Source organism: Anoplophora glabripennis, unplaced genomic scaffold, assembly GCF_000390285.2.
Source record: "Anoplophora glabripennis isolate ALB-LARVAE unplaced genomic scaffold, Agla_2.0 scaffold2, whole genome shotgun sequence".
Lineage (NCBI taxonomy): Eukaryota > Metazoa > Arthropoda > Insecta > Coleoptera > Cerambycidae > Anoplophora > Anoplophora glabripennis.
Window position 1 is genome coordinate 3,485,429 of NW_019416325.1, and position 214,757 is coordinate 3,700,185.

Consider the following 214,757-nt stretch of genomic DNA (forward strand, 5'->3'; position numbering starts at 1 on the left):
ACACATTTGCGCCAAATTTGGTATACGGGGGTTTTCGAGGTCACTGATCCGAGATCAAATGTACAAAATTCGTTTTTAAAAATTTAATCACTTACCTATGTAATTTATTACCTGAGATTAGGCAGAAAACCCGTGAATAGATCTTTTACAGAAAAAAATAACAAGATATAGCCGAAAAAAGAATGTTAAAACATAATTGGATACTCAGGTCATAAAGTAAACAAAAATACTACAAAATGAATTTCGCAATTCTGACCTCGAATACGTAATCAGCGACCCCGAAAACCCCCTAAACCAAATTTGGCGCGAATCCGTTATTTTTTGAAAATTTGGTCGGCCATGTTGTGTCCGCCTTCTTGAATTTTGCAAAATTAATTTCGGATCCGTGATCAGCGACCCCGAAAACCCCTGTATACCAAATTTGGCGAGAATCTGTTATTTTTTTAAAATTTGTGATATGTGACCTTAATTGACCCGTTTTTTTGAGGTTAGAAAAAGAACCATCAATTCTGACTGCGGATTCACGTTTGGCGGGGTCTTAACCATATAAATGAACATTTGAATATAGAAATAATTTGTTTTTGTATTTTTCTATACTACAGATAACATATGTCGCATGAAAGGTAGACAACTTTTTTTTTGTGTGGCTGTGTAATTGATGATGTACCTACAGGTCAAAACTAAAACATCCTGATATTGTTGCACAACCGTACATTTGGCAATAAATATGACCAGCCCATTTTTCTAACGGTCAAAATTCGAAATCTGTTGGTGCGATTTAATTTCAGCGACCCAATTCAGCCGAGAAATATACAAATTTATTGTGAAAGTGACACAACCGTTTAGCTGGTGAGCAAATTTTTAACGGTTGGCCCATTTCTTTCTACGTCGGTTAAAAATCGCCAATCGCGAATACCAGAATTTGCAAACAGAAAGTTTAGAAAATTTGACAATTATGCGTCTTGGTATTACAACATTATAAAATAGTTATAATCTATAAAAGTAATTCGTAAAGTCGTTTCTTCTCTTTTTTTGCGTAAAATATATTTATATTTACTTAATAATCACCAAAAGTTTTCATTTTATCCTAAGGCTATTTTCGTTGTTCTTTTTTTTTGTATCATTATTTCTCGAACAGCAGCATACCTTTTATCACGAAGTTAGCTTTCCTGTTCAGTTTCACTGGAGTATTGTGTCGTTTTCGTATGACCCCATAAATAAAAGTCCAAAGGATTCATGTCCAGTGAACGGACAGGTCAACGATGTGGTCTTCAATATAACATTACAGTCACACAAAAATTTTTTTGTTCTATGGATTTCAACACTACCGCATGTATTTGGACCCCCTGAAATCGGATCTGCCATGGGAAAGGTTCCATCACCCTCCAGTTTTTTTTTAAATGCCAAAAATTACTTCCTCATTAGGTTTCTCTCGACTCGATCATGTCTCTAGTATCTGTGTTTCTCCCTGCATAGGAATTTGCTTCTGTGATTCATGTCCAAGGCGAGGTATAACGCTACCAGTATCTGAAACACTCTGCTACATCCAACAAATGATTTAACGTTTGGTAAACAGCATGACGCATTGATGATGCTTCAAAACTGTTGCAATTTGCTTCCCCATAATTTAGTAAAGTGATATTTTTGTTTATTTTCATCCCTTCACGCACCGCACTTATACCGGGACATCCTGTAGAATTTGACTTATGGAAACGACCCAATTGTCTAAATATAAACATTGATCAATACGTCCCTTATCAGGAACTCCACGGAGATTATCTAATCCGGCTATTTCGACTTTGACTAGGGCGCCATTTGATGCCTTATCCCGCTGTCTCTGTCTCTCGGCTCCACCTCGATAGTTCACGGATAAGTTACATCAATTTACAAATAAAAAAAAAATGTCTACGTGCCGGGAAATTAAATTCACTCAGACTTCTAACGGTCGCCCTTGAAGAACCAGCTGGTTGACGGGCAGCGAAATTGAAGGAGCCTGATAAGAGCGTATCGTAAATTTTTGTTTGTTTGCCGAAGATGTATAAGTTGAATTATTATAAGTATATACTAAAAGGTACAGGGTGTTCTCGATAAGTAAAGATAAACAAAGAAATCTAAATAAAAAATTTAGATAAATTTGGAACGAATACGCTGAAGATGAATTTTTCGAGACAAAACGTCTGAATCTGGTTCGGGCTGAGGCAGTACAGTATTGGGGGTCACGAAAGCTTGCAAAAAATGTAATAAAATTTCCAGGCTCGTATTTAAAAAAATGAAGTTGATGATGGTGCTGGAGAGACGAAACGTTACATATAAAAATTGATTATGCCATTCGATAGAGGGCAAAAAGTGACCACGAGAAAGTGTTCTTCGCTTTTCAATATCACCACAAACAAGGCTGAAATGAAACAAAAACGGATTTCCAAAATTTTGGTTTTCTTGAAATATTTCGAAAACTAATCTTGTTAGCCTTGATTTAGTTAGCCTAGTTCGTATCTCTTACCGTTTCCGAGATCCCTGTAGTGAGAAGCGAATTTGTAACAGCCTGCATAGGTATTATGTCTTTTTCAGAAAAATGTATTTTGAAATTTTATTTTCTTGCTGAATTTGAACAGCTTTAAATTAAAAATTGAAAAAGTACGCCATAGAATTTCACATTTTCTTAATCTCTTATAAAAAAGGCATTTTACAAAAATATTTTGGTAATTGTTTTTGTATCTTTCACAACTATAGATTTGATTGATGTATAATTTGGCGGGAAAATAGGGAAAAAATCGGCTATAAAAAAATTTTCTGACTAAATATTGTAAAATATTTTTAAATTTGTTCAATATTTTTACAATGTAAATATTAAAATGAAAACAAATAGTATAAGAATTTACCAATGTTTGCAATATCCTTTTTAATTAAATTTATCTTCTATGGCTGTCTTTTAAATAATATACATACAGTATATCCCACGACTGTGTCGTGGAGAGGGAAAACTTTTTGTTTCTAAATTATCCATTTATTATTCTCCTAAAAATTTTCCTCCGATTTGTTAGAAAAACTAATTTCTTGCTGTTCTATACCAATATTCTTTATTTTCCCGCCAAAACTGTTGAGCTACAAACGTAACTGCCGAAAATTTTTAATGATACAATTTTTCTGTTGTTTTACCATATATTGGAGACTTTGACGGACATTTTTCTGCTGTACACACTGAAAAATTTCAATTCAGTTGAAAAAATTTTTTTAGTTTCTGTCATACTTTCGGTAGACAACATACATTATAGAAAACAGTGCAAAATAGCCTTTCATAAGCCATTTATCCGTTTTCTTTCAAAACACGGTGAAACTAATTTGAACAAATTATGGCCGACATAAAATATTGCGCAACCTGAAAAATGAAGACTGATAAATGATAAATGAACCCCAGATCAACGCCCAAGACGTAGACAAACACACGAAGTAGTGACGGCGGCGGTTAAATTCCTACAGAAGATATTCATAAACTCTAATGTACAACAAAAAAGGCCCTGGGTGTAGGGCCGGAATGGATCTAGTCGGGTTGACGAGTTAAGAATCCGGAGGCGCTAGTAAAAGGTCTTGGCTTCAACGGTCCGATCGTCCCGTATAGAAAACCTGAACTCTCGGACTGTTCGCCTCACCTTTAACGTATTGTAATAAAATTAAATCGACGAAAATGAATATCAAGGTGACAAGCCGGCGAACAAAACACTATCAGTCTGGTACGGGCCCAAAGCTCGAACCCGAAATTTCGCGGCATTTTAGAGACCCTCTTCTGAAACCTGTTCTATATTTACTAATTTTCGACCAAGTTATATTGGCGTAAGCAATCCGAGGTACAAGAATTGAAAAAAAAACGGAAAATTCGGAAAAGTTGAACTTTTGTTACAATCCACAATATGAAGAAAGGTTTGCCAACTTAAAAATATATTTTTAGAAATTATTTTAATAAGAAACGTCGTCAGACATTTCTGCTTATAGAAGAAGCTGATAAAACTTTTGAATATGTTCAGGATGATCAAGAGCATATTGTGTTGAAGTCAAAAGCATCATATATGTACTCGGAAGAGTCAGACATGGATTCTGAAACAGAATTCCAAAACATCCGGAGTTTTTGGGCGCCAGGAAAAACGTTTTTTTTTCGCAAAAAGAAATATGTAATAAAAAACAGTAAATATGAAACTTTGGTTAGAATCTAGGATATAAAGGATTATAGCCGCTATATTTACAACATAAATAAGTGTATTATTATATATTTTAAAAATTATAGAACTTATTTTAATAAGATAATCGTCAGACCATTTCCAATTTTAGAAGAAGCTGATAAAGCTTCTTCTTTTGAGTATGCAGGATGATCAAGAACATGTTGTTTAATCAGTAGCATCAGACATGAAATCTAAAAATCTTCCTTTAAGTGAATTTGTAAAGCTTCTTTTCTGAGCTGTGTAGATAAGTTTTTGTTAAAAATTCTTATTTTGTTCGTATACACTCTGTATATTATTTAACGATTATTTCTTCGAAAATGTAACATACAAATGTTTATAAAACCTAAGGACTTTTTATTTAGGTTTTTAGTTACTATTTTGTTCAATTTAATTGTGTCGTGAATGTAGTGCTGAAAATTTTTTTATGAATCGAAAACTGTTCTTAATAGAATTTTTGTATGTGTGAATATTTATTCGTTACCGACAAGTCGTTTTGGAAATAATGGCACCTTCCTGCACATACCTGTTTAAAAATAAGCATTTTGCGATTTATGTTTGACAGGATAAATCCTTAAACGCCACTGGATTTCCAAGACATCGCTGGCTTTGTTGCACTTGTCAGACAGCAGTCTACCTGCCTCTGGGAAAAATTTAAAGGGACAAACAAAGGGCGGCAGAATCAGCTGATTTCAGGAAATAGTAAATAAATATGTACGTGACCCCATACTTGCCTTACAGACTATGCCGGCAACTTGACAGAACAGACTCTTTTAAACATTTTTCTGAAAAAATAAATTACGTATACTTATCTATAACCATGTGTCCGACATATAAACTAATTCCCATTATGTAATAGTAGGCTTGAAATGCAAGATTTGGCGGGAAACATTCGATTTGCTAAAATTTTATTTAAAACAGAAACATGTACCCGCAATCATTGTTCTGGAAACGCAGGAACTATTAAACGAATTCCTATTGTATAATATTAATCTTGCAAGAACTTTGATTTGGCGGGAAAGCGTTCGTTCCAGCAAAAACGTATAAAACTAAAGAAATCCAAGAACTATTTACTTACAGTTTCATTTGAGAAAAGCCAATAAATGTTAACAGATATTACAGACTTAGTTTGATAAGTTATTGTTTGCTTACGATTTGGTGAATAGCGCGAAAGCTATCTTCTATAAATACTTTGTTGGTTGTGGTCAGATATCTGAAAGAATGGGTTATCTTTGTTAAAGAAATATGCACTGCGTGAATGCAGTATTTTTTTCACTCTTTTGTTCTACTTTTCAGTCACTTTACTTTGATTTTAATTATTACATGGGTTAATATAACAAACGTCTGAAGTGGTTAGTTTTTTGACAGTTTTTTTTAAGCTCTACAATTTCCTATTTATACTAAATTTGGTTCAGATGCTCTCATATTTCTGTGTTCATCATTTGTCCTACATTTGGTTGCCATGATATAAAAGTCGTTCCACATTCTGAGAGTGCCAAAACTGTGTTTCTAACCGCCTTTTTCTCGTGAAGGTTGTTGTCATTCAGGAAGGCCCATGTGTTGCAGTGTACAGCCTCAGTTCTGGCTTTTACAACATAAAGAACTATTTGAACGTTACTACAGTTAAGTATAAAGCAGGGACTGTACTAGTTAACCTCATTTCCAACTGTTATTATGACATTTAATGCTCGGTGTATTTAATTTGGTTGTTAAATAAAAAATTACATCATTCGTGTATCTAGTGTGTACTCTTCTTCGGAAATTTAAACATTAAACATCCATGCAAATAATACGAAGTGTGTTTGTTTAAAAATTGGGTCCGCATAATTCTTCCTGGGCAGTTGCTGTTTCTAAACTAGCCAAAATTACTAAAAACGCGCGTTTAGGAGTTTCGAAAGTTCCGTGAAAATATTTGCATATAAAATCACTTAGTCTTAATATTGATTTATAAATTGGGCTTGTCAGAAACATTTATAGAAAACTGTAAGTCATTGGCCAAATATCCCAAGTGGCTGAAGTTGTTGTCAGTATTCGTTGAGGTTTTGATTTCTAGATTGAATCAGTCTTATCTAATAGCAGGATGTTGGAAATTCATTCATTGCTTTTTATAAAAAAAATTAACACCAGAAAAAACGGGATTTTATAAATCTCTTAGCAATAACCATTTCCTGTCTGCCGAGAAAAAACAATTTACATAAACAGCAAATATAAAGTAAAAATTTGAACGGATTAGCATAATTATCGGTTGCGATTCACTATTTTTATAACTGATTCTATACGGGGTTACCAGAAAGCACTAAATTACTTTTCTAGTACGCCTACTGCAACCAATAAAACCCACGAACTTGTCTTAATTATAAATAAACAGGCATGTACATTGTATATATACTCTACGATTCGAGAGGTGGCACACCCAGAAGACAGGCTAAAGTTGATCACCATATTTTTTAATTGCAGTCGGAGTTAAAATTTATTTACGCCGTTCCTCTCCTTTGCCTTCCAAACCTCAGAAAAAAAAATATTTTAGAATTACTGTTAATTAAATATATTGGTATCGGATGATTAATGTAGCCATATTTTTATAAAAGTTATGGATATTGTTTCTTTCTTAAATAAACCCTTGCGTCAAAAGGATCAGTTAAGTGTTGTTTTGTTGTCGACTCGTAAAAAGATGTACAAGAATGGGTCGGAAAATTATAAATGCTTGGAACATTTGAGTGGAAGAGAGGCCTTTTGTCGACTCCGTATATTTCATCTTTGTGACAGAATATAAACACACAAGAAGACTTTAATGAGGTACTTCCTCTAACGTACGCCCATGTGCGGCGTTTACTATTTTGTCGTTTTTCTAGTCTCAGTTCTTTTTCCTACATAACGAACTCTGCATTCTCTTCTGAAAAGAGAACCGACCGGCAGGTCCAGGCTCCAGAGAGAGATGCTGTAAACGGTTCATTTAATTCATTTCTAATAGCCGCAGAGGCAGCTATAGTATCCCCTCTTCGTTGCGTTATAAACCTCCCGATTAAAATTGTTTTAATGCGTACACGTATTTTTTTTTGTCGTTATGGGAAAACTAGTCTTAAATGGCTTCCGATGTATTGGAAGACGCATACGTTCCTCGGGCATAACCTTGAAAATCGGAACAAAAACGACTATAGTCATTTCCGTGCTTTAATAGGATGACATAACCTATTCTGTACTCGAAGAGTGAAACTGCTTCGGGTTTATCAATTTTTAACCCAACGAGTTCAGGAAATTGACCAAGCTTTTGATTTTATTCCAAAACTAGTCTTAAATTTGATCAACAAATTGACCTGTTTATTTGAAACGTAAACAGGTTTTTTCATAATTACATAATTTTCAATATTAGGTACTTTTACTTTACCTCAAAAATTTATTAAATCAATTAATCCGTTTCAAATTAAACAAACTTTCTAATAAATTATCTCTTGTTTCTAAAATAAACTTTCTTAATGAACCACAATAGATGAGTTTAACTATTTCTGCATCTTATAGATTGCTTTTTCAAGTGACCTATTAATAGATTATTATACACAGTGTCCCAAACACACCAGAACCGCCCTCTCCTTCCAGGATATAAAAGCCTATTAAAAAAGTTTCGTATAAAAGTTGTGAGATGTCGAACTGGTGACCTTGGACTTGACCTTGACATTAAATCTCAAGGTCAAATCCAAGGTTATATCCAAGGTCAACTCGCAATTTGTCATTCAGAGTCCTACAAATTTTGCTTCAAACACTTTTGTTGAGTTATTCAGAGAAAAATGAGTTTAACCTCCAAGTGTCTACAAGGACATACAGGAAAAATTTCCTGACCCCATATTCGGATAAGGATGTGATAGCATTACGATCTAGGAAACAGTAAGAGATACGGGGTGGCTCAGATTAGTAAAAAGTTGTGTTTTTTTATACCTAACAATATGCCGTTTAGAAAGTTTTAAAATTCCGGGTAGTTCCGGAGATATCCGGAAAAACACGAAATTTTGCAAAATCGTTTTATTTTTGTTCTGGCTTTATTTGAAAACGAATTTTAAAATAAATTGCATATTTACAGTGCCACTTTTTTCGCTCTATCCAATGGCGTCGATATTTTTGCAATCTCACGTTTCGTTTTCGAGGGGAACATTTTTTTAAATATGTCGCTGCTATTTTTATGACAAAATCTAGTCATTTTTAATTCTTACCGTTTCCTAGATCCTAATGCTACCCCATCCTTATGTTGGATACACTGTATAATGTTATTTAATAACATTGTAGACACTTTTCATTTCTCTAAATAAGTTATTATAAATTCAAGTCATACGGCTTTCTACAAATTCCCCATAACCGCCAGAATTGAAATATTTGAAGAGGCAACTGAAGAATGCCTCTTTGTATAAGGTAATTGATTGCTCACATCCTGGAAGTTTTTTTTTTATGCAAAGCAAAGTTACTCTAATTTTATTATTATATTGCCAATACACCAACCAGCTGGCTGGGCACTATAATCTCAAGGTAATAGTTAAATCCTTTTTTTTATTTAACTCGGAGATTCTAGATATATTGATGGAAATATCGTGAGGAACATCAACAGGTTAGTTTGCCTTCGACCACAGACGTGCCGGTCGGGTTTGCCCACAGTTACGAGTTAAAAATTTTCTTTCATAAGCCAAACGCAGGCACCGCAAAACTGCTGTATATTTCTACGTACAATCTAAAAATAAGAAACTTTTACATATTCTAATTGCTCACTGATGCTAAGAAGGCCTTGCATTTTTTTTATAATTTAATTCATGTAACTATTAATTAACCCTAATAAGAAATCAATATTTTGTATTAACTGCAACTTCAGCTGCAAGTTGATTAACACTATCTAAAATTTTGTTTGGAAAGTTGCTTAAATTACAAAAAAATGCCGTTCTTGAATGATTCTTACCATCTTGCATCTCCTGGGTCTACTTCTACTACAATTTTTGTTATAACTAGGGATCGGAAATGTTCGGGCGGCTGCAATGTGGTGCAGGGTTGACTGTAGTCCGGATTCTCTTTTATGACATTTTATTCAAACAAAACGTGACACAACCGTTGCCTTTTTATAACTGCACTCTTTACATTATAAGAATATACAGGGTAGGAAAGTACCGATGGTCTATCTGAAGTTACGTGAGAACGATAAAGTAAGCCATAGAAATCCATGCGATAAAGAAGGATGGCTATAATGAAGGCGTCTCATAGTCACCGCCCGTTTCGCCCTTCCACAAATAAGATCCACTTCTTATTTGTGGAAGGGCGAAATGGGCGGTGACTATTAGACGCCTTCACTATACCCATCCTTGTCTATCACATGGATTTCTATGACTTACTTTATCACTCTCACGCAACTTCAGATAGACCATCGGTACTTTCCTACCCTGTATAAGTATTTGCATAATACTATGAAGCAAAGTGGAGCAGTGTCTATTTTTCTACACTAAACGCTTCGCATAGATCAATTTATTCGATATGTATCTAATGCCTGTCCTGCGCAGTAGCGTGTGTATGGCACGTGTTTTAATGGCAGTCAGTAGCATCGTGTATTGTAAGCATAAAGCTGCACACGGCTTGGACACAGATTTAGCCTATTTCTGCTATTACGACACGATTTGCAGCTTACTAGCATAATATAGATTAGGTACTACGGTTTATTTATTTGATTGTAGCCACAAAGTTTCCGATGTCTAGTTGTAACATTGATCATGGCCAACTGTGCAATTTTTTATTTGTTAAATGTGATATTTCCGCAAAGAGAATAAAAAGGGCTAATCGAAATATAGCGTTGACAAAAAAAATTGACTATCGTTAATTCGAATCTATTAGCTTTAGAAAAATTCTGATGGCACCGATCCATACGGTATATTAATTTATGTAATATTTGAAAATTAATGTTTCTATTGATTATAACTACAAAGTTATCCGAAAAAGAAGATGATTGATATTTTTTCTAATGATATGTGAAAATTAATAGTACTCAATAGCGTTTATAGTTTATCCTTAAATGAATCACCCTGTATTTTTATTTATTCGACATTTTTTTGTGCAAGTCATTGGATATTATTTTTACAAAAATTTCCCATATGACGGGCGCTTTATTGGAGGCACTGTATACATTTTCCTGCTGTAAGTTATCAATTTAAAAAGAATCAGTTATTACAACATTTAAAATATATATTTCGAGGCTATAATTTTGTAAATAAAGTAACAGTACCAGAACACGTTTTGCCTTCCGAGGTCTACGCCCATGGAGTTAAATATATACTTTATCAATCTCAAACAGGTCTTTCTTCTTAAGTGCTCAGTGCCGTGGATTTAAGAAAACGGCCTCAAATTGCAATAATATTAAAATCGTATTTAAATCGTATTAATTTAATAAAAGTATTATTTCAGGATTAATTCATGCCTTGAGCCGAGTAGGTACATTATAATTTAAATTTACCACATTTTCATTTTATATTAAAAACGTTGCTAAGGCGGCGGTTTGTATGCATAAATCCAAAAATTCGTACCGGAAAATTGCTAAAAATATAAATATTCAACAAACTCCTGCAGCCGTTCTAGGAAATAAATGAAGATAAGTGTTTATCAGTTACTGTTCCCACGTTTTATGTTATGCATTGTATCATTTTTTTGCTTGCTTAACAAAACTGGTAGCTTATAAATTCCGGAGAATTTAATTGTACACGATTTACTACTGTTTCATTAATACAGGGCACCAGTGAAATGCGGATCATTGATAAAAAGATAAACGGAAACTACCTTCAGATATAATATTTTTAGATTTTTCTGTTGTCTTTAGATAAAATATATCACGTAGTAAAAATTTTAGAAAGTGTAGTAAATTCTTATACATTTAATAATTTACAAAACTGTCTATGTTAAGAAATATCCACAAACAAGTAACTATGAGCACAACGTAAGCAGCGTCTTCCAAACGCATTACGAACAATGCTTCTCAAACTAATATCTTAATAACGCTTTTAATGATACTGGACGTATAATCTGCAAATTGAAACATTCAACGAGCAAGTATTTCCGTATTTAGTAATTACTCTGCCGCCCCGTGGGTACGCCCGAGGAAAGCGTTATAAGAGATTCCAAGAGTGGGTCAAAAAACTTGCAGAGATTCCCGCCTTTAACGTCCTTTGTGGTGCAGTCAGCTGACCGAAGATTCCCAGGCATTTAAAATTCATCGATGCGGGTGGCTTCGAAAACAAGTGAATCCCGCCAGAAAGGTACCTAAATACACTCAAATGACGTCATTCTATTATCGACAAATGCATTTATTGACTGACTGCACGGTAATGGGAGTGAATAAAATAAAAATAACTAGGATTTCATCTCTTCTTTAGCCAATACGTATTAAAATACGAAGTAGGTGATTTAGTTTGCTATTTGCACTCATATATTTTCTGGTAAAGTAACGCAAGGTGCGGCGCCGTTGCGGTGACGGATTTGCGGTTTGTCCGCGTTTTTGTTTTTGTTAATATAATCAGGTATTTCTTTTTTTAAAACAGTACATTCTTTTATTGGTTTGACACTCACATACAGTTTTCTGGCGGATTGCTTTTAGTTTTATCAAAAAGACAGAGGAACGTCGATATACAACATGGCCCACTGAGAACCAATACGTACATTTGTACTTTTTAACGATATTATAGACTGCTCAAAAAATTATCACAATTCGCTATACCTGCAGAACCTGAATAAAATTGGTTTATTTTTAAGACATAACACAATAATTTTTAATAAACCAAAAAGGATTGAAAAAAACCTGACGTACATTTATCTAATTGTAAGCCAAAAGTTGAAACAAGTCTTTTTATGAAAATATTGTTTCCAACCAAGTTTTTTTAAAAATACATTTAAAAACACTACGATTTTTTCACGGAAATCTTATCGTACAGGGTGAGCTAATTTTAATACATGTGGGCTTTCTCGTATATCCCGACCAGATAGATAAAATGTAATTGAAATGTCTCAGGCTTCATATCCTATAAAAATTGAACAGCGAAAAGCACATCTCGATATCTTGATTACTTTAATAATTTTGAATATTTTTTTGTAATGTAATTTTTTATTTTTTAAATTTTTTAGGCATAGAGTCCAGTGGCATATACTATATTTTTCTATGACCTTCAGTTTCTGAATTATAACCCAAACTTATATTTTTTAAGTGAGGCACTATATATTTTTAGATTTTTGAAGTCTACACAATTTTATTTGAAACGTTGTGTCGTACATGATATTTACGCAAACTAACTTTTTAAAAGCACACAAATTGTTTGTTCGTTTATCAACTAGTGATATGATACAGTTCAATATTAGTCACACTTGACTATTACAACAGTTACAAAATTATAAAAATTTAGTTTTTTGGTGTGTACACATATCAATATCATGGTGGCGCATCATATGAAAGAAAATTTTAAACTTGCGTTATATAATTGAAAATGCTGTTATAAAGTTATAAAAAACATCGCGTAGACACTGGATTCTACGTAAAAGATACGAGTAAATATTTTGTTTTCAAAAATTAATATTTTTCAGAAATAAAAAAAAATTTGGACGTCACAAAAAATGACCGAAAATTAACAACATACTGTATCTCTTAAGCGAATAGAGGTACGGTTTTCGCCGTCCTATTTTTTTTTTAAATTTGTGCTCGTACTTTGTAGGTTACATCTCGCCCACACTTCAATTTTTATGACTCCAATGTCGACAATATATTTTTTTCTTATTTTGTTGTATTAATTGTTTCACGACGTACTTTATCAGTTTCGCGCTCACCCTGTATGGACGATTCCGTAGGCTATTCGAGACGTCGCAAGAATCCTTGTTTTAACAAATCATTATTGTTATACCTACATTAGAAAGATGATACTGGAGATTAACGGTTGGCGGTTAGGTACTTAATATTCTATTCTATATTTTCGGAACGCGAGTGTACTCCCGAGCGGCCCGATTAGATTATTTACATGCTCGAAAGGATAAAATAATTCCTGATGCCGGTACGATTTTAAATAACAACATACGTATGGGCGGGATGTGCTCAATCTAATACTGGATTCTTTGCGTTGGTAAGGAACGCACCGTGGATCGAGGTGGGTTTGTAAATAGAAGCCTATACTCCTCAAAAAAAAATTTGGAACGCTGAACGCACACGGCGTCAAAAAAACTCATCGCAACTGTCATGCTGTAACAGTAATTTTTCTCTCTGTTCCTCTCTGTTTATTAGGGTGTTATGCTTTTCAAACATTTTTAAATATGTCTAAACCACACTACAGGGTGTTGGAAGTTTGACTGCCTTAATTTTAACAGACGATAGAATACATTAAAATAAACAAAAAAACTTTATATGACATGTGTCTTAAACTCAACCATTTCCAAGAAAAAAATGATCAAAATCTTCAACTTGATGTACAAATGTTCGATTAATTAACGAATATTGACATAACTGCGTGCATAGAATACCATAAAATACAATGTTTATCGCGTTTTTGAACTTCTTTATGCTCAATTCTAAAAAATAATTAGCGTTGTAATAAATTTAAAATTCGATAAGCTGTCCAGCAATACGCAATTCAATTGGTATCTGGAATTGGACCGTGTCTGAGTGTTTTTTGGGTATCACCATTTCCTTTTCTTGAGGTGTTTTCCAGCGAGTGCGCGAAAATTGGATTCGAAGGTGCCGTGCGTGCGTCGAAAATGGTGGTGGACATTCTGAGCATATGTTGTAGTTTGTTTTGTACTTGTGCGTTTAAAAATTACTGAATTTTGCTTTTTAGTAAGTACCTAAATTATTTTTACTACGTATGATTATTTGGACGACGTGAATCTTTGGGTACATTAATTACATATTTTTCAAATTCATAATGTGATTAAAAGTTAAGTTCCTGTTTTAAGAGATTCATAATTACTAAAATTCGAGCTAAAATTTAAGCACAACACTATCTTCGTACTGCGAAATCGATACACTTTATTTTATTTATTTAAAAGCTGGAAAACGATTGTCTTGAAATTTACTAAATGTTCCACAATATTAGTTGTTTGCATTTTTTCCATAGGACAAGTCTGCCTCGTGCACACGTGGTATACATCAGATGTGTAATGTTAGGTTAAGCGCTGTTGTCACGTTGTGATGAAACTCCCCAATATTAATACTCTCTATATTTTGAAAACTGTTAATCTTACAACTTTTTTGTTCATTTATAATCACTCTATCTCATGCTGAAGTAATGGCAGTCAGACTTCTTACACCCTGTATAATAAGAAATACTGTTAAATTGTAAGATGTTTGACAAATAAAACAAAACCTGCTGTAAGTGTAGTGGGCACATGATTTAAATAGGATAATGAAAAGAAATATTAAATATTATAGCCCAAAAACAATTCGTTGAACGTAAAATTGAACAAAAATACCAAAAGAAGATCTTCTCAAAAAGAAAACGACCTATCTTGATTCAAAACTTAGTCACTTTTGTTCTATACCCAATATTTCTCAATTTTGTCACACAGTGTATATGTTACTACGTCAGATATTTTATTTCTTATTGTTGTCGTCATTTTTATTAATATTTTTTAAATTACACGTATAACTACGAATGTTTTGCAGTGTGAACGATTTTTTTACTTTGATAATTTATCTCGGCGTAATCAATTAACGCGTCTGGTGTCCTAAATTATTCGGGGTAGTGTAACCTTTAAGCTTTCGCTGGCTACAACAGTAAACACTAACAAGTGATTCAAACGTCTATTCTTCAGCGGCTCGGCAAGGAAGTTCATCGGACGTTCTGGCGGTTAAATTGTAAGCAAGAAGAGATACACGCCTTCTTTCTTCGTCTCATCATTATCATTAGGTATTTCTTGTGCTGTGCGGTGCGTTCTCGTCACGAAGCCAAAGATTGACGGTTGGCGGTTGGCCTCTTTAAAGCCATTTTAATTCTACACTGGACCAAAAGGTCAAAGAGGTCCCCGGTTCGGTAAAGCGGAGAGAATATCTCTGTTTTCGGACTGTGGGCCCGCCAAACCCAATAAGCATCAAAGTAGTCATTGCGCAATATATTTTTTAATACCTCTGCAATAAAAAAGTGATTGCAGTCGCGTAAATGAATTATACAGATTGTCAGTTTAGGGGCTGGCAGAACATGAAAAAATAAGACATATTTTTCCTATGATAAGCTTATGAGCTTATTGCTATGAGCTTTTTTTGGAAGACAGGGATCAAAGATGATTTTTTTGTCAAATTTTTGCCATATCTTCTTTAACAAAAAAGTATTGAAGTTATTGAAATTTGCTATAAATAAGTTTTATATCTTAGATTTTCTTCATTGTTATTGCTTATTGTTGTGTAAAATCTAAATTGAAAGAAAAAGTACCGCTTTCCAAGAAATTAGCAGTTTAACTTACAGTTTTTCTCAAAATAAATTGTTATGTGGACATTACAAATTACAACACTCAAAAGGTAGAACATTTACAAAATATTAACTTTTACGTGACTTTTTAATTTAAAATAGTCTACAACTACCAAAAGTGTCATCAAATATGTTGGCATTATTTTTTATAAATTTGTCCATTGCCCTTTCTATCGTTTGTCAACATTTATGAGAAGAAATTGTCGACACCGAAGACAATATTGAAAAAAGAAACCGAGTTCGGCCCTGGAATTTTTTCATAGTATATTAGGCTTCCGATTGGGTCAAAAGATACTACATTTGTACAAAATTTGCGCAAAAGTTTTAATTCTAACTCTAATCCACTGGTTCCCGCATTCCGTACGACATGGCCAGCTTAGTTTCCGCTCAGCGTCCGACTCTGTTATGTTTGCAAGTGAGCCGAGATCTACATTAAAGAAATATTTGCACAGGGCCGGCTTAAACTATTTTGTAGTCCCTGTGAGGATAAGATGGTACTTACATATATATTTTTTTACTGTCTTTAGATCGCGTAGTTTTGTAAATCATGAAATACGAGTTTAACTATCGGTGTTTATTTTATGTAGTTTATGGAATATTTATATTTTTATACGTAAATTTAAAAATTTTGTAGATATGGTTAAATCTTAACACTGAATGAAATGACATCTAAAATTACAAAGTAAAGAACTGAAATTTATTGGAGTGGAGCATTATATTTAAAACTTCAATATAGGAATCAAGTAGGGCTAAATCTGAGGATCAAGAGGACCCGACCATTGGCTTCACTATAATTTCTTTTGTAATCTACACTTATTGTGCACAATTACTATAAAAAAAAAACTATTGAAAGTTTGCTCGGATGTGATTAATTTTTAAAAACTAGAGTTTGTTTCGGATAAATTATAAAACAACCACTTTCACACAATTCTTGTATTTGCATTCCCACGAGTAACCTACCTAAACATCTTCGTCCAAAAATGTGTTTTATAACTCTTTTTTAACCTAATGAAGGTAATGTAAACATAATAAATCAACTGATGTCTCCCTTGTAGGTACTTTCGATATTCAAACTGTTTACGAGTATTGCGGTCGTTTTGCCCATACTTGAAGCGGATACGAGTTTGAAAAGACAAAATTAGCTTGAAATTCACAGAACGTTGTAAAGCTTTGTCGGGATCTTCTGAGAACATTGTCAGGTTTCGGAAGGTTTTTCCATAAGGCCGGGCTAAGTGCTCAATTTCATAAATCGCTCATTTTTTCAAAAGGTCAGAAAATATGGCACCCGTCACTCGGTTTTTACAAGTATACTAACAGGAAATTAAAATCTTATTCTAAAGTCGCTAGGTACAGGACGTCAGGGCCGTAGCCAGCGGGGTTCATCCTCAGGGGGGCTTGGCCTACCCTGATAATTTTTCAGTAGATTCTAAGAACCTGAAGTGTAAAAGTATGTTTACGTTACGAGTAGTTTTTCTAAACCTCCAAAGTCTTTTCCTATCAATATCTAGGCTAAATACGGCCCTGCACGGTGTCCTTAAATAAGAAATAGTAGTGGATAAGTAGTTTTTTAATTTTGGGTCATTTTTTAACAACTCCCCTATTTCGAACAATAACGTTCAGTTGGGTTTTTTCCTTAGGCTTTTGATGAAACTATTATTTTGAGGTTATATCCTCCAGTGATGTGGACATTTATTTTATACAGTATACACAAATCTAACATATTTAATCAATATCAGGTGTGCTACAGGGAACAATACTTGACCCACTGTTTTTTATTCTTCTCATTAATTTGATGATTATCTAAGGAATAGTATATCCTGCCTGGGGAGCCGAATTAGCTAGAGCCGGCCCTGTCCGAAGGTCAGGCGGCGAATGGAGTTACCTTAATTACCTCAAAAAATAGTGATATTAAGTGGGTATAATTTACTGAGATCCTATAGAAAATGGAACAATAAAGATGTTCGGTAAAACGAAGCACTGATTGAGCATGACGACGTTTTTGTTTAGATCTATTATTTTAAATTATCTTTTTGCTCGCCGTGCTCCGAAAACATTGAGAGATGGTCAGCCAAGTAAATCATACTATGAAATATGATGAGTAAACAGTGACAAAAACTGGTATTAATTGATTTTGTTGGGAATTAAGTTTATTAAATTATCACGGTCTTTTCTGGAAGGACCTATTAATTGATTTTTTCCTTTGTTAAACTAACTAAGAATAAATTACGTCTTTAACAAAAAAATTGTTAATTAGTTAACTAATTTTTCGGTGAGCTTAGTTATTGCCTGGTAATAATCAACGCTCTGTGAATTTCCAATTACTTAATTTTTGTATTCCGTTACCTTGAAATTATTTAACAATCCGGAATTTGCCGGTGCCGGATTAAAACACCGAAAAACACGTTCATCGGGCATTAAAAAACCCTAAACAAAAACGAAATCAGACGGAAAATAAAAAAAGGCATGATCACATTCGGTGGTCCAATTTAAATATAAACTCGTCGACAAAATTATCGGATTGCAAAAATTTTCTTCCTCCATAACTGTAACTAACCCGTAATCAGAATATTTTTTTCCAAAAAACAAACTACCTACGATTTGTAAGTAATTCTTACAACAAAAAACTTCTTAGGTATCTCATAATATTGATGTATTAGCCTCAAAAGATTAGTTGCCTCAAATGTCAATGCAATACATTGTCTTTTAAATATTTAGCTAAAATTTCACTCAAAAAAATTTTCATTGGCGCACGAAAAAAAGACCATGGGAGTCATGGTTCATCCAAGGGAAAAATCGTCTTATTTTTTGACTTTTCGAATTTATGACATCTAAATGTAATAGAAGTTCAAAATTATGAACATGTCAATAAAAATATGACCTTTACCCTGTTTTGTACATATAAAAAATGGTTTTTAAATATAAATTGGCAGTATTTTTTTTACCGTTACTAACGGTCCGTTAGCAGGGTATATTAATAAAAATCAATATTCTGCTTGCTTCGAATCGATTTTTTCTGTATCGGGCCACGGGTGATTGAAATTTTGGAGTTGTGTATATGAAAGCAGAGCATGAACTGAACCACTGTTGCTTCCCGCGCTTACCATTCTTGCTGCTGTAGCTGTCTCCAGATGTGATTACTTCAACGGTCTCGCATATTTTCGCAAAACATCTGCATCGGTATAAGATGAAACTTAATTAGAGATATCCCGACATTCCTCCACGGTGGTTACCTCAATAAGTGCCTACACCTACCGAACTAATTATTATTGTAATTTATTACTACCGCAGCATCCAAAAAAAAAGAAAAATTACTTTTGCCAAAAAGCGCTTCGTTTTATGAAACAATGTAAATTTGTGGATGTACAATAAAACGGATTCGTAATTGTGTCCTTTTTGAAAACAAAACACAAAGACAAAAGTTATGTGTCTATTTATGAAAACACTGGGCATTGGGCCAAACTACTCTATAAATTTAAGAATATTTTCAATGTCTACCACTTGTATCATTTAGGACTCAAAGTAGTTCGAATTAGATTGTGCCCTTTAAATTTGTTCTGTATTTAGGTGAATTTGTGTAGAAAGTTTCACCCAAGCTAAAAAAATATTTAACTTAAGCTAAAGTGTATCCAACCCCAAATATAACTAATCCCAGTTATGTATAACATTTCACATGATCATAAAATACTTATAAACAAACCTTATTATTATGTTTAAGAAAAAAACGTTTTATTATAAAAAGTGCCTTTATCATGTTCTAGACAAAGACACCATTACTGATAGTACTGACATGTTTCAATATTTTCAGAACTTTTTTTAATCAATTTCTCCCTCAAAATAATTAATGAAAATGGAGCGCGGGAAACGCACGGAAGCCATATTGTGACGTCATACCACCCGTTAACGACTTGCCCGCATATACCATACAGATCCTTCATAAATTATTACAAGACACGTGACCAGTAATTTCGCTTGGAACAGTAATTTTATTTGCTTCACGTTGGCAATTAAATTTCAGTAAAATTAAAACAATAAGATCAAGATTACATTCTGTTTCACCCGCTCTCGTTGGTGTAACTAGCGATCGCATTATCTCGAGCATAGTAACGGTTTGTCATTGTTCATTGTAAACGATTCATTAATATCGGTGACGCCAAGATTTAGGGTTGCAATGTTGGTTGCCTAAGCTCAGCGGTCACGTGGTTTGTAAACATTTATGAAGGTTCTGTATTATATAACTGGTTATGGAAGCAGACAAAAACAAATTTAAACGTCTTTATAAATTTTGATAACGAAAAAAGATGGATTTTTCGAAACTATAATAATTATAGACTTTGCTACAAGAAGGGAATAAGCGCCAGTACTGTTCGCATTATCCATTTCGGAAGGTCGGTAAATAATCCAAAACATTGTTTAAACTGTTAAAGCAAATGTATGACATGAATATACCACTGTAATTAGAAAAAGGAGATGATACCAAAAAGTTACAAATTTACAGGGTGTTCCATTAAAAAAAAAACAAAAGTTTGGTTTATATCTTTTGTGCAACTTTGATCTTTACCATTTTTTCTAAGTGGAAGGGGAAAAAAGATGATTTAGTTCAAGAAAATTAACAAAATTCTGTATAATAACAAACGGACTTAGTTAAAATTGAAAAATTCAGGGTCTTTGTAGAATGATCTGTAGGTATTTAGGCAGGTACTGCTTGAAATACGTTTTGTGAGACGATTACAATTCGGATAGGGCAGCCTACTTGACTTTTGACCTCCCACGTACCTTTCCATCGTAGAGTTACGTACACCACGGCACGTTTGAACAATTTTACAAGAATTCCGGTGAAAAATTTCGGAGGTTTCGAAAAAAATCTTTGAAAATAGATTGTGCGGAAAGTTGGCAGGACATGGGAGTGTAGGTACTTTGTTTATTTATATAATTTAGCCCCTAAGTTAGTTCCTCTAACCGACAAACGCTGGATTCACTACATAGGTATATAAGGTCATTAGCCTTCATATAAACCTGCTCCTCCAGTCCAAGTATAAAAATTCAAGGGCGGAGCATAAGATTGTTGCTATATTCAGACAAAATTAAATAAACTTATCTGAATATTAAACAAATAAATATTTTTTTATAAAAGAACACAGTGATCCCTCGAACAGCAAATTTAAGTCTGTGTCAACTCACGATAAGGACAATCTTGTCCAAATCGTTTCCTTATCGAAATCATTGTCTCCGGTATGAGCTCGGTAGGGGAATAGGTATGGAATTAATTTTAAAAAATCTGTAAGGTCAATCATCTACACTCACGCAACATTATAACTAGTGGCATTACAGAAGCACTGGCACCTTTCCAAACATTCCCAGCGCAAAGAAGAAGAAAAAACATATACATACTGTTTTTTATGTTAATATTTACTCCATTTTTAGTTAGATCCGAAATTCCTAATGGTTACACTGAATGTCTGGGTTCAAGTCCTCAAGCTGGTTTTTTTACATATTTCTATGTATAGACATGCTGTCATTTATTATTGGTTTAACTGTAAACATGTCTCTCACTGTTATTTCATTGAAGTGTTACTAGAGGTTAAATTTTTGTGAAATGCTCGCTCGATACTCATTTGCCGAAAAGAAAAATCTTCTAGTATCGAAAGCGATCTTCAACTGTTCTGTTCCTCGGGTCACTGACTTTGACAATTGTTAGTGTGTTTGAACTTAAAAAATACATTAGTTTTATTTTACTTGTAGGTCTTCAACCTGAGGACTTATTTACACTCTTAAGCAGTGACCTAAGCAGACAGGCATTCTCATTCATTTAGGCAATTGGGCTTTTTTTCCGTATTTTAATGTTTTAGAGACGATAGTTCCTTGAACTATCCAATTTATTACCTCCAAACGGCGAGTGCGCAGTACCATCCCGTAGTTTTTAATACGTATCTTACACGTCTTACTCCGTACAAGTTAAAAATTATGTTCACGCGTCTTTGTATGTCTTTACAATTTTCTTTGTCATTTAATATGTCTCATACTGATGCTTGTCGTGTTTTTCTACATTTATTGAAATATTAATTTAATTTCAACATTAATCAATAAAAAAGGTAGGGCATCTAATAATAAACATAAGAAATTTTGTAATTAAGAACTATCCAATTTTTTCCAAGAAATATCTAATTTTTAATTTTGAAAACACTGAATATATTTCAATTTCAGTTAAAAGGTCATTGACACACCTGTATAATTAAAAAAATTAAGGATTTAATTGGTGGCGAAATTCCTGACACCCCGTATAAATCGAAAGGAGCACGACTAGGATTTTTATTATATAAATATTCTCATGTTTAAGACATAGATTGCGTCACATGATGCCATTGACTACCTTTTCCCGCCAAAACATTCGACATTTCTGCAGGTCATTCGCCAACCAGTGGTGTATCAGTTCAACGGAGAAGGCTCGGCCCGCAATGCAATTGTTTCGCGTGGTAAAACAACTGAATAAATAAGTCAGGGCCAACCGACTATAAATATTGAATGCAATTTCTTACCAGTGTCCTTGTCACTAATTAAAATACCTACAGATATAATCAGTTACGCATTTACAGAGTGGTAATAAGTAATCAAGTACGTTCTAGTTATCTTAATTCATATTAAATAAATAAACTTCAAAAATTGTACCCATCTTTCGGCACTTCTAATTAGCACATTCATTTAAATTGTTCAGCTTGTTTAAATAAAATTTTGATTACATTATCTTATTACTGTGTTTACGACTCAACAGACCTTGTAACATTGCATGTTATAAATAAACAACTAATAAGCATCCAATCTTATATTACTGTTTGTGGAAAAAAATACAGTTGGAATATCAAGATTATAGTACCTGTGTAATTAAATTATTATCGCGGTGAAATTCCCTTTCTAATCCCATTGTACTATTTAATTCTAGTTGGAGTAGCAAGCAGCACATTTTAATAGGATTCAAATTCAAGCACAGGACGATTTTCACAAGCAACTAATACGCAAATATTTAGTCAGTTTTTTTCAATACCTACAACGTATTGTAAGTGGGACCTCTCGAGTTCTGCCACTGTCTTTCTAGCAGGTAACGTTATAAGAAGTAAGCCGAATCCAACTTGGTCAACGATTCGAAACACGAATTCTCAAATGAAAGTAAAATTTAAACATCCGCAGACCATTTAATCATGAATGCGGTGCTAAAGACGTTCTTGGTCGTGTGTTTCGACCGTTAAATTTTCTTCTAGAAATCGAGGAAACTGCCACGAGGAAAAGTGAAGGTTGATTTTCCCTTTACTTTAAATACTACCTTTACAGGGTGTCCTACCGATATTGAATCCTATATACAAGCGTTAATTTACAGATGTACGATTATCGGTACCGGCCAATATGCCGATAAATCGACTGGTACTGGAATAGTATACCGGGTGGACCAAACAGACGTGAGTGAAATAGTTCGGTTTAACCGATTCAGATTTATATTGTAAACACTTTTAAATTATATTTTGTAAAATGTATAATATTGTTTTTATGTTGTCTAGAAAGTACACAACAAAAAATTTGTTACCTAGTAAATTAACCTGACTTAAAAAATGTTTTTATTGCTTTTTTTTATGCACGGGATTAAGGAATAAGTCTGGCTTATTTCTGAAATTTTTCAGAAATAGAATTTTGCTCCATTTTTTGCAGTTTATTTTTAATTTTAAACAAGTGACGAGAACAAATGTCTTTACAAATTAAATGACGTAGGAACCGAAATAAACAAGGAATATAGGGTGTCCATTTAAATTTCGAGAATAATGGTCATACAACACAATGTAGAATATGATCACAAACCAGTTTTTTTTATTTTGACTGGTACTATCAGCACTCAAAGTTAGTAAGACTATTTTTGTACATTTTTTATAAACAGTCTTTTAGCTTTCAATAAACATAATTAAATAAATGAACGATTTTTTTAAATGGTGAAATTTTTCTATGCGTTTTATATTGTTAAGATTTATTTGCTGTTGATAAAATAATTTGAAAATACATCGAATAATGCCAGAGGAAATGAAGACTTATCGTTCTATAGCTTCATGTGAGATATTAATATAAAAGTTGATATCTCACTTCCTTTACTAATTAAAGTAACAGGAAAGGGATGTTTCCTTGGTAGTACTCTCCTCCCTTTTCCCTCAGACATGTTTAAAACTGCCGGATCTCATAAAATCTATTTTTAAATCGAGATTTCATTGTTTTTCACCCACCAAATGGGCATTTACAGGGCGTGACAGAAGCGGGAATTGTCTTGAAAAATGCAGCAAATCAAAATAGTAGTTTCTATGGTCATCTGTTGTACTATCTAAGCTACAGAGTGTTAATATAAATTCTGTCAGTATAAAAAAAGTTACTTTTAAGTTTTAAATTAATTTAAGTTGATTCTGAAAATATTCCGAAATTCTTATCAAATGAAGTTTTGCATTCAAAGATAATCGCAGCAAAGGGGAAATAACGATTTGCTGACCATGTCCGCAAGGAATTAATACCGGAATGGTTTCCTCAAATAATAAGACTTAGCGCGTGCCTTGTGCGTGTAACAATGGTTTTGATTAACGCACATATGCCACCGTGCACCCCTGACTTCTTGTCTTGCTTGCTTGAGAAAGCTACCGGTACTACGTCTGGGGGGAGCAAGAAAACGTCAAATCAAAATTACAGCTGCTGAGGGGGTTCCCTGGCTGGCATCTGCTCTCGCCAAGATATCACCAATATTGTGCTTATGCCGTTAATAAACTGCTCATTAGGGTCGTTGCTACAATCACATACAGTATGTTTAAGGATTAGTAACCGTGTATCTAAAAACAAACAAACAACAAATTTAAATGTCTAATTCACTAAATTTTTGTTAAATTGAACATCCTGTAGGGTGTTCTTTAAACAACTTACTTCCTATAACTTCTATACAGATTGTCTGATTGATGTCAAACATGATATCCAGGGGTGGTCGATTTGATTTTTTCTCGGTTGCCACTTTTTCAGATACAACAGGAATAAATTTGTTTGATAGAACACAAACACACCACACAGAAAAACTGAAACTGTCACGAAATTACCTATCTTATTTTTTTATTAATATTTTATAATAAACTTGTTTTAAGTTAAATTCAACAGATATTGAGTGTGAAATACTCCTCTAATAATGTGTAATTCATTACTAATTAAAAGAAACTGAGACTACTAATGAATAATGTTTTAATAGATTCTGTATTTCCTATAATAACGAAGTTATCAATAGCGCCGACTTAATCCATACACGCTGTATGTGTATGTCTAATTATTTTGAAACACCCTGTATTTTGTAAAATCTGTACAGTTGTTTCGATCTCTGGCTAGACTCATTGTCGAGATTTTGCCCTCAAAAAGGGGAATTCCAGTTGAATAAAAGACGCCCAGCAAAAGTGTAGCACACACTGGAAGACGGGATGACCCACCTTGTAACTTGGGGAAGTAGTAATCGTATAAGAGTAAGAGTATTGCCACTAGGGCACGTGCCCTCTGCTAATATTCTCGCAGATGTTCTTGGCGCAAGACAGCCCGACTACTATAAGAGGTAAAATCAAGTTTATACAAGTGTAACGATTTTTTTGACGACAAATTTTTTATTTTCAATTTAAAAAAATTCAAATATCATACCTTTGGAATTACAAAATCAAATATTATTCTGAAGTTGTTACAAATCTATTAAATTGATTTGCAAACACTGTTTTTAAGATCGACACAATAAAATATGATATGCGCAGAAATAAAGACAAATTGTTTCGTATCGATACTACATATAAACTTTACTTTTTCAAATTCCTTGACATTTTTTCAGTCGTTGGTCCAACTTACTGTAGTATGGCTGTAATTCCAAATCAAGTAAACATTGCTATATTTATCGACACATATTCGATAAGGGAAAGGGGCTCCTTAGGATATTATAAGGAACAGTATGTCAGAAGGTAAAAGTTACCGCCAAGTATTTCCGTTACTCTTTTCTATAAAATACGTAACGAATTTATAGTAAAGTTTATACGGAAAAATAATAAATTAAGAAATACATTGCTCGACTCTTTAATGAAATATTTTACAAATTTTAATGTCATAATGAAAAAGACACCTACCTACCATGTGGATTTATTTATGATTTACAATGATTAGGAGACAATCGATAGTTTTATTAAATATAATTTGAATTTTATGTACATATTTTAAGTACTAACTATTTATATTTCTCATTAATTACATATTTACGTTGAAAATATAAGTACATATGTTATTATTAAATATTAAATGTGGATAAAGTTATCTTTAAAATCTTTATTGTGAATGTAAAATACATAATATAATTAGGTAAATGGAATACGAAGCCATCTAACAATCAAAACTTGAGGTACATCGGACCACGTTCATTTGCGATGCGATATCTGTACTTGAATAAATATAAACTATCCCCTTTCCGTTAGATGGCGCTGACCTATTATTACAACATTGTTAACTAGTTGCAGAACCCTAGAATTTTAGTGCCATTGTGTATTTTAGAAATCGGATAAAAGTACAGGGTGATGCACTTTATTTTGACCACCCCCCCCCCGTCCCTTTAACTTTTTTGTTTTAAGAGTTATAAAAAAATGTGAAATACAAAAGTTGCACGATTTTTTATGAATTTTTCGAAAATGATAGTTGAAAAACATTTGAAGTCCAAACAAAATGGCCGCTGATGTTAACTTTGTAAATTTAAATGGAACACCCTATATATTTTTACATATTTGGATTATTTGGATAAAACGTTCCCTGTCGAGCATAGTCATATAAGGTATGTCGGATCCATGTCTAACAATAAGCGAGATACTATTAAAAAACGAAAAGGAGTTTTTATTAAGAAAATAATAGATTACACAGAAGTACAAAATATTATTTGGAATTAAAATATAGAGTATTGAGAAGAACTTTATTTCAATTTTCTACTAGTGTATAACCTATTTTAATTAAATAATGATACAACTGTCAAACAATAACAATGTTGTTATTATGACATCACCTGTCACTGTCATGGCCTACCATATAACATTGTACATGAATTAGGCCTCTCACGGCCTAATTAATGAGATTAAGTTAAAATACCTATACGCCATTTTGGACCATATCAATGTCCGATATGGCAAAAATTATTACAACTAAATCTGTAAATCCTTATGTAATTGGAAAAAAGGCAGAAATGCCTGAAAGATGTCTAACAATTACAAGATATCTTATTTTCATAATAAAAAACCATCTTTTCGTTTTTTAATAGTATCTTGCCTACTGTTAGAGATGGTCCCAACAAATCCTATATGACTATGCTCGACAGAGAACATTCTATCCAAATATGTAAAAATATACAAGGTGTTCCATTTAAATTAACAAAGTTAAAATCAGCGGCCATTTTGTTTGGGCTTCATTTGTTTTTCAACTATCATTTTCCAAAAATTCATAAAAAATCGTGCAACTTTTAAATTTCACATTCTTTATAACTCTTAAAACAAAAAAGTTAAAGGGGGGGTCAAAATATAATGAATCATCCTGTACATTTAACTCAATCTGACCTTTATAATAGTTAACAATCACTCACGTACTCAAGCGTTACAATAAGCACTCCTGGATCGCACTGCGAGTGATTGCATTCCACCTCAAAAAAAACTCGTATTACCGATTTTTTCCTCACCCAGCACTTTCCCTATATTTTCACATAAACCATTGTTTACACCACTTATTACACCAAAAATTGACTCAAAATTCCAGAGTGACTACCCCTTAATGACATTGAATGCATTTTTAAGAAACAGGACAAGTTTAAATGGTTTGAAATTATTTTGCATTTTTAATTAAAAATATTATTTTAGAAACTAAAATATCCCTCTTTCTCTGAGATAAATCCTATAATCCTATAATTTTTTTTAGTTCACAAATCTTTTTTGCTATATAAAATGTTCCAAGAATCAACCTCGTGAGGATATGACAGACTCCTAAAAACGCTTTGTATACTGATAGAAATGTCCTTGGAAAAAGTTGTACATTGTTTTAACTAGTGTAGTTGATTGTTAGTGTGGTATTTTATGTTATAAATATTTTTTAAATCAAATGTTTGCTTTAGAACAATGATTTTATTAATTTAAAAAACACAGTACAAAAAAATATCTTTATTAAATTAAAAATATACAACTTATTAACGAAATTAAATCACATTAAATTTAAGGAAGAGAATGGACATATTTTAAAGTACAAAAACATAAAACAAATACTTGGTGTGATGGTGTGAAGCTTCTTTTTTTATGAACAGCTTCTTACGAAATAGTTTGAATATATTAACTGGGTTTGTTATTTATCTATTAGTAAAAAACAGTCAATAATTAGTTCTACAGGTAGGAAGTCTACAGCTCATCTTTTTCATCTAAGTCTACGTCTGAGAGATCAATGTCTTCTTCTTCTGGAAGAACACCATCTTTACCGTCCCAAGGCTGGATCGTGTTGATTTTAGGAAGCTCTTGACCTTTCACAGGAGCCGTGTTACCCTTACCATAGGACAAGTCTCTGTAAACGTTAATGAAACGGGTAGAAATTATGATTTAACTGACGGCATATAGTTAATTGTAATATTTCACAATTTAAGTATACGTAATTCTCGTAGCTTTATGCGTCAGAAATTATATACAGAGTATCACTGGAAATGGGGTTTTCCTTTTAACTGGCACTTGTAGCTATAAAAATAAATAATTTTTGAAGAAAGGAGCATTGATAGTGTCTACTGGCATGGAACGTATTAAGAGGAAAATCCCACTTTGTGATTTTTTTTCTACCATTTTACCGTAAGCATGGAGAAAATTGTTCTTGTTGAATATTTTGTGGAATAATACAAATAAATACAAAATATCGAATGGGAATTTCTAGACGAATAAAATCAATTATTAAAATTACCTCAGAAATTCGTAAATTCCATCTTTGGAAAACGATCCGCGAAGGATGGAATACTTCATCTTTTTCGCATTGATAACTGCCATTGCAGGGTAACCAAAACCACCGATATCCAAAGCACTTTCCAAATCTGGTTGCGATCCAGCCTCGGACCAGACCCATCCCCACATCTTCTTCTTAAATTTCTCGCCCAACTCGGCAAGTGTTTTGATGTAATTGTTTCGACACTCCGATTGACAATCCAAGATATGGGGTAAGACTGCAACAACGCAAAGTGGTTTGTCCTCGCAAGCTTCCTTGAACGATCCATCGTCTACGATTTGATTCAGTTCTGGCGCCGGAATGTTCTCTGCTAATTTATCTAGCGCCCAGCTGACAATGTCGCTTGCTGTACGCCCGCCATCAAAGTCCACTGGATAATCTTTAGCTCCAGGTGCGAAAAATTTAATCGTTGGGTAACCCTGAACTCCGTATTTTGCAGCCTTTGACTGGTGAACTGTCGCATCTAAAGCACCTAACTTCACTTTGCCTTTCAATTCTGTTGCAGCTTTAGCCCAGTGGGGAGCAAGATTTTTGCAGTGACCACACCAGGGTGCAAAGAATTCCACCAACCACATGTCATCGGACTGCACCACGAGTTTGTCAAAGTTACTGTCTGTCAATTCGATCACATCTTTATCATCGCCTGACTGAAAAATAACAGTGAAGTTATACAGAGTGTTTAATTGAGAACAGGAAGCAGTATAACAGGATTTTTGAGGTTAAAATAGGTGAGACAAACATGCCTCAATGAAATGTTACTCCATTTCAATATACAATATACAGGGTGTGTAAATCTGTAATTACATATCTCGATATCAGAACTGATTATAAACTTGTGGGACATTTTTGTTAAAATAAATAAAAGAATAAATAACATTAAATATCTGAAGTACTTAATTATAGAGCTGACTCAACGATTTTCGCATCACTAGAACGGAGTTGAGTGCACATTTATCAACTCCGACACCACCACGACGTATTTGGAATCGTGAACGAATTCAAAGATTCAATTCCGACAAGGGAGTTAGTTTCAATGATTTGAATCCCTGAAAGGAACGATTTAGCACAGCTCTAGTTAGTTACACTTTACCGTTGGAGTAAATATGATCGTAACTTATGTCAGAAGATGAGACTTTAAAAACAGTTATTTCATTATTGAAATACTTCTGGTAGATACTTATCTGAGCAATTTGGCAGCTTAAATCAATTTTTTTACCCTCCTTGGCATCCTATTTTAAATGTTTTGATGATCCAACTTATATTTAGAATTAACTGAATACATTTCATTCAATATGCAGTATAAGTTTCACTTTTAAATCAGTTTGCGTTTAGGTATTTATAACTGGTAAAAACAGAGATTATAATTTTTTTTTTAAATGTTTATTGTTTTGGCTTTCAGATTGCTGAAATTTTCAACTAAACAGTTTTCGAAATATGTACTGCCAAAATTAGCAACATTTTTTAAAAACTTTGACACCCTATAGATAAAAAAGGAGAGATATTTAATTAATGCATGTTTGGCTCGAAACATCCTGTATATTGCGATGATGTTAAATATATCAATTAAACTTTTTTTGTCTCGTAAATGGAAACTTACGTCACTTGATCTGGAAGAAGATCCTCCATCCAAAACGGTCTTAACCTTGCTTCTGGCAGCCTTAAGTGCAGCTTCAGCTATATCTTTAGCAGTCCTGCCTCCATTGTAATCTTCAGGTTTGTTTTTGTCAGCTCCAAATATTTTAATCGTTGGGAAACCTCTCACCCCATACCTGCCCCCTAATTCTTTATGTTCATCCACATTAGCTGCTCCTACTTTCACAATACCCTGTTAAAGAAAAAGAAAGATAATACGTTAGTAGGTCCATATAAAGATTAACTGAATACCGAAGTGAAAGACTTGTAAAATCGTCATAATTAAAACAGCATAACAAAGCTTGTAATTTTACCTTCAAAGCGTTGGCTGCTTTAGTGTATTCCGGAACAAGTTGCTGGCAATGTCCACACCAAGGGGCGAAGAACTCCACAATCCAGATCTCGTCACTCCTTGTCACCAGATTATCGAAGTTGTTGGGTGTCAATTCAACAACGTTGCCACTGGAAGGGTACAATGCCAGGCAATAGGGCATTAAAATTGCTAAAACTACAAAAAAACACACATTAGAATATATAACCTACAAATTACGCATTATGTATAAAATAAGTGATACACATTTCACTTACGGATCGTCCTAATCATTTTGTATTCTTCTGTAACTTTATTTTCTTTCACTTCAGTCAACTACGCGAACATTAAAATTTTACACCGGCTCAGTCTTTTAATCTGCCTACTCCACCAACACAACAACAAAATTTTAATCGTGATTTGTGATAATCGTGGTGGCTTTTCATTGGTCCACATGTCAAAGATATTTATGGACAATAGATTGTGTTCCTTGTTCTCTGTGACGAAAAAATAACGCTTTCCTTCCCACATTAAACTGGCCGAGGAGATCAGTTCATATTTAAATCCAAGTCATAACTCCAAGAGGTTCTGCCTCTTCCTCAGATCATTTTTAAGGACAAGGGTCAAGGATCTAAAGCCTAAAGCCATTGGTTTGCAGAAATATAGTGTATTTGAATTTAAATACCTCTGAAGGAGTTTTTGTTGTTTTGCAAATTTTTAATTTATTTAATTAATGACAAAATTCACTGAATAGATTTCCAAATTAATACGTCAACCAGTGGGCAATATACTGGGTGTATTAAAAATCACAGAGTATAATGAATGAATTAAATTCCTGTTATTTTGTTGGTAAGAAAAAAAACGTGTCTTCTAGTTATGTCGTATTAAGTTATTAAATTATTTTTATTAAAATAACTGTCAGTTAATAATTAATCAAAAACGTATAATCGTTAGAAATAAAATTTTAATGTATAACCATCTTGTTTTAAAATCATAGCTAAAGAATATTTTAATTATGGGGAATAATCAAGAGCTCTCAAAAAAATTTAAAATTTCTATGCCAATTTTTTTTAAGACAATAGATATTTATGATATAGGCTATTCATATTTGTGAAACAAACAATTTTAAATATATTTTAAATTTATTAGTTGGTGTATAAACAATAAATAACTTCAGAAATGGCAAATTTCTTTGAAAATTTAAATATTTTTTTCAACGACGGAAATTTAATTCAGTGCTAATTTTTAGGTTTCGACACTTCGGTGCTTAAGGCGTTGAGGTAGAAAGGACTATGGTCAACTTCATAGATTTGTTCATCAGTTCATCTCAACCGTTAATACATCTCAAGTGTGTATATATACTTGCTTTCGAACATCTTCCAAATTTTGTTTTACATTTAGTAAAATGTTAGAATGTAACGGTTTTCTTCTTGTTGCAAGAATATTTATGAAGACTTGAGTGGTCAGGATAGTGTTTAAATGAAACAATGGTTGTTGTTACTGCATTTTATTAAATAGGTACTACATTTGCGTCAATTGCGTTAATCTATACACAAATTTTTGGGATTTTGTTACGTACCTACAAAATTCATGATAAAACTTATAAAAAGAGTATTGTGTTAAACACGGTATAATTTCCTACAAAGTTCAGTCATTTAGTAACCATCTAATCCCATAACATATTTTGGTACAGCTGATCGAATACTATACACCTACTAAACTACAGCAGTTTATAACGTTTTATATAAAGGGATTGTATATAAATTAATATAAATAAATTAGGTCTTGATAGGGTATATATGTATATCTAAAACCATTAAAAATATATTAAAAGGAATAAAGCAAACATTGGCCCATGATCAATGTGAAAAAAAAAACAAAAATTAAAAATTAATTCTTGTAACTATTACTATAAAAGTACTGGTCAAATAAGCTTTAAAATTTAATCATAGTCGCATAATTGAATAAAATGAAATACAGTTTAAAATTCTATCACAATTAATAAAATATACCACAGCATTTTAAGAAAAGTTACTAAAATCAGTTTTTAGTTTAATAGTTGGTGTATGGTTGGAGAATGGTTGGTTCACATTAATATCGTTTTTAATTTTATTATGATTTACCTGACTCGATCTTATTGCATTTTCTAATTTCGTTCTCAAACCGTCAGCTTGGGTCATCAGCTGCTTAAATTCCTAAAAGGCAACTCAGAATTATTACACGAAATAATCACACAAAGAAACACAAATACCTGCGGATATTTTGGCCCTATTTTCATCAACCACTGTAAACTAATTTCATGCAACGACTGCGCATACTTGTTGGCAGATCTGATTGGTTCCACTAGCAAATAATTCACCAAAATAGGTACTAGTAATGTTAACATTTGGATACCTAATTGAAAAAAAAAAATCTTTTACTAAAGGCGTATGTGTAATTTTGATTTAAAATCATGAAAACTGGGGAAAATTACCAAAATTTTTCACTAGCCACTACTGGTGTTTCGAAAATAAGTACCAAAAATGAAAATTGAAAACCTTGGCAAATTTTATGAGAAGGGGCGGGGGGTTCATATAAAGTTTTTTATTATAGCACTTCCCACAACTACAGGGCATTTGTTACCCTTAATTTAATCAAAGTTGAAACTTTTTTACCTTTGAAAATTCTGAATTAAGTTTCAGTAATAGTACAGAACTAGTACAGTTTGCTAAATTGTTCTGAGAAATAGAATAAAATTTTTCAGAGAACTGCACAATTAAATATAGATTTAGAACAAATTTTACCTAACTTTCCGTCAACCTTTTTTTTATTTTTTGAGAAAACACTACATTTTAATAATTGCATGATTCTAGAGAAAACACATTAAATGTTAAATTTAAAAAAATATCATCATTTTACCCTTAAAATACACCAACGAGTATATTATTTTATCTTTCGCACTTACTCATGGAACACCCTGTATTAAATAAATACCAATGTTTGTATTATTAACCATTTTTATTTAAGTAATAAAAGTACGATGATGTTACTTGCCTTGGATTATATCTCCTGAGTGCCAAAAAAATGTAGTCGATATTATTTTGGTAACAAAATATGATTGATTTTTTTTTTAATTTCTGAAAAAAATTGTGATTAAAATTACTTACGGTTATGCGGTTCTGCTAGTTCTATAAGGGATTCCACAGTTACTATCGTTTCGACAGTAACTGACAGTTCTCCATCTGAACACAATTTTTTGGCCGACTCGGAATACAAAAATTCGACCAACTGCGGAGCCAATGTGTGAATGTACGGTGTTGCTACCGAACGGTCTTGGTGCAAGAATAACGACTTTAATGTCCTAACGCACTTTAATCGTACCTAAAAATTCAAGTTGAAAACAAATTTTTCCACGGATTCTTTACCTACCGTTGAATTCGGGTTTTCTAAACATTGCCTAAAATGGTTTATACAGGGATACTGCAAGTTGGGTGCTGTGATGACTTTCGAAGGTGCGTGTAGAACGAACACCGCTATAGCCAGCATCATAGTAACTTCGTCCAGTTTATTTTCGTCGCTACCGGTCTTAGCGAGGTCTATGATCTTGGCGAGAGCGCTTTGTAGAAGCTTCTGCCAGTTTTCACCGCTATCGGGATGTTTGCAGTAAGGATCCGTGGCGAGAATCTTTAAACAGTGCAGTGCGGCCTGAACGGAAGGATTATTTGCCAAGATATTCGCATCGTTAACGTTTTTCGTGGCCACTTCTTTCACTACGCCTGTGGTCAAATATAATATCGTTGGCAAGATAGCAACGGCCCCTTTGGGAGAACAAAGTTTATGCAGACTCTCCATGCAAGTTACAGCTGCGGCAAGCAATTGCCCTGACTGTTCGTTACTTTGCATTATCCGTAAGGAGTTGACGATTGTCGAATTTGGCGATGGGCTCAAGGAAGGTAACTGACGGATCAAGAGACATAAACAAACCTCCAACACACCGAATACTAAGGATTTGCCCGGAATTATTTTACCGGTTTCGCCTCCCTCGCCCAACATCGTAACATCGGTCGTAACGTCTTCCTCGTCTTTCTTGCTCCGTTTCTTCTCCTCTAAATTCTCCTGTGCAGCTTTTATAACTTGTTTCAGAACCTCCAAGCAAAGCAACTGACACGAGTGACTGTCCCTTGTCAGTATCAGGCGGTGGAGGACGTTACACAGCTCGATTCCTAAAGATCCGTCGCTCATAAGCAACTGCCTCGTATACTCCGCATCAAGAAGAGTATATAACGCCTGCAAGCAGGTAATTATGCTTTCTAGAGGCTCCGTTGATCGTGGACTGCACAGCGCTTCCATGCAAATGCCGAAAAGCAAGTGGAATTTATCGGATGCATTATCGTTCGGTTTGTTATTGTTTAAAGAGTTGTCATTGTTTAAGTCCTTATCGAGGTCTTTTTTAAAACATCCGGAATTTAACCAAAGTGCAGCGGCGTGTAAAATCGGGGGCCACGAAGAAGCGTAATACGGCCTCGCGGATTCCATCGTTTCGTTTGTGTAAAACGCTCCACCGTCGTGAGGAAGTTGACTGGAGAATTCGCTCGGCAGCGATAATAAAGCGTGGTCTTTCAAGGCTGACAACCAATATTGCGATAGACTTATCAGTTCGGGTTGTACTAGAGTTAAGAGACTCTCCCCGCGGTATTCGAAGTCGGTAAACTCATTATTATTCATACTGTTATTCGTCGTTAGTAAATACATGGAAGGGGCCGATTCGTTCCCTTTCATCGCTACGATATATACTTCGGCCCACGCCTTAAGTATGGCGAGTTTTTCCAGGGTCGACAAGCTTTCATTGTACAACTGGTTCATGTTGTTTTTATTTTGTAACTTCGTTAAAGACGAAACGAGTAGTTGGTGTACCCTGCGTAAATCGTTTAGATCCCTCGCAACGTTCGAACCGATCCAGGTCGAACACACCTCGCAAGCTGCCGCCGTTACGAGAGACGACGTATCGGGTGAGAAGGCCGGTCGCAACGCGGCGCCGACCTGAGCTTGGAATTGCTCCAGCAGTAAATGACCCGGAAATTCGGGTTCCGGTACTTTCGCGAATTTCTCGATGATGTCTTGCAAAGTTTTCAGACCCTCAAGCCGTAACGGGTCGGAATCACTCGTTGCGGCAATGAATGCCATTCGTATTAAATCGGATAAGTGTAGGGCTAAATAGTCGCTCTTTCCTTTCGTTAGATACATCTCCTTCGCTTGGATCAGATCGAAGTGCGCAGTTTTGTTGTTAGCTTCGCAAGCTGCTATTATTTTCCGAACGCATTCGGCAGCAAACACCCTAGTGGGCCATCTCGGTTGAATCGCTGGATGGGAAGCGTCTTCCTCGGCGTGGAATTCTGCCTGATCGTCGTCGCCTTCAACATCGTTTTCTTCGCCCTCGTTTGTGTTCAAGCTGAGACGATCCTCACTGCTTGTTTCTACAAAAACAAAAAAATCGTACCATAAACAAAATAATTTATTAATTTTTTTTATATCTACCTGTGGCCACAGTGAGAACATCCTTACATAACCCTAACCACTGGGAGAGATTATCAGCGGCTAGAACTTGCAACATACTTATGATCGTGTCATGGATATCTTTTATGAGATTTGTGTCGGTTTCTGTATCCAGCATACTAAAGAACACCCCGGGGAGTCCAGTTTCTGTTATAAGTAAACCTTCGACAGTGTTGTGGTCGCGACTTTCACTAGCCAACGTCATGGCATGTTCGCATACTTCTTTAGCTTCTCTTTGCGCTAATTGCCTCAGACATGATATTGCGGCTTTTCGTAATAACAAATGATTGCTAGAGAGCGTTCGCTGGAACAGAAATGGTTAGAATTTAATATAAAGAGTAAAACTTCCCAGAGGAATGTCAAAATGTAAAGGACCCCGCACAAAATATATGGAAAATGGTCTTTTGGTAAATCTTGCTGAAATTTTGCAGAGATTTTTGTAGGTTTCAGCGTGCTGAACAAAAGTCTCAATGACACCAAGATCAAAAAACCTCACCCAAGGCCACTGTGCTGCTTGAAATATACGAAAAAAGGAATCTTGCTAAACACAGGTCAGCATATGATCTACAATGAAACACCCAAAGTGGTCTGGTCCTTATAGGGTTTTTGGGGTTTCTGATTACGATGAGTAGGTCAGTTAACCCTTTGAGTCATACATGATTCTACAGCATATTTTTGTCTGAATTTTTTTACTCGGGGGTTCTCAAGGTCGCTGATCGCGAATATGAAGTTAGATTTTCATAGTTTCCAAATCCAAGATGGCGCATCCAATATGGCCGACGGTTAGTCATGCATTCTTCTACTCAATGTTTTTGTCTGAATTTTTTATTCGGGAGTTTTCAGGGTCGCTGATCGTGAATATGAAGTTAGATTTCCATAGTTTCCAAATACAAGATGGCGGATCCAATATGGCCGACGGTCATCTCCAGGGACCTCGGAAACATGTGTATGAATTTTTTCAGATTTTTTCGACGGCTATTTCTCTACTTGACCTTCAAATGACCTTGAAATGACCTTGAAACTGATGCGATGGAGCTTAACTGACCTACTTATCGTAATCAGCGATCCTAAAAAACCCTGTAAAAACCAGACCACTTTGGGTGTTTCATTGTGGATCAAATGTTGACCTGTGTTTAGCAAGATTCAATGAAATACCTTTTTTCGTATATTTCAAGCCGCACAGTGGCATTGGGTGAGGTTTTGTGAGGTTTTTTGATCTTCGTATCATTGAGACTTTTGTTCAGCAAGCTGAAACCTACCTCTTTGCAAAATTTCAACAAGATTTACCGAAAGACCATTTTCCATATATTTTGTGCGGGGTCCTTTTTCTTTCACGAAACACCATGAATTTTCTTGTTTCAATTGATATACCATCTCCCTCTATACAATCCTAAATTATTGTGCTTAAATACCACTTTGCCAAGTTATGATAGTTTAAGTACTTTTTAAAATTTTATTAAAAATTTACTCATGATACTTTATACAGGGTGTGACTTTAAGGGAAGGGCCAGTTTTTGGGGGTAACAGTATGTGTTCTCTAGGATACTAATCTGAAATTATATACCACTTTGCCAAGTTATGATAATTTAAGTATTTTTTTTTTAATTTTATGAAAAATTTACTCATGATGCTTTATACAGGGACTTTAAAACAAGGGCCAGTTTTTGGGGGTAACAGTATGTCTTCTCTAAGATACTAATCTGAAATTATATACCACTTTGTCAAGTTATGATAGTTTAAATATTTTTTAAAATTTTATGAAAAATTTACTCATGATGATTTATACAGGGGGACTTTAAGGGAAGGGCCAGTTTTTGGCGGTGACAGTATGTGTTCTCTAGGATACTAATCTGAAATTATATACCACTTTGCCAAGTTATGATAATTTAAGTATGTTTTTTTAATTTTATGAAAAATTTAGTCATGATGCTTTATACAGGGTGTGACTAATTATTATACTTATATCGTTGAGTGAATAAGGAATATCGATATTCATAGTTCAGAAAAAAAAATCATGGTGGAATTTGAGAACACTCGTTTCTAAAGGCCAGAGGGAGGTAGCCTCCATATAAAAATGACCCCAATTCAAAGTTACACTCTGTATATTGTAATTTGAATGAACCGTTTTAAATGACCAAAAAATATTTTACAAAATTACGTAGTAACGGTATTTAAGGTAAAAATAAATATGTTAATTTTTCAAATATTAAACAAACAAGTAGTGTTAACTTAAATAATTAAAACGTAAACTTAAACTATCTAAATGCGTTTTTCCTCATGTAGTCCTGAAGATTCAAAAATTAAATGGAAACATGGACTTACCCACAAATAAATTAATTATTACAACTTTGAAGGATACAATTATAACACTTAGACAATTTATGAAATAGACATTTGTTTTCTCTCCGACCAAGAGTGATATTATATTAATATTTAATATTTTTCTATATACACAAGGTTCACGGTAAAAATACTTACGCATAAGGTTGGCACCAACGAAGATAAATTGACATGCCTCGGTACAAACAGATGAAGCTGTTGCAAACATCCGGTTGCTTCGGCCTGCACCAAAGGGTCCTGGTGGTCCTGCATGATGGCGCAGGCGCACAAAAACGAATATCTGGCAGTGCATATACTGGAAGTATTTCCTTGAAGTTCCGGTCCGATCGTTGTGATCAGCGCCGATAAAACTTTACCGATACACTGGTGAACATCAATGTACGACTGTGGAACGTTCAGTAGTAATTTAAGAGCTAATGAAAGGCTTGGTTCGACATATCCTCTAAACATTGGACCACCCGAGTCAACTATAAGTGCCAAAGCATGTAGCGACCACACCTGTACGATCGGCGAAGTTTGATCTTGCGCTAGCGCCAGTAGGATCGAAACGCTCGTGTTTAAGTGTTGACTGGATCCCATTCCACCAACGTATTTATGTAAGCAGCCTAAGGCGAGTGAATGTCCGGTTCTACTAGCGACATCTCTAGCGGATTTCAACCTATCAAAACTTGTCTGCGCTAATTCGGCCGTGAATTTAGGATCGGATATCACCTGCGCTATTCGGCCTACAGCTTCTCCGGCGGCACAGCGTAATATTGGGTTTGGTGATGTAAGAGCCCCAATTATAAGATTGACAGCTGATTTTTTTATGTCTTCCTGACTCAAAGTAACTTTCGTTTCAGTTAATCCTTTGAGACCACTCAACAAAGCTGTGAACACGTTCATTTGGACGGCTTCTTGCCTGGTGCTCCGTACGTGCTTTATACATTCGGCAAAATGGTCTAACATTTGCACTCTGTGCTTGTTGGTTACTCTAGGGAAGATTTGACCAAAAAGAAGCACAGATATATCGATAACGGCAACTCCAAGAGGCAAAGGTCCCGGTATCAACTCACCCTGTAAATATGATTCAAATAAAAATGTAGTTCATATAATTTATATGAAACTTTTTAAATTTTACCGTTTGGACTTGTCGGTACAGACAGCAAGGATCGTGTTCTAGCGCACCAGAACCAGCAGCGCTGTTGGGTTGTAGCTAAAAAAAAGGGCCATTACTATTTTTTGCCACAAAGCGTATTAAAGAAAAGTGAAATTAGCAATGAAAAGAAAATGAAGCAGTCAGGTATTAAGCGCGCGTTAAAAATAAATACAATCAACACATTCGGACTACTCACATGTTCACCATCTGCCCTGCGATTAGGCTCCATCTAAGAAAAATTTTAATTGAAGTTATTGCTTTACCACAACCACAAAAAAATCTATTTGCATAAAGCAAAACTCCCATTCTCTTTTATTTTAGGTTGTTTACAAGGTTTCGCAGACATAACTCAACTTTATTCTTAGGTTAGGTTTTGTACGTAACCTCAAAATAATTAGTTATTCGATGTGAATACACAATATTAATAAACGAATAACAAAAAATCTGATGACACAAAAAATATTTTAGTAAAAGCAACCCTAACCTGGTACAAGAGTTAGAAGGACAATGTTAAGAGAGACAAGAATAGAAGCAATATTATATACAGAAAACGACCATCACGTACCTGATCTTCAATTGTTCTGTGGTCCGTCTCCTGCAACCAAGTGCCCAAAATGACAGAATCGTCAGCATGGCACACTGTACGCAACTGGGATGTGGTCGTATTTGCGGGATTTTCAGTTAAAGTAAATTCAGCTACCAGCATTCTTAGTAAATGGGTATAAGAATCTAAAAAACATTGTAATGTATTTTAAATGACGTAAAATTGATATTTTACAGAGATGTTAAATAAGTTCTCGCTGTTTTCAACAGATGGTGTTGCCGGAACTGCCAAAATGAAAACGTAACGGTTTTTTTCATCGTATCGTAACTGGCGATGACAAATGGATAGTGGATACACAATACATTTAATGACGTTTTTACTAATTTTTTATAATAATAAAGTATTAATTTTCGTGAAAAATCAGTAAGAAATTATTCAACATCCCATTAGAATAAGTTAAAATAATTAATTTTGTGTCCAATGTAGCAATGACATAGACATGATTCTGTGATGAGCCCGAAAAGAAAAAAAAAAAAGATGCAATCAGGAAATGTTCACGATTTTTCCGCAACAAAGAAAACCCGGAGAAATGACATGTTAACCCGGGGGCCCGAAAATCTGGCAACCCTATACACAAGTGAAAATAATAAGACCCCATTCGAATTCAGTCCCTTTCAACTAATTATAGATATCGCAAATCACTTTGTAATTTAGTGAATACAGTAATTGTCCCTCTGATATCTTCTGCAAATCTCTTAATTCATTTAAAAGAGCATTGTACTTTCCAAAAGAGGCTAGAATAATCTAACTGTAACTTAATTATGTGATGGATTGCCATTATTAAAGTACTACTATAATAATTATTGTTAATCTTACTTTCATAACACTGTGGTGCAAGAAGTAAAAGTGTTTCGCAGAGCCGCAGCCGCACCATTGCAGCAGGAGCCTTTAACTGCTGCCCATACGTCTTCAATATGCTAGAAATACTAAAAAAAAAACAAATTTCGTGTTAAGAAACAAAATATTTTGTATGTTAAACGTACTTTGTAAGCATAGCAAGCGCAGATTCTATCGGAGTCATAAGCCTCCTATTTGTATCCTCGTTAACCAATTCCGGACAGTTCTGGAGGAAGCTGTGCATGGCGGACAACGCGCCAGCGCGGCCCTCCAGTGTAACTTGCCACGTAAACACATCGCCCCTTGCCTTTTCAGATTCTAACTCCTTCGCAGATCTTGGAAAAGAATTCCTCCATAGCAGCAACATTCTCGGCAACAATCCCCTGACGACTGGTATTCCCAACGTCATTATAGCCCCGATCAACAACCAACCAGCATGTGTTCTGTTCAACGACAGTCGACTGTTCTGACTGGCGCTTCTTAACAGTTCTTCTGCTGTGTTAAATATTATTTTCCCTTTCATATGTGGTACACCGAGCGGTGAAAGTTTTACGCCTCCTAAAACAGCGGCTAGAGCCGAGCTGTACCCTGATATGGCTTCCGGTGAAGTTCGAAACTGTTCGATGCCGTTGACGCAACGGTCTATAAGAGGAGATATCTGACTCGGCACAGCAACACAAATGCAACGTAAACACCAAGCTGCTGCGAGCCTTGCTGCTTGACAAGGATGAATAAGTACGCTCACAGTAACATCGATCAGATCTAAAACAAGAATTATATAAAAATGAATTAAAATGTGATTTTTAACCTACTTAATGTTTGGTCAGTGATTATGTCATGAGCTGATGTACCAAGACTTAATATCAAACTTCCAATTTCTTGTAGAGCACAAACTAGTAGGTGCTGACTAAATAGTGTTTCCTGGTTAAATTCCTTTGCGTTTTCAGGATTGAAGTCGATAGAATTCATTTCTTTCACTATTATTTGCGCAATCTCTTTACAAGCTGAGGTTTGTGCCTTCTCGCCCAACATTTTACCAAAAACACTTCTCAAAATGAAGTTTATGCATTTTCTGGAGTACACAGCATCCACATGTGAAGATGCTGCTTTCGGATTTGCTACCAAGTACAGAATATGGCTAAGAAATGTCTTCATATTTTTTTCTAGCCAGACGCTGCCCAATATATGGACAAATGTTACATACCCCTAAAAAAAGCCAAGCAATAGTTACTTACTGCATTTGAAACGTTTGAAAATAAAAAATTTTAAAAAGAAGTATGGTTTATCGAATTTTTAAGTGTTTCATTTACTTTATTTGCAGTGTAATATATAATTGCATATTAAATAATCCAAAATATCTAGCTTCAAACTTTTTGGTGAGTACCAGAGCATTGCCTTTTTGCATACGAGGAGAAAATCATATTTACTTTGTGCATTCATAAATTAGAATCAAATTACCAAAGATTGAAAAAGAAATTAAATTGATGTTTTTTTTTTTAAGTATTACTACTATGATCTTTTTTTTTATGAACGATTCGTTGCTTTGCAAAATGAAAAAAAAAACAAATGAACCGCATCATTATAAGTACTTATTATTTTCTTAAGTTTACAAGATTACAAATTAGGATAACATTTTTTAATCGTAGGTAGAGTTTATTCATAATAAGCATTTTCAATAATTAAACTTGTTGAAACTGTAAAATAGTGTTTAAAATGAATAAAATTGTTAAATTTATTGAGAACCTCTGGAATCTTCCTCAAATTTTGTATTTAAATCATGATTAATTTCAGATTTAAACATTTAATTAAAAATCAACTTCTTTCTAATAAAGAATGAATCGATTAAAATCAATAATCTAATAATTATGAATTGTTACAACAGTTTATTTTTTTAAATATTTAGATAATATTGTTATAAAATAATATAAATTAGTGTGTGTATACATTTTTATTTTTAATCATAGTAAGATTTTAAACTTTTAACGTGGTTCACAGCAGAAAATATCAATTTTAAAATTTTCGAAGTACACTTCAAAAAAATTATGTACTTACATGTGTTACTCCCACTCGAACTTCTCTGTTTACTCCAGAACTACCCTTAATAATTTCGCCGGTACCTTTCAAGAACCCGACGCCTCCTCTTAGAAAACCTGACATGAGAATACCCAGTGCTTCATCAAGAGACACCAATTTCAACCCCTTAGGTTGCTGCTGTTGAGCTAAAAGTAAATAATTTTTGCATAAACTCGCGAACATTCTCTAAATGCTTACCATTTTTTCCTGTATTTTGATTCTGTTGCGTCATGGCGATAAGGGCTCCAAGAAGCTTAGCAACCGCACATCGTACTTCATAGTTAGATCCATCAAAAGCTCTGAAGCACAACGTTGCTAAGCTCTCCAATTCGGTAGTGTATAAAAATGGTGCATGGTTCAACATTTCCAACAAACATCTAGTCGCTGCACATCTAACAGCCATCACTCTATCAATAAGGCAGTGTCTTGCAGCTTTATATATGTCTTTGTGAACATTTGAAATGGCGCTTCCCATTCCAGCACATACTTTTTCTAATGTTAACATGATTTCAATCCTTGTTTGCGATTCTGCATTTCTGAGGGAACGTATTAAGATATGAACTGTTTCTTCATATGATCTACCCATCATCCTACCCAGTTTTTCGTACATGGTACCAACACAACAGATAGCAGCTCTAAAACAATATTTTATTAAATATTTGAAATATTTGTACTCGGGACAACACATACAATCTAGTTGGCAAGAAGCTGGGCGAGTCATCCTTATTTTTTAAAATATCATTGCATTTATTCACCGTATCGAAGAGCAAGAACGTGTCTCCAACTGAAAACAATGTGGCAAGACATCTGGCAATTAATTTTCTTGTTGGGGGACCTGGAGATTCTTGTATGCGGTTCATAAGTTGCTGAACTAACTGTTTCTGACATCCTTTGATATCGTTCTGCAAAAATGTTGCTATCTAAGCGTTGTTCCTGGTATAATCACTACTTACCTTCTGTGCCGCTACAAGAACTTTGTCCACATATCGCAGCCATTCGAATATAAAAACTGGCCTTTTAGCCTCTCCTATTTGTGATAAGGCTTCTTCGTTTAGGGTTAAGCTGTGTGATAATTCCATTTTAGTAGAACTGCAATAAAGACAGCAATTATTTTTAAAAATAAAAAACAGATGGGAAAAATATAACCTTAATCAAATTAAATGTTTATAACATGGGTAAACATTTATAGAATATTACTATACATCTTAATACTTCACCAAAGTAGGTAGTATGACAACTTTATCCAAGAAAAAAAAATTAACAAATACTTAGAAATGGTGGATGATAACCCAAATAAGTATTCACACTTAATATTTATTTTTCCAAAACTTTATATTAAAAGTGTATTTATTTTCACCATATTATGAAATTTATTCTGTATAATAAATGTCTATATGCAGATTTAGTATTATATATTTATTTTTATTTGTAATGTTTACATTCTTTATTTAACACGACATTTTGGAATCAGCACTTTTTCTTTTTACGTCATGAGTCATGAGCACCAACCCAAATAAAAATAAATACCTTGTGAATGTCTTCAACAAAAGCATAAATTGAATGCTTTACACAGGTATTAAAAGATTATAGTAAAATAAGGTTAGTAACCAGAATCATTATTTAATTTGTATTTCTAACATATTTGTAACTTTTGGTATTTAAAGAATGGTAACGTTGTGTGATAGGCGTGTTCCAAGTTCCAACACTGAGCGAATGTTCAAAGCTGTTCTTTTTAACATCATACATTATTGTTCAGTGCATAATATATAATTTAAGTTAGCAAATATTAAAAATAGAATCGATAATATGTTTTTCAATAGTTTTTGTAGTTTATTATCAAATTAAAGAATTAGACAAATACTGATATCATCAGCTATTTCCCTTAAGCCCCCCATACACCTACGAATAAATTGTACAAAAGTACGTCGTTGTACATACAGGCTGTTGGGCAAACAAGGTTCCCCGTATACTATACGCATTTTTTTTGCAAACTCCAGTTGCTTTTGTCTCGTTTTAATGGTAACATGGCGTCTCGCGACGCAGCCTGTTTAGCTATAACAATTTCTATTGCGTCGAATGTTGGTGTTAAAAAAAGAAAAAGAAAGCAAAGAGGATGAAAGAATGGACTCTATAACTTTTCGTGAATTACTATAAATGGTAACACCATTTATACAAAAAGAACCTGTTATCACTCTTGAAAACAACTGAAGTGATTGCACAATATGTCGTGAGTACGCCCATACACGATGCGACAGTTGCGCAACGCCACTCGTCCTGCAATTAATTTCAAAGTTTTGAATTTCTGCACCTAGTTGCACAGCAGCGGAATCCTGGTGTTCCCCACAACCTCTCTGGGGGTTCCGCGAGTCAGTCAAAAATTCAAAATTTTTAAATTAACAATATCAATACAACAAAATTCAAAAAATTTATACTCTTACTTAAAACTAGTATTTATAAATATATTATATAATCAGTAAAAAATGTGCTCGAAATTTTTTTTGTGGGGGTTCCTCAAAAAAATCGAAATGTTGGCCGGGTTCCGCAAGTTGTAAAAGTTTGATGACCGCTTCACTATACAATTGTTTGCACAACAGCCTCAGTTACGCAATTTGTTTGCAGGTGTATGGGGGGCTTTAGAATTTAGAGATTTACCAGCGTGTTCGGCAGTTCCAAAGTTTATATATTGTTGCGAATGGAATGATTAACAACTTTGAACCGTCCTAGAACCGTTTTCTGTTGGAACCTTAGAGCATATGCTCTAAGGTTGGAACCAAAACAAACCTAAAGTTTACAAACACAACTGGCTTCTGGACGCTACAGCGGGCAGTAGAATAATAAAGTGCCGTCCCCTCTCAATATAAAGCTAACTTCTGCAAATTCCTATAATAGGTACTTAAAATATTATTATATTGTATACTTGTATTTTCAACATTTTTTTTTATATTATAGCATATACCTAATTATATATATTATACATTATAAATAATTATTTTTTTAAATAACGTTATTAGAACGAATTGTGTGCATGTTAAAATTGGATAAGTATTTTAGAAACTTAAAATTCCCCGCACTTGTCTTGTTTACCAAAATAGATGGTTATTTAGATTCTTGTTTGATGTGACGAGTCGGTTCAGTTCGAGCGTCGCGTCTGCATTTGTCTTTTTATTTTCAAAATAATGTAAAACAAAAAACTGTTCCTCTTCATGCAATTAGTAGATTAAATTTTTTTAAAGAATAATTTTATTATTGTAAAAAATCTGTATTTAAACCTAGAAATCTAAAAATAAAAGTTCATCTGGAATGATCCCACTAAACATTTTTCAGTTTCTGACATGTTTCAGAAACGTTTCCATTTTTCTTGAAACGTTTCATAAAAAATCCATGCAACCTTCTGGTAACGTTCTAGAAGCCCAAGATGTCCTCCCCAAAATACGTTTCCAATGAAACGTTTCAAAAAATTGGTTTCAGTAACATTCTTTTTATGTTCCATTTATGCCCTCAATATTTTTGTTTTACGTTTCAGTATATTTTCAGAAATGTTTGAGTAACATAATAATTTTATTACCATATTGTTCTCATAATGCTCTCAACTTTAGATCATTTTCATTTCAAAAGCGTTTTTGAAATAGTATAAATAGTGTATTTTTTTAAATATCTCTAATACTCCTTTGTGATATATTTATTTGTATTGTGAATGGCTTAATTCGAACTAAAAAAGTTACATTGTATATTACAAAAAAATAAATATGCTCTTCTAGTTTGGGGATGCGGCAACTTTTACTAAGAATTTCTTTCTTTTTGAGAAGCCACTGAAAAAAGTTTCTAATATGGATTACGAATTTTGCCATTCATCGTACAAATAAAAATATCACAAAACAATATCAGAAGCATTAAAAAAAAGCTACACATTTTATATTGTTCAAATAATACGCTTCTGAAATGAAAATTTTCTAATGTTGAGACCATCATAAATATGGTAACAATGACGAACTGATAATTAGAAAAAGTTAGTTATGATTATGAATCTTGAAATGGTAGGTACATGAAAAACAAATAACATTACTGAAAAATAATATAAAGTTATAATTTCTTCTACGCATGGTCAATATTACATATATCCTTTTAATAATAATAAATTATACAGCAGAAATAAGGATACAAAATGATATCTTGACAAAGTAAATATCTGTAGGTATACCTAAACTCTTTTATTTAAGCATGCCTATACACATAAACAAATCTAAACATTTGTACAAAATATAAAATAAATGACGTCTATTTCACTTGATTCATCCATATTTCAAATAGTGCTCACTGACTAAGTAGTTGCTCTTCAAATTATATCGAAACGTATAGTTGTTGTTCCATTTTCTTAGTTCTTGTCCCTTGTCCTCGTCTATAATAGGTAGTGGGTATAACTATATTTAGGTAGATGTGACGCAAAATTGGAAATCTCTACACATATCGTTTTAAACATTTTGCATCAATATTCATTATTTTATATGCACCTTACAATAACCACAACTGCACACACTACAAATTATCACATAAAATAGCGTCAAAGTAAAGATGAATAACAACGAAACCAAGCAAACTGACAAACCGCAAACCTAACCTAACATAATACGAATTGAAACGACACACGGGAAACAAATAAACTCGGGCTGTTACACGCAGTCTACGCAAGTCACGAACATACATTTTTTCTAGACTTGTGTTATAAATATGCTACCACATTTTTTTTTTAGTTATGTCTATATAAACAAAGGCAAATGAACTAACGCTTGAGGTTTGGGGATTGAGAGCAAAATTTAACTAATGCCGATTGTTCCATAGGATAAGCAAAAATAGCAAAGGGTTGTTCGTCTGTTATGTTTCCGAGATCGAAAGGTAATGTTTCGAGTAATGTTTCAAACTCTCTTCAATTGTAACGTTTCGGCTATGTTTCACTAAATAAGTTTTCAAGTGCTACATTTCTGTAATGAAACAGAAACGTTTCTAGTTAATGTTTCAAATGTTTAGTAAAACATCTCATTTGCAACGTTTCATTTACGTTTCGTGTTTAGTGGGATGTTTGTACTTTTAAGTGGTAAGTAGGTATTTAGGATTTCTAAATTTGAAATGGTAGTTGGTGTTAAAATACATAATGGTGAACTAAATTTTATATCAAAAGTCAAACAATTATAAAAAAATTAAATCATGAGGCGGATTGATAAATGTCAGACACACTGTACATCACATCAACACATGTCTGGAAAGGAAGTTGTAATTTATTTAGGGCCCCGTAACAAAAAATAATAGCGTTATCCTCTTAAATCATCAAGGTGTTATGTTCATATTTTTTTTATTCAATAAGCTAATAAGCAGTCACGTATCCTGAGAGGGATGCTATTTGTTTTAATGTTATTTCAAAGGCATAATTCTAAACGTTTTTCTAACATTCTCATTAAATGAAGTTATATTATGCCGTTTGATATTAAATATCTAGGCAAGGAAAAGAAATAATTCACAGTCAAGCTGCAGGAATTTATTAATTAATTATGTTCCGTACTTTAGTGCGCAAATAAATCGTAGAGAAGGGTTTTGGCGCTCTATGGGATGAGCACAGGGCTTTTCCGAAGCGTACTAAAATGTACTAAATTAAACGGTTAATCGGGTAACTGCAAATTGGTTTTTGAATTGTATTATATCTATTATTAACAGAATCTGAATTTGAAAATTTCGATAAGCAAAAAAATAGGGGCAAATTTTAGTCGACGACATTCATAATTTTCCTTCAACCCGTTTCGGAAATATTAAAAAAAAAATAATTTTTTTAGATCCCATTCAGGGGGACGTACATCCCTTTGGAAGCATTTCTCGACCCATGTTTATATGAAAAAATATTCTTATTTTTGGCAATAGAATCAAGTGGTAAATTATTGGACACTAATTATGAGACACCCTGTATAATGATAAAAAGATAAATATACTAGGGTTATTATTTGTTACATATAATTCTTAAAATTTATGAAATGCAATTTTTTAAGCCTATGTGTTTCCTAATAATAGAAATAAAGCAATTATTATTTAAAAGTCCATTTGTGTAAAAGATAGCACGCCCATAGTGTTAAATGTGTTGAATAATTTCGAAATTACACAGAACGTCAATTTTTGGGTGTCACTTCGATTGAATAGTAATAGATTTCATTAATAACTGCGATAGCAGTTGTGGTCGTAGTTTGGGACACGCTATATACTATATGTAACTCAACTTGACACTACCGACGACGGCCGTAGGTATCTGCCCGCACTTTGCTTTGCTCGGGTTGGCCGTTTTGGTTTGCTAGAGGGAGGGTGACCACATGTCCGTGCTTTTGAAATTTGATTTCACTGTGCTGCGATCCTCCATACCACATGTATGCTCTTGCGGAGTGCTTCTTAATACGTCGCCACAATTAAAACCAGGAATACGCGACATATACATAAGTGAAAATTAAGTGTTAAACATGACAGAAGAAAATTTTTTACAGAGTGACCAAAGTGTCGAATATTACCTAGTGACGATATTCGAGAAAATAGAAAATATAAGATGCGAGTCTAGTAACGTGGTAGATAACAGTAAATCGCAAATGCGGGTGGAAATACGCACCTTGGAATTTTGGAGATCCGTAATTTCGGAATGTTTCGCATCTTTTATATATGTCTTTGTTGTTTGCGGTGCCGCAGCTGGAGCTGGAGTGGGTGCTCCAATTCATTTTGTACTTCTCGCCACTTCCTTGGCCTCCGGCTTTGTTATTACTTCGTTAACGCAATGCTTTGGACACATTTCTGGTAAATATGTGATGTTTGTATTTAATAATTTTTATTGCTATCTTGATCCTTAATATACCATATTCCGAAAACGCTTAGTTTCCGATCTACAGGGTGTTTTAATAAAAAATGCAAATTTATAAATATTGCGGAAACCGCTCATAATATTTTAATGAAATTTTACAGGCTTTGCCAGTTAACAACAATATATGTTTTACGATAAAAATATTGTTTTTAGTTTCACTAGTGGTGTGCGCACAGGCACATCTCGGATATTTTTAAAGAAAAAAATGACGCCCACTGATTTTTCTTAAAATAAATAATATTTTTGAATACTTTGTTCAATTTGAAAGAGAAAAGGTATCGACTGTTTTTCTTATGACGCACCGTTTTCGAGTAAAAAAATTAAAATCGATTTATTGCATGGCGTAATCGGATTTCAATAAATTTGAAAAATAGCAGAAAGTAGTAGGTACATTTATATAGGTATAATTTTTACCTGTGCTCAAAATCTTAAATGTTACTATTTTCTTGATTTTATATATGTATAATGTGTGCAAATAAAAAAAAAATAAGGAACCTAGCAAAAGTACAAATTTAACTTTTAAATATTAATGTGTCACTAAAGGCTGCTCTACATGACAATACTTTTTATACAGAATTTGTCTATACATTTGTTGCAAGAAAGATTTTTCTGATATTTTAACATGTTAGTTTATGATTCTTTGATTGTCCGAAACTGCAATTTATTAAATTCATTGATTTCAGATCAGAACTTCTAGGAGGTTATAAAATTTGAGTGCATTTTCCTGCTACGCTGTCGGTTATGGATGTATTGTAAGGTTATTTTGAATTTAGAAGGCCTGAAGGGTATGGTACAGTCAATATAGCATTTAAAAAAATTATTTAGTTTTTGAAATTTTGGTTATAGATCAATGATCAAGTTAGGTATAGATATTTAACAATTGTGGAAAAACAGGAGGCAAGAAAATTTAAAACTTCAAATAAATATATTTGAAAAAATATCTAGTAAAATACTTTCCCAGATAAATACTGAATAACACACAATGAATATAAAAATAAAATATAAAACAAAATTTTACAGGGTATGCGGTAACAAATAAGCTATACCTGAAGAATAACTTCCTTAGGTGGAAATAAATCGATTGGATCAAGTTGCATTAATACAATTTTGCCTATTTAAAAAGTTATTGACATAAAAAAATGAATTATTTTTTTTAAGATAACTGCCACCTTTCAATGTGAATGAGATTCTGAGTTAGCCGAATATGAATATGATTTATTCTTTACCTAAACCACATATTACTAATATGTGCTTAAACCTAAATCATAAAGATCTCTAAATACACTTGAACGGTCTTGTTTTTTTGCCACATTTTTTTTATTGGCAAAGATTTTGAGAAAACGGAGATATGTTAAGAATCATTTTATTGATTATAAAAAATGTAAACTTGAAATATTGATTTAAATTTTTTTCCTCCTAGAAATAATCAGTTTTTACCTCGGTTTTTACAGATATTTACAGAGTAACAACTCGTTTCAAGTACTTATAATATAGAGAAAATGAGGCAAATAATAAAATATATCTGCTGCAAAATTAAATGAAAAATATTTTCACTCCCATTATTTTTTGTCGTTGAACGAACAGTTTGTCAGGAAAATGAGAAAAACCAAGAACTTTTTGGGACTTCATTATTGTCCCCACCCACAACCAAAATTTCAAAACATAAATTATTTTTTCTATTACCAATTTTTTCCTCTAATTCGAGTGGATTAATCGTAGTTTTGTTATTTCTTTCAATTTGCAATACATCCATAATCTCAGTACCTACCTATGTATAGGTATATTTTATTTGTAACATTTTTTTGCACTTAGTATGTTTTAAAAAAGAACTATTGAATGAAATGCAATGCTTTTCAGGTGCACACGTAAATCCGTCAGTTTCTATAGCGATGGGTGTAATCAAAAGAATTTCGCTGTTGAGAAGTATCCTCTTTATTGTAGCCCAATGTGGGGGAGGCATCGCAGGGGCAGCATTACTCTACAGGTAAGTTTTACACAATAGATACACTGTAGGTACTTTTTAGCTTAAATCCTTTTGTTTGCTGGGTGGATTTTTGCTAAAATAACTGCGAATACCAAACGACATGGATGATTTACAATGTGAATAATATTATTAATAGAAATATTAGCAAGGTGTGTTTGTCTTTTGCGTTTAAAATTGACGGTGATGTTTTTATACGTTTATATCTTGCGGCGTCGAATATTAGGTTGAGTTTTATATACTTCGAAGCGATTTTACCATCTGTGAAGACCTCGACTAACACCTGCTCCTTTCAGCTGTTGGCGATAAGCATTCTTTGCCTGCTTAAATTTATACAACGTTGCTCTAGAAAATGTATTTTATACTCGATAATGAAACTTGCCCCTACGATCCTTTTATAACCTATACGCTTATTTCCAGAATATATTAATCTGTTAATACCTAACATCATTTCGATAATCATCGGAATATAGAAAATAATTAAGATTTTTTGTACAGAATTTAACTACAGATACAGTCTTGGCCTTTGTTTAAAGTTTAATGTTCTATTCTCTATCATAATCATGAATCACAATTGAAAAAAAATTGGGGGTTAAAATTACTAAAGCCGCATACAGGGTGTTCCACTTAAAACTGAACTTTGTCCTCCCATTTTTGTTCACTGTCGGCATCTTTAGTGGTGACTCTGCAAGGCCAAGGCATAACAACCCAAAAAACCATCGTACTTTAAATATTAGCACAGCACGTGAAAGCCTTAGAACCACTATTAGAATCTAAACAGGTTTGTATTAGTAGATTATCGTTTATGTGACAAAATTCCCAATCGTAAAAAGTGTTCTTTTACTCACTTGTTGCATATACAGTGTCTTTGGAGGCATATGATTGATTAGGCATATAAACTTTTTCTTTTGTTTGTGACTATTAAAATTTTATCATTTTAGTTACACCTTGTAGTCATAACATAAACTTATGTATGCATCATGCATCTGAATAGACGATTTACCAAAACCGTTAAAATGAATTGCAAGAAAAAAGAAATAAAATAAACACAAATTTGCCAGTAAGCAGTATGTTTAAATGAAACTATTGTTCTTTGCTTTGTTGTCTCGCAAATAGAATGAGGATTTGTACTATAATATGGTTAACCTTGTATGCAAATATTTGAGTAATTTAAATTTCTACTGTGTTTTAGACAGGGTATTTTTTTTAATTCATATAACTTCAAGAGGTTCTTTGAATGGAAATCTGGTAAATCAAGAGCTTAATAATATCGGTTTTCAAGGATTGACGTTCTTAGTGACAAATATGTCACCTCTGCCAGTGATTGGCCTATTTGCATATGAATTCAGTATATTTGTATCCCGAGTCAGAGACAAATAATATTTTTCAATTAAGATCAATTATTTTTCAATTTAAAATGGTTGAGTTAAAAAATTCATGTTGTGATATGGACCTATAAAATACTCTGTACACGTAATAATAATAAATACTACTTACGAATAATTAATTGTTTAAATCTACATTTAAAATCAAAAAATATATATGTACATGAATCAACCACTAGATACAGTTGCTATTACTTTAGCTCTTTAGTACCATTATTAGTTAATTTGTTCACTCTCGACGATATGACACACTGTCTCCAGATGTACTGGTGTAATAAAAATAACACAATGAGCAGATGAACCAAGCAGTGAATAAAGAGTGTTTAAAACAGTAGATACACTATAAAATTTCGCTTTTATATGGGCTGTCTGACAGATACTAACATTTTTTTATAATTGTAATATTAATCAAACTGACGTTGATTTAAAACTAGTTTTTTACAAAAATCACTAAAGGAAAATATAATTTTTCGGCATAAATATGCAAAATATATTTGGTAATATGTATATGTAATCAAACATTAATACATAAAATTTATCTTTGAGTAATTTTAAATCGACAGTTTCCGAGATACAGGGTGTTGAAATAAAAAACAAAAATTATAAAATATCTGTGAAGACGTTTGATAATATAGATTGACGAAGCTTAATAATTATTAAACGTAAAAATCCACTGAATTTGGATAAAAATACGTGAACCAGTGGTGGAGATACCAAGAGTTACTTTGCACAGAGCACCACTTTCAGTAAAAATCCCAGAACACCACTGAATATTTTGAAAATGTTACTACCTTTACCTTTTTAGGGTGTTTCCAAGAATCCTTTTCAACTTTCATTAACGTTACCAATCACATCATTAAACCTAACATAACATTAGCACTCGTTTCTAAAAAAGTCTGGATTTTTTACCATGTTAAATTCAATTCGGAAAGGAAGCATGAGAAATTCGAGAAATTTTTTATAAATAACGTTATTATTAACTAGGTCGTTTTTTAAGACATTGAGATTTAATTTTAATAATAGAAGGCAAAAGGAGTTGTAGTAAGGATACGGTTTCTTATGTACGCCCATAATCCAAATGTACGACACATTTAAGGTTTGTTTCTTATGTCTTTATATCTATATAAGATGTTCTTATTTTTTTTGATAAGAATTTTCTATTCTTTACGACTAAGGACATTTTCGGTTTTTTTAACAATGATTGAAATTCTCGTTTTTGTTAAAAATCAATTAAAAAATAAATTTACCATCTTTTCAAATTTTTTTTTGTTTTTTTTGCAAATATATTTTTTTTTCATCAAAGTACCAAAAAAAATAAATTACAATTTTTTGAAAAAACAATCTGCATTAATCACTAAAAAAATCCTTTTTTACCGGAGTTTCCACCTTTTCAAATGTCAATTTAAATTGCAAAATGTGGTATACCCCTCAATCAGTATGTATTTTTCTTCCGCCAATCTTGAAACTTGAACGAAGTTCTCTAGAGTACAAATTGCTTCCATGAGTTATAATTAGAAAAAAACAATTTTTTTCGAAACTAACCCAAAAATCTATTCTGTATTAATATAATATTTTTTTACGATTTTGTGTAGCGTTGTGAATATGAATGTATTTTTTTTTCGAAAAAAAAACCTTTTCAATTTAAAAACATTAATGAAACATTAATAGAAGATGCAAAATTTATCGTTTAATTGATTTTTAACAAAAGTGACAATATCAATCATTCAGATCACAATGGAAGAAAAATCGCATAAGTTTGAACCTTTGAGGATACTTTAAGGTTAAAAAAAATGAAAATATTCTATTTGTAGTTATTTCAAGTTTAGCGAAAATCCTTAAATAGGCACGCAATTTTCCCCCTTTTTTTTTTCAATCCAGTTTCTTGCATCGAATTTTTTATTTTTGACAAAAAGCAATTTGAACGTCTTAATTTTTAATACTGTCAATATTATTTATTAAATTTACTTTTCTTACTAGTGCACAAAAGTAAAAGTTTACGTGTTGTACAACGTACGTAAAGTTAATATTCTACTCATGGTGTTAGAAAAATAATTTGCCTATGATAACCGCCCCACACAAAATCAGATCGAGCCAGATTTTATAAAACGGGAGCTGCGGATAATTTACAACACATGTTATGAACCAGTTGGATATGTAAACTATGTTTTATTCAAGTGCCCACAATACAATGAAATAAATTATATATATCCGAACAAGTGCAAAAAGGGGATGCTTTCCCTACTGTAGCACAGGGTACGAGACCTTAAACGTTTATTTATACGTAATAGTTGCTTTAAAAATTATAGCGTGTTCTTTATTTGGATGCATATTTGATTAGTTTTAATTTACACTTCGTTCTGCTACCATATTAATTAAAATACAGAGTGAACATTAAATGTGTCTCGTATATATTTAAATATTTATACAGAATGTCCCAATTTATAGATATGTTACTGTCCAAACCCGAAACTGGCCATTATTGGTAATGGTCAATTTAATAATTTTACTGCCAACTGAATTTCGGATTTGGGAGGGCCATTATGTATAATTATACTCATATACTACTTTCGTAATTGTCACTCTTTATTTTTTTCATTATTTCGTTTTATTAGCTATATCTCAAATACCCCGCAAACATTTGTTTGGGACAAATTTCGAAAAACTGTATTTGTTGTTTTATCCAAAAACTATTTACGTTATTCTATACACAAAATCTCATCCCTCCTATATTTTATTAAAATTTATTTATTTCCAAATTTATATATACATATATAAAATATAACTGTTAAATTTTTAAAATCGCAAAACCTTTCCGTTGAATATAAAAAATAATCAGAGCATTTTCCAAAAATTTGTCCCTAAAAAAATTTAACTAGTTTCCAAGTAAGTGCACTAGTTATAACTAAAATTGTAAAAAATTGGTTTTGGTGTGTACATTTTGTGATGCATCCATCCCTCAGCGTTAGCTCAATATCTGTACACAGAAATGTTTATTAGCGAGAGCAGGTGGAGACCATAAATATTTTTATGAAGACATTTAAAAGCTTTGACATTATCTAAAAGACGCTTATTTATTTTATATTTTCCTATTTCATATAAATAGTTAGTTTTGAATTATGTGTAACACCGGCAACACTGCTACAATTAAATCAGTGGTTTTCAACAAGTGCATGCATGTTTATTTTAAATTTGACTTATACCTAATTTTTTCGCAAAAAAAATTAATTATATATAACTATACCGCTACTTAAAATATTTACACATTTAAGATCATTATTTCTGCTTTACACAATGGCCACAGAATGAAGATTGCGCACCTCTAGTTTTTTTATAGTTACATCTGATGTTGGAAGTAGAGATATGCCTGAAAATAATTTTAATGTTTTCAACTTTAACACCCAAAAGTAGCATTTTCGGCAACACTTTATTTGAGTTACCCCTATCGTAGATTCGCCAATTAGTAACTAATCACCCTGTATGTAAGTGTCAAGTAAATCCATATCATAGGATTTATTTTATGACAGTTTTTGAAAAATTTTCACCCTTCGCATACTTTCTGTTACACCCTCTATACGCGTTCCTTATAAATTATTAGTAGTACGTAACTATTAAAGTTTTGGGATATGTGCCATTAATACTTAGTGTTCTCACACTAGCAACCGCATGACTACCATAAGTATAGATTTCTAAGTTCACAATAGAATGTTTTGAATATCACCCCTGTTGGGTGAAGGGCGAGAGGCACGTGTCTGTGGCCACGCTCTCTTTTAGCTTTTGTTTAATAAATCTTTCTGAGCTAGTTGTATTTTTCAAGTTGTAGCTACTTAGTTATCTGCGGGGAGTTGTATCATCCATGCCCTGGGAATTTTACAATGGATAAATACAGTAAAAAAAACATGACCGAGGGATATTAGTCGAGAAAAGAATATAATAGAGTTCTTTAACGTGCTTCAGCGAGCCAGAACAATGCCCATAAAATAGTTAAAGCTAAATTAACATGGACAAAAGTAATTATTATTACATTAATTAGCTATATTAACTATTAGTTAATTTTAAAGCTTTTTTTGAATGTAACGAGTGATGGATAAAAGATACCTAGATGACTAAAATGCGAAATATAATTTGGATATTTTCAAATCGTGGTAATGGAAGTAGGAGAATTATTTAGCTCACTTTGTACTTTATAATTTGGAACGTTGTCATGATTGTCTTCCATTGATTTTGTTTGTACAGGAAGAAGCTAATTAGACAGCTTGTGTTAGACTAGACAACTGGCGATAACAAGAATTTTAATTGCAGTTTTTTTTCTCATGGAGTATTATATGTATTCATATTTACACATACATACATCTTCCAGACTTCAAACATTTAGATGTTTGCAGCAGTGTTTCAAGTTTCAAAATACAAAAAAACATTTCGCTGGCAATCTTTTTTAAGTCGCAAATGAGAGGGCGGCTACGCTTTAATCAATATTTTTCCATGTCGGCAAGTTGTGTACATGTGTGGAGCAGCTTCGTTTTATATGGGAACAGTTTTTGATGACAGTACCCTCTTCGTTCGCGTGGGAAGTAAAGCCTGAACGTTGGTCGAATATCATCCAGGGAATAAACTTTGTAACTCAATTGGGGTTGGTTACAAAGGCTGATAAGTGTAAAGGGTGATTATTTATGTATTTCGGCCGATTTTCACGCATCGTTTTTTGGGCTGGGAAAATGTTTCAATTGGGCGTTATTATATAGTCGTTTTGTCTGTGAAATTTAAAGTGTCCCCAATTGCCTATTGCATATTAAAAAACGAAGTTGTAGAAAAATATTACGTCACCACACAAAAAATTATAGAATTATAAAAATAAAAAATTTTCACCAACACAAAAGTCATAGAAAACGGCTAAAATTGAAAAACGCCCTGTATATAGTAAACTAAACTATACTTTTTTATCTTTTCGGGAAATAGGAGAATCTCAAAAGTGAAGAAACTGGACTACGTTGTATATTAAAAGTTTTTTTGTAATCAAAAGTAGAATTTTACAGTAGGCGTACCAAATTTTACACAGTTCAAATTTTAAAGAGAGCGTACCTAGTTATATTTTTGTGAGCGATGATTAAATTATCGGCACCATAGAGATTTCCTAAATATACAAAAGGCTGCCCCTAAATCTCCAGTGTGCCTTGAAAAACATCTGTAGAAAACTACCTGGCATTGGAACATCACGTGTGCGGCATTTCCTTTCTATACCTTTATGCCACTACCTCCACGGCAAACTACCATATAATAAATACTTTTCTTAACATCTGTCCTCTATCCAATCATCTTATTGGTGAAGATGCAGCACGCTTTGACCACCTTTATGTTGGGATTTTATAAGGGCATGGGGCTGACATAAAAATGTATACACAATGTTGCTTGACGTAGATTACAAATTAAGATTACTGAATAAATAGTTTTATGAATGAAGAAATAAAATGATATTTTGTTGTAATGTTATTCATTTTCATAGTTATTTCGCGGAAAAACTTTCAACTGTCTTCAATCTGGCTATAGAATTTTATTGTAATATTTTTACTTATGTTGAAAATTTATTTCTTTTTCTGCGAATAACATTTTTTTCTACACTACACAGTGTGTCCCACGAAAAAGGCCAACTCTCAAAATATTATTTTTTTCTTGAATTTGTACATATACACCGTGTTAAATTTTTTACAGCCCACAGCAAAGTATCCCAATCTTTTGAAAATTCCAAAGGTTTGAAATTTCAATTATTTTGTAAAAGCAACAATTACCTTATTTCACATAATTTAATTATATCAGAAACTACTTAACAAATGATAATTTTAATTATAAATTAATAAAAATTAAATGAACTCATATCAGAACTTTTTAGGTGTTTATAAAAGTATTACAAAATTTTTCTGTTTTGTTATTGGATTACGGATGTATTGTATTTAGATTTATTTTGAATTTTGGAATCCTGCTTGGTATTATACCATTAGAAATGGTATTGTTTTGTTAATATTTCTTACGCGTTGAGATTTTGGGGAATATCCCGAATTCTAAGCTAGGTACCTATACCAAGTAGGATTTCAGAATCCATAATAACACATAGTAACAAGAAATCGCAGTCAAATTTTATGACCCCCGAGAAGTGAATATATAACAAGTTTAACTTAAAAATTTTCTTGGATCTGAAAACATCATTGGCAGCAACAATTAACATAATTTTGTGTTAATTGTTTTGGTGGCAATATGGAATACAATAGTAAACGGTTCATTTACTATTTATTAAAGATATCTGTGATGCAAATAAAAATTCTAACTTTAATGAAAACTTTTAATCCTCCCGTTACAACCTCCCAAACCTATGTACCTACCTGATCTTGATATAATAACTGAATAAATAAAAATAATTTTGTTTTATTTCAGGGTGTCCGCTTCTGGTTACCAAGGAAATTTATCAGCAATTATCAGTTATGCTGGTAATACTGGCCCTTGGGAAAGACTTGGAATTGAATTTGTAATGACCTTTATCGTTGTGTTTTCATATTTGGTTTCTATGGACACGTATCGTAAGTGGATTGGAACCTCTTCGATAGCAATCGGTTCAACCTATTCAGCATGTTCATTTGTTTCAGTAAGTAGTTAGTTAACATAATAATTATTTACTGTAGTTCCTTCCTAGTAGAAATTAAACATTATTCATTATTTTAATAGAGTCTGTCATAAATTTGATAAGCTAATTCAAATTAATTGAAAAAAAAATTAGCTGTACTGCGCTATCTAAAATAAACATTCAAGTCGTACTATTGAAAGAAACACCTGATATATAGAATTTTTTGAAACAAAAATCAACATATAATTCCATGTTAAATGCCATGATAAATTAATTAACATATTTCTGCATCTAACGATTGTTTTTTCAAGTGATCTCCTTAATTTAATTAATTTAATTAATTAATAATAAAATTTTAAGGGAAAATTAAATCTTGAAATCATAATGCAGAAGTGTTAACATCACAATATAAAATAATATTATTATGGGAGTTTATTGTCTATAATTATTTATTTGTGGCGTTTTCTGTTATGTACTGTTTTTATTGAATTGGGTATTCCTGCTACAATAATAAGATTTTTGTATAAATAATCTTTCCATCAAAAGAATCTGTCAGGGTGTTGATTTCATAAATTTATCTTGCTTAACCAGAAATATTTCACACCGAGAAAGTAAATAATTTATAGCGACTACACAATAATCACTTCAATAAAACACAGTTAACGTTTCGAAAAAATCTGTTTGTCAAATATTTCCATACGGATATTAAATACCATGTTATAATTATTATGTTATTACTTACTTTGTGTTGATCGTAGTTGATAAACAACTATCAAAATTTTCTTTTCTTATTACCATATTGACTTTTTCCCAAAATTTTTGTGTTATTCCATTATATAACGTAATAGTCTTGCCACGTACAATCACAAATTTTCAATTTTTCAATTTCTCCCTCTCTGTGTTCTCTTTATGTTCTCTGATTAAAGGTCTTGAAATTTCGTCACACTGTGTATTATATTGACAAGATATGATGTAAATGCAGACTTTAGAATTCTGTATTTCATTTTCAGATCGATTTTTGACAAAATTGTCCATATTACTTGTTTAAAAAATTTCTTTTAATTTTTCATATAGAAAAACATTGTACTATAAAATAACTATTTTACTTTTGCAGATGCCATTTCTAAATCCGGCAAGATCCTTGGGTCCTTCCTTCATTTTGAATAAGTGGGACAACCATTGGGTGTACTGGTTAGGACCTCTACTAGGCGGTATAGCATCTGGTTTAACCTACGAATATATTTTCAATCCCAAACATCAAAGGACGAATAAAGACCTGCAAAATGATGAATCGTCTAGTATCCATTCAGACGAAATAGACAACTATGACGATATAGACAAACCGACCCCTCCAAAATTTCACGGATCTACTTACAATAATTACAGGCCTAATGTCACAGGTGCCACTCAAAATTGCTGTGGTAGCCTGTACTCCGTTCCCCCAGCAAAATTGGAAAGAGGTGAATCGATATACGGAGGTACTAAATCTTTGTATTGTAATTCACCTCCATTGACAAGAGCTAATTTGAACAGATCTCAGTCAGTTTATGCTAAATCTAACACAGGTATCAGCAAGGATATTATACCAAAACCTGGACCGTTGGTGCCAACACAATCCATGTATCCACTAAGGCTCCACCAACATAGTATTGTCCAAAACCAAAACCTGCAAAACCAGCTTCAACAGAGATCTGAGAGTGTATACGGTGTAAGAGGTGTGACACCCGGAACTTCCACTAATAGGTCCGAGAACCACAGTACCATAGATCGCCAAAGAGACACTTATTCAATAACAGAAAGCCAAAGATCTACTTATTCTACAACAGATAGGAAAAGGAGAGATAATTATGCCACAAGCGAAAGCACTTACGGCACAGCAAGTAATGCTAACTCTGAAATTGCTTCAAAATTTGAGGAAAACTCTAAGCCCACGCGAAGTAACAGACCTGAGTCTATGTATGGAATGGTTGGTTCACAAACTCGTAGAGTAACCCCTCAATCTGATGATTCTAGTTACAGTTCTTATACAGCCAACAGCAACTCGAGAAACACTACTAGCTCAACTGGGACTAGTGTATACCATAATACTCAAAATACAGGGAATTACCCACCAAAATCAAGTTCCAATTACACAGGACCGCCTGGTTTAAGAAGTATTAACAGTTCTGAAACGAGATCTAATCAGCCCTCTTCCCAATTATTATCTAATGCAGCGAATTCTAATACTTACCACCATCAACATTCACCAATTCCTCAATATTAAATACTTGTTAACTATTTTTTAAGATTTTTGTACATTGTTAGATAGAATTGTATAAATTAGTCTAAGTGAACATTTAAAAGGAAGAAACTGCTATGTTTGATACTATCCCAAATTATTTAAGACTTGTTTAACTTTGACTGAAATACATTTTTTTCTTATGGTGCGTTTTTTATTTATTTATGTTTATCTGGAAAAGGAGTGGTCAAAATAAAATAAATAATCTGTTTTTTTTTCTGATAGAATATTTATGCAACAGTCTCTGTGAATGAAAGGGGGTAGTTTACATACAAGGCATATATAATGTTTTCTCAATTATCTAAAAACACTTGTTAAAAATTAAATTATCAAGTATTATGTTACGCACTAGTGCATAAAATGAAACAAAATTGTGTTATTTAAGAAGCTGTTTAGTGTTTAGCAAATAGGCAACCAACAATACATTTTTACAGATTTTTATTAATCGGTTTGTCTAATGTAGATTTTCTATGGAGTTAGTTTGAAACTCAAATTACTTTTTGCTGTAAAGAAATTTGTAATTTACGGTGCCGCTTGTTCAAAAGAGTAATGCATTCAGTAATTAGAATCGTGGCACCATTCGGTACCGTATAACCACAGAAAAATGCCTATGTAACTATTGTCTGTGGTATGTAATAACAATAATCTGGTAATGGAAGGGAATGGAACTCATATTATCTGGCAACATTGACACGAATGTTACGATAAAAAATAACGGGTGTATAAACGATTGTATATTTTATTTATCGCCAAATGTTTATTTCGTGAATTAAAGCAGTGTGCAAAAAACGCTCAAAGTGTGGAGAGTTGAAAACGCCTGCGTTTCGAACAAACACAAACCTAAAAAGTGATGTGTAATGTGATTGAGCATTTATAGAGAATTAGAAATAATCACAAATATTGAATGGAAACTACAAAAGTTTGCAGCTGCTTGAAATTATTTAATATATAAAAAATATATAATTTTGATTAATGCATTATTTTTCGAAAGTTTTAAAATTTAGGTAGGTAAAATTGTTTGAAAATATATTTTTGCCATCTATTTTAATAAATGCATTAGGAATATCAGTGCTTTCTTCTCAATAAGAAACATGTCCTTTAAATATCCAGAAGCAAGAAGAGATGAATCTGTTAAAGACGATTATTTTGGAGTCCAGGTATTAAATATAAAAATATGCATGAAGAAAATGTTATCTTAACCAAACTTTCTTTTAGATTGCGGATCCCTACCGTTGGTTGGAAGATCCAGATTCGAAAGAAACACAAGAATTTGTTCAAACTCAAAATGAAATTACTAAACCATATTTAAATGGCTGTGCATATAAGGATAAAATAAAAGATAAAGTTACTCAACTGTGGAACTATCCAAAGTATTCCATACCTTTCCGACATGGGAATAAATATTATCAGTATAGAAACTCGGGTAATTATACAAGTTTTAAGTATTTTATGTCATGTATCATGTATATAATACTGTTTTGTGATGTAGAGAACAATTTTCTCTGGTTAGTTATTAAAAAAAATTTTAGGTTTACAAAATCAAAGTGTCATTTTCGTTCAGGAGAGTTTAAAGGATGAAGCAAAAGTATTTTTAGATCCGAATACATTTTCGGAAGACGGTACTGTCGCATTGTCTGGAACGGCATTTTCCGAAGATGGTAAAACTTTTGCTTACGGTCTTAGTGCCAGTGGTTCTGATTGGATTGAAATAAAATTTAAAAATGTGCAAACTGGTAAGTAAAATTTATATTTTTGGATCACTGGAAACCGGTCTATCTATGTGATCCAATAGGGTCGTTTCCCATTTTTTATATAATTTTTGAAAAGGTTGTGCAAAATATTTAACACATTTTAGTTTTAGATTTTGTATACAAAATACATTGTATTATATAAGTCCAGATTTTACTTTTTGAACACAACAGAAATCGACAAAATAAGCAAAATTTTCAAATTACATTCTTTGTGATTTTTTAAAAAAATGGAACAGTCATTTGAATTGATCTCAATACATCTGTGAGAAAAATCTTATAATATTTATTGACTATTTTTTGTTTATATAAAATTTCACTTATGGAAACGGCCCTATTATATTTTTATTTTTCCTGTTATATTAACTAAACCAATTATTTTGTGGAATAGGTAAAGACTATGATGAGGTTTTAAAAAAAGTAAAATATTCGCCAATGACTTGGATGCATGATAATAAAGGATTTTTCTATGGGGTAATATACATTTTGTTTTTTAAATTCAAAATTTATGTGTTCTTTTAGGCTTACTTGGATCAAACAGGTAAAGCCGATGGTTCTGAAACCAAATCCAATAAAAATCAAAAATTATATTATCATCAACTAGGCACGGATCAGTCAAAAGATATCATGGCTGTGGAATTTGATGATGAACAACTTAGAATGTAAGCTAATAGAATATATCTCTCTACTTCAGCGGGACTGTTTGAGCTTTAGATCACCAAGTTTTGTATTGCCTGGCCATGGATTGACTATACTATAACTTTCTTTTTTTACATTCAAGTTCTTTTGGGCAAAATAATTATCACATATTTATTTTTTTTATTTACTTACATTCAAATTGTATCTAAGTGGTTAACAAACCTAAAATTCAAATGTCATCAGCTTTACAACTTTGATAACAGTTTGCTTTGTTTTAGGGATTCGTTGAGATTATATAAATAATATTTGCATTGTAATAATTTCTAACTATTCTGAGATATTTGCTGGCTGTTATTTGGTTAAATACTAAAAATGTTATTTTGTGTTCCTACCAGTTGAAATGTAAATATTTGACTCGATATTTGATGATGAATGAGCATACAAATTTTATGAATTTTTTAAATTAGAAGTTTCATAAGGGTAATACAATTTATTTTTTTTTACTTGTGTTAAGCTATCCATGTTTAGCTTCCATTAACAGTGAAGAACTTAATCTCTTACAGGTGTTCCCTTTAAGAATTTTCCCCATTTATTCCCATCCCATATGTGCATTACGTTGTGCATCTTTTTATATCTAATATCTAATATCTTTTAAAGGATTCTTCTAATGTGTTAGATACAAAGTATTTTTCCTTATATAATCTTTGTGTAATTAATTTGTTCACTTCCATACTTTAGATAGTATTTTTATTTGGAACTATGTTTTATTTTCTATGAATATCGAATATAATTTAATAATGTCCGACTTCTCCATTTGTGGATTTTTCGTGAAAAATCTCCATTATCTTAATTTGAATTTCAAAATTTAACTTGTTTTTATATGCATAATTTAAGTTGTTTAACAATGTTTTATGTTGAAAAACTATAATCCTTAATAACCTCTTTTTGGAAACACAAATGAGCTTATTGGTATTTTCAATCCACAAAAATTTGTCTCTTATGTCATTTGTCATTTCACCTTCATTTTTATCTATTTAAAATTTTTAAATAAATTTAAAGGTTATATGTTTTCTTCATGTGTTTAAAACTTTTGGAAGTAACAAATATAGTGCAAAATCAAATTTTGAATAAGAAAAATAAACAATTTGTAAACATACTTTATTGTTATAAATTTCAGGTCAAATCTTTATTAAAATATAGAATGGCACTACTCAAGTACCTTTCCTGCTTGTTATTTCCTATCTTTTTTCTCATTTGCCTTCATATCCTGTTTCCTGGGAATATTATCTTCATCGAGCAAACGGTCCATAATTCCCTGACTAGAGAGATAACCAGATCATACAAAATTTTTAAACAATAGTGTGTCAAATTTAGTATTATAAATCAATAATACTAGGAAATGTTTATATTAATTAAGGTCAACTCATTCCTAGGCAATATTTTTGCAATAACATTTTTGTGTTTAGTAGCTAACTTAATTTGTGTTAATTATTTTTTATATTATTATTTATTATTTACTTAGGAGTTGCAGAGAATAAATAATAAATTATTTTTAAGGGGAGCTCATGTAAGTCACTGTGGGAATTACTTAATAGTGACACCAATTAAAGGGTGTAAAAATAATTTGTTATATTTTACAAAGTTTCAACCTGATAAAACAGTTACCAAAAAACTTGAACTGACTCCAATCGTTACGGAGTTTAATGCAGATTATGAGGTAATTACAATTAATCATATTCTTAAATTTGATGATCTGTTTGCTTATTTTTGTATTAGGTGGATAAGAAATTTATTGTAACAAACAAATTTAAATTGTGTTATTTCAGGATTGTTAGTTTATTTGGTTTCTATGTAACTAACAACTAACAATCCCGAAAAAAATTATTAAGGTCACTAAACCTTTTGTATAGGTAATTAAATTATTTTATTTTTTCTTTTTTAGATCAAACAAATTTAAATTAGTTTATTTTCTTTTCTGTTTTTTTTTTGTCATTTATATCCACATTTATTTTTTAATTCATTAAAGGATCTGATGGATGAAAAAGTATATAAAGATAAAATTTTATGTTCCTATCAAGTAAATATTTTACTCACTATTGTGAAAAATAAATTGTTTATATTTGATTTTGTCACGATGATAGTACTGACCACTGTTACAGCCTTTCATGTTGTCAGATCTATAATTAAATTTTATTCAAATAATACTTAATATAATAGTGATTTGTAACTTACAAAATTATTTTTAAAGAGTTATCATTATTTTTTTTCTCAATGTGTAAAATTTGTTTTTCGTCTGCTACAATATAATGTGTTAGTTGCAAACTTTCCCTTTCACTCACCCCTTGAACCAACACAATAAAGTAGCAGCAATTGGCACCCATGAAGCGTTCTGCATACAAGCGAAAAGCTGTAAAGCATTTTTCCTTGTTTTGCTATAAATTAAAACAATTCCATTAATTCTGCGTTACTATACTCGTAGGCCATTTTAAACTGTTGTAAGACTGATATAAACAATAAACCACAGTAATAAGTGCACTGTGAAAACCATAATAATACTGATATAATACATTTTAATAAATGCACTACACTCGTCCAGCTAAGCATGTTTGTAAATTTAACGACTTCAAATATCTTCTTTCTCAAAATCCTGTAAATATTGTATATAATTTTTTTGATGTTATCGATTCACATTTCTCCAAAGTTTATTGGATAAGTTATGAATCACTCTGTATATAAATAATTAATAATTACCTCACTATCTTGTTTCATATTCAACACTAGTGAGTAAATGAAATACTTCGTGGCTAAAGAAAGAAATTGTTTATAATTTTATAATTTAATTTACACAATAAATTTTTTGGTGGTAGAAGAAATATTGTTGCAATTCGCATGGAGACTACCTTTTTAAAGTCAATAAAATGTATTTATAAAAAATTTTCTGTTTGAAATTCAAACTAACTAGCCTGTTATAACATACAGAAAGTACATACTTCTTTCATATATCAGACCTTTATTGTTTTTGATTATAATTGCTATTTATTCTGATGTTAACTTTGATGCCTATTTGGATTTTAGTATGTTACAAATACTGGAACCAAATTTGTATTCTTAACAAACAAAAATGCTCCAAACAGCAGGCTCATTGTCATTGATATTGAAAATTATGCAGAATTGAATTGGGTCGATTTGGTAAAAGAACACCCAAAGGATGTGCTTCATTGGGCACATATTATAAATAACAACATGCTTGTTCTCTGTTATCTGAAGGATGTTAAGGTAATCTTTATATAATTTATTTTAATCACCTCATTAATTATTTTACTTTTAGAATGTCATGGCAATTCATGATTTAAAGTCAGGTAAAAAAATATATGATTTCAAATTGGATGTGGGTTCAATTTCAGCTGTATCTGGCAAATATTTCCATAAAGAAATGTTTTTCAGTTTCTGTTCATTTTTAACACCAAATATTATCCACAAAGTCGACTTTGACGGTGACAAAATCTCGGAATCGGTAAAAAATATATTTGAACCACTGAACCACTTATTCAACTTTTAATGGTTTTTTAGGTAATTCACGAAACTAAAGTAGGAGATTTTAATCCCTCTTTATATCAAACTGAACAGGTTTTCTTTAAAAGCAAGGATGGCACGAATATTCCTATGTTTATTGTTAGCAAAAAGGTAAAGTAAATCAAATCAATTTATTTATTCTAACTAATTATCCAAGGAAACTAGTCCCAATTAAAAGAGTAAATATGTCAATATAGAATCCAAAACAAAATGTAGTATAAGCAGAATAATGTAATACTACACCTTTAGTGGTAGATCACAATACATTTCAAACAGGGGAGAATAATGCAAGTCTTAGTGTAAGAGTATCCATTTAAAAGTTATTTAAAAAGTTTTTCATTTTGGCAACAGTGTGTTTATAGTTATTGTTGATTACGCAATATTGAAAAAAGAAACCCTTGTATAAGTCAAAGCTTGGAATTTTTTTGATATATAATATTTTTTAGGGACTTGTTAAAGATGGTTCTAAATGCTGTCTACTTTATGGCTATGGTGGTTTTAATATAAATTTAACTCCCTTTTTTGGAGTATCAAGTATAATATTCATCAACAACTTCGACGGTGTTTTTGCTTTAGCAAATATTCGTGGTGGGGGGTAAGGTTACGTTATGAGATAAACTGTCCAACCTGTGGAATACTTATATTTTTAGTGAATATGGTGAGAAATGGCACAATGGAGGTCGTTTTGACAAGAAGCAGAATTGCTTTGATGATTTTCAGTATGCAGCTAAATATTTAGTAAATGAAAAATATACAAGTGTGAATAAACTAACAATTCAAGGTGGTTCAAATGGTGGACTTTTAGTGGCTGCTTGTGTCAATCAGGCTCCAGATTTGTTTGGAGCTGCTATATGCCAAGTTGGTGTTCTAGATATGTTACGATACCATAAGTTTACCATAGGTTATGCTTGGACATCAGACTATGGATCTTCAGAAGAAGAAGAACAGTTTAGATATTTAATTAAATATTCACCATTGCATAGCATACAGATACCAAAAGGTTAGTTTTATACTGTTTTAAAGGAATTTGCAAAATTTTATTCATATAAGAGAACCAAATAAAAAAAAAATTAATAATTGACAGTTTCCAAATCCTTTTATCTAATAAACTGTATGTGTATTAAAGTTTTTTCGGAGTGCGTTAAAAGTTAAAATCATATTTTAATTTGTCAAAAATGTAGAAACAGTTACTGCATCGTTAGAAACTCTAAAAATGTTAAACAGTGCTGTTCACCTTGTAGGAAATGAATTTCCGGTTGCTTATTAAATAAAAATATCTTTAATTTTTTAAAGAGCAGGTTTTACTATTGAGAGTTACATCAAAATAAATACTGCAAGTAATACTGCTTAAAAAACATAAAAACCTCAAATTTATTTTGCATTCAACTTTGTGTAAAAGATGAATTTCATATTACAGTGCTAAACTTACTTTGTATTAAAAACTAATAATAACAATGTTTCTTAAAAATTATACAAAATTTGAATGTTTTAATGTTTTTCGTTTTTATGAATACTGAACAAATAGTTGAAACTAAAACTTGAAAATGTTTTGTTAAGGTTTAACTTTATCTTGTTCAATATCTTTAGGTAATTTTACCAAAATAAACTTTTAGCAAACTGACTTGTTTGATCTAGACTTCCATCTAGATCTAAGATCTATTACAAATAAATCTCCAGATCGGTTTTTATTGTTTTTAGAAAAGTGAACCTCAGCAAAATTTGCACTTTAGAGAATTGGAAAATAAAAAAAAATTTAAAAATAATACAAGATTTTTGTCTCTTATTTGATATACGTAAACTATTTCAGAAGGGAGCCAGTATCCAGCTACTTTACTTCTCACAGCAGATCACGATGATCGTGTGGTTCCACTACACTCGCTGAAATTTATAGCGGAGCTGCAAAACAAAGTTGGTAAATTGCCGCAGCAAAAGAATCCATTGATGGTACGTATAGAAACAAAAGCAGGTCATGGTGCAGGAAAACCCACATCAAAACTAGTAAGTATTTTTGTAAAATTTTTTTAGTTTAACAGTTCTCTGTCTACAATAAGACTTATAACTTCGACGTTTTATAAAATGCCTAAAGTATTCAGTGAAATTGTAAAAAAATTGTTTTTATACATCATTTTACAATTTGCCTAGTGATTTATAAAACGCCTAGGCATTTTATAACAAGATTGGATTCGCAATTAGCCTGTGACATATAAAATATATCATTGTTGTGATTTATCATTACTGGTGTTTTTAGTTATTTATGTAATATTGTTTTTTTTTAGATTGAGGAAGTCACTGATTACTATTGTTTTATTTCAAGAGCATTAAATCTAAAATTCCTAGACTGATAGGATTTATGGGTATAATTAATGCAATTACCAAATATTTTTATAAGTTTCATGTAACATTTTTCTATACAGATTGTCTTAGAAGCACTTAAAGAAAGTTTTAAATCTTCAGCATTTGTAAAAATTAAACTATTTAGGTACATAAAATTGATATAATCCCTAATTTATAATTAATAGCAACGTACTTAAAAAAAATACAAATATAAAAACATACTTATTTTTTTATAACTTATTAACACATTGTTAATCATTGTAAGGAATTGTTAAAAAAAGGTACCTAGTTTGTGTAGCGCTTTAGTTCATGTAATTTTAGAATAATTTTTATAAAGAATTGTTAATGTGATAATGCTAGATTTTTACATAGCAGATATTAAAAAAAAGTTGCAAATGTGAGTGAATTTTCGATAAAAAAATTTTGAGCATTTAAATGTTAACAAGTCTCAATTGTGTGATTTTGAAATATGCGCTAATTACCGTTTTAACTAAATGTAAAAAATTGTAATTGTAATAAACTTATATAAAAAAATTTGAAACTTCATTAGAACCTGTGCAACAAAAAGATAAACACTTTTTCACTGTTGATTTATTCCCTTTGAAAATATGTATATCGTAATAAATGTCCCTCGGTATTGTTGCGTTCACTCGGCGTTTTGCCTTTTCCTAAGGTATTTATTAGCTGTAGTACGGGTTCGTTTGTGTCTGCGGGTCTTTTTTCCTCTGAAAGAGCCTGAGAAATTCCAGGTAAAAATTCTATTTAACCTCCGTCGAGCAGTGCTCTATTTTTAGGGTCTCGTTCTGTATATCTTTTTTATTTTCTTAGGGTGCCAATAAATTTTTTGTAAAGAATTTATAAACTTATTTTACTTTAACTATTTACGTCTAATGAGTTCAGGGACATATATCTCATAAGTTTTTAAATGAATAATTTGAGTAAAAAAGATATTTTCCAATAAATAATTGTAATTATTAAATACGTATATGAGATTAATAAATATGAGTAAATATAGAACTAGGCTACGATGGTAATTTTGGAAGTAAATAATTTGAAAAAAAAAATGATAAGTACTAAGGGGCTGTGTACAAATTGCATAAGGGCAGAAGGAGAGGGTGTACGAGAACCCAACGAAACCTTATGTGGGGAGAGGAGGGACCAAAATAATGATTACGAAAGACGATATTATCAACATTTGAAGAAAACAGTTGCAGTACATTTTAAAAAACTACCATTTAAATAAATAACATCCACAAAAAAAAAGTTTTGAGTCTGAAGGTCAGACTATGTCTACTATGTTTTTATTGTTTTTGGGGTTGCTGAATCTAAATCTATGATCCATATAACCCCATCACGTCAGGTTTCACCAAGCTGTCAAGTCCTATTACACACAACAGTCCAGTAAAGGGAGCTGTGCACCCACAATAACCCCATAATTCTATACATTCAATGTCAAACCTAGTATTTCGTACGATTAACATTAATTGAAATAGTACTTATTTATTTTGAAATATTATTATTTGCTGATACAAGCTGTAAAATAATCAGTAACAATTGGTGCATAAAATGAAATATTTTACACATTAGTGGTAATGTAGATTTTTAAATTAAAATAGCAAAAAGTAGTAGAAAAAGTATATGTGAAGTAGTGATTTTATAGGTGTTTTCTTATTGCTAAAAAAATTAAACAATATTTTTTAGAAAAGTGTAATTTTTCAAATAGTTCCGCAAAAAATATACACAACACAAGACTAGCATAATTCATATCATAAACATTAGAGGCATTCATTTCTTTAGTTTTTTCAATATTACAATTATTGTTTCAAAATAGCATATTAACACGTCACTTAGATTTTTTAATTACAGACTGAAATATTCTATTAATTTACGAAATCAATTTACAGGCCCACAAAGCAATAATTAGAGGCATAATAAATAATGTTATAAAAAAACGTACAAAATATAAAAGCAATAATTTCGGTTTACTATTTTTCCTTTAAATCTAAGTATTTTTTATTGTAAAAAATAAAGTCAAATGCAATGTTAATTTTTAAATGTAAAACTTTAAAGTTTTTACTACATTTTGGTAAGCCTTTTGCCATGTAGTAAACTTATATTTAAAAAAAATGGAATATATCATAAGTCTTTTACATATCACAGTTTATTTGCATTAAAAAGTGAATCCCAGTCCGGATTTAAAAGGAATCTATTTTGTATTTGCCCCAGTACAGCTGCCAAGGACTCTTGATTTTCTTTAATATCTAAGGAGACAATTTCCTGGAAAAAAAAGTGTAGTTTTCAAAATTTTTAAAGATCTAAGAATATTACTTCTCTACATGATCCAAGATCACCAGGTTCTAAACTGTATTTCATTTTTCCTACACGTATTTCTAAAAGTCCTGATTTCCGTAAGATTAACTTTCCTATTTGTCCTTCTGGCATCTCGTGCAAGGTATAATCAAATAATTTTTTACAATCTTGATCGTCACTCACAGTTTTACCAGCAAACGAATCTGGTAGCTAAAAATACAGTCGACACAATATACAATTTATAATAATAAAATAAACTTACTCTCCATAAAGTTATGATAGGATTTTCGTCGCTACAAGCATTTTCGTCTTGATATTCTAGAGGGAAATCCGAATTTTCTAATTTAACTAAAAAAAACAAGATTTTTAATTAATGAAATAGTGCTAAGGAAAAAATTACTTTTATTTATTGTTAACTTGGATATTAGTTCTTCTTCTGGTTCCGATTTAATATCCTTAACTTCAGATTTAATATGAATAGGGTTTGCGACAACCTTAAAATCTTGTTCAGTCCAAGATAATATTTGAAATGGTAATTTCTCATCTTCGATATCTTCCTCTGTTGCCATTATTTGATCAAAGATGTTTTCTTCATTTTTCCTATCAACCTATGCATATAAATATGTATTTCCTATACAATAGACAGGGTCCTACCATTTACAATTCTCCACTCTATAATTTTTAAAAGTTGCAATAATCTAGGTATCTATTTTTGTAGATCTTTTCAAGACCTCCTGAACAGTTTAGTTTAGCAATAATGTTTAAAGCGCCCCACACACTTTCGGGCTTCGTGACAGTTATAACCGAACGTGATTACCCGGCCGGTTTCCCGAATCCTGCTAAGACACACACACTCGTTTTCTCTCCGAACTGTTTTAACTGTTCCGTTTTAGTAGTAAAATGGCGTCCAAGCGTATTTTGCGTTTACTTGGAATCACGGTACCACATTTAAAAACGAAAAAGTTGAAAAGACAGCGTTCTAGATGGGTCAAGGAGGAAAACAGTACAGCTTTAAAATCTATCCGATCTAATATCCAACACGCGGTCCAATCACGTACAGTATTCGGAGCGCACACACTCTCAGGAAAGCAAACAGGCCGGTGAATCACGGCATCCGGTCCCGACGAAATTCAACTGGCACCTGATGTTATTCGGGATTACCCGTTCAGGATAATTTTATTCGGGATTGCACATACACTTCCATATTTACCAGTACGGTGTAGTCACGTTCGGTTATAACTGTCACGAAGCCCGAAAGTGTGTGGGGCGCTTAACACATTTTCCTTATATTTAAATAGTACTTATAAAACTGGCCAATTATATATGTATTTTTTTAATACTTTATAAGTGCCTAAATATTTCAGCACTTTTGCTTCAATTTAACCATATCTTCTCTGTGATAGTAGTTTACAAGTAGTTATCAAATTTTAAATACTAATACTAATCATGTACCAATAAAAGCTATCAACATGTATATCAAATTAAAGCTATCGTTATGGTTTAAAGAATAAATTTGTATGTTTCAACAGGTACAATAACTTGTTTTTAAAATTAAACTGTTAGTTGAGACGTTGAAAATAGCTACAAATAAATACTGCGATTGTTGTAACGTATTAAAAATTATAAGAGCTAAGGGCATGGAGGGTTTAAACGGCATACTCTGTATATTAAAAATTATGTCAAACTGTAGCTTTGGACTTACTTCCCAAGAATTTTTTTTAATTGTAGGTACAGTCATGCTAGGAGTAACATCATTTTCCTTTGTATTGCTATGTCTAGTTCTATAGCCCCTTTTAGCATCAAGACCGATACCATCAGAGAATACTCCAGAGGACTGTATAAACCTTTGATCGGAGTTGTTCCGTTTGCTATATTTATCATTTCTAACATTTCGCTTGTGTTCAATTTTTTTTGTAACTCTGAAATATAATAATATTAAGATATACTGTCAGTATTCATACGTAAAAAATCCACTTACTCCTTAATTTTATCTTTATTTCTAACAACATTAAGGTTAGGTGCAAATTGTTTTTTTGGGACTTTTGGACCTCCTAGGTTCAGATCGCGCGGATTTCGCAATGATTGCAGACGCCCAGGAGTATTTTCTTCTTTGATCAATTTTTTTAAATCCGGAAATTTTCCCCTATTCATTTTGATGCAATATTACCTGATGTTACTAAAAATTAAACACAAAATTCGCTGCACATGCACACCAGACAGCAGTGGTTGAACCTAACCTCAATTTCTATTCTAAGTAGGTTCCAACTTTCAAATTCCAATTTTTTTTAACTGATCTTTATTTTCGCTATTGTCTAACAGAGGTCAGTTTCCTCATTCGTAGAAGTGGGGTGCTGCCATACTTCACACTGCCCAAGGATATTTATAATACATAGGGTCAAGGATATTTAATGTATTATAAATATCATTGACTCTTGACCCTTGACCCTGACTACTTGCCTAGAAAAAGACGTGGGTAATTCAATTTCCACATGCGAATAACACAAATGATTTCATTGTTGATTAAAAAACAATGTTGAAAACATGATAAAAAAGTCTAAATTAATCTTTGATGTATTAAATTTTGTAAAATTAAAGATCGCTTGCACCTATACTTAAATTTTAAGCTGTGCGTTATACATTTCACAGAAGTATTTAATACCTACTGCTTTGGAGTCTAAAAACATTTTTTTAGCTTTGTACTACATTTGTAGTCTCCACACTTCAGGGTAGTGTTTAGAATTTTATGAAAATTAATTTGCAACTTATACATAAAATAATATGTTTAATAAAAGGTCTTTTTAATTAATATTTTTAAAGGGAAAATTGGAAATAATCCACTAAAGCAGTAATCTACGTTGTAACTGTCAGTATGAAATAAAAATCGGAAGATGGCGCTTCAGCTTAAATTTGACATATAATGTTTCTCTTACGGAAAATAGAGGTCTCTGTAAGAGATTTCATTCTTCATTGGAAAATGGATAGGAAAATACAACTATAGATAAAATTTGCGCAGTCTGGATATGAGTGTGGCGCAATGTCCAATATTACGTTTCGAATATGGCGAAAGTTGTGAATTTACGTGTTGTGATAAGTGATACCTTGTGACTTACTATGTTTGAAAATGGATAGTAAAGCAATTATTTATACAAAGAAAGTGTGATAATAGTGTAAATAAATACATATTTTGTTGTAAATTAAGTGAAACCAAACAAAAATGTCTACAGATAAAATAAAAGTAGCTGTAAGGCTTCGTCCTTTCAACAGAAGAGGTTCGTATTTTTTAATAATACCATAGGCAAATAGATTGAAAGTGTTTATAGTTACACAGTTTTTGGACATTTCTATAACATTCTCTATTTTATGAAACAGGCGACGAACTTCTTGCCTTACCTACCTGGGTCACATCGTGTTTTTAGTATTGTCTTGTCACAATCTTTTTAAGTGAAAATGAAACTAAAACTAGGATGCATTACTTATGTATTGCTGTTTAGTTTTTAGGCACACAGAAATATCGAAATATTTATGTGTTAAAAAGCTATTATCCCAGAATCAGACATGACAACAAAAACATGTCTTTTGTGTACCTTCACTGAAGAACATATCCTTGGATGTTAATACTTTCGTAAATAAATTGTATTCTCTAACCTATTGATAAATAATGACTAACAGTGACTAACAGACTAAAAAAGGTATCGTGATGTTTACTTTTCTATTAATTCAATGATACCAGATACCGACACCGACCACTTTTTATGTTTTATTGTGACAACCTATTTTATTATTAAATTTGGCATTAATACATAAATATGAACTTTTTATCATGTATTTGACTTTGTTTTACGTTAAATTTTATAAATATTGAATTTTGTAACTACCGTAAATAGAGACGACAGGTATTTCTCAGAAATGCCAAATTATGATATTAACAGTAATGAGATCATCTCGGTACCTACACTATTCAGAAACAGGTGCCCCAAAAAATGTCTATGTATGTAGGATTTCACCGTTTGACAACTTAATTTAAATAATAATTGCTCCTATCAGTATCGTGACGACAATTACTTGGTACTGTTTACATAGTGAATTCAGGGGGACAGTATCTTATAAAAATAACATTTTTTCGTTTAATTTGTGATGTAATAAAGTTTGTCCAATAACATTTTAGGGGTAGGTTTTGTAAACAGCCTATCCCCAAGACATTCGCATGTTTACTTCCATTATAATTTTTTTTTTATAACATACATTTTCAGTATATTGATCTTGATCTAATTTAATAAATTTCCAAAGAAATTGTTTTTACATGAAGAATCAACCTTTAGAATAGGTACATCTAGAATAAAAGGTGTTTATAGTAATTTTTTTGCAGAACTTGAAATGGGAGCACAATGTGTCGTGGAAATGGAAAAACAACAAACAATTATTCACCAACCAACTGCATTGGACAAAATTGACAGGTAAGTGTTTATATGTCACGCTTTGTGTTGAAAAGGTATGGTAAATCAATATTATTGTACGGCTTCAGTAATATTTTGTATCATTTGTATTTTTCTTATCAAATTATACAAATGAGCTCTAGGTATAAGTTAAATAATGATAATTAGAAACATAGTAATTAGGGAAAACTTATGATGATATGATAAAGTTAATCAACAAACATCCGGAGTAATCTAATTATTTTATTCGAAAATAAAAGCATTTTAGCGTTACTATTTTTTTTAACTTACGTTGCCACACAAAAGAAATTTAAAGAATATATTTGCTAGAAATAGAATTTTAAGCGCAATGTTTTATTATCAAAAAAATCATTGCTGTAAATTTTTCCAAAGACCACTAGAAAAAAATGGAAAATGTATAAATACTACATATATAAAAAAATAACCATTAAAAATTGTTTTTAATATAAAATCATCAGACTATTTCCGTTTTCAGAAGAAACTGATAAAGATAAAATCATGTTTAATTAAAATATGTTTTGAGCTCGTTTTTTTAGTTTGTTTTTGCTACTTTAAATGTTATTTTATTTTAGAAATTGTAAAATTTTGTTTCTATTTGTTGTGTACTGATGGCATCTCGATCCCGAATTATATATATTTTGTTAAAATACAGTAAGTAGTATATTCATCGAGGTTTATTTCGGTAAAATCTATCTGAAAAATTTTTAATAGTATTTTTCAAATATTTTTTTAGTTTCTTAATTTTTTTCTAATTGTTTGTTTCAGAAATAAATGAAGAAATGTAATTTGTTTTCGGTCATTTCCGAATTGTTAAATCTCTAGTTATTGCTGAAGTCTATGATTAAAATATGGATTTAGATATCTTTTCACATAATGTAAAAAATATGATATTTACTTGTTTTTATTATTCATTTTCGAATTTTATTGATTCTTCCTGAAAATAACAATAACATGTCTTAATATTGTATTAAAATGTGATATTATATGTTATGTCATACTATTCATGAACTTACTATAGCTCCTGGGATCCATCTTATATTGGGTATTTTTTATTGTACAAGTTTGTAGTGATTTGCCGTTCTCGTTTGTGAGAAATATTGCATTTCGATATTAGTTTATTAAAGGTTTGGTTGAACATGCTTTACAAGGTTATGGTATTATTAAGGACATGTCGTTATTTGGCACAGCTCTGGACAATAAAAAGTTTCGAACATGCTTAAGGTCCTCTATAAAACACGATTCTATTAATTCCCTTTTTAATTTTTTTTAAATTTTATAAATCGGAAACGTTTTGTTCTACAGGTATCTTATCCCTTAATCCGGATTTCTGATAATATGTATGTGTCTATTGTATATCCTCTTAAATTGTGCTATCATTTGAAAAACCCAAAGTTTTCTAGTTAAGATGACATTGTTGGTAACCCTAGTCAAAAATGCAACTGTTCGTTTTCGAGGCTGATTCGCATTGTCTGGCCATCACATCACATCGCGACTTCTTTGGAGTCGTGTTTTGTCCTTATTCTTTCCAGAGAACCTGCAAGGTTGACCGATGCGAATTTAAAGTTGGTTTAATACTACTGCATACGGAACGGAATAACAATAGCTTGAAATAACAGATCACGATGTAACATTCCAATTGAAAACCTAGTAAAACCAGATCGGTTTCAGTATAAGCCTTGGCGGGTCTGCCGCTAGCTCATTCTTCAAATTTTAGCTCGAAGGATGAGTTGAATGACTTTTCCATGTTTACTTTTGTGTAATTAACAATAAGATCACATTTAACACAAAATCATTTATTTCGTACAAATTAATAACACTTACTCTACAACCGAATTTCTGTAGTTAAGAAAAACTGCGCAAACAACGTACACATATTTTAATGTCCTATCTGCCCTGCTTCTATGAATAAGTTCGAGAGAGATAAACTGATATAAAAATATATGTCGTCAGATAATCGAAATGCTTCGAAATATTCGCTCGGAAGTGGAGCAAAGATTTTATTATTGTATGGAAGAGTAGGTAAACCAATTTGAACATTTAATAAAATAACATTCTTTTATTCACTGATATTTTGTCTTATTCTTTAAGTGATGATTTTATTGTCATATCCAAACAAAAATTTAAGAAGTCGTATGTCGTCGTGAGCAGGTGTCACTCAGTCATAGGGCGCCATTTAAAGTTTAAGGGTATTCTACACCCCTGCCTAAGGGGTTGCTTCCAAGAAACCAAAACGCCATCACGTGTCCTCCTTGAAAAGAAAATCGACGTGTTTCAGGTTTCTTTTGTTTTTTTTTTAAATTCCGATATATTCCATGTGGGAAGTTTTAATTGGAACATCCTGTATATTACATGTGATGCAATAAATCAATAAAATTAAATAAAAACCAAACTAAACATGAAAAAATAATTGATTGCATTTATACGTAAAATACAAAAAAAATCTGATACAATTCCTAATTAAAATGGGAAATATCGGAACTAGATACGACATTGTCCTGCCCATACACTTTTTTTGGGTCATTCAACTCTCAATTTTTAGATGGACTATAAGTACATAAAAGTAAATATTTACAGAATTTGCAATGTTTTTATGATTACTTTGAATCCTAAATCTTTGGTACCTAATTAAGTCAGTATTTTTTGGTACTAACAATAACAACGCTTTTGTGGCCGTTTGGCTTAGCAGAAATAAAAAATGAAAACTGATTGTATGATGTTATGGCTGTTAGGACAAATTGATGTCTTGTAAACCCAAAAAACTTGGTATGACGTAAAAATACCGGAATATTTTCATAATATTGTAAAGCAAAATCAAAAGTGATGGATGTTTGCTTGAGTTGTTTTCAAATTATACAACAATATACAGTGTGTTCCTCAATTGTGCCCTGAAGAAAAACTTTTTTATTTGTAGATTTATGAGAAACTGTCGTTCTTTATCAAAATGATCCCGAGTAGCCAAATCATTTGATATATCGAAAAGTGTCACTAAGAGATACTGTTAATAATTCCAAGGAGGATGTACATATGAATTTTTAATTGCTCTGTGAAATATACTTCATTTCATATCACTTCTCCGATATAATTATCAGAAACTGCTTAACAAATGATAATTAACAAAAATAAATTGAATTCAGATTAGAACTTCTAGGAAATCATACAATTTTACTGAATTTTTCTGTTCCACTATTGAATTATATATGTATTGTATTTTAAATTATGAAGTCTTCATTGCAAATGTTTTCTTGTTTCTTATAAGGATTTTAGAAAACATCCAAAATTCTAAACAGTTTCAGAATAACTCAACATTATTATATCTATAATTCAATAACAGAACAAGAGAACGCAATAAAATTTTATAATCTATAAGTCCCGACTAGAATTCTATGGATTTTAATTAATTATCGTTTATTAATTAGTTTCTTAATTACGAGAACCATAACATAAGTACCTGTATATCCAAGCCGTGTAACTTATGTGAAATGAGATCATTAATTTTTTGCAAAACAATTGAAATTTCGCATGCTTAGATAACAATAACTCCATATTTAAAAAAAATTGGGTACTTTCAAAACATTTAACGCCCTGTATATAAAATCAAGAGAGTAGTAACATTATTAATAGTTTGAGGAAAAGCAGGAATACATTTTTTCATAAATTTATAAATAAAAGTTTTTCTTTCAAATTTCATCTTCTAACCAAAGCAGCATGAAATTTGTAGCAGTCTACTTAAACACAATTTTTTATTGGACAAACCAGCTGTGTAAGTTATGTGTAGCCTAAGTGCACCCCTGTCATTAATGTTGTTACCTAAAGAAATCAGAATTCTAATCATAAGAAAGAATATGGAAACATAAACAACAATTGGCGAAGCCTAAGGCCGTATGAAATGAAAAGAAAGCGATGTGACGTAGTTATTCACAGCAAAATATAGTCATATTTATAAATTTATTTCTGCTAAAATCGTATTCAAATGAGCTCGAAATAGGCTTCAACGAGAATGAAGAAAGTTGCTTTCAAGATGAAATTGACACGTGGGATGATCATTTACTGTTAAATCTTTTCTCTCAGGGCCTCTGGACCAGTTTTAGTTATTTTGACAGATAATTTTTAATTCCTTGTTTATTTTTATGGTAAAAGAATTGCATTTTTAGTTTTTTTTTTGTCAAATCAGTTTGTAATGGATTTAAAACTTTTGTTTGAAAAATAAATGATATTAAGTAAACTGTTTCGTGAAGAAAACATATATTTGTGAAAAAATGTACTTAGTTTAAGATTGTACAGGGTTACACACTACTTACATTTTTCAACTTAGTAATATTAGTAAAATTCAGTAAAAGTGCCACACAGGTGTCGATGTAATATTCATCTGAATAGCTGATGTAAATACGTCAATAGGTGAATGTTCTGGTTCTATTAATGTACATAGTATTGATCAGAGTTCACTTATCTATTCAATGACATCAATCTTACAGATAATACACACGGGAACCGTTTTATTAGTTTTTTACCATAGAAATTAAATATGATAAAAAACTTATTATTTATTCAAAGTTACCGTTATTTCTATTGGTAGTGGACAATTTTTATAAATTTCGATGTTTTTCAACAATTTCGTGAATGAAAAGTCCATCAGATTAATTATTTTGTTCTAATAATAATTCAAAAAACGTAACCTGATAGGCTGGTCTTATGATTGCGATGCTTGTACAGAATGAATGTGATTTGGATACAATTATTAGTTTTCGTGTAGTTGCTTCTCTCACGAGAAATTTGTCTGTGCGTCATTGGTTGTTTTTTCAGTGTTAAGAATTTCTTCCTCATTTTGTAACATACGATTTGATCGATTTCCTCCGGCATGTCTTGCACGGTCTTCTTATAGTTTTCTATTACATGAGTTCAGTGAATATGAACGAGATAAACAAATCTTCGGGGTCTGGGATATATCCTATTGGGATAGCGCTCCGAATAATTTGTCCATAATTTTGGATACATTCTCCATAAATTGAAATCACGCCAGAAATCTTATTAACTTCAAATATCAGTACATCCGTTACCAAACATCACTAAAACCTCACGTTAGAAAACACATTTTTATGTTTATCAAATTTTCGCTTGTAATAGGATTATGAACTTTACGTGACTACTCTATCTTTCGTGATTGTATCATCTAAACTTCAGTTTTGAGCAAACGAATTATATCATGTCATTATTATGTCGTTTGTTTTTAATTTCAGTTTAATTTATATAAGTGGTAAGCAGCTCTAGAAAGTTATTTATTTCTGTCATAGTTTTTTTTATTTATGGGTATTTTAGGATCAATTCTTACCTGCACTTTTTTAAATTATTTTTATATAGTCATCATCTAAATGAATTTTTATAGTGAAATAATTGTTTAAATATTACTTTTATGAAAAGCTAGTATCTATACAGGGCGTTTCATTAGTAATGCATCACAGAGCATGAGCGGATCCTAGACGTTAACATATTACTATACAGGGGGACTCAAGAACTTATCCTAAACAAATTTTTGGATGTACAGGAGACATACAAATACAATTTTGAAAAAAAAATCAAAAAATGCAGTTTGAAAATGATTTAAAAATACACTTCGGCATATAATTTACACATTCATATATACTTACCCCAGTATTTACTTATCATTATTTATTTTATTTAGGTAGTTAAAACACTGTTATATTATTACTTCACAAATTGATGTAAACATGCCTACTGAACAACTAGCACAGTTCTGATTGGTCGAGTCAAATCACGTCATGTAAATTCGAACTTATTCGTACATTCACATCAAATATAGTAAAAATACATACAGGATTAGGAATAATACATTTTAAAATGTAAAAGTGCATCATAAAGGTAATATATTCCAAAAAGAAAATATACACTCAAACGTAGGTATAATTCTACACAATGTATCATGTATGTTAAATTCATTTAGATTTTTCGTGTATAAAAAGCATTACAAATTTGTAAAAAGTCTATATGAATTTCCACAATTTTTATCGTTGAACTGTTTAATTCTTAATAAATCACCTTGCTTAATAACATGTTGAAAATATGTTCGAGACGCCTTATTTGGGTAGAAGCTAGAACAAACTTTCTTAAAAAAGTTGGAAACATCATAACAAGACATTCAAACAACAGTAACAAATTGCGTACAAATTTGTTTTCATGGCAAACATTCATAAGTCTGTATTTGACAAACTATCTGTGTTGCATGCTTTAATATTTTCCCTTTTATACCGCCGTTGGAGTAAAAAATAATTTCTGAAATCCTAGGCTATGTTTCTAACAAATAAATACTCTCTCAACGATATAAATTCCTCTTTTTCAGGCGCTAGGTCTTTGATAATTCCAGATTGAAGGTTACGAGAAAACGAAATCGGGTCTTTTTTATACGTTGCTACATAATCGGATAGCTTTTGCTAAATCCACCGTAAATGTCATTTTACGGTCTGTAATTTCCGTGATGAGTTTAATTTACATACATTTAGACCTGGCCATATCTGGCAAAGGGAATTTTTATGAGTAGATTTGTCAGAAATAAATTAACCCGAACTTGAATTTCAGAGGAAGATTTTGTCAGAGAGAGAATAGAACATTTTAGAGTAGCTCTATTATTGGCAAAAAATGTCCGTATTTCTGGTAATAAAAGTAAATATTGAAGTTTTGTATATTCATTCTTATCTATATAAAAGTGTTTGAAAAATGGGAATAATAACATTTTAATATAATTTATATATTCGGGATCGGGGTGATCCCAAATGTCAAATTAGTAGAACTCAAGTGCAAAGTAACAAAAAATATATTTGCTTTACAACAAAAAGAAACAAAATATTTATTTCTCAGGACTATCAACGAAAAGAAACAAAATACCAGTTCTCTATAACTACAAAAAATTAATTTCCAAACGAAAAACGGTCCTATGTCGTGGCCACACGTTGGGCGCCAGGACGTGGATTTTGCTCGGTGTCGCTAGCTCTCGGTGGAGTTGACCTATTTGCCTCTCCTCTGAGCATCATGAGCATGAGCGGGTCGTAGACCCTCATAGCGGGTTCGGTGGTCGTCAGACGCCTGCTCTCTGATGAAGGAGTTCCCCGGTATCTTATGCGATTCCCTGTTGATGTGAGACCTTGAGGTCGCTAACAAGGGAAAATTAAGTTTACGATCCTCGGCCATTGCATTGGGAGTTCGATATGCTCAGGCGGACAGTCCACAATCTTTTGTATGTAGTCAATTGCTTTGACTACATACATTCCATATCTTTAAAACATGATGATCTGCAAAGTCTGGGATTAAGTGGATCTATTTTTATTACCATCAAAATATTTATTTCGGATGATTGTTGGGTTCAATTATAGTTTAACTTTCTTGATATTGAGAATAATTAACTTGTCCGCTATTGCAGTACATAGTTTTCTAACGATTTGTTAATTCAGTTCTTCGTGAAATAAGAATTTGTTTCGAATAAATTTAAGGATAAATTATATCTTACCAAATTAGGACCACGACTCGCGTTCGAATCATAACCTTCAATTTCCAGCTATTTACAAATAACTTGAGTATAAATTATTTATGACACTTATTAGGTAAATGTGTTTTATGACGTGCGCGTTGTAAATAGCTAAATATCGTATGTAAATTAAAAACTCAGTAATCTTTATTTTCAAAAATTATTTTATGCATTGGGGAACGTATAAAACCCACTTCTTGTAAAACTTTTACGCCTTTTAGGTATAACTGTAACTAATTTACGTATAAAAAGCTCCACGATTTAAAATTTAGATTATATCAATTTAATTTCAAACCTAAATCTGATATGCATTTCCTTTTGTGGAAAAAGAAACAAAAGTAAATCAATAAGAAAGTAGGGGAACAGTGTGAACGTGGAATTTTATACAAATTATTTTGTAAGATGTAAGAAAACAGGGAAGTTAAAGGAATATTTAATATCAGAAAAGGAATATTTAATATCAGAAAAAAAAAACGTATATACCAATAGAAGAAATTGTAAGTACATGAAAAATAAATAATAAAAATAAAATTATGGAAAATTTTAGTGGAAAGTGGAATGAGCATAAATGCTATAAAAAGTTCAATGGCTAGTACACACTCTGGGCAGGCATCTGTCTCCTGCTTAAAGTAATGCAAATCCCCAGGGTAGACGTTCGGTCACAAAGTGGACTTTCGGTCTGGCGTCATTGGTAAGCGGGTGTTCCGTCTAAGGGGGCTTCCAAAACCATGTTGGGTTATGACCTCTCTGAAACATGAGGGTGACGAGTTGACGTATTTGTGACGATTCGTTATTTTCACGAACGGTGTTTTTCCTTTAAGTAGCTTTAAGTGTATTTGATCAATAATTTTAATGAATTACGGTGTAAATAAAATGTCGTTTCAAAAGAGTGGTGAATTAACTTATTTTCAGCATACATGACTGGCATCCACCACTCTCTGGATGTCAGAATTCCAAAAAAGGTAAAAGATCAAAAGCAGTTAAGCTGGAGGGGAGGCAACAAATATAAAAAAGATGTTTATTAATATTTAAACAATCTAGAAAGTGATTGAGTCACCACTCAACTCTTCAAACCGGAAAGGGAATTTTGTTATTACTTTCATAAAATAAAACGAATTGTTTTGATTTATTCTATTTACTACATGTTTGCGAATTAAATATGTATGACGTCTGGTATATGTTTAGCGCAAATAGTTTCTAAAAAATATATACCTACCATTCACTAAATATAAATTTTATAGTTCATGTTATATACATATAGTTATTAATTTTTATGTATTCTGACTCTTGCGATTAATTCAAATAACAGTCTATGACCACCTATTTGTGAAATTCGTTCTATGAATGACCGAAATACCCGAAAAAAACTACAACGGAAGCAGAAGTACACTTGACTAGGAAACTGTGAAACTGATAAGGTGACAAAATTAAATGACAGCGAATCGAAAGTATAGAGTAAAGTGTGAGATAAGAAAATTGATTATAGAATTATTTAAGGTCAGTTGGAGCGACGAACAACATGCCGACGAGACGTTTGACCCATTTAAATCGCACATATTATTTTAGTTAGGTAGCTATGTATTTATATATATATACATACATGTTTTGTGTACCTACTGCTATGAAAAATCGGCATCTTTAAAGAATATGTCAAATGACTAATTGAGCAAAAGGATGAGAAAATCACAGTGTTTTTTCCTAACCCAGTAAATTCTGTTAAAATATTTTATATTGATTAACTTGTATCAGAAAATCCTTTAACATAATTTTTTCATAATTCCGATAAATTTGAGGTATATATTAGCAATATTTTTTTTAAATGTAACTAAGTAATAATTTTAAAAGTGGACAAACGGCACTGAAACTTTTGTGTACATTTTTATTGGCATTACTTTTTTTGTCATTGAACAAGTCAAATTTTTTAAGTAGGATACATTGGATTTCAAGAATTTTCTTAAAAAATGTTCTAAAAGAGCTGATATTTATATTTTCATCATCATTTACTTAATCAATAATCAATATTTGTTAAAACTGGCAAAGAAAATGTTACTTTCATTTCTTAAAAATGATACAACTTTCTAAAAGTATTTGAGCTTTGTAATACGTATGTTCCATTTTTCTGCGGAAATCTTCGGATAGTACTTTAAAATTTAGTCATATAATAAAGAAAGTGTTTTTATGGCAGTGGATATTTATTTGTCATCGTATAACTTTTTTATTAAGTGTTTCGGATCCGTGTTAGTAGGAATCTTTTTGATTAGAATGACATTTTCTATCTATTCCTCGATGTGTTGGTTCAAAGCATTATCTCATTATCCAGATAAATAGAAACAGAACTGGTGTCAGTTAGACGCTGGTAGTTAATTCCCCTAAATAAATGTCTCTTCCTTATACGCGCTGCCTTGAAAATCGAAAGAATGGTAAATTATGAAAGAAGTTTCGACTATCGCTAGTACCGAAGTTAAAACACAGCTGTTGTTTAAATCCACAAATTAAAAAACCTTTGATAATTTATTACTCTAACAACCTCGTAACTCCCAGGTGTTTTTGTGGTGACTAATTTTCTGGTCGAGTTGACTGAAACTAATATAACCAAGTTTGTGAAAAATAGTATTAGTCGGCCGGTTTTGTCCGAGCAAAACTTTTTATAAGGTCAAGATTTATTTTTATTGCCTATTTCTTTGGAGACATCAAAGTTTTATTACTTGCTACCCAATAATTTTCAACCATTAAGACCAAATTTGTTGACAAAGTCAGATTTATTATATTTTACAGTTCTCAAACGACGCACAATGACGTCCATTAATATTTACAACCCTACTTTACTGTTGAAATGAACTAGGGCATTTTCTCATCCAAAATATTTTATATCACATTGTATACAGTGACATTCCCCGTATAACTTTTATGCGGATTGTCTGATTGTCAGTCAAATTTGACATCTAACTCTAAGGAGACATTGTATCGTTGTCGAACGAGTGCTAGTGCAAATCAATGTGAAAAACTATAGCCTTGTATTTTATATTACCACATATATGTATAAATGAGGTTGATACAGAACTTTTTTTTTTGTGGGCTGTCACTGGACGTCACTAATATTATTTGTATAAGTCTTTCCGATCTCAATTGATGAACCAAGAGGTTGGCAGTATGTACCAGGTTTAGTCGCAGACGGAGCAACTCGGCATTGAAATATTTGAAAAACTTGTTCTCATATTTATTTAGTCATACCCATATACAGGTTTGATTGAACTAAACCTGTAGGTGGTAGAAATGTATACGCCCAGTTGAGGAATGCGCGCGGGGGCAAACGGCGTATAACACAGCTGCACTGGGCGACTGGGCAATAAATCTCAGTTGTTGACAGTGGTTGACAGATTGCCTAGCAGTCCAGTGCAGCAATAAGGAATTTAATGTGATTCAGGTCATTTTAATTTATTATAGGCACCTTCTATTAATCATTGATATTACAATTGCGAAAGGGAGAAATAATATTATTACAACATGACATTTTGAAGATCTTTTGAAACGGAACAAAACGAAATTTACCATCAATATAATAAAAAAATTGTTTGAGGACATAAATAATTAAAATATGTTGTTGGCCAAATGAACATATAATAGAAATTTTCTACACAATATACAATACAAATTATTATAATTTTTTACCTTTAGCAGAAAACTGTTTTAGGGACGCCTATGAAACCCATTAAATTTTATTGCTAGGCGTTTTTATACATGTTTAACTGACTTCGGAAAGACTATACCACTTTTATGGTTTGTTTGCTGGTTGATCGTCGCTAAGAATTAGTTTATGTTGTTAATATTCGCATTTCAGTTTTTTTTTGGACATGCATATTGTTAGGACAAGTTTAAACAAACAGAGTTGTACAGAATTTAATATGTTAAAATTGTCATATCACAGAAAACAATTTTTTCGTTCATTGGGATTTTATTAAGAAAAAATTCAAAACTTCTCAGTGTAGTTGAAAAAATTCTTTTCTTTAAATGAAAATTATTTCTTATGGTATCCATATGGAAAAATTAAGTTATATTCTCGAAGATGTTGATTAAAAAAAAAGAAATTAACGCCAGTGAAAATAACACACAAATCTACATCAGAATGGTTCTACTTTTTTTTTTATAAAATTCAAACGAAAAGGCTGTATTTTCTTTGGTGGAATGTTGTTAAGCATTACTTAATTCATATAAACTATTCAGTATCTCTAATAGTTCCTGAGATCCCTGTAGTAATAATCAAATTTAGATCACCCTGTATATAAGTAAAACCACTGCAAATTAAAACCAAGTGGGTTTTTTTTATATGATTTTATAAACAAGAAATACTACAAATTTCTGGCCTTATTATAATCTGCCATAATTAATAATACTTTGATTCTTCATAAAATATGGGGATTTATTTGCCAAATAGTAATAGCTGCGTTTGATATAATCGCAACTTTGTTTCAATTTCATTCCCAAAGAACTAGTTAACTTGATAAGTTGGAAAATCAATATAAAAGAGATTATCAATTCATTAAGTGTGACTTCTGTCGAAAGCCTTATAGAATTCGTATGGATTGATTCAATCTGTTGACCCTCGTCCAAAGTCAATGACAGTATCGTGCTGGCGAATCAAAGTTTGTAACCGTCGATATTTCACAAATGTCATGCTGTTTACTTGTCATTATGGCCTTACAATGGTGGCTCTTGCAAATAAAATAATAATTGAGTAATATTTTCATATTTGGCAGTAATTATTTATGCAAACAATCGGGTAAAGTAACATTTTTATCACGAGTGGGAATATTTTGTTTCATGAGGGATAACTCTACTTTACACACGAGTGCTTTAACTTATTTTTTTAACCTAATTTTTAAGTTTTAAGGGGACAACCGTGGAAGGTAGGGGGGTGAAATTAGACTTATTGGTCCCAATGTTGGCAAATCATGTTTTTAAAAAAGCTGCGATCTGATTGTCGTTATATATGTTTTGCGTTCTCATCCTACTTTTCCTCGACCGCTGCTTGTTTTTGGCTTTTGTACTTCTCCATGTGTTTTGTTCTTTCAAGATTTTATAGATCCTTGCAATTTGCAATATATTTTTCTTACCAACTGATCTAGACCATTTTTTTTTTCTTTTTAAGGGAAGAAGGTTCGGGAATATTTTCCATCATTCGGTAATAAAACACAACCACAGTAATGTTATAAACATGATATAACACTTTAGGAATAAATAACATTTGTGTGAGCAAGATTAATTTAGGGCGGTACGCCAATGGCCGAACTGATTTTTTTTTTTTTTTCAAATACAGCAATAAGGCTCTACTGACAATAATATTTTAATATTTAACTGTTTAAGATTAACTAATTTAATCTACAATTGAAAATTATTCTCTGTTGTACAGGGTGATTCTTGAAAATTCTTCTCTGTTGTACAGGGTGATTCACATTTAACGTCTGATCCGAGATTTAAAAATAATCCTAAATCTGACGCACCTTTTAAAGTATTTGTTTGTTTTAGGAAACAGCCCAAAACTTTCGCGTTCGACCATTGTTTTTGTTCTGTGGACCCAAATAATGAAAACTTTGTATCTCAAGAAGTTGTTTTTGATTGTTTGGGACGAGATATTCTCGATAATGCCTTCCAGGGATACAACGCCTGTATTTTCGCTTACGGTCAAACAGGTAAGTAGTTTTAATCGCTATAGCATTTACCTTGGGGTGTCAACGGTGTAAAAATGAGAAGTTATATTTGTCAAATACGTTAAAAATTTGGTGTATGCTGAAGATTTGTTATATTTTGGACGATTTTGATAAGTGTTTGCTACCACTGTAAAAGATAGATAAAAAGAATCTACTGTACATAGTGAATCTTAAATGGATACATATAGTGCAGAACATAACTAAGTAATAGTTTTTTGCGAACAAAACAGGAACGAAAAGTCAAATTTAATATAAACGTGCATGATATTTTTAAGGAAAAACTTGTTAAGGACCGCTGACTTCGCTGTGGTATTTACATGTAATATAATTTGTCTGTCACTTCATTCTGTTGTTGTCGGTGTTACACATAGCTCTTCAACTCGAACCTTTTAGATGAAATAGGAAAAAACAGTTACATAACCAAGCGTCATCTCCCTCTCTGTTTGATTGTTGACGATCTCTGTCGTTGATTGATATTTTAGGAAAACAGCATTTTTCGATTTTCTAGTTCATAACAAATTTTCATGTCCTTTTTGAAGGAAACGTCAGCTTTTCGATATTCCGTTTTCGATTTACCGTCATTGACTTACTTTTTAAATTAAATATGGCTGTCTATTAAAATATATAATTTGAAGTGTTTTTCACTCTCGCGAAAGTACATTTTCGTGTTTTGGAAACATTTTTAAGTACAACTTGAAAAAAGAATATTTCTAATGCCAAAGAAAGCTTAAAAGTTAAATTTAACATTAAAACCCCATTAAAATAAAACTAATTATAACAAGCTAAGTACCTACAATAAATTTAACAAAAAGATATATCTTAACCTTAGAAAATTTAATTCTACTTATTTTTGTTTATAAAGAACCGTACAGAATGTAAAAAAGGCGTTGTAGAATCCTTTACGATCTAATTAATAACACGCTGTATATTGTAAACATGGCACAGTTCAGGCGATCCCAGAAATGGGTAAACATACTCATCAATCATTCTCGAAAGCACGTGAAAAATATCTAATATCCACTGAGTGTGAAAAACACTGCATATAATGTAAAAAAAGAAATAATTTTATTAAGAGCTAAAACGAAGTTAAAATGAATATGATTTTGTCGATGGGCAATAAAACTAGCTAGTTTTTGTTCTGTAATAGATTAAAATAGCTTTTTACACTTTTTTGTGTAATAATTTAGGTACCTTGACCTGTTATTTATTAATCAAACGGTCCATTGATTAACTGTACCACAATTTTCAAATTGTCACCGTTAAAGTGTACGCTAGAAGGGAAATGTTTTTTTATTGATCGTTTATAAGAAAATTCCAAGTTTTACATACTTTAAGTATTAAGTAAGTTTATTTCGGACAAAAGCTCACTATAAAAAATAATGTTGAGCACTTTTATTTTAATAGTACAAACTACCCAGTTATATATATTTTTTCAATACTCTGTACCTAAACTTTTGCGCCTTCCCTGGTATGGAAGTCAAGAGCCGCTACTGATATACAGTTACTAATTTTTACACCAATATCAATATCAGAAACGACAGTAGCGATATCCATTAACTTGAGGGATATTCTGTATACACATTGGTTGTGTTAAATTTAGCATTGTTTTTAACACTTCAATATAATTAAGTTAAAAGCCTAACCCCTCCGCCCCCACAATCCTAATGACTACTTTTGCAAAAATAACGTGTTCTTTATTCTTGTGTCATAAGTTAAGATTAATTGGTAAACTCCTTCTGTTTATAGCTTAAGATATTTGTCCGTATCACTTAATGTGTAGTTAATGCTTTAATCGATGACCTTTTTATTATACGGTATTATCACAAAAGTGGAATAATTCCAATGTTATTTTCAAACATAAAATAATCCATTTCTTGGACGTATACTTCCACGAACCCTTTATTACAGTAATTTCTACCCTGTTTTAAAATTACCTACCTTTTATAGTATCTAATTTCTAGCTGTTATACTTCATTTTAATTCCCAATATTGCGGTGATGTCATTCCTTAATATAAAGTCGTGCTTTTAAGGTTAATTTAATGGTAAACAGGGGTTTATAGAAAGCTAGACAGTGGCGTATCGATTCGTAGTTGAACAAAACAAAGCAGTACGAGGAATTTGTAATCAAAGGTATCGGAAAACCGATTCATTTTCTCAGAGATGCAGTGGAAACTTGAACAGATTGAGTTCGTACTGTTGCGTCTATCTAATTTAATTAAATTTCTCCTTCCTTCCAAAGTTGTATAGTTTTGTCTTTAGGAAATCTGGATGACTGGAAAGTTACTTTTTTGTTTCGGTACGATAAATGTAGTCTCTAGTTTAGTTTTACATGTATTACTAAAATTGCGAACAATTTATACAGGGCGCTTCTTCAACAATAGGGCACAGCTTAAGGTCGCCATATTTATGGCAAAAAATGTCCGTCAAAAAAATCATTGGTTTTTTAGGATAACCTTCGTAGATTGCCAGTGGCATCCACAAAACATTAATAAAGTTTTTATGGATTCATTTAAATATTCCCTTTGCGACTATTTAAGCGTTTCACAACTGAAATTAGTGTAGTAGTAAAGAATTGTTTGGAAATGTAAAGTACAATTCAGAAACTCGCGGTTACCATCTGACAACGTTGGGAAACGTCGTTAATATAAATCAATAACGGTAGTTAAATTGTGTAAATGACGTCAATTCATTCACACTATAGAAATGTTATATAAATGCAATCAGCAAGATTGGTGTCCACATGTATCCATAGCAACAACATAAGTACACATACACCCATGTACAGGGTGACACAGAACTGACGGAAAACGGAAAGAGCGAATAGGAAACCACAAGTGCGCATCGTTATGGCATGATATTATGGGCACTTAACTTAAAAGTTGTGACGTCATCGGAACTATTTATCTCAATTTCATAGATATTTATCATAAGTACCCGGAACGTCCATAGGCGCACAGTTAAATTTTCTACGGCTCAAAAAATACTTAAAAATGTGTAATAACAGTCGTGCAATTGCCTTAGAAATCACCAACAGGATGAAGACATGAGTAGATAAGCATTGCTGATTCTAGACCAATTGCATATTCAAGTTTTCAGTTGGGTGTGGTTGTCAAAATTTGGGCCTCAAGTATTTTTTTTGGGTTCACCCTGGGTCCATTAGTCGCAAAGTGAAGGTTCCAACGCGGTTCCATTAGGACCAAAATAGATTTTAATGGTATTGAGAGTCCGGCCCCAGGCAATGCAAATTGGTCTAGAATCGGCATAGTCTATCTACTAATATTAATGACAGCCAAAAAAAAAAGTTAACCCTCAAAAGAAAACCAATCATACAGTATCATGTCACCAAGTACTTTTTACCATTAAATCATCGTACGTAAATGAGTTTATATTTTATTCAGTGAAATAATTAGTTTAACTCCTATATTTATAATAATTATAACTATGTTTGGTAATGCAGAATAGAGCGCAGTGTTGGCTTAAAAGGTTATGTCATTGAGAACAGGATACCGTTTTCTCCGTGTGAGCTGTTCTCTACCACCCCTTCGCGAGCAGCACATTAAAAATATAACAGACCACCTCGAGGAGCTATTTAAATCCGTTTTAAATGCCTGTTCTTCCGTCGATTAGATATGATGTAATTAAATATAGAAACCGACATATTTTACCAAAGAAGCCACTGTGCGTTATTTATTCGTGCATTCCATAAATTTAATTAGATATTATCGATTAATTTCTACCAACGGCGTTGCGTGTATAATTGTTTAGATAGGTGTGGCAACCTCCCCGGCAATTTTATAAATGAATTCATTATTTTAAAGGCGTTTATGACCACGCAGGTTTTACACAATTATGATTTTATAATGTTGATATAATTAGTTGCTTTTATACTAGTGTTTTGCAAGCAAAAAACACTCGATTACGCATAAAGGCTTCTAAAAAGTGTTAATTTCTCTTTTGTAACAAATAAATAAAACCGTATTATTAGTAGGTGTTAGGAAATTTGATATAATTAGAAAATAATTACAGTATACCGCGTGTCTCAAATTCGATACGTCATTATTGGTATCGGGTGTTGTAAAAATACTGCAAGCTATAACTCCGCCATTTTTGATCCGACTAAAACGACATGGCATTCTGTATGAATGTAAAAAAATTGAAAATAAAAGTGGCGGGGAATCTGCATCTTTAGCAACTTAAAAATGCCATCGTGGTTTGGCGGTAAAATTGAGAAATGTGATGAAAAAATCATAATTTTTTTTAATTGAATTGAATTGAATTGAAACAATTGAATTTTGCATTTTGGAGATACAGGCCAAACTTATAAATCTTTTTGGCAAAACACACTGTATGTTTGTATATATATGCTTCCTTAACATTATGATGATATAAGATAGGCAGGTCTATCTCTAATAAGAGAGATATGGCCAAAATTATACTCGTAACATACTCACTCGTTTGGCCATTTTCCTTATTATTAGAGAGATCTATCCCATCTTATATCATTCCAATCCTAAGAGAGCCTTCTATCTAAATATTATATAAAATGAATTAGTCGTTTTATTTAAGGAAAACAGGTTTAATAAATACATCGAAAATTCAGCATTCAATTGTTTTTGTTTTTGAATTTTGGCTCATACAATTGTTTTTTAACCCCGTACATTTTTTTCAATTAAATCATTTCCTTCAGTTAAATTTTCAGATAATAATACGTTCTACTTACCCATTCTAAGAAGTCAAATCAATATAACCGAAAACTAGGTCATTTTCTAATAATTTTGTTTTACGTGTTTAAGGAATGTACAATTTTAGGAAATATGCCTGAATCATTTTAAGAAAATTCGTCTTTAGCGTAAATTTTCAACTTATGAGCTAACCGTTATGGTATTAGAGGTAATTAGAATGTCTATTTTGTCATAACAAAATTATTATTATCCACCGATTTATATCCATTGTTAAGTATCAAACTAATCTTAAGTGGTTGCTTGTGAAAAATAGTTTAATCGTTCAATCGTAGATTAATTATTACCGGTGCGACATCTATTTCAAATCAACTGAACAAATTCCCAAAGACGAATAAAAATATCTTCATAATTTTATTTTCATATAATTTATTAAATGAGGAAATGAATAAAACTGATCAGTATTTATTAGAAGTCAAAAAAGTAAAAATTAACTAGTAATTCCGTGAGAAAATATTCGTTTTTTTAAACATATAAAAGATTTTGTTTCGTTGATCCTTTGAACAATGTTGTGTAAAATTTGTAATGTTTTTCTACTGTTTTAAGAAGATATATTGGAAATGGATATGTTTTCTATTGTTTTTTAATAGGAAATACTCTATTTCCCGTCTTAAACTTTTATATGAAATTTAATGTTACGAAATCAACAAAAAGATCTAGTTTGTCCAAATACATCAAACCCCCTATGAGTTTGCTGTGTTGTGTTTTAATGTAATCTTGATCTTATTGTTTTAATAATTTTTAATTGTATTAAATGTAAAGTTACTGATCGCGTAATTTGTAATCATTTATAAGGTCCCTTTGTCAACATTAAAGGTGCCGATAGTTTCTCTATCGATTATATTTAGCTTAAGCTAGTGGCCACTATTATTGGCCGTTGTTGACACTGCTCTAAGTAAGATAAGATATAATTGTCAATGTAAATGTACTGATGTGTACAAATGAAATACAAATTAATTTGTACGATACGCAAAAGTTTTTTTATCATTGAATTCATTTCATTTAATTTAATAACAAATTCCAATATCTGGTTCGAACGTTTAATCAAATGAAAATGTTATTTACCTAAAACCGGTGAAAACTCATCCTGATCGCATTAATGGTACTGTTGATTAATACGAATTCTATTTATAACTTCGCTCTGTAATTAATTGACATCAAAGGCACTTTTTTAATTTTAATTAAACGTTACAAGTCAAAGGACCTTTTATACTTTAACAGTTTTCCACTTAATTATAAAACGTACATAATCTTAAGCTTTTTAAGGAGCTCTATTTTATTTAATACAAATAAATCAAGTGTAAGTATATGGCATTTAACTGTTCTTTCTATGTCCTAAGTGTACAGGCTGTCAAAATTTTGTAAGAAACGGCTAAATGGCTAATATAGGTATATTTTTGGTGGTAGAAAAAATGTTGTATGCAACTCTTGTGTAAAAGGATCTTTCTTCTTCAGGGTGTTTCTTAAAATACGTAAAAGGAAATCCAAACTGTGGCTAAAATTATGGTAATTTGACTAAATCATCATAGGGTCCTAAGGCCGTCGTTTTCGAGCAACGGGGTTTAAATTGAAAGTAAATCAATTTAATGCTTTTAATTCCTAAACCTCTGCAGATATTTTCAACAAATTTGATATATAGTCGTTTATAATGCAAAAACTCAACCCACAATTTTTCTAAAAATCATCTTCAAAATCTGAATAATTCGTAAGCTAATTTTTATATCTATAAATAAAAATGGATGGTTATTGAACTTCAAGGTGGACGTTCGGTCACAGGGTATGCCTGCTCCGCTAGTGGTCGTGATGGGAAGTCCGCGTTAGTGCGGCACCATTGTCGATTGTGGATTTCACCGCCTTTTCGATTGTTGGCCACTGGAATGAACCATCGCTCTGCGTGTGGTTTCACGTTTATTAGTGGTGTTTTGCTTCCGTCCAGTTCGGACTTCGTCGAATTCGAAGATCATTTGGTCCCCGAAATCCGAACCTTGAACGGCTTTTCTTTATGGCAAGGGCTGCACCAATAGCATCGTCCTTTGGTCGTTTCGCCTTCCTCGGCTAGGTTTTGGGGCTACTTGGAACGGTTTTTGGCGTAAACTTTGGAAAGTGAGGTGAATTCTGGTAGTTCTCGCCACTTCGCCGTCTTTGGTGTCTCCGTTGATAGCATCAACCTCGGCAGTGTCGACTGCTGCGACTAGAATGGTTTGGAGTGTTCTTCAGAGCGACGCCGACGGCGGAAACTTTGGAAACTGAGATGAATTCCGGTAATTCTCGCAGCGCGTCGTCCTCGGTGTACGTTGATAGCATCGGCCTCTGGATCGAGCGGTTTGTGGCTGCTCGGAGCTGTCTTGGGCGCGACGCCAGAAATTTTAGAAAGCATGGAGTTAATTTCAGTTCCCGCGTCGCCCTCTCTGCTTCTCGGGGAAGACGGTTTAGTTCCCTCGAGACGTCGCTTTCGACTCTGGCCCTACATAGAGTGGTTTTTAGTGGTTTCATAGTCCCGATTGGAAAGATGAGTGAATTTTGCAAATCCGCTCGGGACATGAAGTACCACATAAATCAGAATTTCATAGATTTTTGAAATTTTCACCAATGTTTCGAATCCAACCGCCGGAATTGTTCGCACAGCCATAACAATAGCACTTTCTTATAGTACTATCAGCTCTCGAAATTTATTATACTTTAACACCCTGTATGCGTGAAATATATAACATTCCAGTGTAATGATTTATATTCGTTATTATATTTTCTGTTTTTAATCGAATTCCTTTGTTATCCGGTAATTCGCTCCATATAAATAAAATTTTCTTCGCTCTTTCGTTTCTTCATTTCTACGGAATACGGGCTCCACAAAGCAAGTAAATAATAAGTGGGGCTGAGTGTGTTTGTCGATTAAAGAACTTTTTATGAACGGAGTTCTGTGGAGGAGAAAAGATTTGTTGTAGGCTTGATTGTAGGCGCAGGGAATTCATAAGGCCCCTTGCTTCTGATGTGGGCAAATTCTTATGTATTAAGGAAAATGTAGCTCTTTGACTGCAACGTCGTTGCCAACAAGGAATTGTAATAAGATAAATTATGGATAATATTAATATACAACATGTAAAAACTGTAATGTTGAGTGTGGAACAGGCACGAATAAGTTTACGATTTTTATTTTATGACAATCATTATTAAAAGAATACGTTATTGTTTAAAAAGATTTGGAACATAAAATTTTATAGAATTGTAAAACTTATTCGTTTTTGTTTCACATTTAATATACCTATTTTTTATACGATTTTAGAAAAATGATGATGATTGACCACATCTAGAGTGCACTGTGTATAAATGAAAAATAAATTAAAAAAAATATATCGCGTGCGCCACTGGATTTTCCGCAAAAGCGAAAGACGTCACTGCCTATCAAGCCAGGGGTCGAACTTCATTTGTAAAGTAATATCGGGGAATTATTTTTCTCCAATTATTGATTCTTGTGGAAGTGATCTGAAACATATAAAAGAGTAACGCTGTCTATGAAACAGACGAATAAAAGTTCAGAATGAATGTTTTAGGACCTATTCTGAATTTCCCAAGGTAGCTCCCTCAAGGTTTCCGTCGTAAATGGAATTTCGCATTGGGGATTTAGCAGGATGCCGAATATAGACGAATTCAGTCTGTATGAAATTGCATTTTGAGGATGTGATTGAATACGACCTTGGGAAGTGCGAAATGTAATTACAACAAAACGGTTTAATGGAATTTCGATTTTCTAAAGAAATTAGAAGAAACAAATTGGGTTTATTTATTTAATTTAAAAACTTTTAACATTTCTTTTTAAGCGACGGCATTGATAATTTAATTTCACAGACAAAAAAATTATACATTAGAAAAATGTGTATTACTTGGAGGTTTACGAGTTGTATAGGACTTGCTTCATTACGTAGAAATGGTCAAGGATTTCGATTTTCTAAACAAGAATTACGAATTTGACAAAATTATTACTTTTTCTATCATCTGTGTTCGTTTGGCACACCGGAAATGAAACACCCTGTATACATCCTATACTGGGCGGCTCAAACTAGAGAGTCACTCCTATAGTTCGTTTCGTATTGGTGTTAGCGGTATTATATTGAACACGGGTGAAAAATGCAATAAAATGATTAATTTCTATGACTTCTGGTTTAAAGTGGACGCAAATTTCGAAGTTTATATCTGTACTGGAAATGCAAATTAGTACGTGCAAAAACATATTTTTCATTATCTGGAACATGTCCAAGAAGTAATAATTTAAAAATGAATCAATGTTCTGCATACATATCTAATCAGAACCTTTTTCTGATAACTCTAACTTTCGAATATTCCAAGGTCGTAATTTGTTGACAATTTTTATAATCGACTCGAAAGAAATTAACGTAACTTTTTAAAGTTAGTAATACAGAGTGCGCCATTTAAAATTGCCGTAACTCCTATAACTTCTATGATATCGGTATCACTTTGTATTTGTGTCAAGGCCATTATTTTCCTTGGCGAGTTTGTGATTTAACGCATTGTATAAACATGTATAATGTCAGTGAATAGGTCATGAAAATAGCTTTAATTTGATATACGGGTCCGGTATCTGTTGTTGCTGTACAGGGCGTTCAAAATTGGACAAGAAAGTTATAATAATTAATCGGGTACAGTCAGCTTAGAAGGCCTTACGTATTCGTATTTATCCTGTGAAGCATATTCTGCTTCGATTGTTTTGCAATTTCCAAGATGAATCATATCGTGCTTAAAACTGGTGAAAGCAGTCGCTATTTACCGAGGCATATTACATATTCAAAATAAAAATGAAATCGAATACTTTTCACTACAGTAAAAGTTGCCGGTTATAGCCCGTGTTATTATGTTCCTTATAGAAACGGTAAAATACTTACATTGAAAAAAAAAAGGATCTGCGCACAGTTATGAATTCATTGCATCACGTTGCGGTTTGCAAATGTCAAATAATAATTTATTTCAGTTATGTTTAAATTTATTACGTTCACAGATTTACATTGCTGTTATCCTACGTACTACCTTTATCTTTTTTTGATACAAGCGATAAGAGCTTTGGATCAATATTCATTCCTACGCAGTTTGCTGTACGTGAGCGCGAAATTTCATTAATTATTTAATTCGTTTCACTCAGAGCTATCGATTTTGCTAAAATTTTCTTTCGTTACTCTTTGGACTAAGGTTGTGGAACCGTAAATACTGCATTTTGGTTTAATCTTAATCTAAACCGATAGTTGGATTGATTGTTAAGTAGTATTTTACATCGGACTTATGAGAAAAGGTTTTATGTTTATTTAAGACAATCACTGTTTTATACAGAATGTAACAGAAACTAGGGAATTGTTTTTTTCTGGTAAACTATTGAAGCAAAAACAATTTATGGTTTTTAATACCACAGTAAATGTTGTGATTAAATTTTTTCGAAATAATGCAGATGTTGCTACTATTACAACTAAATTAAAAAATATATGTATTTGAGGTTATGTAACTCCGTTAATATTGAGACTTTTGAAGTATTTCAAAGAATCATCCTTTAAATTATTTGCTCAATTATATATGATAAAGAAAACTACCTAATGGAAAGGTTAGTAAATATTACTAAAAATAAAAGTGTTCCATCCATAATTATTAATACTAATAAAAACATATTGTCATATTGAAGTCCTTAAAGAGTATTTCAAAATATCAAAAATTTTCACTTTGGACAGACAACAAGAAATTCATTTTGCATTTTCAGAAGTGTTTTTTCAAATGTCCTTTATTCAAAATTTGATTTAATAGATTTTTTATCCTTAGCCGATTTAGAGATGGACTTTGTTTAATCTTCGGGTGAAGTTATGTCAGTTGAATTTCTAACACACTGTATAATGTTTTCTGGAGGTAATAAATGCTCTTGCATATGGAAAATATTTATAATGTACGATGACGTTGATTTTTGCGTCAAAATCAGCGCTCTATACTGCATGCGATGGCGTACTTCCACAACATTATTATGAAATACACAACCCTTTCCTTAATTGCTAAAATAATTCTAACTCGGCGCTGTGCGGACACTTAGGTACACATTCTGTATGCCTGGCTTATTTTCCACACAATTAAGTTAAGAGGAACGCTTTTATGCGTGCACATACAAGGAAGCCAGTGAAGCGTAATGGAGAGATGCCAGGCAATTCAAGCTGTACCATAAGCTGTGGAAATTAACAGCGCGGAAGTACAGATGCTTCCGTTTTTCGAAACAGATACACCGCATTGTCGGTATTATTCCGCGCAATATCCTTTGAAATGTTCTTTTGTCTATTTGCGAATCCCTTCATTTGCACGTTTTTCCGTACATTCCTCTTCGCAGCGTTTTGGTTTGTTCTGTTTTTGCTTTGTGTTCTTTCAGCTATAGGGTTGCTGGTATCCTAGTTGACGCACAATTCTCTTTTCATACTGCCGTATTGTATAATACTGTGTAGGTTGTATAATGCATACCTTTTCTATGCGTGTTTTCGATGTCAGGGTATCTCTATTATTATTAAAGATAGAAAGTTGTTCCCATATTTATTTAGCCATACCCATATACAGGTCTGGTCGAATTAAATGCCGGCAAACGGCGCACAAACACAGCCGCACTGGGCGACCGGCCATAAATTTCAGTCGTTGACAAATTGTCCAGCAGTGCAGTACAGTAATATATTTTATTGAAAATGTAAAAGTTTTTTGATTATGTCATAACCAAAAATTTCCATCAATATAATAAAATTGTTTGAGGACATAAATAATTAAAATATGTATGAAATTTTCTACACGTTATATATAAATTATTATTTTTTACCTTTAGCAGAAAACTTTTTAGGAGCGCCTATGAAACTCATTCAATTTTATTGCTAGGCGTTTTTATACATGTTTTGCTAAATATATTCATTTTCTATTTTTCTGTAGGATATACATAATGTTAAATAAATACTAATAAAATATCACTTCATAACTTTGAAAGGGGGAGTCATTTTTATACGGAGACTATTTTTGACCTTTAAAAACACATGCTAAGTTTGTTCTCCCAAATTGGGTCATTTGCCATATTTTTTTACTTATTCTTTATTTCAAAAGATTTAATTAAAATATACAACACATATTTCGTCGTTTGTTTTTGATATATACAATATATGATGACGGAGAAACTAGATATTTATGTATTAGCACTATGTGTATACAGGGTGTATCCTAAGTCTATGTCATTTTAGGGCCAAAAGCCTTTATAAATCAGGGCCCTAAAGTTACTTGTTTCCAAGACAGAGGGCGTTGTAACCGCTACAAGAGTCATTCGAAATATTAAAATTTTGTACTAGGTCTCGAATCGATTTTCAATAGCAAATTCATGGGTTTTACCTTTGTTTTACGCATTAAATTTTATTGAGATAAAGAACAATGCCGCAGTTGCATTTAACAATAAACAATATATATAGTAGGTACAAACAGAATTTTTCATTATTTCAGTGACCTTATTGCATAATTTGATGACTAATGTAAATATTACACTTACGACTAAAATGTCGAAATATGTAACAACCGTCCAAATGCAATCGTTTTACTCGTATTTAGGTTTCAACTATAAATGTAGACGATTAATTCATAGTAATAGTGCAATGTAACAAACCGACATCAAATGTTGTCTGGAATACTCTTCAAGGTCTTTGTGTAGCAGGACCGTCAAATCACCGTATTCGCTTTACTATTCTATTGATTTTCTCCCCCGTTTTGGCCTTTTCTTTGTCAGTCCAATTTAAATTATTTGATGCTTTAATTTTGATAAGCACGGAACGTCAGGGATGACCGTGAGGCCTTGTTATATGTATTGTGTGTAACCGAGTTCGATTTTAGTAATAATCTGCACATAAACTTTGATAAAAATTAAATTTACACGGCGGTTCGCAGATAATTAGCGTGAATTAATTAATTCTTACAAAGCCTTTCGAACGATATGATGTAAAAAATTATGTTAATGGATTTTTATAAAATACAGGATTAGGTTGCGGTGTTGCCAAGTTATTAGAAAATTCTTTGTTAATACATTTTTATTGACGCCAACTCTAAATTCGAGAAACAGTTTTTTTTGTGACATTGAAAATCCATAAAACAGGAAAACAGGCATTGTAGCTAACTCAACCATTCATAAATTAACTTTTACGTTTTATAATAAATGTGTGTGGTTGTGTAGTGTGTACACACAAATCATGTTCTATTTAAAAGAGGACACTGACTCCTACATTGGCCTCCACTTTTTGTCTAGAATCAAATTAGTTTATAGGCGAACTTGCGTCTCAAGGATTTAACATTCTCTCTTGACTAGTTCTGTAGAAGCTTCGCCTGCTCCTACAGAAAATGTGTTTCACACGTGCGACAGTTAGGGATTCGTGTTGGGAAATGTAAAAACTATTTCCTGTGTAAATGGTACCTAATAATAAGATGTGTACAATTGTACATGTTATTGATTACATACAAATGTAGATTGTAGACATGTCGTCGATATATTGATTTATTCTACGTCCATTTTTTTTAATTGATGTATTAACGCCGTAAGTTATATTTAGAATTGCTTCGATCTATCCTTTAAAAATGCGACGAATATTTAAATTAAATAAACAGGGGAATATCATTTTTATTAAATTACATAAGAAATCCATACAATAAAACTACTTATTTTATTACACTGTGATACATGTCATTATTGTCTTTAAATTTTTATAATTCAAAAATGGTAGCTGTTATTGTAATAAACAAAGCGGTTAATATTTTAATTCAGAATATAGCATTCAATTCAACTCCTACATTTTGCTTAAGAATGTTTTTTGACATACTATATTGAGTCCTAAATATATCTCGAGACAATATAGGACCACCCTGTATTAAGTAACGATGTTCGGCAAATACACAAAAAACATCGTGGCAAACAAAAAACATTTAAGTACAATTTATGTTTGGACCATGTATTTACAAAGTATAAATAACTGCCTGCTTAAACTCAGGGTCAAGGAGATGGAACCTCAAAAAAAGTATATCTCATTAATATTCTGCACCAGTTACACCACACGCCACACAGTTTCCTTTTATCACCGCAGGATCAGGATATGCAACAAACTAACCTAAACCTAAAAATAGAAAGACAGCAACTGGGTTAAACATATGATTGATAACGATAGCATGAAATACAGATGGCAAAGTTAACACTCTCATAGATAGGAATAAAAAAAATATAAATTAACATAATGTTACAGGAAATGGATACATATCTTGGATCCCGGAAATATGAAGCTAAGGAAAGTGAACATAAAAATTTCAAATTAAATTTGTGAACGAATTTACAAAAGGGACCTTTTATATTTAATATTTTATTGAAAGGCTTCTACAGGGTGTATAAATTATTGGAAATAATGGAGTCCTTGTTCAGTTTTGTGACGGGGCGTTTCATATGAAATTTTTCAATCGGAAGTTCCGTTAGTCCCCCAGAAAGTTACAACTCCTTTGTGGGGTAAAAACCGTAATTTTTTTACTTTTCTCAAGAACAGCTGCGGTTAAAAAAATACATTTCACACAGACTTAATATTAAGGAGACGCCATATATCAATATATTTTCCCGCTTTTTTCTCTGTACAAGGTGTCTTAGTGAAAGCTGCTGCCATCATTAGAATTTTGAGATTTCCGCAGTGGTGGAGTTTTAACAGTTTTTATTATTAATTTTAAACACCGCTTTGCAAATTCAACGGTTTTGATTATTCAAAATGCTTATTATTACCAATAAAAATCCTCTTCAAGTTTGTGTAATCACCGTACATATTTTACAATTTTTAACTGTGTAAAATTTCTTCACTATAGTAAATAAATCTTTATAGAAGTAATATTGTTTAATTCAAGAGATATTTTGATACAAATATACAGGGTGTATCTAAATAACACCGATAAAAATCAAGGGGCGATTCTCCGATGAAAATTAATAGGGGTCTTTGGTATAAAATTTTTTGAAAAAACCCTCCCCTGAAAAGTTACGCCCCTCCTAAAATTACAAAAAAAAATTGTTTTTCTTTTTTATCTTCCATGTACATCAAGCTAAAGAAACCAAACTTGGTGAACATTATCTGTCAATAAAACTACACTTTTTGAAATTTTTTCAACCCTGAACTATTTTTGTAAGGGGTTGAAATAATCAACCCCTATGACATTTTCGGCAAAATACACTCGCGTTAAACAGCTCATCTTTTTAAAAATACATTACAATACATTTATTTTTTATTTTGTCATAAATCCTTAACTTTTCGAAGAAACTTGAAGAGATCAAAAAGTTAGTAAATGAATGGGGTTTTTTAGACATATTTTTTAAAAGGAAAAAATTTTATCGAAAAAAAAATTATAAGAAAAAATGTCATAGGGGTTGATTATTTCAACCCCTTACAAAAGTAGTTCAGGGTAGAAAAAATTTCAAAAAGTGTAGCCAACCAAGTTTGGTTTCTTTAGCTTGATATACATGGAAGATAAAAAAGAAAAACAATTTTTTTTTGTAATTTTAGGAGGGGCGTAACTTTTCAGGGGAGGGTTTTTTCAAAAAATTTTATACCAAAGACCCCTATTAATTTTCATCGGGGAATCGCCCCTTGAATTTTTTCGGTGTTATTGAGATACACCCTGTATGTAGTTGTGTGTATTCTTGGTTCAAGAAAATTATTTTGCTTGTTTGTGCATACTTTATTACGATAAATCTTATGTTGAGGATAATTTTTGTCTTTTGTTTTAGGTTCTGGAAAATCTTATACCATGATGGGATCTCAAGATAACAAGGGCATTATTCCAAGACTTTGTGATGCCCTTTTTGGGCAAATAGCTAAACAGCAAAGTTCAGAATTATCATACAAGGTTGAAGTTAGCTACATGGAAATTTATAATGAAAAGGTATGTGTATATTGTTTTCATTGTTTTTACCCCTACAAGTTCATTTTATTTATACAGGGTGTTTTGAAAATAATGTAAGAAATTTCTGTGGAAGATATACCAGGTGCTCGTTTCTCGAGCTGTGTCATGCTGATCTCAGTTATCACACACACACACACACACACACACATACACCATAGAAGGTCAAATTAGGGCAATGTTGCATAATTTAATGATGAATAACATCCCAAACAGACTTGTAACATAACATTAACACCTTATATCTTGGAAACAAAAATGATTTTTTTTTCTTATTTTTTTCAAGTACATTCTACAAATATATTCTACAAATAAAAACACGTAGGAATTTGTCTCCTTGCCACCTATAAATCCTTATATAATGTAAATAAGGCCAAAGACTTATTAAATTCAAAGTTTAATGACTTGTTGACTCTGCAAACAGAAAGGGCCATATTTTTAATCAAAACAGCTAATTTATAAAGACTAAAAGCTACTGATTCTGCTGGGACACCTATATAAAGGAATGGCAGATATTTACTTTAGAAAATTTCATTTTACGGAATTTGAAGTATGGGTTTAGGTAAATATTTTTATAGAGGGTTTTACTGCCCCTTTAGATATATTGGACAAGGGAAAGTAAAAAATTTCAGGGTAATGAACTTCGGTCGATATTTTTTTCTCTTCATTGCTATTGTTTTTGTAATAGATTGAAAACAAAATTAATACTTGTTTATCAATATTTCTTGCTAATATTTCTAAACTATATGATTTTGTACTTTATAGAATCTTCAAGTTAATAGCCATTTTCTTTTGGCCTGTAATTTCAAAATTGTATTGAGAAATCAAGTTAAATAGACACAGCAGTTTACAAAATCACAGTATATAGAAGAACAATAAGTTCTATCTAACCGACTTATAAAAAATCAATTTTTACTTATTTCCAATAATTACTGATATACCGGGTGTTGCATAGACAAATTCCATGTACATAAGTTAAATTCACTTTCATGTATATGTTCTTTGTATTTCGTAGTTTTTGTATTGAGTGGTTGCAGGAATTATTTTACTTCTAGGTACATGATTTGCTGGATCCACAGACACACAAACAATCATTAAAAGTAAGAGAGCACAACGTGTTGGGTCCTTACGTTGATGGTTTGTCACAACTGGCTGTTACTTCGTTTCAAGTAAGTACTAATTGTAATACACTTTATAAAACTTATAAGTACAAGTAGCACAAGGTTGCAGTTAAGGTGTAGTATTTATTCCACTCACAAGGAACCTAACCTAACTTAACCTAATATATAAAAACATTTTGAAATAGGACATCGACAATCTGATGGCAGAGGGCAATAAATCCAGAACAGTGGCAGCCACAAATATGAACAGTGAATCATCAAGATCTCATGCCGTATTCACAGTCATATTAACCCAAACTTTAACGGACTCCAAGAGCGGAGTCTCCGGGGAAAAAGTCAGCAGGATGTCACTTGTGGATTTGGCAGGTTCCGAAAGGGCTGTGAAAACAGGAGCTGTTGGCGAGAGACTGAAAGAAGGTTCTAACATTAATAAGTGAGTGAAGACAATTTGAATTATGTTTTTGGGTATTTTGCCACAAACATTTCAAATGAATAAGTCCTTGCACCGACAGGGTCAGTCTAGGGGTTGATGCAATGTTGCCAAAGCTAAATCAAACTCGGAATTTCACACATATATTTTAGGATATAACGACCCAAACCAAAACCAAAACCATCATACTTAAATATCAGCACTAGCTGTGAAAACCTTAAAACCACATTTTAATTGCAGTTGAAAGAAAATACATTATTGTAGCAATCTGCTGTAATTTTTATTAATTCTTAGTGTTTTTATTACCATGTAGTAAAATTATAATAACCAGGAATTAGTGGATGTTCTGCTGATATGTATGGTGAATGTAGACAAAATGTTGCAGCTGCAGAACAAATGGACACAAATTGTTTTATACTTCTTTATGCATCAAATGTTACAAAATTTGTAATACTTATTCAAGCAGTATGTGGTCCTGGTTGTAAATAAGTGTACCAAATCAACCCTTTGCCTGATTCGTTTAAAATGTTTAAGTTTGTTTTCTTTTCAGTGTGGCAAAACATCAAATTTAATAAAAATAATAACTTTAATTATATCACGTTCTAATTGCTTCTTTGTAGGTCTTTAACAACATTGGGTCTAGTCATATCAAAGTTGGCTGATCAGTCATCTGGCAGCAAAAACAAAGATAAATTCGTACCGTATAGAGATTCAGTATTAACATGGTTACTAAAAGACAATCTTGGTGGTAATAGTAAAACGGTGATGGTGGCTACCATTTCACCAGCCGCCGATAATTTTGAGGAAACTTTATCGACTCTCCGATACGCCGATAGAGCTAAACGAATAGTCAATCACGCTGTCGTTAACGAAGATCCTAATGCCCGAATTATTAGGGAATTGACGCAAGAAGTGGAGGCGTTGCGAGAAATGTTAAGAAATGCAACGGTAAGTCGTATATAAGCACACACCGCGATACAAATAAAGCATAAATTTATTGGCTTCTCCCAAAATTTTATCGACAAACAATAAAAAATTTTTAATTTTTATTTATTATTCTATTGCATATAAAAATTTTAGGTATGTAGTTGATGTACTTTTTAATTTTTAGGGATCGCCAGTGGGTGACGTTCAGAGAGTTGACATCCATCAAAAACTTAGCGAAAGCGAACGGCTATACAAGGAAGTATCCCAGACTTGGGAAGAAAAGCTCATGAAAACAGAAAGAATACAGAACGAAAGGCAACAGGCGCTCGAAAAAATGGGTATCAGCATTCAAGACTCCGGCATCAAAGTTGAGAAAAATAAGTATTACTTAGTCAACCTCAATGCCGATCCATACTTAAACGAATTACTAGTTTACTACTTAAAAGAACGCACTGTTGTTGGCGCGAGCAACACTGATTCGGGACAGGAGCCCGATATTCAGCTGTCGGGACTCGGTATTCAACCCGAGCACTGCATTATCACCATAGTGGACAACAGTCTGTTTCTCGAGCCTCTTGCCAATGCCAGATCTTGTGTGAACGGCTCTCAGGTCAATCAGAAGACACAGTTGAGACATGGAGATCGAATCGTTTGGGGAAACCATCATTACTTCCGAGTGAACTGTCCGAGATCAATATGTAAGTCCGTTTTAGTAACGTAACCGTTGAGATAATAAAAATTATTTTACAGCAGCCTCTGAACCTCAGACCCCAGCTCAAAACATAGATTATAATTTCGCACGGGATGAACTCATGACCAATGAACTCAGCAATGATCCCATACAGGCAGCTATCGCTAGGTTAGAGAAGCAACACGAAGAAGACAAACAAGGTGAGGTGTTTTTCAAACCCCAGAACGAGCATGGTGATAAATGATTACATTAAATTTTTACCCTAGACTCCAGGTCTAAAATAGTAAGCAATTAGTCATAAATTAAACCACACATTTTAATCTGATAAAATAGTCGTGTGTATTCTCTGCATGAAAATTGTAATGTGCTATTCATTTCGCATAGTGTTCCAATATGTTCAGTCTCAGTGCGTGCACTTGGAATGTTCTATTTTTACTAGCGTGTATTTCTAGTATTGATCATAGTGTATGAAAGGTGGGAGTTTCCAGTTGAGACATGTCGGTGCATATCATAGGCATACAAGTGTGTATTGTGTTAACTTTGATCTCAGTTTCAGAGTTAACATTTTAGAAAAATACTTTTTTGTCATAAATTGTAAAAATACCTTCAAATTAAAAAAAATGGTGGCAGATACTTTTTTTTACTTTTAAAATAATTTAACCATACAAAAAATACCTTCCTCCAATTTTTATCACAATCTGTTTTGGGATTTAAGTTATAGAAACGATTAAAAAAATTTAATATGACAAACTATTTTCATCAGTTGCATGAATAAAATCACCATTATTTTTAGTGGCTTTGGAGAAGCAACGTATAGAGTACGAAAGACAGTTCCAGCAGCTAAGAAACATGGTTTCGCCATCTACACCTTACGCTCCCTATTCCTACGACCCTCTTAGAATAGGTTTCGGCAAAACCACACCTTGCACTCCCACGACTCAAATGAAAGTGGAAAAGTGGGCTCACGAACGAGACGAGATGTTTAGAAGGAGTATAGGTCAGTTGAAGGAGGACATTTTAAGAGCTAATTCGCTGGTGAAGGAAGCTAGTTTTCTGGCCGAGGAAATGGGGCGACAGACCAAGTTCAGCGTCACGTTACAGATTCCCCCGGCCAATTTGAGTCCAAACAGAAAGGTAATGATCGAATATCTATTACGTGTCTAATTTATCGGTAATGTGATTTTTAGAAAGGAGCGTTCGTGAGTGAACCGGCGATATTGGTTAAACGAAGTAATACTAGTCAAGTGTGGTCGATGGAGAAGTTAGAAAATAAAATTATCGACATGAGGGAACTGTATGAAGACCAGATGAGTAAAGGAGAGAATCAGGACGAGATAAAAGGACCCGATCCCTTCTTCGAATCTCAAGAAAACCATAACTTGATAGGGGTAGCAAATATTTTTCTTGAGTGTTTGTTCCACGATGTTACTTTGGATTATCACGCTCCCATCATAAGTCAGCAAGGGGAGGTGGCTGGCCGCTTACAGGTAATGCTCTTGAACTAAATTCTATTTTGAAATGCTTGAAAGTTGAATGACCCGTCAAAATGCATCTGTGGGTAGGTAATGCCTGATCGCTGATCACGAATCCGAGGTCAATTTAGTAAAATTCAAGATGGCGGATCCAAGATGGCTGACCAAATATTAAAAAAATATCACATTCGCGCCAAATTTGGTATACGGGGGTTTTCGGTGTCACTGATAACGAATCCGAGATTAGATTTACAAAATTTGTTCTTAAAAATTTAATGAATTACCTATGTACTTTATTACCTGAGATTAGGCAGAAAACCAGTGAATAGATCAATTACAGACAAATTAACAAGATATAGCGGAAAAAAAAGGATAAAACATGATTGGGTACTCAGGTTAAAAAGTAAACAAAAATATTACTTAATGAATTTCGCAGTTCTGACCTCGAATACGTAATTAGCGACACACCGAAAACCCCGTATACAAAATTTCGCACGAATCTGTTATTTTTTGAAAATTTGGTCTGCCATCTTGGATGCGCCAACTTGAATTTTGCAAAATTGACCTCAGATCCGTGATCAGCGACCCCGAAAACCCCCGGATACCAAATTTGGCGTGAATGTTATTTATTTTTTGAAAATTCGTAATATCTGACCTTAATAACAAACCGATTTTTGTTTTGTTAAAGGTGGAACTAAGCAGAGTGGCCGGTTCATTTCCACAGGATAGAATCTGTGAGGCTGCGTCAGACAGTTCGTCTGAGAGCAGTCAAGAAGAAGAGGAACAAGGTAGTTCACAGGTCACAATACGTGTTCACATAAAACAAGCCACTGGATTGCCCATATCTCTTGCCCATTTTGTGTTCTGTCAATATTCTTTTTGGAACCATCCGGATCCTATTGTAGTACCTGACGCAACCGATGCACACGGTCAAAAACAACCAACAACTGTCAGATTCGAACATATACACGATTTCACTGTTAATCTTTCCGAGGAATATATAGACCACTGTGCAGGTTAGCGTTTTCTAGTTTTTATGTAATTTTTTATTTTTCTTTTTGTGCTTTTATTTAAAAACTTTTGTGTTCATCGACTTTAATGCACGATATTTTTTTAGAAGGAGCGCTTTCCATCGAAGTTTGGGGAAACAGAAGCGCCGGTTTTTCCAAATATAAACCTGGCTGGGAAGTCGAGCAACAGTTGGCAACCGCTAGATCCCTACTAGACCGTTGGTCCGAGTTGACGAGAAAAATAGAACTGTGGGTGGAAATCCAAGAACTCAACGATCAGGGCGAGTACGGAGCTGTCGAGGTTGCTATGAGAAACGACATGTTAACGGGTGGGGTGTATCAGCTCCGCCAAGGGCAACAAAGACGGATACAAGTTCGAGTGAAACCGGTTCAGAATTCGGGAACGTTGCCTATAATTTGCCAGCAAATAATAAAAATAGAAGTGGGAGGTGTTATGGTACGAAACAGGCTTCAAAAAGCTCTGGATTCTTACCAGGAAGAGGATTTAACTGTCCTCCGAGAGAAATGGAACGACGCTTTACAGAAACGCAGGCAGTACTTAAATCAGCAGTTGCAGAACTTGTCTGAAAAATCCGACAAAACCGATCAGGACGTGGAAAGGGAGAAGAGTCTGATTGAGCAGTTAGTTAATTTGACTGAGGAGACTAATGCTGTTTATGTGCCCCAGCCAGGGACGGGAATTCCAGGGGCTCCCGCCATGTGGAGTCCTCCTCCTGGTATGGAACCACACGTTCCCGTACTATTTCTGGATTTAAATGGTAAGTTATATTATACTGGGCGAATATTAAATGTATACCTATATTTTAAAATCTTGCTAAAAAAATTGAGATGGAAAAAGAGAAATTATAAAATAAAATAAATAAATAAATGTATAAATATATAAATAAATAAATAAATAAATAAAAAAAATAAATTAATTAAATAAATATTCAAAGAAGAAGAAATCTTAATTGCTTAAAAATATAAATTTTTTAATAGTCTTGGAAAACTAATTAGTTCATTCAAACGGGTAATTTTTTCTTAAAACATGTTTCAACTCACGTCAACTCCTAAACAAGAAAAACTAACTGCACTCAATAAAAACTATTATTTAAAAGAAATACAGTTGAACTCGCTTATAACGAGCAGGGGATATAACGAGCACTTGGTTATAACGAGCAAATTGAAAAGTCCCTTCCGAATTCCCTATGTAACGTGTATTTTTGTTCGGCTATAACGAACTCGTATATAACGAGGGCTTGGCTATTACGAGCTTTGATTTTGGTCCCGCGCAACAGTGATCTCGGCTATAACGAGTTATCGTAGAACCACTTTTTATGCACATGACATCAGATGAACGCAAAAACTTGTTATGACAAGTAGAAATAACAACATATCCGATTTTAACGTCTTTGACTTAGTTCAGTACGACATGGTAGACGGAAATCTCGAAGTGGCTGAATTCCCCAATGAAATTCAAATCACACAATTAGCGATTAACCCATCAATAGATGAAGAAAGTGATGAAGAAGAGACGGGAAGCGATGAGGTTACAGTTCCTTCGACACATGAAGCCATCTCTGCGTTAAAAACCATAGTATCATACGTCGAATTCAAATATCCGGAAAACGAGCAGTTCTTAAATGCCGCTGATCGGTTGCAAAGAAATATCAGTCAGGAGATATTAAGCAAAAGAGTGGTGCAATAATAAATGCTATGTAATGTAACTTACCTACAGTTATACTTATCTATGTTATGTAGATAAATAATATTATATGTTTGAAAATAAAAATACAAGTGCAATGCAGCTATAATTATGTGTCCAATAATTTTCAGCATAGTTGGCGACGGCGACGTCTATAACGAGCACTCGCGTATAACGAGCAAATTTTGCGTTCCCGTGAATGCTCGCTATAACCGAGTTTTACTGTATATGGAATTATTATGTCGGACTGTATGCAAAACCGCATGCAAATATCGTATTGTCCATGAAACGCCCCTATAAAAATTGGGCCGTTGCCGTTGGATCACTCGAAACCAAACAGTTACAAATTTGTGATTCAGAATTTATCCAAAAAAAAAAAAAAATTCGGATGACTTACAAATACAAATTTGTAATGAAAAAATCAAAAAGGGCAGTTCGAAAATGATTTAAAAATACACTTCTGCACGGCACTGGAAACTGGTCCACTGTAAAACTTGACCACACATAATGGGACCGGCACGGCGGCAAAGTGCGATAAAAACGGACAAAAACTTGAAAGAATTTCGCAAGGAAAGGAATAAATAGAATTTTATAGCACCTATTTTATATCAGCCAATTCAACTGTTTTTGCAGCTATTGTTATTACTAATTAATAAAATTAATTTGTGGTTTTAATTAATAAAATAATTTCACATACCTGATGTTACAACTGTTCAAAATTTTGTCCACCGACGTGTAAACACATTTGGGTCCCTCTTACTCACTTTCTACGAACTAACACAAATGTTGTCCTGCTTCACCATAACACAAATGTTTCACCATAATACAAACATCTTGCTTCACCATAAATTAAAATGATATCCGAATTGCTATACACACAAGCCACTGTTAACACTATCTCCTAAAAAACTATTGTAAATACTATCATAACGACGATTGTAAAATCGGATTTCAGTATTTGGAGTCGCTGAGATCACCTGGCTCTCCACGCGTATTGCGAATGACGCTAGGGACTTCAGTTGTCCAGCGATGTAATGCTTGAAAGTACTACAACTTCAATAATTTATTTCTCGAAAACTATAAGGATTATACAAATTTTTTTTTACGATATTGACTCCATTTCTCATGCCACATCTATTCCCAAATTTTTGTCTGTCACGTTGAGTTGATATAAAATATAATTAAACTAAGAAAATATTATTGTAAATTTAAGACTGAAATTGTGAAAAATTGTGTACATTATTATTTTTCAAAGTATTGTCCATTGTTAGCCACTACTTTTCCCCATGTTTCGGGCAGCATACGGATTCCTTGTCGAAAGAACAACTCATCATTTGATGCTATCTATCCATCAGTCGATCTAATTTTTCGAGCAGCACTCAACGACTTTCAGCAACACTTTTCTTTGAGTTAAACGGGAGAAGTAAAATTTCCTAGAAATAGTGTTTTGTTGACTCGTAAACATTTTCGGAGCTAAGAAAAAATACGTTCAGCAAAATGACATATAATAAAAAAAAGTAAAGCCTAATGACATAGCTTTGACGTAAATATATTTACAGAAGTGTCCGATGCGACCTAGTATAAGTTACACCATCTATTGTAAATCCCTCGAAATTTGTTCAGTCCTAGTAATTGCTTGATGAGATTTAGTACAAAAACATTTTGATTGAGTCCGGATTATAGTCCTAACGTAAAATTTTCAATAAAAAAAAAACTAATGGTTTAAATTTTGGGGGTATAAAAATGTTCATCACCTCATTTGCTTTCTTACTCAAATGGCCCTGAAATATTCAAATATGTAGTACTTCATGTCCTTTTCAGTAAAAAAATTCTTTTGAAATAGCCCAAAATATTCTACGTCTTTATATCCGCCGTAACGCACAAATTTAAAAATATTTTGTTACAGCTGATGATTTATCTACCCATCCTTCTGGAGAAGAAGTGACAGTCGCAGGCATGAACTCTATTCTCCCAAAAGAGGACGGAAGACAATTCTATAGTTTGCATATACTTAACCATTTGGAAAAGGACGTTTGTGCTGTCGCAAGCTGGGACTCGTCCATCCACGATAGTCCACATCTCAACAAGATCACAGAATGTATGTCTTAACTATCCACACCATTCTATAGTATACTATAAAATAATTTTTCAGCTAACGAAAGGGTTTATATGATTCTCCGCGTAACTGTACGACTGTCTCACCCGGCTCCAATGGATTTAGTACTTAGGAAACGATTAGCGTTAAACATATACAAAAGACAAAGTATTACAGATAGAATAAAAAATCAAATTAAATCAAAAATAGTTAAGAGCGATCTTCTGACATCTTGCGGTGTTACTTACCTGGTTGTTCTGAATGTACCGAAAGCCAGTGAGGAATTGGAGGATAGGGAAAGTCTCGCTCAGTTGGCGGCGTCCGGAGAAAACTCGTCATTGTCTGATGGAGAAACATATATTGGTAAGTTAACGAACAATATAATAAGCGGTCACATTCGCAACATGTAGAGTGGGTAATGCGATTCCATGGGTGTATCATTTTAAAGGGTTCCAAAAATTGTTGGATATAGAAAAACAAATACAGGGTGGGTGAAAAGTTCTTGCAATTTCTATGCAGTCAGTACGAAAAATTATTTTCTTAGAAGTTAGAGATAAACAAAATATGTCGTGCTAGTCCATTTATTGCCTGAGTGTTATTTCTGACGCTGAATGAGTATTATTGCAACAAGAATATATGATATAAATATATTGCATTCTTTTTAGAAAAATACACCCGTGGAGTGAGCGCCGTGGAGAGTATATTAACGCTGGACAGATTGAGGCAGAGCGTTGCGGTAAAGGAGCTGTTGCAAGCTAAAGGACAACCGTTAATGAGGAAGACCGTTAGCGTACCTAACTTCTCACAGGTACTTTAATTGTTACTCGAAAATCTTAATATTACTTTTTCCTACGATTTTGTTAAAAGTATCGAAATATTAGTATTGATTAATTTAAACGATCTTTTTTTGTTTCCTGCCTAGACTTTGGAAACAAAGAATGGGGTAGGTGTTTCAAAAACGTTAATTATCGCTATTGTAATTGTATAATATATAATATCGTTTACATTTCAGTTGATGAGGTTAGATTTGAGTATGGAGTCTCTTCATATGTCGAGGTCTGAGAGTGTGGCCGAATTGACCAGCGACCTACATCACGGATTGACGCCACTGAGAAGCAGAACTAGTTTTGGAAAGGATAACGAGGTGACTCCACCGAAATCCTTTGGCGGCCTAGGTAGGTTATTTTGTTTTTGTGGGTTTTAGGAAATCCAGTATTTACTAATGAAGGTTGTTTTATGACAGTATTAATGGAAATTGTGTTGAGAGAGGTATAAACAGCGTACTGAAACGAAACGCATTAAGGATCATTCTGGTCATGAAAATACACACTTTCGATGTTTTTAGTTATGCCAGAATTTTGCCAGAGATTTTGTTTCAAAAGTTTGGCACCTCAAAATCTGTCTACAGTAATTTCGGTTTTGTTCCCAGTTGAAGCCTTTATTGTCTTATTTCTCTCGTTCTTGCTTTTCTTAGGGAGAACTTTCTCCTTGTGAAGTAAATAAAAGTGGGGGCAAATTCTCCAAGCATGGTTTTTTGTTAAAAAAAATGTGGAAATGTTAATTAGATTTTTAAAAAGTGTACTTTTCATGCGATATATGTTATCCTCCTGTTTGCCTCCTGGTCACGAATCCGGTGTCAGAATTGAGCTATCACATCATAGGAATTTCTTAACCTCAAAAAACCGGTCAAAAATAGCAAAAATTCACGAAAAAGTGCCAGGAAAAATACAAAATTTTTTTTTTTTATTCAAATGTTCATTTATATGGTTAAGACCCTGCTGAACGTGAATCCGCGGTCTGAATTGATGGTTATTTTTCAAACCGCAAAAAAAGCAGGTCAATTAAGGTCATATCACGAATTTTCAAAAAATAACAGATTCGCGCCAAATTTGGTATACGCGGGTTTTCAGGGTCGCTAATCACGGATCCGAGGTCAATTTTGCAAAACTTAAGATGACTGATCCAAGATGGCCGACCAAATTTTCAAAAATAACAGATTCGTGCCAAATTTGGTATACGGGTGTTTCAGGCTCGCTGATTACATATTCAAGGTCAGAATTGCGATATTCATTTTGTAATATTTTTGTTTATAACCCGAGTACTCAATCATGTTTTAACCTTCTTTTCTTTGGAAAAGATCTATTCACGGGTTTTCTGCTTAATCTCAGGTACATAGGTAATTGATTAAATTTTTAAAAACGAACTGTAAATCTCGGATTTGTGACCAGTGACCCCGAACACCCCCCGTATACCAAATTTGGTGCAAATTTGTTACTTTTTGAAAATTTGGTCTGCCATCTTGGATCCGCCATCTGTTATTTTTTAAAAATTTGTGATATCTGATCTTGTAATTGACGGGTTTTTTTGAGGTTAGAAAAAGAACCATCAATTTTGACCACGGATTCACGTTCGGCAGGGTCTTAACCATATAAATGAACTAAATAATAAAAATTGTTCATTGTCAGCCACACACATCAGAGTATTATATACACTGAATATAACAATTACATCAGAATAAAAGTACCCAGTATGGCAGCTGTAAAGGTTGACTTATTTTGTGATTTTACTTTCCTCTGTGGGTAGGTAACAGACAACCGGTTTGATTACGCTGTTTCAATTTAATACAATGATTTTTAAATTAGTTACAAGCGCAAGAAGGCAAAATATTCTGGCATAAACTTGCATATCATCCAAATTCATATTCTACCTGTCATCAGTTCATTTCAATATTGTTAATTCTCGATGAGAGTCCCTACTCGTATAACCAACGTACTGTATCTGTTTGATAATTGTTGTATATCGAGGCTATAGTTTTTATAGCTTTGACTTTATATTCGATAGTATATTTTCACTAATGTTCTGATGAATTTTGTTCGTGCAACCACAAGGCTCCATTCTTTCAGGTAAAATGGAGGCTTGCATATTGATATTGCTACATATTATTTATAGGTGGATATTACGATGTGACCAAAATGAAAGTCATGTGCTTGCGACAGAATTGAACTAGTTTTGAGATTGAGTTTGACTGCATCTCAAATCTATGTTGGAACCGTAGTTGTTAGAAAACATGTAGATATGAATACATAGCATGTTTTGATTATAATTTGCCGTTTTAGTTTTAGCTTTACCTTAACAGAAAGGAGTAAGGTTAATTAATAGCTAAATACTGTGCTTCGTAAAGACAGTAATGGTCGACGATCGTCTTATGATTATCATCTGTCACAAGTCCATTCTGTTCAATGTAATGAAGTCACAGAGACTTAGACTATTCTAACCACCTCACCCTTACAAAATAGCGCGTGCATCGTGAGCATGAGTAGTGATAAATATAGACATTACAGATTAGATCAAGCATTCTCAAACTTCCTCCAAACGAATTAAATTAACACGTCGCGGTATCTAATTGGTTTAAAAAAATAATTGCAATTTCCAAGTACACATTTACAGGGTATTAATTTTTTTTTATTTATTCAGAATAAGCAATGAAAAATATAGACTGCACTCATTGGAGAAAATAATATATTCTTAAGAGGGCTGTATAGCAGATAGGCAACCAGCAATACATTTTTATAGATTTTATTGCATAGTTTGTCTAACTTGCCATTTTTAAACAAGCGGCGTTGTAAATTACAAATTTCTTTACACCAAGAAGTAATTTGAGTTTCAAACTAAGTCCATTTTATAGGAAATTTGTTATTTGTGCATTAATTCATATATAGACAAACTGTGTAATAAAATCTATAAAAATGTATTGCTGGTTGCCTATTTGCTATAGAGCCCTCTCAATAAGAAGGTACCTTAATCATTGTCAGACATAGATAGTTTCTCAGGAAATGCCGGCATCTAGCGGAAAAAACATAAATGCAGAAAAATGAAATGTAGTCTAAATTTCAATATTTTCAATAGTCAAAAATTCAATTATTGAATTTGTGGAATAGTTTAGTTTGTTTTTTTTTCTCTTATTTGTGGTATAGTGTAAGTTTTTTCTTCGTTAATTGATGTTTTTCTGTCTGTGAAATTAAAAAATTAAAGAAATCTGTTCCAAAAGGATTAGATAAAGAGGATTGGGTGCTTCATTGGGCTGGTGGAACGAGACACAGGGCCATACACTTACCGTGTAATAAAATCTGTGCTGTCATTGCAAAGAAATAGTTAAAATTATATACATATTTCCATTTCTCAACTATTATTTTTTAATCAATATGCGTAAATAAATGCAAAGTTGCAACAGAAACTTGGCAACAGTGCACGAGTATGATGAGTTTATTATTTGTCAGTTGGCAGAAAAAGCAAAAGTAGAAAAAAAAGCTGTTTAAAGGAAGATTGTGGAGCCAGAACCTCATTACACTGTTTGAGGGCATCAACTAATTGACATGGAGTACAATCAATACAGTACATGGCACAAAGCATGCACTGCTCTTTTTGCAAATAAGTTTTAAGTATTTTAGATTATCTATAAACTGTGATCATGAAGTGATTCACGTGGACAAGTTTAAATATGATTTAGTTACATGCATAGCAGTTCTGTGAAAGCAATTGTTTCTCATAAGACTTGAGCGTTTAAAGCGATATCCTACAATTTTGCTGTTTAATTTAAACATACTTTTTACAAAAATAAAACACAAAAAAAAAACATTACACCTAATAAAAGTTTATCTAATCTCAACAATTTATTCCAAAACTTACTACTTTATTTGGATTATGGATTAACAGCAACATTTCCTAATTTGTGGTTGGCAACACCGTCTATGCTTGAAAAATTTATATTTATAGACATTTTATAATTTCAGTAAGTCAGTGGTGTACCTAATTTTTTTCCATGATTTTTGACTTACAGATTAAAGTTACATATTTAAAATGGAAATTATGGTTGACTAGCTGGTTCTGAATAGTCAGTGATGTAAATACAAACTTATTCAAAAACTTTGATTTTATATAATACTGGCTATCCTACATACTTCGAGGATAGTTTCTTGAGTGAAAATAAACTGGTTTATATTGTTACTTTAGTACAATTTTGCTTCCTTATGGATCTTCATAGGAAATTTTTAATTTGTTTTTTGTTTATTTATTTCAATGAAATTTGATATGGAGGTTTTTGGGATGGCCTTAATATGAGATTATTTTTTTCGTAAAACATAGAGGTTACTTAGAACTCCTCACACAGTATTTTGTCTTTTGCCTTTTTTTTTTGTGGGTAGAAAATGCAGATGTTTCAAGAAACTTAAGAAACTTTTGATTATATCGTAATAAATACTACACATCTAATCAAGATAAAAAGCGCTAGGTTTAGCCATTTTTATGGCATTAACTAAAAATACCCTGTAAATTTGTGGAAAAACTCCTTTGAAATCTAAAGAGGAAGATGGATATGTACTTGAATAGACTTCGTACTCGTCAGAATTGTACAAATTGGCTAACCTGCATGATCTGTTATCTGTTAGATTGGAACTATGTCTCTTTGGCTTTAAAATGATATCATATGAGACTTATAAAGAATCGTCATATTGGTGGGATGGTATACTTGTGTCAAAAAGCGCACGTAAACGTTTGTATTAAAATTAACCTGCTTAATATGTTTTTGCTATTTCAGCTCGACCTACGTTCTTAAACCTCAACTTAAATTTGAATTCTCTGAGGTTACAACAGCCAACAAGTACTAAACGTAGGTTTTTTGTATTAAATTTGTAGTGTCAGAGTATACTTTTTAATGTTTATCTTTTATTGAACAAATATTTATCCTGTACTTTCTGAGCACTTTTAAACCTTAAATAATATTTGTTCAAAGTGTCTTTTTTATACGCAGCATGATTCAATTTTTTTTAAACATTTATTTTTTTGATGTCAACTTATTTTCCATAGTGTTTCATGAGAATGTTATCCAATTATATAAAAAAATCCTATACACAATGAATCTTAAATGTGTATATATATTTGAACTATTTCAAAATCCATCGTTAACATGTACAGTTAAGAACGACTGTCCTCATGGCAGGTAATCATTTGTGAATGCACACCAATTAATGAAATTGACAAGTCACGGGTCTAGAAAATTATTTGGAATTTATAAATTCATAAATTTTTCTCAAAAGAAAAAGAATTGTTAATTACACAGCACATTTAAGATTCACAATGTATACAGCTCGTTTACTGTTTTTACATATAAAAATTATTATACAAGGTATATGGAAACTATGAGTAAACGTTTAGGGGGGGGGGGGTGATTCTACAAAAAAAAAATAAGTAAAGTTCCATTACACTTTTAATGTTAATGAAGTTACATAACTTCGGAGTTTTCTTTTTAGTTAATATTTTGTCAACTGAATTTAAGTGTTTTTTTCAAATTTTGTGCACTTGCTATGATAATGTGAAAAAATGGTTAAATGACTCGTTTGATTAGAAAATCTATCATAACTTTTTTATTATTTTTTTAATATTAAAGAGTTTAATATTAGTATTGGACATACAAAAAATTCTCTTCTTGATAACATTAACTGTTTCCGAGAAAAAACGGATTTAAGCGTACCTTAAAATGGTAAAAATTGATCAATTTTGCAATATAAAGAAAGCAAGGTTTGAAGATAAAATTATATAATTATATAAATAAAGCAAAAGCAGAAAATTAATTTGAAAACAATGATTTTAAGATTAGTTAGTTGTGAGTTTCCAAAAAGTGTCGCAGGAATTTATACCACCATTTTTATGAGTACTCGCTCCATAAATATTTTGCTTGTAGTTTCCAGATACTGTGTATATATTTAATTTCAGCATTTACAGCTCGTACAACGATTTTTGAAAGAAATATTTCTATGACTAGTGAAGTTTAAGAAATAAATCATTATGTTGCTTACAAAATTGGTACAGTTCTCATGATAAAAGTAATACATTTAGATTCTTTTGAAATGGATGTATTTAAGTCAGCGTGATGGTTAAATCATTATAAATTTTATTGGATTTTTATGACACGTTACATTAATTATTGTGGATTCTTAATCTTTGATTGCCTTTAACTGCAGATTCTTTAATTGTGTTTTTCTTTTTCTTTTTAATAAAATATATTTATACTATACAGATTCACGAATTTTCATAAAACAAGATGACACCTACACATTTTCCACTCACTTCTAATAAATACCACCAGAAATGTGGAACTATTAAAAACACATGAAAATAATTAAATAATAATAAAGAGATAAAACAAAAACTATAAAAATCCACTAATCAGTTTACAAATTATAATGATTTAATATCGTATTTAAATTGGTCTGTTTTCAATGAATCTCAGTGTAATTCGTTTAAAATTTATGCTATTAAACCACACTAAAGCTTTTACAATTTTGACACTGGAATATGTTATTATTTTATTTCTTTATTTTTTTAGTTTGTCTTGATTTAAAAACACTTTTGTAACAGCTGAATACAGTGCTGGGCATTAAATTAATCTGTTCATTTTTTTGCAAATCAAAACAATAATTAAAGTGTAAAATTGTGGTTACTAATTGATGTCGATTGAAAATTAGTAAATACTAGTTAATACAGTGTAACTTAAATTTTGTTATAATTTTTTTAATTGGATCTTTAATCTGTCTAATTTATCATTTTTACCAGTTTTATTTTTCTTGTTGTGGCAATTGATATTTATTGTGGATCAGTGTTGTCTATTTTTTGCTTTTTTGTAAGTTTCCTATTTTTTTTTTCAGTTTTTGTTACTTTTAAGATTAATGCGTATGCTCCATATATTCTACAAATTGTTTTAGTTTTCAACTATGAAATTTTTTCTTTCGGTATTATTTTGATTGAATTCCATTAAATTATAGGAACTCATTTTACTTTCTTTCTTATTTTTTTAATTTCTCCTTTAGATTAAAACAAATTTTAAAAACTATTTTTGATTTTCATTACGATATATTTTGTTTCTTTCGTATTTAGATCTTTTCAAATGACAAATTTATAATCTCACTACCTCTTGCTTATTTTGATATTCATATTTTAATTATGCTTTGTTTATCTTTTGTTTTCTGAAAATATGCCTCTTTATGAGGCGGGAGCATATATGTTACTCTTAAATCTGGCACTAAATGTGGTGGTTAACGTGATGGGGTAAAAGTACTGCCCAACACTAGTTAAATGTGCAACGACATGAGTACCTTTATTTAGATGTCAGTATTGTCGTAGTAACGTAATTCAAATCAATCTGGATGTTACGACATGTAACAATCTGAAGCATATAATCTTAAAACTTTTCAGTGTTCTCCGGGATGGCATCGCCGGCGAATACCAAGTTGGGGTTGCGTATGACGACGCTTCACGAGGAACCGACCAAATCTTTGCCACGTAAACATTCCTTTGACTTACTCACTGATGATACTATCCAGGAGCAAACCGAAGAAGGGCAGAATGGGAAGACAGAGGTCCATGTAAGTTTTAGTCATATTTATATGGGGGCTACTTTTAGCCTTTAGAAACATGTAAGTGTGTTTTCTCAAATATTTCAAGTATTTTGTGATTTTTCATACCTCACCACACTCATACTAACCATTTGGAAGTTACGACATGCACAGTAGTATTTTTATTTTCTTAATAGGTACATATTATAAAACGGCAAAAATAATAAAGCAAAAACTGCAAAGTAGTTTTACTTCCAATTTTGATTTAAAAAAATAATTTTGATTTGCACTTCGTATGGGCTCCAATGCTCCCATATTCCATGTAAAATGAGATGTGCCAGTTGCAGTTTGTCAGCACTTCTCGTAATTAAAAACACCCCACTTTCATTACTCGAGTACTTTTCTTCAAACCATCCTATTACTACACGGGTGGCTTGGTGGCAAAGTCTCGTACAATTTTTTATGTATGATAGCATGGTCTTGAGTTACAGAGATTTATTGCTCTATTCTCATTACCATTTTATCGGGGACCACACGCAGACGGAAGGTGTTGAGCGACCCAGGTCTCTGGTAGGCTACCACAGCCACATCCCGAGCCTGCCTTAGGTCACCCATCCAAGTTCCAGCCTGCGTCCCTGATGCTTACCTTGGCCGATCGAAATCCATCGGCCAAGACACCCGGCTAGGCGGTCCCCCAGCCTGTATATTTAATGTGTAGTAACTGTTTAATCGCATTGAATTTGCATTGCAGTATATACAGAAGAAGAAGAATACTGCACGAAAAACGCTCCCAACTTCGCGTACTTTGGATTCTCTTACCGAGTATGCTCCAAAACCAAATACACCATCGGCTAGTTCAAGTGGTTACGGCTCGCAGGCTGTATCGATAACAAATCTTTCCAGTGACGATTCGATGTCTCTCAAAAGTATCAGTGTTGACGAAACACCTGACCTAGATTTAAAATTGTATGACTTGCAGCCCGTCTCCGAGGCAACGGATTGGAAGGAAATCGAGGTACGTAGAAGTAAACAGATTAGAGTAAGTCAACGTAAACGTGGGTTGATAAATCGTGCATTATAGGTTATTTCTCAGCACGAGGATCAAACCGGAGGTTCTACGAATAACGAAGAGAGTTCTGATGACATAATGAATGGGTTAGACAGCGACACGAATCAAAACCATCCAGGAAGTGACCTTACCGAATCAAATATCATAAAAACTAATTTGTCTCCGGGAAGAGTGGTGCGCAGAAAAAAGCAAACGAGGAACCAGCACTCGCAGAGAGCCTCGTTTCCTCAGGCTCGTTTACATGTGTCGGAAAGCAAGGCTGCGCAAAATTTGGGGAAGAAATTGAAGGATATCAATTTTTCCAACGAAGACGATAACTTGGAAAGTTCCACAGACAAATTAGAAGGTAAATTGTTGTTATATGTGTAATAATAATTGTTATTTGCATGTGTCGTAGATGACCGCGAAAGTAATTTCGGCTCACGTCCTGATCTGTCAAAGATAAGTGATGTTCCCGTCCCTGATTGGGTTGTGCTAGGTGAAAGTGTTCTTATTAGACCTTATAATTCGTCCGGAGTGGTTGCATATATTGGAGAAACTGATTTCGCAGGTGGTACATGGATCGGAGTAGCATTGGATGCACCAAAAGGTAATGACACACAAATTAACGAAAAAATTATGAAACTAATAATATTTCTAATTAGTTAAACACAAGAGACTTTTAAATGCGCAAGGATGACAGTTAAGAAACAACTAATTTTAAGTGAGCGTTATTGATGCGGGTTACAATTTAAACAAAAAAAAAAACATTTTTTCCAATGAGCTTACCCTAAAATATGGTTTAATGAGCTTTTTGCTATAATTTGATAGAATGAATTACGGTTATGATGTAAAAGTAGACGTGAAGTAATTGAGGTCGTGAAGCTTCTGAGGCAGTAAAATAAAATGACTTGCAGAAAGTGTATTTTTATAGCTTTGCCAATTTGTTGCAAAAGCAGACTTGTCCGCTTATTATTTACTTCACCCTATTATATTAATTTTGTTATTATTTTTTAGGAAAAAATGATGGGAGCGTAAAAGGTACCCGCTACTTCACATGCAAACCAAAGCATGGCATGTTCGTCCGTGCGGACAAGCTTATTCTCGATAGAAGAGGCAGAGCTATGCGACTGGACAAGGCTGAGGCTCTTGCCCAAACCAGCAATAAGTGTACTCTAAATAGAGGTAAATATGTATTCTTACCTAATATTTAACAGTTTTTGAAATGCAACCACATTTAAGCTTGCCTTAGTGTAAAAAACGATTAAATTCGACACACTTTCTATTAGGCATTCTTCCGAGGAAATAGAATAATGTAGAGATGGAATGGCAAAAACTGTTCTCGATATCTTGATTCTTTTAAAAGGGGAATTTTTCATTTTAGGTTGTATTTAAAATTGATAATTAAAAAAAATTATTAAAAATTAAAAAAATATATTTCTCTGAAAAGAAAGTTTATATTTTTTAAAGTAGATTGAAAGAAAAGCTTTCGCAATTCATTTATTTTTCTGCTTGTTATCATTTTTTTTAATTTCTATCATACCTTAAGGGGAATAGTCATTGTGACGGCCGAAAAAGTGAGCGATTTTCGTGAATTTTTTTGACCGGGAAAGTTAAGGAATATGTTTTTTTTATTTTATTAAGTGTATATTCAACTTGCTTCGTGTAAATTTTTATTAAAAAATATTAAGTTACCAAGTTATGAGCCTTACCGTAAAGCCTAAAAAAAAATTTTTTTCAAAAAAGGGTTATCTGAAAAAAGAAATCAAATTGCATTAGAATCTATCTAACTTGTATCAAAAATAGAGGCAAGTTGACCAAAATTGCAGCTTAAAGGACCATGTTTTTGTGTATCTCCTCAGGAAATGCCAAAAATCATTGAAAGCATGAAATCGTTATCGTCATTGGAAATTTTTTTTTTTCAGAGTCGTTGCCTAGATCTCGCTCCCGTGGGAATGGTTTAAACAACGTGGGTAACCGAGCTAGTTCAAAGGCTAAGTAAATTGATTCAGACATCGACCGCCCATCCATAATTCCACCCTATATTTATTGCCATTTGTCATGTTTTACGACACATTAGTTGTGTGTGCCGTCCATTTACATGGCGTAGTGTTAATCATCCTTGCCATTTCATACATACTAGTTTCACATGTATCGCTATTTGGTGCACTCTATATAGCCGGCGCGTCACTAGGTGCTCTGGTATTATCGATCTGATTCTTCCTCACATGACAGATAGATACATATTTATGTAATTTAGTAATATGTATATATATCTACACGGTTAATTTCAATAGCTTGGTAATACCACGGCACCTTCGAGCCGCGCTGTATAGACCTTTTACGTTCAGCGAGATATCTACCTCCTGCTTAAGAAACTGCACAAATACCGGTGACGCGTCAAATGCTGTCACATTTCCCACTTCGGTTGTGTTTCATTTCGACTATTTACTAGCGGTGGCATGATCTCAATGGATTTGGGAGGGATATCAGTATTTTACAGTTCTACGCATTATTTTCTAAGGAAATAATGGACGTCAGACATGCGGGCAGGATATTAAGATTCATGCACTCGGTTTCTTTGATTTTTATGTAAGCATTTCTTTCTGTGATATTCTTAGTTGACACAGAGGCACTCCCGTCTACACCCATCACGCTGTGTGAATTTTTAAACTATAATTTGCGTGCTATGTAACTTGTAAGAATCCAGATTCACCTCGTTATCCTAAAATTAACGAATTTATAGTTAAGTTTATAGTGATACGATTTGTTTCCTTTTAGGTTACGTTATACATTTTTTAAATTATTTATTTATTTTAAATATTACTTTTAATTTACTCACGTATTTTTATTGCATATGGTTCTATGCAAACATTTATTGTTTTAAGTAGTATAAAGTTAATCTTGCATGTAAATATATATAAATTTTAAATGGTGACTAAGTTAACGTTTTACCAATCCTTATTTGATAATTTAGTAAGTAAACGGTTTGTTTGAGCAAACGACAAAAAAAATTTGCCGGGAGGTGAATCTGCTTCTTGCATTTATTTGAACAGATTTAATGGCATATGTAATCATAATAGAATATGTAGCCTACAAGAAGTAATTTAAATAATTCTGTGTGTCCTTAGGAAGTAGATTAAGATAGGTCTAAATAGTGGTAACTTTAATTTGCATTTTTTATTGAAAGACTCGCTAAGTCAGCCAGAAGCTTCAACTATATGATACCATAGTTAATAAGGTTACGTATATCTTTTTTTGTCACGGTGGAATGACTTCTGTACAGGGTGTCCCAAACTCGACGCCTCAATGATATTACAGGGTAACGAATAATGTTACTGAAAATTTGAAGGATACAGTTCAAATGGGATGGATTGAAGCGTATTTTGCACCAAATATTGAAAGTTTTAGATATTTCGAAAATTGCGTTGATGATCTCATGAAATATTTTTTTTCTAGGAACATAAATTTCAAAAATTTTTCTCTATCTATTTTCTTTAAAAAGTTATGATCAGAAGTAAAACCAATAATTAGAACATCAAAGTTACATTACTCATAACTTGATCGGACATTCTCTGGAAAACAATTAATCTAGGAGCCAGATAGGGTTCTGTGGCCAATAAGAGTGCCAGGGCTGCAAACAACTTCTTCTTATGTATTTTGACCTCCTGAATCCAAAAAACTTGGTCGCAAAACCTGAAAGTGGTCAGTTTAATTGTTATTAACAAATAAAATGTTTAAATGGCTGTAAAAAGTTTATTTTTATATCTAGTACAATTTTTTATGTGTTAATAGTTACGTTTCCTCATAACAAACATATATTTTTTTGAAAATTAAAAAAAGATTAACTTTAACCAATGTTATTGCAAATTTAGTTCAAATATCTTACATTTTCCGTTTCCGCGCGCACCAATTTTACTATATCTAGTTCTATTGAACGGATTGAGACGCACGACATCTCATTTTAAAGCTTGAACTTTATTTTACAAGATCCATTTATTAATTTATTTATTTAACAATTAATGGCAGCTTAGAAAGTTGCGAAATTTCAACGAAAATGCACAGGGAGTGGACATATAGAAAATATGTTATAATAATTTTGATTATATATGTGATATACTTCTTGATTTTTGTTCTACTTTTATTGTTTTTGTTTTCTTTGTGATTAATTAAAGACATGTTTAATATTTGAATATGTATTTGATATTACTATTTCAAGGACTTTCTGGCAACTTCATTAACAGTGTCACAGCAAGCCTTGTATGAAAGCTTTCAATGGCCTCCTACTATTAACGAAGCTGTAAATTCTAAAATAATTATTATAAATCGTTTGTAATTATTATTTTTAATTCAGATCATAACTTTTTAATGAAAATAGATAGAGAAAAATTATTTTTTAAATAAAAGTATCAAAAAAATATGTTCTTTTTAAATATGGAAAAATACAGGTACGTCCTGGAAAAAAATTTCATGATTCGAAATATCTAAAACTTTAATTTTTGGTGCAAAATGGACTTCAATCCATGCCACTTGAATTTTATACTTCAAATTTTCAGTAACATTTTTCGTTACCCTGTAATATCATTGGGGCGTCGAGTTTGGGGCACCCTGTACATTCAATGAGAATTTTTTTTTTGTGCATTTGGACCATTGTCAATGATGAAACAAAGGTTGGGCAGACGGAAACTTTATAAAAGATATTTTATAGTTTTTTACAGTTGAGCAAATTTTTCAATTTTGGTAATAAACTGCATTCATGAAAATAATGAAGTAAAATAAAGATTCTTAGTCCTAAAAGCCTTAAACAACTTTGTTGATTATGTTATTCAGAACTTTATTTGTTTTTTCTTTTTTTAATTAAAGAAACATTATCAGTAGGCTTAGTGCAGCGTGGAGTTTAACAGGACCGTAGTCAGATTACGAATGAAAATATTGATGAGTTTACAGAAAATATGTCGCAACATAGTACTATTACCAAAGAGCAAGGTTGAGTAGAGGATAAACCTTAGTGTTGAGACAAGGCTTCCATGGCATATTGGAAGACATATTACTACTTGCCTTTCTTTGAAGTGAAACGGTGACGTTTATCACTTAATATTAACTTGTCTAGGGAAAATGACTGTTCAACGTTTACTGTTGACAACGGACTGTATGAGAAATTGTTGCACAGCAGACGTAAAAAAGGAAGATATCGACGCGACACCAACTACTACAAGGTTCCCTAAATAACTGATCAGTTTAAAACACGAGTCAGCTGTGAAGGCCACCGAACCCCGCGCCGGCTCTGTTAGACTGCACGTGCGCTAAGCCTAATTATCATTTCCAAAAAAACAGATTTACCGCTTGAAAAGAATTTCTCAAAAACTAATGGTCAAAGTTCTTCAGTTAGTTTCCTGTTATTGATTATAATGCTGGAAAATTTTATTTTTGTTACCACCATTAGCAAAATATTTGTACGTAAGATAAAAATGCTGGTTTATTAAAAACTAAAAAAAATACTATGAAAATCATTTATGACCGATGTCAGTGTTTCAAAAAGAATTGGCATTTCAGGATGACTTAAATAAATAGTTTCTTATTTATGCAGAAAATTAAGTGTTGAGCTATAGTGGTGTATTTTCCAACATTTACCACAATTTTTTTACTTGAAAACAAATGCTGTTATCGATAGGGAACAAAAGATTCTTTTTATAACTCCTTAATGATTTTTTAATATCATGCTATTTATTTTTTTGAAAAACTAAGTAATAATAATAATAATAATAATAATAATAATAATAATGCATTTATTGCCCAACAAAAAATATTTCATTTACAGGATAAAATAAATAGAGAATCATATAATAAAAAGATTATAACTAATTTTCTAGTCAATAAGGTCTGTAAGGCTTCAGAATCTTGTTTTCTTTTTGTCCCAGTTTATTATCAATAATAATATTTGAAACTGCAGAATTTGTTAGCAAAGTGGTCATGTCGAACTTCAGCTAGCAGTTTAGTTTACCTTCTGCAGATTTTGTTTATTGCATTTATGAAAATATAGTCAACATTCCAGAAATGCATTTAGTGTGGGTGTTTGTTAAGAACTGGCTGATTTAGTTGGGCTTCCATGGTGTACCACAGAAAACATTCCATAAAAAGTGTAAAAAAATGCAATATAATCTAGTCCTCGTGGTTTATTTGCTCAGTGATTTTGAGGTTTAGTCGTCCATTGACTAAATTAATTAAACTGTAATCGAGTCAAAATAATAAAATACTAGACCTTTTCCTGTCCAACTTAAATCATTCTGTCCAGTTTGTTATATATATATAGTGTATATTACCTAATTGTAAAATTAATTTCTAAATTAAATTATTGATTTGTATAAAATTGTTCAAGATCACGTGCATGTTTCAGAATACAAATGATTAATCCATGTTTTAAAACCCATTACATATTTTTACCTGGGCTGTAATACATTAATGTGAGAGTCAGTTATTTATTACATTTTTGACTGTAACATAGTTCCCTTTTGTAACATGACCATTCATAAAATAAATAACTAGTTTATATTGTTCACCATTTTTCAGTGAGTAGCGATAATATTTAAACAGATAAATTTACCCTTTCGTAATGGCTTAAAACATCCCAACTACTTTATAAGCAAATTGGTCCCTTCGGCCGAAGTTATAACTATAGCCACTTGTACATTTAACAATGTAAATAAAATCATTTTAATATCTGTCGTTAATAATAAAATGCTTTTTGTTGTTTTACTCAAATTGGGTTTGTTGTTTTTATGTAAGTTAGAAGCAAGTTGTAATTTTGTAGTTATACATATTTTATATTACTGTGTACATTTTTGTTGTTTAGATTTATTAAATTATTTTAATTTGATATTTTCATAGTTTTAAAAGTTTATTTGTAGCTGTGGTCCTACAAGCAATTATAATATATGAATCATAAACACTTATATTTAACGTTTTATTACTATACATTAAAAATTATTATCTCCATAAACACCACATAACGTATATTTTCTTCAACAGATGCATCGGCAACCAGTTTTCTTCTTCGAGCTTTCAAAAAACATGTATTCCTGTAATAAAAAAAGTAACAGTAAATTTTAGAACAGAAAAATTCCTATAATTCTAATAAAAAATTGTTTTCCATGTAATGTGCTTAGAACACTGGAAAATAGAAAAAATACAAATATCAGATATTACAAATTATTTTATTATCATTTATAGGAAAGATGAAAGTATTGAAGGTGATTTATTTGATTAAAAGTAAAATTAATGGAGAAATCTTGTGCTTAGAATGAGAAGGGAAATGTATAAATTTCATTAAAAGCTCACTATATAAGGAAACAAAATTTTGATTAATAGCTGACAAAACAGAAGTTGTATTACTCTGTTTATTCCACAGGATTCCGCTTAGAAAAATTAGTGAAAAAACCATTAACAAAATTAAAAATGTTCACAAATGAATAATTCGTAAAAATAGACATGAACGTCTACAAAATAGAGAAAAAACGAAAAACACCCTGAACTCTTGAATGGAAGAAAGGAACATGTTTGAACCATCTAATTATAGAAAACATTTACCTTGATACATCTTTATCACTTTTTTGCCTAACTCTTAGGAAAAATATAAATAGTACTGCATTGTCAAAACGTGCCGTAGAAAATAATCATAAGTTCAATTTTAATAATATTAAAATTCTTAATAATGAAAGTAATTATCAAATAAGATGTATTCTAGAAATGATACAAATAAAAGGAAATGAAAATTCAATTTCTACTAAATGGTATATTTTAAAAGAAATTTTTAACGTGATTTCTTATGAACATTCCTTAGCTCGACTTGGTTCGTTTTAAAATTGAATATTTTTACACGTCATTTTGCCTGCGACTGTTAAAATATAGATAATTAAGCTTATTAATATTGTGCAGCGCATATTATTTTTATAAAATTTAAATAATGCTTGACGAATGTAAGTTGTACACTGTTTTAAACTGTTTTTTTTCATTTGGACAAATTTTTTTATAATAAAAGCACCTATGTTTTCCCGAAAATCGAACCCGTTCTTGGGATATGTGGGAAACCCTTCCAAAGTGTTAAAACAGTTAGCTGGATCACGTTGGATTGAAATTTAGCAGATGACGGTTAAAAGCATATCAATTTTACTTACCAATAGAAAAGCAGATCCTAATAATAAAGCTTTGTGTCTTGTCTCATATATATTACTGGGCATTTGCAATAGTAAATTGTATGACACCTGAACTTGATCCCATTGATGAATAATACTTCCTATTTGAGTCGAGCCATCAGAATTATATATCTAGAAAAATTAGTAGGTATATTTTTTAAAATGGTCTTAAAATTTAGTACTTACTTGAAAATTTTGATCTTTCCCCAATAGACATCCGAAAGTAGAAGGTCCTTCTATAACATAAACGATTTCGTTGTGTCTATTATAAACACTAAAACTGGATTTCATGGATATGGAGAAGTTTTGGGCTATTGTCCCTACGAGCTCTCCTGGAGGTACCCAAATTTCCATTCTCTATAAGCAACAATATAAAAGAGAAAATATTTTTTTCCCATATGATGTGTACTTTATTGGTAACACCCTGTATATATATTTTTGGGTAGTAGTGTACGTAACTCGTGTGTAAAGTTATGGGACTGGTGCAAAAGTTCCCAGTCTTGAAAAAACTGTTACTTTACACACTTGTTGCATAAACTTATCTATTTGTAGGTATACATACTTGCAAGTAACACCAAAATGTGCAATTGCCGCAGGCTAATCTCCTTTTAAAATGTATTGCTTCCTGTTGCGTTCTATCATAGAGTCTCATACTAAAAGACCGACCAGAACCAAAACAAGTCCTTTGGAAATTTTCCGAACTTTCTGTTGCATAATAAATAGTATCGCCCCTAGGCACTTTGACCGTATACCTATTCTCGGATGATACATTTGATATTACTGAAACAGAAACATTAAATAATTATTCAATAGATAACGAAGTACTTGTTCCTTACAATCTGCTAATTCTACGCTTTGCTGGATGATGAGTTGATTTACGTCTATGAGAAAATCCAAACCGCTCACTGGTGCTAGATATGTAAGACTTGAATTCTGATCTATTATTGAAACTGGAATTGGTCTTCTAGGCCCTGGAAAATCTCCATCTAAAACACATCTTTATTAAAAGTTCTAACACTGAATAAATTTTGTTACCTCTTCTATTATTGTTATTTGTTGCATTATTATTTGTTGGTTGATCCATAATTGGCTCGCAGTACTCCGCGAAGACTGTAACAAAGACATTGTTAATTCTAAGGAACAGACTTTCTAGCAGAAGTTTTAGAAAATAAATCGTTCCATGTCTTTTTGCATCAATATTTTTAAATCAGATTTAATTAGTGTATGACTATTGTGTAAGGTGTCCCGAAAATAGCCTGCAATGAACAAAATGCATAAGACAAATGAAAGGTCTGTATGGTTATAAAAATATTATAAAAAAATATGTATAAATAAAAACAGAAAAAACAAGAAAAATAGTTTTTTTACAAAAATAAAGTTTGGGAAAATCAATAAACTGCTTGATCAACAATTATGTTTTTCATTCTCTAATTACAAATAAAAAATTCAACTATTTCCAAAAAAACCCATAAATTGTTACACTTTTTAATAACACAAATTATTATTTTCGACAATTGATTTTGAAAGTTTGAAGGCAATTATTTTTAAATCAGAACAATTTTATTCCAAAATGGTGCAACGATTCAAAATGACTCGAGAGGATCTTTTCATTGTAAAATTGTTCGAAATATTCATTTTTGAGTTAAATAATTAATTAAATTACTAAAAAAGTTGGCACAATGTTTAATTAAGTCAATAACACATTACAATATTAAATTAATAATAATTGTAATCGGTAAACTACTTATTGCCGTGCACTTCGTTATACGGCGATTGAGAATAATTTTAAAAACAAATTTTTAAGTTAACATGTAGATTTGTAAAAAGTGCCCCGATGTTACGCCTATGGCTGTTTATACTCGAACGTAGAAGAGTTGTCCAGTGGGATACTGCAGATTGTGTAAATTAATTAATGTAATTGGATACAATAATAAACACAATCTTTGGAACTTCGGGAGCCCCTCCTTTGTTTGTTGTTTGTTTACACAGTTGCATCAAAAAAAGTAAATATGTATGTTTTAACTATGTTCTGTATTGGGAGATGCCGATAAATATATGGTTTAGTGTACACAAAAATGATGTTTGCCTACCTAAAAATCCTTATTTACTCATCACTAGTATTTAACAATACAATAATATTTGATTTGATTGTGTTCTGATTCTTAGATATAGAATTATGAATAATTAACGAGTTGCTTAATTTTCTTTTTAAACAGATTTCTTTTACATCCGCCCAAGATAAGATCTCGGCTTTGTCATTTCTCGCGCAGTAATTCGGAAATGTCTGACGATGTTAATCTGGTCTTAGTTTAGAATATTTTTTTAATAAAAATTACCTGTACGGTTTTCTTGTTCAATAGAACGAGTAGGTGAAAAAACTTGTAATGACATATCTGCAAAGAAACAGGATTTTAATATCTGTCCTAGACCTCCGATGGCTAAACCTAAGCATGAATTAGTTCACATGATATTGTGACACAAGTTGCACTCATGATATTAATTTTGTCATTCAGTATTTATTATTTGCCTGTAAACAGTTTTTAGATAAGCAAGTTCACACAATAACTGTTATATATTTTTACTTACCATCCATATTACTGTAAATATTTTCTTGTTGGTTCATTTTTAAAAAACTACTATAGAAATTATACACTTCCGAACTGTTTGGGTGTCAGTATATTGTTTATCAGTATTTATCTCTCATCAATTATCACAATACCCGTTTATCTAATCTTTAAATATAGCATTTTGTTTTAACACGTAATCTTTGTTCAATAAAAATTATCATTACAATACAAATATCGTGTTCAGGTCATAAAGTCGCTTATGTCTCAATATTTACCATTTCCCGAAATGAATCTCAGGGAGAAATATTTTATGGTTTTATAAAATTTTGTAATCCCACATTTTAAAATAATTAGTCATATAACAGCAACATTACTATCTTTATATGATATAAATTAAGGAATAACGAGCTGAAGCTTGTTTCTAGCTGGGGCCTCTTACTAGACAATTATCGTCTTTATACAGGGTGTCCTAGATAAATAAGTATAAAAAGTTCCATGAATTATTGCATTATTTAACAATTTTAGTATAACAGGTATGTGTATTTGTGTTAATTATATTTAGATATATCACTTTTAGTTTTTACTTTGGATAATTACTTATTACTAGCTGCCAAGTAAGCAAAATAAAATTGCTGCACCATTGCCAACAATTTACAAATATAACTGTAAATTTGTAAAGGTGTTTACGGGGGTCTTACAACTTGGAAAGTTTGATACAACTTTTCTTTAATTGTTAGTAGTAGTAGTAGATTGCAATTGGGCTAGAATTGTTGTTGTTTTAGCCTACCCCGCCAGCACTGTCTGCCTCTGACCCTCCTCGAATCTACCTGACGCCCCGATGACCGCCACGATTTTGATCCATAGCCAGGCCCCTCACCTTATCCCCTTGCAACTTTTCGGTACCAATTTGAGCTGATAACTAAGATAAGACATCTTTTGTTGTGATAGCGAACATATCTCAGCAAAACGCATTTACTTATGGCATGATTGTTTTGTTGTCCTTGTAAATATTTTACTAACAGTAGCTAAAGTTTCTTAGCAAAGCGCCCACTTGGATGGTTTCTCTCAATGTAGGCTCCAGAAAGGTTACGCCGCTCTAGTAGTTAAAAAGTTTTTTGCTAACTTTTTATTTATTGTTGCAATCCCATCGTCTTATAACGATAGATAAGTGCAATTTTTACCCTAGCATAAGTTTTTATTGCGATTGTTCGTTGTTATCCTAGGATTGCGAGTTTTATGACGATACCAGCAAATACATATTTTTTTACCTTAAATAAGCGACTTTTAAGTAACAAATAAGTGATATTCTTGTACCTATTTCATTTGAACGAGTTAAAGCCTGCCACAGGCTTGCTATGCCTACAAGCAAAAAGGGAGACGGGCCAGGTGACACAATAACCTACTGTATATCAATCGGTGTCTGCGCCAGGTTATGGTATCTCCTAAACCGGAAACAAACAAGACACAAAGGCTGGATTAAGAATTAATTTAATAGACAAACGACGATTTATATATCCTTAAAGGACAATATCAACAAAGAGAATAATAATATAATTGCTGTACACTATACAGTGGTTACGGGGGCAAGTGAGTATGTTTACTAGAACTTCGTGGTTTAAAATGCTATCTCTAGGTTGCTTCGATGAAAAGGGGTGAAACCAAGTTGTATGTCTGTGCGATAGAATTCTCCCTCCCGAAGCCGGGACTGACAGGTAGGCAACCAACACTACTTAAGATGTGTGAAGCGGGCACCAGGTTTGTGCAGATTTATGCAGGGGAAAATTACACCCCAGAATGAAAAAAGACTTATAAAGGAATGTATTGTTATCGCGCTACACGAGCAGCGAATTTGAACGCTGGGAACATTCCACTATATACCAACGATTTATTAAATAAATGCCAGTACCTACCTTGTGATATTTAGCGGCTTAAGGAGATACTGTGTCGTAAGAAAACTAAAATTAGTTTACCACAAATCCCATCTCTGTGGGGATCATTCTCGGATCTCAATAAACAAATAACTGTTTTCTACGAGTTTTTGGCTGTAATATCCGCAAAATTTGCGTGTCGTCTTTCAAGAATAGCGAGACCATCAAGGACTCCTTTTTCCTTAGTCACCGGGCGAAACAACTCTTAGCAATTTGGACAGAGGCGGCGATTAATAGGGTTTTATATAATTACCAAAAGTAAATAAAGGAAATATAAATGAGCTGAGGGTCAATCACAAGTGAATTTAATGAGCACTGGTCGGTAGTGGCATGATATTATGGAAATTAAATCCGTTAATTTACATTTTTAGTAAGGTTTGGAACGTCACTATTTATTTTTTATTTTTTTGGTCTTTCATATAGTGTAGGATGGGTGCAAATAAATCTTCCTATAGTACGATCGTATACGATGCAAAGTAGAGCAAAAAATTGTCGGTCTTTTATCAAAGGAAAATCGTGTCATCATTTTTAGGAGGCGTAAGATGAACCGTTTCAAATTTAAAATGAAATTGAATGTAAAATCTGAAATACCGCCGCATACGCACTGTGTTCTGGTACTAGCTGTAGTCGGCCAGGTGCATCGAGTGTACGAAGTGGTCGGTTATACGTCAAATACTAACCTGGCGAGCTTGATCGTAGAGCAGGGAACAATAAACAGTGGCGCGTACAGAGGTGAAATGTAGTACATATGTGGAATTTAAATAACGAATTGGATTTATAATAAATTACATTTAAAACAAATAGTTTATGAGAATAAAGGGATTTTTGTAGGAACAGGGTTCCAGACGTGAACTGATCTCTTCATCGCACCCCATTACGATTCTTTTTTTTATAAGGAGAACGAAGTTTCAAAGCAAAAACCTTGTATAACAGATATACTATAAATATTTACAGAATGAAAACAAAATATAAATCCTATGATATGATTCTATCAAATGAAAACACTAACAACAATTCTCTACCAATCTCAACAAAATAAGTTATTTTTCTATCAAACAAGAAATGTTAACAAATTATAAACAAAATATAAATTCTATGATTTATGTACTGTACGCCAAACTGCATTTTTCTCATCTTCATTTAATATTAATTTCTTCTTTGCACCCCCTTTTTTAGGTTTCTTAACGTCTCCTTCAATTTTCTTCTCTCTTAAAATTTTGAAAACAGATAATTCGCTTACTCCAGTATATCTAGAACACATTTCCACCAAACCAGTCTTCAGTTTCATGGGATGATCCTTTTCTAAAGGGTTATAGACATTTAATATTATCGTTTTTTCTCTGTAACTTAATATAGATTTTTTTGTACCCACAGCAGTACATCCGGCTCGCGAACATCCAGGCACCGCCTCCATTTATCCATATAACGACAACAGAGCAATAATAATACAAAAAACTTCACTTCACTAGCACAGAAAATATAATAGCATTCACGATTCACAAACAACAGCCCGAAACACACACACAGCACACAAATAAAACACTAAAAACACTTTTGTTACGGAGCACAAGAAATATGATTTCACTCACAAATTCTCAAATAATAGCGCGAAACACACATATAGCCCGAAAGAAATATAATTGCACTTATAACAGTTATAACCTCACAAATATCGCGAGCGAGAAACACGCAGCACCAATACAACCGAAACGAAACTGACCACGCCAGGCCGGCACGCGCGCCGCCGCAAAAAACACAAGACACAAGTCATATGAGGGATAATGAAGGGAGTAATAAATGTATTGTTGTCCTGCCGCCCAATGTGCGAAGGAGATGCCTTTGTTTTTCATTTTGTCCTTCATAAATATATAACTGTTAATCCATAATGCATAAAGAAATTATTCAATTTCCAAAACCCCCTATAAAATGTGTTGCACTGATTCCCTTGACAGGCAATGATTTATTACTTTGCATCGAATACGATCGTACTATAGCTGCTTCGGATAAGTAATATCGGAACCTGATAGTCACAAAACAGAATCAACATAGTTTACTTTTGCAAGTGGATGAGATTGGTTATTAATTAATAAAAGCCAAGGTGACCATCAAATTAATTTATTTCCTCTTTCCATACCCTTACTTAGTGAATATATGTTTAGTGTAATATTTCACTTAAAATTTGGATGCCCTGTCGAATGTTTTTCATTGAAAGAAAAGTTATTATATTTTTGATATTATTGTCAAGATTTGTAAGGGCCAAGTGAAATTGTTATAAGAAAATATTAACATTTCTATTCTTATCGTTACCTAGGATACAGGTACATGCTGTTATGTTAGACATTTATAAAAAATAGTATGGGTAACTATACATATAGATAACAGAATTTAACAATAACAAGAACGTTTAACAATTACCAGATTCGAAAACGATAAATAATACGAATTCCAATTCCAAAAATCAGCTTCGAAATCACGTCATTGTAAAATTGCAGTGGCGGTGAGGTTAAAATAAATGTTAACTGCCACAACAGCATGTATTGGTAGAGCCGGACCACATTTAGGGATTTATTTACCCTTATAATGAAACAACATTTTTTGTTTTGTTTTCTGAAGATACATTAACTATACATAGAACAGGTTACAATGATAATAGCTATTGAACGCTGTGGTCCAATAGTGGAAAGATATATTATTATATAAACTATATAATTCTTAAGTGGCATATGTAGGCTTCAGTTTATTGATAAGTCTATATCATTAATCCATGTGATTTCAAGCCTAACAGAAGTGCGTTGCATTTTATTTATATATTTTTTTGATTATGATATGATATATAAAATATGTCAGCATATTTTTCCGATTTACCTAATAGGAAATAATATCTATAAAGAACTGTACCTATTTATGTTGTATTTTATCTAAACGCTGAAATATATTTTGTTTGCTAGAAACCACATGAAATTAAAAACGAATAACATCAAACTGGAAAAAGAGACTAAGTTTATCGTGTGTCGCTAGGATTAGCCATGGCGTCGGTTTCTGGACAGGATAGTTCGCAGTCATCCGTAGAAGCTCCTTGGGAATGTAGAGAACGATTAACATCTAATAAATATGGAATGGAACCTTGGGCTGCTCTCTGACACTCCAGGTTACCTTTGCACAAGTCATATGCCTTTGATAGGAATAATGCGTTGCATTGGCGAGTAGGAGAGAACCAGCTGTTATCACTCTGAAAAATGGAAGGAGTCATTGACAACAACATAATAAACCATACATACTTATGTAATAAACGAAGTATTTACAAATTTTAAAAATGTTCGGTCTCAGCTTAAATCTGCCACTAACAGAAAGTTTTTTTGTCAAAATCGATTTGTAAAATCGAAGTATAAAAATATTGCTTAATCCGGACCTGTTCAAAGAATGCGCGGTCAGATTACCTCGCACACTCCACTTCCCCGCAATTTGCATTCACTAATTAGATACAGCCAGTCTAGGTGGTCTATGATGTCTGTCGAATAAGTGTTTTAGATCGTGGACCTGGATGTCCTTCAGGATGTCGGTACAAGTGTTTTGGATGGCTTCTGCGTCCACAAAACGTTTTCCTTTTATGGGCAAATGCATTTTTCCGAAACGATAAAAGTCGCACGGTGACAAATCAGGCAACATGGGGAGTGACTGACAATTAAAATGCGATTTTTAATCAAAATCGATCGCAAGTGTCGATCGATGAATCAATGCTTCAAAACGCCAATATAGAAATATTCATCAAGGTTTGTTCCTGTGGAACGAGCTCTTTGTGGACAATGCCTTTGGAATCGTAAAAGCAAATCGACAGTTTTGACTTCTCCAAACGAGATTTTTTAGGTTTTTGGCATCATTTTTTACCACCAGTCACAATGTTGTAAAGGAAGTTTTTGTCCCTTTTAGCTTCCTTCGAATGTTGAATTTTGAGCAATTTTTGGTCGTCAGTCAACTTGTGCTGAACAAACCGTGCACACGGCCAAATGTTGGTCCAAAATTAGATAAATTGATGTTTTTGAGATGTTCCATTCCAAATCCATGAATTGCAATGAAGATATTAGCTGAATTTCAATAACAAAAGTGTAACAATAATTTAATAAGTAAAATGAAATAGTTTAATTGAACTCAAGAGAATACTCTAACAATTAGCATTAATTAAAATTCATAGTTATTGATTTGACCCGTCGACGAAGAATGATCCTACTACCATCAATCTCGAATTTTCCCATGGAGTCGTAAATTTCCCAAAATCTAGCTCCAAATCTTCATGGTACTATCTGTGTTATATGATTTATTCCATATATGGAAAGCCAAAATTTCGGCCACGACCTGTTTAAATGGAATTCATTCTCGTGGACCCCCATTTACATCTCATGCACCCCGATTTTTGTTTTCATTGACATGAGCTCCTTGCAGTTCCAAGTCGACTCCTAGGGATCGATAGATCACTTCGGGAATCATTGGTTTACATGATAAACGCATTGTCAACGTCAAAACAATCACCTTGTATATTAAGTTGTGAGTTTCAATAATACATTTTCAGTCCGATTTCTAATTGAAATACTTGTTCAAGACGATCGATTCAATTTAATCCAGGCAAATTAGTTGGGGTTGGGTTGAGAGCTTCAACAGATACAAATTCCCAAGTACTTATTTTGTAATATCAACCCACTTTAATCAATTTAATCTCTCTTGGCGGCATAAATAACTTAAAGATAAACTCAACAGAAGTAAAATCTATTTTTGAATCCCAGGGGTGAAGCGGCAACATCCACCCGAATTCCGAAGGATTCAACGGAACTTTAATCCTGCGATTTGCATTACACAGAACGTTTACAAACATGGAGGCGTTATTTTTTACAGCAAGTAGAAGGAGTTAATAGTAAGCATTTTCAGTAACAGAAACTGTTGAAATCAATCAACCCCATTTCAGAGTATTTTCTTTTCATAATATCGTCACGGACAATACAGATGTATTGTCTGTCGTGTCGTTATACATATTCAATTATTTTGTAAGACGGGAATGCAGTAAACTCGAGCTATCGGTGGAGACAGCGATTCCAAAAATGTTTCCTCATGTTATTATGGTATTAAAATTTTTTTTCTATTTGCAAAAAATATTTGTGTCAATTTGATTTTAGCACCTTGATATTTTTACTTATTAAATATCAACTCAAAGTTTATAAACGCCTTGTATGAATTAAAGGTACTGTTTCATTTTCTAGTTTTACAGATTGAAGCGTTTTAATTCCCAAGGAATGCATGTGAAAATAGACTTTTTATTTACAACGAAATTTATACTTACACAGAGAAGACACATTTCATGCATATTACATGCGCCTTTAAATACTTCTCCATATTGGCCAATGGCGGAAGCAATTTCGTTGCATGCAGCTTGGATGGCTGGACATTCTTCTAAAATGAAATACGTATTAAGTAGCCTGCTTTTCTACAATACTAAAAACTCTTGAAAAAAGAATACTAAAAAAATACGAAAATAGTTCGTCAGAACATGTCCAGAAACGCTTCCGTTAAAGCTCGTAACAAATCTGTTTATATCCCAACGGATTGACCAAATCAATTAAAATTTAATGTAGAGTATTATTCTTCGAAAGGACGCCGTTTTCGAGAAAATTGCCAAATTGACTTCATAGTCCAGTCACTGAAAGCGAAAATAAGGTAAAAGCTCCTAATTTTTTCGGATAGCATGGATTTTCCTGAAAATTTGCATACAAGCTCATCTGACCCCCCCACATCAAAAGTTATATTGTCTAGATGTGTGCTTTTTTCTATTTGGGGGTGAAAACTACCTTTGTACGAAAAAAATGCGAAATCACAGATTTACGTATTTTAAAGATTCAATTAATGTTCAAATATGTTGGGTAAAGTTCCTTTCATGTTTTTTAATATAATTTATGAAATTTAATTACATTTCATCCCTTAAAAACCCTTAAAAGCGACCCTTCCATGGCCAAAAAAATATAAAAAAAAAGTTTTTAACAGTTTAAAATATTCTGTTGTTGCATTCACAATGTATTGCATTTCCTTTGTTATTCATTAGAAAGTTGCAACCCTTAAAAACCATCCCTTATAATAAAATAAACAAAAAAATATTATTGAAAGCTTGATATGTTTTAATGGTATGCATATGTTGAATTATAAACTTTTTATTTGTTTTCAAATAATCTATGATATATTGCAACTTTTCAGCCACCCAAAAAACCCTTATGGAAGACCTACCCCTCATAAAAAACCCTACCCCTTATAGAAAAATTTCTTATTAAATTAATATCAAATATTATAAATATTATTAAAATACTTACTCAAATCAGTTCACAAGTGCTCCAAAATACACAAAGGTGATGATAATTTACCCCCTCCGAAAATTTTACCGAAAAAATGCAATTCATTTTTTTACCATAACTTTTGTAATTTTAAAGTTATAAATTTACTCAAAAAACCATTTTGTAGGGAATTTAAAGCACTTTAAGTTCTGTGATTTGCAGTTTTTTTTGAGCCCTTCGTTTTCTAGATTTGTAAGCTAAAAGGGCTCAGGAAAGGCAGTCTTGGAGCTTAATTTTGAGCTTCTAACGGTAATAACTCGGTCAAATTTTGTCCTATAAAAATTAAAAAAAGCAAATTGTTCAGTAAGAAAAAACCTACAATTTCTTATTCTATAATTTTTTTATAACTTTGTTAGTTTTTAAAATATTTTGAAAAAAGGCGATTTTTTAAAAAATTGAAAAATTGTATTCAAAAGTAAATGAAATATTTTTTTAAATTTAGGCTTCTAAAATCCTTCAAATTCCCAGAATCTACCGTTAATACGTTAAAATTTTTTTCCGTCGTCATTAATTTTAATACAGATTTTTTTTCTCAAAAATCAAGACAATCATTTTATTTTGATTGTAACTTCATTAGTTTTCATGTTAACGACTTTTACCACCACTCGATTTAAAGGTTTTACGAAAAATTTAAATGCATCATTAAAAATTTATCAAACGATGCAAAATTGAAGATAGTAAGGTAAAATTAATTATATACATATTTTCATGTTTTCAGTTTTAGTTTTTTTACTATCAGCAATATTGTATTTGAAAATTATTATTTTTTTATTTAAAAACAATTGAAAAAAGTTTTTTTGAAATTTTTTCAACATTACGATAGAATTTTTGGTAATGTTGCCAATTTTCCAAGTTTGTCGATTTCTGGAATAATAACTTGTTAAGTCAATCTGAATTACTAATTACAGATAGTACATACCTACTTTGCCATAAAAATTGTAATTTAGCATTTGATACAAACAGATTTGCAACGACAAAGTTTCGTAGTTCTTAAAATTAGTTATGATATTAACTTTATGTGCAAATTTCAAAGTGAGTGAAGAATGATTATTTTTGAAATATTGGTGGAGATAAAAATTGTGGACAGACAATAAAAATATTTACTTACTATTTCCAAAGTGGTTTTCCAGAATTTCGCTAGGGGTCCTGTAGTTCTGTTCGTGGCATTTCTCATTTCTATCGGTACATTTTATGTTGTTATCAGCCTCAGGGATAGTTTCTCTATCAGTGTCAACGACTTGCTTCCTTGGTACTGCCACTCTTTTTTCCTCTGAGAATATATATTCCTCCTCTTCTGGTTTTCTATGTTTCAACTTTTCTTTTTCTTTAGCCACAGATAACTTATACTCGTTCAGAGCGTTCCTCATTTTTTCCAAACTATAAGCTTCGGCTAATCTAGAAATGACTCTATCTTTTACGTCTTGTATTTCTTTAGGATCAGTTTCCCCCTCATGAGCGCCAGTGTATTTCAAAGCATCGTCGACGATTTTATCCTCTAACATCTTTAACTTGGTGTCCATGTCATCAATCTTTTGCGCCTCAGGGGAGAATTTGTCTTTTTCTTCGTTTAAGTCGTCAGAAAATTCTTTCTTGGAAGGCTCGTCGTGGTTGCGAAAAGAAGACAGAGGGACTTCAGCTGTTCTTTTCTTGGTTGGTAGAGCAATAGATTTGTGATATCTCTCTATCAGCCATTCTTTGTCTAAATCGTTTCTTTCTGATTTCTTACGTCTGTCTAGGCCAAAGTAATCAGACCAATCGATGGATTTTTTCTTGATCTGAAGAGGTTTTTCGCTTCCTCCTGGTATGGGAGATAGTTCTTCCTTGTTGAGTGCTTTGGTAACTTTTTTCTCTTCAGTAGGCTTTACTATTTTTTTGTTTTCTGAGACTTCTCTTTTGGATGAGGGTAGTTTCGTTGTCGTGGTTGGGGATTTAGTTGGGGCGATGTTATTTTCTTTATTACCAAATATATTGCTGAGCTCCTTCTCTACTTTGGGATCGGTTTGTTTCCTTACAGACCTTTTTTCTTCGTGTGTGGTTTCTGGAGACATGTAGTTGCTACTTCTTTTAGACACAGGAAACCTCTTGATTTGAGAATAAGGATTTGCGTACATCTGACGAATCATATTCATTTTGTTTTCTCTCTGTCGATACCGTTTTCGTAAATAATTCATTTGATAGTTTTCGTCGTCATCGTCAAACTCATCTTCTCTTGGACTGTGCTTGTGTTGGTACATATTTTCATACTCATCACCATCATAGTGGACATTAGGATTACGTTTGCGCAGACCTATAGCGTCCATTCCAAACTGTGGATAGTAATCGCGTTTATCCAGTCTAGGATAGAAGGAATTCTCTACTGGTCGTCTATATTTTTCCCACAGTTCTCTTAGTAACTCTTCGTTATCTCCTGTGTATAAACCTCTGTTGTCTGTGTTAGAAAGTATGTCACGAGCTAACTCATCAAGTTGCTTTTGGTTATCTTCTTCAATGCGTTCCCTAAACGCCGAGGAAATTCTCGTGTTTACGTCGTCAGGATTGTATCTGTCATCTTCTGCATAGTTTATCAATGGTCGACCTATAATTCCACTTTTTTCAAACGAGTGATCTAAAAAAATTAGATACGATTTAAAAAAATGGTCAGGGTTGTGCCCTGTTGACACGACCACAAGTTTATAAGGTCAATTTTCTCGATATTTGGGAACTAGGCAAACATTTATACTATAACCATAGTCCGTTTTGAAACACATAGGGAGCGAAAATGTAGTAGGTGATTTTACAAAAGGTTCTTTTGTTTCATGGTTGGAGTAGTCGTATTGGTAAAATTAATTTTGAAAGCTTGTCATTATGTTAAATTAGATATTTATGGAGTTATAGATGATTTATTTCACATTGATTTAAGAATAAAGTTAAAATCATCAATAAATAATAAATGCTTATAAGTAATTCAGGAATCCAGATTAAAACCTTGTGGAACACCCGATGTAGGAGAAAACGACCTCGAAAACGACTAAATAAAATACATGTATTCTCAACATATATATTTGCTCATCTTCTCTACCTTCTTTGAATGTTTTCATGAACGACTGAAACTGAAACTTTCAGGAAACTTGTGATTGTGGTCGTCATAGCGAAGTTAGAACATCGGCATTGGAAGATGCAGTACTGAATTTGATTGAAAAACCGAACAACAGAACTAGAAAATTTTTTTTGCTATTAAATATGATGATATCGACCATCTTACCAGAACAACTTTTACCTGCCTTCATAAATGATTAAAGGCCATGTGAAAAGTCATTTTGTTTGGAGCAGCAACTTTATTTGTAAAATGGCAACCAATTTTGGATAAAATTAAAAATTCTGAAAAGAATAAGATCAAAATTTCGTTAAAACAGCAACATTATTTTAATGTATTTTATCGCCTGTTAAAATTAAGGTAGTCAGACTTCTAACACCGTGTATATATCTTTTATGATATGATATATTTGATTCGTTTCATCGAGCCTCCCGATTTCTGAGTGCCGAGATACAACCAACACCACCAATATACTGGACGTTTCCATGTCAAAATGTGATAAAACACATTCACGGATTTAAGAGAACGTCCACCTGCGTCGACTTGAGTTCAGTTACCCATCATCATTACCGGGATAGTACTTGGATTAATCTTTTTCTGGCAGTCAATTTACAAGTAAAAACCAGTAATTTCAATATTTGTTTTTCACAATATTATTAGTTGGCTCAACACAGGTAGTAATTCTCTTAGATCTGCGTGTGTATTTTACTAAAGTAACATACCTGGGCTGTAACTAGTAGATGCTCTAAGGAAGGTAAGGTCCTCGGGACGTTCTAATGGATAACCATAGTCTTCCTCGTCAAATTCGGAGAGGTCTCTTTGACGTCTGTCGATAGCATTAAGGGCGCTCCTTAAAGAATCCTCTTGACCGCTTATTAGCGTCCACGAGACGATAAAAAATATTAGCCATGTCACCTTTGACTTCGTAGGCGAGGCCATCGTTATCCCTCTATTTTTACCACTGTCAAATAAAGCGAATAACTGATGATTTATGATGTTGCAGTTGTAATATTATTATTGCACCATTTTTACGAAATATTAGTTCTAAAATATGGTTGATGGTGAGCAGTATGATGAATTTTAAGTATTTTATAGTAAATAGATTTCACAGTCCCACAAAAAAGTCCTGTACCAGAGAGAGACATGAGTACATATATTTTGTGTATTTTTTATGATGGAGGCTATTTTTTAGTAAAACGCTAAAATATCCCTTAAAATAGGGTGAAATAATGAGGATAAGGTAAAGTTTTATAATGAAAACAAACAATTTAAAGATACTTTGAGAAAACATTTTAAAATAATACTTTTTTTGTGTTACTTTATGTGGTGCGCTGGACAAAAGAATGACACTAATGAAAATAATCTACTTGCGAATACGTAAATATATTTTGCTCAATTTGCATCTATTTAATGAATCATTCATGATCTAGTTTGTAGGAATTATACGGACCACCGAGTCTTCCTCTCGACTACGGAAGTGGCTCTTTAGAAACCAAATTTAGTAATGAAATGGTCGCCGTTGAACGAGAGGACTTGCCAAGGGCGTTTAAATGAAATATTTCCAGGAAATTGAGGTCAAATAGAATTATTGCCGTTGAGGTATTCCACCGTCCCTAGACATGAAAATATTAAAATCATGTCTTTTATACAGGCATTTTCAATAATAAAAAATGTCTGGAATTGCAAAACGGTGCTAAATATGAATAAGTAATAATCGAAATTGCTAAAACTTATTGAGAACTTCTGGAATCGTTCACAACTCTCGTACTACATGAAAAGAGAGGAATAGATTTCTTTGCCCTATTTTGTAGTAAACAGTAAATTTTAGGCTATCATCAGTTCTACTTTAGTTTTTATTATTTAAATGTCTTTTATGTCTTTCTTGTAAATAAAACTTGTAAATTGTAAATAGAGCTGGGCTAGTTATCGGTGGAATCAGCAGATCCAAAAATGTTAATTCGTATTGTTGTGGTAAGTCTCTAGTGCCTCGAAAATGATTTTACAAACTTCCATGGTAAAATATAGTAGTTAAAAGAATAAGGCAACGGTTTTTATGGGATACAACTTTTATAGTGAAAAGTGAGTTTTTTAACACACTTGCGGTTTCTCAAAATAAAAAAAAATGCAGCAAAAAACTGTTTAAGGCCATTTTCGACGATCTTTCTATTTTTGGTAAGAAATAAACTTATACTCAGCCATGATGAGATGCTAAGTCATTTCTGCGCTTCAAAATTTCGTATGTAAATTAATTTCTGTTACTATCGAAATAAATGAAATAGACCCCAGAGTTTGCAAACCGATATTAAGAAAAAAAATTGAAAATTGGACCATATATAGCCTCACTATTACTCTATCGTGTGCTAAAATTTCAGTTAGTTTCGTTATCCCAATTCTTAGTTATTAATGAAAATGTTGAAAAAAAACACGGTTTTCTGCCCACAAAATTGATACCTCTCACTTTAACTCGTCGTAATTTTTTTGTTAATTGATAAAAAAATTCCAAATTTTTACTGACGATAAATTGAACTATTATATTTAGTACTGTGAAGGTGATTTGTTTCAAAAGCTCCTTTTTTTTTATTTTTAGCAAAACATAAGGGAGTGCTATCGCCGTAAATATTGCGTTCTTAAAAAAAAGAAAAAAATTGACAGGTAGTAAATAATTGTAAACAACAATCTGACAAAGTTTGTTAAAATAATACAGTTATAAAGGCTACCCAACATAGAATATGCAAAAATAAATATATTGAACATGACGGTAACATATGTCATCATCATCAATTTAAAAAAATGTTTAGAAGACCGATTGCTGTTTTTTTTTTTGTAATTTATGATATTGTTCCAAAATAAATAAACTATGCTTTTTTGTAAAATGTTTTAACCTAAAATACGTATTTACGGTAAACACACTTTAGGTTCTAATTCCTTCTTAAACAACGCAAGTTTTAAAATTTTGGCGTGAGATGAAACTCCTAGATCCCATCTAGGTGCTATAAATATTGGGGCGTAATGCGTTATTTAGAAATCAATAATGGTTGCCTTACAAGTTAGACGGTATATGATTTAGAAAAACCTGTTGAATTTGTTATGTATATTTTATGCAGCTATACGAGTATACAAATATTCGCAAATACATTTTTTTTACGTAGAAATTAACAAAACTGTTAAAATAAATAAAAAAATGAATAGTCTAAAGTTTCCGTGCTAAAACACTTGCAAATACATCATATTACTTCATTTCCAAAAATAAATATTTCCGTTAAAGGATCAGAAAACGCCTTTTGGCAAAAATGTTGCTGCTACTTTAAAAAATTTAAAAAATCGTTAAATTAAGCGAAATAAAGTGCAATGTTTTAAATAATCGCTAAATATAATCTACCACTAGATCACTTACCCTCAAACCTTCATTAATGCTGAAAATTTATTTCTGTCGGTTAAGGGCGACGCTAAACGGATTTGAAGATACAACTGGCAGAAAATTGCTCTGAAGCGAAATAAAGGGTTGTTTATTCCAGTGCGCATGAGCCATACGATTTGCCGGTCCCTGATCGATAAAATCTTACATAAAAAGTATCTAATTATTTTTTAATAACTGGATTAAAGTATGGGGGATGAACCTATAATCCGTTATTAAAAAAAAAGATTATTTATAGCCTGCTTTGGTAAAAATATAATTAAGGGCGTAGCATTATCGAGCAAATCGATATTATTGTTTGAGGGATGGGTGTAGACAATTTGGGTGATATCGAAATAAGCCGGGAAGTAAACAAACATGACCCCAAAATGATTTTCAGGGAGCTGTAGCTCTTATGTTGTGAAATACAAGATGCAATTTCAAATTCAAGCCGTTGCCATGGTAATTTCATAGCTGTTGGTGTGTATTATAATATGGTATCTTGTTATTCTCGGTTATTCACCTATAACAAAGGGGATGATCCTTCAATCTTAATTAAAAAAAAGTTCCTATGAACATATGTTCTAAGCGACCTAGTATTCGAATTACAGTCTAAGAAAAAGAAAAAAAATATTTTCGCCTATAGAGGGCGTAACTTTAAATGGTGGCCATATTTTTACAGAGGCTACCTTTGACTATTAGAAACACATATCATAAGTTATTTACTATTTAAGTACACCCAGAAAAAGAAATCTAGAGGAGTTAAATCTGGAGATCTTGATGGACATTCAATCGATCCTCTTCGCCCTATTCACCCATCTCGAAAGACGTTGTCCGAGTAGTTTCTTACCAATACAGCATAGTGTGGGGGTGTCTCGCAGATATTGTAAATATCGTGGACCAATATCCCCGGCGGGAAAATAACATCGGATGAAGCGGGGTCGAGCTGGACTATCGCTCTTTACCCCCGGTTAAAATAACTTTTCGGATCAGGATCTGATTCTGATTAAATTTAAACTGTGCAGTGTGTTTACAGAATAATATAATGGGCATTACTTCCAGTATTCGTCTGATTTATTTTGGGAGATTCTGGTTCTGTGTCCATGTGAAACGGCACAGAAATTGGAAAAGTAATATCACTGCTGAACGCTCTAAAGAAAATTCCATCGAACAAAAGAAAAATATCTCATCAGCAATTCTTGGAGACACTGGTAACATGAACATATATGTTCAAATACAACAAGGAAATTAATCAGCTAGTTTAAAATCAGCATCTACCATTAATTTAACAAACTGCAATAACTGCTTTTTCAATGTTTATAATAAATGCTTTAGTTCGAAGAAAATTTCAAGAATAAATATGCATTTCTTTTTCATTATATTATATTATAAACATATGCTGTGAAAATACATGAATCTATTATAATGTGTTAGCATACACAAAATTTCCTGACTGCAATTTTAAAAATGATACCTACAATAATTGTATGCATTATTCATTTACATTAATAACTGTGTAAAATTAGGGAGCGGAATTAAACTCCCTCTTGAAATATTAATAAAGACATAATACCGTTTTGGGGTTAGGTGGATGCATATTTCTCATTATTTATTAAAGCTACGATTTACATTTCAATTAATTACTTTAAATTAATTCCAGTTTCATCGTAAAACGTTACCTAGGAAAACTTTGCGATTTAATTTCCACATTACAATATAAATTAGATCTCTAAATTCGGTACCAACTTTGTTTCAGTCTGGCTGCATTTAAAACGATTAAAAACCTGTTACAATTATTTTAAATGTAATAAATACAGTCGTCTTGCACATTTACTATTTTGTCGTAAAATGTAATAAACTAAATTTATAGATTCATAAACGATAAATAAATAAATTCTTCCTGATAACCATAGAGATAGTTGAACAACTTTCGAGTTAGTCACGACCTCGACGATTTAGACTTTTTAACATTTCGAGAGACATCACTATATTCTAATCAAATTAAATGAAATCGAACGCAATTTATCAACCGAAAATTTATAAGACAAAATTTAAGAATGAAAAAAAAAGTGGGAGGTCCGAAATGCAAGAAGAAATGTCCCTTTGATCAGATTAGCTCTGTGTTCGGTCAGTTTAAGGTCAAATGTACAGAACCAATTGCCAAGAATGTAATCTACATTTATGGATTCTGGATTTTCGATATACTAGGCCCTTTAGTAGGTTCTTTGGATAAAATGGCAACGGACAACAGAGATCTATGGCCTTTTATTGCAAACATAATTTACGTAAAATTGGAAATATTTATGAGGATTCCTTGAATAACAACAAACTGTAATTAAAGTTAATTTATTTATAACAAAATAAGCAGAACTTTGGCATCGAAGTAAATCAGAACACATACAACTNTTAAAACGATTAAAAACCTGTTACAATTATTTTAAATGTAATAAATACAGTTGTCTTGCACATTTACTATTTTGTCGTAAAATGTAATAAACTAAATTTGTAGATTCATAAACGACTAGCTATCCGTCCCGGCTTCGCACGGGTCGACATTTATTTTATACATTTTGGGATATAAAAATATAGCCTATGTTACTCAGGGATAATGTAGCATTCTAATGGTGAAAGAATTATCGAAATCCGTCCAGTAGTTTTTGAGTTTATTCGTAACAAACATACATACATACAAAAATACAAATCTTTCCTTTTTATAATATTAGTATAGAAGTATAGATTAGTAGAGATCCCTATTTTTTCTGGTAAAAAATATAGCCTATGTTACTCAGGGATAATGTAGCATTGTAATGGTGAAAGAATTATCGAAATCCGTCCAGTAGTTTTTGAGTTTATTCGTAACAAACATACATACATACAAAAATACAAATCTTTGCTCTTTATAATATTAGTATAGATAAATAAATAGATTCTTCCTGATAACCATAGAGATAGTTGAACAACTTTCGAGTTAGTCACGACGTCGAAGATTTAGACTTTTTGACATTTCGAGAGGCATCACTATATTCTAATCAAATTAAATCAAAAAATTATAACACAAAATTTATGATAAAATTATTATTTAAAACGTACAAAATAAAAAAATCAAAAAAGAAATAACAGATAACCAGAATAATACAACCAATTCATAGTCCCGCAAAAAAGTGGGAGGTCCGAAATGCAAGAAGAAATGGTATCTATGTTTTTTGGGTCGCTGAATCCGAATCCGATGTTGCTTTGATCAGATTAGCTCTGTGTTCGGTCAGTTTAAGGTCAAATGTACAGAATCAATTGCCAAGAAAGTAAATCTACATTTATGGATTCTGGATTTTCGATACACTAGGTAGGTTCTTTGGATAAAATGGCAACGGACAACAGAGATCTATGACCTTTTATTGCAAAAATAATTTACGTAAAATTGGACATATTTATGGGGATTCCTTGAATAACAACAAACTGTAATTAAAGTTATTTTATTTATAACAAAATAAGCAGAACTTTGGCATCGAAGTAAATCAGAACACATACAACTATTAATAAAATATATCACTTACTAAAATAACTATAAATAATAGGTATAAAAACTAAGAGAGGGTTATTAATGGCACACATATTGAACGTATATCTCGTTTAGAAAAATAAATAATAACACACTCCTACAGAATTATGAGTTCTACATATCCAGAAAATGTACATTTTATGAGTGTATTAAAGATTAGAAGTTATTACTTATAAATATCGGAATAAATAGCTTAAAAATAGATTTTGGTGTTACTTGAGTTTTATATCGCTTAATTTTATTAGCCCGAAGAAGGATTTGCCTGGTTCGAACAAGGAGTATCTTCCGGTTGAGACATCTGAGAGGGTAATAGTGTCGCCTTCAGAAAGATATTCGGCACCAGCTGTATAGCACGTGTTACCTATCAATGCCCTTTCTCGAGAGTGTACTGTTGAGGTACACTGAAGAAGGACGGTGTTCCTGTTTTTGTACACTCTGAATCCAGTGACGTCGTGTTCATCTAAGTAGTATATCTAAAAATTGCAAAATCGTTAGTCTGGTGGCTGTAGAAGCATCGTTCAAGATGGCTGCAACGTGCTACATTAAGAACCGGGGATAAATATATGTTAATTGTGGTGCAAAAATGTAGGACACAAAGAACTATGTTTTGACATTTTGTTATGAGTATTATTTTTGTCATGCTTTTGGCATCTTTAAAAACGGAAAAATATCTATAATAAATATCGGGGATAAATGGGGAGCTATTGGGGATAAATATTGGGAAAATATTGGAGAAAAATATTGTGGTAAAAATCCCATAAACATATCCTAATTGTAGACAAAATGTTTGAGATTCCCTTAAGGAAGTTCAAGAACTAGGGTAGATGTCCGGACTTAAGCACATGTGACTTTAAATGTAGGAGTCAAATGTAGCAGTACCAATTGGTACAAAGAATCAAGTAAATGAAACTAACAAACTTTTACCTGAGCGTATATGAAGTATATTCCAGAATCTTTAATCGTTAGAATTCCTTCATCCATTGTGAAGTACGAGTCCATTCCTGAAGATGTCGCCCAGTCGCTAACTTTCCAGTCTACAAAAGTGCCTTGAGGATGTTTAAGATGGCCGTTTCCTGAAAATGTCTGTATTTTAAAAAGTGTTCTGAATAAGTCCTTATCTCTCACAACTCCTTTATAACGTCACTACCGTTCCATAGTTGTAGTAGTAGTGTGTAGTTCCAACTACATTTCCAGGTCAACACTAAGGAACTATTATTCACTTAATAAAGGGGTTGTGAGAGATAATCACGTTTTTTTTAATAATATTCTTATTTACTCTTAATAGGTTGACCCCCTTCAATATGAAAGTTATACATAGGCTTTTAAAAAAGATTTATAGCAGAGTACTCCAAAAAGTAAGTAAAAAGTTTCATACGAACATACGTCCGGAGACCTTCGTTTGTGCACACCGTCGACAAAAGTTTTAAAATCATATTTTGCAATTTTCTCAAAAACTTGAACTCGAGAAATAATTTGATTTTAATTTGGAAGAAGCATTTCTAGACAAATCTTCATATGGATTTTTTTTCTTATATCTTGGAGTACTTCTAAAATTGTTGAACACCATCTATATCATAAAAACAAGTCAAAGTGGTGCGAATAACATTACCGTTGAAATTCGTGTGCTGTCCCATGACATACTTAGATGTGTCCCCGTTGTAGTGTATGGCAGGTAACCTTACTCGACCCATTCTGCTACGTCTTCCGAGATCTCGAACTATAACAACATCAGGGCTAGATGTTACTTCCTCCTAAAAAAATAAATAATAAAAAGATAAGTTCGGACCTTCAATTGGAATATGCCATAAACCTTAAAAAAAATTTCTTCCCATAGACTATGAAAGACGATTACAATACTCCGAGTGCTTTATAGAAAACATGAATAATACTTTATTCACAGTTTTCTTGGATTACCTTTGCATTACCGCAATTTCCTCAGATATACCCCGAATTACCCCACATTACCTTTACATTTCCTTCGAGGTTTACCCATTTCTATTACTGAACAAAAAATTTTGGATCTTGTTTGCTTTGGATCAAGGAACATACAGCTGTTTTAAGTCTATCTTAGCTACTGTTACTTGCAAAAGAATTTTTGTTTTAGAATGGGGAATCTTGACAGTTTGGAAAGAATTTTTGTGATTCACATAATTTACAGTAATTTTAGAAAGATTGTCTCGACGACAACTTGTTGGTATTCCATTATCATGACTACCTTCATTAAGAAAAATTGTCATCACGTAAAAAAGGCAGTAACTATTTTTCTTGTAAAAACGTTGGATTTCTAGGGTTTACAGCTGACATTTCGTCTTCTAAGAAACACTTTCACCTTTGGGAAATTATTGATATCTAACTATATTCTGCTTGATAGCATCATCGAAACAAACGGTACATAATCCTTCATCGCCTTTTCTACGAATATTTCTATTTTCCTACCTATTATGTTTGTGTCAGTTCTATTGTGGATGTGTGGCGGAAATAGTTGCACCAATGTTTTTTCTCGAAAATAGTAAGGGGGTTAAATAACCTACCCTTCTTGGGTAACTTACACTAAATTCATCTCCAGATTTTAGAGCAGATTTCCTGACAGATTTGTGTGTTTTCAACTTGTCATTCCGATGCATCACTCTTGATTGTCTCACGTATACAGGTGGAGGTGTGCGTCTTGGTGATTTTATATTTTGTGAATAAGATCTGCCCATGGAGGTGGATAGTTCCGAACTGTATCCGTCTGGTGTAATATATGGCGAACTGAAAAAGAAATACTTTATTTAGTTAGTTCTACCTCTGAGAAAGGGTGGCGATTAATAATTACAAAATTCGATTGCCGATTTTAGGAAATTACCATGCGTATGTATAGACAATGGGGCATTTGAAAAACAGTTTGAATCTATTTATTTTTTTGTTTTATATTTAATACTTTTTCGAACCTTCTAAAATGATACGCCCATGGAATCGGATTCTTCGCAAGCTTTACTCGTCGCACGGATCTACATGATCTACCTACTATATTGGCACTGGTGTATACAATTGAAGAGTATTTAAAAAATTTAGCTCGATTATTAAAAAAAAATAGAAGACTAATACTAGACATTGAAATACCTGCCAAAAGAAGAGGGTCGAGCTGGCATCGCCGTTATCGATTGTCCACGTAACCTGTAACGATCCCTTCTCGTATTATTTTTAGCTTTCCTCTCTGCATATGATTCAGAGTTAATGATGACTCCGTCTTCAGTAGCAGCAACGACGTTCCTCTTGGTTCTTGAATTTTCCTTTCCATCCTTTGTGAGATTTGTTGCTAGTCTGAGATTCTCTATTATCCTGTCCAACTCTGCCGTTTCGTTGAGATGGTCGTAGTCATACTCCATGTCATCATCGTATTCATCTGGAGACATCGATAAAGTCTCTGATGCTGCTTCCGTCTGTTCTTCAGGGTCTTCATACACCTGCAAGAAATGAACCATTACTTAAAAAAATAATTTAACGGTCTGTTTGTGATCATAGAAATTAAAAAGTGGTTCTTTGGTTACTCATGTCAGCAAAGAGAGTTGAAAGCTAAAATTCTTTGTGTTCTAAAATAGCCCACTGTAGGACTGGCGGAGGTCTTTAGAATAAAATACTTCGAGTCATTCGAGTCAGTTACAGATGAACCATTATGAAAATATATGTTCAAGATTTTGGTCGACTAATTTTATAGCGAAATTCGATACAGTTGAGATGTAAAATTTATTGATTATTTACTTTCTATTGTTTTACAAATTTTTAGAGGCGAAGTGTGATTATTTAAATCAACTCTTTCAACTCGTACTAGCGATGGACTGAAATGTCCCATATACTTTTAGCCTAATATCATTGGCCTGACCCTGTGTGTGTGTAGTAAGGACTTAACGAGTAGGTATATTGAATAAAGTTCTATTAATTCCAGGAAATTTGCGTACATTTGCAACCAAGTGCTTTGTACGTGCTTGTGAGTGACATTCGTTAAGTAAAACTGCTGATAACTTGGTTCTATTTATAATAGAACGTGAACAGCCAGAGACCTATTCGTCTAATTTATGTAATGCATATAAATCTACTCTTGTTACTGATATTATTTATTGTCTGTCTACGTCAAACTTAATTTAATAGAAACCATACGGTAGATTATATTTATACACTTTGTTGTTATATTCCATTACGTACCAAATGAGGAATTAGACAAAGTTAAGTTTGGAGATCTATCATAGCGACGATTTATGGTGATGATTTTTATTACATATTAATTATAATGATTATAAAACATTTTCCTAGAAAGGAAGTTTAATTTTTTATTGTCTCATCAAAGAAAAAATAATTTCTTCATTATAACCATAAGGATTGGTCTAAAATAGCAATTTAACAGCAAATGTAACACATTTTCGCTTGCGAGAACTTTCCTATGAGTGAAAAAAGTATATTGCACCAATAACACCAATTATTTTATCGAAAATGACGCCGAAGTTTTTTTTAATTAAATAAATCCGGTATATAAACAATTATTTCACCGATAAATTATTACATGGGATAATCTTAAAGCGTCTATCGACCTTTACGTAGACTTGAGCTGTGATACTTTTTAATTTTTTAGCTGAGCATTTTTTATTCATAGGGAACTTTTTGCTTAAAATAAATAATTTAATCATATAGTGATATTAAATTAAGATTTCTTTACTGTTTTAATTTTTTATTATTTATTTATAAGTTTCAACCCTTATAAAAACCACCCCCTGCAAAAAAATCGAACAATTATAGTTAAAAAAAATTTTTTAGTTCAAAATATAATACAAACTTTTTATTATTTAAAATGTAATGTATTTATTTTATCAAACCTTAAAAAACCCTACTGATTAAAATTCGTAATCAAAAATAGGGAAAATAAGAATTTTATTCTTATATGGATTTTAATTTTTTTATTTTTATAACAAAACATTTAAGAAATAAAAATTTAAATAAAACTCACTGGAAAGTCCAAAGTTGGAATTAGGCAACGTTTCCTGATTTTAAGGTAAAAGTATTTTATATGTATGTGCGAATATACAAATGAATCATATTTTTGATAACCGCTTTTATTTATATAAGCATATCATCCCAGGATATGATGTAACACTGTGGATTATGAAATGTTATTTGTTTTAAATGTTCTTCATGTAAAAGTATTATTTTTTATATTTCTCTTAAAAGCAGTAAACTAATATTCGATGAAGTTATGAATTTACCGAATTGATATGTGTACACTGTAAATAAATCGATCTGAGTGAAAGCTGAGTGGATCCATTGAGTGGAATTGTTGAGTACATTTTCACAATATTGAGCATTTTGATAATTTTAACACAGTTTCGATAATATTTGAACTAAAACTGATAGTTTCACTCATACAATTTTTTTTATATTATCATTCTACATACGCTTCCCCGTCATAAAGTGTAATGGGATGTGTACACTGTAGATAAATCGGTCTGATTGTGAGTGAAGGCTGAGTGAATTTGATAATTTTACACATTTTTGATAATATACTGATAGTTTCACTCATAAAATTTTAGTTGTACCTACTCATAATAATAGAGGACAGTTTCACACAATCGGGTGGACAGAAATTGATACATTATTGAGTGAAAATAAGTCCAATTTTTCTTACAGTGGAAATTTAATCAGAACGTTTAAATCCTATCTTTATTTTAAGAAACAGGATTCCTTATATCTAGTTTGATTATTTGCTTTAATATAACACAGAATCGAAAATAAAACAAAAATTACTTGTACATATACAGGATGTTTTCGAAGGCGGTGTTTTACTATTAAGAGCTTTACTACATAACCTCAAATATAACGAAAATAAGTTTTTTTGCACTTTTAGGTTAGGATATCTCAAAAACCTCACGTGATAAAGCAATTCTGCGGCCAGATTCGGATTCAGCGCACCAAAATCCTTAGGGAATGCATATTAGTGTGTCTGCTTCTTGACCCTTGTTGATCTGTGATATCGATGACTACATCGACATCGGTAAGTATACCTACTTTGCTTTATTATCCAAATTTGGTTTGAATAATTTCAAAGCACAAATTAATAATTAAATGGGGGATTTCGATTGGAGAAAAAATTGCATGTTTTATTCCGATTAAAAGTGTCTTTTTGTCTCGCAATTTTGCATCCGCTTGCTCGCCACAAAAGTAACACTTTTAATTCTAATTTTTCTTTAGCTAATGAGACGCCTTGTAGGCAGTTGACAGGAACACTCTGTATAGCCACCGCTAAGTATACCTTATATTATGCATGTTCCTAAGCTTTAACCTCTCACATAAATTATCTTTCGGTTACTTTAATCTTAGGCATGAAGGAAAAGTTGTAAATATATAATATATTGGAAGTACTGTCTTACGACTTAAAAATTTATTGTAAGAGGGTATTTGGATCGCCGACGCGCTCTTTTGCCTTTTAGTATTTATAAATAATAGATACAGTTCGACGAATCCAAATAACAATGACCTCAATAGCGGTTTATTGGAAATCGGAAAATGTAAACCAAGCGTGTATTATTTTAAATTGTGAAGCATATTCGAATGGAATGGAATTGGAATTGGAATTGGGATTGGGATCAGTCATTATGGGACATTATTATTTTTTTTCAAAAATGTCATAAATACCGTTTTTATAGAGGATTTTGTTCTGTACATCTTTGATCCTTTGTATGTTTGTGAAATTGCTAACACTTTTCAAGTTATTCACGAAATAAGTTTTTTTGCAGCTTTCCGGTCATTTCCCGAATTTTCCCGGTCCGCTCCAGTGCAGAACAATTTTTTCCCTCATCTACTAGCAAAAAACTAGCCACATACGAAAAATACAATTGTGACTAGAGCGACTGGACTAAGAAGTTTGGAACGGTTTGGAAACATTTCGGTAAAATGAAAATAATCGAACTTTTTTCACTATTAATCGTAACATTGTTCGCTAAGTTTGATTAGCGAACGTTATTAAGCGAACAAATTTAATGCTCACGTCAATGTGGACCTCGGATAAGAAAAAATATATTCCATTTTATTTGACAGAAAGATGGACTATTTCCTAGTCACCTTTTCTTAATTTACAAACGCCCTGTCTCTCTTAAACGAATAAGAACATTAAGATGTAGCTGTCATCGTTCATCTTTTGACGAAAAGCCGCTCATAACATTGAACTTTATCTTGAACTGTTTTAATTCCACGAATTGGTAATTGGTAATTGCCGAAAGGTGAAGTAGTCCGAAATAATATAAAGTTTAAATTAAACGATGCTGACTAACCTATTAAAACGTGTGACAGATGATAAGTAATAAAAATAAAAGATTATATCATAAAAGTAATGGACATGTGGGGCTACACAGGGTGTTGCAAGTTAAGCCGGTACTTTCGCTAACTACGAGTAAAATCGGATTGTCGAAGAAATGCCTAAATTTTGTACATAGCTAATGGAACTCTTTTTAATATCTTAATTTATTTAAGAGATACAGGACGTTTTTTAATTTTTTTATTTGTGAAAATATTTAATTTTTGTTTTTTTTTGTAATTTTTTTTTATAGATTTTTAAATATGCATTTATTTTTTTAGTAAACGGAGATAATTCCAAAACTTTCCTGATTAGCGTCGTCTACCGTTATGCAGGAAAATAATATTTTTCTTCTCATATTATAAATAAAAACTTTATTAATACTTTTTAAAAAAAGCCGTCGTTTCTTGAGATCGATTAAGGCATTTAGAAGTTATGACAATTTAAAAATTTCAAGATGGCGTCCTTTATACTGAGGTTGCTATGGTAATAACAAAAAAAAGTTATGAAGGCTTTAACAGTGTATCTAAAAACTGTATTTTCAACTTGGGTCATATAAGCGAAATTTCGAAAAAACGACAATTTTCTGTGACACTATAGCAGTTGCGCCCTCTAGCGGTGGAGTTACAAACTTGAAAATATTTTAAATCAATTTCTTTTGGCCGTATTTGTTGATAGATTTTTTACCCCATAATCGTAGCATGTCTAGTTTCCTATGTACAGCCGCTGTGCCGTTGATGGATCACCCTGTATATTTACCTACATGGAAATTTGTGTGGTTATAAAAGCTTTTATTGCTTTTATTATTGATTCGTTCTAATTAGGTCCCAATTAAAATAAACAATTAACTAGCATTAATTATTGCATGAATTATTATTATTATTATAATTACATTTTGATTCAATTTAATTTTAAATTTGGTACAATTTTCAGTGTGCATTTACCGAAATGAAACAAAAGTAGTTTGTTATTATTTTAACAGAAATATAAATAATACTTAGAATCCTTAGGGAATCAATGAATAGGTATATGAAATACTCATTTTTTATTGTAAAACTATCACAATATTATAATGTCTGGAATCTATTTGTAGGTTGTGGATTTCAAATTTTGATAACTCAGAACAAAATGTGGTTTTGAAGTAATTGAAAAAAATCTTTTCAGATTCATCTAAAAAGAGATTAATTTTTTGCATTTCATTTATGAACATTTTTAGGGCAAATTAAATAAAAAGTAGGTACTTCTTTTTATTCTATGATTACACTATTCGACAGGGTTTCAGTAAAAGAAACGAAATATTTTTATAATAATGTCTAGAAGTTATTTAAACATCTATTTTATTCTATATATTCTATCTATTCTGTCTATTCTATCTTTTCGATCTATTCCATATATTCCATCTATTCGATCTATTCCACACATTCCGTCTATTCCATCTATTCAATCTATTCTATATACTCCATCTATTCCATATATTCTATCTATTCTGTCCATTCTATCTATTCTGTCTATTCTATCTATTCTATCTATTCTATCTATTCCATCTACTCCATCTATTTAATATGTTTCATCTATTCTATCAGTTGCATCTATACTATCTATTCCATCTATTCTATTTATTCTATCTAATCTGTCTATTATATATATTCCATCTATTCTATCTATTACATTTATTATATCCATTCTATCTATTCTATCTATACTATCTATTCTATCTATTATATCTTCTATCTATTCTGTCTATTCTATCTATTCGATCTACCTATTTATCCAACTAGGTTTTACGAGTACTTTTATTGCATCCTACAATTACAATTTTTGTAACAAAGAACCACAAATCTCGGGAACTCATGGAAAATATAAAAAAAACGCCTTGTGGAGTTTCAGTCAGGTACCATTTCCCAAAATGTTAAAATTTCTGCTTAAAAATGTTTTATTAAATGTTAAATATAGGAAGAGGATTGTTTTTTTATGTGTTTGTATTATTGAGTATTAAGGATAGACCAACTAGGTTTTTTTTTGTATTTATTTGGATATTTTGGCACTTGCGACTGAATTCTTTCGCGTACAATGACTTCACTTGCTTTTCTTAAAATCCTGTTACATTGGAAATTCGTGATTTTAAACTGCCCACACTTGCACAAGAAAGTTACACTATTTTCAATGTGAGGTAATTTTTTATTGATTAATTCTAAATTTCTAAATATTTTGCAGATATTATGGCCATGTCTTATGGTAGGATATTGTTAGTTTCTTCTTCATTTATTTGGGCATTTCACAGGTGGTAAAATACCAAAATAGAAAAAACTGAAGCTATACTCTGAATAGGTTTGCTCATTAAAAACGACATTTCTTTACATCTGGACAACATTCGAATAATTTCAAATGGTTTTTGGATTATTTAAATTTGAAGTCTGCTTTATTGAGTTCTATGTTGGGTTGGGAAACCCCAACTTAAGAAACGACGATTGTTGGAATCATAGAATCGATAATGTATTTGTATTTACCGTTGCTAAAAAAATGTTCTCATACGCGAACTCGTACAGACTACGTCATTCCACGAGGTAATTCAAGGTGAAATATTTTGGATATTGAAATATTCTTCGGAAATGTTTTGGGAAAGAAAATTTCAGGAGATACATAATTTCCAAAACGAAAGTATCAATCTGTATATCGTTAAATAGATAATTGCTTAACAATCTCCTTCTTTAATGCTCTGTATATTCGATTAGTTCCAACTTCCGTTAATAAATATTTAACTACTAGACGAGAATGAACACAAGTACAATTCCCTGGTCTTTAAAGCCCCACGAAGTGGTACTAACAAATAAATTCCTGGAACAATTAGATCACTGATAAACAAGGAAGTTTCGGTTGTTGTTGGAATTAGTTTATCTAAATTTATATTAAACACATTTATCTTTCTTTGTTAATGTAAAGCAAAATGCAAATAAACCACAGTGGTTCTTCAAAGCATACTTATGTTACACTCGTTTTATTTTAGGAAACCTTAGTAATAGATATCGTTGTCTGAAACTTTATTTATTTGTAGAATTATCTAAATAACTTCCTAGGTATAGGCATGTTTAAATACGCCTCAATAGGAGGAAGTGTAGAGTCCGCAAAATAGACCACTTTTTTTTTAACAAAAGATATCTGAGAAGTCAGTAACATTCCGAAAATTTTATTACGGGTGTTTTTGATGCTGGGGTTTTATTTTTAACAGCTGCTTCTTTTCAACACCCTGTATCTCAGAAACGAAGCATTCCGGACAAAAGTTTATATAAACTTTTTTTCTTAGGAATACAACACTTAAATATTTTAATGAACTTAGGTCACACCCTATATAATACGCTGGTCTGGCTCACAGTTCAGTCCATTTTTTGTACTGTGTAATCGGTATATAATAGTTTTTGATTTGATAAATCATTGAATGGTAGAATTAAAACCGATTGCACCAACCTTATTATATAGGTATTTTAATTTTAAAGAATTTCTAATAAAACTTTTCCCGATTTTTTTTACAAAAAATTGCATTTTCCCTACCACAGCACGGAGAAATTGAAAAATGAAAGTGAGTCGAATGATTCCAAACTCGAAAAACTTTAATTAAAGTTTTTGTAATGAAATTAAAAGGCTTTACTGATACAGAAAATATTTTACATATTTCTGACAAGATCTACTTAATTCTTCAGAAATAAAAATGCTATGCAAAATATTTCTTAAACAAGCAGAATTGTTCCTAGAATGTCAAATTTCTGCAGCGAACATTTTTTGTCAATAACATCAATGGTTGAAATAGTTTGTAGATACCTTGTTACCTAAAAGTCAGTGTATCATTGACTTCTAACGATAAAATCAACTATTCTGTATACTCTGTATATGTTGATCCACTTAAACATTTTCTTTCTACATTTAAACAAACATTTCTTTAAATAAAAAAAGTTACCTTCTTTTCTCCATTCATCCATCCATCCGTGAATGTACTGTATAAGTTGCGCTAAAAACATGTAAAAATTTTAAAAGCAAAGAGTACTGCAAAAAGTACGAAAAAGAGTTCATATGAACGTATGTCGTTATCGAGATACCAGGTGTTCCAATTTGGTATAGTCTTTCCGACCTCAATTGAAGAAGCAAGAGGTTGGCAGTATGTACCAGATTCAATCGCTAACGCAGCAATTCGGCATTGAAATATTTGAAAAACTTGGTCCCATTTTTCTTTAGCCATACCCATATACAGGTATGGTCGCCCAGTTGAAGAATGAGCGCACGGGCAAACGCGGCACAAACACAGCCGCACTGGGCGACCTGGCCATAAATTCAGGCCTAGCAGTGCAGTGCAGCAATGCGGAATTTGGTGTGATTCAAGTAATTTTAATTTATTAGGCACCTTCTATTAATAATGCATATTACAGATGCGAAAGGGAGAAATAAGAGGGATATTTTGTTTACTAAATTATTACGACATGGCATTTTGGAGACCTTTTGAAACGGAAACGAAATTTACCAATTATCAATATAATAAAATTGTTTGAGGACATAAATAATTAAAATATGTTGTTGGTAAAATGAACACATAATAGAAATTTTCAACACATTATATACAAATTATAATTTTTTACCCTTAACAGAAAAAATTTTTAGGGACGCCTATGAAACTCATTAAATTTTATTGCTAGGCGTTTTTATACATGTTCAACTGACTTCGGAAAGACTTTTTTATACAAGGCATCATCTGGTAAGTCTGTATGATGTGACTAAGGCGATGATTAACGAATTAATTCAGGGGCGGAGATGTATCATCTTTTTGCGGAGATATGTTCATATGAACTTTTTTCCTAGTTATAAGCGTACTCTTGCTTTTACAATTTATTTTACTTTTTTAACACCATATATATTTGTTTACCGTTCGTAGATTTTGTCCAAAAAACACTATTTGAAGAAGTTCATGAAACTACCCTGTATAACCAATTTCTTTCGTCTCTATTTTGTTGACGAAAAATTCCAAATTAAAAAGAACAACAATCAGAGTAAACAAGATTTTGATTAATTAGCTAATCTCGTTTATTGGCAACAATCTAATGCGAATATGTTAGTCTTCGATAAATTCAGAAATAAACTGGTCGCAGTTCTAAGCGTGTGCGTCTTAATACGACTAGTTTTAAAAATATAGGAGTCGATAACCTTTGCATATTTTATATGAATTTTATAGAACGTATAAATTTCATTTATAAATAATATTTGCTTCTGTATATACACAACTTAAGTTATGTTTTGACTACATCCAATTATTACTTTCATGAAAAATAATTTAAAAAATTTCAAGTGAAACCTTTGTTTTTGATATACGAGGAGTTGAAGTTTAAATACGCCTTTTTTCCAGTGGAAAATGTTGAAGAATATTCCTCAAACTACATTGGTTTGAGCTGACATTATTAATAAACAACAACAAAATAAATATCGTGTGGCCTAATAATAAATATTTTTAATTAGAACAGTTTTTCAATCAGTTTATACTTTGTGGACATTTTTGCAAGAGCACATTGTAACAATTAATTTTTAAAAATTGCATTTGTGGCAAAGTTTATAAATGCAATAAATATTAAGTTGCAGAAACCTCTAAATAGTAGATTAGACGAACACAGAGATTACATGGAAAAGCGAGAATCTGAGAAATCGAACATTTACGACCACGCTTGGGAAAACGGTCTAAATTCAATAAGGTTCAGCCAAAATTGTGGAAAAGGAAAATAATACCTTTAAAAGAAAATTCACTTGGTGAACTTCGATCGTTGGAAGAGTAATAATAATAATAATAGTAGAATAAAGATCATATTTCTGTATAGAAACAAATGAACAACTGTCAAGCCAAACAACGATCGAAAACATTTTGATTTTTCTGCTTTTTACAGTGTTAGATATTTAGTTAGGCAAACAAATCGAATAAAAATAACCCTTTTAGCACAAGGATTTATTTCGTTACTTTTTTTCACAGATATATTTACGCGTGGAAAAAATAAATAAAAAACGCTTACGTCATTTTCGAAGTCGGCAATAGCGTTGATGATGTCGCTCTGAAGTTTCAAATCGTTCACGGAAATTTTGAGAAGGTCCACTTCTTCTTCCAAAGTCTTCACTCGCGATAAGGCCAGGGTAGTTTCGACGAACAGGAAGATGTTAATAACGACAAGAAGAAAAACACCTAGTATTGCTAAAACGTTTGCCTTCCTGTTTGCGCGTATTCGAGTAAGGCCCAAATCCAATTTCCCTTCATCGTTCAGGGGCACTGTGAGCTTGTCGGTCTTCATGTTTACGTACATGTCACTTGAGCGTCATTTGCGAACCACCCGAGAATGCTTCTCAACTGCCAGACGAACACTGACCAGCTTTATCTCCCAAGTTGATTATTTAAACGGTGCCAGTATGAAAATCTTTAAAGGCCTGCTGCAAGTTTCAAGTTTCAAGGATGATAATACACTGGATGTGACCGCGTCAGCGAGAGAACAGAATTCCATCTTGCCAGTGTTTATTTGCATAAACAAATCTCGCACATTTTTATTTATTAATAGATATAAAAAGTAACGGATATAAATAGAAATAAAACTTAGGAGTCTCATTACAAACACTCTTTCATTTTTTTATACAGGGCGTGGCGTATATAATCTATAAAAATTAAACTACCTGATGATATTTGCAATAGAAACCTCTTATACGAAAAAGTTCTATCTTGGCGTTTTTTTTTGTAAATTAAAGTTCATTTATTCAACGAAAACGAAGGCCGACCCTGTGTTATTTATTAAAAGCTTTGGAAATGTTTTTATGCGACCCGAGATGCAACCTTATTGTTTAAGTCGGTATAATCTAATACTAGTAATACTAAAAGAAGGTTAAGTTACATTGTCAAAAAATTTGTGCAGTCAACTGATTTTGTATTTGTATTGAATTCATTATTCACTTAATTATTAAATATTAAGCATCGTCCATAGAGCCATCAGTGTTAAAAAGTGAAAGATTCCAGACAAAAGTTTTTATTTTATAATTTCACGATAGTGATAGTGTAAATTTTATAAAGTAAAAATTAAGAATAGCGTGCCGATTACATTAACAACGAGATTTTGATTTCTTACTTTGCTTAATTTTTTAGTTTGTGCACAAACTAGTTTTACAATGAACCGAGAAAACAATGCATTTACTATTTCCGAACGTGTCGATATGGTGTTAGTGTATGGTGCAGCCGGAGAAAATGCGCTCGCGGCGACTAGCTTATACCGGGAACGATAGCCACAACGTCACCCCCCATGTGCAAATACAATCCTACAGTGCGTTCAGCGGCTGCGAGATACGGGAAGTGTTATTCCTCGAGAAGAAGGACGTGGTCAGCAAGTGAGCCTTAATGTTGAAGATGCAGTGTTGGAAAATCTTGACGAAGACCCCACAATTAGTACTCGACGACTCGCACAGCAAGTAGGAACTCATCTCGTACCGTACATCGCATCTTAAGGCGCCAGCTGTTACACCCGTACCATCTGCAATCAGTTCAACAGATTTTACCCCCGGATTGTGATCAACGAATGCGTTTTTGCAGATGGTTTTTACGGCAATGTGCCAATCAAGTTGTGTTATGTTTGGGTAACAGATGAGGCGACATTTACCCGTGATGAAGTGAATTTCCATAATATGCACATATGGGCCGATGAAAATCCTCACGCCATTAGGGAAACTAATTTTCAACATCGATTCTCGGTAAATGTTTGGGCTGGCATAATAGGCGATGTACTTGTGGGTCCCTATTTCTTTGAATGCTGACTTTTTGGAGAACCGGTTGCCTAAATTATTGGACGATGTGGCATTACAAGTTCGGGCAGGCATGTTTTATCTTCAATATGGGGTTCCTCCACACAGTACTCGAGAAATAACGACACTTTTGAATGAAATGTTTCCTCAGCGATGGATTGGACGCTTTGGTCCTGTGCCGTGGCCACCTCGGTCACCCGATCTAACTCCAATGGACTTTTATCTTTGGATTCATTTGAAGTCTTTGGTTTACAATACTCCTATTGCTACGGTGGAAGAATTGCCAAACCGTATACTTGAAGCTGCTGACACAATTAGGGGAATACCTGGAATTTGGGAAAATATTCGCCAAAATTGGGTGCCATGCCTGTATCCGCGCTAATGGGGATCAATTTCAAGATTTTCTTTAGAAATGGTAAGTTTTATTTCATTTTGTTCCATATTTTAATGGAGTTTGTCTAGTGCACGCAGTTGGCAACTACAGATGCTTACGGATGCGGTTTTGTTTGCGAATTTTTACAGTAACAACAAAATATCTATTTTTCTTAGTTTGTACTTTTGCATTGAAAAATTTCCCAAAAATTGAGAAGTATCTTTCTATCCTTCAACGACGATTTATTTACGCGGAGGGTCTACAGCACGTAACTCATCGTACAGCACACGGACAGGACCGTTCCAAAGAAAATATTTTGATTCATAATTGAACTTTAATTTACGAAAAAAAACGCAAAAATAAGGACTTTTTCGTATAAGATTTTTTTCTATTACAAATATCGTTAAGAAGCTGTATTTTACTTTTTGTAGATTATACACGCCACACCCTGTATACAAGAATAAATAAAGGTTCTTGAATCTACGCTTACGACCACAGAAAGTAAATGTTTGGTGTGGCATGGGTGGACACGTCATAGGGCACTATTTTATAAACTGACCAATATTTATTACTTTTGCAAGAATATATTCTTCCAAAGCTTAGAGGGGCGATTGAATGGCCAGCTAGGTCTGCCGATATGACCCCGCTTGACTATTTTCTGTGGGATCACATAAAAAATATAGCCTACAAAAATAGCCTGCAAAATATCGAAGAATTACAGAAATGGCCAAGGCATGAAATTTCCACTATTCCTCCCAACACCCTTTTAGATTCACTACAAAATTTTGTTCAGCGAAATCATTACTGTCAGGAGGTAAATGGTGAAATCTTTGAGCATCTTATAAAATATAATTCCAAAGAAAATATTTGTTGTTTGTTAAAACTTGTTTTCTCTCTTTTTTATTTTTGTTATATTGTTTCCATAAAATTTAAAATATTAATTAAAATATACATTTTAGCGTTTAATACATTTTTATCAAATTATTACAGGACTGTGAGACTATCCATCATTATTTGGAGAGGAACGATGATTTTTCTGCGAGAAGAAAACTGCATACAAACAGTTTTTCATGCATTTAATATCAAGGCATTTTATGACACCATTCTGCATAAATATATTGTATAATCTGCACTAACATGCGATGGACGATCATTCATAAATATCAGCCAAATAAGTGGGCCAAGTGTTGAACCCTGAGGTACTCCCAGATCAATATCTTTTATATGAGGCATTTTATTATTTAATTTTAATTATATCTTCCTATATTGCAGATATACCACGCTAAACAGTTGTCACGAAAACCAACAGCAGAGAGTTTTTCTGCTATAAAATTTAACCAAACTGCATAACGTGTAATTATATAATTATAACCCTTATTCATCTTTAGACAATGTTTAAGCATTTTCGCAGCCACGAATGGAATCTTAATTTATTATTTTACCAAGATATTATCGTACAAGTACATCATGTCTTCCAGCTGCTGGGTGAAGCGTCTTTTAATCTATCTATAATATATTTAATAGTAGTATTACCCTTGAAATGTATTCAATTAACTGAGGACCTAAATTTAATGCATCGAATTTTGTTTTCGTTGCTTCAACTTCAATACAATAACATATTTTGTGAATATAACAGTCGCATTGCAGGAACATGTGTTCGAAATGCGTCATTTGTTGATATTTATGTTAAAATAATTATTTAGCTTTAGACATTTGCGCTTAATTCTCGCGTAGTTCTTGTTCGATTTATTTTTGCCTGTTCGTCCATACACTTTTCGAATATTCGAATATGTCTTGTCATTACGTGTAATATTTTCCTTGCTATTTGTTGTAGCGAATTTATTTTATTAATAAGTAACAGATAATGACAGATGCTAGAATAATATATCTGTGAAAAATTAACAAATATCTATAATGAATAATCAGCGAAAACGATTTATATATGTATTGAAAGAAGTAAGACTAATGAGAATAATGCAAGCAGAGCGAGAAGGGAATCTGAAATTATTAATTTCCACAAAGGGGCCCTAATCACGAATTTCTAAAACATGAGAGAAAAGGCGGCTCAGCAATTAAAAGGCTGTTAAAATACTCAAAGAGAATACTTAAATAAACAAAGCTTGGATTGCCTCAGATTACAGTATGGTTACTTATTCAACAAATGTATTAAGTAACATTTTTTCGACTACACCATTTCTACTAACGAAATAAATGTAAATTAAATTATAATTTTACACACTAGGGCCTAAAATAAAGCATCTTAAGTCAGTATAATATTGTGTAATATGAAGGAAACAAATTAAAATATAAGCAATTATTTTTACTCCAGTGTATGGAATATTTACTTTATGCGCTATTGCACTTTTATTAGAGAAATTTTTCTGTTACTTCCCGTTTAAAAGTTATATAAATCGGCTGGTCAACGAATTGACCAATGGGTATCATGACTACAAAATTCACAATTTGGAGTATTTGCCTGAGCGTCGCATTGAAAGCAGACTTAATTTTATAGTTCAAATTGTAGTAAATGTCATAATCTTTTTCGGCATGTTCTTTGGACGGACAAAAGTCCGTTTGTCAGTAATGGTTGCCAAACAGGCGCAACGAACACTACTGGTCCATAGAAAATCCTCCTCATTCTAACTACGAGAGTTAGCCCAGAAGTCGGAGACTTGTGCGGGAGAGGAGGCGGCATATTATTATTACGCAGGCCGCATTTGCGCCCAGGAACGACTTATGCCGGTAGGCCCTAACCACCAGTCAGTGCAGGAATGAGGGAAACCTGGAAAACTTCATAAATTAGGGGGGTGGTCAAATGCCAACCGGTGTCAATCTCTCACATTGACCCAAGCCAACATTCTTCCACCCTAACATACCTACACAGACGCTGCCAATCCTCCGTACAAGCATAGCTAATCTACGGTCTACCGGCCGCGGGATTCGAAACCCGGGCAGATCGACACATCGATTTAAGTACTGACGCCTTAAACCGTGCGGCAACCGCCCGTGTTAAAATTTGAAAGAAAACATCACAAACGCTTGTAATGAGTTAAACGGCGAAATGTTAATAAACGCAGAACACAAAGAAGACAGACGAAGATTGGATGTGTGTTTTGAAATGAGACAGGTCATATAGAGAATAGATTTTAATGCGTATGTAGTATGAAAGCGTTTGCCTCATTTTTTAAGTTTAGTTACTGTTATCATCACTTTTTGTTTTAAATGTATTAAATAATTATCGAGTTTAATTATTTATTTATTCTTAATGACATTTATGCACTTTAAACAACGAACATTTAATTATTTTCCAACGACAACTTGATCCTTCCACCGCAAATGTGATTTTTAGGTGGTATTTCTTTTGAGACCCTTCAGGAGGATATTGCTTATAACTTTTAAACAGGAAATAATACAGAAAAATTTCTCTAATAAAAGATTAGAAAGAAGAGAGCTTTTTAACAGAAAAAAATTTGGGTATGTTTCTGTAAAAAATATATTTGATGACGTCATTAGTCGTTTCTGTCAAATCCCATTTAACAGCACGTGTCCCAAATTTTATTTAAATTGCATTATCTTCGATTCATAAATCTATGATTTATATTTTTATATATATAATTTATTTTTTACACTGGTGTATAAAGTATTTACTTTACACACTGGTGACAAAAAAAATACTACAGTAGCGGTAGTGGCAAACTACTATTGAAATAAGTTAGAGAGTTATATTTTTAAAAGCATATATCGAGTGAGGGGAAATACATAAACATAACATAAATATAATATTGTGTGTAATATGGAGAAAAAATTCAATGTCCGGTTCATAAGTGTATGATTCGATCAAAATAATTGGCACATATTATTAGCATGAATTTTCTGCTTGCCGTTTTTTAAATTTATGCAAATATATTCGAACATGAAAAAATAATTACTCATTGAATATGGAATGTTCGTTACCGATTAACGGTTTATTTTCTTCACCAGTGCATAAAGTATATTGTTTTACGCACTAGTGTTTAAAATGAAAAAATAAGAATATTCCTCCACGAGCGTCAACAATAATATTAAAAAGGGTACTATTTGAAACATATTTATAACTCGCCCAGCTCAAAACTGTGTTTATAACTATTTCTTTTATGCACTAGTATGAAAAATTGTACACCGTAGTAGAAAAACTGCGTAGACATACCTAAGGAAAATATCTCGAGAACACCCTGTATAACACTTACCTAGTATAATATTGTGCAATGTGACGAAAAAATTCACTGTCTTCGATTCATAAATGCAAAAACAACTCGCATGTATTCGTTGAGTGACTTTTACTGTCTCATGTTTTGTAAGTTTATATCAAAGCGTTGCACAAACAAAAAAAAAATTGCTCAGTATATATAAAATGTTTGTTATTGAATGCGGAAATATTCAATAGTGTGGTGGTTTCGATAGATCTACTGGTGCATGCGCTCTAGGAATATTGTTACATATTCTTCTTCCTGATTTCAGTCTGCTCCTTTCGTCTGCCTGTGGAAAGTACTTTACTGAAAAGCACACTACATTTACAGTGGTTGTTTTCATGTACATGCCAAAATCGCCACTTATAATCAATAAATATCATAAGGGTCAGTCTAGCTGGAAGCTTTTTCGCCCCGGTTTCTAACAACACATTTAAAGGTAAAGTCATGCTATTATAAAATAACAATTTTTCCGTCGATTGATATAAAATTTCATAGTTTCTATGTTGAAATCTCGATTTTTCAGATGTTTCATTAAACGTTGATGGTGTTTACGAGAAATCGGATGTTTTTTCTACCGATTGGACTTTGCTTGGAGATTGTAACTAAAAGGACAGAATGGATATAGAGAAAAAGGAGTACCGGCAAGTATAAGTTTATGTTTGTATTTTAATAGAAGTACTGTAGCAAATATTTTTTCATTTGTTGTTTATTACATACAGGGTGGTACATTTACGTGGCAACCTACAAGTAGTAACTCATATGTATAAAAGACACAAGAGAAATGTTCAATAAAAGTTGGTTGGTTATATTTTAAAATTATTGCGAAATATCTTCAAAAATAGAGAATTAGAGACGTATCTAAATAACAGGTAGAGAGAAGAAAATGAGCCAATAAACACAAGGTGTTCCGTTTGAGAAATCAGAAAAGATGTCTTTTGGAATTTGTAAAATTGGCACGTATATAAAAATTTTCTGAATTTTCGAAACAGTCTGGCAATGCCGCAACCAAACGCATAATTTTGCAGCAAATCTAAATATGTAACAATATATAGGGTGTTTATCACCTGGTGTATTTCAAAATAAATAAAAGACACATTAATTTGTTCTCCCTTCAATTTTTTTTAGACGTTTTTTATCTCTGATAATAACAGAGCTATTCTATTTTGAGGCTCTCATCCTGAACATTTTTCATTTCATATTCTACAAGTAACACACCTCAGTCCTCATTTTCAAGGGTTATTTAGCAGGTCAAAATATTATTAGAAAACGTCACATTTTTTATTTAAAGCTAAAAAGAGGAGTACCTCAGGGTTCTCTTCAAGGGGCAATAATGTTTTTTGTGACCATATCTAAAATAAGTAGTAACACAAACCGCGTGATAAATGCTGGAAACTGGCGACCTAAAAAGGTGCTGAGCTGAGCTGGCATCCAACAATAAAATTTGAGGTGGTAATTCTTCTACTCGGTAACAGATGGCAGTGCTAGCGGTTCCGAAGTGTGGCAGTGTTGCCAAGGTAATAACTGAGTATACATAAATCTATTGCATTTGACTATGTAACTGAAGTTATATTATATTATTTTGTGTTAAATGCTAAAAATGAAAAAGTAAAGAAAAAATCAAAATAAACAGAAAATACTTTTGTCTCATTTCAAAAGGACCAATTTAATAGAAAGATAGATTGCAAAGGTAGAAAGAGTAGTAGTAAAATGAATAAGCAATAACTTTGGTTCTACAGGGTGTTTCAGGATTAAGTCGAAGGAGATATTCCTCATAGAAAAATAAGAAAAAAATTAAGTATAAACTTTTTTCCACAGACGCTTCATTTTCGAAATATAGGGCGTTAAAGATTTTAAACAAAATTCTAATATTTTAAATAACTTCTAAATGAAGAAGGCTATTTAAGCCAAATTTGGCAGGACACATCTTCTTATAAGATACCATTTATCCATAGAAGTCCCGCAAGCAACCAGTGGCGGAGTTATGGGGACTCAGACTCATTAAATTATAAAAAAAATTAATACGGCCCTACTGAAAATAAAAAATGATGCTGTTTTTAGATAGAACAGTTTGTTATTGACAAAAAGTGTGCATTCACTTTTTTCCTATCTCTTATAGTTTCATGGCAAAATTGATTTTTCGGATGGGTGCTTCTGGATTCTGTCGATAAACTTTAAAATGAACCCCAACAAAAATTTTCGAGTAGGCTGCTGTCAAGCAATGTTAATGTGATGTTATTAAATAAATTAAAATTATATCAATGTTACTGAGCATGCGCATTATAGATAATTTCATATAAACGAAGTATCCTCGCAAAAGGATATCATTCAAGAAAAGTTTGGTATTGGTTAAGAGAACCATTTACGTAAAAATTATACAATTAACCACCCTGTAAACAATTTTCCCACCATTTTTATGACTGGAAACTAATATGTTATTGTACATAATATTTAGCATCTATAGTGATAAATTCAGCTTGCCGAAACAAAAAGTAGCGAAATGGTCATTTCCTAGCTTAATATATATGTATATACAGGGTCGGAAAGTCCGCATGGTTCATCGGCCGTTACGTGAGAGCGATAAAGTAAGTCATAGAAATCCCTGCGATAGAGAAAGATGGCTATAATGAAGGCGTCTAATAGTTACCGCCCATTTCGCCCTTCCACAAATAAGAAGTGGATCTTATTTGTGGAAAGGCGAAATGGGCGGTGACTATTAGACTCGTTCATTATAGCCATCTTTCTCTATCGCACGGATATCTATGATTTTCTTTATCGCTCTCACGTAACGGCCGATGAACCATGGGTACTTTCCGACCCTGTATGTATTTTAACGATTTCTTTTACGATTTTAGTTGTCTTTTGATGCATAATTGTGTGTAATTATGTCGAACGTAGAGATTGCTAAAAAACAGCAAACAATTCCTACTAAACTATTCAAGTGGAAAACAAAACAGAGATATATTTTTTAGAATAGAAAATAATTTTTGAGTTCTAAAAATACATATTTAAGCTGCTCCCTTCGATTAAACGTATGATTTTTTATTTTTTATAAAATTATTAAAAAAAGCAGGGAGTAATAAATTATGTACTCAGGTCAGCATCACAGTTTTATCGGTAGTAAATTTGTCCAACAAAGTGGCATTCAACAAGTGTTATTTCAAGTGCAAGTGGTCATAGGGAAAGTTAAATAACGAACAATACTTTCTTTTACTAAAAAAATATATACAATAATGTAATTCAGTATACAAGGTGTTAACGAAATAAGTACTTAAAATTGGACAGTATGTAAATCATGTCGAAATATGATGAAAACCTTAGTAGAGTTTTTGTCAGTGGCGGAGCCTAAGGGAGATGAGAGTAACTCGGGAAACAGTTTTTATTTCATAACTTCAAAACGGTTTAAAATTAAATCCCGAAATTTTGGGATTGTATTACTATTTATATGCTTAATAGGAGGTATAATATACAAATACAAAAATTTGCTACAGGGGCCTAAGAAAATGCGGGACCATGGGGCAAATTAAAAAACTTTTTTTGTACGCAATTTTTTCTACTTCCTGAAGTGAAATTATGAAAATTTATCATATTTTGCATAAAAAAGGTACTCTGTTAGATTTTAATAGCATGAGCCGTTTTCTAGTAAAATCCCATTTCAATAATTCATTACTTGTTCAAAAATTCCTACTGCAAAATAAATATGTGTTTCACGATGAGACAATGACATAAATCTTATAATCATTGTCCACTTTATTTTATGTTGATGATCCGGACGCCTTTGGTGCGCGGCCAATTGTGACAGCTCTAATTATCACAAAACATTGAAATAATATAATGTAGGCAATACAACAACAGAGTAACAAGCAATATAAAAAGAGGTTATGGGTATTATTGATATAAAAAATTAGTTAATGTGATAAATGGAAAACTCTACAATGTTTTGTAAAGTAATGCCCATAAATTTATGTCTCCACAATTGAATTGAAAGTGGGTAAAAATCACAATCTACCACATTTCGTTAATATAATAGTGTAGGTGTAGAAGATATTATTATTTAAAAAATTAAGTGTTCTAAAGTAATAAAGTCCAAGTAATAAAAAAAATCATCAAAATTGATCGAGCAATTTTCGAGATAGTCCAATGAAATGAGCCTTTAAATCGCAATTTGGTCAACTTGCCTGAATTTTTGATGTTAGTTTGAGGTATACAGGATGTTTGTAAATAAGTGCGAAATATTTTAGGGTGTGTTTGCCGATGTTATTTTATGAAAAAAAGTTTATATAATCGTATTATCAATTACTTCAAAGAGTTTTAAAGATATTGATTCGAAATTTGAAAAACGCTTTGAAGGGATAAATGTGTATTTTTCGGGGTGATCCGAATATTTCTACTTGCACCTTTAAATAAAAGATTAACAAAACCCACAATAAAATGTTTTATTTTTTTCTTCAAAAACGAAAAAAATTGAAGAGGCCAAATTCATTCAGAATTGATGACGGATTTCTAAAAAAATATCAAAACAGGAAAAGTCAGTGGCGTACCAAGTTTTGAATTAAAAAAGTTTGTGGCATTCTCGCACGAACGCCACTGGTGCAAGTAGAAATATTCGGATTACCCCAAAAACTGCATATTTATCCCTCCAAAGCGCTTTTCAAATGTCGAGTCAATATCATAAAAACTCTCAAATAATAAATAAAAATAAATAAAAAATTTATTCGACCTACGTTTAAATTAACTTTTTTTCATAAAATAGCTTCGGCAACCATCCCCTAAAATATTTCGTACTTCTTTACAAACACCCTATTATACAGGATAAGTGACAGTAATTTTTTTTCAACCCCCGGCCAGGGGTGAAAAAAGATAATATAAAGGGGTTTTTCAAGGTAACTCAAAAGGGGTAAAAGCTAGAAAAAAATCTTATAAAAGTTCTAGACCATAAAATTCTACATAAAAATGGTCTATTGACTTTTTCTTGCACTATTAAAATAAACATTGTTAGAGTGGCTAGAAGTTAAGGGATGATTTCAGAAATTTAGAAAAATCATAAGCAGAAAAATGAATGAATTTTATAATTTTTTTCAAAAATATGTAAACTTTATTTATAGAGAAATAGATATAATTTTTAATATTTAATAAAAAAAGTTATAACAATTTCAATTTTTTAATCGTATATTTTTTAGAATTTAACACTAAAACAATTTTTTTCTATGCAATTATGCAATAATGAAAAGTTGCTTTCCAAATTTTGTTTTACGACAAAGATAAAAAATCACGTTCGCTTTAAGAAATTATAACTTTTTTATAAAAAATTAAAGAATATATCTGTTTCTCTGAAAAGATAGTTCACATTTTTTAGTAGATTCAAAAAAAAATTATAAAATTCATTCATTTTTCTGCTTGTTTTAATTTTTCAAATTTCTGAAATCATCCCTTAACTTTTAGCCTCCCTAACTCTGTTAATTTTAATAGTACAAGAAAATGTCAGTTGACCATTTTTATGTAGAATTTTATTCTCTATAACTTTTATAAGAATTTTTTCTAGCTCTTTGCCCCCTTTGAGTTATCTTGAAAAACCCCTTTATTTTATCTTTTTTCACCCCTGGTCAGGGGCTGAAAAAAAAATTAATGTTGCACCGTCTTTTCCATAAATTTGATCAACATCCATCGCTTTCTGCAATAATAATGCGCAATTTTCGAAAACTGATTTTTCCGCGTTCGACCTTTATTTTAAAGTTAACAAATAGGTGAAAAGTGACTTCAGGTATAGTCTTTCCGAAGTCAGTTAAACATTTATAAAAACGTCTAGCAATAAAATTTAATGAGTTTCATAGGCGTCCCTAAAAAAGTTTTCTGTTAAAGGTAAAAAATTATAATAATGTGTTGACTTATATGTTCATTTGGCCAATAACATATTTTAATTATTTATGTCCTCAAACTAACTTATTATATTGATGGTAAATTTCGTTTTGTTCCGTTTCAAAAGGTCTCCAAAATGCCATAAAAATATTATTTCTCCCTTTCGCAATTGTAATATGAATGATTAATAGAAGGTGCCTAGAATAAATTAAAATTAACTGAATCACACCAAATTCCGCATTGCTGCACTGCACTGCTAGGCAATTTGTCGACCACTTGTCGACAACTGAGATTTATTACCCAGTCGCCCAGTCCAGCTGTGTTATACGCCGTTTGCCCGCGCGCGCATTCTTCATTTCTACCATTTCCACGTTTAGTTCGACCAGACCTGTATATGGGTACGGCTAAATAAATATGGGAACAAGTTTTTCAAATCTTTCAATGCCGAGTTGCTGCGTCAGCGACCGAATCTGGTACATACTACCAACCTCTTGGTTCTTCAATTAAGATTGGAAAGACTATACGTTAAATATCAGCAGGGACCTTATCTGCACAAATAGTTCATTAAAACTACTTACGTTAATATTGAGCAAAGAAAACCACACGAAAGCTTGATAATCGAATCACGGAACACCCTGTACTGCCGTAAGTTTGGTACAAGACAGCCTTTTACTTTTTAATGCTTTAATGCTTTGTTCGAACTCAACCGATTTTAATATTTACCGTATCGGCACCGATGAAAAAGTTCACTAAACAGAAGTTTACAGAACTCTCATGTATATTAATCCATTACAGCTTTTACGCTAAGCCAGTCCGAAATATCTTAAGCTCTTTTATCCTTAGGTCCGTATTGCGGAGGTGTAGTTACGTCATCGAATAATGCAAAGATGAAAGGGTTTAAAATTGACTTTCGAATCCCTTAGCAAGCATATTATTAATAATTGATAGTATTGTACAAAATGAAAGGTTCAATGTTAATACCTTAGTCCCTTCAGCCTTATTGTTAGCTACCAAACCGGTCCTCTGCTTAATATTTCAAACATTCTGTGTACCTGAGAAATACAGCAAATCCGGCTCTGATATGTTTGTTAATTTTTTTCTGTTTATCTGGGCATTTCACCGCCCGTGGAAAAATTTATAAATTAAATAACCCTCGCGCCAAAGGGATCAGTCGAGGGTTGTTTTTGTGAAACCGTTTACGCCTAACAAAACAATAATTGCAATTGTTTTTACGCGAAATCCTTGCAGTAAGGTATTAAGTACATATTGTGTAGCTGTTGACGTAGAAATACAAATACATATTCGGCGAAGAACTTTGTAATATTTTTAAAACACTTAAATGAGAAAACTATTAATTGAATCTCTGAGTTGTATATTTAATTCTATAATTAATTTGTAAGGGTGAAAATGCACAGAACTCCATAATGTACTGAAATAATTTGGAAAATCGAAATAGCTAATAAAATAGATATTAAAAAAATGATGTCGTAGAATTTCAATATTTTAATTCTGTTGTGCAAGTGTGAAAAATACGCTTAGTGCATTGGAAGAATTTTTGTTCTACAACAAAAATGACCTTTTATCCAGATTTTGTTCTCAAACTCCAATTATAGTGCAAGAATTATTTGCTGACGTCGCGGCTGAATCAGAAATTTCAACCATTTTCGAAGATCTTCTATTTGAAATTTGACTTTTATCCTTTCCACCACTTAAGTAGGCTTCCAACCCCCAGGTCTTTTGATGAAGGTAATACCCTGATCCAGAACCAGCTAAAATCGTCAAGGAAGAGCATCTGAAAAAGTGACTTGTAGTTTCTCGAATTTGGCAGATGCAAATATGTGCAAAGTAGATTATTTTTGGTATAACTACGTCTAAAATGATAAATATCCTTTGACCTCTGAGTATGTGTCTTGCCACGAATTTTATTGATAATCAAATAACCTTTGTCTTCTATACAGGGTGTTTGTAAATAAGTGCGAAATATTTTAGGGGGTGGTTGTCGAAATTACTTTGTAAAAAAGTTCATGTAAACGTAGGTCGAAATATGCTTCGTTTCCGGGATACGGTGTGTTTAAATTTAAATTTTTTATTCATTGTTATTAATTATTTCAGAGTTTTAAAAATATTGACTCGAAATTTGCATTCTAATTAGAAATATTGACAGCAACCTACTAAATAATGTATTAACTTGCAATAAAATATGTTTTATTTTTTCCTCAAAAACGGTGCATCGTACCAAAAAAATTGAAGTGACCAATTTCATTCAGAATTGGTGGCGGATTTCTAAAGAATTATCAAAACGGGAAAAAGTCAGTGGCGTACAAATTTTTTATAAAAAATGTTGTGGCATTCTCGCACGAACGCCACTGGTGCAAGTAGGAATATTCGGATCACCCCAAAAAATGCACTTTTAACCCTCCAAAGTGATTTTTAAATTTCGAGTCGATATCTTTAAAACTCTTTGAAATAATAATAAAAATATAAAAAATATGTAAAAAAAATAGAAAAAATAAATAAATAAAATAAATAGTAACATAAGTTTTCATGCATAAAGGGCTTCAAAATAGAAAGCAACAACTTGATTTCAAGATATATAGTGGTTGACCGGTAAACTCAACAATATAATAAGAGCCACCTTAAATGCAATATAATTCTATAGATCGTTACATCAGGTGGGACATTTTGGTGATGAATGCATTGGGATATCGGAATTTATATTATGAAATAGAAAAACTGTTAAATGGGGGAAGTTTTCAGTAATTTTCTTGCCAACTTAATTATTTATACTATTTTTATACTAGGTTCATTTTTACGAACTTCGTAAATATGTTCATCTGAGCAAATTTTTGTAAAAAATTCCACTGTAGACTTAGATTTTGTTACGACGTTGTGATCCCGAAAAACCATTATCGTTTCCTTTACAGCCCCATTTTTTCTTACGTTTTTTATAGCACGGTATTGATTTTTTTCTGTATTTTATAATACGCCTTTTAAAAGCTTAACAGACGCTCAATATAAGATACGGGACCCATAAGTAAAAACAAGCTTGAAAACGAATGATGGTTTCTCGAAACAAAAACATAACACAGTGAGATTGTTGGCAAAAAGTTGCTTAGAACAGATTTCAAAAATTAGTAAAAATTATTTCATATTCTATCCCTTCAAATTCCAAACTTTCAACTCGTGTTTTAAACAGCAATTCTTGCAGTTCTCCTCTTGCAAAACAAAAGAACATTCATGGAGTCAACTTAAACCGTTACTATGGTTACTTGACAGCCGTGAGAGTACGTTAGAAGGCCCATATTAGACATTTTGTTAGACATTTTTGATAAAGCAATATACGGGTGTAAATAAATAAGCGCGAAAAACTAGTGAGCTGATTCCCCTACATATATTTTATTATATTAGCTCTCGCATGTTTTTACTCTTTTTCAAAGATTAAGCTAATTCAAACACATTCAAAAACCAATTTTTTTGAAAAATCTCATCAAATAAAGGAGTTTTGTTGTCTAAGAACATTTAAGATTTTTAAAAATTCGAAAATTTCTTGGTCTTCCCCTTCGGTTGCAAAGGGTAGAATTAATTCCGTACAAGCAACTTCCTACGTAACTTTTCTTTTGTCGCCAATATAATAATTTAAAAATCTGTTTTAGATAGTTTTTAAGCAAAAAAAATATTTTATTCAAATTTTACACACAGGAATTTGCTCCGCACGAGACCTTGTATTACAATAAAAATACATTAAAATGAGCGAATTTAAATTGAAAGAAGTCTTATAAACGGAAGACCATAAAATATCGCAATAAATGTTGGAAATTACCACCTCGCACCATTATACAAGACTTCGCGTATCGAAGTGTCGATCCACGTATGCCTTTAAAAATACCTGGAGAATTCTGAATTACCGCACGTGAATCAATAATACGATTTTTCAATTCTTGAATATCTTGCACAGGTGTTAGATCCTTCATCGAACAAATTTAGTATTGCCTGTTGAGGGTAAGCGTAAAATCTTCTAAAGATTTACTATTGGCAAGTCCAAATACCGCCGCGCTAAATTTGAATCCGAGGTCCAAACTCAGTTGGCTCTGGTTTTCGAGATATCCTAACCTAAAAGTGCCAAAATCGCGATTTTTTGACATATTTGAGGTTATGTTACTTGGATAGGTAATTTTTTGCTAAAACCATTAACGGGGTCTTAAAGTACTATACTTACTCTTTAAAATCCACTTGGTTTATCCCGATATCACTTTTCGTCTTTAAGAAATCGCATGTTGAAATTTAGTAGTTTGAGTTATTTCCAGAATTTTTAATATACTGGCAACACAGCACCACAAACTTTAAGACATACAAGACATTTTTCGTTTTTAGCCTTTTATCATTTACTATATTTACTGAAACATTTTTTTTTTCGACGTATAGTTCAAGGTATTGTAATTCAACTAGTGTATTTTCTTATTGATGTATAGGATGCATAAATGGTACACTTAACTCTATCGAGAACAGATTTTAATTTCCGGAAACCTAAACGTCGAAAAAATAGGTTTATTTTTAAAGAAAAGTTGAACTTTCGTTATAATGCAAGATATAAAAGGTTATTGTATCCTACTACTATATTTGTCGATATAAATATTATTATATATTAAAAAAATAACCTCACAATATTCAGCCAGAAAGGCATTTTCCCGGACTCGGTTTTTTACTTTGTTTTTATGTTGAAATTTGGTTAAAAACACTTTAAATTACTTTTTTGTTATAAAGAATTGATAACTTGTTGTAGGTACTTATTATTTTTTTCAGTTACTGAAGTTTATTCGATCAAAATATACATAGCAAAATATTTTAATAATTTTTTTAAAAGCCTGTTTATTGCGAATTTCTTCCAATTTTTCAATTTTTTCCAATGTTTTCAATTTTTCCCTTTGTAAGAAACGAAAAAGCAGTTTTTTCATTAGTTTTTCCTGTTTTCCCGAATTATTAAAGCTTTAATCAAGAATTAATTAAATTAGTTGTAAAAAAAAAAATTTTGAAAAAGAGTTATTACGTATAATACATTATTTTAAGCGAAATTATGTTCGGGTTTCAAAAATCGAAAAATAGAACATATTCCATTAAACAGAATATTTACTTTATAAATCAGAGGTTACCTATAGAAAAATATTGCGTACGTCACTGGATTCTATGCAATTTAAAACTGCACAAAAACCAAATATTTTCATAAATAAAACATCATTCAACTACACAAAAAACGATAAAAAAAGGAAAAAGAAATTTAAGGTAAAAAATATTTTAAATATAAAAAAGGTTCGTAACATTTTAAGGAAACTAAATTGCATTAAACCATAAAATTTTAAACCAAGTCTGTTTTAATTTTGCATGTTTTAATTTTTTCTTTTTTCCAATTTTTGCGATGATTTTCTTCGGAAAAAGACAAAAAAAACATGTTTTTTCTTAATTTTTCTTTTTTTTCTTCGAATTGATAAATATCTAATCAATAATCAAATGAATTAGGAAAAATAATGTCTAAATTTTATGCATAATACAAAATAAAATTTTACGCAGAATTAAAAAATTCAGAAATATACAATGTGTTCTGTTAAACAGAATATTGAGTAAATCTGAAAACCGTAGGTTATATAGCAAAAAACTGCACGAAAATCTTTACATAAATCAAATATTTGTTCAAACAAAAACATAATTCACCATCACAAGGGTTGATAAAAAAAAATCTGCAAAATATCTTAAAGGGGAATTTTTTTTAAGCTAGGAAGTAACATTTTTAGGTAACAAAATTATACTAAGGTACAAAAATGGTAAATATGCATCAAATTTTATACCAAGTCTGTATTTATTTCGAATTTCTTTCAACTGATCAATCTTTTCAAATTTTTTGCTTCAGAGAGAAAACATGATTTTTTCAATTTTTCCTGTTTTTTTCCCGGATTGTTAAGTTTTTAATCTAAAAAAATTTTGAAATAGCTTTTTTCTCAAATATTTCAAATTTCAAATTAGAGTAAAAAAATCGAAAAATGTAGAGTTCCATTGAACAGATTATTATTAATTATCGATGAAAACCAGAAATTATAGAAAACAATCTAGGACGCCACTGAATTATATGCAAAAAGCTAAAAAATTTATTTCCGCAAACAAAAATATCATTGAACGTCACAAAAGGCGTTCGAAGTGAAAAAACGCAAGATATCGAGATGCGGCTTTCGCCATTCAACTTTTCTCTAGATCGGACTAAAGCAGCGTACAGACCTACACTTAAAGTGTATACACCTTTTAGTTTAAGACGAACAGCAGAACGATTTCTCTTCTGCTAACTGTAAAGTTCGGGTGACACCCTGTACAAAAATATGCCTATAACCGTTTTTTCCGCTCATTTTACTGTTTTGAGCGCAGGCGCACGAACTTCGTGCCGTCCTGCTCCCGCTTAAATAGAGTCTTTAAAAAGGCTCAGCGTCAGACTGACCGACGCAGCCAGATTTTAGAACTCCCTCAACAAGTTTCAACAGTTGGTACGTGCAATTGGGGAAATGTACGCTTATTAGATACTGTAAGTGAATTTGTTGTTAGGTTTAACTCAAAATTGTTTGTGGTTCTAGTTTTTAGTGTTCTATTTTTTTGAGCCTATCTAAAGGCTGTTGTATACTACGCGACATGTCGCAGAATATTTCTTTTCGACACGTTGCGATTGGCCCATAATATTTATAAAACTATTTAAAGTGCCAATATAATTTCTGAATAATTTTACAAAAAATTATAATTTTTTTTAATTTGAAATTTTAAAATATTTTCAAATTTTATATTATTCTCAATTTGTCGCTCACTTTATTTTTACTTTTTTGCTCTTGTGTGTCTTGTTATACGATACGAATTCCTTTGATTAATTATTATGCATGTTTTGAAATTCTCTGATGTTTTAATTGTATAGAAGGTGTCTTAAAAAACTTTTAAGAAATTAAGAAGAGGGTTGTGTTTTCTTTTCTGTTCTTTTTTGTGGCGCGCTCCTTTTAGATGAGAGGAATGAAATTCTTTACAACTTCCGAGGAAAAGTTAATATGAAAAATTAATAAATTCCTTAAAAATTTTTAACCGGGCAAGGATTTAAATAAATAAATTTGTATATTTCATTTCTTTAAGTGTTTTATCTTAAATTACACTGTGGTGAATTTTTATGTTTTTAATTTTATCAGTGCCGCAGATAAGGAAGTTGCCTTTATACGGGGTGTTTTATTAATAATGTGTAACGGTAAAAGTGTTCTAGAGATTAAAGCATTTTTTTCATTAAAATTTCTAAAAAAATTTAACTTGTTAAGATTTCGACATAAGATTTGGTACAAAAGGGTTTTTAGGGTGCCAGATCTATATCATTCTTGAGTTTGTAGCGAGCGCCAGTCTATACCTTTTTTTCTGTAAAACTGCTAGTTTTTTCCAAGGCAAACATTCTTTAAAAAGATAATAACTTGAACTTCTTCAATGAAAATTGTAGAAATCCCTATATTTAATCGCTTTCGAAATATCTGCATTTAAAAAATTCTATGCGCAAACTATTTTATATATTTTTTAATGGAATAAGTTGTGAAATAAATAAATTAGAGACAATTTATATAATTTGGGTTAACGAATAAAAGAAAATTAATAATAAAATAAAATATGTCAGTTTGTGTAAAGTTATTGGAGTTTTGCAATTAATTTTATTTTAATATGTCTCGGTGACAACATTTTTTTGTTGTTAAAGTTCTAGATATCCATTTTCCAAATCATTAGATAGGTAGGCGAAGTGAAGTGATATACGTTGGCCACCACGTTCTCCCGACCTGAATCTTCTTGATTTCAGCTTTTGGGCACGCACTTCTACCTTTCTAACGGATTGCAAAATGAGCTTTTACGTAGTAACAAACATTTAACAACAGAAACAAATTGGTGCCAGGACGTATATTAATGCAAATTTAATTGCAAAAACGTAATATCTTGACACAAACTGATTGACTTGTATTTGATTTTCATAATTTTGCTTTAGTTCTTAACCTTTCACAGCTTACTTGATAAAAAATGCATAATAAGGTAAAAAGTAGTTTTTGGATAGATTTTTTTTTGAGCAAATATCTTGAAAAGAGTTGAAAGATATGGGTTTCCTCGAGGTATGAAAATTTGAAGTCCGAACTATTATCTATTTGAAAAATTTTTGCCGTAGTGTTTTGCAAAAAAATTTTATAGAAATATTTTTACAACAAAATTAAAATTGACATTAGAAATTTACTTTAACACCCTGTGTTTTTTTTAATATTAACATTTGGACGAATGTAAGTCTGATTAAACTGTAATATTTTAATTTAGTACAACGACCCATCATTTATAAAACATACGTATAGATATAAAGATAAAGAAAAAATTGATACTAAGCCGCGAAATACAAAAGGAGTTTTTTAAGTCTCTGTTCTCTTTACGATAAACGAGTCCTCTTGAGCCTTTCTTGTAAATTTGACCGTTTTCAAATAATATCATTTTTATCGAAAATATTTCTTAATACTTACTTTTACTTAAAACATGTTTCCTTACGATTATGAAATGATAATAATACAAAAAAATGTCCCAAATAAAAGTTGCGAAAATAAATGTGCATATTTTAAAATATTTTCTATTATACAGGGTGTCTCATACTTAGGCGTTATTCTAGGCGAATAGTGTTAGGTTAGGTATTTTTTCAAATAGCTGCTAGCTAAGCTGTTTTAAAAAGATAGAAATTCTAAATGTTATTTCTAGATTAACAACATTCTTTCTTGAAGTATTATACTACACACTAGATCAATGGTTAATTTTACGCGACAGTAGTTAACGCAAAATTATATCATACAATTGTAAAACAATAAGTAAAATTAAATAGTAATCTGTTTCTCATAGTCTTAAATAACTTTAAATGGAAATATTAGGCCAGGAAAATGAGCTGGGAAATGACCATTTCGCGACTTTTTGTTTCGACAAGCTGAATTTATCACTATAGATGCTAAATATTATGTACAGTAACATATTAGTTTCCACAGTAATAAAAATGGGGATAAAATTGTTTACAGGGTAGTTAATTGTATAATTTTTACGTTAATTCACGTTTTTCGCTTATAACTTTCTTCCGTTCATTTCCACGAGAAAACAGAAAAGTACTTTTTTTTTGTCTTCAAAAGACCCACAAAACTAGAATTATTAATATTAACAGAAAAAAAATATATAAACATATCATTTTTTTCTCTTAATATTTATAATACGAGAACGGACGCTACTTGACGATGTAGTCCCAAGTAAAATGTGGAAACAAAAATGTCTCTTTGCAGCAGGTGCGATTAGTGTTTGTCAAGGGTGACAATAGGACAACAAGAATACAGGATATTTCTTTAACAATTACAGTATATCCGGTATGTTTCTTTGTATTAATTATATTTGGAAATGTTATTTTTAATTTTTATCTTGGAAAATTGTCGATTACTAGCTGTTGATTGGTTATTTGGGGTGCAATTCACACAACACGCACAATATCAGCAGTTTGTGGGAATATCTCTTCCGTACCTGGATTTCTGGTTGTTTAGCTTCATAAAAATTGTCTTGTTTTGTTTAAATTGGCTTAATACCTATAAAATAAAGTAAAAAAAATGCGCGAGTTAATAATAAAATATGTTTTTTTTTATAAGTATTGCTCTCGAAAAATGGGCACCCCGTCATCTATAAAATTTAAATATATACATAATTTTGAAGAAATAGAAACCGGGACACCCTGTATGTAAACGCTTATAAATATGACCTTGTTTATGACGAATATTTAAATGAATTTGTAAAAATGTGTTTTCCCTTTGTCAGTAATTTCTTCTTAATTAAATTAATCCGTAATTTTTCCCCACATTTGTATAACAAGTTTGTAGAACTGTAAAAATAAAGAAATTACAAATTTTGCCGAACATCGTCCATTTTAATGAGATCCGATTTTTACATGTTTACATTTCGTTAGACACTCTTTTCGAATCGCTAATTAATGCGTTATTTTTACACGATTGCAAATTAGTCGAGGTTTTTCCGGTACATTTTATATTTTCTTTCTTGTGCATCCATGACAACCAGTATTTTCTATTCCAATGCTTTTGTAAAAGGGAAATTAATTTAATCTCGCCCAAAGCGTTTCTGGTTGTAACACCAGTGTTCGATTTTTGACGTAATTACAACCACTTAAAATGTATAAACTGTTATTTCTACGGTTTGTTTGTCTCTGCAAGCAATTACCTTTTAATAAATACAATCGACTTTCTACTACAAAGGAACATTCTTAGTGCACCTTGCGAATAGTAATATATTGCCCCTTCTTCCTGGTAAGTCCCTGCTTCCTGAGGTACATTTGCTCGGAGTGAAACTGATATGTATGTAACATTTTCAGTTATAGGCCTAAACCAGGGTGGATCTGTTTTGAGGGGGATGTAAGAGGGGGCAAGCAAATTTTTTCTGGATTACCTTCAGTAAAACTCACATAATAAAAGTGTAGATCCCTAGATCTGAGCGAGGTCCGGAACATTTTCAAAATTACAAAAATGTTTAAAAAATTTAAAAATATACCTGTTTTATTTGAGTTTTTTACTTATATCTTGAAACCTATGCATTTTGGAAGAATATTGAAGAGGAAGTTTTAGAATTGAATTTTGCACAATATACTGTACGTTAAAATTGTTTAAATTTATTACCGATGTTGCAAAATAGCAATAATTGATGAGAAAAAGGCAAAATAATCAAGTTTTTTGGATAATTTTTTAAAATTATATTTTAATTGCTCCGAGGGCATTCTAATTTTGGTAAAAAAACTTTAGAGTATAATAAAACAGCACATCAAATTTCATTAAAAGCGGTTCTATAGTTTTCGCAAAATAATTGAAAAGTTTTGAAAAAAAATGTCGAATTTTCAAATAATGCATTTAGATACTTGAAATCTTTTTCACATAGAAAAGACCTTTCAAATGGTTTTTGAATAACTGAAATCGGTTCATTAGGACGGCCACAATAAATTTTTAAAGATAACACCCTTTTTTTATTTTTGAACAATTAGATTACATTTATCGATTTGTAAATTAGTTTTTCAAAAATTATAATTTTAAAGCACTATTTTTTTTTAATTTTATCAGTATTTAACAAAAAAATTAATTTCCAAATAAAAATATATTTTTTAATTTGTTTAAACAAAAATTATTTAAATTTGTAATAATTATAACTAAATATATTCATATTCAGAGTGTCGAAATATATACGTAAACAAATTTTTTCATTGAAAAAATGCAGTAGCATAGGGTAAAATATACAGTATATTTAATACATAAATAATAAACTTTGTTTATAACAAAAATACGTGCAAATTAGATAGTTGGAATTCAGTCTCGGAGCGAAAGCCCCCTCCCCCACTTTTCATGTTTTGAGTCACTTTTCGCGTGTGCGAGCGACAGCTTTTCCGCTGTTTTATCTATGTTGCCGATAACTTATGATATGAAAATTTTTTCCAGCTTAGAACTCGGAAAAACGAAGCCACTGGATCAAAGATTATTGTTAAATTGTTTATAAGTTAATAAACTTTGACCGCTTATATCTCGAGAACCGATAACCGTAACTTTTTTTTTAAAGCAACGTCTTTCCAAGTACTTAAAAATTATTATTTTTGAAAAAACTAAATTGCAAAATGATAAAAATGTAATCTAATTGTTTAAAAACAAAAAAAAAAGTGTTAATTTTAAAAATCTACTGTTTCAAAAACTAAATGAAAAGTTGAGCGGTCTTTTCTACGTGAAAAATTGTTCAATTATCTAGATGCTTTATCTGAGGCTTTGCAACATTTTGAAAATTCGAAATTTTTTTTTTAATTCTTTCAAAAAATTATTTTGCGAAAACTATAGAACCGCTTTTAATGAAATTTGATGTGTTGTTTTATTATACTCTAAAGTTTTTTTACCAAAATTAGAATGCCCTCGGAGCAATTAAAATATTTTAAAAAAATATCCAAAAAACTTAATTATTTTGCCTTTTTTTCATCGATTATTGCTATTTTGCAACATCAGTAATAAATTTAAGCATTTTTAACATACAGTATACTGTGCAAAATACATTTTTTTCCACTTCAATAGTGTTTTTTTTTCAATATCACCTCAAACATGGCTGAAATGAAACAAAAACGAATTTCCAATATTTCGTTTTTTTTTTCAAATATTTTGAAAACTAATCATATTAGCCTTGATTTTTAAGAGGCATAATGTTGGTCCCCTGACTATGCAACTTTGCCTCCATTTAAGCTAGTTCGTATCTCTTACCGTTTCTAAGATCCCTGTAGTGAGAAGCGAATTTATAACAGCCTGTATTTTTATAGTTATAGTAAGTTACATTCTAAAATGCAGTAACGTAATAATAGGAGTTGCGGTAAAGTTAAATTTCCAATGGCAAACCGATATTTACAATAACTAAAACTACGGTATATCATCAGGAACAGTGTATAATGTTCATCTTGGTCTAATTCTGTTCACTTGGTTCTGTTGTTTGATATTTTTCTCTTATTTGTTCTTCCCTAGTTGTATTCCTACCACCATAACGTGAATTTGACAAAGTGTAGTGTCTTATTTCGTTTAGTACAGCCTTCTCCGTACGTTTCGACATTTTACATTTCGATGATTCCATCCAGCAAAGGAAAATTAATTTAATTTTTCTAAGGGCATCTCTGGCAGTGGCATCACCGTAATCGAACACGTTGACGCAATTAAGACCACTTAAAATGTATATTTAAATGCTATTTTAACGTCGCGTCGTGTTCATCTTAGCAAGAAATTACTTTTTTAACGGATACAGACACTTCATGTTGCATAAACTCAACTGCGGAAATGTCAAATAGGGCACTTTTATAAATACAAATCGGTCACTTTGTATTAGTATCTGGTTGGTTTATGCAACATGTGACGACAATTATTCCTTGAAAATATACTTTACTTACTTACACACGAGTGTATTTTTCTACTATCAACGTCGTGTAGTTGAAACATTTTAAAGGGATGATAAGGGGTGATGCACTATTAAAATGTGACAGAATGTTTTAACCCGTTTAAAACTTTTCTCATTCTTGTTAGTCTTCAAAAAACTTTGTCGTTTTACTCGTTTTCAACAAAAACACTAAAACTAATACGTACTCTAGCTGTGTTATTTAAAATCATCGAAAATTCAAACGTTGACTATGAATTTAAACGTACAACTTGACGATCAGGAAAAAAGTTGGAATAAGAATAATTTAATAGAAAAACAAACAACTTAAACAACAGAAATAACACAATTTCCACTGGTAAGTTATAGAAATGATTCAAAATGAACACCGTTTTCTCTCAGGCATAAATTGAAGTCTACTGTATCCAATAACTGCTGATTGTTTCTAATGAATGTGCATTTATCCGCAATATAATTCCACAACTCGAGACTCAACTGGTGAGGAATACACAAATTCTTTTAACGTTCCCCAAATAAAGAAGTCACATATGTCGAGGTGACGGTCTGGTGATCGTGGAGGCCAATTATTTCCTCCTCCAATCCATTTATGTGGATACTAGTGGTTAAAAAAACCTCTAACAATATTACCAACATGAGGAGGTGGTCCATCGTGCATAAACCAATGTCCCAGTCTGAGTTGTAGTGGCACCTCGTCAAGTAGATCCGGGAGAGTGTTTTGGAGAAACTCTAAATAAGTTTCGCCATTTAGTCGATTCGGTAAAATAACTGGACCAATTAAATACCGATCAATAACACCGATCCAAGCATTTATTTTAAAATGAGGGTTTAGCTCGGAATACTCATGATAGTTATGTAAATTTGTGATACCTCTGCGGGTGAAACAAGCTTCATCAGTAAAGAGAATTTTCTTTTGAAAATTAGCCTTGTTGTAAAATAAACTGACAGAAAAAATCTTCTCCGATATTTCTCAACACTTCTTCTATAGTTTCCTTCACAGAAACCTAACACTAATAGCATGTCGACTTGTTCGCTAAATGAAAACTTCCCGGACATTTTCAAAACACTCAGCAAACAATTACTAAAATTAAATAACTTTTTTCCTGATAGTAGTTGACGTTTAAATTCATAGCCAACTTGAATTTTGTATGATATTAAAGAACAGCTACAATATGTACATAATATGTATATAATATTAAATACGAATATACAATATGTATATAATATTTTAATATTAATTGTATGTATTTAGAGAAGCGTTATTTAGAGACAGATTGATAAATTTTTCAGTTTTTCTGCCTCGTCCACCATATCTGCCACGAAACAAAATAAGTCCATGCACAATACAGGCTGTCGATCTCCTCGAGTCCAACTAACATCAAATACTTTACTACAACTACTTTTTTTGTATGTACCTAGTATTAGTTTCAACATCTGTTAACATTTATTTTAACTGGTATTCATCCCATTCAAAACGGATGAGCTTCATTAATTAAATACGCTATGCTCATTCGATAGTAATTCTTCTCGAGACTCAGTTTTAAATATTTCTTTTCCTTTCTTTTCAAATGATCTAGATCGTTCATTTATAATTTCTACGGAGAAAATATTTGCTGCTGTTTTGATCATATTATCTTGCCATGACTTTGTTCGCCTTCTGCGTGTCTTCTTAGTGTTCGAGTTCAAATATCCTCGTGCTCATCCTTTTTCCACATCTCTTCCCACGACAAAACCATCTTAATTTCCCTCGCCGAAAGATGTTCCCTGTAGCTTTTACGGTTCATACTTTGTCTCAAAGTATTACCTATTACCTGGTTCATTATAATCCGAACGATCCATATGTTTTTGTGATTTTCTGTTCCAATGCTTTAGTCAAAGGAAAATTAATTTACTTTCGCCGCTAGCGTTTCTGAATGTGACACAACAATTCGATTTTTGACGTAGTTACAGGTTACAACCACTTGGAATATGCAGAATATTATTTTAACCTCATATTCCCCTTTGAAATTAATTAATTGTGGAAACATTTCTCTATTACAAAAGAACACACTCAAATGCGCCTTGCGGAAATATTTAATAACGTATTTTGGTAACATAAACTAGTATTTGGTATCGATTCACATTATCCACATCCACTGTGCAAGTTGCTTATACACAATCACTTTTCTCCTTACAATGTTTGCTTTCGAAGATAACCCATAGATTTTGAGATTAAGCTGCTGCTATCACTTCATACTAATTAAAGGAAACACTTCTCTACGATATCATGGTTTTTAGGATTGTATGTGTGATGGTCATCATGAGTTACAAACATACATGCACATCTTTGGCCTTAGCTGGGAATCTTTGACCTGCCTTTGTCGATCTCGGGCTCTGTGTCGACGAGCCCTAGAGAACACCTAGGCTAGTCCTTATGTTCATTTTGGGTCTTGCTAATTCTAAGACTGCTACGGATAGAACAGTTCTGCAATGGTTTGTGTAACTGGACGCATCTAACGTTTAGTCGGTTTTAACTGTCGGCATCTTCAGTGGCGTAACTCTGAAAAAGTTTTTTTAGATAGGACCATACTTCTTTGATGGTTCTTTAACTGGTGAACGGTATAACAATCGTTTGAGCGATTTGGAAGAATTAACAATTAATTCACGTTACCTCATTCATGTTACTGTTACACATTTGTTTTCAAATTATATAATGTTTACATATATACTTTGTAACAGTATGCGTTACGCATATGACGTATTCAAAACATGCAGAGCTTGTATTACTTACACAAATGTAACGTGTCTGTCTGTCTAATATATGATGAACTATGTATTGTTTCAGACTTGTATTGCCAGTTCCTATGTACCACAACGACTACAACATTTGGTCAGTTTTAAAAAATTGTATAGGCAAAGAATTAAGTAAAATAACCATGCCCGTTGTATTTAATGAACCATTGAGCTTCCTTCAACGTATCGCTGAATATATGGAATACTCTTACTTGTTGAGAGTGGCTGCCGAACAGGAAGATCAATTCACCAGGATGCAATATGTTACTGGTAAAGATTTTTTATTCGTATTCGTTTTCATGTAGTGCTATTTTACACTAAAAAATGAAGGTTGAAAAAGAGAAGTCGGAAAACCAACGTCGAAGTTTGAAATATACTAGGCTAGACAGAAATTAAGGGATATTAAAAAATCCCAAAATTTTGGGTGATTTTCAAAGAGCTGTAACTTGGAAGGAAATGGTCGTAGAGAGAATAAAAAAAAGGAAATTGAAGCGTCAAGCGTCTAATTTTCTGATCTGCAGTTTAAAATTTTGTAGCACCAGCAGTTTTTGAGTAATCGTAAGAAAATCAACCGAAAAAAAAATTGTAAATTTTTGCTTTTTAAATTTGTCGTTTTTGCTGAAAAACAATGTAATAAGCAATTTTTCACTTTTTATTAATTTTATTGTATTATTATTAAGTATAATTGATTGCTAGTCAAAAATGAGCCCATAGGCCTTTTTAAAAAAGCAAAAATTTACTAATTTTTTTTCCGTTGATTATTTTCTTGTGATTAGGTACTGAAAAACTGCTGAAGCTAAGAAATTTTAAACTGCAGATCTGAAAACCAGACACTTGAAGCTTCAATTTCCTTTGAACATCACCCAAAATTTTGGGATTTGTTTAATATCCCTTAATTTCTGTGACTAGTGTATATGCGTATAAATTCGATCAGCTTTAAATAGAAAAGTAATAGATTTCCGACTAAAACAAAATTGTATTATTATTTACTGTACAGTGTGTACTATTCATCAGGAACCGACGGGTAGTAATCGATATAGGAAGAACCATATGTAAGAAAAAAAAATTTGCGGGACTTTTTCTTTCTTCTACTACTTGTGGTTAGGTTCTTTTCAAGTCCCGTACTACCGCTGCCTTATCAGGCGTCCCATTATTCAAACCTATTTAGCAAGTAGCTTTGTTCTTTTAACAAAGTCCAAAAGTTTACTTGCCGACACTTTTCTCAATTTCTTTTTCTCGGGATCGTCATTCTACTACGTTCAAATCCTGGACTCTCACTCAGGGAAGCCACATCCTCATCAGCGACAGTGTCCCGTTATAAGTCTCGTCACTTTCTTGAGTCGAATTTTATTCAAGCTCAGCAACCAATGAAGTCTCCTTTTCGTCAATGATCTTGTGTCCTGGTACCCAACACTATATCTAACTATGTTAGTGGTAGCCAGTTCAATCAGTATTTGTGAATATTCCCACACATGTTTTGAACTTCCCTTGTGTGTGTCTAAAACCTTAATTGCTACTTGTATCCGTCCCTCTGGCCATTTTGGAGCCATCTGTAAACCATACCAGACTCCACCTTTCCATGATATCAAACATTTCCTCCCATTTGCTCTGGAAGTGAAAGCTTGGAACCCGCTTGGTGGTCTGTTGTGTTTTTTGCCAACACACCACAGGACCAAAAAATATGTATTTTAAGTCTAACTATAGAGGCATACATCCTTCCAGTCCCCAGACTCTGCTGATGAGGCGACGACATATGTACAATGTCTGCTTCGCCTTACTTACCACTTTGTCCAATTCCAGGTAAGCTTGTCAACCATCCTAGATATTTAACCTCCCTGGAAAGCTGAACACACTTCTCCCCTAATACTGGTTCAGAGAGCCCAGTCAAATTTCTTCTCTTGGTGAAGGGTACTACGACCCTCACACCAATCATTTCACAATCTCTGAGACGACTATAAGAACGATTAATTGTTAAGTTTTACTCATAGCCTTCTGTGCTTGCGGGACTAGATTTGGATGTAAAAGCAATGAGTGGAATTTGAAAAGCAATAATGGATTTTATTTAAAATAATAGAGCGTTGATCATTGACATCAGTAACTAAATTTTGATTTATTACACACCTTTCCTAAGGCCTTTTCATATATCGATCGCGTCGGTTCCCAGTGGAACACACTGTACATCATACCACTTATATCGACTAGGTTTCGCTGTAAGTGCCCTTGCCTCGAACTGGGAACGTCTGGGTAAGCCCTTCAATCCCCTTCTTGGAGAGACCTATGAGCTAGAGCGAGAGGATTTCAGAATCATCTGTGAGCAAGTCAGCCATCATCCTCCTGTGTCAGCTTTCCACGCGGAGAGTAAAGACTGGGTTTTCCACGGATCTATTCATCCGAAATTGAAATTTTGGGGGAAAAGCGTGGAAATCCAACCTAAAGGAACAGTTACTGTGGAGTTTCCAAGGTATATCCGGTAATCCTTTTTTTTTAATAAAGAATCTATTACCAATTCTTGTAGACTTAAAGAAGCGTACACTTGGAGTAACGTCCAGTGCTGTGTGCATAACATAATTGTGGGGAAACTGTGGATGGAACAAGTTGGAAACATGGAGATCGTTAGTTATGCTACAGGGCACAGAGCTAATTTGACGTTTAAATCGGCTGGAGGGAACAGTAAGGATCTGCACAGAGTAGAGGGTTTTATTTCTGATAAATCGTAAGTAAACTAGTTTCTAAATTATGTTAACATAACTTAGTTTGCGGTATAATTCAGTCTTTGTATGGAATGTCCCAATGTTCCGTATATATAGAATAGAAAGTTGTTTCGTTAGTCAAGTTGCAAAAATGTTCCTCTCCGAAAATAATTAACGAAAGTGGAGCAGCACACGGAAGCCATGTTGTGACGTCATACCACTCGTTAACGAAATCAAAACCCAATAATTTTAATAAATCTTAATAAAACCTTAACCCATAAACCCAAAATTAATAAATACATATTCCATAAACCCATAAACCTTTAATCCATGAAAAAAAACCCATTAACTCTTACTCTTTAACCTATAAACTATAAACCCATAAACACATACTCCATAAATTCATAGACCTTTAACCCATTACCCTAAATAAATCTTTGTCTAATATGTTCATAACCCATTAAGGATCGCCCCATACATCATTCCTTTTAATTTTAAACTCATAAATCCTAAACCTACAGCATATTTCCATCAACTCAAAACTCATCAGTCCAAATCTCATAAATTCATAAATCATGAACCCTTACACCAAATCTATAGAGTCGTAAATCGATAGACACTAAAGACACGAGCTCTAAATCTGTATACCCATTACACATTTTTTTATATTAAATCAGTTATACTTTGCCAGTTTAAAAAAAAACAATTAATATAAAAAACATGGGTTTAGGGGTTAATGGATTTTTATTTTATGGGTTAAGGACATATGGTCAACGATTTAGGGTGCATAGTCTATGGATTTATGGATTTAGGGTTTATACATTATAGTTGCAAAAATGTTATTTTCAACAATTCGTCTCCGAAAATAATTAACGAAAGTGGAGCAGCACATCGAAGCCGTGTTGTGACGTCATACCACTTGTTAACGAAATCAAAACCCAATAATTTTAATAAATTTTAATAAAACTTTAACCCATATATCAATAAACACATATTCCATAAACGCATAGACCTTTCCTCCATGAACTCTAAATCTCTGCAAGTATGTCCTTAACCCAGAGAACAAAAACTCATTAATTCTTACTGCTTAACCTATAAACTATAAACCCATAAACACATACTCCATAAATTCATAGATATTTAACTCATAACCCTACATAAATCTTTGCCTAATACTTCTTCACCCATTAACTCTCGCCCCATACATCATTCCCATTAATCTTAAACCCATAAATCCTAAACCCACAACTCAAAACTCATAAATCCATAAATCATGAACCCATACATCAAATCTATAGACACTAAAGACACGAGCTCTAAATCTGTATACCCATTACACAAATTTCTTTTATATTGAATCAGTTATACTTTGCCAGTTTTAAAAAATGATTAATATAAAAAAAGTTGTTAATACTAAAACCATTTGTAAGGGGTGAGAGTTAATGGGTTTTTGTTTTATGACACATGGGCAAAGATTTAGGCTATATAGGTTATAAGTCTATGGGTTTATGGATTTAGGGTTTATGGCTATGGGTTCGTGGTTTATGGGTTGCCAGATTTAACGTTAATGGGTCCAAAATTAATATGCCAAAGTACAATGTTTAGTACATCCTAGTATTCTATGAGTAATTCCCCGTAGATCTTACAATCATCTTCTGAAATTTATACAGTCATTAGACTGCACTCACTAGACTGTGGCTTCCTCTTTGTCCTATGTAGACCTTTCCGCAATAGCAAGGAATACTGTACACACCTTCTTTACAGTACTGAATACTGTGTTGATATTCCTCTTCTTCAAGATTGATTTTTTTACTCCATACCGATTCAAAACTGATTATTCTGAGGGAGGTCCAACTTTTACGGAAAAACATTTGACTGTTTTATAAGAAATACAACCCAGAGCAAGTTTGACTTTATCGTTCGGTTACAGTTACTTTCTAAATATTATTTATCTTTACGTGATTTTCATTGGAAAAGTTTGAAGGTACATACAATTAATAATTGCCTGATTAATGGATAGAGTATGAGGGTTCAACCGAAACACACTGAAAGTTTTGTTTGATAGTGCGTTATACAATTAAGTCGATGAGGTACATGAGTAGAATCTCGAGAGCAGCGGTTTTTCTCTGCAATTTCAGGACTCGAAGATTATTGGCGTTCTCCTATCAAGCTACCTCAATATCCGGTTCGCTACATAGAGTAACCAATAATCTATTAAGCACTTAAATTATTCCAGAGGTAGTTTGACTATCTTTCGAGTGTTCTCAATATATTAAGCTGGCTTTAGGCTCAACTGCAACATACTCGAGTTGATAATCTCTAATAGTGCCGTAATTGCCAATTATTGGCACTGTTAATACTTTTCTACCTTACACCAACATACAAGGTGTTTCAGTTAATACTTCCCATCTGTAAAATATCTGAATTAAAAAAAAAACAAGAAAACCCGAAACACGTCGATTTTATCGATATCTGACGACATTCTTAAAAGTTATTTTAATTTTATCTAAAATAAATTAGAGAAAATGTTCAAACTGTCTTGCTTGCATGTTAATACAGGCTTTATATCTTCTTAAAAATGAGTTACATGCTCTCCTAAATATCCAAGAATGTAGAACTTGCAAGTTCTCAGCTGATTCTGTATACACCAAAACAAAGTCCGCCCCTGAATTAACTCAAATGATAAACATTTCTACCAAATTGTTTTTAAAATGTTGTACTTGCTCTTTTTTAAACACCCTCATATTGTGTTTACTCTCATTCTTTTCATTTATCTTATTTATATTTATGGCTATATTTTATGGCTAATAACGAAATAAAACGGCTTTCAGGAAGCGCAAGTTGTACTTCGTTTACGGGAAATGGACAGACTTTTTGAGGTGCACAGACTACCGCCATTATGAAGACTATGTAAAGGAGAACCCGACGAAATTCTGCTCTGGCAACTCGAAGAGTAAAAGTCCAAACGATTCTCCTTCCCACACATCTAGGAAGGTTCTTCAGAAATTAAACAGCCTCAAAGTTAGTTCCTTCAAGAATTCCACACAGGAAGTAAGTGGAAGGTGTCAGAATACGTGGTGATTTATTTGAACGTGGCAAAAATAAAAAACAGATGAATGTCCTCGTGCAAAAATGTTCATAACAGTAAAAAGAAATACAGGGTATGGTGAGTATAATCTATAAAAATTAAACTACATAAAAGCCTTATACGAAAAAGTTCTATTTTTACGTTTTTTTCGTAAATTAAAGTTCAATTATGGATCAAAATATTTTCTCTGGAACGGTCCTGTCCATGTCCTGTTCAAGTATACGGTTTCGCAATTCTTCCATCCTAGCAATTGGAGTATTGTAAACAAGTGACTTCAAGTGACTCCAAAGTCCATTGGAGTTAGATCGGGTGACCGAGGTGGCCACGGCACAGGCCCAAAGCGTCCAATCCATAGCTGAGGAAACATTTCATTCAAAAGTTTTGTTACTTCTCGTGTACTGTGTGGGGGAGCCCCATCTTGAATATAAAACATGCGTGCTCGAACTTGTATTGCCACATCGTCCAATAATTCAGGCAACCGGTTCTCCAAAAAGTCAGTATATGTTTGTCCATTTAGTCGTCGTTCAAAGAAATAGGGACCCACAAGTACATCGCCTATTATGCCAGCCCAAACATTTACCGAGAACCGATGTTGAAAATGAGTTTCCCTAATCGCGTGAGGATTTTCATCGGCCCATATGTGCATATTATGGAAATTCACTTCATCATGGGTAAATGTCGACTCATCTGTTACACAAACATAAGCAGGAAAGTATACTTGATTGGCACATTGCCGTAAAAACCATCTGCAAAAACGCATTCGTTGATCACAATCCGGGGGTAAAATCTGTTGAACTGGTTGCAGATGATAGGGGTGCAACAGCTGGCGCCTTAAGATGCGATGTACGGTACGAGATGAGGTTCCTACTTGCTGTGCGAGTCGTCGAGTACTAATTGTGGGGTCTTCGTCAAGATTTTCCAACACTGCATCTTCAACATTAAGGTTCACTTGCTGACCACGTCCTTCTCCTCGAGGAATAACACTTCCCGTATCTCGCAGCCGCTGAACGCACTGTAGGATTGTATTTGCACATGGGGGGTGACGTTGTGGCCATCGTTCCCGGTACAACCTAGTCGCCGCGAGCGCATTTTCTCCGGCTGCACCATACACTAACACCATATCGACACGTTCGGAAATAGTAAATGCATTGTTTTCTCGGTTCATTGTAAAACTAGTTTGTGCACAAACTAAAAAATTAAGCAAAGTAAGAAATAAGAATCTCGTTTTTAATGTAATCGGCACGCTATTCTTATTTTTTACTTCTTTATAAAAATTACACTGTCACTATCGTGGAATTACAAAATAAAAACTTTTGTCTGGAATCTTTCACTTTTTAACACTGATGGGTCGATGGACGATGCTTAATATTTAATAATTAAGTGAATAATGAATTCAATACAAATACAAAATCAGTTGACTGCACAAATTTTTTGACAATGTAACCTAACCTTCTTTTAGTATTACTAGTATTAGATTATACCGACTTAAATTATAAGGTTGCATCTCGGGTCGCATAAAAACATTTCCAAGTTTTTAATAAATAACACAGGGTCGGCCTTAATTTTCGTTGAATAAATGAACTTTAATTTACAAAAAAAAACGCGAAGATAGAACTTTTTCGTATAAGACTTTTCTATTACAAATATTATCAGGAAGCTGTAGTTTAATTTTTATAGATTATACACACCACACCCTGTATAATAAAGTAAAAATACATATGTGAGAGACCCTTCTGAACGTGTCGCCTATGGATATCGTTTACTTAAAATTGTGTAAAAGTCTTCGGGTAGATTTGGCGCTTAGACCTGACGTCTTCCAGTGCCTGTACTTTCGATAACAGTTTCAAAAAATTATGCGATGTTGCCAGATTTATTAAAAATATTAAAACAAAATAAATGATTTACATTTCACAGGCGTAACATTGAGAATTAGGAACTCCATAAATTTTGCTAAGTTCAAATAAATCACCTCTTGTAGAATTCGGTAGTTAAATATCTGATTTCAGACCGCGGATGAATGTGGAACCGACTCCGCTGATAAGACTGTCCCAAAAAGTGATTCAACTTACTCAATCGACATTCCCAATTCCGCTACAATCTGGAAAGTCAATCCTAGACCACCACAGACTAGTGACGTAAGAACATTTCTTGCCTCAGCCCTGAATTCCTATAACATATTTTTTTTCAGTATTATCAGTTCACAGAATTTGCAATGTCCTTAAATGAACTAGAGCCTGGTATGAAGAAAACCATTTGCCCTACAGATTCCCGATTGAGACCAGACATAAGGAAGTTGGAACAAGGTGATATTGACGGCGCAGCCATAGAGAAGACCAGATTGGAAGAGAAGCAGCGGGATGCTAACAAACATCGTAAAAATAAAAAGACCGTAGAATGGATTCCTCGGTAAGGAGTAAGGCTTCTGTATTGCAACTTTTGCATCCCTCCAAAGTTTTTGAGTACCTACATTGTGGTACATTTGTTAACTTCTCCCAATGCAGCACACAGTAAACACTTACTTTTTTATACAATGGTGTAAATATAAAACAAAGAAAAGGCTCTCCAGCTGTTGTGTTTATAATTGCATTCAATTACATTCACATAAGCAACAAAAAATAAAAATTAAACCGTCTTTCTGTCATAGGTGGTTTTTTCAAGGCGTTAACCCTTACAACAAACAAGAAGATTGGCTGTACAACGGAAATTACTGGAGAAGACAATACTCAGACCCCGACATATTTTAAGCAGCACTTAACTGGGTATCCAACTGGATTTATGTAGTTTCGGGACAATCTAGCTTAGAATCCCTTGATGTAGTCTAGTTCGATGTCTGCGTAAGTGCCAAAACAGCACATGGTTCATAACTAGTAAAAGGTACTGCTTCGAAAAATGTTCAGTTGTTCCCACCGATCGTATTCCTTGTTTCTTTCTATTTGTGGTATTGAGGAAACTGGTCAATTTTAATATAAAAACTTTAGTAAAAATCGCAGTTGTAAAATATATAGATGAAATAAATAACAATACATCTACATTGTGATAAATATGTATAGAGATAAATCGAAAACTTAGTAAAAGTCTCAACTAGTCTATAAAAATGTAAGGCAATTGACTAGTCGTTAATAACATGTTCGTTGCGATGAATATTTAACGCTTTAAAATGTTCTGTCAGATTCGGTTGATATCTTTGTTTAGTTTAATTGCTTGTATTAGTAGGTTAAAAAAAAACATTGACTAGATGATGCAACATGATCCATGCCAAATCACTGAGGATGTGAAGGGATCATTTTTAATTTTCCTGATTTTTTGGTATTATTACCCGTTTAGAGTAGGTTTCATGAATTTTTTCAAATTTTTGTTTCAGTCCTCTAGAAGTTTGAATATTTTGGGTAAAATATATTCAAATATCTGTAACTTGGCAAAAAACTAGATATCAAAAACTTTCTTTCATTTTGTTTATATTGAGATGTAGTTTTATAAAAAAAATAATACATTTTTATTCTTTTATATTTTTTAAACCAAGGAAGTGTTTTTTGAAAAAGAGTGGCGCTTTTTTCTTTTCTTCGAAAAATTCTCAAATATGGCAATGTTCAAAACAAACTTTTATTAGTATTGAAAAAAGAATTGGAATTTTTAGTTAATAATAATAATAGTAGAATTTTTTTAATTCGGAAAAAAATAGAATAAAAAAAGATTTTACTCTGGAGCCAGTCTCATTTTGCATATTGAAAGACGCTCTTTTGAGAATTTTTCGAAGAAAAAAAACGCTACTGTTTTTAAACAAGCACATTTTTGGTTTAAAAATAAAAAAATCAAAAAACTAAAAATGGATTCTATATTTTTTTTATAAAACTACATCTCAAAACGAACAAAATGAAAAAAAGTTTATGATATCAAATTACAGTCATCTTAAGACTTTTTTAACTAAAATATTTAGGTGTTCATAACTTCTTGAGCGGTTGAAATAAAAATTTGAAAATATTCATTAAAGATAGTCTAAATAACAAAATATCTAATAATACCAAAAAATCAGGAAAATTAAAAATGTTCGGGTCACGACCTCCATGATTTGGCATGGGATGCTTCATAGATATTATTCAGAAACAGTTGAATATAGAGACTAGAGACTGATAGTCAGTTATTAATAATAGAATTAGAAGACGTGTAAAAATTTTCTGTTGTTATATTTTTAGTTATTTGCGATAGTTTATAGTAATGAAAACCAAAATCACTACTGTTACTGTTGGGCAAATTTTGACATATGTGGGAGGTTTCCCCCGTTTCCTCGAAAAGACATAATTCTTGCTGGGGGTTCGATTTTGGCGAAAAATTTGTCTTTATTGAACTTTAAGAACTACAGGCAATTTTTAATTTTTGTTAATTTTTATGTATAACTTTTTTTTGGAGATATTAGAGATTCTGAATTTTGTAGATAGGTTTTTGATTTGGTATTTATTGTAGAATGTAGTATTGTAGACGATATATTTTTTATTTTCAGTTTCCTGATTGCAATCATGTTGCAAATTTATCATTGTACATATTTTTTTCATTTTTAATTTTTTTGCATATGGTTTTCTTTTAAGAAATAGGTAGGAAAAGTTTGCACAACATGTATGTAGTTTTAATAAGCGAGAATATAATTAACTATAAATCCATTTTTATTTGGTCGATTCTAAAAAAAATTAAAGGCAATGTTACATAGATTCTAAAAAATGAAAAAATTTAGTAGGTAATCTATTTTTTAATTATATTATTTTGAATTATAACTGGAAAAAAAATTGTTATTAGTTAATTCGAAAAATTTAGATTAGTTAACTTGAAAAACAAAAGACGATCAAACCCGGCCGCGTCGTGGTCTAGGATGGTGTGGGTAAAGAGCGATAGTTCTGCTGGATACCGCCTCATCCGAAGTCATTTTTCCTGCCAATGATATTCACGCGCGCCAAGTTATACTCGTATACACGACACAAAATTTGTAGAAATTTTAATGGCATTTACAAAGTTATCAAAGAAATTTAAGATAATAGAAATTATTAATTAAAAAAATTTTTAATAATTTATTGACACAGGATTTTCAGTGATATTATTATTTTTTCTACAGTACGAATTTTAGTTGCTTTCACGAACTTTATCACCTGTTTTATTTTCAATATTTAATTCTAAAAGTGAGTAGCTCTGACCAATAACACATGCCTTGCAAAGTAACAAAGACACATTTTCAGTATTTAAAGACAAAACATGATACATTTTTATAGACCCATCAAGTTAACTTTAAGGATTATTATCTTTTGTCAAAAGTTATTAATTACGAAAAAATAATTTACTAGTCGTTAAAAATCACAACGAACATGGTAAGTACGAAGTTCAAAAAGTAAAGTATATTCTAAAAATTGTTTTCTCTGCTATTTGGCGCAGATCAAATTCTATGTGTTTACGAATTCTTCTATTTTTATTCTATACGGATGTCTTAAGAATTTATTTCTATTCGAGCTGGATATATATATGGCACTCATAATGTGTAATGATGTTTTTAGTTCTGGTAAATTATCTCTGACAACTAAATCGATAAACGTGTTTAAATGTTCATACTGGTGGGCTTAGATTTTAGATTTAAATACAAGGTGATTCAGAACTTATCCAAAAAAAATTTTGCGCGGTTCGAAAACTGTTGTAAACACTATCGCAACGACAATTGTAAAATCGGATTTCAGTATTCGGAGTCGCCGAGGCCACGTGGCTCTCCACGCGTATTGCGAATGACACAATTGTCCAGTTATATAATGATTGAAAGTGCTACAACTTCAATAATTTTTTTCTCGGAAACTATAAGAATTTTTAAAACATTTTTTACGATATTGACTCCATTTCTCATGCCGCATCTATTCCCAAATTTTTTTGGATAAGTTGTGAATCACCCTGTATATACTACAGCATACGTAAACCAGCAGTTTCAATCCTTTGATCTCATTCAATCGTTTTTGGTGACCTTGCGTTGATCAGGGCCGTAACAAGAACCTTTTACTATCACAAGAAAATAGATAAAACATATATTTTGCAATTTCTAAAATCGATGAATGCCACTGTCGCGGGTTTTATCCCCGTAGATCAGCTATATTCGTAGAGAGGAAATAGGCACTCTCTCTGCAAGTGTGGTAGGGTGGAAGAGCGTTGGCTTGGGTCAATCTGAGAGATTGATACGGGTCGGCGTTTGGCCACCCCCCTAATTAATGAGGTTTTCCAGGTTTTCCTCGTTCCTGCACTGAATGGTTGGTTAGGGCTTATCAACGCAAGTCGTTCCTGGGCGCACATGCGGCCTATTGAATAATAATATGCCGCCCCCTCTCCCGCACAAATCTTCGACTTTTGGGCTAATCGGCGATTGGAATGAGGGGTAGATATATTATTATTATTATTACGCGTTATATTATAAATTATAGAGTTTAGTTTCACTTACTGATGTGATACAGGGTGTAACTTTTAGTGGGGGTCATTTTATTTACAATTAGTAAAGTATCTGTTAAAATATTCTACTGGTTTACATGTGCTGTGTGTGTACCGACATATTAGCATTATTACTCATTTCTAAATCACTTGATACAGTTTTTTATCATCTTTGAATGTTGTCTTTTGTAGTAATATTCAGGGTGTGATTGTGCAGTGCGTTGACTATAATGCGGCATAGATTTAGTCTATTTCAAAATTATTTAAAAGAGAAACCTAAACAAAGCATTATTTATAGAAACATACCTAAATAAATTGCTTAAAGAAGATAAGAAACAAAATGTAATTTGCTGTACTTCTTCAATGTCCACCACAGTCTGCGAGTACATAATCCATGATCCCAGTTGTCTCATACAACCCGGTATCAGTCTTTATTTCTCGAGTAGCCGCAAAAAGTTTCCCACAAAGTTGTTTTTCCTGTTCTGTAGAACATATTAGCGAATAAAAGTCTAAAGGATTCATATCCGGTAACCGAGCTGGTGAACGATGTGGACACCTACAAAAATTTTATGTACTAGCAACTCATTGGACATATTGGTAGCTTGTTAAATATTCCATGTACTGGTTTGATTTGGAATTGTTTTCGTGCTTATATGTACTATCGCCAGCAATATTTTTATTTGCATGGGAATTTGTTGTTATAACATTCGTTCAAGGCATGCTTTAGATGAGCGCCATTCACACGATACGGCATTATAGACAACTTTTTTAATATTATACTGCAGCCACCCTGTATATTATATGTGTCGTTTGCCAAAGCTGCAATTTCTGTAGTAATTTAACTACCAGCAAATAGGATTACATAAAAAATTGAAAATAAAATACATAATGCAAATAATATCGCTTGACGAACCATAGAGGGTGTAAGAGCGATTTTGCGACAAACTTTCTGAATTGAATTTTCGTCATAACGAATGACAAAATTGGATTAGATTTGTAAGTGAACATTCTTTTGAATATCACATTTTTGGCAATTGAAACCTATCCTGATTCTAATGTTACAGAGTATTTCTCCTATGGGCTCATTCAGTAATGTTCCTAAAATATTTTAAACGGTCTAAGCCATTCACAGAGCATTTGTGACGTCACTCCACTCGACTGGCTCGATCCTACTGCTCGATGCGCTATTAGCTACTGCCACTTATTTGTGGTATAGTTCTTGTTAATTATTATTATATGCGAATGTTATACTTATTAAGCTAAACGATATGACACCAATCTTTTTCACTATTAAAATTTGTAGTGACATTTTTTTAAGAAGATTTCATAGTTTAAATTTGTTTTCATTTACTTTCGTAGCTAGTCATCAACGTTATCACATATGGAATGGCCGCTAAGGAGTGGTATGACGTCACAACATTAATTATTTTGAGGGAGAAATTGTTGAATAAAAAATTTCAATTGTTTATGCATTAACTAACTATGACCTCTATTTTATGAATATGAGTTTAAAAAGATACGTATGCTAAATGAGCCCATTATTTTTATATAAACTACTTTTGAAGATCCATATAGCATTAGGAAACGTTCCTCTATGGATCTTCTTTCCGTTATTTTAAAAATTACTTAAAAAGCTTGTCTTAATATCGCTATTACAAACAGGCTGATTCACAATTTATCTAAAAAAATATATCGGTTGTACAATAGATCTACAGAAACACCATAGTGTAAAAAATCAAAAAGGAAGGACAATTCAAAAAAAATATTTATCTGCACACCACTGATCGACTGTAATACCTAACAGGGCAATGCACGCACAGACAATCTACATGTACAAACAGTTTTCGCTCAAACAACACAAGATTTTAACGAGGTAATAAAAAAAGACACAAATACAGTTTATCACATTTATTTATCTTAAATACGCTGCTAATGCGTTTTGCCTGGCTTCGCCATAAATTAAAATAATCCATTGATGCATTACCATGCGCATAAACAATTTTGAACACTTGTAAGAGTGATGTGAACAATGAACCACTGTAATAAGAGCACTACGGAAACCACAGTAATACTGAATAAATAGACATTTGTCACATCAAATCGGTTGATGTAATTTTAATAAACACACTACATTCGTATAGTGTTTTTAATATAACATCATATAGTTTTTCTCGCAAGCTATAAGTTCTGTGTAAGTGTTTGGATAAATTGTGAATCAAGTAAGATAATATCCAGAAAACTTCAACAGCAACCCAATCTTCTTGATGTAAAATCTAGTCACTATGGTGTTTAAGATTATCTGTTTGATGTCAGTATCTCTGTCTTAATTTAAGTATCAGTATTTTGTTCGAATAACTTGTTTTCATGAATTATTTGTTGAAGCCATAATATACTCGTATGTTTATAGAGAATGCTTTTTGAGAATATATTATGGCTGACATTCGACAGTTTTTGCATGTGCTATTTGCTTAGATTTAAAAATTAAGGAATATGTAAAAATTTGTTATTAGGCTAGCTTTATGAACTGTAAGGTTAATGATAGATTGAAAATTAAGAAAATATATATAGTTCGATAAGTTTTTATGGAAGCATTGCACTGATGGGAAAAAGGAAAAAGTGATCTATTCTTTTCGTAAGGCTCAAAATACTCAAATACACCAAGGAGATAATGCGATTTAGTAAAATTGATCTGTAGTTTTCCCTTCAATTAACGCTTTCGCTTGTAGCGAACTCTTTTCCCTTTAAAAGATTTATGTAGTGGGTGAATTATCAGATCAGATTCACGTTTCACTTTGATACGTTTTTTCCATTTCCTTTAAATCTTCGTGAAATCCTCCATCATGCATGGGTTTATCCAAAAAGATACATTTTTTAAGCTTCACCATCTCGGTACTATTTCTTTTTCAAAACGAAAGCTTCATCATGCAACATTCCTCCCATGTACCCCTAACATTCGCCTTCTTTGTTCAAAGCCTTAACAAATTTGTGGAGGAATTAGAACATTGGATGGATCTAGCAACAGCGCTTGAATGATGTTAAATGGTCCTGCAGTGAAATCTCCTCCGTAAGGCTAACTTTCCTGGGTTATAATGATTCTGTCCCAAGATAAAAGTAATGACTGAAATCTCCACAAATTGCAATATGTTCTGATTATCTTAGTTTTTCTTCATACTCGATCCATCCAAGATTCTGCTTCCCCCACGACATTAGACAAAAACTTTTCTGAAATCGGCGATGCTAAACTGAAAGAGATCATACTCCACAGACCCCAAATTCATACAATGTTGCGACATGAAGATTTTGCATTGGAAATGAATTAAACTGGGAAGGCTGCCAGGCGAAGCTTCAAAAATGTAAGAGAAGACTTTTTGGGTAAGCCCAAAAATCATAATCACAAATGGTGGAGAATTTCAGGGAACTTGGATGTTTAACGGACATTAAGCTACACTTTAAGGACTCTCTTCAAGGACTATAGTGAAGAGGGAATATAAAACTGACACACATGTTGCTCATATTCCGTTCTAGTTGTATTTCCATCAGTGTTTAAATGCAACATACGTTGGGGGTTCTCAAACACTTGGTTTACCGTCTATTGTAATTTCTACAGACTGGCCTTTATATACAGTGTAGGAAAGTACCGATGGTCTATCTGAAGTTACGTGAGAGCGATAAAGTAAGCTATAGAAATCCATGCGATAGCGAAGGATAGCTATAATGAAGGCGTCTCATAGTCACCGCCCATTTCGCCCTTCCACAAATAAGATCCACTTCTTATTTGTGGAAGGGCGAAATGGGCGGTGACTATTAGACGCCTTCACTATACCCATCCTTGCCTATCACATGGATTTCTATGGCTTACTTTATCGCTCTCACGTAACTTCAGATAGACCATCGGTACTTTCCTACCCTGTAGTTGACATAGTGTAGGAGTTAACTCTAAATGTCAGGACATCATACTTTATCAGGGTGCTGATCTTTGTTTAAATTTTCCATCGGAATTAATGAAGTTTTCGAGATTTGGTACATTGGTTTGTTTATTTAATTTTGCTGAAACTGAAACAGGACACTACAAATAAATAACCCACCTTATTGTATACTTTGGTAAGTTTCTTATTTAATCAAAACACAGTCTGTAGTAACATTCCTAATTCCAGATGTTTAGTTTCAGTAGAAAATTTAAATAAAGACCAGCAATCACACCTTGTGCGGACCTTTTGGCAAAACTTTTTTAAAGACCGCCTCCTGTATTCTTTTAGAACTATGTGTAGGCAAGTTCCGTTTGAAACTGACTTACTTGTCAAATATTGCTTGAGAATCACTAACTAGGTTAATATAAGTAAATTAGAATAATAAGATCTAAACGCTCCAGAGGAGTGAAAAAAAATTGTAGTGTATTGATCTGCAGTGAAGCTTATTAAATATGTATACGCAATAAAGACACATTTTCTCTGTTGCAGTATTATATAGCGTGGAGCAATAAAACATGTAAGGATCACTGAAATTAAATTAAATGTAAAAATAACTATTACTTTCCCTAAAGGAAAATAGTTACTTTTGAATTGTGTTCGAAGAGTGAAAAGTATTAGAAATCCATCAGATTGAGATTAAATAAATATTGGTTTGTTAAAGTTTGCTTTTCTTTATTGATTTCAGTAACTATGGAACTCATTTTCCCTTAACGTAAAAATAAACGTCATTTCAATAAATAGGACAATTATTCACTTTAATTTTTACGTTTTATAGAAGAATTCTTTAGAAACATAAGGGCATTTTGTTGCAAGAAATAGTTATTTACACCATAAAGTATTATTTACCAGTCGAGGACGATTTTGCGCCCGAGCGGAGCGAGGGCTGGCAATAGAGTCCGAGACTGGAAATTATACTTAACTGCTGCGTGGTGTATAACATTTTGTCTGCTCCCACAGTTCTTTATGGTTTATGCAATTTTGCTGGTTTTGAATTATTATTTCTAAATGAGTGATTTTCAAATAGAAAGTGCAGCAAATGCTGCATGCGAATTTTTATTGCCCGAGAAGTCGAAAGTGGGCTACGGAGGAACATATAGAAATCTCAAAGAATGATGCCAGAACAAAAATAGTGATGTTTCTGAAATGTACCTGCTAGCATAATTCATGGAGAAATCAAGAACTTTAAAGTCACCGGCGAATTTGTAGAGTGAATACTCAATGATTAATTCCACTATTTTTGTAGAGGAGAACGTGGAAAATAACCCAAGCTGAGAGCATTTTTGAAACGTAAGTATGACGGCTGTACATCTAAAAAGTCAAACGTTTTTACAAGAGAACAAGTAAACGATTTTCTCGTTCAGGCACCCGATAAGACATATTTGCTAATGAAGGTAGTGACGGTCTTAGGCATTGCAGGAGCATGCCGTTCTGATGAGTTATGCAAACTTTGGACAACGTCAATTTCAAAAATTTCGATGACATTATTGTAGTTACAATTCCAGATTCTAAAAATGGTATGTCACGTACGTTTACAATTACTTCTCGTCTTTCTATGATTTCTAATAAGATTGCACAGTTTTTGAAACTAGAACATCCTGAAACATATACAGGCCATTCATTCCGAAGAACATCGGCAACGTTACTGGCCAATACAGGAGTTGATGTATTAGCAATCAAGAGATGGTGGGTGGGAATCAGCCGCAATTGCAGAAAGTTATGTTGCTGACAGTTTAAGTAACAAAAATGGAATAGCCAACAGGATTCTTTACAATGACACTTCAACTCAAGGTTCTGGTAGTACGTCGCATCATGATGTTTTAATGGATGAGTCAGATAATATTGAGCCTCCGGTGACTGAAATGGAGCGGTCAAATCATTTTGTGAAAAATGTGACGATTAGTAAACGCGAGGGGAATAATTATCCAGATTTTATAAATGTTACTAAATGTAATAACTGTACAATTACTATAAATATTTATTTATTTGTTCATAAAATACGCATTTATAACTCGAAATCGCTTTTTTTTCCCTAGGGAGGTAAGTTACCTCACTTACCTCGTCCATAGCAACTTCCACTTCTACGATAAAAGCCACTTACCTCCTTAAAAACAATGTATTAATAGTCTATTTACTATAGTGGGAGAGATAAAAGTATTTGGTGGATACGTACAAGTGAAAAAGTAATACATATTCCTGGAAATTTAAAAAATAAGCTAAATCAAATCAAATATACTTTTTGACACTAATATTAAAACATTTAAAAACATGACAAAGATGAGACTGCTTCCAAATGTCAGGAAAGGTAATTAATAGGGGATTTGATTGAAGATTGTGGATAATTATTTGTTTATAGATGTTGTACACTGTAAACAAATTTCACTCAAATTTCACTCAATTTTACTCAATAATGTATCAATTTCTGTCCACGCCCGATTGAGTGAAATGTTCACTCTTCTGTATGAGTACAACTGACTGAAACTATTGCATCTGAAATGAGTGAGTTTTACTCAAATCCGAATCACTGCTAACTATCAATTGAGTGACTTTTGACTCTATTCTGAGTATATAAAACCAATTTAGAGTTGACTTTTTCTCTAATATAATTTATTAGAGAAAAAGTCCAACTCCAAAGCACACCATACGCCATACTGCCATCCACCACGCCACGGTCACGAGATAACCTAATGGGCCGATGGGAACAGACAAAGACAATGCATCTGGATATAAAAAAGGGTGGGATTACTCTGATTTAAGTACAGGTGCACCAAATACGAGTTTACCTGAAGAATTTATTTAAAGAGTATTTGAGTGCAAGTACTCAGTTTTAGTTTAAATATATAACCACAAATGAGTAAAATGATCAAAATGCCCAATATTGAGTGAAAATGTACTCAATAATTTCACTCAATTGATTCACTCCGAACCTTTATTGCCTTCACTCACACATCGATTTTTTTCCAGTGTATTATTATTTTCAGTAATGTTAGAGATAGAATGGAACTATTATTATTACATACTTTGTAT

At 32.3% G+C, this 214,757-nt stretch overlaps 10 protein-coding genes across 16 annotated transcripts; 4 read left to right on the forward strand and 6 right to left on the reverse strand.

Moving 5' to 3' along the window:
- Positions 1–27,840: 27,840 nt before the first annotated feature.
- LOC108916278 (protein disulfide-isomerase A6 homolog) lies at positions 27,841–31,020 on the reverse strand. Its single transcript, XM_018722493.2, has 5 exons — positions 30,890–31,020; positions 30,616–30,809; positions 30,267–30,494; positions 28,631–29,316; positions 27,841–28,246 (listed from the first exon to the last, which is right to left on the reverse strand). Exons 1-5 carry the CDS (start codon positions 30,903–30,905, stop codon positions 28,087–28,089), a joined length of 1,284 nt encoding a protein of 427 aa, XP_018578009.1. The 5' UTR covers positions 30,906–31,020; the 3' UTR covers positions 27,841–28,086.
- A 1,082-nt stretch (positions 31,021–32,102) lies between these two features.
- Positions 32,103–44,594, reverse strand: LOC108916934 (HEAT repeat-containing protein 5B). Of its 2 annotated transcripts, XM_018723274.1 has the most exons (17): positions 44,282–44,594; positions 44,089–44,224; positions 43,826–44,037; positions 43,334–43,770; positions 43,115–43,281; positions 41,875–42,268; positions 41,209–41,824; positions 41,042–41,151; positions 40,187–40,350; positions 39,818–39,850; positions 39,604–39,678; positions 38,622–39,539; positions 36,126–36,447; positions 34,020–36,064; positions 33,758–33,971; positions 32,863–33,005; positions 32,103–32,806 (listed from the first exon to the last, which is right to left on the reverse strand). In XM_018723274.1, the coding sequence occupies exons 2-17, from the start codon at positions 44,212–44,214 to the stop codon at positions 32,633–32,635; spliced, it is 6,150 nt and encodes a 2,049-aa protein (XP_018578790.1). In that variant the 5' UTR covers positions 44,215–44,224; positions 44,282–44,594; the 3' UTR covers positions 32,103–32,632. The 2 variants fall into 2 exon arrangements, with proteins under 2 accessions (XP_018578790.1, XP_018578791.1); XM_018723275.1 differs by lacking the exon at positions 39,818–39,850.
- Positions 44,595–44,650: 56 nt separating this feature from the next.
- On the forward strand, positions 44,651–62,353 carry LOC108916559 (neurogenic protein big brain-like). 3 transcript variants are annotated; one of them, XM_018722850.1, is made up of 5 exons: positions 44,673–44,708; positions 49,648–49,948; positions 51,870–51,996; positions 59,799–60,006; positions 61,100–62,353. In XM_018722850.1, exons 2-5 carry the CDS (start codon positions 49,747–49,749, stop codon positions 62,246–62,248), a joined length of 1,686 nt encoding a protein of 561 aa, XP_018578366.1. In that variant the 5' UTR covers positions 44,673–44,708; positions 49,648–49,746; the 3' UTR covers positions 62,249–62,353. The 3 variants fall into 3 exon arrangements, with proteins under 3 accessions (XP_018578375.1, XP_018578366.1, XP_018578358.1); XM_018722859.1 differs by lacking the exon at positions 49,648–49,948 and having other exon boundaries at positions 44,651–44,734; XM_018722842.1 differs by lacking the exon at positions 44,673–44,708 and having other exon boundaries at positions 49,550–49,948.
- Positions 62,354–62,815: 462 nt separating this feature from the next.
- On the forward strand, positions 62,816–71,094 carry LOC108917007 (prolyl endopeptidase). 2 transcript variants are annotated; one of them, XM_018723418.2, is made up of 14 exons: positions 62,816–63,267; positions 63,324–63,420; positions 63,479–63,686; positions 63,793–63,996; positions 64,403–64,485; positions 64,534–64,673; positions 66,208–66,367; positions 67,726–67,926; positions 67,979–68,164; positions 68,221–68,334; positions 68,670–68,818; positions 68,874–69,223; positions 70,031–70,221; positions 70,500–71,094. In XM_018723418.2, the coding sequence occupies exons 1-14, from the start codon at positions 63,236–63,238 to the stop codon at positions 70,563–70,565; spliced, it is 2,181 nt and encodes a 726-aa protein (XP_018578934.1). In that variant the 5' UTR covers positions 62,816–63,235; the 3' UTR covers positions 70,566–71,094. The 2 variants fall into 2 exon arrangements, with proteins under 2 accessions (XP_018578934.1, XP_018578935.1); XM_018723419.2 differs by having other exon boundaries at positions 62,817–63,420.
- Positions 71,095–72,256: 1,162 nt separating this feature from the next.
- LOC108916719 lies at positions 72,257–75,079 on the reverse strand. Its single transcript, XM_018723015.1, has 6 exons — positions 74,846–75,079; positions 74,570–74,786; positions 73,268–73,475; positions 73,130–73,215; positions 72,886–73,077; positions 72,257–72,834 (listed from the first exon to the last, which is right to left on the reverse strand). The coding sequence occupies exons 1-6, from the start codon at positions 75,016–75,018 to the stop codon at positions 72,712–72,714; spliced, it is 999 nt and encodes a 332-aa protein (XP_018578531.1). The 5' UTR covers positions 75,019–75,079; the 3' UTR covers positions 72,257–72,711.
- Positions 75,080–75,888: 809 nt separating this feature from the next.
- Positions 75,889–128,863, forward strand: LOC108916938 (kinesin-like protein KIF13B). Of its 2 annotated transcripts, none has more exons than XM_018723282.1 (23): positions 75,889–76,136; positions 77,234–77,321; positions 90,376–90,539; positions 106,081–106,235; positions 107,309–107,422; positions 107,560–107,807; positions 108,425–108,752; positions 108,916–109,429; positions 109,482–109,622; positions 110,216–110,556; positions 110,610–110,909; positions 111,583–111,910; positions 112,012–112,683; positions 115,516–115,707; positions 115,762–116,067; positions 116,370–116,512; positions 116,717–116,879; positions 123,952–124,121; positions 124,843–125,106; positions 125,173–125,506; positions 125,558–125,749; positions 126,157–126,324; positions 127,065–128,863. In XM_018723282.1, exons 1-23 carry the CDS (start codon positions 76,082–76,084, stop codon positions 127,139–127,141), a joined length of 5,457 nt encoding a protein of 1,818 aa, XP_018578798.1. In that variant the 5' UTR covers positions 75,889–76,081; the 3' UTR covers positions 127,142–128,863. The 2 variants fall into 2 exon arrangements, with proteins under 2 accessions (XP_018578798.1, XP_018578799.1); XM_018723283.1 differs by having other exon boundaries at positions 109,485–109,622.
- A 3,209-nt stretch (positions 128,864–132,072) lies between these two features.
- Positions 132,073–136,020, reverse strand: LOC108916951 (phospholipid scramblase 2). 2 transcript variants are annotated; one of them, XM_018723313.1, is made up of 8 exons: positions 135,915–136,015; positions 135,665–135,721; positions 134,364–134,438; positions 134,165–134,314; positions 133,891–134,108; positions 133,515–133,685; positions 133,311–133,460; positions 132,073–132,215 (listed from the first exon to the last, which is right to left on the reverse strand). In XM_018723313.1, exons 1-8 carry the CDS (start codon positions 135,949–135,951, stop codon positions 132,159–132,161), a joined length of 915 nt encoding a protein of 304 aa, XP_018578829.1. In that variant the 5' UTR covers positions 135,952–136,015; the 3' UTR covers positions 132,073–132,158. The 2 variants fall into 2 exon arrangements, with proteins under 2 accessions (XP_018578829.1, XP_018578830.1); XM_018723314.1 differs by lacking the exon at positions 135,665–135,721 and having other exon boundaries at positions 135,915–136,020.
- Positions 136,021–139,950: 3,930 nt separating this feature from the next.
- Positions 139,951–150,713, reverse strand: LOC108916688. The gene is made up of 5 exons (XM_018722989.1): positions 150,656–150,713; positions 147,984–148,222; positions 145,297–146,793; positions 143,150–143,259; positions 139,951–141,052 (listed from the first exon to the last, which is right to left on the reverse strand). Exons 2-5 carry the CDS (start codon positions 148,198–148,200, stop codon positions 140,825–140,827), a joined length of 2,052 nt encoding a protein of 683 aa, XP_018578505.1. The 5' UTR covers positions 148,201–148,222; positions 150,656–150,713; the 3' UTR covers positions 139,951–140,824.
- A 3,410-nt stretch (positions 150,714–154,123) lies between these two features.
- On the reverse strand, positions 154,124–168,006 carry LOC108916352 (protein eiger). The gene is made up of 6 exons (XM_018722584.2): positions 167,565–168,006; positions 157,314–157,657; positions 156,761–156,962; positions 155,821–155,962; positions 155,136–155,284; positions 154,124–154,684 (listed from the first exon to the last, which is right to left on the reverse strand). The coding sequence occupies exons 1-6, from the start codon at positions 167,847–167,849 to the stop codon at positions 154,424–154,426; spliced, it is 1,383 nt and encodes a 460-aa protein (XP_018578100.1). The 5' UTR covers positions 167,850–168,006; the 3' UTR covers positions 154,124–154,423.
- Positions 168,007–195,525: 27,519 nt separating this feature from the next.
- On the forward strand, positions 195,526–204,107 carry LOC108916156 (oxysterol-binding protein-related protein 2). The gene is made up of 8 exons (XM_018722368.1): positions 195,526–195,536; positions 195,602–195,819; positions 197,752–198,010; positions 198,065–198,262; positions 201,071–201,290; positions 203,334–203,462; positions 203,516–203,733; positions 203,972–204,107. The coding sequence occupies exons 1-8, from the start codon at positions 195,526–195,528 to the stop codon at positions 204,069–204,071; spliced, it is 1,353 nt and encodes a 450-aa protein (XP_018577884.1). The 3' UTR covers positions 204,072–204,107.
- Positions 204,108–214,757: the final 10,650 nt, after the last annotated feature.

Excerpts from the sequence above, each read along its gene's own strand:
- LOC108917007 (XM_018723418.2), top strand. The coding sequence starts at position 63,236 with ATGCATTATTTTTCGAAAGTTTTAAAATTTAG. Across the intron at positions 63,997-64,402 it reads ATTTAAAAATGTGCAAACTG|GTAAAGACTATGATGAGGTT; the intron begins GTAAGTAAAATT and ends TTTGTGGAATAG. Across the intron at positions 64,486-64,533 it reads ATAAAGGATTTTTCTATGGG|GCTTACTTGGATCAAACAGG; the intron begins GTAATATACATT and ends GTGTTCTTTTAG.
- LOC108916938 (XM_018723282.1), top strand. The coding sequence starts at position 76,082 with ATGTCTACAGATAAAATAAAAGTAGCTGTAAGGCTTCGTCCTTTCAAC. Across the intron at positions 76,137-77,233 it reads TCGTCCTTTCAACAGAAGAG|AACTTGAAATGGGAGCACAA; the intron begins GTTCGTATTTTT and ends ATTTTTTTGCAG. Across the intron at positions 115,708-115,761 it reads TCTCAACAAGATCACAGAAT|CTAACGAAAGGGTTTATATG; the intron begins GTATGTCTTAAC and ends ATAATTTTTCAG.
- LOC108916951 (XM_018723313.1), bottom strand. The coding sequence starts at position 135,951 with ATGAACCAACAAGAAAATATTTACAGTAATATGGATG. Across the intron at positions 135,722-135,914 it reads TATTTACAGTAATATGGATG|ATATGTCATTACAAGTTTTT; the intron begins GTAAGTAAAAAT and ends GTTTCTTTGCAG. Across the intron at positions 134,315-134,363 it reads AAATAACAATAATAGAAGAG|ATGGAGATTTTCCAGGGCCT; the intron begins GTAACAAAATTT and ends GATGTGTTTTAG.
- LOC108916688 (XM_018722989.1), bottom strand. The coding sequence starts at position 148,200 with ATGGCCTCGCCTACGAAGTCAAAGGTGACATGGCTAATATTTTTTATC. Across the intron at positions 146,794-147,983 it reads ATCTACTAGTTACAGCCCAG|ATCACTCGTTTGAAAAAAGT; the intron begins GTATGTTACTTT and ends TAATTTTTTTAG. Across the intron at positions 141,053-143,149 it reads ATGAAATGTGTCTTCTCTGT|AGTGATAACAGCTGGTTCTC; the intron begins GTAAGTATAAAT and ends TCCATTTTTCAG.
- LOC108916352 (XM_018722584.2), bottom strand. The coding sequence starts at position 167,849 with ATGTACGTAAACATGAAGACCGACAAGCTCACAGTGCCCCTGAACGAT. Across the intron at positions 157,658-167,564 it reads TTGCCGACTTCGAAAATGAC|GTGTATGAAGACCCTGAAGA; the intron begins GTAAGCGTTTTT and ends CATTTCTTGCAG. Across the intron at positions 154,685-155,135 it reads TATACTTCATATACGCTCAG|ATATACTACTTAGATGAACA; the intron begins GTAAAAGTTTGT and ends TGCAATTTTTAG.
- LOC108916719 (XM_018723015.1), bottom strand. The coding sequence starts at position 75,018 with ATGAATAGGGGAAAATTTCCGGATTTAAAAAAATTGATCAAAGAAGAA. Across the intron at positions 73,216-73,267 it reads CAAGTTAACAATAAATAAAA|TTAAATTAGAAAATTCGGAT; the intron begins GTAATTTTTTCC and ends TGTTTTTTTTAG. Across the intron at positions 72,835-72,885 it reads ATCTTGGATCATGTAGAGAA|GAAATTGTCTCCTTAGATAT; the intron begins GTAATATTCTTA and ends TTTTTTTTCCAG.
- LOC108916934 (XM_018723274.1), bottom strand. The coding sequence starts at position 44,214 with ATGGAATTATCACACAGCTTAACCCTAAACGAAGAAGCCTTATCACAA. Across the intron at positions 41,825-41,874 it reads AATCACTGACCAAACATTAA|ATCTGATCGATGTTACTGTG; the intron begins GTAGGTTAAAAA and ends TTCTTGTTTTAG. Across the intron at positions 33,972-34,019 it reads TAGAAAACCCGAATTCAACG|GTACGATTAAAGTGCGTTAG; the intron begins GTAGGTAAAGAA and ends TTGAATTTTTAG.
- LOC108916156 (XM_018722368.1), top strand. Across the intron at positions 198,011-198,064 it reads GTTACTGTGGAGTTTCCAAG|ACTTAAAGAAGCGTACACTT; the intron begins GTATATCCGGTA and ends CAATTCTTGTAG. Across the intron at positions 198,263-201,070 it reads GGTTTTATTTCTGATAAATC|GAAGCGCAAGTTGTACTTCG; the intron begins GTAAGTAAACTA and ends AACGGCTTTCAG.
- LOC108916278 (XM_018722493.2), bottom strand. Across the intron at positions 30,495-30,615 it reads AAGCAGCCAACGCTTTGAAG|GGTATTGTGAAAGTAGGAGC; the intron begins GTAAAATTACAA and ends TTTCTTTAACAG. Across the intron at positions 29,317-30,266 it reads CTTCTTCCAGATCAAGTGAC|TCAGGCGATGATAAAGATGT; the intron begins GTAAGTTTCCAT and ends GTTATTTTTCAG.
- LOC108916559 (XM_018722842.1), top strand. The coding sequence starts at position 49,624 with ATGACAGAAGAAAATTTTTTACAGAGTGACCAAAGTGTCGAATATTAC. Across the intron at positions 49,949-51,869 it reads ATGCTTTGGACACATTTCTG|GTGCACACGTAAATCCGTCA; the intron begins GTAAATATGTGA and ends AATGCTTTTCAG. Across the intron at positions 60,007-61,099 it reads CAGCATGTTCATTTGTTTCA|ATGCCATTTCTAAATCCGGC; the intron begins GTAAGTAGTTAG and ends TTACTTTTGCAG.